The 288358-nt window shown below is 44.5% G+C and overlaps 2 protein-coding genes and 1 long non-coding RNA gene across 3 annotated transcripts; 1 reads left to right on the top strand and 2 right to left on the bottom strand.

The window, feature by feature from the left end:
* Positions 1-17020: 17020 nt before the first annotated feature.
* Positions 17021-36193, bottom strand: cd34 (CD34 molecule). The gene is made up of 8 exons (XM_030054872.1): positions 35940-36193; positions 24382-24471; positions 23816-24054; positions 23457-23534; positions 20944-21052; positions 20755-20807; positions 20299-20451; positions 17021-18745 (listed from the first exon to the last, which is right to left on the bottom strand). The coding sequence occupies exons 1-8, from the start codon at positions 36019-36021 to the stop codon at positions 18557-18559; spliced, it is 993 nt and encodes a 330-aa protein (XP_029910732.1). The 5' UTR covers positions 36022-36193; the 3' UTR covers positions 17021-18556.
* A 15932-nt stretch (positions 36194-52125) lies between these two features.
* plxna2 (plexin A2) lies at positions 52126-224140 on the bottom strand. Its single transcript, XM_030055804.1, has 31 exons — positions 222838-224140; positions 215466-215648; positions 175485-175619; positions 148517-148617; positions 138432-138555; positions 136055-136208; positions 132247-132343; positions 130169-130283; positions 127463-127663; positions 126736-126832; positions 126208-126407; positions 118894-119045; positions 114535-114652; positions 112529-112665; positions 109892-110059; positions 108308-108401; positions 102121-102360; positions 101419-101562; positions 100259-100493; positions 97715-97857; positions 95810-96078; positions 83387-83453; positions 81595-81741; positions 80612-80771; positions 78703-78806; positions 65299-65398; positions 62204-62394; positions 61323-61492; positions 60906-61118; positions 60491-60641; positions 52126-56279 (listed from the first exon to the last, which is right to left on the bottom strand). Exons 1-31 carry the CDS (start codon positions 224035-224037, stop codon positions 56184-56186), a joined length of 5706 nt encoding a protein of 1901 aa, XP_029911664.1. The 5' UTR covers positions 224038-224140; the 3' UTR covers positions 52126-56183.
* Positions 71814-74866, top strand: LOC115362038 (uncharacterized). Its single transcript, XR_003928471.1, has 3 exons — positions 71814-71856; positions 73848-73932; positions 74210-74866. It is a non-coding gene; the product is annotated as an uncharacterized LOC115362038 (long non-coding RNA).
* Positions 224141-288358: the final 64218 nt, after the last annotated feature.

Genomic DNA, 288358 nt, shown 5'->3' with positions numbered 1-288358 from the left:
ACAGAAATAAATACAGATACACAAAATATTTACATGTTAAATGCTTCCATCACTGAAACGAATATCTCTGTGAATATTGCAGAAATGTACAAGGAACTGATTATTGAATGAGCACTGAATATTGACGGGAACATCAAGTGAATAAAATGGAAAGTTCTCCAGAAGTGATCTGATATTAGATACTATTAATCAACACAGTTTGTGGGTGTGCAAGATACATTTTGGAGATGGGGTGCCACAGCTGGAAGGTGAAGCAATTTAGCAATTTAGGGTCTTTGACATGAAAACAAGTTTGCACCACAGGAGTCTGCACATATCCCACTGAGTATGTATGACGGGTACCCACGTTCTTCTCACCAAGTACTTCACTCTGACCACCTGTTGCCTGAAATCCTACCGCCTTTTCACAACTGGGGAGTGGCGCTCAGCAGCACCCGAAGCATCTGAAAAGAAAAGGGCAGCATCTCTGAATTACTTGACAGCCATTTTGAGTTGAATGCATAAATTGTCTTCTTGCTGCAGACTCCGATCACAGAAGTCAATTATGAGTGAGTCAAACATCCAGGGCAATGTGACATGGACTCAATGACAGCATGGGCCTTTCATCTTATCAGACTCTGACACCGTTTTTTCCTCTGCCTAAGCTGGGGAAGTTGACTTAAATAACATGTGGCGGAAGAAGAGGTGGCAGAACCACAGTGGATTGCGCATCGAGGCACTGTCATATTTACTCAAACAGCTGTCTACACCGTGTACTAATTTCTTAACAATGCCCTCCATTATGCTGATGCCTGTGTTTAAATCATTCATGGGCTCTTGTAAATGGGCACGGTAAGCTCTCGAGCTTGTTTTTCACTGCACCAGGGTGAGGGCAAGGGGAGCTCAACAGCATCTCGGCCTGGCCTTGGCCTGGGAAGAATTTCCGATGAAACGCGCTTTGGGACAGTTTGGGCTCTCGCGCAGGCTCCTGCCCAGGAAAAGGTTTGATTCATTGCCCTGGATCAGGCCAGAAAGTAGAGAGGAGGGACGCAGACGAGAAAGAGAGAGATGAAATAGAAAACCACTGAGAAAGAACCAGAACACACACTCTCTCTCTCTCTCTCTCTCTCTCTCTCTCTCTCTCTCACACACACACACACACACACACACCCACATGACTGATCTGATACCTGATCCAAACAGAGCGGACGTGCGAAGGGCCAAACAAGAACAGACACACAACACACAGCCGCTGTATGACTTAACAAGCAGTCTCACCTGCAGCACCATGCAGACAGACAGACGTGAGGCCTGACATTACTCCACAGCTCCTCTCCTCTCCTCTCTTCCTCCGCACGCTGGCAGAATGGCGAGGGTGGCAGTCCATTGCTCTCCCGCCACTACAGGGTAAAAGCAAGGAAGTGGCAGTCAGTCGCTGGCACCGAGAGCCATGACGCAGACAGGTAGCTACAATGCACAGGGAGGGTGGGGCAAGGACAGGTAGTGGCCAGTTCACTGACTTGGTGCCAAGTGCTTAGGCAAAGTACAAAACTGCCCAACCTCTCCTGGAAATGCTTTGTTCTTACTGCTGTTTTCATTCTCTGCCATCACTCCCCTTCCCTCGCTGCCCTATTGTCCTTAACAAGAGGAGGGACCACTGGCACTTCACTGTCTTACCCCCCCTCCCCATGCCTCCCCCGACTCCCACACACAAAGCCGCAATTTGTTCGCGTATTCTTCGACAACACCCACAAATACTGTTTGCACTGAGGCTGATTACAGCCAAGCCACAGAAGTCAAACTCCTGTTTCCAAACTTCTTCCTTTAAGATTCTTTCTTTTTTTTTCCCCTGATGCATATTTACTTTGATTTCCACAATGAGAGGAAGGACAAAATCCCCCAAGTCCCCTGACTCCTGATCAAGCTTCAGATGGACCGGGCCAGGCCGTTTTGTCCAGGCTGTTTGCGTGCGAAGATGTGTAAGGCTCTGTGTGTATGTCTTTGCACAAGCATGTATTTGTGCATGCGTGTGTGTGTGTGTAATAGCCACAGTGACGGCTCTGATCACAGGGCCTGCGTGTCCGTAGGTGTCTGGTTCCTTTGCCTGGCTGGCTCAACCCAGCCCCGTCAGTTTTCTTTTTCGGGTTGTTTGTTGCTTGTGTGCCCTGGACCTGTTGTGTAATGCTTATAAAAGATTTAAAGGGACAGGAGGCCTTCAGAGAGCGGTCAACAACCGAATAAGGATGGAACTGTCGAGGCCTGGGGAAACCCATGCTGCTTAAAAGGCTTCACACGAGTCCTTCTTCAAAAAGAAGCAGGAACATCATTCCAGGAGTAAATCGCTGAGTGAGTAAACAGTAAAGCAAAACATGCATGATAAGGGATTTAACAGTTGTATATACCTCTTAACATGTGTGCAAAATACTCCACAGTAAAAGTGCAGCTTTTTGCACTGTGCCTGACAATTACATTGTTGACATGTACACCTACACAAGCTCCTAGTGTTAACTCACTCAGGACAGTCTCCTAACCATACATGCATGAGGGAGAATAAGGAAGAGAGTGATTGTATATGTTATGCTGTACCAATACTGTACAACATCAGCACATCTAGAAAAGGGAGAGAGAGCGCGAGAGAGACGCTGACTATAGAAGAAGGAGCTGCATTGCAGACCATTGGCAGACAAAGACATTCTTGCATCATCTCCAAATGTGGCAAGTTTCGGACGCTGGAGCACGAGTTCAAAGAACCATAAGCCACCTCTTGTCTGAGAAATTAAATCGCTCCTCAGCACGGCCATCCTAAACTTGCTCGCACGCACACACACACACATACACACACACACACGCAGAGGTTCCACAAGGGGCTGGGCAGGCTCACTGTGCAGGAGATGCTGAGCAGCTCTCACGCATTGACGGTCCAGAGCGAACAGGAAGCCCTGTGTTTTGCCACACTGCATCACAGGAAGCGGAGGCTGATAAAAAAAACATCCACATCAGTGACACGATCACTGTACAATCTGTATTTTGTGTTATCTATATATAAAGACTAAGGTGCGATACGCCCTGAATTTCAAAAGGAAAAAAAAATCTGACTCATTATCATTTACTCCAAACTCACATTCACGAGTCATTTAACATTCATCCAGCTTTCCAAATTCACCTCTTAATAACTGATTGTATTAACAGGTTATCCCTTATCAGCATATATGTTAGACACTGTGCTGTATCAACATAAGTTGTCCAGAGAGAGAGAGAGAAAGAGAGAGAGAGAGAACACTATTTAACCAATCAGATGCTGAGCTCTAACTAGCTGCTTGTGCTCAGCCAATAAGACGGTGCTGTGCCGCTTGTGGAGCCAGGAGAGCTCCTCCCATCCAATGAGAATCCAGCTTTGGCACGATGGCCTGTGATGCAGCAGCTTTAGGAAGTCCAGTGGATGTGAATTTGGAGAGCAGCCAGTGCAGAGTCACCAAGAGAGCAAGGTAAACAACTTCTCTCCCTCTCTCTTTCTCTCTGTCTGTTCCTCTCCTCTCTCTTCCTCTGTCTGATCCCGAGCCATGACATTTATCCCCTTTCGTCGCTCCCTTTCTCAGAGAGAGGGAGAGAGAGAGAGAGGGGGGGAGATAGTGATAGTGACAGCGATAGAGGGAGGGAGAGATCGAGAGAGCTACGAGCAATCTAGCCTCCTGGTTGAAGTCCGGCCCAGAAATGACTGCGTCACCACCTCTGTCTCTCCTAACTACGCAGAAACAAATGTGTCTTGGGAAGGATTTTGCCAAATCCCGGTGGCCTGGAGGGTGAAAACAAATCACATGACAAAACTGCCACCGGTAACAGACTCCGAGCAGGTCTGTTGTCTCATAACAACATGCAGCTGGAGCCCAGCCAGTCTCTGCCCGGCTTACATGCCTGTCTCTGCCCATCCTCCTTTCCTCCAACTCCATCAAGAGTTAACCACAACAAGTAGGCCAGCAGTCAACAGTCTGAGCACAGATACAGGGATATGTTATGTAGCGATTTGAAAAAACATACCCCCAAGGCTGAACACCACAGAAATCGTGTCGTTTCACAGGATGACAGTGCTGTGGTGTTTACCTGCCTGTACCTATACACACTCCCACATAATGATGTATCACATATACAGTCCTGTTTCATAATAGATCCATGCACGATTGTACTGACATATTTTACAACAACGCAGTTTTCCGTATTAGTATCAGTATTAGTTGAACTGATGGTGGCAAATCGGCGATATTTGATTACCTCGAGAAATCTCGGCTAAACATTCCTGAGTGATCTTCGTTTCGAAAATAAAAAAAAAAACCTCCAGAATATTCTTTGCTTAACCCCTTTGCCGCACCTCTGCCCACCCTGCATACACACCTTACCATGCCATCAAAACAAGATCAAGAGAAACTGTGTCATATCTTCAGCATCCATGTTGAAACTCTCGATACCAGCCCACAGGAACTATACGGCACGCGCGCGCTCACACGCACGGACGGACACACACTCACAGAAACACACACACATACACACACGCAGAAGTGTCAGGCAGAGCAGATCAAAACTACCAAGGAGGAAGAGGAAGAGGAGGTGAGGCCGAGGTTGTCCGAGACCATTGTGTCCACTCCAGGTGGAAAACCCGATGACTCTGGGCTTCTGTTATCTTAGCTTCTGTTTCCCCCCAACGTGAAAAAGTGACGTAGCAACTAATCCAAAATCTCCCTCTCTCTCTCTCTCTCTCTCCCTCTCTCTCACTGACTTGCTCTCCCTCCCTCCCTGTATCTCGCTCTCTCCCCCTCTCTCTCTCTCCCTCCCTGCCTCTCAAACACACGCACACACTATTTTCATCTTGTTGCAACAGCATAACTGCACTCAGACCACTAGTTCGAACTGACACACATGTACACAGACACCAATTGGACCACACACCAAACGCGCGCACGCGCGCGCACGCACACATCCACTCACACATTTGACACACACGCACACAGCCATGCACGCACGCACGCGCATGATCGTGCTATTCCTCTTCCTCAGTGTGACGCAGCACTTAATTCTCTGTGCTTTTATGCCACTGTTGTGGCTACACAACGCAGCCTCTTGATGAAGCCCAGCCAGCAACACACTTGCTCTGGCTGCCACGCGAGGCAAGTGAGCAGCACAGGAGTTAAAGGGACCCTGCCACCATGGCTCCCTGTCCCCCCAACTCTGTGACGTTGCTGTGTGCCCCCATTTCCCTGTGTGTCCCCTTTTAATTGGGTCTCTCTCCCTCTCCGCTGCCCTTCTCTGTGGCGCTCTCCTCTCTGCTCTCAGCCAGAGACACACTCGGGCTCCTCTGTGAGCCTGAGCTGACTGAGCCTCCTCGATCACCTGACAACCCACTGGTTTTAAAGGCACATCGCTGGCTTGTGTGTCAGTTGCATAACTGCTCAGATGGTCTTTTTGCATTTTAAAACACTGTCTAATGAGGGATTCCACTCATCTGTCAGCATCTGCGCTACAGCTCTGATTTATGCCATCATGTGATTTTTTTCTTCATAATCCCCTTATGTTTTGTCAATTCACCGATTTCTAACACAGAGGATGCATGCTCCTCACCTCTCGGTGTTACCGTCTTTACCTCCAGTTATCAGAGCTGTGTTTGAATCAGTGTAAACTCTGAGAGTGTGGGGTGAATGACAGTCATAGCCACGCTCTGTCACCTGACCATGAATAAGCCTATCTCATGTACTTCCTCTTTCTGTTCCAGGAGCTGCCCACAATCACTCTGCCCTAGAGGAAATGCAGAGCACTGTTTTATCCCATGTCTTTACTCACAAGAATACAGTTACAGTAATAAAACCGATCATCACACACTATTCTCTCTTCCGTCATGACTGGAAGTTTTAAAAAATAGATATACTTTGTCCAATTATTACATAAAAACATTATTAAAATATGCACATACTTTTGTGTGTCCACCAGAGATGTAGCTGTATCTTTAAAAGGACTGTGTTCGCATCTTAAAAATAGTCTGTTTTGGCTCAGTTAATCATTAGTGGAGTTTATTTTAAGATTTTGGTCTTTGCGGCTTTATCTGATTGTTCACGTACCTTGTGCAGCGACTTCTTCGTTTCTTATGGTAATTAGACAATGGAGCTGTGAGGAAGATAAAAGGAGAAAAAATGTCTCTGTTAGAGTTTTACGCCAGAAAAAGAAAATACTGGTCTAAAGATGAACATTACCTATTTCAAACACATGCTGAAGTGCAATCGTCTCATGAAGTATTTGCATATCAGGGGAATACCCCATCAGACAAGACGTACTGACACTTCTGCACGTCCTTGTGAATGCTATGACAACCGGTCTGCTCCACTCCAGATAATGCCAATAAATGAGGCATCACATTGAAGAGAGCCAGGAGGAAATGACAAAATGACCCCTCTTTGGCCTGTGGCATCACATAGAAACAATGTAACCAAATCACACTGTCACAAAAGTCTGGAAAATGGTTAGTCCCATGAAAAACCATGTTTAAATACAGTCATAGGCACTGAAATCTATGTCAAATTTGCCCGTGGATTTACAGTTAGAGTAGCCACCGCTGCAACATTGCTACCAGTGTTCAGCCGAGGCAATAAGAAGAACAAGCTCACTTCTGTCTCTTATGAGCTGTGCTGTTCTCAACAAGGCCACGGCTATTAGGTCTGTCTGCATTTCCGAAGCAGAAAGTCCCCTTTATGTGCTGAGCTGAAACGAAAGCTTTGTTTCAGCCAACAAAAGGTAAACAAAGTCTGCCTAATTTATTTCGAAGGCATACTGAAAAATGTCTGTGCGCGATATCAACAAGTGCCTTCAAACAGAAATATTTCACGTTCTTTAGAGGCTTGATTAAAGCTATTCCCTTGAATGAAAATGTTTATTAGTAGCATCGCAACTGCTGGCTGGTTATGAGCAGCAGTCAGCTCCTTGTAAAATACTTTCTGCTGCCTCATTGCGTGCCTAAACCGTGCATTGTTAGGACAGATGTTTGAAAGGCTTGGCCAAATCCACTGTCAAAACACAAATCATCCCTCCACTTTTAATGCCTCGAACTCGCCATCATCCTCCAGTTATAGGTCAAGATTTCCATCCAACACTTTATATGGCTGTAAATTTTCTGTCCTTAAGTGCTTTTAGTGTGTGATGTCCTGATTTCCCCGCAGGAGACAAGAGGATATGGACCACACAGCTTCACCTCACAGACTTGGGATAGGAGACCATTGGTAAACGAATCAGCTCTCGCCCTCAAGCTACATGGGAAATGTAAGGGATCTGGGAGATCAAAGCATGTTTGCTCGGAGAAGAGCAGTTGATGCTCAGGGTATTGATCTGAGGATTGAAACCTATCTGCTCCTCTAGCTCCTCGGTCTATACATTCACTCTGAGCAATGTAACTACAACAAAACATTATCGTATGGAAGATTGGTTTGTAGGGGCGACCTTTATTGTAAATGAAGCCCTAAATCACATAAAAAATGGATAAAAGATGTCCTTAAATATATTAATTTTTATTTATCGCATATTGTATGAGTACTGGGCAGTTTGGTATGCATTATCATATGTCACTATCCCACTAATAAATAAAACCTAATCCATACTCATTCATTATAAATCTTCCTTCACTGTAAGATCTTATTCATCCTAACCTACTGTAGCCTGTAACGTGTGACACTGCCAGGATGTTTTGCTGTGACAGTGACACTGTGTGTTTGTGCTGACGGAGACACGCCACAGTGGCCCTCATGATGCATCCAAATGCCAGTCCTTCCTGTCGGTTAATTATACTCTTCATTCAGTGGGCAGCGGGTTAATTTTAGCCTTGTCATCTCTCAGCCATGCCTGCTCCACTTCCTAAACCTTAATCTCTCCCTAGGAAAGGTGCCCCGCCAGCTCCCTGGATGTTGTTTTGGCTGCAGTGGCACCAGTGGGTATAGAATCCCAAATGCACACATCCTTCAGCCCCTGCATATTTCATAGGGAAGCAGTGACTATCCATACCTGGAAATACCTCGGGACAGTCTTTAATAAGTTCACATTTACAGAAAATACAAACAACTTAATGATAATAATTAAAAAATACATATGATGCAGTATAGTGCACCTTTGGAACTTTGCAGAGAGCGAAGTTTTAACCCGAGTTTTAACAGTGTTCCCATTGAAAGCTTATCGTTTCTTCTTCTTTCTCCTCCTCTTCTTTTTTTGTTAGCTACCTTATTTGCAAATACCAATCGGAAGGACAAAAACTCTCGCTGGCACATGTTCCAACATCAGTGGATTACCTCAAAGACGTCTTAGAGAGTTTTACTCTCAGCAGGTCCCAGGAAAGTACCAGGCAATATTTAAAGACAAGTCACACGCACTACTTACTGTATTCAACCTTTTTCCCATCGGGGAGGTGGTTTCTGATGCCCAGGTATACAAATCCAAAGGGAAAAAACTACCAATAGGATATACACAATTTAATAATCAAACGTGGTTTCTACCATTTAATAATTTTCAAAACTATTATGTCAGTTGTATGCTTATGACTGCTAACCTATTTCTGCTCTGTTCTTTAGTACTGCAAATGTGAAACTGGCCAGATCTTAATCTAGTAATCTATATGGCCTCTTTTTATGTCTTATTTTTATTCAACATCTAAAATCTAAATTGCCCCGTGTGGGATAAATAATAATAAAGTTGCACTGAACAGAATAAAACTGAAATGATATTAGATTTAATAATAGCATCAACAACAACAATAATATTAATGATAATAAAAACAACAACAACAAAAAAATGGCACATTTTGATATTTGATCATTGCATTGTAAACGTACAAAACTTTTACATAGTTTGCTTTAAGTCATAAAGGTTTGTTGATGTATGTTGTCTAAATCTGCGATATATAAACAGCGGATGGCAGAAGTGTGCCGCCCTTGGCAGATGATGTTGGATGTGTTTGCTGTGATGTGCCTGGGCTCTTACCTTTCACTGAAAGCTGAAAGTAACACCTCATTCTGTCTGTGAAAAGAACAGTAATCAGAGTTATATAGAAGGAAACAGTTTCTGTCATTAGTTTAATTAGCTTTGTTGGGTTATACAATGTGTGTATTTTTTCTAAGTAAAGATTTTGTCCAGTAGTAAGCAGTTTTTTTTTCTTCCTGTGGCAGTCAACAAATCAATTAGTTGATTGACTCCAGTCATTTTGATCTTTTGTTAACAAGACGTCTACTGTGCGGACCTGCTCCAGCTGACATCACTCTCACTCCAGAGGTTTGGGTTTTTGACGTCAAGAGATACCAGTCCATTTTTTTTTTTTCAAAACCACAATACATGGACACTTTCTGTCAACAAACCTATTAGACATGGACACATAATGGGTGGAAAAACACATTTCGGGGACTCTCATTGAAATGTGCAAACTGCTGTTTCACTTCTCCCCGTGGCTTGAGATCAATACGTCCCATTAATAACGTGACTCACTCTACGCACTCTGTTTATAGTAAATGCAATCCAGTGGCAAGATCTAAAACTGCAGAAAAGCGCCATCATGCGGCCGGTCAGGGTAATGCTTTTGGAGGGTTTGTTTACATCAGGAATAAAAAGTGCGTATCACATAGAAACCTCTGGATGGATGGAGCTGAGTCAAGGCGCTGGCACAGCAGGCACACACACTCACCAAGTTACATTCACAAAGAAGCAAAGTGTGCCTGCACGGAGAACACATCAAAAGAAACAAACCCATTTTTTATGTAATCTATTTCTGCGTTACTCAAGAGAGGACAATCACCTTACATAATTTTAAGTTTAGGCCTGTAAGCAGCACGGACTGTTGAATGAAGAGTCAGCTAAATTTTAATTTATTTTGAAATAAGCCCACATGTATTGATATAATACACTGTAAAACAACAAAAAAAGTATAAACATGCATTTTTAGGCTAAGATCTAAAATGTAATTATGATTCATACGCCATGATATGACAGGTGCAATTGTGACAAAATTCAGATACTAATATAATTTAATTTAAGAGTAGCACCAATATAAAGTTGTCCTTATCAACTGCATAATAGTAGTCTGTGGTCAAAGTTTCCCCCTCTTCCTCTCGCAAATTCAATTTATAACATTTCCAAAGAAAAATTATACAGGGGATTTGATGCTTTTACTGAAATCATAATCACATCGCTGCACAACTAGTGCTCGTTCACGGTGTGGTCTATCATATATCCTATGTGTTACTTAACAATGGAGTGGTAACGCAGTACCGCATGCATTTACGGAGCGCTCAGGCTCGAGACAAATTGAAGTGCGCAACATCCTCCTGCAGCAAGCATCCAGCTCACCTCTCCATCCCTCTCTGCTCCCCTGTCCCCTCGCTGCCTCGGCACAAAATCAGCCTCAGATCCTCCAGCACACTGTTGTATAAGACAGCTATAGAGAGTAAATACACCTAAGAGAGAGGATTATTTCCGGGTAACGCTGGAAACAAGAAGCTGTAGCCTACACACCATAATGATCAAATCACGCGCAGGCCTAATTCTTAGAAGCCCTCAATGAATAGGATCTATGATAATCCTTTGGTAAAATTATTTAAATGATTAAGAATGCTATTAAAATATAACAGTTCAATTAAATCAGGCCTATGCACTATGATTAATGGCCTATTTGTTGAAATATTATAGAGCATTATAGTGATATGATAGGAAAATATAAAACATATGAAACACAATAACGTCCCTATAAACTTAATATTCAGAGTGAATCCACTTTACATCCCTGTAGAGGTATTATTGTTATATTGCTTCGTTGTGGCATGCAGGAACGGGAACGAAATAAACAGTTTGCTGGGATGAGAGATGACCTACCGACACAGCGCACATCTTGTCATATTCGACCAGTCCCGCTCCACCACCACCACCACCGCTGGCAGAGCCCCCCATCCAGCCTCCTTTGGGTTATTATTCAATCCAGAGTGTTCCCCTGGTCGGCTAAATCCACCTATCGACATTTTCCCAGCCACACGCCCCAGTCCCGCCCACTCACACACCCCCGTTTGCTGATTGGCTGTCGCTCAGAGACGAGTCGTCCGGATCACGTGCTTTTGACGCATGTTTACAAACAGACGCAGAACCAAAGAGGCCGCCGGCGGAGAGAGAGGCTTCCCTCGTGTGTGCTTCCGTCTTTGGCTTAATTGTGAAAAGACGAGGCCGCCTTTCATTCATTCATTCTTTCTTTCTTTCTTTCTTTCTTTCTTTCTTTCTTTCTTTCTTTCTTTCATTCGGCTGCGGGTTTGCGTGTCCACCAGTGGATTCAATATCATTTTTTATCTCTCGGAAAGAAACTCAAAAACAAAACCGAGTCTTTACTGACAGCTAAGCATTTGGCTTTTCATGTCCCTCAATGAGTAAAATGATTATGTTTAGCAGGTGCGCTTGTTTCACGCATACGATGGATGGAGTGGTATTCCTGCAAAAAAAAAAAAAAAAAAAAAAAAAAATGCATAGCCTACATATTTCCATTTTAGTCCGTAAGATACTTGAAAATATTTCCTGGCTTTAGGATGTTTTTTAGTTCAGCAGACGGGGCTTTCTCCTGGCTGTCATTGGAATAGTACATGAAATATCCTGATAGCGTAAACCTTTATTTTATACATCCTACCATGTTTTCTCATCTTCGATATGGGGCATATTCAGAAATGACACTTGAATGCAATAAAACCGGCTCCTGGTTGACAGTCTGGTTTCATCAGAGTATCAGTGAACTGTAATAAAACATCTCAAGGTCCAGAACAGAGTTCAGCACCCAAGGTCAGTGTTGTGTAGTAGGCCTAAGTGTCAATCCACCTTTTCAATCTGACACAGATCTTTGTGACGCACACTCAGTATAGGATATATCATACAAACTACCATTAGACTCCAGTAAATTATATGAGGACACAATCTTTAAAGCGGTTAAAAAAGATAAATTAACACTTTTCTGAATATACAACTGAATCAGTGATATCATAACACAGTTTTTAAATCCATAAAGCACAGTTCTCATGTGATTTGAACTTTTTGAGGAAGGAGGAAGGTCACAGTAACCTACCAAACAGGTCTCACAAAGCTGTAATGAGTGCTCAAAGATGCAACAGCAGGAAATATTCCAACATGGGTTGAATATGGATCCTTTGGTTGAAGGATAGTCTTTTTTTTTTTTTTTTTTTTTTTTTTTTTTAGTTTCTTGGCCTCCATGCCAGCTGCAACCCTGAGCCCAAAGCAGACCCTTAACCCTAGAAACACATCCAAAGTGATTAATCCAGTGGTATAAAACACTTTCCACGTTCTTTATATTGAAGTACATTTTATATTGAGAGATCCAAATGGCATGGGCTTAGCAGCCTAATCCTCACATTTTTATCAAACTGCTTTATTGTTGTGCAGATTTGTAGCATACCTTAAATGATTTGCATGGGAAAATGCCAACAACCAACAGCCTAGAGGTGAACAAGTGGAATAGGCTCGATATATTAAAATTTTAAATCATATTGCTTATTTGTTTGTTTGATTCTTTGCATTCATTTTTCTTTTATCTATTTATTATCAGTTGTATATAATTTTGAGTTTATTGTTCATCAGTTATTTGCCCCTCAGTGTCATTGGCCAGAGGCCACAGCAGGGGGCATCCTAACCCAAGGATATTACATCCAAACATAACCTTGCTCTGTGCACTTGCCTCTGTTTACATTTTGGATTGTTATCAGAAAGGTTGCTCTAGCGAACTCTTGCAAAAAGATCATGCATATTTCACAGTGTACACATTTCAGGTCCAAGTGTCAGTTCAAATTTTCTTTGTTGCTAAAATCAAACATTTGTTTGCCTGGGTCAGATTACATCAGTCCAACAAGTTTTAGGTTATACTGTGCAACTTATCTGCATCGAAATCAAATATAATAAATGAAGATCTGCCCAAGATCTGAACTGCTTTTGCTTTTGGTTTACTGTGGGGTGTAGCAATTCTCTCTAGTCCTCAGTGGACAGTTGCATCATTGGAAAAAAGAGACAATCTTTTCCAGATTGTTTCCTTCGGCAGATGTTGTGAGTAGACAATGACAACACAGAGCACTATGGGAGAAACAGACGGTTTATCACTTAAATCCTCCCAGTTATTCGTTGTTTGGTATCTATGGAAACAAAATATCCATCAGGTAACATCTCAAACTGATTTAATTCATCAATTAATTGATCTGTTGTTTTTTTATGCCAATCAGCTCATCACTTATTTAAAAAGATCCTTAGAAATGCCTCTCTAAGGATATTTTTCTAAGGATTACTACATAATATAGAACTTCATGCAGTTAATATAGGTGAAAAATTGCACCTCAGAAAATCCTACAGCAATTCAACAGAAGTTCAATAACCTCTATATAAAGTCACTATTGTGTACCACAGACACACAACATACCTACAGTGACAATAAGGGAATTCAATAGTGATTTTTCATCCGAACTGAAAGTGTAAATTGTCATTACACAGAAACCCATTAGAGAGGGTGACCTTTCGCATGGCTGACTGATGGGACAGTAACAGGGTGTGTCCAGTCACTCCCTCATGTGGACACATCAGTCAGTGAGGCCCCATATTTGCCTAATAGTTGGCCCCGCCCTTAATGTGGATCCCGGCCTTGAAACTGAGTAGTACACTCCTGCTGTGCTTCCCCTGATGTATGCTGTTTTGAAACTGTTATACTAGAGAGTAGGCTTCTTTTCTGTCCGTATGCACTGTGGATGTCAAGCATGCGTGTGTGTATGCGTGTGCGTGTGTGTGTGTGTGTGTGTGTGTTTGTGTGTATGCATGGCGTTGCATGCATGGGTGTTTCATTGCACCCTGCAAGAGAAACAAACATTCCACTGCTGCCAAGGGGTGAGAGGCGTCGTTCCATAGAGGTCAAGTGATCTAAATATCTGAAACCACCCCTTGTCGATTTCAGTTCTCATATTCAGAACATTCATTTATTTTTGTTTAGGCTCTGCTCAAACAGGCTCTAAAGTAGAAATAAGTAGTCAATTATATTAATAAACTTGTATTGCATAGTATTTTTTAAGAAACATGGGAACTGGACCTTGAGGTAAAATCCTTTGTCCCAGTTTGGGGGTAACTATACCTGGGTTGTAGTCAAAATTTGATCCAGTTTTATCACAAGCCTTGGCATGATAGTTATGTATGTCAGCCTGTGCTCTGCTGCAGCTATTTGTCCTTGTCGCACTCCTCTGCTGAAGTCTGGCCTGTTTTGTGTGATTCTTCAACTAATATGTAAGAAATTTGAGCCATTACTTTGGTTGGTTTACTTTACACATGAATCAGACTGCACTGCGTATGCATATATTTACAGAATATGGCTTGTGTGCGCTTCCTGTCCAGAGCCAGACTCGAACATGCGGCCCGTTCTTCATATCACTGCACTGACTCTGAAGTTATCCCTTTGTTCTCATCCATTTACTTGGAGCTGATTTAGTAAGCATCAAGAGAACTGTACAGTCCAATTTGGCCAGAGGGTGTGGAATTTTTTTTTATTACAAAGTTTTCTCGGGATTCAAGTTTGTTTATTTTTTTTATTTTTTTTTAAAGAGGTTCATTTTAAACGATATATGTGATATTCACAATGAGAATTGTTTCTTCACTGAAGCGTGTAAGTTTAGGAGTTGCTGATGGTGTTAATTTACATGCAGCTGAACTCCAAGGTTAAAGCATTTTTACATATCCAGGCGGAGCTGAGTGAGAGGCAAAACCCAGAATTTATCCAATTACCCAAGTGTTTTTACAGTGGGAAGACCTGTTAGCAGAGGTTATCCTGTTCTGCCTTGGAGAGGCCACATTGTTTGACCAGCCTTGCTGACAGTCAATCTCCCAGTAAACATCCCTTGTTCTGAGTTCTGTGTGGGGCATTATCTCCATTTGGATTCTACTTTTGGCTTTATCAGTGAGTCCAATCAATAGTCCCAAGTTACCACTTTCACCTCTTGTGACCTATTTTGAACATTAAGCATTGCAGTCTTCCGAAATTTCCCCATGCCTATATGCCATGAATATTTCAAATAAGTTACGACTAAGGATCAAAGGCTTGCAAAAAGTTTTACACTGTTAATATCCACCTGGCATTTTTGAAACTTTTGAACCTGGCCTTTTGGTAACTTTTCTCTGTCATCACAGGCAGACATGGGAAGCAGACCGTGCCTCCTGAACTTATGGCCTCACTCAGTCACTCGTGTGCTCTCCCTTACCTCCCACCCTTCCATTCCTTCCAATATTATCTTACCATCAATGAGTGGAGATGGGGCGCGTCTTGGCGTGGAGAGGGAAAACATGACGTATTTGGCAGCTGCAGCTACACTGAGGGGGGAGCCGCCCCGCAGTGAAAAAACACAAAAAACAGAAAAACAGCTGAACTGAGTTCAACTATGCCGCTCACACATTACACATTACACTTGGCTGGAGTGCAAAATATGAGGGCTGGATGGGTTGAACGATGGACAGCATGCTGGAGTTGGAGGACGCAGTGACATGGAGGAAAAGCTGTAGAAGAGGAGCTGTGGGGGATAAAGGGGTTTGGGGCTATAGAGTGGAAGGGTGGAGGGGCAGATGGGTGGAAATTTTAAGTGTGACGGTGAGGAGGACTTGAGGAATGAGCGAAGGTGGAGCAGACAATTAAAAGAGCATCTGGGACTGAGCTTGATATTCTCACAAGGGTGGGGTCCGTCGGTCCTCCTTTAACCCAGCTGTAAAACACACAGCCAAAAGATCTGCTCGCCTTGCAGAGGTCAAAGTCAAATAGGTTGCAAAATAACAGGGATGCATTACCGTCTGTGTGCATATCACTGTGCATGCAGCAGCGCACATATCCAGATGCATTTCCACCTTTTAAATTTGCAGCATGCACCCACTGGCCAGCTTCTGTCTGTAGATTTGATGTCTCAGGTATGTGCTGTGGTATATTGTGGCAATAGTGCAGTTGTATATTGCTGCTACATGGCCTTGAGGAAATAGTTTCCTTGTAGGGTGTAGGGGAGGGCAGGGTAGGAATTCACATGTGAGGGAAGGAAGGGGTGTGAATGGGGTTAAGATAGTCACACTGACCATAATGTACACTGACAGAAAATGGATCTAAACATATGCAGCTAAGGCAGTGGTACATATGAGGATGCATAGAGAAATGCACTAAGAATAATACTGAACTGACTGGTATAATTATGCTGTAGTATTACTGTAATATACCTAGAGTGAAAGGAGACAGGCAAATGACCAGTTAATATGTTAGCTTGTCAGTCTGTGACTAGGCACTTGGTAATCCTGAACATGTCCAGTGTCGCTCAGGAAAGACAGCTGGGAGATGTTTTTGTTACCCCACCCAAACAGTGAAAGACAAAACTGCGTGAAGTGATGTCATTACTACTGCTTATGCAGACCAGCTGTGCGACCTTATGGGCTGTATGGGATTTATATTCCAAATGCGTGAGCACAAGGGTGTGTATGTACGCACATGTGTACACATGTATGTGTACACATGTGCGTCACTGCAGTCGTGTGTTTCCAACAAACCTGTACACATATGTATGCAATTGATTTCAAACTCGATCATGTAGTCCTCTGAGGGTTTCTGTGGTTAGCAGCCCCATTGCTTTTTACACTGCGCCCTGTGATACTTTTTTTTCCACAAAAAGAAGTCAAACTGAAAACATTTGAAAAATGTATTTTTTTCCTTATATTTATTTATTTTATGTTGAAACCAATCTTGCACTTCAGGATGCTAGTAAAATTTAAAAAGTCACATTGGAATGTTAATAATGAAAAGACAGAAAATGAAATGAAAGGAGAAATCAGTGTGAGATATCCCATTTATGTGCTCAAATTGCTTTTTGTTCAAGTTTGATGAAAAACAGTCATTGCAGTTTTTATGTTAGCCTTTGGTTTTTGTTGTTTGTTGTTTGGCTTTAATCCCATGGAAGATTGAAGATTGCAGTCCCTTGAAATAGCAGGGCAAAATACACTAGTTTTTCTAACACTCCTAACTCTTGAGCATCTTTGTACTCTTACATGACATGGATCTGACATTGCAAAGGTGCCACAAAGTACATGATCTGTTCTTACAACATAAGCTACAAAATGAAATTCTTTGGCACAAAACAAAGTAAGGGTGAGTACACAGCATGAACACAAGATAACAAAACAACAAAATCACCATATACCACTGCACAATATACACCACAGAATACTGAGATTAAAAAGAGTATTGAAAAGAGAATAATACTGACAAATGGGTGGACAGAGGTGACAGAGAGAAGCTCTCTGCTCCGAGTCCAAGGCCTTTATGAGTCTGTTAGTCAGTCAGTCATGGTTTTCAGCAGTGGCCACAGAGCCACAGTGAGGAGGCCCGCTGCTTTCCTGCTTGCATTTTGAATGATCTCAGAACAGCTTGCAGTGATGAGGTGGACAATTCCTTGTGGCTTTACCTCTTTTAGCGAGGTGAAAGCACCAACTGAGAACCATCGCCTACTTTATTCACCATGGGGGGGGGGGGCCAGCTGCAACTCCGTAAGCCGTCACGTTGTCAACTCATTTTACAAAATTGTACACTTTTCATGGCTAATGTCACATGCACATTCAGATACATCGCTTGCACACAATCTAACTCTCACTGTCAAACACACGCACACATACAGTAAGCAAGAAAAGGTCAAATGCATGTATGGATACATACAGTCCATGCACAGTACAGATACAAATATAAGTTCACACACGCACACACACATACGGACTGCACGACTGCAGACACAAGCACACATGCCCCCTCACACACTCTTATTCTGTCTCTTTCCCTCTCTCTCACTCACACACACAGACACACCCACACCCTCACACACACATACACACGATCAATAACTCAATCAAACAAGATCAGAGCCCCATGGGTTTTCTCTCTGAGAAGTTTGTAAACAGATTCCAGGCAGTGTTCTTTTTTTGCTCTCTGTCACTCATGGCTTTATGATAAACTAAGGAACAATTTGATCTAATACTCTTTAGTCTTTGCTTGCATTAATAGGGGAGGGTTTGGTTGGAGCTTAAAAGCTGATAGCGCGTGTAGGGCCCCTGCAGGGTGTTGACAGCACACAACTGTGACTCCAGAGGCTGCAGTCATCATGGGAGCCCAACACATTCTGCCAGTGGTGATTAATTATAAAACATACTCCCTCCCCGCCCACAACTGCACGTCTCCTGTCTCTGGTCTCCAGCCTGACTGCTGTCAACAACCCAAGGACTTAGCCTTCATAATCGTCATCATCGTCATCATCATCAACACTCATCACTCAATACTGCAATACTGCAATCCTATTTTGCCTGACTTTACACTGGGGTTGTCCCGGACCATGACAAGAGGCGTGCCAATGTTCCAGTTCCGAATGTCCACTGTGGTGTCGACTCTCTCTTTGGTTGTGGGGATAAGGGAGGGGAGGCGGAGGTGTAGATGTGTGTGTGTGTATGTGTGTGTGTGTGGGTGGGTGGGAGGAGTTTAGGGAAGATTTTAGATGTTTTTTCACAGCTCGGTGTCTGCCGTCTTGGCGGTGGCTTGGCCATTGGTGGGTGGAGGCTGGGTCTTGCCGGCTTCAGGAGACTCTCCGTTGACACTGGGCTTCTCCTGGGTTTCAGGAGGAGGGTTAAGAGGAGCGACGGACACAAGAGTGTTGCCCTGGTTCTGCTCATCTGCCGGATAGGCTTCCTCTGCCTGCAAATGCAGCACAAAAGCACTGGTCATTATGTGAACCGGCAGTTTAGAGTACAAGGATACAAGGATACAAGGATACAAGGAAGTTTATTTGTCATTATACAACAGGTTGAATAATGAAATTAAAGTGTGGTTCCCTCTTGATTGATTAATTGATTGTATAGAAAATAAAATTATTAAACATGGAGGAGTGCAGATGGTGCATTTAGTAGTCTCACAGCCTGAGGGAAGAAGCTGCTCTGTAGTCTGGTGGTACGGCAGCGGATACTTCTGTATCTTTTGCCTGACGGCAGCAGAGTAGACCCACCTATCAGCCTATTAGCTGTTGAAATATATAAGACAGTACTCACTTGCTCTTCAGTAATCTACACAGCTGCTTAGTAGTACAGCCAGCTTATCAACTATCATTACAGCCCTGCTTGATCCTCACAGGCTCACCCAACTAGCAGTGAAACCTTCCCTTCCCTTCTGTGTACGACTCACGAAATGTCAGTAGTGTGTATGGAAGTGAGCGTATGTGTTCATCTGTATCTGTATGTGTGGATGAAGGAGTTTTGATTGATCCAATGATGAAACAGATATATGCATTAAAGTGTTGCATTGTGTTGCTACCAAAACAGACTTCTTTTGGTGTGGTATAAATCAGTTCTGACACATGCACTGAAAAAGAACAGAGCAACTTCACTGTGTTGTTGGGTGATTTAGGCCCTTAGAGTCTCATGTATCCTGATACCCTAGGGTTCAAAAACAGATATTTCATCACTGAATCAGTAACAGTTCTTTTATGAACATAGTCACACCATTACAAATACACAGTCACACACACACACACACACACACACACACACACACACAGAAACGCGCGTGTGTGTACACACACACCGTCTTATGTGGTCTTTATCATGTGATGTTATGAGTGGTACAGAAAGCCAGCTGTGTCTGGCTTGGAGATGAAACAGTGAGCTGTGTTGCAGAATAAGGCAGTGGAGAGCAGAGCAGGGCGTGGGCCATTGCATAACACACACTCTCTCTCTTTCTCTGCGTATTCCTCTCTGATAGCTGGCCAACAGCATTCCCTAATTAAAAGACTGGCAACAATTCATGTTGCAAAGGAAACGTGCCTGTTTTGATTTCAGATGGAGCAAAACATGAACCTTGCCCAAGAAAATCTATGCTCAGCAGTATTGAATCCATAATGAGGGATACAATTTAAAGCACCCACGCAGTGGTGGGCATGGTGAATAAATGAGATGTTCACAATCAAATCCACCTGGATGACATATGTAAGGTCACTGAAATCAGTCTCTAAAGTTGTAATAATAAAGTCTCTGGAGAACAAATTAGAACCAATGTAAAGATATACAAGAATAATGCAGTTAGGCATGCCACAGCAATGATAGATTTTAGATCTATGGGCACTGGGCTGAATGATGTATGATCAGTGGGCAAGGCCTAAAGAGCCATGTATGTTATAGAAAGTAAATAAGGCCCAGAATGGCGAAACATATTACACATACATTATTTAGTGAAAAATATGAAAACATTGTGCTTACCAGTCTCACTCCCTTGGCATCTGTACCACGGCGAGTTTTCAGGCAGTAACCTCCAATGAGCGCAGCTGCCAGGACCAGACCAGTGAGCAGCACTGCCACAAATACAGATGATCCTGATGATGGTGGTGGTGTCTCAACCCCTGACACACCCAGCTGTAGAAACAAATTACAGAGAAAGGACTGTGATCATAAAGAGAATGTCTGCACATTTACAGTATTTTGTAACCAAACAAAATTCGTGTTCCTGAAACAAGACGCATCAACACAGAAAGCATTAGGGCTGGAAGAGAGCCTTCGAAGCTTAGATGAGGCTGCACTAAGCTTTACTTCACTTGCAGATCTTGAGGTGAAAGCATCACCTGGTGACTCTAGACGACTAGTCCCTGTCTGATGATTACTTCGCTGCTGCATCTTTACATTCAAACTGACAGCCACAGTCCAGGATAGTGACCTTACCGCGTTTTTTATTTGTTCACTCTCGAGGGCTTTAACCAAAGTTTTCATGTCAGCTGGAGGGGGAGGAAAAGGGAGAAATATATTGTCAGCACTTTTTCAACAGGTCCACTCAATTTTGTTGTATCATAATACTACGAATATGTAAATATGTGAGACTGTTTATCAAGGTTGATGATTGTTGATACTCACCATCAGGACTGGTCATCAGTGCCTCGGTGCCCTCTTGGAAGATTTTCAGATGACAATTTTCCGACTTGCACCAGGGTCCAAGCGCTTGCAAACGGTTTTTAGTTTCCTCCTGTATGAAAGGAGTTGTATGAAAAATAACAATCTCTGTCATCACAATCACAATTTCTATTTCTCTCGGGGTGTAGCTGAGCTTATAAACAGTGCAGAATCAAAATAAGCTGCTGTTAAGGCAAATAGTCCTTTAATTCAAAAGGTTGATGCAAATATCTATTACTAAAAGCATTTTAATGCTAAAAATTTGTCACTATGTGAATTTTGAAGAAAAACGTTATCCTGAGAGAAATGGATTGAATGTGAGGTGACCCCAGATCTTGCGTAAGCATGAATAAATTGCACACATACGACAGAACACAGACTGCATCTCTCTAAGGGGGATCATTAGGGCGTAGGGCTACACCTTCTAAATGTCTGCGCCTGAAGACCTTTGTGTCTGTAATCGATGCAAACGCACTTGGATGGAAAACAGCTTGTTGACCACACCCTCTTTCTCCCACCTTAACCCCGAACTATGATATCACTTCATTGCACAAGTTTGGGCTGTTGTGACTTGGGAACACACTCTGTTCTCTGTAATGTGACCCAGACAGCACTCATTTCTCCAGAAGTACTCTTGAAGGAAACCCTGGATCCTCGGTTGGTTGGGACAGGGCCCACAGCTGGCCTTTGCTACAACACCCAGTTCCTTCAGGCTCAGAGGAAAGAACTGCTTCAAGCCCCCCCCCTCGCATCCTTACACTAAAGCACATGGGTCCTATTCTCTTCTCCATCTGTTTAGTTCACTTGTGACTCATTAAATGCTAACTTCAGGAATCCTATGTTTTCTCATAATTTGCATGCCTCAGCTTGACCTAATGTTCACCCATGGCTGCAGCTCTGATGTAAAAAGGCGTTTGGTCAACACAAAAGTTTTGCTTGGGATTGATAGGATGTCTAGAAAATGGGGTGCATGTGAATGTTTTTCACATTTGCAAACATCCAACCATCAGGTGCTGCCTTTTATATTATAGACTGATTTAATATAAGAGCAAGGAGTGCCATTCTTCAGTTTCTGGGACTCAGGGACTCATTTTCCACTGCTTTGGAGCAGTCTTGGTTTATTGAATTTGCTCCACAGAGACGGTGTTTAAAGACAATTTTGTTTTATCAACCTCCTTCATGCCGTCCACTCACGCTTGCTCTACAGTTTTTGTTTTCCTCTAACCACATGCTTTCTGGGCTACTCATCAGTTCACTGAAACCCGTGGTGCTGTGGTCCATGTTTTAGTTTCAAGTTGAGTTGGACAGATGACTCAAGCAGATGATCCCAGCTTTTGTGCATGTTACAGTAATGACCCAAACAGATTCAGGCTCTGATGTAGAGGTGGACTGGAGAATATGAATCAGGAACTGAGCTGCTACTCTGGCTCTTTGCACCTGGAGTGACATCCTCTACCTCAGACAGTTCTAGTAGAAAGTCATATGTGGAATTTGCTATGCCCTGGGATGTCATCTAGCAAGTGAACCCAGTCCAGGTGGTAAACTGCATGATGGATCCAAATGCAGTGCTGAAATGTTTTCTCTAGTTTACAGTATTTGGAAGCAAGTCATCAGCAGGGTGTAGTCATCCTTCCTATATCCTGTCATGAGAAAAACCTGAAAAACACCTCTTTTTTCCACACATAGAAGCACTCTATCTCACCGCTCCACCTCACTTTTCTAAGCTGACTGCAACGAGAAAGTAGCTGTCTTAAAACAATGCTAAGCCAGAGAGCTGGCTATATGTCATTTTAAAGAAAATAAAAAAGCCTCCAGGCCAGAGAATGAAGACCCACCCTCGCAATGACCTGTGAACCCCAGAGCAAAGGACTACCCAGGGAGGAAACATCAGTCCTCCTCTTCATTTGTCTGCTGCCAGGAACACAGACTCAAGATTTACAACGGCAGAGGAATGTCTGAGAAAAGATCTGCCTTTATCAGGTCCATATTTCCAACTGTAGCTCTATTAATCTTCTATTAATCTTCCCCCTCTAAGCAGAGCAAACCACTTCCTTCAGAGCCAAGGTGCAGGGGGCCAGATAAAGGTCTCAGTTAAGGGAACGTGCCATTACAGGGTAACGGATCTCAGTTCTGTGCTCTCGTTTCGCTGTGGCCTACATGGGACACACTGATATCTCAGCTGCTGGCAGCACAACACTGCCTGTGGCTGGCAGGGAGCACAGGAAGCGTTTTGTGACAATCTGAATGAAAAATAGATGGTGGTAGGCCTTTACTGGAGTTCAAAAGGTCAAGTGGAATGAAAAAGGTGACATATTTAAATGAAAACCATGGATTTGTCTGTTGATTATCTTGTGCAATGATATATTATTTGTGATGAATATGATATTGTGATATTGGTGGATTATACAATGATTTTTTTGGCTTTCACTCTTGTTGTGCAAAAGAAATCTTGACCTTACAAAACCTGCGCTACTCACACAGTCGCTTGTGGTCAGTGAAAACTTGATGGCGCTGCTTTCATCGATTTCGCTCTTATCAACACAGGTCACATCAGGCTGCAGAGACAAAGTCAGACAGACAAATAAGTCAGATCAGACAAAGATAGAGAACTTTGTAAAACATGGAAGGCCGTGGCAAATTGTATTAATCTGTAACTATGCATGTATCTGCATTATATTCTCAAATGTCCAAAATGAAACCAAATAGAGATGTAACAACACAAGAAGTTGTACCTCTCACACACAAAGTATTTAAAATGTTGGACAGCATAAATACTAATATCTAATATTCTCTGATTTTACACCAGTTGCAATACTGATTCCAGAGGTTGACTCGCCACTGTGTCAGCTGGAACATTCTGAGCCGCAGAATCCACAGGGGAGGCACTGGTCGCTGAGGTGCCAGATGTCTCTGCTCCACTCTGGCCATCAGCATTTGATGCATCATTTTGATTAGTTGGAGCTGGCACATCTTCAGAAGATTGGCTGGGAGCAGAGTCTCCAGTGCCTGACACTGTGGTAGCATCAGTAGGAGCACCAGCACCTTGAGCATCATTTGCAGATGTAGCACCAGCATCTGTGGGCCAAAGCATTGACACAGACTTGACAATAGGTTTACGGTGATAAGCATGTGTCATGTTGGTAAATGGTGGTCTATTCTGACCTCACACAGTACAGTTCATGCAAGAAGTTAAAGCTAATATGACAACACATAAAACGATCAAGCCTTGAATTATGTGATCAGATCTAACACACTAACTAGTGTTACGCAAGAAAAGCGCAGTGAAGTAATAAGTACAGCCAGGTGTTAACACCTAGCTGTATTCACTACCTTAAGACTGAGTTACAATCTTTAAACTTTCATTAAATCTACAGCCAAATAAATGTTCATCTAGGCTCCTACTTGGGTCACCAGAGGCAGCAGTTGGATCTGAGCCAGCTGGAGGTGCCGTAGGGGTAACTTCTGCTGCGTCGTCTTGACCCATCACCCCACCTGTGAGGGAGAGACAGACAGAGTTACATGGAGACACCCTGAATTCCATCTGTTGTATCATTGCTAATCAGTGCCTGCATAAATAAAAACAGTATATCTTCACCTGCAGACAATATATTAAAGGTAAATGATAGAAAACATCAAAATTTTCTCTAGCAGCCCAAATATATGACAAAGTCCGGAAAAGCCATGCTGCTTGCTCATCTAAAGAGGCGTAGCAGCTGGGTATGAGTTTTCTTGCACATGGGTGTGTATGTTTGTCTGCATGTGGCTGGGGCAGAGGCTGGGGTAGAACAACTCGGTCTGGTGACCGAACCCCATGCCCAGGTCAGTGACGCCAAACCAATTCAGCCTGTTTGCTCAGGAGCCCCAACTAATGAGTAGTCAAATATGGGCTAATTCTCTGCCCGTGCTTTCACAAATTAACAGCTCAGCCACAGGGTCCTGGCCTCTGACACCGCACCCATCCTCTGGGAGAGATCTTGTTTCTGTAATACGAATGGGATTAGACTGGGTGGTGGGAGGCGTGGGGATAGCCTTTCTGGCAAGGAGGAAGGTGAAAAAGCCGTAAAGCATTCCTCAGTCATAACTCATGAGTTCATGTGTGGTCACTGGGTGGTTGAACTGTAGTTTGCCATTTACTGGTTCAGTTTTTTGAAGGCTGAAAGCATAGTCAGCATCAAATATGCTAACATGCACAGGTAAAGTCAAGTTCTGTCTTGAAGTCAGCTGATGTGAGTAAATGGATAGCGCTACTTGATAGCCTTGTGCAATTAGCACACAAGTATTTTGGACTTGTAAACTCATTCTCACCAAGGTTTCAGAATGCAAGCAAACGTTCCAAGTGAGAGATCTGGCTCTTCTCCATTGATGTCAATACCACCCTCTCAGCTGTGTTGTTTTATTACACCCACACAGACACACAGAGCTCTTTCTACCACAGCTGAGCCCCTCACCCTCGCCCTCACTGCCGCAGTCATAAGGGAACCTCATGCTTTCTAATGTAGCGTCAGTGTGTGTTTAGGTGCCAATCGCATTGCATATCAAAATGCATGTAAAAGTAAGACTATCCTGCACCAGTGTACCACACAAATGAACGTCAACAGTCAAGCCTAACATAGACTGTAGCATTGTACTTGTGTTTACCTTGCAAACTTTCTGTCATGTGGAAGGAAACCAGCATGGCTTGTAAACCCCAGAACAGTTTTCCTCTTACCAAAACTATGCTGCAATCAAAGGAACTACGTGTTTGGTATGCCACAACTGTTACTTAGTAAATCACCAAAGACGTCCATATAATTATGGTGAGTTTAGATGTTGAGCGTGTTTGCACCCCTATAAACATAACTGACTGTTACAAACTTTTCAAGTTTTCAAGTTCCTAGCTAGTTCCTAGATCCTTGTAGGGATGTTAACACCCCAAACAAAAGTTTCCGTTGACTATCGGCTGCCAAATGGCCACCATGATAGCACATTTCAGGCACTGTCGGGTAAGCTTCCCTTCTGCAGTGCATTTTATCTTGAGAGTGGCGTCAACTGGTCAAACACTGTGCAGAGCGGGCCATGTATTGCATTTTAAGTGGCATAATTGGGCACAAATCTTTAGTGTTTAATTGTGCTATTGCTGCCTTTGGCAACTGTGTATGGCCAGAGCACCTGTGCTGATTGGCATAACAATATGGAGCAAAAATGCTGCCTTAGCTTCCATGTCACTGAATCAGTGTGATGCTTCAGGCTTATGCCTCATGCATAGGAGGATTTTGCCTGCAAGAAGTAGGTTTACCTTGGCTGACACCCAAGATACATGCTGAAGAAAATATATTACCATTTTACAAAGTACAGCTTCTAAACAGCTCTTTGTACTTTCTCAACAGTGATGACTGAAGGAAGGAAGGCTATTAATTATTTGAACCCTTTACCTACCTCGTCTTATAGGATGGTATTATTCACCCTAGAAGGGCTAATGTGTTTTCTTGTCTTCTATACACACATTACATGCACATATAACATTTTGCATAACATTTTACATAACGTTATTGCCTCTCTCTCTCTCTCTCTCTCACACACACACACACACACACACACACACACACACACACATATGTATACACACATATACACCATTCCAACCAGCTCAGATTGTGTCAAACGCCTAAACTCTGGGCACCATGACAGGAGTGTATGCACAGTAACCATCCACCACTGCAGACACAGACACCTCTGACAGCTGAGTGAGAAATCTCACCGAGCTCCCATCCAGGCCCCTCGGCACCAACACCGAGCCTAAAGACCTCCAGTCTCAACACAAACACAGGGAAATATATACATAACACTTCTACAGCATATAAACACAGCCTTGGCCTCTCCCCAGAGACTGTTTTGATGAGCTCAGAGTGCATGAGGCCAGCGCTCCAGACTAAAGGACCTCTGGCCTCAAGTAAATCCTGCCCTTCACTGCTCTCTTCACTACTGAACTACAGCGAGAGGATTTCCTGCGCCGGCTGTCTTCCCTGGACCTTCCACCCTGGGTGTTCCACTCTTTGACGTGGTGTGGTGTGTAGCCATGCCAGCTGCAGAGCGCTAAATTATGGGTTAAAGAGAGGATGGGACATGAGCCTGAGATGGTGAGTGACAGTTCAAATGCTGGCTCTTTTTTTTTTTTTTGCCTGCGGTCATAGAAATCAGCAATTACATGGCAGGACAAAGCCAGAGATATTTTACAGTCAAATGGCAAATGTCATTTTGTGGAGGCTTCAAGTGCCTCAAGAACGCATGCATTTTCAAGCATGGGTGGCCCCTGGTAGTGTAAGTGCCTTGCTCTGTTCATGGAGCTTTACAGCACCAGAATAGGAGAGTTACAGTTGACACGCCGCTGAAATGTGTTGAGGGAATAGCTGCAAAGTTGCTGCTCTGTACGGTGACCTTACTGCAGCTCATGCACTCTGCTTTTTAACCAAGGGGGGAATATATATTTTCACTATGATGAGGTAAGCAACTGTATATTCTAAAATCAGTTCCACTGTAAACATATCAGATATCTATACAGCTCCATAAATAAGGCAGTACTGTAATCCCTTGGAAGAGTGTCAAGAATTTCACAACCGACAGCAGTGGATTATATATGAAGAAAGAGGTGAAGAAATGTCACGAGAAATGAATCGCGTATCATCCCTCACCGCTTGAATCCCAGCATATAGTGTGTGTGTCCTCACCGAACATAAATAACATAGACCTGCAAGGCACACACACACAGACGCACACAAAAACAAGGTTCAACAGCGCTAAGTCTCCTTCATCGCATCAAAGGTCGAGTTGACGCACACAATAAGGGACACTGGTCCTGTTGCCATGGTAAACAGGGTTTCCACTGTAGATGTCTGGGGCCTGAGGGCTAGCTTTGTGCCAGGAGAATCGCCAGTATCGCTGCTCCAGGTTAGCAGACTATAAGGGACTCGGGGGAGAGCAGGGAAGAAAGATGATAAGGTGACGGGGGAGAGTGTCTCTTATCATCAATTTACGTGCTGTGGTTGCTATGGAAGCCAACTGCTACATTTGGTTCTATTTCCCTACAGACAACCACCCCGCAACCCTCCTTCTCACTGAGGAAAAGCCTTCCAACTCCCTGTTACACTCTGACACACACACACACACACACACACACACACAGATTTAGAGAGAGACAAATGAAGAGCATATATGTGGGAGTGTTTCTCTGGAGAGATTAAGAGACATCTGCCTGAAATATTGATGCTATCCCATTAAGACAAAGTGAGAAAGGCACACACCCCTTAATAATTTCTTGGTGTTATTTCATCGCGAGCAACATTAGTGATTTGCTGCTTTGACTTTGGGTGTTTAATTCTAATGTGGCCAGATTGAATTCTACGCTGGGGCCGGGCTCAGTCCTGCTAGTGAACACAGGACATCTTCAGCACACCCTTGAGGTTTCCTAACTGCTCTTTGCTGAAGTCATCAAGTGGAACGGCCGATCTTATTGTACTTTTAATTAGCTGCCGTGGCCAAACATGTTAAATGCACTTACAGGGTTTGAAAGAGGGCCAGAGGGAGGATACAGGGGTGGTAATTGCTGTCTGGCAGAGGAAAGATAATGTAAAGGCATCTTGAAACAATCAACCTTCCGCAAACTTACAGAAAATAATAGCTTAGAGCTTAGATCTAGTATATATTATTAATATTTATTTATATATTTTGATTGATTTGTTTTCATTAATTGTTCTGACTAACCCACTCGCATGTGGCTGTGCATACTTTATGTGCATGTACACAATGCTTGAACATTAACTATGTGATTTGCACCATACTCTATATACCATGAATTTCCAGTGACAGGCTACACTGCCTCTTATGACTTTTGCCATTTGGCCCCTGTAAATGATCTGGCCTGTGAGCCCTGCGCTCAGCTGACTCCTGTGGGGGGGTTCAGCTACAACATCATCAGGCTGCATGAGTGGAGTGTTAACTGCCCCCCACGCTCCGTCTGCCTTTATCACCAGCCTGCCACTATACCTCAATTACAGCCAGCTGCAGCCAAAGCAATGGTGTGTGTGAACTTGGCATATCAGTGTTAGTTTATTTTGAATGGGCCTATCAGGTCCCATGCTCTCCCAGTCACCATATCCCTGCCTCACTCATCTGCTCATCTGTCTCGGCCTCTCCCATTCTCTCTGTGACCCTGGAATCCAGTTGCCATTGTGATTGCCATCTTTTACCCTTCCTGCTCTTCCAGTGCATGGACATAGGGTGGGGCAGCCTAGGGAAATTGCAGTGAAAACAAACATCGTCACACCAGATTAAACGGGGGCAGCCAGTGAGTATTTGCAGGGGACAGCAGTCCATTACACATGGTCTTTGTGGATGAGGCCTGCTTGCCCTCTCTGGGGAGACCAAGGAGGAGTTCTAAAGAGGAGGAGAGAGGAGCAGCTGTAGTAAATCTCCTTAGGGAGCCCTCACCCTCCCTGCATGTGTGCTGTGCTCTCGGAGAGCTGTAAAGTCTCTGACATCATGCTGAAGGGGATAAGCTGCAGCCCAAAAGTCTGGGACTTGCATTTGTCCTCCGCCCAGACCATAGAGACAACACCTTGGCTGTGACCACATGCGACTCCCTCCCTTCTTTCGTTATCTGTGCCCTACCCTGTTTCCAGATGTCCACAGCAAAAGTTGATGTCTCCTGTCCCTCCATCCTCTCCCTCCCCTGTTATGAGAATGTCCCTTCAGCTTAGATGGAGTCTGGAATTCCTCTAGACCCTCCAGGGAATGCAGGGACTGAGGAATGCTCATAGGGGGTGGATTTGCTAAGTGGACAAGAGGAGCTGGGATCCCGTTTCTGCCTGTCAGCGAGTGCACTGCTTTCCAAATTCATTGAGACACCATCTTTGAGGTGATAGTGTGGCCTCGTTAGCTTGCAGTGAGCACTACAATGTCCTCCAGCCTATGGGATTGGTAGAGAAAAAGAAAGGCAGAAATGCAGACAGACTGCCATGAAATGGTCCCAGTGTAACCATGGAGACCAAATTTCTTCCTGTTTGCTCCTGTGACCAGACACTAATTCCAAAACCACAATCTGGGAAAAAATAAGGCCCCAGGGAGGTACTGCTGGGGTCCCTGGCTCTCCATGGCCCTGAATGTGAGAACTATTTATATTTCTGCATGGACTGGTGGCAAAAGTTGACTTTTCAGCCCTGCCCACACCCCTGGTGTTTTTAAACAAAACACAAAATGGGTTTGAAAAAAAATTAAAAGGAATTATCAACAGGTCTGGAATGTTATCCATGCACATCCTAGGACAGGATGTGGCTGTCACAGCACGTGGCATCCAGTGACCTCTCTGTGCTGCAGAGGTGAACATGCTGGGGGCTACAGAAAATACCTACCAGCCCAGATATACACACCCACGCTTCTGGCACGGGATGGCAGCCACACCAACTGCTATCACAGGAATATAGCACGAACAGATTCTCCTTTGCATAATAAACTGGTTGTATTATGATATAATTTTTATTCACAAAGGATTTCCAATGAGGAAAGTACTTCCATCCTCATAGTAATACAAATCTTTTAAAACCCAACATGAGAAAAGCCTGAAACACAAATGTGACTGTTTTTGAGAAGAAATTCTGATGGATAGCACTTAATGCCCATTGTTTTCACTCACCGTGTGATTTTTCTCATTAAAATAGTTTCGACAAGGCTCTGAAACTTAAAACCCATGTTTCCAAAATAGTCCACCCATTTTGTTAGGGGGAAGATGAGTTGGAAACACCAGCTGCTGAGAGAGGCTACAGCAGCTAACTGCTCTCCTCTCCCCGTCAGACCCAGCGCTGGGCTGCAGCAGCAGATGTCCATGGACGAATTCCAACTGCCTCTTGACATGAGACTGTGGTGTGGGGAGAGGCTGTAAAAGGATATCTAAACGCGTAAGCCCCAACAATGCAGCTCCAAACTATGATTTAGATCAAGGAGCCACAGTTGGAGAGAGGGAGGCAAAATGAGGAATAACAGGAACAGTTGGATAGTCTTCCCAAGATGGTTCAACTCTGCAATTTTCATCTCTTACAAGCAAAAAACATTGCACAGAAAAAAGGGCAACTCTAAGAGCACACACACACAAACGTGAATGTGAAATGCAGTGCCCCAAAACTACCTCCACGTACCTCCAAGAACAGCAAAAAGGCGCAATCTTGTGTTTTCAATTAGGCAGCATAAAGCATGGCTCCAACGACAAACCTCTTACTGAACATTAATTACCAGGAGCAATTATTCTGGCAGTCGAAAAGCCTCAGCCAAGGCTCATTAACTGCTCTTATTCCCAGGGGTGAACAGTATACACCGCCATAAAGACAGCCTTGCCTTCTGCTCCAACACACACACTGTACTCTACACCCATTGCGGTCTATTGAGGTTTGCTCTAACATCACCGCGAACCGGGATCTGTCAAAACGAGGAGGATCACAGAGTTGTTGCTGAGGTTTCAATTCTGAGCCAATGCGAAAACGCCGGGGTGATGCAAGAGGCAGCGTGTGCTTCCAAGTTAATGTTTTGGAATTTACTCTAATCTCAGGGTTGCTCATTAGTTGAACTTGAGTGTCAGCAGCGATATCTGGAGCTTCATGGCCACAGTGCCGCTCGTGCTGCCAAGTTTGCTGTGTTGCAAATGAAGGAGAAACAGGAGGAGAAGGCTCTTTCTCCTTTCTGCTGTTAAAGTCCAACAGCTGTAAAATTGCAGCGGGGTGCCAGGGGAACAAGGAACAATAAGCTCACCAGAACAGCAGTAATTGGAAAAGGAAGATTTGAATGCGAGCACAGCGTCTGCTATTCATTAAGACTGTTTCGCTAGGTAAATATTGTTGCTAGACAATCTATTCCTCCTTGTCAACTCCTTTTCCTGGAGGATCAACCGGGTAGCAGTGACAGTGGTTTTGTTTTCTTATCATTAATATATTTTCATTGGAATGGAGTTACTACGCTCCAAATGACGAGAATTCAGGGAAATAAACCTGATTTAAGGGATTTTCTCTTTGTTCTAGTGATTGCGATGATGAAGTCTAGCAGATGAGGTAATAGAATAGACACCAGTGATGGGTGGTGGTGTTAGAATATTTCAGTGATTTCAGCTTCATCCCAACTTGCCACTCTCACTTTAAGAAATTATTGAAGCAAATGGCAGCTTGACGGAACACAGTCTCCAGGTTTAATTACTTTGCGAGCTCTCATGGTTCATCAACCATGACTTTGGGCCCAAGAGGACACACACCCTGGCCTGACATAAGACCACTATCTGCCAAGGCTTATGTAAAAGACCCACACCCTGCAGCGGATGACGTCAATCAAACTTAAACATCACATCTTGGGCCTGCAGGAATGCTGGTCAATAGCTGAGGGCCATGAGAAATAGAGTGGCAATATTCTGCCCATGTTTATGTTGGCTTGGGAAGCTGCTGTCTGAGACAGCAACTGTTGCACATTCATATGCAGGGAGATATTGATGCTGATTGCTATTCTTTCTCAGACAATGTCAGCCTCTGTCCTTGAACCCAATGTGGTCTATTCGAATTTTTTACTTTTCCTAACAGACTTTAGGACTCATGTATCTGTGCTGCAGGCCTCCTTCATGTCAAGATGAGTTCAAACTTCACGGTTTATGTCATCCTGAATGAATGATGTGTCAAGGAAGGCTTCAAAATGTTAGTCAAGTGCTCATTATATGAACGGTGCCTATTGAGCTATGACAGTGATGAATTTGCATGCACACACACACTCACACGAACATACACCCCAACTTTGGAACCTCCCAGACATGAGACTGCATGCAATACCCCTCTTCACTCCATTTTGGCAAAAATCCGGTGCATTCTAAAAGCAATTATCACAGCTAATTCAACTTTGCCAAAGGCCCTAACAACAGAAACAGCCACTGTGGATGACAACCTCAAAAGATGTTTTTCCCCTTCTCCGAGGCAGATTTAAAGCTTGGGTTTTCCCCAAAAATTCTGAAAGACGGCTTCTAACACACTCCAAGAGGCGCTGAATGACATCATCCAACATCGGGGACCATGCCCATTTCAGCGCTACATATTTGTGAGCCTGCATAACTGCTGAATGAAGGCCACGGGAAGTGGGAGCATAAACTTCATCTGTGTTTGTCAGAGAGTAGGTGCGATTGGCTGGCTTCGATTTGATGAGGAAGATAGCTCAGATAAACACATTCAAACACACTCTCATCTCACCCTGCCTCTCTCTCCCCCACCCTGCCTTCTCTCACCTCTTGTTTGTCTGAATCAGTGATTGTAACCTCAATAACTAAACTGAGAAGTTGCCATTGGCAGCACATGGGATCATCCGAGCTGAAGATGTGCACCACTGGAATGCACCCTCTTTGGGTCAGGTGCCTGGGGAACACAATCCTCAGCTTTAAACACTTGAGCTGCTGCCTACAGAAGGCCTATGCAACATGTGGAGGCTAATCTCTACAACACAAGCAACTCTGCCCAGCTAACACTGTGCTATCTCATTGTCTTTGACTTGGACGTGTGCCCGCTGTTGTGTATTTCCGTCCTCAAGGAACATTGCAAGATATCGGACTCCACAAATATTCCTTTTTGGATGAGCGATAAGCCTTTGGCCTCTGTGAGTTTATTGGTTTCCATGGTTTCCAGATATCGCCAGTCAACTCTGACTCTCTCTCTCTCTTTCTCTCTTTGCTATTGTGTATGTGTGTGTCATGGTTGATCTCTTTTTAAAATAGCACAAAGGGCGTTTTTAAGACAGGCCGGGGATCAGCTGCCTCCCCCTTCGGCTTGTGGGGGTGATGACATCACTGCCACCAAATCCGATGTGGCATTGATTAAACCTCCTGATCCACACAGAAGGCGAGTAACACACAACAAGACTGGAGCTATGCTTTGAGCTGCCTCTTGATTTATCATTTATTGTGACATGACAAAGAACCTTCTTCATGTTGATCAAGACAGTCATAAATGACCATGAAACATTCAAACTGTACATTTCTGGTCAAGAATTTAAATTGACGTCACTGGGACAAGACCTCTGACCCATGCACCATTACAATCACACAGTTCTATAAAGAGGAGACAGATGGCTGGAAGGAAGTACAGAATGAGGATGTATGGAATCTGTCCATATCAAAACCCACAAAAAGACCTAGCTGCATCAACATGCAGTTTGTCAGCAGAGAGCAGGCGCTCCTTGCAATTACGTGCATGCATATTCACATTTTTCTGGGATTTTCCGGTATTGTTTTCAGAACCACATGCTAACCATGACTCTGTAAATTCACGCTGCTTTGCCACTTGGACGCAAGTGTCAGCAATGTGGCAGCTCTGTGTGAGTGAAGGATTATAGCTGGATGTGGTGAGGAAATGAGGACGGGTCAGCAGCCTTGTGATAACACGCTTCTGCTGCTCTAAAAGTAGAAGCTGTTAAAACCCAAAACAGAGGTGGGATGTCATCCAAATTCAAACAGTTTGTCAGGAGCAGCAGAACTGAATTGTTCTTAGGAGCACATACACACAGATCGCAGGTTAACTGCGTCTGCAAAGGCAATGTAGATGGGAAATATGCTTGTCAACAGGAATTTGGATTGATTGGTTATTAATGCAAGATCAGTGAGGATCAGAGAGCAGTGGGTGAATAGTAAAAAGCTTTTTTTGTTTGTTTCTTTTAAATATATGGTTCTCTTAACTGCTGGCAAACTATGCTATCTGCAGTCCTCAAAATGCTGTTGATGTATCGTGTATCTTAGTGGGGAGGCACAGGGGTAATTAGATTTCCATGTAAATCTAATTACCAACTGTCAGGCTGCTGATGCAGATGGTATGTGCAGCGCCTCTCTAATATGCATAGTGGGAGCATGTTCCACCATCTCATGATCTTTTCCCCTCCACTCTAGTTATTTTCATAATCTTGGAATATTCTTCCTTGTCTCCTCAACTGGGGCCTAACAGCTCTGGAGAAGTAGTTACATGAGGCCAAACTGTAGAACTAGCTCCTTTACAATCAGCAGGACAGCAAAACCATCCAAGCCATCCATCACCCTGCAATTACCATCAGGCCAGGATGATTTTTGAGTGGACTGCCGAGTATGTCCACATATATCCTTACTGCTCATAACAGAGGGGCGGAGGGAGGGGGAGCAGCTATTACAGCCTCAGTGTGCAGCAAACATACAGAAACATGCACATAAACACATACAAACACATGCATGCACACATCCTGTCCACTGATATAGCAGTCTACCTACACAGAGCACACTAGGAGTTACAGTAAGGAAAAAGAATAGTGAGATGATGTGTGACAAACACTCAGCACTGCAACATGCAACAGGTAGCAGAATATATTCTAACACATACCACTTATTATATATTTTAAATACAAAGATACATGTTCAACACATCTGCATGTTTTTCAGAGTCTATCTGTTTGTGTCTGTCAGATTTTCATCCTTATGTGGCATGCCCCACAAACACACACACACACACACACAGATACACACCCACACACACACCCACACACACACACAGATACACACCCATCCTCCAACTCCACCCAGACCCTCTGCAGGATGTAAGGCATAATTATTCTCACCAGCAACTTTCCACTGCTGAGCAGACCCTTTGTGTCTGCAGCCACCCCACCACTAATGTTTTAACATGCCTCCCTCTGTGTGTGTGTGTGTGTGTGTCTGCCCAAACGCTCTGAGCTGCCTCATGGCACAACACAACAGAGCACACACCCCAAGTGGTGCGTGAAAGCCACAGATGTTGCACACATTTCACTAGAAAGTGAGACTGCAAGACCGAGAGCAAAACTCTTCTCTAAATCCCCAGTGACCGAATAAATAAATAAATAAATAAATAAAAATTGAATCTCACATACAACATGAGACACTGTGTGGACTGATAACTTTCTAAGGAGAGGTTGAGAGTACTCACTGTTGAGCAGAAGAGCGCAGAGCACCAGGGCTACAGCCATCCCCTTCCACAGCCCATTCATTCTCCACATGGAGGCAGCCATCCTCTCTGGTCAGTACAGCCGGCGTGAGTGTGTCCCTGGAAGTGTGTGTGAGACTATGCAAAAAAAAAAAAAAAGAAGAAAAGGCCGCCTTAAATAAGCGGGGCAAGAGAGTGAGTGAATGAGTGTGTGAGGGCTGGGGGAAGTTGTGAGTTTCCTGTGAGGTCTGTGTGAGCGGGACAGGCAAGCAGGATAAAGCCTGGCTTGTGTTCTGTGGCTCTTTATATGGCCCCACTCCTTTGGCCTCTCTCTCTCTCCCTCTCTCTCCCTCTCTCCACTCTTTCCACACCCCTTTTCTCCTTTTCTAACTGCCTGCTGTTAACCCCTCTTCCCTAGGCAGTACTCTCTTCTTTCTGTGTGTGTGTGTGTGTGTGTGTGTGTGTATAGTGTTCACTATCATGAGGTAATAAGTGGATGGGGTTGGTAGCATGTAAGTGGGTGAAACTAGAGCCATGGTGTTTCGTTTCCTGAAGAAAATGCCTTAATAAGCAATGCAAAGGAAAAATACATGAATTACCAGTCAAAGCCAGTCAGATGAATAGTCATTTAATGTAAAGTGCGCAGTCTGGAGAGCTCTCTCTTATATTTGCAGTAAGATCTGACCTGTGCACTTTAATGCCCTGTTCAGCGTGAACTATTTGGTAGGTTTGTAGGAAAGATGTTTCATTTATGGGTCTCTGTTTTGTCAGTGCAATGATCCCACTTTTTACACTTAATACATCATTCTCCACTGGAAGTGTCTAGATGTCTGCAGGAAATCAGCCGCCTCTGCAGTTTTATATTTCGAATGAATTGCATCACAGTATAGTTGTTCGGTGCTGTTCTTGTTTTGCTATGCATTCAGAATGCCTGTATGAACTAAATTGATTTTTTTTTTTTTTTACACTTTTTTTGCTAGCTGTCTGTGAAGTTCTTTTCTTTGTTTTTTTTTTTTTTTTTTTTTAAAACACTTTCTATTGATGTTCAACAATAGAGGACAAAAAGACAAACACATGGCAATAATAAGAACAGCAGAAAAACATTACTGAAGTAAAATTTATACAATAATGAAATAATATAATGACATTATAGAGGGTATACAACAGAAAACCAAAGTAAATTCTGAAAAAAAAAGAAAAAAGCGAATAACAAAAACTAAGTCTGAGATTACTTTTCCTCCCTGTTCATTGCCAGGCATTCATCACTCAAACACTGCCCCTTTTCTCAGCCGATTTGCAATTCTTCAGACATATCTTCATTTTTCATAAAGTGAATGAAAGGTTCCGAGATAGAATCGAGGGCCTCCCTTTTACCTTTAAGAGTATAAATGATTCGGTTAGTGCATTTGATGGGAAAATCAAAGCTACAGCAAAAATATTTGTAGTAACACATCAATCCACGGCCGAGCCCCGTCAGTCTCATCTCAATATGTTTTACCTGTGGAATCTCTGCACATCATTTGCACAGCATTAACATTAACACATTATGGCTGCTAAAGGTGTAAGTGGTACTAGGAAAACATGTGTCTAAGGGGTTGTGGCTGCATCTAATGAAAGTTTCAGCTGTGTGATGCTCTAGTTGTACAATATGACAGTGTATATCAACATGGTTTGTATAGTCCTCACAGCTCACACACACTAAAACTACGGGTTAGTAGGAATCTGACTGTCTCCCTTGCCTACTTTGAAGATGCACCTGGTAAACAGGAAGCGCTCCCCCTGCCCTCTTCATATTGTGCACATAGCTGAGAGGCCTGTAAAAGCACATGGCGTCACAAAACGTTTGGCCTCCGTTTTTGTGTGTCCCTGGACGGATGACTAACAGTTTGCAGTGAGTCATTCACTGAAACACACTAACGCACGTGCGCGGCTACACGTACACGCCTTTTTGAGTGCTGTAACACACATGCGCTGACCTCATACACAAAGCACACGCTATTTCATAATCGCACCATGTCCCCAGAAACCATGCCAAACTGTGCTGCGCTGATGTGCGGCTGGTTGTAGGAGCTTGATCGGCGCTGGGCGTTTACTCCTCACATTCATGCACAGATATGATGTTACAGAGAGCCAGTCAGGCCACATCTGGAAACACTGCAGGATCACTGCTGGTGGGGGGGTTGAGGATTGCCTGGAGAGTTACTTGTCAAACAGTGTGGCCACATGCAGTTGAATGAAGCCACAATCAGCCTGGAGTCTGGGAACCTGCTCTTCTGCTGGTCACCTTGGATGCTCCCTCTGGGATGGAGGTGTGGTAATCAGTGGAAATACATGTAATATATTTTTTTATTGCCTACTATTGCATGGTTGTACTTTATCACAAAAAACAAAAACAAAAAACAAACAAAAAAACATTACATTGTAGTCAGTGCCAGACAGTTTGGGCAAGCTCATGCAAGTATTAAATAATATTGTGTATTTTTCTTCTGTTAAATGTGCTTATTAAATGTGCTACAATCATCAAAAACATTAAGCTTAAAATCCAGTTGTGTGCATTTATCCCTCATACAACCCCCTTTATCCCCAGGAATGAGGATGCTCAAACACTGAAAAGTAATTTAAATCACAAAACAAAATACAAATTCAGACATGGCAGAAAAAATGGCTAAAAAGGACCAAAGGACAGAAAGACTCAACCTATTTCCACTGTTGCTCTTTTAGCCATGAAATCAATATTACATTCAAGAAGTCCTGTTTTTATTATTTTATATTATAATAAATTTTATTTAAAGGAATGCAGTAATTTTATCCAATGGAAGGTAGCTTAATTTAACCAAAGAGATATTAAGTTATATATTAAGAGATGTTAAGGAGGTCTTCTGTTGTTTGTTGTTGTTTGTTCCAAGGACGAGTGAAGATCAGTGATTCTGTTAGATGCAAATGGGAAAAGGACTTTAAAATTAGTGTAAAGTATAAAGAAGACTGGTCTTGCACTGGAGGACTGTTTTAAAATATATTAGCGTTCTCATAACATGAGGCACAAACTGTGCTTATTAAAAATTCCTCACAGAACGTATTACACGCCTGAGGCTCCATTAAATGAATTCTGAAGTGTCTCTCCTATGCTGGTGCTATAAAGAACAAAAAGACACCTTCTTTCATATGTTTTAATCTTGCAATTCTCTCAACATTTGAATTTGAATTTCGCTGTGTACTTGGCACCAGTCCTTAGTGTACATTCTTGTAGCTGAAATTAAAATTGCTATCACTGCAGTCGCTATCTTCATTTTGCTGATGTCAAAACAAACATGAGGAATAACTGTTAAAAAAAAGCATCTCAACCAGATCTGGTGTTAATCAGATTCAAATACCCATCCCTATACTCAGTGTAACGCTATCAGGAAATTATTAAGACAGGGTGTGGGACAAAGCTGTGGACCTTTAAATGTAAAAAAAAAAAAACACAAACGCAAGGTGGACTGAAAATAATCAGAAGTAAACAGTATTGTGCAGTAAATGGGACTGTGCACAGGTTCAGAACAGGATATCAAACTGTATGAGTGTATATATTCACTTTCCACAATGCACATACAGTACACCGATAAAACTAGCAGCAATTATAAATGTCAGATGAGATACCTGACCTCTCTTGTGTCATGATCTCTTCTTCTCAGGTGCTTTATAAAGACAATATTTTTTGCACTTATGGTTTCCACTTTCCCAACACAGAGGATGTGTCTGTTTACAAGGCAGCAAACAAGAATCCTGAGTGCTGAAACTTGACCTGGCAGGAGTGTATTCCTGTGAGATTTAGCTTGTATTGCCTTCTCTCCCCGGCTCCCCTCCTCTCTTCTCCAATATCTTCCCATATTGTGCCCTTTTGAGTCATTTTGGTTGAAATACACAAAGAATCTCTGTGCCCTGAGGGGAGCAATGCCAGTACATCACGAGGTCCAGCGAATGGCAACAGAGAAGCTGACCCTCAGGGACCTTGTCTGTGTTTATTGTGGATTTTTATGGTGTTTTTTTGTGAGTCACAGAGCTAACTGGCTGGACCCATCACAGCAGCATGACTTACAAATGAATATGCAGGCGAGCAGGCATATAAATACATTACAGTGAGAGTGTGCGCTTTGTAAAATGCAAGAATTTGAGAACATTTAGCAAGGTGCAGCTGCCAAGTTCTTACTGTTTGCAATCATAGTCCTAGTTGTGCCTGTGTTTCCCCTCTGTTGTAGCAGTTGGAGTAAGAAATGAAAATAAGAATGAGTGATACCTAGAATGGACTTCTTTGTTCAAAACCTGTTGTATGTTCTATTGCATTTATTCCTCTTTCAACTCAATGTCTGTCTGTGACCAAAAGAGACAATCCTCAGTAAGTGGCGCTCGTGAAGAAGCTGATTTCTATTAGTGATACAGCATAAGGGAAGGTAATCTGGGACAGACTATTGTAGTTATGAGTGGGATTGTGTCTGTGCCACAATCCAAAAATTCTAGAAAGTGTTCCTGGAAGTTGAGGATGGTTAGACTTTCCTGTTCATAAGTGGGTTGGCATGTGGCTTGGGAAGGCGAAAGCAGGGTGACACCATGTGTATGGGAGGTTTTCCCACGCAAGGACATAAGTGATGACTGAAAAAAATGGGCAATGAGGAAACAACATGGAAAATCCTCCCCCTCGTCTCGGTCTCTTTCTCATGCTCTGATTCAAGCTCCGGTTCCTCGCCCATCAGCCTGCCTCGTTATCCTGTTGACCTCCCCGTTCATCCCAAATCCCACATCTAACCCCTCTCCAGTTTCCTGCCATTCTTCTGTCTGCATGATGTGTCCTAAACATAGGCCCCAGTATCCACCCTGCTCCTTGTTAGGATCCTGCTGCTGACGACCTGTTGCACTCCACAGGAAGCAGAGGCGTGCAGACAGCCACAACCGATGACCCCGAACTCCAGCCGTAGACAAACACAGAAACATATTTCTATTCACTGTCACTCTGTTCCTCATCAAGCTCCATGTTCGGTCCTGTTGCCGTCCATGTTTGTTATGTAAGAGCGTGTGAAACTGGTTGGGCCTGGTCAGGGGTTTCCGCACCATAATGGCAGGGCAGCATCAGAGTCCAGGCTTTCGTCAGGGGAACTGAGTGGAAAGACCAACACAGGAAAATTCGATGGAACCAGTGAGATTTCCCGGCCAGACTTCTGACAGATTACCCCAGAGAGTTGATCAATGTGTAGAGCATATCCAGTGCTTTCAGGCCTGTGGTACATCAACTGTTTCAGAAGAGAAGGTTGTACTTTGTTAGGGGGAAAGGTGCTGGAGTCAGCTTGGACATGCTGAGTGGATGGGAGTCAGCAAGGATCCCAGGCCAGTACATCCCCAAGAGACAAGTTAACCCACCAAAACAACAAAAATCCAAAACACTGCCCTTGGCCAAGCCTGAAAGACAGCTCTCAGGACATGATGTCACCATAACTTTATCTTGACACCGATGCCAGAGCCTGCTGAGGGAAACAGGCTGCCTGAGGAGACAGAAGCAAACAGGAAAGAGAAACAGAGGCCTCAACTGGCCACGTTATCACATCATGTTCTGGGAAGCCCGAGGAGTGTTTCTATATAAACAAAATTTAAACACAAAGTGCTGTTGATTACTCCTTGTAGAAACAACAAACTATGCGATATAGGATCACGATAACTTCGCAGGGAATTGGAGGGTTTCCCTTCTCTCAGTCTGCGTTCGTTCACTTCTGACATGCACGACCTGCTTGTTTTATTGATTTGGAGGTCTGCGTTATTGTACTTTCCAAAACACAGGGAGAGCGATGCCAAGTTCCGCCCTTTCCTTCTCCTCCCACCTTTAACTCTCCTTCATTCTCTCCATCTGCTTGATCCCATACAGATGTTCCTCTTTAGCACTCCTCTCTGGAGGGAGCCTACTCCTATTGTTCATAAAATCGGTCCCATGGTCCCTGCCGACCCAGCCCAACACTAAAGCACGCACATATGCAACACTTGCATGTGCATATGCAGACACGGGCATATTGCTCTCAGGCACTCAGGAACTCTCATAAACAGCATCAGATACAAAATGTAACAAGCAAGCAGAGCGCAAAACCGACAGCAAGCATTGCAACACATTTTGGAACTGAGCATGTTAATCATAAAGTACATTGTCCTCTCAGTGAGCATTGCAGGCAATTCTCACCATCAGTGTTGGTTTAGTGGCGTGTCTGAATCAAACCCATACTTTAGCCCTCTCTCCCTCTCTTGCTCTCACTTTCTCTCTCTTTCCTCTCCACATCCTCTTTTTATTTTTTTTTTTGGGTCTCTCTTTCATCCCCAGCTTGCTCATGTCCTTCCCCGGGAGCTTTGAAAAGGGCATACACTACAGGCCTGTAACTAACTCTAATTGGCTCTGATTGGGTGGCTCGGTAGACATCTTGAAGTGATTTATGTTCAAGGTTGAGAAGGTTGTGAAAGTTGGGAGTGCTGTGGGTCTCAGTGATTCTCGATGAAAAACCTGAGTTTTAAAGCTCCAAGCCAGATTTCTGTATTACGTTTCTGTGCATATACTGTATGTTCTTGAAAGATGGGTCTTTCAAAGAATGAGAATAAATCAAGAATAAAGCATTTGGTGCTTCAAAATACATGTGAAAATATGCAGGTCATATACAGTCGGTCCTTAACTCCAGGTTTTATCCACCAAATTTCACAGTGAAAACGGGAGTTTTTCAGTCCGGTAAAATGAATATAAATTTGCAGAGAAGATGAAGATGAAAGAGAAGATCATCAGTGAGTTTTTTTTTTTTGTTCTTTTTTCAGTTCTGCTGGGCATCAACCTTGGTTCAACTTTGTCTAGATTCTAGCGTTTGTTGCCTCAAAAGCATAAAAGGTGTAAGAAAAAAAGGAAGAACAGACAGATTTATGAAAAGATATGAGCAAAATTATAATTCTCATAAACAATCGTGTTGAGCAATAACGTCAGCACATGTTAATCATTACTCTCCATGTTATGTAAGCACTCTTTCCTCTTTCTTACCTCAAAGTGATGCTCTAGTCGTGACTCATCTATCACTTTAAGCCTTATTATCCATCATATATCCAAGGTGCAGACCACCAAAAGTGGAACAATGCTGTGTGCATGATATCAGATGAGGACATCACTCCATATTGGCATCCTGTAAGAACAAGATAAAGTGTGTGTGTGTATGTGTGTGTGTGTGTGTGTGTGTGTGTGTGTGTGTGTGTGTGTGTGTGTTCTATTGGAGCCTGGCCAGAAAAGCCCTGTGGGATTAATTCATTAGACTGCTGGCAGCCCAGATGGCTCTAATTATATCTATCTTTTCAATTAATCTCTGGAGTACTTTCACATACATAAGTCATGCTGAAGGCAATAATAGTAGTGATAAAGCTAGTTGTAACATTTTGTCAAAGCTCAGTGTTGACTGGTATTATGATCTCTAGTTTCCAAAGGTTAAAATACAAAATTACTAAAGCAGCTGTGTATTGTTAGTGCATTCTGTTTTCTAAATGGAAAGTATGTGCTCAAACAGATACACTTTCACAACAGTTGCATGCGAATCTTAGTGTTTTTGTTCCTGTTGAGACTTTTTCTTGGATTGTGTGATCCATTTACTGCAAAGAGAGAATCTGAGGCCAGAGCTATTTCACAACATAGACCATGAGATGGCACTGTAAGACTAGGTTTCTAAAACCACCACCATGCCAGTCACAAAGGCACCAGAGAGTTCTGAGTGACTCAACTCTGCACTCTTGTGGCAGCAAGAGAAAAATCAGAGGCATGACGTCTTCGATTGTCAGCCTTCCCCAAGTCCTTCCCTAACAAAGGGGATTCACAGCTTAGTTAGTGATGGCATGCCATGAAACCTGTCAACATGTCATAAACTGAGGTAAGAGGACCCACGAGACAAAAAGAACCCCTTGTCCTGGGCCGCTCCTGCTAAGAAAAGGTTTGCTTTCACAGTACTGTAAGGCTCTTTGAAGAAAACAAAACTTAGCCAACGGCTGAAAGGAGGTGGAAAACGAAAGAACACAGACATCCAAGATCACATAGCCTACAGATAAAGTTGTGCATGTTTTTTTTTATTCAAACCTGAAGGCCTACCTTCTGTAACAGCCTAAAATGTCTGGATTCTTTTATGATTTGAAGGTTGTGTAGATGAGTGTTTTTAATGTGCATGCATGTGTGTGTGTGTGTGTGTGTGTGTGGAGGGGGGTCTATGTTTGTGTGTGTATGATGTGTGTGTTTTGAAGAAGGGAGTTACACCTCACCCCGGTCGTTCTCTGAAGTGTTGCTCTGGGCCTCGTCGACGGGCGCTCAGGTCCTCTGCATCAAATATTCATTTCACAGAAACTCCTAGGCCTTAAATAATTCTCAAAGAAGTGTGCCGAAAGTGAGCCTTTGCTATCCCAGACACGTTCCTATCTGGACAATGGATTCAAAGGTGCACATGGAGGAAGATAAAAAGGGGTGTGTGGGCATGTGTATGGGCGTGTGTGTGGGGAGGGGGGCTATTGTAAGGTGTATGCTAATAACAGATGGGTGTACCGTGTGCAACAGGCTATAGCCTACTTACTGACAACAGAGTAAAATAAAGTGTAAAAGCTGCTTTATGATGACAACTGTGGACCATGGAGACAGTTTGTACAGTGATAACATCCTGTTTCCATCCTGTTTTCTGTCATCTGTGGACATTTTAAATGTCATGAAGAGATAAGACCACACCAGTCTAAAAATATCCACCTAACAGTATCAACTAATTTGGTGACAGGAATAGGTCTTTGTGAGCTTAGTGGCATTTTTCAGCCAAACCTGATACAGACAGGATATCACACTACCTGGCTGGGTGATAGCAGCCTTCAGCGGGTCTCATCTGATCTGCCCCTGGTCTCATCCTGGCCGTTATTCCAACCACAATTACACCGTCCTGGATGATCTCGCACTGATTAGCGCTCCATATCTGAGACCCCGACTAAACCAAAGTGTCCTCTCCCTGTGGCTGTGTGGCAGGTGGTGTGTCAGCTTGGCCCCTTCCCCGGTCCCCAGCCCCGGCCCCGGCCTCGGCCCCGGCGTGCTGATAAGAGCCTGGCGTGGAGAATCAGACAGCGGCGCTCTGGCCTTTCAGAAACGAGCAGGGGAAAATGAGCCATGAAGGAAATCGGAGGTGATTATCTTTATTATCAGCCAGGGGAGTAACCGTGGAAACGGCGACCTGCGGGGGGGGGAGAGAGGCGCAAGCTGTTCCAGCAGCCTGCCGATTGGCCCATACAAGCTCCAGTGGTAATTAACATCTGCATATGCAAATGAGTGCTCCAGCTAGGGAAATTTGGCAGGCGTTTCTCACCTGCGCCTGACAGCAGCGGGATAGTTGAGTTTGTGTCACACACTCACACGCGCCCGCGCGCGCAATTGGTCATGCACGTACGCACGCACACATTATGTGACAGTGTGTGCGTGCACTGTGTATATTCCAAAGTTTCTGTGCGGTTCTATAGCCGGAAAATACTTACACTGGCACTTTTAAGATGCACAGTTGGCAGAGGTGGAGCGGGCGCGCCTGTTCCTTCTCCACACACACACACACACACACACACACACACACACACACACACACACACACACACACACATACCTCTTTGTTTTTGGTATGCAGAGTTAAGAGAGAGGGTGGCTCACAGCAGGAGGCTGTCAGCAGACCTGAAGAGGCTCATTATCATTTTTGGGAGCAGGGACAGGTAGCGTCCGGTGAAAGACGTGTCTCCAGATGACAGGGACGGTCGACATGTCCAGATATATGGCAGGGCAAGTGCTAGCGGCCAGTGTCAGTGTGTACAGTTTGTACAGGGCTGTAACTGCTCTGAAAGGTGGGCAGGGGGTACAGTTGTAGGGGATGCTGGTGGAGTTTTAAAGTTTAAAACTAACTGAAAGCTATTATCTTTTACACAACAACAACAACAATTTTTGTCGTTGTTATCTAATTATTATTAATTATTTATTTTATATATTTTTACAAAATATATATTTTCAAAAGTGAGGAGGGCATGTCATCCCCATCGTCCCCATCACAAGTGTCCCCATCCCAGTAGTGCATTGCATGTCTGAAACAAGTATTTTATAGATTACTTGATGTTTTCCTTGTTGCATATAGCCTACAGTAGGTGAGCATGTTTACATAGGCGTGTGTTTTCCTCTATATATCCTTGATGGGTTGATGGAGTGTGTCCGTCCTCGGCGGCGTGTGGGCCGAGGTGTGAAGTGCATGTGTGCGGGCATCTGTTCTCGCAGATCAAACCTGCACTTGTGTCCGCGTGTGCGTCTGTCAGTGAGTCGGTCAAGAGTGTGTGTGTGTGTGTGTGTGTGTGTGTGTGTGTCCGAGGCCGACACATGCTGCTGAACGAGCCTCTGACCTGTGAATTATGCAGAACGCACGCAGACGCGGCCGGCGCGTGTTGTGCTGCGGAGCTCTAACGAGAGCGAGGTCCGTGGAGCACACCGAGAGTGACAGCTACAACAGCGGGACGCACGGCTATAAATAGCCCCCGTGTGGAGGAGAGCTCACGACACCTGGATCCCCACTCCCTCACTCTTTGACTGTCCACCCTCCACCACCACCACCGCTACCCTCCATCTCTTTTTTTCCCTGTTCCATCTCGATGCGGTTTCTTATTCCCCTCCAGCATGTCCCCTCTCTGTCAAAAGCAGTCAGTGTCTGTCCTTTGCCTCACCCTTTTCTTTCTCTCACTCCCCTCTCATTTGTCTGCACCACTTTCCTGGTTTTTGGTGTCCCCTGCACCCCCTTTGACCTGTTAAAATCCCTCACTCTTTCTGTCTCTCTTTCTCCTCTTGTCACCCAGTAAAGTGAGGTTAGTGGTAATTAGCGGCTTGTTTATGCTCAAGTTGTGTTCCTTTGACTCTCAATGAAAAGAATCAGAAACCCACCCAGAGTGAGTTTGCCTACCTCTTACAATCATGTAGTATGCTTTATCTGATCATAGTACCCATATATACAAAGCTGTCAGAATTGGTAATTATATGCAAAGTTGCGAAAAGGTCAAAGGCCCTTAAGACTCATTCATAATTTAAAAAAGGCACATCAGAGTCTGGTGGAAATGTGGAAAAGTGTAGACTGAACCATCGAATTACATGTTAACACTAAATCTTTTGTTATTAGAGTCTGAACGTCCTAAAGTAAATCAACCCCCATCAGTTTTGGACAGTGTACCTTAAAATGGAAAAAGTATAACTCATGAAAAAAACAAAAACAAAACCATGTATTTAGCAGATGCATCAGCTCACTGTCAACAAGACTTAACAAGTATATTGTACCTGCCCCAGCTACTATCAGTCGACTGTTAGTAGACTGTCTTGGTTAAAATCCGATTTAGATATATAAAAGAAATGGGTCCAGTTTAGGATTACAGCAAGGTCCAACAAGGTGATATTGATCAAGTTATTGTGAAACAAATAGTGGTACATTTTTAAAAATGGGTCTGAAATCACCCCTGTCATCCTTTTTTTTTTTTTTTTTTTTTTTTTTTTTTTTTTGCCAACTTCCATTAATTATTTCAGAATTTGCCTTGTAATCCAGGCGGGGAATCCCACCCAGAACGAATGGGATGTCAGCTTTATGCAACTTCCTTGTAAAGGCATTACAGGGCATTAAGTCCCGTGTGGGTTTGAATTGGTCTCAGCAGTACAGGATTAGAGGCAGCGGGGATTAGACCTCCCCTGGAGGAAACACAGGAGAAGGGGTGGCCGAGGGATTCAAAATACAGTATAGAATACATAAAGTGTAAATACATCGACTGCATCAACGAGTTGTGCAGTTTGTTCTGCTGACACACAGGAAGCTGCAGCACACTGGACCTTGTCTGTTGCGCCATATAGAATGAATGAATGAAGGACCACTGCTGTGAATATCTGGCCTCTGCAGAAAATCAACTATTCTCCCAGATATGACACTGTTATGAGATCTGGTTACCATGGACATTGGATAAGATGCAGAAGATTGCAGGAGATTGTTATTCAGGCCCACCTTCATTATTAAACATAATCCACAGGGTCTGGCAGTGTCAGCTACCAGTTTACTTTCATTTTCCCTCTAAAAGGAAAAAAAAAGAATAATACACAACTAATTATTTTAGGTCTGTACTTTCATAAAATTGGCACTACCCCAAGCACTGACACTTAGTTTCTGGAGATGCAGACATGTGGTCAATCCTCTGGCAAAACGGGCCATCTTGGATTTTGGGAGGATTAATAATCTAGTGCTGGGGTCAGATTCGGAGGACCAGACAAACTGGCAGAGCATGGAATGAATTGACACAGAGATTATTGTGTTTGAGATCATGAATTTCCAACAGACAACAACTCATGCTCACCAGGACCCATATAACCTACTGTAATTACTTAAACCCACCAAAAGTTATCCTTACACATCATCAGTAGTAGGTCACATCCAATTACTGTCAGAATTAAAAGTACCTGTAAAAAAAAAAAAATAAATAAAAAGAAGAAGAAGAAGAGGAAGAAAACTCAAATAAACATAAAACTAGCTTGTTGGCACTCGGTAGTTGTCTGACTTTTCAGAAAAGAAATGTGATGTGACGTGATACACATATCAAGCAATTCATAATGAGCTCATAATTAATCTAGGGCCAGGCTACATTATTATCTTTTTGGGAGATTTTGCATAGTTTTCTCTATTTTTCACACTTCTTTACAGATTTGGGACACTGGAGAATTGATTGACCACATCTCCCACAAATTTCACACATCGTGTTGGATTTCTAGGAATCTAGAGAATGAAGGCAAGTCAATTAAAAATCCCCCCGAGAGAGAGAGAGAGAGAGTCGTGAGGATGGGGTGGGAGATTCACAATTTACACGCTGTAGTAGGGCTATGACGAAAGATACCACTGCCAAACTTAGATAACAATATAGTGTTGAGGTTCTGGGAGGTATTTATCATCTGATTATGAGATTTAAGTTTATATCAACATGAAAATGTCACAATTATGTGCACAACGTCATTCAGGAGAAACAGCAGGATGGTGACGGGAGTGTGCGCGTGCATGTGTGTGTGTGTATGTCATGAGGACCAAGGGATAAGGTCTGAACTGGTTTTGGTTAATGTTCTCTCCACAATGAATGGAAGTCAATTCAGTTTCCTAACAACTACGAGTTGGAAGTCTTGAATTAAGTCTGGCTTTTTCACTTAGCTCTGACAACTGCTAACAACTCACAACAGTGCATCAACAGTGTGACACCTTTACTGTTTTACCCAAGGTTGTTATTATTGTTGTGAGATCTGTCAGCTAAATAACATGGCAGCAAGCTACTGATATTTAGCATTAACTGCGCATATTAGCCCACAAGTATGAAGAAAAACAAATTTATGGTGATAATATCATTACAACTGTAATGAAGACACACATGAGATGAGACTAAAGGATGAGACTGACTAAATGAGACTGAAGATGTCTTTGGAGACACTCGATGCCAATAAATACTTGTGCTTTCCTATTAGTCATTTATACATTTCATGTAGTTTTTCAGCCCCTATATATATATATATATATATATATATATATATATAACACACACACACACACACACACATATATATATATATATATCATTCATATCATTCAAATTCATATCATTCAAATCATTTTTCAAATTGATTGACATGAGATGTTCATACCACAAATGATACAACACAAGAAACTCAAAGTTCTCAATTACTGTCTTTGTTGAACATTTACTATAACAGTTTTCATCTACTACCCATATCCAACATGTGGCCACCGATCATATCTAATTTCTTACAATTTCACTTTTCAGCTAAGTTCTGTGAGAAGATCGCCAGAGGAAAATATCTGAATAGACGATGCAGAAAGACAGAAAGTTCTGACTAGCCTGGACAGCTTCACAAGAAGTCACAGAAGTTCACTTTCATACACCCAAGAAGGACTCTGCATTTCCTGAGATGCTGCCATGTTCCCTGGGAGAAGTCAGAAACTAACTGTGCTCACAAATCCTTCAGTCCCTGGTGCAACTATGGAAAAATCCAGCTCACACCATTCAAAGACCTTCGTGCTATACTAAAGTCTCTCTTTGGCAGAAGCTCTCCACAATCCAGGCAGTTCTTGGAGAACAGCTGGCAATATAATATTATATAAAATATACACACATGGCCAATAAAATTGATTCTGATTCTGCTTATTTGTAGAAAATAAAGCACACTGATATTTACAGATATTTGGCCTATGCTGTATGAATAGGTTTGACTTTATAGCCTGTACCAAAATGTTAAACCCACCAAAAAAAAAGTCAAACTAATTAGTGTATCATCATTTCCACAGGTGCACCTTAGGTCCCCCAAATTCTAAGGGGCTGGGCAGGGGTGAAAAGCAAAAAGCCAGTGAGTAAAGGCCGAAGGGACTGTGCTCTAGTTCTTTTAATTGTCCTATTTGAAAATTACAACATGAAGTGCACAAACAAAGCCATATCGCTCTTGTCTTCTTCATTGAGCGACCGCTTACTGGACGACTCAACAAGTGTCCAGTTTAGATTGTCCACTTCATGATGACTATGGAGAGCCCACAAAATTTGTACTCTGTTATGAATGTGATTTCAGAATTTAGCCAGGAACAATACTTCAGTGAATGTGTACTTACAAAAAAAGTGTACATAAAAGTGTAATTACTGATTTTTAAATACACTCAAAGCGCACAAAAAGCTACTCAGTTACAGCGCCTGGGGTAAATGTAAGTAGTTACTTTTACCCTCACTTAACAGGATCTTTTTTTTTTTTTTTTTTTTTTTTTTTTTTACATCACAGGAAAGAGCCACAATGTGTGAAGGCAGACAAACAAGCTTTGCTGTTGCTCTCCAGTGGCACCAAAATGTTCTACAACCTGTTTAGCTCAACAGGTAGAGAAATAGATAGCAGATGGCAGCGGGGTGAAAGAGAGGCAGCAGGTATACAGCTGTACCTATCATCAACAGCACAAAAACACAGTGTTCCAGGCATCAAAATAACCACAATGGAGCAGAACCTGCCAGCAATCTGCTGATCTGCAGGAATCAGCACTGGAACACTGGTCAAATTTTCATCGGTGACCATGCTGTTCCAGCCTGGTGAAAGACAGATGATGGTGGAAAATCAGAGAGACAGATGTTCTTGAGGTCCTCCTATTCAGGGCTTCTACATCATCAGGGCAGTGTCTTCAAGGGCAGGCTTATTAATTATGCACTGGCACTGTATCTTTAATGAGCGAGAAACTTCATTGACACAACAAGAAGAGTTGAGGGGACTTGGATTTTTAGGTCAATGTCAAAATCATGCAAATGAAAAATGGCTCAACCTGATTATTACAAGAATTGCATGAAGGAGATGCATCGGTTAGTTTAGACAGATGGCTCTGTGGAGAGATCGGCCCATACTGCATACATTTTTGGTTGCATCTCTGCATGACTAGGCAGTAAAGAAAGTAACAAGAGTAGACAGGGGTAGCCACAAAAGTTAAAGAAACCACCTCCCACCTGTCCTCGCTGTCTCTTTCTACAGCGCACTAGGCTACTTAGTAAAACTGAGATGTAACCCAAAAATGGCAGTACAGAGACGTACAAATTGTTGCTTCACTGGAGGGCAGCCGCAGTCTTTATCTGTGAGAGAACCACAGCAGATCTCAGGGCCATTTCAGCCTAGCCAAACACACTGACCCACATATCTATTAGCAGCCTAATGTGATTGGAGCCCCCGTGGTGTGGTAGAGAAGCTGAGGCCAGCCTGAGGTAATGGACCTCCATGAAGACAAACAACCGCCCTTCACTGTATTACAGCCACAGGTTATTCTGTTTGCTGCTGGCCAGCGAGCGAGTGCCGTCTGGGATAAGTAGGATCTCAGGATTAACCTCGGTTTAAAAGGGATGGATGAGGGATGAGACAGCCGGTGGCACCTTGAAGCCTAAACTAGACTGCGACTGGCCAGCATAAGAATTCACCTCAAGAATAACGGCACAGCCTGCACCCACATTAAAATTCACTGGCTGTTTTATTTTTTCCTGAATTGTAATCTTGCTCAACTACAGCTGAATATGAACACTTGTACGTTTTTCTCAAGTATCAACAAAAACACTTGAATCCAGATTTCAGCTCTATGCAATTTTTAACCAGCAAAGTTTATTTATATATAACAACAGTACAAAGTGAATCCTTGGCTTGCAAAATAGGTGTGCTTCATATTTACAATAGGTACACAATAATATATTATCATAACAAAACCAAAGCAAATAAAAAAAACAAGAACAACCTTTTTTAAATACTTTAACTTTCTTACAATTTTCACAACACTTTTATAAAACAACAAGAACAGACAGCCATTATTATTATCATTATCATCGTCATCATCATCATCATCATCATCTTCATCATCGTCATCATCACCGTCAGTAATTACTATTTTACAGAATTCCAGTGTCTACAAAGGGTTTGTTTACAATGTGTTTAAAATGGAAGGATAATCGTTTTATACTTGATATTTTGACTTGAGAGTAATACTGGTTTTCAATTCCTCCTCCATCTGAGGCCAACAAGCAAACAAGAAATTGATGAGTAAATGTTTTGTGTAAGGAATGACACGTGCCAGTCAAGCCACAACACTGTCTCTTCGGCCACATGTTGTACCGAGAGCAAAAAAAAAAAAAAAAAAAAAAAAAAAAAAAAAGTGCACAAAGCATCCTCAGTCAGCTTGAGCTGCAAATAAGTTGCGTTTATGACGATCGATCCGTATCTCACACAACTGGCTGTCGAATGAAATTCTGCGCTGCAGAAAGAGTAAACATAAACGTTCTTGTTCTCAGTTTGAACTGAACACAATTGTCCAAAAAATAAAAAATAAAATAAAATAAATGTGTACAGCATGAAAGGAAGAAAAATTTTCAGTCATCAAAAAATCTCTTTCACAAAAAAAAGGTGCAGTCAGCTGTGATTTAAGACATGGACAAATGGGCCATCAGGAGGGATCGCAGTCAGACTAATGATTGGTACGGATCGATATGGACCACCAAGCTGAACGAAAGCAGGGATTAATATGCATGCAAAAACTCAAAAACAAGACAAAGGAACCATGCTGATTACAATGATCTCTGAGAGAAAAATCAAAGCCACTCTGCTTCGACCAATTTGTGTCCCTCTGATTGCATTAATCACAATTCTGAATACAAGGGAGCTCATCTAAAAGGTGTGAGGACTCTGGAGAACAGATTTTGTCCCTTGGAAAAGCAAAAGGCATTTAGGTCCTGTTAAAAATCATAAAAAGCATTACTCCAGACAAGCAATGTGAGGTATGAGCAGGATACAATTCTATTTGCTGATTTGGGAAGACACCTTAATCCAAAGGAAGAAGCTTTTCGTTTGTGTGTGTATATACGTGTCACTGTGTACCTATAGATGCCTGTAACAGGATGCGGGAGCCAGGGTGGATGAAGGTGCTTTTCACAGGAGGGCATGCATCACCGCCACCCTTCTCCACGTCTGCCCCCACTGGTTGGACACAGTAACAGCATGTCAATCATCAGCTCGCCCTACATTTCTCTTTGCCTGTTAGTTTGATGTTTTTTTTTTTCTATCTCCTGATCACACTGTGCACACAACTGGCTCAGATCAAAGAGCAGCTTCAAAGCCTGAGCAGGAAACTAGAGCTAAAGGGCTTCTCTCTCTCTCTTTCTATCTTTCTCTCTCTCTCTCATTTCTCAACCCTTCTCTTCAAACAGCTCAGACGAGCCGAGTGCTGTGTGAGGCAATGTCTGCCTGCGCCAGGCCGTACCCTCTTCACCTTTCCCTTGACTTTATCTCACTAAGACAGTTTTCGGCAGAGAGCTAGGGGTCAGGTATCAATGTAAAACAATTGGGCTCAAAAGCATTGAAAGGACATTGCCGGAGTCTAGACTAATAAGATCAGGAGCACTGAGCAGGTGGGTATCTAAGGCCACAGAGAAAAGAAGCACCTTTCACCCACTACTGGTGTTTGTCATGCTCTCAGCACACACACTTGCAGTATACTGTACAAACCTTTAGTACTACATATTTTCAAGTACTTGATGTAAACAACAAGCAAACATATATCTCTGAAGAAAATGAAATCACCTATCCAGAGGATGGAATCTACAGTTTGTGGTCATCCAGCTATGAGGTTGGAAGGTAAAGTTACATCAACCTCTTAGCTTGTGACTGTTTGGTTTTACTCAGGAGAGGCTTAGTAATTCGCAGCCACATAACGTAAGACCTCTGTTTTATGTCTATGTGTTTGTCCGCATCGACTGTCTTGAATTCCTCTTGCCACGAGAGGAACAAGTGACTTCAGCACTCCCAGATACATGACTGTTTGACAGAGCCGTTCCCTCCAGGGTCCGCTTATGTTTCGTACCATTTGTGAGATTCAAACTCGCCTCTTGTCTTTCCAGTTATGTGAGCTTTCACCTCGACAGACTCGCCACTTCAAATTCGAGGGCTTTGCCCCCTCTGTAAAGCATAAACCGATTGTGACACATCTCGTGAATAATTTAAAACGACAGGATCTTTTGGCACTTAGTCAAACTAGACCCACGCAGGCTTCTTATTGTCTGTGCGAAGACATCGGTGGTGGTTGGGTAAAGGAACTCCCATCAGCTAGCATCTCAACTGGCCAACTGGAGCTGGCATGACTCATTGGCACTTGAAAAAATCAAAGATGGACCCTTAGAACACTTCTGATGTGTGATAGCATGCATGCAAGGTACACACAAATTTGATCAAATCCCCAAAGAGATACAAACAGTGGTTATATAATGGAGAGTTTTAGCCTACAGCCACCAACGGCCCTGGTCCTCCGTTGGACAGGGGCTCTTGTCTGGTCTCCACTAACTGGTAGTTCGTATGAGGAGCGGAGTCACACCAGTGACAGCCACAATACAGACTATACACACTCTCCTATAGCAGAGAGTGATTTGGTAACAGATTAAATAATGTTTAGGAAGGAGTTGGATGGCCTGGGGCCCGGACGGAAGAATGGACATGTTCACTTTTGACTAGCTACTGTAACTATCTATGGAGCTCAGTTCAACTGAGCCCCATTTGATTTGCAAAACTCAAATAGACAAACAAACAAACAAACAAACAAAAAAACATTTGTACATTCACATACACTGATTGACAAGTATCAACCGGTACATACACAGATGACCTAACTGCTGAGAGGAGCCTCGGACACCAGTGTGGTTCTGGCTTCAGGTCACAGACTAAATACACGATAGATTTCATCTCCGTCATCCTCAGTGTAGGTGCAAGCATGCTGGTTGAACTTTGAACGCCACGGGTGGAGTTCCATTGACTCTTAGACGATGAGGACAAATTTCATGATTTCCTGTACACTTCTGATTGGATAAGGAGCAGAGGTTTTGTCCGTGTCACGCGAAGCATCAGTCTGTAGCCTGTGGTCATGTCCGAAGACGGAGGGAGCGAGAGAAGACATGGACCATGCCTGTGTCGTCACCGCGCCACCATGACACGGCGTTATACAGCGTCTTTATACAACAATGCTTGTGGAACCCGGGGCGGGCGTGTTTCAACTGCAACTGATAAGATTCAAATGTACACGTACAAAAATAAAATTTAAGAAATCTGAATGCAAACTCAGCAACAATAGCTCAGCTGTCAGACATGAGAGGCGTTTCTTTCCTGCTCTGTGTTTGTCTCTATTTCTCACTCAGATGTGAGTTTCTGACAGAGAGAGAGAAAAAAAATCGGCCTCTCTATCTTCCATTTGCTTTTACAGTCTCGCAGCAGCCTTCTTAAGTATGACGCACACACACACGCACACGCACACACACACACTTTCCTGTCAAACTGAACGTATCCTTTGAAAAAAATAATATATAGAAGCCATGTTGTTGCCTTCCCCGCATGCGCAGGGCTGAAGTCCCCTCCTTCCTCGTGCCAGCAGCAGCTCCAGCTGCAGGGACTCTTTCTCAGTCTGTGGGCCCTTAGCTGGTGCTTTCATGGCAGGGGGACGGAGGATTAAAAACTAAAGCAGTTGTATGTCTGTCCGACTGTGGATATCGAGGTCCCAGGTCTGGTCCGTGGTTCTGGTTCCCACGGTGAGAGGTAAGTAATGCGGGGCCTTTGGGTGGTCCTGTGGAGGCTGTGGTCCTCACTCTCTCTCTCTCCCTCTCCCTCCACTGGGCTTGTTCTCAGCTCTCCAGGGACATGGCTGCAATTAGCTGCTCCACCTTGTAGGCCAGCCTCTGTTTCTTCGCCTGTTCGTCCTGCTCCAGGGCTGCTGTGATCTGCATGGGACAAAATGATGTTGTCAAGACACAAGATCATCTTTACAGGCTAGTTCAAAAAGGAGTATAAATATCAGGAAGAGCTTATTCAAAATTCGGAATTAGAAAGCATATTTCTTTAGGATGTGGAGCATGTTCAGTTAGGAATACAAACATAAAAAGGAAAATGAAATGGGGTAAAAAAAAACAAAAAACAAAGACAAAAAACAACAAGACCAAAAACAGAATCACTGCCTTTCCCATTTCATCTTTCATCTAAATGTGGCATTTGTCAAGTTGGGTTCAAAGGGGATTCAGATCGAGTCTCCACTCTCTGATCTCATCTATTGTTTGCCGCGTCAGGATGAATCTATGTCAAGGTGACATCAGCACACATGGCAAAGCTTTTTAATGTGGATATCAAACAGATAAAATAATAAGTATGTAAGTGCAATATGGCCCAGGTCTCCCCTTACATTTCAATATTTCATACATCATAGGCTTCCATCACCTCTATATTCTTATTGATATTTAAAGAATCTTGTAAGTCTTGTCTTGTAATATATATTGCATGAGTACAATAGATTCATTTGACTGATGTCAAATTTATTTGACAACACCTCAACCATTTCTCATCACCTCCCAAGGGCCAAGGCTTATTTCACTTTAAAAATCTATGTAATATCAGAAAAGGTTTGAATAAAATGCATTTTCTGAAAAACAATGTAAATTTTTGCATATTGAGTAACATTTTATGTGTCATTTGTTATCATCGCCTTTTTGTACGAAAGTCTTCATGTCTTCTCTTATCAGCCCAAAGCACCATGTATGCTTTTAGCGTCTAGGATTTCTAAATGTTAACGTTGAGCTGCTACGGCTCAATCACCTGTCACACACAGTATGTTTGCGTACAGTCAAAGAACTGTATAAATCAGGCTGATTATCAGTGGCAGAACCTCACATAAACACCTACTCATTTTATAATAAACCAACCAATCCCCATCCAGTTAAAAATGCAATCCTCTTGGAAGTGCTAGATCATCCTGATATCAAAAGATTTGACTGCAATCATGTAAACTGTCAATCAAGCCTTCATATCAGAATTGGTCATGGCATGCACTGCTCTTGCATACTACTCCTTCCTACAGAGATACACAGCAGAAGTCACAGAAGTATAATAAATTGATGTATGTTTACATAATAGATTTATGAATTATGGAGACGCTGCAATTCCAGTTGATGGCATCTTCTTGTTATAAACTGGATTAGCATTTGTAAATCCTGGAGAGACTGTCTCATTGATAAATAAAAATTCAAAAATCCAGAGCCATGTATTAGGCTTATGAACACTGAGTCTGGATTGAGCTTTTCTTATCCATATGCGTTCCGTAACATAATTAGTCCTATTAGCAGCGGGCTTTTCTAGTTTTGGCACTGAGATCTGTGAGGAAAAGGAGTGTGTGCACGGTAATCTTTAATCCCTATGTGCACAGGTGACAGTCATGTGTCAAGAGGGCTAATGGGCACCACATTGCACAAGGCTGATCACCAGCTATTACCATGCAAACGGCTGATTGCACGCTCTCTCATTCATGTAAAAAGTTGGGACCCAATTACGTTTTGGTGGGTTTAGGCAGATAATTCGAGCCTGCATGTAAATGTGTCACTGTCAACTGAGTTACAACCATTTTGGAAAACATCTCCGAAACCTGCTCTTGTTCTCTTTTTTGGAGAACAGAGCGGAGCTGTGTTTGCAACATGTCCCGTTGGAGACTATCTGCCTGCCCGCCCACCATCTTCCTCTCATCTACTTAAGTGCTCTTACAGGCTGGCAGCTTCAGGCAGAGCGTCTCCTACTCCACCTCCTCCTCATCGGGCCCGATAGCAATCTATTATTAATCTGTAGCACTGTATGCAGGTGCAGCTCCCACTGCCATCTCCCAAATCCATTTAAGCGCTTGCTCTGGCCTGGTTAGGCTGCCACACAGCCCTTTGTGAAAGGCTGAGTGGGAACGAACACGCGTTAACGACGGCAGATGAGGGTTTACACACTGCACTCTGGGAGACAGCAGGGAGGAGAGGTGGGGGACATGCGTACGGCGTATGCGTGCGAAACGAGGCGCAGGATATTTGTGTGTTTGTATGTGTTTGTACAGTAGGTGTGTGTGTGTGTGTGTGTGCGTCTGACAGCTACAACGGTGGAGGAGCAAACGCAGCAAAGGCAAGAGTGTGAGGCACATGAAGGGGAAAGTGGGAAGAAAGTGTGATAGGGCGTGAGAGGGAAGGGGAAGCTGCCTGGGTAGTGGGTGAGCGAGCGAGCGAGCGAGCGAGAGAGAGAGAGAGAGACTGTGGTGCAACATAAAGGTCAGGCTAATGCTTCCCAGAGGAGGAGCTGACATTAGAGGCAGAATGTCTCCATAACTGCTCTCCCTCTCCTTCTTTCCCTATCTACCGCCCTCCTTTTCTATGCTCCCTGTGATCTGACAGTATGTGCATGTGTGTGTGTGTGTGTGTGTGTGTGTGTGTGTGTGTGTTGTCTGTGATTCTGCTCATGAGGGCCCTACATAACAGGCAGTGTTCTCGAACACAGCTCAGGGGAAAGGACAGAGCAGCATGCTGAGAGCTTGTAGGCATTCAGTTTCTCCTCTCCAGATCAGACACACAGCCCTGTTCAGCTCAGGCCTCACTAGACCTCCTCTCTTAGGGGAAGGCATCTGAAGACCGGGCTGACCTCTGCAGCCATTCTCACTTAGGACTAGTCTGGGGATGCCTCATGACACCTATACCTCCCCAGAACCAATGATGTAAAGCAAATATAACATTATTGTATTAGCAAATGTGCATTATATTAATGTGCATTATATTAACATGGAAGTGAATTAGCATTTTTGAGCTATACTGAATCCTATACTGAAACTACTATGACTCAGAATAATTACACATCATTAAAAAAGGACTTCAGCTAGTTGCCACTACACTGCAAAAACTCAATCTTACCAAGAATATTTGTCTTATTTCAAGTCACAATGTCTTATATCTGGTCAAAATATCTCTTTACACTTAAAATAAAACATGATCACCTAAGAAATAAAATAAAAACTTTTCACTTGTTTCAAGTGAATTTTCACTTTTTGCACTGGCAAATTTTGCCAATGAAACCAGCAAATTTTCACTTGTTTCAAGTGGATTTTCACTTGAAACAAGTGAAAATTGTCTAAAAAGAAGTTACTTCTGAGGTGATCATGTCTTATTTTAAGTTTACTGAGATATTTTGACTAGAAATGAGACATTTTGACTTGAAATAAGAAAAGACAGAGGGGGTTGGCCGTAACGTGATGTCGGTGGAGTACGGCCAACTGCTGTGCTTAGCTTTCCGCCTGATTGCATGTATGATTCACAAGTCAAAAAAAAAAAAAAAAAGCATATTGGTTCGTGGAGATTGTTATGGTGAACCAAATGAGTCCAAAGCCTTTGTTTGCCACAGAGCTTGTTTTCTCCAGTTTTTGAAAACATTGTGAAAAAAATTCCATGGCAAATCTGCCGATGCCATTAGCATAACTTTGAGTTTTGCTGGTGCATGGTTGTCAGGGTAACCTGCTGAGGTCTGTCAGCCGATTCCTGGACAAAATGAGAGTGTCTGAGATGAACTTACTTCACATGTGGTCTTATTATCGCTGCTACACTGTGACATCATGTTGCAGCTCTATCAGCTTATCAGGGTGACAACAGTGTCAGATTATAATAAGGTGAATTTTTTTTTTGTTCAAATACCAAGTTATCAATAAACCTGAGACCTGCAGAACTGGCTTTGGGTGCTCTACCTCTCTCTCTCTCTCTCTCTCTCTCTCTCTCTCTCTCTCTCTCTCTCTCTCTCTCTCTTTCACACACACACATACTTTAGTATATAAACCCACACGTCAGTGCAGTCTGCTATTCATGAATCATAATGTTCATTATGGAAAGCAAGAACTCAGTTTTTTGTCTCCTCAACCATGAGACGCTTGATGTTTTGCCACTTGACAGTTTGCAGAAATATTGTCTGGCATATTTGGGTTTCTCATATCCAGAGTATGAGCTTATCCTGGTTACTGTAAAGGGGATATGGTGGTTGCATGGGCCAGAACCCAGACCGAATTTCACAACACAGTGATCAAAATGGGAATATTAACGTTTGCGCAAACCTTCTCAGTGAACGCGGCGTGCACAGGTGCGCACATGAACAAAGCACTGACCTCCTCGCTGTACTTGCTGACATAGGAGTAGATCTCATTGAGGGCGCTGAGCATGTTGAACTCGGTGGAGTGGAGCCTGGCCTGCTCTGCCAAGTAGGCATTCATGTCCTGGTCGCTAATGGCTGGCAGACGGTTGATGTCAGCGTAGTACCTGGGGACGCAGACAAGCGGCAACACTTAGCATCGCTTTCAGAGTCTCGCTGACTCACTCTAATAGCTCAACTGAGAACTGAAGTCTTTTAATAGTCTTGAACTCACATTTCAGCCATAACACTGAATCCTCTAACAATACATGCCTCACCTAATGCCTATGCCTCCCTCAAGGATCTCTATTGTGGGAAGATACAAAAAAAAGACGTGGAGACAGAAGAGAGAGGATTGGACTGGTGTATAATTCACCAGCGTTAACTCTTACCTCTCCACCCAGCTCTTGTAGTTGGGGATATCTTTAGCGTAGAGCAGCTTATTTGACGGGGAGTCTTTTCCCAGGCGGTGTTCTGATGTGGAGCAGGAATCCATGAAGGTCTGAGCCACGACAGACAGACAGGCGTCTGTGATGCTGCTCTTGTGGATGTCAAACACAAACTGGGGGTTCTTGATCACGTTCACCCAGAAACGCAATGGCAGGCTGGAGGACAAGGACAGGGAGAATAAAGGGAGAAAGAGAAAGAGGTTAGCTCGCTTGGTTGATGAATAATTTGACAGTGGGCAACTTGAACTATCCGTTACAAGGATGCATTTCGATTTCGATTTATATCATGTAGCGATAGAGTGAAAACACTTAAGACCTGTGTGTCATTATTTCTGTCACTTCCAAAAAAACGGCCCTTACCAGTTGCTCTTCCATGTGTGACGCACATCTGTGTCGTGGATGCCATGTCTGTCTGCCTGTTCATCCAGGAAATCAAACATGTACTTGATGGCCAGGGGAAGAGCGCTCCCCCGGTGAACAGTGCTGAACAACGTCTCAAAGAGGTCGTCGACAAACTTCTGTAGTGTTCCCTGGGAGAGGCCAAAGAGCAGGCTAAGATTAGCACTTCTCGGGCAAGGCAGGATGACACTAGGCCCATCAACTCCGCCAAAATGGACTTATAAAAAAGGTGATGGTTTCGTCACCGTTTTGGAAATTTTGAATGATGGGCCACTGTCTGAAAAGCACAACTACTTATTTTCCACAGCGGTGTCCTCTTGCACCGACTGAAGAATCTAACAGGCCAGTTTTGAGACATTCATTCATTATTAATGAGCCACTGGCTGGTGACTGGCCAGGGCCTGCTGGAGCACGGAAGGGCTGATGCAAATTTAAGATGCTAAATGATTAGCTGGTTTTTTAATGAGGCCCGGTTGTAAAAACTGGGGCCAATTTTGATTTGCTTCTTTTTCTGGTGACATCATTTCTCACTTAGAACCTGGTGAGACGGCAAAGAGTACTACCGCCATATTTTAAACATAACATAATTTAAATAACATCCTAGATTTGCCAAAACCATAAAGAAAACTTCTTTAATACTTATGCTTTTAAGCCTTTTATCTTTAAGCCATGAGGCAGTGCTAATGCAGAACTTGATAGTAGTCACTGTAACTCAAATGGAAAATGTGAAATAAGAGAGCACTTACTAACGTACACTAACACAGAGGCACTGCGTCTACAGTGTGTGGCACGGTAGATGTGCTTTGACCCGTGTAGGACTGTGTGGGAGAGTGCTGTTGTACCTTGGTCGCTAGCAGCCTGGTCAGGTAGATCTCAGAGACCATTTTGCTACCGCGGTCTCCCTCCTTCTGGTCTCCATGTTCGTGGTTCTTCACCAGGTGCCACACCTTCACCCCACTTTCCAGGTCAGGGGTGATCATGGGCGCACGCGAACGGAGGCTGTCGGGACTGCCTGTGTAGCGGAATGAAGAGTCTGTCGAGGGAGGGAGAGAAAGAGAAAGAGAGAGAAAGAGAGAGAGAGAGCGAGAGAGAGAGAGAGAGAGAGAGAGAGCGCTGTCAGGACGTCTCAATGATTGTGATTACTAAAGCTTCCCTTAGGTGCAGCATCATCTGAATTAAGCACACACTCACAGACAGAACAGCATAACCACACACAGACACCCCGTCCCTAACCCAAACACACACAAACACACACACACACACATGCATACACACACACACAGGCACACACACACATTCCCTTGCTCATTTCCATCTCTCCTCTGTAACTTATTACATAGCTGAGCCCTCTGTGCTCCTGTCCCGCTCCGTCGTGCTGTAAAGGAAATTGCAGCGCTGGATAATTTCATAGAGCAGGGTAATGAATGGGATGGGAAGCTCTGGGCCCCCCAGCATCCCCGTCCACACGTGGTAGCCCTCTTAAGAAGCCGAAATGCTGGCACGCTGGATGAAAAGAGGCTTCCCTCAACACCGTCATTTTTTTTTTAAATTTGGTTTGTTTCGTTCTCTTTTTCTTTCTCTGTCTTCATCCCGGCCGTGTTTTTTCTCTCCTCACATCAGCCCTCCCTGAATGAGCTGTAGCCGTGCCCGGCTTCTCTTAAAAGCGTTCATAATTGGATCTTCCCTGTCGCATTGTGCCGCCGCCATGTTGAAATTGTCCCCGTCACACTCCAATCAACGCATCAAAAGATCTCTAATTTGTAAAGCGGTGCAGCCGTCCTCCTTCATCCATACATCCAGCCCGTCTCCCCTCTCGTCTCCCCCCCTGCTTCCTCTTGACATGGGAGGGATGATGCCGGTCTCCCTAATTAGCGGGTGTCTCCCTCCGGTTGCAGGCTCTTTGGGGGATTCTGGATCACGGAGGATCTCTCTCACCTGGCTTCAAAGGCCAAACCGAACAACAAAGCCTTTCGCCGCCAATACAGCCACTTACATGTCTCACATAAGACCGACCTGCGAGGGGCCACTGGGGGACCAGGCCCCCGAGGCTGTGAGCGGGTGTGGGGTGGGGGGCCTGGAAAATGTGTGACGCGAGGTGAACTGAGGTCTCAAATCCTGTCTCTAATCCAGTGACTGGTTTCTACAGCTCTGCTACTTTCCCAGTCCCGTCCATCCCGCCAACTAACCCAGCGCTCAGCGGGAACCCTCGGCACCTCCTCCTTGCAGCTCCGGGACCCAGCAGGGCAGTCGGGGAGTGTGTTGTGGCTGACTTTAAGACGGGAGGAGGGTGCTGGTGGTGTAAATTGAGCCAAGATGCTAAGCGCTGAACGTTAAATTGATACGAATCCATCAGCGGGCGTCTAGGTGCATCTGTGCCTGCTGTGCCGGCGCGTGATTGATGAGGGACCGGCTCGTGCCAGAAGAGCCTCTGCTTTCTATGCCACGCACAACCAACCCCGTTGCCTGAGCGCCCGCAACAAAATAAAATAACAGAAAAAAACAAAAACAAAAACAGAAAACTAAAACAGAGGAGTCAGAGAGTGCATCCTCTCAACAGCTCATTGCATTTTCATGAGTATGGTAAAATATTGAACAGGATCCTCGCAATAAAACAGACTGAAGTGTCCCTTGTAACTATGAAAGCTCATATTCTAAAGTAATCCCATGTAAACACTCGCTGGGTGTAAGGCTTAATGTATCAGAGGGTAGAAGGCAAATTAAAGCTGCAACATTATGAAAGGTTCAGTAGAGGGAGAATATTAGATTATTAATAATATTGGTTTATTGCTGTTTTGATCATTTATTCCTCCGAATCCATCCATCATCTTTGTCTCTCTCCTTCCTACATGCTGTTTTGTTTATGAGAGGGAGTAAAGATCGAGTGCTCTGCAACATTAAGCGGCCATCTTAATCATCCTCCTAACTTCCACGATGAATTTCGCAGCGTCCCCGTCATACGTTACACGCATGCAAGCCGAGGAGCTGCCTTTTTCCACGGGGTGTATGAAGTATCCACTGTTTCATTTCCAACATTTGCAAACGAGTTGTGTAAATGGTAGGAGGGCTGGGGATGCTATTAGCTCAGTTTTCATGTTTTTAAGCAGCTTCAAGGCAGAGTTCACTTCCATCCCCAGTCCTGATAATTGGCCAAGCTCGCTCTTCCTTTTCCATTTGTGTTAAGTATCATTCACAGCGAATAATTAGCAATCACAAGTTGCCTATGGTTCTGCTGCGTGGGTCTAGCATATGACCAGATGGGGCGCCCTCTGGCACAAACTGCAAGCTCCTCTAATGTATGTGTGTGTTTTCGCATGCACGCGTGTACGTGGGCGTGAGTGTGTGCGCAACTATCATCCCGTTGCGTCCTGGCTCAAGGCACAGTCTGCCATCTTCATTTTAATAGTGTTATGGCTTGAAAAACAAACAGATCTCTCTCCACCTCCCATCGGCTGTATCCACCCCCCCACCCTCACTTCCTCCTCTCGCTCTCCTTCCATTCCGCTGCCACCCAAGCAGAGTCTGGGCCTGAGCTGTAAAGTAAACTGCAGCATGCGCAGTTGGGGAGACAGAAAGACTGCAAACAAAGCCTCTGCAGCAAAAGAAGCGCGGCTCCAAACAGAGCTGGCCATTGCTTTGGGGAGAGGGGATTTGGCTTTGTTCACATCTGAAACAACGGCACAAATAAAAAACACTCTGATGTGTCTGCGAGGCACCTGGCCCGTGGCAAAACACTACATTAACAAGCTCATTTCGAGCAGCGAGACTGGATTTGCAATTGCACGGCATTAACTGTTGATTAAGCCTGCTATTAGAGCAAATCTATAATTGCAATGTAAAAGACGTAAGCCTGGTATATATGTAATGACATCTGTTGTTTGTGTAATCAATATTAATGTCGCAGCAGAGAAGGAAAAGGCTGTCTGGTTTAATAACTCACCATATCTGCTGATGGAGGTGCGTGATATGCTGGCTGAGGGAGGAATATTATACGATGAGGTCTGTTTGGGCACCAAAGCCACCACACAGCGATCTGACACCTGAGGAGACAAACACACACAGTATAAGGCTGTTGAAAGAAGAGAACCTTATAGATTCCACCCTATGTTCCCATGGTCCTATGCTCGCTCCATGTATTTTCTTCCCAGACTGAAAACCTATGTTCCCTCAGCATAAAAAAGACAAATAATGTCCATACCTCCTTTATATTCACAAACATGAGTAATATGATAGTATGTGCCCAGTCTGGAATGGTGTTCATGGTCAAGCAGCTTCCAAAGACACGTTCTTATCGAAACACAGTTTATGTCAACATTAGATAACATTAACATCCAATGTTCCCTTAACATGAAGAGAAGAATAATGTCAATCATATCCACATATATCCTCTGGTATTCATCCTTTAAATATACATGTACAGGTACGACACAGATAAGACAGCATACCCTGACATCAATCATCCCCAACCCACAGACACAACATGCACAAGAACTAACACACACACACACACACACACACACACACAACCAAACATAAGGAAAAAATACAAGCAGTAAATTAGAGGCGAAGATCATATTGAGGTAGTTGCTATGACACTAAATTACCTCAATAATGACAATGATTTCATGGAAGCCAGAGTCAGACAATGTTCAGCTAAGAGAACCTAAGAGGAGTGACCATATTTTGTGATATTTGGCTAAACTTTGGCTAGTTTAGCCAAAGAACCCCACCACTGCTGAATCCAAGGGGCAGAAAGGTCCTTCCCAATATGAAAAATGTACTTTTTGGCCACTGCAAAGGTTTTAGCCAGCCACTTCTTACACTGCAAATCACTGAGTCTGGTGAAGAGTAGCCAAGTATACAGACTGCTGGGTCTGAGGCTATTTGGGACCTTGTGACTTTGTTTACTTGTTGAAGCACATCATCCAGAATTGTTTGATTTTATTACATTCCCATATCATATGTAAATATGTTCCTTCCTTGTCTGACCATTTCCAACGGCAGCCAGATGGTCTGAGGCCAGCCACGTGTAATTTGCTAAGGGTCAAATGGTATCTGCACAGTTGTCAATTTCAAAGAGACACCTTGGGGGACAGTGTGGGCTGTATGCCAATTCTCACGCCATTCTTCATTACTCGTGTCCTCTGGTATGCAAACACAAATGCACAATCTGATCTTATATGTTCAGTAAATAACATGTGAAATGATCTTTGAAAATGGTTTATGAAAAAAAATACTTTGAGGGACCATACAGACCTGGGAAATCAGATCCCAAAGTGATATCTCTACCTTTGGGCGATTTTCATGTTTTGACTTGAATGGAAGGATTAGATGGTCATCTATAAGGTGAAAGCCTTGGTCTTATGACCAAGGTTTCAAAAAAATGCATGGTTATCATGTATCATGTTTTAGCATCATGAAAACTATCAAAGGACTGAAAAAATGAGCTCTGCTCAATTTAGGTTGTGGGTAGGAGGCATGCAAGTACAACTCAGCCCTCTGTGTAGAGTCCCCTGAATGAAACATATCCTGAATTCCTCCCCCATCCCTTCTTGTCATATCTGTGCTCCATGCTGTTGTCTACCACAGCCCTGTGGCTTCTTTTCAGCAGAGCAGAATGCTCTGGCTGCATGATGGCTGCACTCAACATGACTGTCATTGTCATCCCCATCACTTCCCAAACATTAGAACCACAACGGGGGCTTTGGAACTGGAAGGAGGTATTGCGAGAGGGCAAGAGAGAGAGAGAGCAGAGAGAGAGAGAGAGAGAGAGAGAGAGAGAGAGAGAAGGATGTTGGGTCTCATTGTCACGTCATGTCATCTTCATGCTCTCAAACAAAATGGGGCATGTAGGTACAACACAATGGCACAGTGAGAGAGAGAGAGAGAGAGAGAGAGAGAGAGAGAGAGAGAGAGAGACGAAGAGAGGAGAGGAGGCAAATGGTGTATCAAGTCAGTCTTTTTTTATAGCCCTATATGATGGACCACACCGGTTTTGTGCTATTCTAACAAGCGATGGTAGCCAGCATTATAATGTCATCTGCAGCAAGGCTGAGCGGTTGAAACGACCTCTGTGTTAGCAGCAACAACCTCAACAGTCTCTGTGTAATTACTAATTAATCATGACATGGCAATGTAACGATAAATAATTAATCAAATGTATGCTACTAAATGAGTGTAAGTACACCAAAAGTTCATGTTTCTGAAAAAGCCAAAGTACAGTCAACAGAACTTTCGGTTCTTTTCCGAAAGCCAGAACAACAAAGAGCTAGGCGGCTGGCATTTACAACCCACTGCGAGGAGGGATTTCAGCTTCAGACCGAGTGAAAAAGGACTGACGAGCATCCAAAGGAGTGAAAAAACAAAAGCCAAACGCCAAACAAAGAAAACCTCGCAGATTCTGCAGAAAGGAGAAAATTCTTCCTTTCATTTGCTAGAGAAGAAACAGGCTTGTTCGCCTCCCTCATAGGAGGAAAGCTGCTGGGGGTTGGAGGAGGGGGGCGTTTACAGAGTTCCTCCTTGCTCTCAAAAGCTAATGACATTGCCCTGTAGCCCCATGATGGAGCTGCCTCTCACCCACCCTCACCCTCTGCCTCACCCCCCTCCCTTCTCCCCAACTAATCTTGGCTGTGCCATTAGTTGGGGTTGCGCAGTGGCCTCCGCTGGCTACCCTGGAGAGCCACTTGAAAGTGGGGATGGAGGCTGGAGGGATCCTCTCACAAGATGCAGCTGAGGCACCTCTTAGAGGGAGATGAAGAATGCTCTTCCTACCTGCCGCCCCCCTAAACAAGTGAACCCGGTGACCTCTCCCCTTCAACTTTCCTCACTTCCTTGTTATTTGCCTCTCCTTTCCCAAACCTCATTTCTTCTGCCTCTGCATCTTCTAGCCTCCTGTTCACTGAGGCTGCATGAACCAACTACAAAAAAAAAAAAAAAGAGAAAGAAACAGTGCAAACATCAGGGAAGGTTCTACTGCTATTCTTGTGATATGTTTTTTTTTTTTCCTTCTGGAGAGCATGAAATAGCTTCTCTGTCCCATCCTTCACTCGGTGCTGCATATTTTTCTCTTTCTCTCCGTCCCTCTCTCTCTGCTTTATATGGCTGTCAGAGAGGCTATAGCAGAGATGGGTCCTTGCGATAGAAGAAATGATTGAAGGCGTGTGGATTTGCCCTTCAGGGATAATCCAGCGTGGGGCTGATAGTGGGCAGGGGGTGATAAGGGCTGTGGGCTCCACCTGCGATAAAACCTTCCATCAGACAGAGCAAAGCAGCCCAGACAGCCGAACGTGGTCACCCTCTATCTCTCTATCCTCCACCTCGACCCTGACAACCCCCACCCCGGCTCCTATCCTGTCCTCCCATGGTGTCCCGGCTCCTCCTGGACCCACGCTGTCAGATCACGATGCTTATCACTGGAGCCCTCTGCCCTGCAGCTTGGCGACACACACACACACACACATACAGCAGCCATGGCCAAATCCGCTCAGGAATTTCCACAAAAAAATTGCAAAAAAATGTGTGACAGTCCATCTACATAGGAGAGTGAGTCACACTGTTTCCTCTGGTGGGTGTCAGAGAAAGAGTTTCATGTCTTAATTTCCCTCTGCGGGGCTTTATGAAAGACTTCAAGTTGGATTTTTAGCTAATAACATGTGTCATTCTCGCCAAATGCTATATTGTGACACTATGCAAACACAGCAGTAGACTCCCCAGTAGGAAGCTGTCGGATTGGAGATATGACTCAGCTGGCTGCGATATCAGCACAATCACGATTCGCCTCATAGCTAGCAGTGCAGGATTAATTAAATATGCTTTTCCTACTCGATGAGAAAACACTTGCTACTCACTCCACTCTAAAAATGTTGATTCAGATCATATTTTCCTCCCCCCCAAAAAATACTCCATCCTCTTGCCTGTAGGGTATGTTTGCTCAGGTTTACAATAGGGACCAGTGAGCCAAGCCAACCACAGCATTAGATTAATGAACAGATAGCAATGGAGTGGTATCCATTGTGTCTGGGGCTGTTGAAAATAGCCCAAAATGCCCCAAGTGCAGCCTCCTTAGTCTGAGAGGTGGGTAACAGGATCTGGCTGGCAGGCTCTCCCGGTGAGGTCATCACTGTCTGTTCTCCCTGTTCCTTCACCGCAGAGAGGAGGACACACAGAGGTCACCGAGCAGCAGGGGACTGAAGTTTACTTTACTTTTCATTCGGAGGCAGCCAATCTGAGAGGGGGGAGGGAGCAGCGTGTCCTCTGCTGTCAGATATCCCGCACATTAGGAATAATATTCTCAGCAAAACACACACGGCCCATGTGTCCCCCAACAAGTGGCAAACAAATATTAATACGCTGGCAAAGCTGTGGTCCACCTGTAATAAATCAACACTTTGTCAAACATCATCAATCTAATTACTCACACAGTGCCCCGGTGAATATGATGTGGGTTTGTTCGCAATGTGAATCATCATAAATGAGCTAAGCGGTCTGACAGCCTCAGTTTATAATAATGTCCAGTTTATTTCAATTGTTAATCGTGCCCCATCTCCGATATGACTCAAGTCTGTAAGATGTCTAATTTATGTGACTCTGTTACCGTACCAGAGCCTGACCGGCTGCTCCCCGCTCCCGTGGGATTTCCGCAGGCTGCCCTACCCTGCTAAAAAAACCAGCATAGACCAGCATGGATTCTTTGCTGGTCTATGCTGGTTAATGCTGGTTAGTGCTGGTCTGATGCTGGTGTAGCTGGTGGACCAGCATGGAAATGCTGGTGGATGCTGGTGGACCAGCATGGGATGTTGTTGGACCAGCATCCCATGCTGGTGACCAGCATGGGATGTTGTTGGACCAGCATGGGATGTTGTTGGACCAGCATCCCATGCTGGTGACCAGCATCCCCCAGCAAACATGCCCCAGTGGGGCCCACGCAGGCTTTTTGTGGGCACTGTGGGCTAGGGCCAGCCCAGACCAAACCTACACCGGCCCAGTGCTGGCTTGCCCAGGCAAGGCCCAGAGCTCTGAGCTCACCACGGGCTCTCCGTAAGCAGCCCATAATAGTGGATTGCCCACAGAAAGCCCATGTTGGCCCAGTGTGGGCCAGCCCATTTGGGTCCAGAGCAAGTTTTGTACCTTTGGGCCCATGCTGGTTTTGTGCAGGCAGCCCAAAGTCATTTCCCACGCTTTGGCGGCTTTTTTTTTTTTTTTTTTTTTAAATGTAATTTGAAATTCAGAGAGAGACTGCATTTATAGCCTCTGCACAGAATGCATAAAAAATCCATTATTTGAATTGGATTGTGTCTACACATGATCACTTAAAAACTCATCAACAAATATTATTTTTTGTTTTTAACAAGAAAAGCCTATAATTTTTAATAGATAATATAATAGATAATAGATGTTTTAAAAGGTTTAGCAGGGTTCAAAATTAACAGTTTACCATTTTTTTTGGTCAATAGACCTCATTTACATAAAATTATACCTCATTTTTTAGTTAAAAAAAAAAAAAAGCAGAAATTCTGAATTATTTTGACAATAGTTAAACTCAGGCATATAAATGGATGGATTATCGCAGACTGGTATATGTGAAAATGAAATGAAATCATTTCAAGTGTTTGGACCACCACCCAGCACCACCCAGTGATGGGCAGATCAAATTGACCAGGGAATATCACAGGAGGGGAGAAACTGAAAAAAAAATATATATAAATAAATTATATATATATATATATATATATATATATATATATATATATATATATATATATATATATATATATATATATCCATAATTCAATGCAAGTAGTGATCATCAATTTTATTTGAAGTGAGTGTAACAGAGAACCATCTGCCATTTTCAGGCAGTTATATGGAAGAAAATATAATTTTAAATATAAAAGAAAAGTGAACACGGGTCAGTTTGACTCAAAGACCACAGAATAGTTAACTATTAACATTTAACATAATCAATTTAGCCAAAGCTTCCAAACACATAGTGTCGTCGATCATTGGACTTACAGTGGCAGATGAAGACGGACTCCTGGCTAACGAGCTAAACACCGGTGATGCGCATCGCTTTTTTCCCCTTTTTTCACCGGAGAGCAAGTCCAGGCGCTGTTTACAACCAGTGAGTGGCAGCGGGAACGGCCAATCACACATTAGCAAGAAACGGCAGAGCCAATCGAAGAGCTTGTGGGCGGTCTCAAGGGAAACAGGCTTCAGCTTGAGCGGCCGTTTTCCGCTGGGTCCCAGTGCTTGACCGGTCTCCATTTAATATAGCGTAACATTGTTTTTGGACAGTAAAAACTGCAGGGGACCAAAACTGCCTTTTGAAAAAGTGGAGGGGACATGTCCTCCCTGCCCCCTCCCCAAATTACGTCCGTGCTTGGAACTATTTTCTGCTGAAGAGGTGCCATATATCACTACGCACTTGAGCCTCTTCACATCCCCACCGGAACAGAACGCGACCGTTACTTCTTCTGGCTGAAGGTGGTATTTTGCCGAGGTGAGTTTTAATTGTAATGTTTCATCTTAAAGTTTAATGTTACAGCAAATATTGTCATAGTGTGTGTTCTCCTGGGATTGTATTTGAGTATGGTTTTAGTTAATTCAGACCATTAGCCATTTTTTCGAACGTTGACGAATGTTAGCTATCTTTGTCAGCTACCAAACCTTGACGTTGACGGTTGGCTTAGCTTAAACTTCACTCAGCGAAAAATAAATATAAGGTTGGGCTAGTGGTCCCTATCATCCTGTTTCTCATATTCCTCATGTCCGATTACCACAGTGGCCCGCGAGAGTATTTAATTTTCTGACAACAGTCGGGGCTCCAAACTGCGACCAGATCGTGGCATTTTGCCGTTTTTGAGACAGCGCCAATATTTTCACAGCTTCTCTCGCAAAGCACGCGCGTCGTTGTGCGTGGAATTTGCCGACGTTTTTCTTTTACTATAATTTTAATAATCCATGTTGAGGGGGAGAGAGTTCACCTGTCTGAGTGTGTGCGTGAGGAAGGCTGAGGGTCCGGGAATGATTTGTCAGCTGCGTGGGTCACACCACCTACACTCCTCGGTGTGGGTCTGTGCCTTTTTCAGCTAACGTCACAGTCTCTCCGTATGTACTATGTTTCTGCGGATAGGAGACAGAGGGGGCATTTGTTAAACATGGCCTTACACCCTCTACTTACTCAAGTCCACTTTGTTTGCGCCGGTTTGCGCATCCTCACGGCACTTCACGGTTTACTCATGCTAGTCGTGGAGGGTCCACAGTGTAAAACGGAGTTCAGTACGTGTAAGAGTGAGGAGGCAAGCACAGTGGAGAAACTCAGCGAGAGAAATGTATTGTGTACCAAGTAGGCTACTGTACGTTAAAATAGACTATTAGAAGTCAGGGCTTAACGTACACAGCTTTTTTTCTGGCTAAAAATGAAGTGATACTTGGAGGCCGGTGTCTGATGCGTGTAAGTGACTTGTAATGGGCAGCATGGTGGTCAGTATTAGCAGAGATAATATTACCAAGCAGCTGTTTTTTTTCCAGAACTACCAGTCAGTTTTTAAATGACTGCATTCATCAGAAATAGTTTTCTTTTCATCAGTAGCTACTTCCCATGTGAACTGTTATGGATTTGGATTATTTTTATGGACTTAAGTCAGAGCGAGTAGATGAGTCTGTTTGCTAGGGGAAAAAAAACACTTGTCAGGCTGACCATTGAGCGCTGATAAAAGTGATAAAAGAAAAAATTTCCTGAAGCATTTAGCCTCAATAAAGTGTGATGAACAAAAGACAAAATTTAAAATTATGGGTTATTAAACCGTGACTTTAAAATCAGGACATCAGTGAAAACAGACAATACTAATAATTAAAAATATGAACGTTTCTTTTCAGTAAAACTTATTTGTGTGCCTCTGCCTGACACAGTGCACAGTTTAAATACTGCATGCAGGTTTTTATTCAGTGCAGATGTTTGTTGATCAGGTAACAGTACAGAGAGAGAAACTCAGATGGCTATGAGCCTAATATTACAGCACTGATGTGCTCAGACACAAACAGCTATTGAACTGACTGACAGCTGATCCAGATGTGATCAGGTCCGAACGACACCTCCCTAAAACTCCTTCCCTTCATAACCGCTAGTTCCTGGACATTTTTAGACATAAAAAAAATGTCGGCAAATTTACAAGTTGCACACGTGCAAGTGGTTGCCAAATATGCTTGCGCTGTCTCAAGGGTCGCTGCAAAAAGCGACCATTTGGTCGCAGTCTGGAGCCCTGTACAACAAATGACAACAAATGACACACCCAAATATGCTCATAATGTCAAATGTTATCTTCAAACAAACAATGTGAATTCTAGAATAAACAGATACTGTAACGTGCTTTTATTGTCTTTCACAAGGAAAATTACCCACGTCTTGGCCTTCTTTCTCTACTCTCCTTCTCTCTCACTCCATCCCTCTGTTTCTCTCCCTCTTTGTTCCCACCCTACTCTCTCTTCCAGGACAGAGACAGAAAACCAAGAAGTACAGACAGAAGAGGAGTTGATCTTGACTTCCTGGTTTGTGACACAGAGTAGAGAGATTAAGGTATATCTCTCTCACACTCAAGCACACACACACAAAGAAGGAATACATCCACTCTGTCAGCATATTTAACATGATATTCACTGCTACGCTGTCTAAGTGATTGAACATGGTGCGCAACTCTGGAAATAGAAAATTAATATGTGGAGGACAGTGTTGATATTGTGGCGGCCCGCCAAAAATAAATGACTGTTTGGTAACACTGGTATTAGAAATAGCATATAGATACTGCTCACTACACACATTATTTTATATAGGCCCCTTTACTTTTATGTTTCAGAGGCTGTAAGAAAATGCTCCCTCCAGCCAAGTCCTCAGGATTCTGAAGTTGAGGATGAGATTAAGGTGTGGCTACGGAATTCAAGAGACAGCGGGTGGACGAATGGAGCGCTAGCAAGAGACTTTGGGGGAAGAGTGAGCTTTGCCAATCAATACATCACCTCAATTGAAGTATGGACATGTTAGCAGCACACAAGAATATATTTTCAGCATCAGAGGTCAGAGTTTTTGCAGTTTTTGCTTTTTCTTTGTTTGAAGTATGGGCTGAAAAATGTGTCACTAGTAACTGAATTTGAATCATTCATATTTGAATTTTGACTACAGTTCCTCTCATGTTCCGTTGACCATGTTTAGTAGGAAGAGCTAGGGGGTCACGAACAATAGATATCAATAGATCACCAGGTGATTTCACTGATTACCTCACCTTGTATCAGAAAGGAGGAACCAATCAGTGAAATCACCTGGTGGAGGTTTCGGTTGGAATGAAAACCTGCAGCCTCTTGGCCCTCCATGGCACCAGTTTGACAACCCTGTCTTAAATGAATAAGGCTGCAATGTGCAGAGTAGAGCATTTTTCATTCAGTGTAATGTGTTTGTATTTAATAAATGAATTGATTGGAATCCTTTTGACTATTGTACATTTTTGACAATGCATACATCAATGACCACATCCATTTCAGATGTATGGAACTCCCAAAAGAAACTACACTACTAGCTGAAATACATTTATGTGTGGAACTGATTTATTGTTTTAGATTATTAGGGGGATTTAACTGCAAAATCAGTGTGGGCCTAGCGAGGGCGCCCTCTAGCCAGCCCTAAGTGGGCCAGTGCAGGCTTCCTTAGGGGTTAATGAGGACTGCCCATGTGGGACCAGCACTGAGGGGCCAACATTTTGCCAATGAGCAAATTCTCAGGGGACCTGCGCGGGCAGCCCACTGGGGGCCCTTAAGGCTGCCCTAAGTGGGCTTGTAAAGGGCCACTGCAGGCCTGTTTGCTGGGCCGGCATCCCATGCTGGTTATGCTGGTCACCAGCATGGGATGCTGGACCAGCATAACCAGCATGGAATGCTGGTGACCAGCATAACCAGCATGGGATGCTGGTCACCAGCACCAAAACACAACATATGCTGGTTTTGCTGGTATAACCAGCATACCCCATGCTGGTTTTGCTGGTGACCAGCCTTGCTGGTCTATGCTGGTTTTTCTAGCAGGGTAATGGTATTCAGCATCAGAGTTGAAGCTACATTAAGTGATTTCTGACCAACATTTCGGCATAAACTCCCTTTGTAAAAACAGACAGGCAGATAGCCTATAAAAACCCAAGCTAAAGAAAAAAAATGATTTTTTTTTTTTTTTATGGAAAAGATGCTCACATTTTACTTTCGCAAGGCTCCGGCTGGATTATTTTTTCTCTGCCGGTCAATCTGCATGCTCTCAGCTACAAGGCGAGATTTGAATGAACTTTTTCTGGCAACACATTGCCGACTTATGAGGCAGTTGTGCGACGACATGATATGAAATTTGGATATGTTTATCTGCAGAATGTGTAGTTTCAGAGAAGCTTTAAATGAAGTTGAAGGCAAAGGAGGAGATGATCATTCGGAAATTTAGAAAGCTACACCAACAGCTATAAAACTGTACAGAGGAAAGGGAGCTACAATGATGACTCTCACACTGCAGGGGGTCATTTTCCCCCCCCCAAAAAAAAAAAAAAAAAAGTACATAATATTGTTTTATTGCTTAATATTGCATAATGTAGCTTCAACACCCAACTTACAGACAGAAGAGGTAGCATGGAGATTTGGAAAATAGGAGAAGTGAGAGTGAGAGAAACAGAGATAGAGAGAGATAGAGGGGGGGGGGGCGCAGGATGCTGGGACTCTGTCTCATGAGACAGAGATGGCCTGATGAAAAGCACGCTTGACAAGGAGGAAGATTAATCAACAAAGAGAGATCCAAATCAGCAATCAGCCAAGCACTGTCCTATCTCATAAATCTTTTATCTCCATTCCTCTGTGTGTGAGCATGTGCAATGTGGGCAAGTGTGTGTGTGCACATGTGCATACTCAAATATTGTTTGTATGCAAGTGAAATTGTAAAAAAAAAAAGAGCAAAACGAGAGAAATGGAGAGAGTGGGTTGGGAGGTGAGAGAAGTGTGCAGGGTAGGGATTAGTTTCATTCAGTCCCTTAACTCCGATGTGTTGAATAAAGATTCTGCGCTCACTTTAAATGCCTGCATTTATATTTTTAATCTGGGTGTAGCAGGGAGGTGAGAAGGTGTGCATTTCCATATCCAGGCTATGTAAACCACTATTTCCCATGTGGCAGGGTAAATAGCCAGGAGGGATCCTTGGGATGCTGTGGGCCCTATGAATTTTAATGCCTCCCTGTCTGGTCCCTCTGTCTCTGTTATGTGGGAGAATTAGAAAAGACTCAAGGTGATGCTCAGTCCTGCTCTGCATATTTCAGACCCCCGTCTCTCGTTCCTCTTATGCCCACCCCCCTCTTGCTTCTTCTTCAAGCTTTTCTCTCACTCTGGGGCCTAATGAGCTGTGCTCCCTTGTTGTGCCAGGCAGCCAGATGTGCTGTTGCAGCTGCCAATGCGGTGGCACGGTGTGCGGCACACAATCACATGCACACACAGTAGCACAGACACACGCACACACACACACACGGGGCCCTAGCCAGCTCATCAAAACAGTAATGATGCACAAGTGACTGTGTTGTTCTATCTTCCATCTCCTACCCTCATCCCCCCGTCCTTCTCTCTTCATTCAACGCTCCCTCTGTCTCTCTCTCTCTCGCTCTCATCCCCGCGTTACCCTGCGGCTGGCCGGTATCTCCTCTGAAGTCGTGTACCGTCGGGCCTCACGTTTAATGCAGAGGCCCTCAGATCCGTGATCAATAGCGGCCCTCAGATCTGTTATTGAGCGAGCGGATGCATGAAGTGGCCGCACGCGTGTTGCTGTGTGCCCTGCAGCGTCTCCCTTGGCTAACGATGGCAGACAGAGTGTGACACAAAGCATTGCGAAAAAACAACAGAAGAGCCCGTTGTGGCGTGGAGGAAAACATTGCACTGCCTCATCATGGATTAAAGCCGTACAGGAACCACAGGAGAAGAAGTGCTCAAAGCGAGACAGGGGAGGGAGAGGGATGCGCTCACTGTCTGTCAGCGGAGAGAACGGAAGAAGATGGGGAAACGGGTACGGGATAAAAGTGAGAAACATGAAAAAAAAAAAAAATGTGAGACAAAATTGAAAAGGAGAGAACAAATGAGACAGTGGAGGAAAATGAAACTGAGAACAAGAGTGAAGATGACGGCGGAGAAGATGAAGGGGAGCAAAACCACAGGGTGCCATGTCATGTGTGAAGGACACGATGATGTGTCTCAACTTGCAGTGACTCCCACATCTGCTAAATTATTCTGCCTGTCCCGCCAGAGCAGGAGGTCTCTCTGCCCTCCTAGAGTGAGGGCTTGAGCCTCACCACGCCCCGTCACCGTTTTCTGCCCCAAGCTGCGGCTGCATCCCCTGATATTGACTCAAATGCTGACCGCCAGACCCCAGTCTTTCCACCCAAGCCTAAATCATCCGACCCCAGCCACAGTTGTACCTCAACCACAGCTGCATCTCAGCCCCAGCCTCCCATTGGCGCCCAGGTAGCCCAATCTAGCTCCTTATGAAGGCCTGAGGCAGATGGTCCCCTCTGGCTAACTAATGAGAGCAGGCTGGCAGGCTGACCCATGCACGGCGAAAGATTCATGAGTTATAGAGATGGCTCCTTTCTTGCTCAGCCTTTCCTATTTCTCACTTTATTCCCTTTATCCCTCTATCTTCTCTCTCTCTCTCTGTTTTCACACCCTTTAGCTCTCCTTTTTGCTTTAAGTTGCCTTCCTTTCTCTTTTGCTCTGTACTTTTTTTCTCCGTTGAACAGGGGGGGCAACAGGTGAATTCATGAGCCCTCAAATGGTGACGTGTGAATGGAAGTTTTACATGTGGAGAGACAGAAGCAGGGAGCCACAGCAGGACTAATTGTTGCCAGTGTAGAGGATGTCGGGCAGCAAAGCAGAGAGAGAACGTGAGGGAAAGGGGGGAGGTGGTGGGGGAGGGCAGATAACAGCCCTGTGCTGTCCTTAGCCTCCTGACTGGAGCCGTTCCATCTCTCCAGGGAGGAGGGGGAAGTGCCGGCTGAGATGCTGAGAGTTCATCTCTCCTGCCACCTGTACAGTAATTGCCCTCTATTCTGTGTGAGTCACTCAGATCGCACCAGGCTCGGGCATGCAAATGAGGAACTGAGAATTGGCTGTCTAAAAGTCAAGAGCTGGAAATATCAAAGTTTGGCAAGGTATGTGGTGAATTTCCATAATAAAAGCCACAGCAGGGATCGAAATGAAACGGGCCAATTTCTTGGCCCAAATTTGAGGGATAATTGAGGAAAACATTCAACTCAAACACGGAAAAACGAACCCAAACCCCTCGATGTGTCTTTACCTGGTAGTGCATGAGTGTATTTAGTCTCTTCCAGTCGTTCTCAATCTTGGTGGTGATGTCTTCATCCTGCAGCACCACGCGAGCCATTCGCCCCTGACGCCACTCTGAGGAGACAGACACGCACAATACGTTACACAAACAGGCCTACACAAACTATACTGGTCACACAGCCGGTGAATAACCCAAAATAAAAAGAGGTTTATTTGTGCTGAATTCACTGGAGAAGTTACCCAATGAAAGTGCAGTTGCTGTGGTCACAATACTAAAAACTTTCTTCCTTAACAGAAACTCATTTATCTTTTCACTGATTGATAATAGGCTTTAGATATATGCGCATACCAACCACACATGCAACTGATTTGCATTGCCGGTTTGTATCAACTCATCACTTTATGCTACACCTGCCATACCAGTGTACCAGTCTCAGGGCAGTTGTGAGATGTGGTATGATATCATGACATCCTGGTGGTGCAATGCAAACTCATACAAAAAAAAAAAAAAGCTTTTGTTTCGTACTTCATTTGCATGTGTGTCCGTAGCAGTGACGAGTCTCACCCTATGCACCCAGAGAGAGCTCTCCAGACACATTACCCAAATGAGCGGGTATCAACAGGCGGCGTTCTCGTTCAGCACTCAGCCCTCCGCGCGCACTCCTCTCACAGGATCGGATTGACACGCATCTTAATTAAACATTACACACGAACAATTTCAAGATGTATATGCGGGGAGGCTGCGCGCTTTAATTGGTACTTGTGTCGCCGAAATGCCGCGCCATTAGCATATGCAGCAGTAGGCACGTCGGGGTCAGAAAGCAGGGGAGGGTAGAGCGGAGACAGGATGAAAACGGAGAGTAAAAGAAAATCATATCCTTTCCAAAAAAAAAAAAAAAAAAGGAAGTGAGTGTAGGCAGGAGGGGGGTGGAGGGTCTGGGTTGACGGCTTGTCTTGGGGTAATGAAATGATAATAAGGGTGCTGATGGGGAAATGGACGGCCATTGTGGCTCTCATGCTGGGAGTGATCATTGATTTTCTCCTCTGTTGACTGGACTTTATTACTTTGCGCCTCTGCCAGGCGACCGCATGATGTCCCTGGCGCAACATCCTCCCACGACCGCCCAGCCCTGCTCTAAAAAAGAACCAAAAAAAAAAAAAAAAGCGCACAAATTCGAGCGCACACAAATACAAACAGACACGCACGCAATTACGCACACTCCAAGACACTACAGAGAGGGTAGGAAATGGAGAAGAGAACAAAAAGAGAGAGAGGGAGAGAGGGAAACAGACAGAAACAGAAAGTGAGCCATGCTGTTGAGACTGGAGGGATGGACGAGAGGTTGATTTGCAGCAGAGCGCGGCCGGGGGGGGGGGGGGCTTTTGTTTCTGTCCACCCATGTGAAGTGAGGGAGAATGAGAGGGACGGGGCAAGGGGAGGGGAAGTGTGGACAGGCGGGGATGAAGTGGCAGACTGCGTGGGAGTGGAGCCTGGCGTGAGCCTGCCGAGCCCGTCTGTCAGCTCTTACCTGGGTCAGCCAGACAGCCACGTCACAGACACAAACACACACACACACACACACACACAACCGCTTGAGCACTTCTCTATCTCCATCTACTGTGTCTCATTGGCACTACCAGGCGGCGAAAAACAGCCAGACGGAGAGATGCGCCACACACTGTCAGTCAGTTTGATAGAAGGCCTGGCAGCGGCACGCCGAGGCTGGGTGGCTGGTGCTGCTGGAACACAGCTTTTATCACACTAATGCACTGATAATCTGTACACATGGCTAGCTTTTCTCTCGCGGATACATTAATCCGCGGGTGTGAAGGACTCCACACCTGCCAACTGCATCTGCGAGCGTCTGGATTGTGTGTGGTCGCGCGCGCGTGTGTGTGAACGAAAGCGCGCGCCTTACCCAGGTCCATGTCGACGGCGCGGGGCCGCTGAGAGTAGGGCATGTTCTTGTAAACGGCGTCCAGGATCTTCTCCTTCACCTGGGTGATGGTGTCACAGTTCAACACCTTGACCGGGATTTCCGGGCTGTTCTCGTTGTCCGGGTTCACACAGTTCAGGATCTGGATTACACAGATGAAGAAAACGGGACACATAATAAGACAAAGAGGAAAAAAAAACACAGCGGGAAAGGAGGGAGCCGAGGAAGAGGTTCGAGATGTCCTGTCATGGCGTGGACCTGGGTCTGGCTCAAGGCTTTTCCCCTCATTAGAGTCTGCTCGGAGCATGGCAGGAGCTCCGAGAAACCATTTCCGTTCTCGCTGGCATCCTGAAATCTAATTTCACACCTTCGGCGGGACACCAATTTCCAGCTCTGCCGGGGTATTAGCACGTAATGAGCCAAATTCCCAGTCAGAGCAATCAGAGCATTGTCATGTCACATGCTGGCTGTTTGAGTGTTTTTTTTTTTTTGTGTGTGTGTGTGTGTGTGTGTGTGTGAGTGTATGTGTGCATGTGGATTGTTTGGTGTATTCCCATCTCCACAGCCACCTGCCCTAATGTTGGACCAACACTGGAGCCTGTGGGATCATTAGTTAATTTCCTTCCTACACAGAAACAAAGGAACCCAACACAACAGACAAAACTGTGGCATATCAGCGTAAAAAAACAGGCTTGTGCTGAACCGCGAAAGGAAAAAAAAAAAAGTAGATTTGAGAGAGGATGCATGCATGTGTGTATTCATGTTGTAGGCTCCTGTTGGGATTGAAATGTGTTGACTATAACGGGGAAAAAATATCTTTGTGTGTTACAACTTAGTCGCACGTTCACGTTTTCCCTAAAATCAAAATGTTTAAGTGTAAAACAACCGCATGCATGTGAGCCTGTGTGTGTGTGTGTGCGCATCTGTGTGCGATCTCTCCGTGTGCCTTGTGAAGTGTGACGTACCAGGGTTTTGTACTCGATCTGCTGGCGGATGAGCTTGTCTTCACTCAGGGAGTAGCGGGCCTCTCCAGTGATGGCGTCGATGGGTCCCTTCTCCATCTGCTGCTTGATGGCGCAGTACAGCATGAACAGAGGCTCTCCCGCACACTCCTGAGAACACACACACACACATAAACATACATACTCATGTGAGAATGTGTTAAGACAAACACACAAACTGCATGAAAACTTGGCTCACTTACACACTGCATAACCAGTGTTGGGAAAGTTATTCAAACATAATGTATGAGTCATTAGTAATAGTACTCATACTTTACTGACAGATTTTTTTCACAGCAGCTATTTTCACATGATTAGCAGGAAAACACAGGTGTTCCTAATGACATGAATGAAGTTTCCGTTGCATTTAGGTCAGAGGCAGCGCCCTGCTGTGTTTCATGCTGCTTCACCAAAGACAGACTCTGCTACATTTAATGTAATCGTTCAGATTCTTCCCCATGTAGTGATGTGTGCTCCTCCATGCAAAATGATGGAACTGAATATGGGACTGGAATGACACTGTGCGGTGACGCAGCGGCAGCGCTACGGTGGAAAACAATTTCGCTGTTTTCGAAACCAGCATGGCTGAAAAGAGCGCTAAAAGTGAAACCAAAAAAAATGTGTGTTGTTGTGTATCCTTCCGAAACAATTTTTCAACTTTGTATCGCCGCTCAAAATCATGTTGTTTCCCGGTCTGTGTACTTCATTCATTTTGGAGCAGCACACTGCTAATGAGGCTCCAGTTCTTGTGTATGGGAGGGACCAAATGTGGTGGATGGCTTAGACTTGCTTCGACCAGCAAATAATATGGGTAAGAATCTTATAATCATTTTAAATGAAATGCAATTTTAATTAATGTCATTAGAAACATCTGTGATTACCCTTCTATTTCATGTCAAAATGGCAGCTGTGACAAAGGTGTATTACTCAAAAGCTAAGTTGCATTGCTAGTTGCATTACTGTCCATTACTCCTATGACAAAAAAAAAAAAAAAAAAAAAAAACTTTTAATTTGCTTTCATTCTAAACTAGTGGGGAGCTCAAGGTTTCCAAATATACCGAATGTGTCCTGCTGAATTACAAGGAAATGTTTATAAAATGATGCACAGGACATCTGTGGATATTTTCTATCTGACATAATGCTGCAGCCATCAAACCATGGCATCTTTGGTTTGAATATTCCACTCAATATAAGCGTGATGTAGCCTCAATGATGCTTTGTAGCCAGCAGATATATGTGCTATTGTTGTACAATATGAGGGAAAAAAAATCTTTTCTGACTTGCCTGCCCACATTTAACCTGCCTACATTAAACCGAATGGACAAAAAAAATGAGGAGAGAAAAGAAAAATGTTGGAGGGTATAATAAGTGCTGCAATAACAAATATGGGAATAGCAAGTGTGATTTAATTACTGAATTTGAAATTGTAATTTGTTGCACTAGTCCTCACTGAAAAAAGTGGTCACATTAGTTTAAGGCTGCACAAAAGTGTGCATAACTTATTATACAAGCACATATTTCAGGTACTTATTCACATGTGTTATGCTGGATGGTGTTTTCTGGCTTTGTGTGTGTGAGGTAACATAAATGTGTGTTGCTGCCCATCCAGGCTCTGTGACTAGTAGTAGCCAACAGGGGAACATAGATTACAAACGTGACTGTAATACAACAGAGCCATGAGACTTCATGGATACAATACATACAAACACAGGCAAAACACAAGCAAACACGCAGACACGTGGTATTTTGCACTGACCTTAAGAAATTTGTGAAGAAGGAAGGCGAACCAGTTAGTCAGCATCTTCTCTGCAACTGACTCCGTTCTGAAATGACAGGGAAAAAAAGGAGTTCAACCTTGTGGTTAGATATTTACAGTCATCTGATATTCCAAAACCTCCACATGATAAAGTAGCTCCATAGTTTATGAGGTTGTAAAGATATGCAAGACTTTAGCGGGGTCATCTTGGAATTACGAGCACATTACGGCGTTGCTGCGGCCTGTGTTTTGCCTGCAACACCGAGCTTTGTGGTGAGTCAACTGAAGAGAGCAGAGCGGAGAGAGGGCGTCCGAGTATGTGTGGCTTGTGTGTGCACGCGAGGGTGAGTCGCGTGTTTGTGTATTTGCATGTGTGGCGGAGAGTGTGTGTGTGTGTGTATGTGTGTTCACGTGTGGTTGAACACAGCAGGACCTCAGCAGCTGTGACAGGCCTCAGCTGTTGAGAGAAAGGAGCGCTGTCACAGCCAGGTAACGGCTGATCACAGCCAAAACTACCTCTCCTTCTCTCATCTCCTCCTCTCATCTCCTCTCCTCCCTCATCGCAGCCTCCTCTCCCTACCCAGCCAGTCACTCGCACAGGTAGAGCCGGCTGCTGGGCTTGATTGGGCATGAAAACACACAAGTGTGCAGTGACCTCTGGACAATCTCCACTTCTCCGAGAGCGGACTGTGCATCGCTCTCTTTTATTATCCCTCCCCGTATCTTTTTTTTTGTCCGTGGCAGGCAAACATCCCACTCATCAGAATCATCATGGGAGTGAGAGAATAGAGTGTTAGAAGTTAGACTTATTACAGAAAATAAAAGAAACAAGAGGAGTGAGAGAAAGAGAGAGAAATGAGACAGAGAGAGCTCCAAACAGCCAGGTGGGAATGGTTAAGGAGCATAAAAGATAGATGAAAGGGTTACTAGCAAGGAAAAGCACCTGAGGTGAATAGCAACAACATGCTTCCACCTCATCTTGTAAAAACGACTCTGTCTTGCTCTCTGCCCTCGTCTGTTTGGCTGTGGCACGAGCCTGCATGCTGATTGAGTGAAAAACACTACCTGAAAAAAAAAAAAAACACCACTGACTGTCCGGCTGCTTTGGAATGGGCTTCCTTGTGATTTTCTACCCACCAGCCTCTGCAGCTCAAACATAGCTACTCCACGTCCGAATCACAAGTTAACATGACACGGTAAATACATCACAGACAGTATCGGTCTTTAAAAACCGTGTGACAGCTTGGATGTGACTGTCACCTGGTTATTATGCATGATCCCTTCCCATCAGCTAGCTTCTACAAGTGTTACCAATTTATTTGGCGGAGCATTCAAAAAAAAAAAAAAAATGACCCTCTTAATGTACCAGGAAATTACTGTGATTACTCTGGTGGATATGATGGGGGGGCCTTACAGCATACTGTGCTGAACTGGGGATTAGCAGGCATCGGAACAGCCAGGTATTAAAGACAAGCTAGAGGGCTTCAGTCTCCTCAGAGCTAAAGAGTGCTGGGGATGATTATACCTATTCATGTTCTGAATGGACCTAAAGGGAGATTATGACTATTATGGAGATAATTGCGTTAACTCGTGTTTGAGGGCTATAAGCAACACCGAGGGGCTGACGCACGTGTCCCAGTATGAGCTCAGGGAGGTTACAGCAGGCAGCACTTCAGTCACCGAGACAAGAAAAAGTGCTGTTCATATTTTGCTCTGTGTCATTACTTTGAGACTGACTTAGAGACTCGGTTCTCCGTCTTTCACATACACACACATGCAGAACCCCAGCTGCGGGACAGAAGAGCAAAGGTTACATTTTGCTTTGGCTGATGTGCAGCTGAGTTGTGATGTTGTCTTGCACGCCTGGAGGCTATTCCTCTGTGGATGACTGCTGGCCTATTGGTCTATTGGCAACTCGCTGAGAGGACGGAGAGAGCCGGGTGACAGTCTATTTGAGGTGCGATGTGCCAGTTCGAGGGGGACTCAAGCATGGAAGAAGGGGTGGATTGATGCAGATTAACTCACCCAGTTTCAACTGCAGGATGGTAGAAATACACATCTCTAATCTGACATATACAACATATACTGTTATTCTAACATACAGAGTAGGGAAGTGAGGACATCATCACTACTTAGCTGATGGTTTCAGAAATAAAGGACCCAATGAGAAAATATTTACAGCATCATACACAATCTACCATTACTTGGAGATTGGTTATGTTTCAAAAGTGGAATCATTACTTGATTAGCCCAGCCCCAACCTCAATGCAATGTTTCCAATGGGCAGCAGGGGGCGACTCCACAGGCTCCGAAAGCAGAAAGGAAGCAGGCTCCATAGACTTCCATATTAAAATGGCCAGCGTCACAGCAGAAATAAACATATTTACTGGCTGGTTCAAAAAACGGTTTCAGTCTCGATAGCTAATTTCCCCCACCATGATTACTGCACTGGAGGTGAACTTTCATACAAGTCATCTGTTTAACTTACATTAAGGCTTAAACTTAAGTGTAATTAGGGGGTGTCTGCTTTGAGTGACAGGTGGGTTAGGTCCCTTTGCAAAGCATATCGATGGCACCATATATATTGTTCACGTGAAACAGCCATTGTCTTAAATTGCAATAAATTTGGAATGAGCTGCAGTCAACCCTGAAATGGTGTAGTGAAACTCCTGAATCAGCTGATAATATATTCATGCAAAAAAAAAAATCGGCAATTTAATATTGTTCATGTGACACAGCCATTTTGAGTTAGTAGTGTGTGATCAATTTGAAACGTGACTTTGCCTGACAGAGCCACGTGCAGACCAAAAACCAAGATGGCGAGGAACACAAAATGCACTTTTGGAGTCCACAAACCAATGGGTGACGTCACAGTGGCTGCATCCATTTATACGTCCATTGGATTAAAATCCATCGGATTGAAATCCGGACTCGGTAAATGTAAACAACTTAAGCACGCTAGCAGGGTTTAAGGTCTATTGTTTGCATTGTTGGTCTGTTGGAGTCTGGAAGATTGAGGGTTTAGTGGATGTCTTAGCCACGAAATCACAATTGTGCCAGCACAGGATTCAAAAAATATATTTAGATAAAAATTACCATTTAAGACAGATCATCAGAACACTGTTTACTGTGAGACTGGATTAGAATATACAAAACAGGAGTTGAGGATAAACCAAAAATCTGTAGAAATAATTAAAAGAGAGTTTCAAAACATGTAAAAGGAAAACCGGAGACCCTCACTTGTGAAACTAGTGTGACGCAGGTCCTTTGCTGTTCCATACACCCAGACAGAAAGACACATGCACTATGCAAAACCCTCATCCTCAAACATGATGAGGAGCCGCTACAAGTGCTGCAGGGTGTGTTTTCACGCTGGATAAACCTAAGTATGTTGTGGATTATTTTTTTTTGGGACAATATCCTAAATCCCTCTGTAATTGCCCTCATTCCTCTGTGAGAATTTACCCCCCTTTGTCCTCTCCATGCGTACCACCCTCCCCACCCAGCTTGTATGAGACTTGAGCGCGTTAGAAGTTAATGGAAGCTAAAAGCATTTTAATAAGCTCAGCAAGTCCCGGAGAAGGGAGTCAAATAAAGCCTTTTGTGCTAGGGCTGTGTTGAGTCCCCCTTAATATCTCCCCATTTGAATGTTGGGGGGAGACTCTCACTTTGTTCTCCTCCTTCTCCTCCACCTCCTCCTCTGCCTCCACTCCTTCTTTCTATTAATTGCGTTTCATTAATGAACATCGGGATTTCATTATCCCACATAGTGTTTAAGAGGGGCCTTGCTCCCTCCCTTCACTGCTTTCCTAATGGTAACTGGGTGGAGGGGGGCGAGATTAGCAGGCAGTGGAATGTCTTTCAATGAGACTGATGCTAAACACAACACTCTCCCTCTTAATAATGCCGTACTCTATTGCTCTGCATGGGCGGAAATCTCATTACAAAAACGCTGAGGAGAAAAATAATACAAGATTGAAAAGTCTCAAGGTGATAGAAGCAATGTTCTGTGCTTCCATTAAAAGAACATTAGAAAGAAGAGAAAGAGAAAGAGACAGGGGGAGGAGAGCGGTGGCGGGAAGCAAAAACATAAGATGGAGAAGCGATGGATAAGATGGAAAACAGAGTTTAATATAAAAACGGAGCTATTTGTTATTCTGTTTTTTTTTTTTTTTTTTTTTTGGTGGGGGGGTCACCATGTCAGAGGAATTTCTTTTATCATAGACAGGAAGAAAGAGTGAGGGAGTGAATGCTGTGAAATGACAGGAGCCATAAGGAGAGATGGAGGGCTGGAAGGAGCGCAGGGAAAGGCAGCGCACGGGGAGAAAGCGAGCGCAAGAACATATTTCACTAATGGTGCAAAAATACAATCCAAACACAATGAGGTGCGGCATCGGTTCCACTGAGGCAGAGATGAGCGCATTGGAAAGGGAGGAAATCAAACACATTGTTAAAGTTTAGATATTGCTTTCAAAAAGCTTTTAGGAGAATGTAAGTGTCTGCGAGCTAAAAACTTTCCCCACCAAGATAAAGGAGGCGGAACACATCACAAAACTTTAAATACCAAAGAGACCAGGGGCTCTTGGAATAAAATGCCTCAGAAGAGCATGAGTGCACCCTTCAAATGTGATTCAAAGAACTTAACTGACTGAGAAAAGCGGATCTTTGGTACATAAAGAGAAGATACTATAGATAATATTATTTGCCTTCCCGGAATTGGTATAATAGATGTATGGTGTAATGGGATAGCGAGAAAAAGTCCTGTCTGTGCCATTAAACAACTATAACATACACACTCACTGCCCTCCGGCATCCAAACACATTCAGCACATCATTATAGTCAGAGGCAATGACATGAGTCAATGTCTGCTGCTTGTGTTGTACACTCACTAACCATTCGGCTGCTGACTGTTTCCTCAAATCAATGGCAGCGGTTTGTTTTTCCATTCTGCTTCTCTGTGCCTACAGGCTGTTTATGCATTTTCATTCTATGATATGTAGTTTCACCTCATTCAACTTTTTCTCAGCAGAGACACAGAAATTCCAGCGAATAACAATTTTAATAAATTTTGCATTGGTGTAGATGTGCATTTGTGAAAAGTCTTGGAGAACTTGTTACATTACAACCGTACAGCCATTAAAAATAAATCGTGAGGTCGTAGCATTATCGATTGAGAAAAATCTGTGTTCGGGTACTTTAATGTTGCTAAAAAAGCAACCATTTTGCCATGCCTTGCGGATGTTGATTATTCTTATAATTACTGTCTTAACACTGTATGTCCATGTCTTTTTCGATGGCCGCCTACATCCTGTAATTAGATTTACAGGGTGATAACCAGAATGGCAAACAATATATTTTTTATTTTTTCAATTTGTTTTTACAGCAACAGAAGAATCAGTATAAACAGTTATGCAATATATGGTCTTGCTTATTTGAAAAAGTAGCCAAGTACATGGTTACTTGAATTAAAAAACAAATGTGTCAGGTTATTAATAGCCACACAAAGGTAAGCTGAAGAGTCGAATAAGATACACTGAACATTGTGTGTGAACTAAGCATATTAAGTGCCACAAAGTCACAGCAGCTGGGCTCATCGTGTGTATCCATGCAGTGCCTTTGCAGAAGAATGCTGACATATCAGCAATTTTGTTTAATCTACCTTTACCACTGCAAAACAGGACACAGCGCCATGCTTCTCAGCATTTCTTATCAAAACTACACCAACTATTAAAGCCACATGTTCAGGAATATCTCCATATAATGCACAGACTGCACTGTAAACTGTCAAATAGCTAATATCTGTTCCAATAAAGCACAGAGAATGCATCAGTCACTCAACACTCAGATACATACATGTGATAAAAGGGACATCTATCAGGAGATAATCTGCCTAACGAGGGACAGAGGGCTGTGTGAGAGGAATACCGATTTTTAAAATAAGAGTGAGGCTTGCTGGACACATATGGAGATGGAGAGAGGCAGGCAGGGGGACACATCACAGCTGCAATGTTAATCAGCGAAGGAGGATACATGCAGCATTGTTAATGTGTTGCACGTGTAACGTGGGGCATTTGACGCAAAGCAGGATCAGAAAGTCACACAGATAAATGTGGAAAAGATTCAATATGTCCCGTTTTGGTGGTCGTGATTTGAATGTGTAAAACAAAATGTGCATGATTCAGTCACGCATGTTGACAATTGTTAATACTGAAATTCCAGAGGACACTTTCCATTCTGCACAATTTCCATCCCCATTGTGGCCCCTAAATTAAATGCTGCATACAAAGTACACTTCTGGGCTGCTATCAATCCTCACTTGTCAACTAAAACACGAGAAAAAAAAAAACCTAGAACAGCCAGGGCTGTGCTTGCTGACCCTGTCCCTAGATATGCTTAGTTGTTGCCACAAGCAGGCTCCACTATCTTACTACTGAAAGACGTCAGTCAGCAAGTCAGTAAGTGAGTGAGACCAGATCCTCCATACCGCGGGTCTGGCAAAAAACTTTGAGAGACTACTGGAATTATCAAACAAGACAATTAGCCATGCTATCATTTTAGTTATTCAGTTCCAGTAGAAATTGTGAATTATAGCTGACGTAAAATCCATCACTAAAGGTCAACTGTGCAGCAGCACGGAAATGTCACCACAAATACAAGCTTTGCAATGTCTGCAATAATGTGAAATGCAGGTAGTTTCATCAGACGGCAATAGTTTTAATCATCATTGTGAATTGGTGAATGCAACAAATATATATCTATATGAAAAATATCTCTGTCTATCTATCTATCTATCTATCTATCTATCTATCTATATGTGGACAATTTGTTAATCGTGCTTTGTGAAATACTATATATTATATTATTATCATTTGTTTTCTCTGATTTAATCCATAGGTTCTTCTTCTTCTTCCTATTCTTCTGCTTGGTCTACCTCTGCCCTCATCTGTCCTCTCCTCTCCTCCGCTGCTCCCTCTCTTTTGTGGCTAGCGGTGGCACGGTGCTCCATCTTCTGAATGGAGCGCGCTGCAGGAGCTTGGCTCAATAATTAAGCCCCCCCTTGTTGGTGCAGCCACATCACACCACAACACTGCCTTGTCACAGCCTCCCTGTGCCCCATGTACACTTACCTACACTCGCTTCCTCTTGCACAAACACACTCTCGCACTCACAGGGGCACACACACATACTCCATTACAATATTACGTACAGCTTTGAGTCGATTAACAATCACGGAGGGACCATTGTGCGCATTAATCTCACATTAATATTGCAGGACAGCGGGAGGACTTGAGAAGGACATGCTAAAACATTGGGACAGATGGAACTATTTTTGCACATTCATCTGTAGCACGTGCTTGATAATGGTTTTCTCTTAAAAGGTCGACTATGCCAGCTTGTGGACTTGTTCTCCTCCAGAGAAAAGCATTCGATGACAGCGGAGTGGCGAGAGCAGCAGAGTTGTTCATTACAGCTCAAACATGTCTTGGGATGCACTTTCCACCCGCTGTAATATGGATGAGAACAGGAAGTGGGTTGAGTGACCCGCAGAGCCCTTCCTGTATGTTGGCTCTCTCCTCTAGCCATGTAAACATGGCCCAGGGACTGCAGACTCACTAATAATTCATACAGTTCGACTTAGGGAGCAACTGTTACAACTAGTCCACTACTGCTGATGGTACACTGGATTCTAATACAGTCAACATGACCTCACCCACAGCAGCAGCACATTAGGATAGCATGCAAGGGCACACGTAAATCCAGTCTGCGAGTGGGGAAAAAAAGAAAAAGAGAGATTTTTTTTATTTCCGTGCCTTACGTCCATCATTCCTTTCCTGTGAACCCTATGAACTATCCTTTAAAGTCACAATGAGGTGACAAATGACTGAAAGATGACTTTTTTTTTACTCTTTAGGTAGCCTCCCATTCCAGAATATTAAAATATTACATATTATACAACATTTTGATTTCTTGTATTTTTATATGAAAATTCCATTACTTCTACATCCTGGAAATTTAAATCAATAAAAATATATTGCATTTTTTAACTATCACATCCATGGCTGCCATCAAAAAAGTGAGCATCAAATTAGGTAAGCAAGAGACTCTCAAAATACCATTTCAGTGGGACTTTACAATAAATTGTTTCTTTTTTTTTTTTTTTTTTTTTTTTTTGCTATGAATCATTTTGCAGAAGTAGGCATCACTCTTCAAACGGAGGATATCTCATTTGAGAACAAAAACCTCCACATAAACACACACGTAGCACACAGACACACACAGCTTACCATCACAAAAACAGAGGAATCTGTCTCCATGCTGCTAGTTCATTAATACCAGAAGAGAGGGGGTCTTAGCCAAAATAATAGCAAGCATTTCACTATCCTATTATATGTGATAATAGACGGAGGAGAGGCGCATGGAAAGACAACTGAACGGGAAAATGGCAACAAAGCACAGCCCAGCAGCCCGGCTCTACGCCTTGCACAAACACAATTACTGCTTAGAGATGTGCTCAATTTGACTATCATTGCATTAATGTGAGCGTGTGTGTGTGAGTCAGCTGGCTGGCTCGGGGTGTCTAAATACTGTCGGCTTTCCTCTAAATAGGCGAATGAGGAAGACAACAACAGCAAAGAGCCATGTCAAATCGATAATCCCTTAAATTCCTCAGAAAAATGGGGGTTGTAATCTAAAAACTATAGGACACTTAGCCCTTCAGGCTGCTACGGCAGGACCCGAGGATTACACACCACTGTGTTCCTAATAGGAGAGGATAATGAAAACTTGAGGGTGACATGGGGCCCTGCTGTCATGCGAAATAACAGCTAAATCCAGGTCCATTTGTTGCTGTCTGTTGCCCGCGTCCACTCCTCTGTCTCTGTTTCTTTGTCTGCACAGTTTGTTCTGTCTGGCATGTATTTACTTTGACTATTAATGATGTTTTTTTTTTTTTATAAAGTAGAAAGCACTGAGGCACATTAATATCAGAATGCGAGCGCTGTCTGAAAGTATAGTCTCGCTCTCATCCTTTCATACTCAGGCACTATAGGTGTGAGTCTTTGGCATAACAGCGACGTGATTCTATTTATGATCTTCTATTTATGATTTATCCCGAGTTGGCGATTCGATTTGAGAACGATTTTCTGCTTTGGAACAACATCTATCAAACAAATATGCTCAATAACGTAAGACTATCCTTTTTCTTCTGAAACATGAAAAAAATTGAGCTGAATTACTTACGGTGCATTATTTATTGTAAAAAAAAAAAAAAAAAAAAAAAAAAAGGTGAAATTTATAGTGGTCTGTTGGGTCACCACAACATTAAGACCTTTTTTTGAGAATCATGAACAATTCCATTCAAAGCATTTCACATCAATTTAGGCCAAAGTCAGAGGGATTTATTCTTCTTTCATTCCATTGTGCAGTGATCCTGCGAGCTAGCTCCGGCAGATAACTCAAGTCATTTTGACATCCACATCAAACACTCCATCCCACTAAGGCGGTCCATTTAAACCAGGAAAGCATGCTTATTCGCCCTCTGCTCCTACGTGCTGCTAACCTGCAACTGCAGTTTTCACTCCCACCTCCACCCCAGCATCCACCTGTAGGCTCTGATTACACCTTAATAAGGGGGTAAGACGCCTGTTGCTGCTCCCTGTTTGCCTCAGCTTGCTCAGCCACGAGCTCACAGGGAGTGATCAAAACAGAGCCACAGCATTTTAATTCTGCATAAACATTTCATTGTATTGATAAACATGTTTACATGACTCGTCTGGCTGAAATGTATTTCCTTTCACAGCCTGATGCGATGACTGATGTTACCGGGTCTGAAACCAACCTTTTTTTGAATCGGTGAACGGTGGATGAAAAAAATTCTTTCTCACACAATATGAAAATGGAAATGAAAAGTTGTCTCCCTTTTTCCTACATTTTTTTTTTTATATATATATATATATATAACTGTGATGTGTAACCAGATTGTTTTGGACAGCTGGCAAACGTTAGATAACTGGGCCTATGATTTTCACAGAAATGTGTAAGCTAACATTAGGTTTCTGCTCGATACCAGGTGTTTTGACTGGTGATGGAAGACGTCAAATCAGAAAAGGAATGCAGGGACACGTGGGAGTTGAAGTCTTGTGCTCGGTGATTGCTGTAACCATGTGAATTAAAGCGTATACCTTGCTGTTTTTTGGGCGATGTGTCTAGCAAACTGTTTAAATGACACTGACATAATCTTCCTGCAGTTGGCGACTGGCTGTGTGCTAGTTTCAGAGCCTCAGTTGAATTTGTAATCAGTGCATCGATGCAATGAATGAAGCGTTACACCTCTAACCTGAGCTGGATTATCCATTTATGGCATCAGGTGAGTGCCTGGTGGCAATGGCAACAGCGACGACTAAACCTCTAAAATGTTTGTCAGATGTTCTACATATATTATTTGCTGGAGGAGGTGCAAAAAATGGCAGGAAGGAAAATAAAGTCCTTTATGAATACTGTGTCTGCCGTTTCTGACCAGGAAAATGAAAACGTGCATTTTTGTTTGTGGATTTTGGAAATGAAAATCAAATCACTAATCTGTTCCTTTTTCCTTTAATTTCTGTTTCTGTTTCAACAAAACCACCATAATGTCTAAAAGACCTCACATTGCAACACACTGTCTGAATGTGCTGCTCCCTATACCTTTACATCACATCAGCTGGTGCTCTGTGACCACTCAGCTGTTGAAATGGTCGCTGGCAACAGTGGTTATTGGGTTTGCATTATTCGTTATATGGGTGTGATGTTTTTTTTTTTTTTAGACATATGCTGTTTTGTAATGTTTTGCATCTAGGAGTCCTATGGACCATTTATAATTGAAATAATGATGTTTAGCATGACATGTTGCATTGGGATGTGGGATGTGTAAGGACACCCTAGGGGGGCACCCTAGGGTACCACACCACGTTAATCCGGGCCTGCCTCGAACAGGCACACACACAAACTTACACACACACACACACATACACAGGGCAGTCAAGTTTCTGAGTCCTCAGGAAGCCCGTTCCCATGGCCTGCACTCAGAACATTTTGAGTGGACTGTGGTTTGTCATTGCCTAACCTATTCCTAGGCCTACAGAGCCACTGAAGTAAGTGAGGACACTTGGGCAAGGACTGGTATTTAAAGATTTAGTACATCATCCCAAGTCCCACGGAAAACAATGTACGCTGGAGACAGAGAGAGAGGGAGAGAGAGAAAAGTTAAGTTGAACCGCTGCTGAATGTTTTATAAGGAGCCCGAGCCTGGAGGATAAGTGAGACTGACATTGGCATTGAGAGAGAGAGGGGGAGAGAGAGGGAGAGAGAGAGAGAGAGAGAGAGAGAGAGAGAGAGAGAGAGAGAAGAAGGGTTTCTGCAGAGAATTTAGATATCTCTCCTGCAGTGAAAAGTGGATGCCATTTATCTCAACATACAGTAGATGTAGTACTCATTACCAGCTGCACTGTGTGCAGTGTTTACATGGGAACACAAGGGAAAATCAAGATGCATCCACCCACCAGAAAGAACGGGGAAAAACAACATAAAACATACAGAACACCAAATCAATCCCCATCCATCTGTCTATATCTATCAACATCTGCCTACAGCTATGCCTCTTTCCCTGTTTTCAGTTGAGGATTGCATTGGGGAAAAGTGTTTTTAACACCTTCATTGTTACTCTCTGGGCACAGATACACATACATATGTATTTTATAATGTGTGCGCTTGCTCTGGACATAAATGAATCAAGTCAAATCAAACAAAATGACTATAGCAACATTCTGGTGTATAATCTGGAGGCGTGTTTATCGATTTATATTACTTTATGTGAGCCTGTTTTTTGTGTTAGCCAAGTTTCACATTTCAATTCAGCAATTTGAAAATGTAAAGAACAACTTTAAAGGGACATTTCACTGTGAAATAAGATATTTCTGCCTCTTATCATTATTGCAAGCTCGCCATCTGGATAGGTTCTGTGTGTTTTGGTGTGTTTTCCAGTCTGCTGTGATCAGCAAGCTGCATGTATCTGTTCTCAAAGAGTACAACTTAGAGGCAGATAGATACAGTTTGCCAGTGTTCATCAGCGGGAAAGCTCAAACGAAGCTCTTCACCCCTGAGGGTTGTGGATTATGCTGGATATCATGTCACTGTTTCAGTTTTTACACATGTAACAAATTTTTTGACAGTTTGAGCTCCACAAAACAATACCCATCCAGCCCCGCTGTACTGGAGTGAAAGGAGACAGATTGGAAACCTCGCCAAATCAAAGAGAATCTAATAGATAGGCTGCACTAGGGGTAAGTGGGAAAACATCTCTTTTGTGTATTTTTCATTAGCCATTTCATTTAATGTCACTGCAATTTCATTTTCATGTCTTTTAATTCATGTGTGTTTGCTCCTACCTGCGCAGCAGCAGTTTGGGGTGGTTCTTGCTTTCCAAGTTGCGGTCAATGAGATCTGACAGCAGGTGTTTGAGGACGTCGGTAGCGTACTCCAATCGTCCCTGCAGGGCTGTCATGATGAGCGAGGCCACGTTGCCACGGTCCCTCATGGAGAAAGAGCGCTGCATCTCCAGCGTTCGGATGAAGGTGAGCAGGAACACTTTGTTGTTGATGAGCTGGCCAAACAGTTTCAGGGCCTTCTCCACATTCAGCTGGCCATTTCCAGACACCTGGTCAACGAGCAACAAAAGTTCAATTTCAAGTTCAAGTTAAGGTTTATTTAAAGCCCAATACTGGTGTTTACAGTCTAAAAGGGCTTTACATGTCCATGGGTTAACAACAAACAGGACCACACCGCCTGACTCATACCTCACAGTGGGCAAGAAAAAAACAAAAACCCAAGTGTCCAATAGGTGCTGATGCAGTGAGCAAATTACAAAATTGCAAAAAAACACTCTAGCAGAAAATCAGATAGCAAAAGCAGCAGGGGGCCTCGACCGAGGCAGGAGGCAGCCACAGCTGCACAGGATGATGACCAGCCACGGAGCCGCGGCAACAGCCAGGTCAAGAGGGATAACTAAATGAACTGCTGCTCTTGGTTTTCTGACCTTGTCTCAGACAAAAAAGGATTTTTTCCAGAGGCAGAAAAACCTTACTCATGTTTCACTTCAGGCTGACATAAGTTCCCACTCCTGGCAAGTAATTGAGAGGATCTTAATCAATTATTGACTCCAGTCTGTTGAAGAGCATTGTACCCTTGCTTAGTTGCCAATTCACTTTCAAGTCATATGTCATGTTACTCGGCTCTGTAGGACAGTGTAGTGTGAACTGAAGAGTTAATGTCCAAAATAATAAAATATCTTGAGGAAATAAACACACAGAAACATTATGTCATTATTCACTATGTGCTGTGTGAATATTCTAGTATTTTGTCAACAAAGGAATTTAGTTTGTATTCTGTAAAAAATAACGTGTTTATCAAGTTCACAGGTGTTGCCTTTTCCAGTGTGAATATCTCAGTTTGGTCTTTTGTACAGGGCTAAGAAAAAAAAAACAACTGACACACAACAATTTGTTTATGCAGCTTAAACTTGAACTTGAACTTCCCTGCACTGAAAAGTGTAGGAAATTGCCTTCAACCTTCTGCACACAGTCCGACCTCAACCATCACTCCAACCAATCACCTCCTGCCTCACACCAACAAAAAAAATACAAAACAAAACAAAACAAAAAAAACATCTGTACCCCTATCACGCTGAATCTCTTTATCTTTAATGGTCTCATCCGCAGGACACCACTCGATGAAAACTAACCCAATTCCCACCAGAGCAGTGGTCTCTCCCATAAAGAGGAACGAAAAGTGTTAACCAGCCACTTTTTCCCCCAGCGGAGGAACCCGCAGTCCTGCCTGAGGATTGGGAATTACTCAGTTCATTACCTCTCATACTGCAGCCACTGGTGGATGAAATAGCCACGTGCTGGGACCCTGTGCTGCGCCCTGTTTTTCATGAGGGAGCTTGCATGTGAGGTGTGAGTGTGTGTGTTGCCCAGCATGGTTGGCGACGTGTCTCTGTATTTGTATGTGTGTGTGTGTGTGTGTCTGTGTGAGAGAGAGAGAGAGAGAGAGGGAGACCAGAGGGTAGAGAGGCTGATTGGCACACTGGTATCTGCTTCCCCTCCAGCACTTTGCTGCTTATGGAGGTTACGCCACAGGGGGAGCAGTAAGGCAAGATACACACTGCCACTCTCGCCCTATCTCTATATTTCTGTCTCCGTCTGCCTTTCTTTTGCTCTCTCTTAACCCCTGTGCTGCCTGTGCTCGCGCTGCATTTCCATCTGTCTGTGTCTGTCGTTTGGTGTCGTTACCTCCAGCTCTCGGAGGACAGGATGATCCTCTATGCCGGGGAAGAGGACCCTCATGGCATACGTTCTGTAGTCCAGATGAGGAATACCGGCTCTGTCCAGGTCACTGGTCAGCTCGTTGATGTCAGTCTGCAGCTCGGCAAAGGCTGGGGAGGAGGAGGGACACAGGGAGCAAGAGAGGAAGGAAGAGTGGAAAGGTGGAACATAGGAAGAGAGGGAAAAAAGGATGGAGGGAAGGGAACAAAAGAGAACAAAAGAGGGAAGAAGAAAGGAATGAAAGGATGAGAGATGAAGGCAGGATGGAAAAGATGAGGAATGAGGAGAGGAAGGAAAGTAAGACAGGAGGGAGGAGAGGAATAAAGGGAAGGAGGAAAGGAAGAGTGGAAGAAAGGAAAGAAGAGACAGAGGAAAGAAGGAAGGATAGGAAGGGAAGAAGACAGCAGGAAGGAAGGAAGAATGGAAAGGGGAGAACAAAGGAGGAAGAGAGGAAGAAAGGAAGGGAACGAGAGAAAAACAAAGGCAGAGAGAGGAAGGAATGAAGAATGGAAGAAAGGAAGGAGGGAGGGAGGACAGAAGAGGAGAAGAAAGGAAAGAACAAAAGAAAGAAGGGGGGAGGCGTTGAAGAAGGGAAGGCAGGAGTGGAAAAAAGTAAAAAGTAAATGTAGAAATGCAGAGAAAAATACATAAAGAAAGAAGAAAGAAGGAGAGAAAGAAAGAAGAAGAAAAAAAAGAAGAGACCGGTTGGAGGGAATGCTTGAGAAATGCAGCATAAAAAAAATAAGATCTACCTTCAATCCCCATGGACCAAATAGGTGAATCCTTCTTATCTTGGTGGTGTTTACTACCATTATGATGAAGCTGACAGTTAAAGCCCAAGATAGTCTTCATGTCAGAGAAACTCAATATTTCACATTCCTTGCAAGTAAAAAAAAAAAAAAGCAGCACCGAGAACACATAGATTGGTCCCTGACACAGACATGCACACACACACACTCACACACCTCCCCTTCTCACACATTTTTATCTACCGGCCAGTAAATTGGCTGTAGCTGAGGCCCCAAAGAGTGTGTGTCGTCTCAGTGTGAGGCTGCAGGTGAGCGCTAGTTAATTGGCTCCATCCTGACTGGGTCCTGCTCAGGCCCGTGGCTCTGTTGCTCTGCTTCAGCGCCCCTGGGGGAGACTCCCTGTCTGCAGCCTATCACAGGAGCAGCAGCAGTCCCCGAACACCTCCCCCTCCTTCTTTCCCACCGCTGCCCATCACAGCCCCCCACCTCCTGGCCCCTGCGCCTCAGCCCCTGGCTTGCAGCTCATGGGCTTACACGCTAGAGGCACACGCGGATCCTGTAGTGTGTACGCTCATAAGGAGGAATCCAGGTACCCGTCTAAATCCACCCCTCGGGGCAACAGACTCCTGGCCACTGCTAATGGTTAAAACATTAATCTTCTCTTCTCCCAAGGCAGTCTGTGTGTGACTGATCCGCCTGTTTGTCTATTCTGTCTGTCTATCTGCCTGCCCGCCTGTCTGTCTGTCAGTCATGTTGCCGGCTTGAGGGCTTGACGCTGTAAGATGTTTTCCTGAGCCGGATGCCTCCTGTGCAAGCCCATCAAGGCCGGCTGGAGTGGATAAGTAACTGGCCATTTTTAATAAGGTCCTCTCCAGCTGATGAAACCCCCAGACACTGTCAAACTGAAACCTCAGTTTTGCTCTTCCACTGATTGGCTGTAATGACCCGAATGATGACATCAAGGGCCAATCAGCGGTGTTTATCTCAGAGCAATCATGTGTGACTGAATGAGTGCTCTTGGCGAACTGCTGTTTGGAGTGCGCGGGCGGTGGCGAGGCCAAGGCTGTCCACCCGCTGGGAAGACGGTCAAAGGTCAGATGGACTACTGTGACCACTCATAACCAAGGGCCATCAGGTAACACACACATGCATGTGCAAGTGCAGCGAGACACAGATGCACACACTGTATAAAAACAAACCTGGCAGTAGCCCTCTAGGTGAGCCATGATAAAATGAAATAAACACAATGTCATTACACATCTCTTGCTGGAGGGAGGTTTACTCCATCGAGTTAATCTGTTTGCCTGTGTGTGTCAGTCTGTGTATGTGTGCTTACAGTATATTTATGTATGTGAGTGTGTGAGTGCATACAATATGAATGCTAGTGAGCAATAGGCACTGCATGTACACGAGATGGGTCATATGCCGGGCAAACTAACACTAACAATCTATGTGCTGTGATATATACCAAGATGACTCACTGACCCAGATCTACAGCAATTTTCACTGCATTATTTAACACAGTACAGACCACCCGCAATTTACTCACTATGCAATAAGCAAAAATAGCCATTTCTGTCAGTCATATGACTACTGCATTTGCAGCTGAACCTCGGTCACCAGTGACATTCATCTAGAATATTACTGGCTCTAAATGGAAATTCAAAACAAAGGAGACCCATAATGGCTGACGGTTGCCCCCTGATGTCAGCTGATGGACTGCACTTGACCTGTACGGCATCTTTATAGCTGGGATACTAACCTTCCTTGCACTCTAAGGCGACTCGCGACTCCAGGTTGTCCATCTGCATCTGCAGACGCTTTAGGGTGAGGTCATTCTCCCGTGACTTGCGCTTGTAGGCAATTAGGACGAGGATGACGATGATGAGGAGGAGGCCTCCGCCGGCAGCGATGCTAACAATGGCTGGCAGAGTCAGCAGGCTGTCAGACAGGATGTGGACGGCACCCGGAGAGACGTGAAGACCACCGACCTGGACCTGAAGACACACGCACACACCCAATCACATATTGTATGGAGTCACATATCTATTGTATGGAGTGGACACAAGTAAATACCAGTAAAAATTCCATCCCCATGAATGACAAGATTCCCTCTCTGACAAAGACTACATTTAGTTTGTCCTGTAACTGCACCACCACTCCAACCTAATTAATTTTGACAATACCAGATGAGACGAGCATCATTAAGCTACCTTCCTATAAAACGGATCAGTGATATCTGAGATAGTGTGTATGACAAATAAACAAACAGTACGGTACCCTCCCTTGGGCTTGTGATTTAAAATGTACTGAAAAACAGTGATGATATGCATCTTTTCCTTTTGTTTCATTATAATCCAATCAGTGGTGTCCGACACATATGCATGTGCCAGATGGACAAATGAAGAGAGGAAAACTGATACATAGTTTGTATTGCGGAGACCTACCATACGATAACTGAAATACGATAATGCAATGGCCAACTCTCAGCAACCTATCCAAAATGTAGGTAAATATTATCTACTGAAACTGACACTGAGTGCAAACAGATGCAGCCACCTACACACTGACGTTGAGAGAGAAGCAGTCTGGGGCTTGCACTCAATAAGTGAACTGGCAGCTAGAAATAATTGCAGTGGGTTCTTGGAGAACCTTTTGACAGCTAGAGCACAATCAGACTGCTCTCCCTTTGACCCCTTTCCTTCAGCTGAATGAGCAATGATAAGAGCAAAAAATAATGGAGTTTAGAGGCCAAATGTTGTGAAAAGGAAATCGCAAATGCGTAGAAAGATGGAGAAAAAAAAGTGAGAGAAAAGACAGAAGCAAAGACAATAAAACAAACGCAAACGGGAAAGATGACTGGAAGTAAGGTGGACCGATCGGAGGCAGATCAGAGAGAAAGAGACCCTTGGCTGCACGAACCATGACTTTGTACTGTCCGGTGAGGTTGGGCGGCTCACACAGCAGCTGGCTCTCAGACACGGTGACAGAGCAGGGGGTCTCTCCTATCAGCACCGTGTAGTTAAGTTTCACCCCACCTGATGCTGGGGGAACCAGGTTTCTGCCCTGCAGGCACACAGACACAGACATGGGGGGTGAGATTGGGAGATACACCCAGGCACGCTCACATGCACACGCACAGCCACACACTGAGAGTAAATTATGGAAATTTTACACACACACAAACACAAGATGTCACATAAATACTCTGTAAATTAGAACCCTGTGTTGTAGCACAGCTGTGGCCAAATATGATTCACTGTTGAGATCAAAAAGGGTGACACTAATGTGCTATGGTACTAACCAGGGACATTTCCCTTTCTTCATGAAAGAATAAATACATTCTTGAAATATAGATTTTTCAGTGAATTGTACTTTTTCCAGTTAAGGATTCTTAAAGTTGCACTATACAAAACTGCCAAGGGTCAGTATAAGTGATGACCCTGTAAATTCAACTGACAAGAAACATGGAATAGGCACATTATTTGTTGGTTGACTCAACACACATTCATTTTTAAGTTCCTTTTCTTGGGCGTTTAGCTGTTCTTTTAATCCAAGGCTATTTACAATAAGTGAGTAAGTAGCAGGTAGGCAGCAAGTAAGCAATCTGTCATAAGCCCCAACCTTGAGAATGATGGGTGATCCCGGTTTTTGCTCCAAGACTCCGTTGGTGCTGAGGGGCTCAAAGTAAGGGTTGGGGTAGTACAGAAAGTTGGTGTTGTTGTAGACCAGCAGCGCCTGGACATTGTTGAAAATGAACCCAAATTCGTCCGCGTGCTTCACCGTGTCCAGACCGGGACGGTACTCTGCCATGAGGGAGGGGGCGAAGCAGCTCATACTGGTGGTGTTCAATACTTTACACACCTAGGAGCACAGAAAGAGAGAGATGTGGAGGAGCAGGGAGGAAAAAAGGGGAGAGAAAAATGTGTTAGAGAGAAAATCCACTTTTGAGATGCTATTGGGGATGAGTTGCACACTAGCAGCCAACACATCATGCTCTGATAACCTAAGCACCCTGAAATGAAACATGAAACACAGAGCCAGTCAACCAGGATAAACTTAGACTGTACAGCACAGTTCAGCTGTTTGGTCTGTTGTTTTTTTTTTTCTGGTTCCAAAATAAAACTCCAAGCAAGTGTTTCAAGATGATCCAGGATAGAGCCTTCGGTTTATTACAACCCAAAGTGTGATCTTAACTGAAACACACTGGTATTGACAAGAACCCTGCAGGGAGCTCAGTGGCCTAATAATGTGCATATAAAATCCTCTTTATTTTCAGAGAATAGGAGAACATTGGATTTACCGTCTGTCATTAAATCTGCCTGTTATTGAGGAGGAAGCCTCCATAAAATCGAGGATAAACTGCTGCTATTGGTCTCCTGAAAAAGACTAGAGGACAACAACCACAAAGAATGGCGGTATTGGTCCTCTGTCTCCTCAGGTAGAGGTTGAGCTATGGTTCTTTTATTACTGCTCTCCAGTTTGCCCAGAGGACAAGCTGGTCTTCCATCCATCCTCCCTGGCCCAGCTGTAGAGGAAAGAGGGAAGACAACTGATTGCTGCACAGCACTCTGCACAGAGAGGTTTTTTATCTCCCTTCATTCCCTCCCAGCTCGCTCTCTAGGGAAGAAACTTAATTAGAGGTAAATATCATCAAAGCTGCCGAATGCTGGTGACTACCATGCCTCCTACCTGTTGTCTGCGGCTCTGGAACAAGCCAGGCAGATCGATGCAAACTCATTCAGCACGCACCCGATTGCATTTTACTGGTATGAAAGCCTAAGCGGGGCTGCACTTGCTGCGAGGTGGGATACAGGAGTGTGAATGTGGATGCGGTAAACTCGCAATTTTTTGGCTCTTGGATGACTATAAAGCGTGTTTTCACCATGCAGAGTGCCAAAGTATTGAGTTAATAAATGTATAGTCTAGACCCTCAGTTTGGTGTAGGCCTACAGAGTGATGGTTGGCTGGCTGCAAGGAGGAGTCACTGCTCCCCGGGAACCAGGCTTGTGGGTGAAAGAAACATGATTCCAACATTACAGCTGTCACAGCTACATATACAGTACTACAGTACAACGCTGCAAGTCTACGATTGCACTACAAGGCCTGAACGCTCCCATGTGGCTTCTCTCAGCTTTGTTTTTTTCTTTTTTCTTTTTACAATTCTTACTTTACATGCGAGCACGGCAAGAGACAGATGGGATAAGCCCTTTTAAAAATGGATAGCACAGCCAAATAACACCGCTGACATACTGTCTCCAAGTTTAGCTTCTATGAAATCCCATTCGCCACCGCTGAGTGTTGTGAGAAGAGATGAAAATGCAAGAGAAGGTTTAGAATGTATGGGTGTCATCCCACCGTGAACTAAAAATATCAAAAGACACCCACATTTTTCACTATTACTAATATCGCTGTAAAGAGTTTTATTCCAAAATGAAATATCAACTGTTCAAAAAAGTAAGACACACATTTATTGGATTTTTGGGTGGTTGTCAAAATAGCACAAAGTACCCTCTATTTTCAAGATACTAAATGATTCATTTACCAACAAATTTGGATTTGCAGGCTCTTGCAATGCGGCGCGCATCTTCAGTGCATACAAAAGTGAAACCCAAGTTTAATAAAGGCTACACTCTCGTTCTTGGAATGGTGCAATGTGATACAGACAGGCCCAGATGCTCCGGCAGCATCCTCCTGCCTGTCATGTTGGAACAGCGAGGCATTTGCAAGTCAACTACAGCTCTGACTACCATCTGCTCTGCCAGAGATGGATACTGTGCATTTTTTTCATATTTTACCACACTCCTCCATCTACACTGTCCTCTCTTTCGCTCATTTTTCCCCCCCTAAATAAATCCCTTCCTTCACTGGATCCTGTCAGGCAAGAAAGGCGCCCATCATATAGGATGTTTTTCAGCTTGTGTGGCACTGAGTGTGATGTGTGTAAATCCAAAAGCAATGAGCGAGTGTGAATAAATTGTGAGTGTGGGTAAATGGGGCATTGTGGGATTTGATAAAGCAAATGGGGTATTTGGGTTCCACTGTGGACATATCCATCAGAGACTGTCAATCATAACACCGTGACATTGCTGTATGACTTATGCCCAAATGTGTGGAAGACTGTTTTATTAGTCTGTGTTGTTTGTGTTTTCAGTTCACTGATTTGTTGGATTATTGCTCTTATACAAACACACTACAATGCTATTTTCCATTAAGAAAGCAACTTTACTACAGTATGTGACATTATACTGCACCCGTTCCACACAAATTTGTTATGTATTTCTGCTGAGAGGCCCCGGGTTCTCTGTCTCCGTAAAATTTAAGAAAAGACAAAGTTTTGTACATTGGCCAATACAGTATGCACAATAGTTCATGCATTCCTTTAGGCCATGTGGAGAAAGAGACTGTGCATTGCTTGGCATTGATAAAGTGACTTGGGGTCAACAGATAGAGAAAATAATTGGAATCTTGGCCTCTCCTGTCTTCGTTCACTGGTGTTGGATGGAGACAGGGTATTTTAAGGCAGTAACACTCCAACCCCTCTGGCTGAATTCATTACTGGGATCTAGTGTGCTGCTGCGGCCCACTCAACCATTCAAAGGTCTCTGGCCACAGTTGTGGTGAGAGAAACAGAGAAAGAGAGAGGGAGAGAGAGAGAGAGAGAGTGAGAGAGAGAGAGAGAGAGAGAGAGACAGAGAGTCAGGGACAAAGACAGGAGGGATGAGCTGGACTATCAAGATGTGCGTAGGAGAGTTGTAAGGGGTCACCGAGTCAAAGTTCATGTGGGGGCTATCACACAGTGGCTAGTCATTGGCTGATCCTGCACTGTATTACTCCTACACTGTATCTGTCTTCTGCGTGCCTGCTGTTCCAACCAACTGCTAATGCTGGCATTAGTTCTGAGTTCAGCTCCGATCCATCCATACCACACAAGCCCCGTGTGGTATTCAAGCTAGTGCGGCTTCTGAAATGCGCTACGGAGCCTGTGGTTTAATCTATAACTGGGATCGTTGCTACGCTGGAAGTGAAAAGTCATCTCCTAGATGCCTTGTTAATCAGACTGCCATTAATTTGAAATGTCCTCTGTGAGCGCTGCTTTACACATTCAGTAGTGGCTTTTGTTCCTCCACTGTCGATGTGGAGGCTAGGTGGCACAGTGGAAATGGATGATGAGCAAGAGGAAGGGGAAATAGCCCATCAGCCATGGTGATTCAATGAGACACTCGTGATGCCGATGCTGAGATGTATGGCAGTGTAACATATCTATACATAGAGCCCATCATACAACATCATCATGCACATGTAAATTGTAAGCTTCTGAGTGTCCATTATCATAGCTCTTAGAGATGATGGGCAGCCTCTCCCAGGGCCTCATGTTTCAGACAAGCAGCCTGATTGCATAGGAGCCTGCTTCCTCACCCACACTGAAGAATGTCTATGATCAGCAGGAGCTCCAAATGCACGAAGCCTCTCTTCAAAGTACCCAGTGACACCTCGTCCAGGTATCTTAACGGTGGCAAATGTAGCAGATGAAATCTTTGCGGGACAGTAAAATGTCCTAGAGCTGGAAAATAGCCCTTTTAGCTTTAATCAGGATGATGATTAATGTTTCAATTGTGAATCTGGTGACAGGCACAGGGTGTTTCACAAAGAAAATAGTCTTTTATTCCCTCCTGGTCCCTTTGTGAATCTTTGCAGGTGACGCCAGGGAGGGAGAGAAGAGAAGCAATTTAGAGGGAGACAGGTGATCATTTGAAGGCTGGCTGACAGGCAGCGGCACTGATTACTATAGGCTGCTCTGCTGTTTGCCTTCCTCTGGTGACAAAAGGGGAAGAGGGTGAGGGCTGATGGGGATGGGATGAAGGATGGGTAATTGTAACCGTTGTATTTAATAAAAATTCATTCTCTGTGGTTTGTGGGGGCAATCAGAGAATGCGACGCAGGCTTTTTTTTTTTTTTTTTTGCTCTGCAGTGGGACTGGAAGAGATCGGAAAAGATGAGTCGGTGTGGAGATGAACATCTCTCTTTCAAAGCCGTGCTGTCTGATTTGTCACCCACACACATAAGTCAAATCCCATTTCAGGAGGTCTCCAGGAATCTCTCCCTCATCTGTTTTTTGTCTTTTCGTTAAACATAGTAAAGTGTGGGTCTGCCTTTTTCCTGTAATTGCAGGAATTTCTGAACTCACAAAGGTCTTTTAGGGAAGCCGTGTCCTTACATGAGGAAACATCTGAGCACAAAAAGCCCAGGGCAGAGTTGTGATGTTTGGTATAGGAGCAGTCACTAAGCAAGTCAGACACTTTAGGCCTATTTTAGACTCCTAATGTCAGGAGTGGGGGAATGGAACTGCAGAGGGGGAGGAGCCATGTTAAAACAAATCTGTTCAGAGACTCTACAAGATGGAGATAGTTGCATCAAAAATCTGGAGATTTTCAACTAGAATCAGGGATTCATTTATTTATTTATTTATTTATTTTTAGAACTACGCTGATCATGTTCAGGTTATAAAAAATGTGTGAAGGTTTTTTCTTTTTTCCTATAAAAACAAATGTCCTAAATTATTTTTAAGGAATGTGGGAAACCCCATTCATTTTTCCCATAGACGATCTATTTCTTGATGTGGAACTCTGGAAATGCTAACAAATCAGTGACAAATGAGGTCTATGTATCTTTGAATTTGTAAATACATACAAATATTATGTATTTGTGCAAAGTAATAAAGTAATATGTGTGTATACATGACTTGAACATACATGATACGTGCCCTCCATATTGTCTTGGCACTGGGTAGATGGTGCCGGGCACAGGGCACAGTCCAGTCCTCTCTTTGCCTTTTCTGCCCTGCTCTCCCTCTCTCATTCCATCTTTCCTTCTCTCTATCCTTAGCCTATTCGTCCGCCCTCCCCACCTTCACCCAGGCCACAGAAAGGAAATCCCATCCCCTTAATTAAACAAGGACCCCCAGGACAGGGGCGCAAATGCAATTTGTAATGATTTCCTCAAGCCAAGGCTTTGATTATACAGGGACTCTTTATGCTGACCAAAGACTTCTGACCGCAGTTAATCTTCCATTGAAACCCATTAGGACTCTGTCTGCCCCCCAACCACACACACCTCCAGCACCCTTTTCCTCTAAACCCCTACTGTCCTCTGACTGGCTCCCTCACTGCAAAAAATATCCTTAGTGACAAGCCATTTATGCAAGCACTAAGTCTTAAAATCGTATATTTCTGAGGTGAAAAAAAAAAAAAAAAAAAAATCTGCCCATGGAAACGATGAAGAGCAAAATATGGGGTCCTAATTCTGTGCTGGCGCCGATCAAGCGCAGTGACCTTGCGCCGGAGACGTGGCAATTTCGATGGACGTGAGCGGATATTAGAGCCAAGAGTCATTACAGGATAAAACTCCCAGCGAGGAGGCCTTTGCATTCAGGGTGACTACTCTGACAGAAAAAACACAACAGGGCTGAGCGGGTGGGGGGTGGGGCTGAGGGGTGTGGAGCTGAGATCTAGCCTGGGGACGGCGAGAGAAGAGGGTAAACTCTTAATTAAATACTGCATGCAGACCACTCTCACTTCCAGCTGCATTATTCAGATGCTTGTCGGAGTGGTTAAGATGACTGGGTGTGAGAGGAAGCTGAGGAAGCATGGAGAGCTGGAGGGGGAGTTAGGATACATAGGACTTTCTTAACCAAGCTAAGCATCACTTAGCGTGCTTGTGTAGCAGTATTTAGTGAGTCAAGAGGGACCTAGTTATCCGGTGGATTCAGGGCTGATTAGCTCTCTGGTAACGGCGGTTTGGTGGTACTTACGTTGACAGACTCACGCCCGGCATACTTGACTCGAATCCTGGGCTCCTGAACCACGTCCAGATTGGTCCCAGTCACCATCAGGGGGGTGTGGCCACTGCAGAAAAAAAAACAAACAAAAAACACACTCACACATAATCCACACCACAGGCTTGAGTCACATCAAATGCCTTCTCGCCTCTCTCTCTCTCTCCCATCTTTTCTAAACTTGCTGCATACTACCTCAAGAAGCCGCGGATGAAAAAAGAAAGAAACAAACAAAAACAAACGCAAGAACTAAACTTCCTGACCCAAATCGACCTCCTCGAAAAGTTTTGCCATCAGCAGAAAATAAAAGCATCGGACTGGTTCTCCCCTCAGAAGATAATAGGCTTTGGAGTAGGAAATGATTAGAGATGCTCTTTAACTGACTTCACTGGCTACTATCAAATGGTGCAGATTTGTCTTTGAAATACAAAGCCTGGCAGATTAGCATGCAGGGGTGGTCCTGGGCTTCATAATACAACGGCACAAACAAAACACGCAAACAAAACAGGAGGAAGGCGGATGGATCCGGGGGCCCTTCCTGCGGCTGTTTGGGCTGTTGTTGTTTACTGTTGTTTTTGTTGCTGCACTGGTCAAGGTGGTGCGCTGAATAACGAGACAGGCATTGTGGCAACGCTGGATTAGCCATGCAGAAATTTTTCAAAATGTCAGAAGTGTCTGTAGCTGTTATATTGTACTACGGGTCAGTTCTGTAGGAGACTGAGTTACTGGAGACGTGCTGTCGACAAACTCATGAAATTATATAAACAGCTACTGTGGAGATGAGGCTTGGCATACTGACCTTGCCGTCTCTCTGCTCGCAAAATGATACAGTGTAACTGAAGATTAATGTGGTAGCTGCTTGCGGCATTACATCTTGCTGGTAAGACCTGCCTAAAGTGATTCTGTCTATAAGGTATTTTATTTTTTTGCTATGAGTTATTGTTCTTTGTATTACAAAAGAGATATTAAGGTGGATAACCAAAGTGACATCCTTCCCTGTCTCCCTTCTTTCCTCCCCTCCTTTCCCTCTGCACCATTCCTCTCCTTCTGCATCCCCTGACTCGGCACACTCGAAAACCAAACCATCTATAATGCTGCTCACACCTCTGGAAGCACATTGTTTCACGACACCGCCATTTCATCTTCATCCCACTTCATTTTTTAATTACTAGAGGATGGTGTTTCCATCTGCTACAGACATTCTGCAGATGGAGTGACGCTGCGTTGGATACAAGAATTGGAGTGAAATTGTTTGCTTTCTTTGGGTGGCTCAGAATGGCCTCGCCATCCTGTTCAATCTGAGGGCTGCAGCAGTCCTATCAGACTCAGACTAATTGGAAGAGAACCCGAACAGTAATTGAAAGTGCAATATTGACCTGTGTCTGCTTATTACCACTGGCCCTGCTGGCTCTAAAGGTCTGGATGTGGAAAGGAAATCCTTGTCTTGATGATAGAAGCGCTCGGTGTATTGATGGGCGAATGGGTGAAATAAGCCCGGCATGTACATGGAGGTGGCGCAAAATGCTTCCTATGAGGTAAGAGGTGGTGTTGCTGCTGTACCTGGCAATGCTCCACTCTGGCTCAATGCGCTGAACGGTGGGGTCCTCTATGTACTCGAAGCTCAGGCTCTCTCTGACCTGGGCGCGGTCCACGCTCACGCTTATCTGCACCGGGCCGACCCCTGACATGGAGGGGGCAGAGTAGCACACTATCTCCGTCATGGTCCGCCTATGATGGAGGGAGGACACACACAGGAGATGTAATTGTTTAAATCTCCATAAAAGATGGACTGATAAGTGCCTGTGCAAAAAAAAAAACTATAACTGTACATGGCAAACCTGACCCTCTTTTTATTGTGAGCATTAATTTATCCTGAGATGACACTGTGAATGCAATGTTGTCACCCATTAGAAATTTATATGATAGAAAGTCCAAGTGAATGCAGCAGTAGTCAACTTAGCAGGATGGATGTATAAAAGAAAATATGCTACTGTAAATTATTGCATATTGTTGTAAATGCAAAATAAAATTAGTTAGAAAGCGCAGTTTGCAACTATTTGCTGCCAGTTTTGAAAAAGTCTGTAAAAAGCATGTAAGGCTTTTGGGGCAGAAATGAGTGTCCTGTTGGATTGTACATCCTGTTGATTGAACATTTTAATAAGGCCTAGGTTGAAAAATACCAAACTCATCCTTTAATGCTACATTAACTGAACTGAAGACGGATGAAAAAAAAAAACAAAAACTGATCAAACCTGAAAGTTCATATAAACAAGAAAACAAGAAAAAAGCACAAGAAATATCATTATTAATAGACAGAAGGACAAAGGAGAAAAACTGAAAAAACAAAAAAATATGTAATGTATATTGTACTAACGAGTGTGTTCTGTGATCATTTAAAAAAGGACAAAAATAAAAGCTCTCACAAGTGTAGTGCAAGACATTTTTAATACTCTCACAGGCTTTATGATTTAGGTAATTGAAGACTTTTTTGGATTTTTTAAGCACTCATATCAGTGTATGCATTTCTACATATCCTGATGCAGACATGCGTATGATCACACACTCACACGCACACACACACTCAAATTCACACGCACACATACCTCCACCTGTGTCATATCTGCCGCTATGCTCTCCCTCCCTCTCCATGGTTCCATGCACTACCTGCCCACCCCCTGAATTTGTCCCAGTTCATTAGCAGTGGTGTGCCTGTACTAGAACGACCCCCCATCCTCCTCTCCTTCCAATGCCAGGAACACAGCGGAGAAACACAAGGCAGTAATTAGCCCCATATCTCATTAAAGCTGGCTTGACTCCTCAACCTTACAGCATTACAATCAGACTACCACAGCATGCCTTTAAATAGAAGCCTAGAAGAGTAGAGAGTGGAAGGAGGGAGTGTGGGAGCAAGTGAGAGTTGGGGGGGGGGAATGGGTGGGGTGAGATGGAAGGAGAATGTGAGGGTGAGAGACAACAGACTTGAGAAAAAAAAACAAAACAGGAACAGAATGAGAACAGTTGAGTAGTGAGAGGGAGGTGGGATACAGAGAGAGAACAAGAAAAGTGGGGTGAATGAAAAAGAAGAAAAGTCCACAGGAGCTCCAGGTTTTCTGGAAGCTATTATAACAGGGTTTGATGCAGTAGGTCATCAAAAGCTTGTTAAGATTTACACAAGTTTCTGAGAGAAGGAGAGGCTTTCGCCTGAGGAGGGGGGCGGGGGGGCAGTTTCTCACTAATACCAGGAAAAAGAAAAAAGAGAGAGGAGAGAAATATAGCTTCTTATATAATGGATATAATCACCATCACCTTGGGAAAAAGAGCTTTGTTTCTTTCATTTGCTCACACTAAATCATCTATAATTTTTTTTTTTTTTTTCCCCGACAGTGATATATGTATAACAAACAAAGTTACACAAGTATTTCTCATTGCTGCGGAATTAAACAGCATAAATCTTCTAACAAATGTTTGGTCTCAGAAAACAGCCTGTTTCTGGTGGTAGTTTTTAGGGATGAACGCTAATTCTACTCTTGGTCAAAACTGTCAAAATATTGACAATAGCTTATATTAACAGAGTTGCAGTTTGTCATGAAAGCAATTAGACATGAGTCAGGCAGCTCTGATTTTATATCCTGTCGGCAAATGTTTTGTAAGTGTTCGTGATCAGGAAAATCAGGTTCATACTGTAATAACGGTCAGCTACAAAAGCTTGATTTCCAAAATAATGAGAAACTGAACAGAACCACCACTAGAAAGTGAAAAGAATGTCAAAAACAAAGCAAAGAAATTTCAAGAAAAATTATTGAAAAAGTGCAATCGCAAAAACACACAGCGCAGAGAGCACAGAGCCAGATTACAGATGGACGATGAAATGTTGCTGTTGTTTTGGACCGTTTTATCACACATTTTTATTCACTTTGTGTATTTGTGTGGAATACTTTTTTTTTTTTTTTTTTTGCATGATAAGCCTCAGTTTCAACATCCCCCACTTTTTAATGTGATAATGTGTGGGTATGTAGGTTGTTCAAACACTAAACTCTGAACATTATACACTTGTGTCTTTATATGCAAAGGTACTAAGAGCTTGTCTTCATCACCAGTCAATCTTAAAGAAAACCCTCATCATTTTGGCTGTTATGGTAGATTAAATGGTAAATTTCAGTTTTAAGGTATAAACAGGCACAAGAGGGGAAATCTCACCCATAGAACTCGCATGTCTGGTTTCCAAACTGGACGTTGACGCTGCTGCCGGCGCCGAGGTTTTCTCCCATTATGGTGACTTTGGTGCCGCCAGACTCTGGACCTCTGTTTGGGGACAGACCTGTGACTGACGGCATCTGGATAAGAGAGAGGAGGGGTGGTGGTGGGGGTAAAAGCAGAGGGTAAGAAGGAAGCAGGAAGGAAATGAAATAAGGATGAGAAAGAGAGACGGAGGCTTGTCAAGTCGAAGGGACAGCCGCTCTGAGCCACCCCTTGAAAACCTTCGGCCATTATCATAGATCCACCACAAATTACAGTTATTCATGTTGCCAGGCCGCTGGCAGTCGAGTACAGCGCTGGTGGGAGAAAAGAGGATAAAACCAGGAGCTTTTAAAGTCCCTGCAAGATCCCCCTCCTGTGTGTTGTGCATTGCTGAGTTGTGTCTGAGTGAAGCTTTTTAAAGATGGTCTGAAAATAACTAGTGTTTACAGCGGCAGGCAGGCAGGCAGGCCTCCGTCAGACAGACAGATGGAGAAATATCCAAACAGACAGCCAGTCATCCTGAGACACACTGATAAAGCAGCTTGCTTCTAAATGCATTCACACACACACACACACACACATGCACCAGAGAAGCACGCAAACAAATAAAAAAAAAGAGAACAATTACAACACACTCCATCGTCAGCCCCTTTGCCAAGCACTCCACGATTGCCGGCAGAAGAAGATGGTCACGTATGGCGCTTGTTTTGTTGTTGGGCAAAATCGAAGACTGCTCTTGTCATGGTGCATTGTTTTTTTGTTTTTTTTTTTTTCTTAGGTGGCTTGTGATATTAGGGAATTTCAGGTGGGGACAAATTGTAGGCTCAAGCGAGTATTCTCTGAGAGATTCGACTTCTTCTCCGAGGAGAGGCTGTGTTACAGGTGAGACGAGTGGCAAAGGATTTACAGCTGAGCCGAAAAGTGCATGTCACACAGACAAAACTTATAAAAAAAAAAAAAAGCTGTCAACCAGCTGTGGCTCTGAGCAAGCAGGCAAAAGCAGGTACTCTGAAAATAACAGTAGTAATTACTAGTGGCTGTTAATTATTATGAGAGTGCTAATTGTGTAGGTGTGAGAGAGAGCAAATGGAAGAGCAGATTATCAGTTAGCTGCAGGGTAGGTATAGTGAGAATGACAGAGACTGGGAAATTTGTGAGTGTGTGTGTGTGCGTGTGTGTGTATGGGAGGGTAGATAATGTTTACATGGCGAGTAGACTTCCATTATATAAAAAAAAAAGTTCTTTCTATTATCTATTTTTAAATCTTTCAGTGTCTCTCTCACTCTACACTGCGACATTGTCTAACCACTTTTGAAATTCTGTTTTCATTCCCCACTTTGTGCTAGTAATTAATAAAACTACTTCAAAAATGCTGCTCCATTATTTGATTTCAATGAAAACAAAGAGCTCACAGACAGTTTGGAGTGCATTATTCTTTTTTGCCATCCATAGGTGTTGTTCATCCAGCAAGTAGTTTGGCACATTTGTTTGCAAATGCGGGGGATAAATAAATAAGTAAATAAAAGACTGCATTAATTGAATATAATGACCCCGTGTCAACAAAGGCAAACAGCACAAAAACACAGGGACCCTGAACAGGCCACTAATGGATACCTCTCGAAACCTTTTGCACTGATTGAAGAGAAATATTATTGCCAAAGTAACGGGTCTGCATACATACACAGAAACATGGCAGTTGCTTAATTAGGCTGTCAGCAGGCATGGCAACTAAGACATCATTATGAGGATACGAACATTCATACCCAGTGGAAGAACTGAGCAAGTCACTTCACTCTAACAACTGCACTTTCTTTTTTTTTTGACTTTGTTTATTCCTTTAATTATGATTTTAATTCTGCCTCATATTTTGTGCAGCACACATTTTTGATAAAGCACAGTCTACATTACACGGGGATACAGTGCTGCGGTGTCGTATATTTGATTCAGATCTTTTGCAGTCTTACCACAAAGGAGTAGAGCTGTGAGGAGCGAGTCTTGAGTTCGGGTCTGCACTGTCCGACACACAGCTGGACCGGACCGGGCTTGCTATCCGCAGGCGCCGCATCCATCTCACACACAATCCTACAAAGGCACAAAAACATAAATTCATTGATTTATGTATTCCTTGTCATAGCAGAGTGTTGCGGCACGGCCAAAACATGGCATGCGGTCATTTCAAAGAGTAAACCAACAGCATCAGTTAGAGTGAGAAAAACACAGCTTCAATCAGCATTTGGGCTCTCCACGTCAATTCGTGAAGTTGAAAAGTATGAAATGATTTTGACACTTGAACTCATATTTACCAGGGATTTGGGTGGTAATGAGTCACTGACAAATGTAATACACGTAACTGCTGGGCTGTCAAGAAGCTGAACCAAGGACATTGCCAGGAACTGTTTAGATCACTATGGCTTGCTTAGCAATTGGACTAGTCACTGTAATAATAATTTACAGATAATATGATTGAAAAAGCTGCATTGTATGGATATTATTTACCACTGATCTGTTACACTGTCTTCAAGTTGTCCATGTGTGGCGACATAAACTCGGGTATCATGGAATGTGCACATGACTTTGTTTTCCATTAGAGTGCAAATTTCTTGGGGTAAACTCAGAAATGTCCGACTTAATAAGCTGACAAGGCCCGCCTGAACACAGTGTTATTTTGATGGGATGGGAGGTTGTTCAAAAATTTGTGAAGCATGAGGTCACCATGAAACACACACTGTTTTCCAAGAAGTAAAAGTAAAGGGAGTTCATTTAATGGGGGCTTTAGAAACACTGTGCATCATGAGCAACTTGTAAAATGTCAACTAGCATGGAAGGAATTCTACTTTTCTCAGAAACTTTAACCTCACAAGGCCCCTACACATTTGAATGCCTGCACAAAGTGAGCAGAAAGTAATCAAAACACTTCTCGGCTTTTTATTGATTTATCTTCCACTTTAAATGCAATCTTCTCTTTTGTCTCACTCATTTCATTACGGGACACATCCCGACATCGATCAGGACCCCCTCAGCGACAGTCCTTAAATGAGATGAGAGCCCCACCTCCCTGCCACACCTACAGACGACTACCACGCATCCCACCACCACCTCCCACCACCTCCCAGCCTGAGGGCAGTAAATTTCCCACCAACAACTGGGCCTCTGACAGCGCCGGTGCTCTGCCAGTGTGGCACAACTAATGTAAATCACACGGCCGAATCAATACAGCTTTATCATACCATGCGATCAGGTGTCACCCAGCACTGCAGGTGGCGAGATCAAATGACATAATAAAACGGAGACGTCTATTGATCGGCACTGCAAGGGAGTAATAAAGAACAAGAAGCAATCACAGTGTGGAAGGAGAGACAGAAGGTGCAGTGAGGCAGACACCAGGGGCAGAGAGGAGTGGAGCAGAGGGAGGAGGGCGGACATATCATTGTTTCTGCCACGCTGATCTTCTGAATTACATGTAATGACTTTGGGAGCTCTCTCGGATGGACTAGGTGGGAGAGACTGGCTACAGGAGGATTTACTCACTGACGGGATTCATATTTCCCCCTCACAGGGCCACCGGGTGCACCTGCTCCTCCACCTGAACTAAACTGGTCGTTAGTGAAGCCACATATTTCACAGCATGGACCTATGGCGGCCTTTTTCAGAGCAGCGGATTCATTTGCACCTCCTCCTTTGAGAGGCGCGCTCTCGCTGTAAATTCTTTAGATTTACTTCCAAGCTCAATGCCCACTAATAAGGACTCGAATTGGCCACTGGAAAAACTCTGCAGACAGGAGCTGTTACATAAAGTATTGCCACTCTGAAAACTTTCCTGACTGCTCAAAGTTACAAAACAAGAGGCTCCTTCTTTAAAGAAATGGTGATATTCGCACACTCCTCTGAAGGAGTAACATCAAAGACACATAAATATGTATGTTTTTTTGTCTGATCCAGACCAGTTCTTCATAAGAAGCCTAGTGACTGCATTATGAGTCAACAGAGACAGCAACAGCCAGATGGGGACAAGTATATAAAGAACCTTGAGCCAATATGACCCCAAAAGGCTCTGAATCAAAGTTCAATTCAGTGCATCATCATGAATACTTCTACTCCTTCAAAGTTAGACTAGTGGGGTCATAGGTTAGTTTTCTAATTTCCCTCCAACCATTTTTTTTGCATGCCATATAAATGAATTCACTAGCAAGACCCCGATTGGATTAAAGCACTGTCAGATCAGCGGCGTGCTGACAAATTGTCCCTTACAGCCAAGAGGCACAGAGTGAATTTCAATTACTGTACAACTGCCCAGTAAAGAGCTAGGGAGCAGAGGATGAACCTGTCATCCCCACTCTCCATGGGCTGCTGTTATTTCTTTGGGATCTTGGGATTTCTATCAGTGACACCGCCGAAAGTGGGAAAACTGTCTTGAAATTGTTATTTGGTTGTCAAAACGGACAATAAGTTTGTTGTAACTGTCTGTGTGTGTGTGCTTGCCATGTATCAGTGGCACAACGTGTCAGAGCTAAAGTGTGTGAGCTGCAGCAGTGGTGCAGTGCTGAGCTGTTCTCTTGCACAGGGCAGAAGTAGGCCAGGGAAAGAATTAAGGTTAAGGGCTCCTCTGAGAACCATGACTGTGATAGCCCGTGTGTGTAAGTGTGTGAGTGTGTGTGTATGTGTGCATGTATGTGTGCGTGTGTGTGTCAGTGCTGTCTCAGACTCAGTGTGCTGCTGTACATTTAAACCCTGAACCTGTACTACTTTCTAACTGCTCTCCTCTCCCCACTGACTCAAACCCTCTGGCCTTTTCGTTCTGCGTGAAAGACAGGACACTAACGCTGAGCATCCCTCATCCCTAATGGAAAATCACCAAAAAACCCTATGATCTAATGTCTGTGGCACTCAATAATGAGGTTGTAGTAACCCTAATGTTATTTTTGATGTCTTACGGTATTGTTGTAGGGTTTTCTGTAGAATAATCTTTGATGTGACAGCTTTATGTTATCCTTGTTATCATATGGGACTGCATTTTCTCTTCTTTGCAGCACCAGTTAAGGTTAATACCAAGCAATCCAATCCAGCTACAATCTAGAGGCGGAAAATATACAGAGTTGAGCGTCTTAGCGGTGTATCCACACCATTATTTGCCTTCGGAGGCTTCCATCTTCCCAACATGTGAAAAAAACCATAAGGCGCAGGGTTTGTTACTCTACACGTCTGTACTTCTAGCCACAGGGAGTCGGGCAAGTTATGAAGCATGGACCACATTCCATTAGCTCAGGGTGAGCAGGACAGGCTTTAACGTGATGTATGCACAGCATGGGACAATTAGAGAGGTAAACACAAGTAAACACACACAGCTGTTCGGGGATTGCTGCTCGCTAGATGGGCTACGGCGCAAGAACTGGGCTAGTGTTCCGCGAGGGGGAAAACAACAATGTAAGGGCCAGACTGCCTGGACCTGCTCCAGTCTTCATTAAGACTGAGACGGTGCACAGCGCTGCTTCTTGTCGGCTACACACATATAGATAATGATCTCTGTATGTACCCAGGCGAGGTGCAGCCTATTAACAAGGGTGTTTATCTACTTTAAATGTTTAGTTTATTATCTTATATTTTTACATATTAGCCGATTGTGCAGTTTTGTATCACTTGCATGTTGAGATAATAAGCTAATCGCAAAAATTCAATGTGGAGAATATATTTGCAAACTTTTCCAAAACAAACTCCTCTAACTGATCATCTATTAGAAAGAATAAGAAAGAACAGAATAAGAATAACTACAAGGAATGAACTGATATATTGGTAGACTATCATTATCAGCTTTATTTAACATTATTTTGTGGGCATTTGTGCTTTATTAGACAGTCACAGACATGAAAGGCAGGGCAGAGAGAGGGGATGACATGCAGGATTTGAACCCAGGCCTTATTACGTGGTATCTACTCTACACAGTGAGCCAACAGGGGACCCGGCTGATATGAGCTTTAAAAAGCAATGTTGGTGCCGCCTAACCATTATCTTTTGTGTCAATATTTCGCTAATTGTGAAACTGGCGCTTGTGTGATCTTTTTTTCAAAGAGTGTGTTACTGTATAATTAGCATCAGAGTCAAACTAAAATGGTTTTTGACTTAAGACAGGCCTGTCTGTGAAGCTCGTTTTGCACCTGCATGCTTACAGATATGTATATCTGTGTTGGTACTGGATGTAATGGGTGAGAGGACAAGAGGTATTGCCACTGGCCTCAAAGAACATATCATTCCATTGGTAATTATAGCTTTGAAACAGCATGAGAATAGCAGTCGTGATGCATAGTGTTTGTCCTGTATGCTTGACTTACTGTTCAGCGATGATATAACCGTCCTCTACTGGAGTGCACCTTACTCCTGCCACCTCCACGTTGCCCACCATGTCTGAGAAGGCCAGACCGAGGTTCATGCCGTGGATGGTCACCCGCGTCCCTCCCTCTGGAGGTCCTGCCACTGGAGTGACCTGAAGGGTACAAAGAGCAAATGTCACCGAGGATTACTTTGGGTCATATTTTAGAAGAAGCCAAGTCATCAAAGGATGCCTTGCTTTTAAGCTGCAAAGCCGCCTTACAGGAGGTACCGATGAGGCCAGGTTCTCCAATGGCGCTCAAGGGTAGATCTGCTCTTTTGGTCAAGGTGGTCGAAGAAAGAAATTAGGAGCGCTTCGAGCCCCGGAATCAGCAAAATGTCAGGACGTAGAAAGCTGTGAGTCACTGTGCCAAGAGCTCATTCTCGCAACAACAATGCTAGCTAATGGAACATCTTTTTCTAACTCCTACACCACAATGCGGCATCTCTCTCTGACAAACACATACACACACACCAAGAGCCCCATATTAACAAAGCACTCCCACATGAACCTTTAAAAACTTGAGCAATCTTCCGCAACTCCTACCTATACGAGTTATACAACAGCAAATCCAATAAAAACAAATTCCCTAATGATGAAACAAAAGCGGTGGGATCATTAACATTCTGGACGGACGCCTGCGAAGAATCCGCCGCTGTTGCCATGGATGATAAATCTAACAAGGGGCCATATTAGCGCTTAGTGCCGACCACCTTCTCGTAAAATACAATATGGCTGCCCAGCATGACCTTGGCACTGGGTGGCACGCTGCCTTCTGTGCTGCAGAGCCCTGTTGAGGCTGCGATCTGGCCGTGATCCAGCCCTATATGCAAGGGAGGAGAGGAAGAGGAGGAGGATATGGACGTGAGCGAGTCGGAGAGAACGGGAGAGAGAGGGGAGAGGAAGGGGAGAAAGAAAGGACAGGGGAGGACAGAACGCCATTTAGTCGACAGGCGAGTAAAAGGAGATAGAGGAGACGGAAAAAGCGAGAGGAAGTAGGGAGGAGATGACTGTCGCTTTGCTGCGCGGAGCGGCCGGTGCTATGTAAACAATCAATACGCTATTACCGGTCATGCAAGCCAAGGTAAAAAAAAAAACCAACAAGAGCAGCTGGCATTTGCAGTGGTGCCCGCTTACTGAGCCGCAAACTGCCACGTGACGGCAACCCTTTGAGAGGTGCCGCTCCCCCCTTCTCCTTCCCCGACACCCACTGGGGCATTGCGGAATCCCAGTAGGACGCCGGCATTGTAATCTAGATTCAGTGGACATTAATTGCTCTGGATGTAAAGTAAGTGTGTCACTGCACCGCCTGAGGGTCTGAATACATGAATCTTTTAGCGCTGCTTGGGCATGCAGGGTATTGGTGGGAAGGGGGGGGACGGTAGGGGGGGCATAATGGCTAAATATATCCATGTCAGGCGATGGCAGCAGCTATTCGACTAGACTTAGTGATGGTTACATAAGCGGTGCATGGGCCGGAGAGAGAACAAGAGACGGAGGGAGGAAGAGACAGGAACTGCAGTGAAAGAAAAACAGAGAACAGGGGAGAGGAGAGGAGAAGTGAGGGAAGAAAAGCGAGAGAGGGGGAAAATGAAATGGGCAGTAGAGGGAATGTGGACGCCACTCTAGCTGGTCTTAGCAGTCATGATGGATGACAGGTGAGGCAGGGATGATGGACAGGACAGCAGTGCACTATCACAGATGGGCGGGCTTAAAAGCTTGGGAGACCTCCTCCTCCTCCTCCACAGGCTGTAATGGAACCCTTCCTGAACCGGACCGGGCACGGGGACAGACTCTAATCCATACATCAACCCGTTCGACTGAGCACCCACGTTGGCAGAGAGAGCATTGATTCATCAGCGGATCACACAGTACCAACCACTTCAAAGCCGACTGATGTCTTCGGGCCGGGAGGCGTGAGAGAAGCGCGGCTCTTTGTTTGTGACAGAAACACAGACAAAGAGGCAGACAAAGGGACCAAATCTACAAAGGAGCCTCATTGTGGGGAAAGCAGAGGTCTTGCTTGCCTGCTCAAGCCGATTTTAATGACCTTTACGGACCGCCGCTCTGGCACATCAGAGAGACGCCGCTGCTCTCTTGACACAATCTTTACAGCAGTTTGTGTTCTTGTTTTGCAGCAGCACTCCCCCATCCTTGCATCTCTTTCTCCTCTTTTTGCTGTCTGTCTTTCATTTCCTTGTCTCCCTCAGGCTAGGTGACACAACCCCCCTCCCTCCGTGTGTTTGTCTTACACAGACTTTCAGTGGGAACAAGAAGAAGAAGAAGAAGAAGAAGAGGAAGCCTCATTGGACATGCACGCACGTGCGCCCTACCACCCTCAGTCCTCCCCGCACTCCACACACCCCCGCCCTCGCCAACCCGCGCCGCCATGCCATGCTCCCTGTGTAATCCTTTTAAGAGCAGCACTGCCGCCCGTCTGGCTTTGTCACACTGTCAATGGAGGGTAATTCCCAGCAAACAGCTAGCCCGCTTGCACGCTTCTCTCCCCGCTCCCCCCCTTTCTCTCTCTCTCTCTCTCTCTCTCTCTCTCTCTCTCTCTCTATAACTCTTTCTGGGGATCAGGGAGCTACGGAGCCATGGGACTTCCTACCACTGCTTCCTTAGACATGCTGCAGGATTTGGCAAGAGGCATAGAAAGAGTAAAGAGGGGCGAGATGACCTAAATTGAGGAGGCAGGAGCTCTTTGCATTCTAATCCGTGAGCAAAACCTACAGAAAAGAGAGGGTCTCTCTTCAGCAGATAATCCTAGTCGGGGTGAGGAGAGACGGGCTTGCACTTGCTCACAAGAAGATGGTAGAGAAGGGAGGAGGATGGAGGGTGGGATCGCAGAGAGAGTGCGCAAGAGGGTGACAGAGAGAGAGAATGACCTGGGGATGCCTGTCAGTGTAGTGTTGACTTATTCAGTTGAAGTAATGGTGGGGAAAGCTGTGCTGATGCAGCCATGGCCGCGCTCAATCGACAGCGATGGATTGGCCCGAGCTTCCTTCAGGCTACGCAAAGCCGAGCGTGTTGCTGCAACCAGCTGACCGTGTTCACTAGCGTTCTTCCGACAATCCACAGAGGAGAAATTACAGCAGAGCTAATAACAGTTAATTACCCCTTCTGTTGTGGAAATGCACAATATCAGCATTCTTATACACTTCATTAGTGACCTTTGATATACAGCTGGACATTTAATGCAATGGGATTTTCTTCCGTTCCCTTTGAGTCATAAAGAGATTCTGTTGGAATTACAGTGCGGCGGATGTATTTCCATTCTTGCCGTGGAGCTGGATATTTTGCTTTTGAAATTAAAAAGCCCTTGATACAATTTAGGAGCTCGCAGCTAATCTCTTTGTCTTTGGTCTCTGCTCAGACTAATTCAAGCATGTCACATTTAATTGTGACTAGCATTTAATGGGCTTGATAAAACCCCACTGATCACTTGTTCCCGAATAAACTACATCCTAAATACTTTATGGGGTCTTAAATGTCTTGTAGCCGGCCAAGAGATATGGGCCGTGATGAAAAGGAGGTTTTAGCATATGAAAAGGAGGGACAAGAGACGGAATGAGGGGATGAGAGGATGGGCAAGGAAGGACGCCTGCTCTCTTTGGGGCATTTGTGGATGAGCGAGTTTTCCTCTGGAAGTACACTAATTATGTGTGTTTGCTGTGCAGGACAGTGATCAGGCCGCCATAACTTATTCAGCAGACCCCCCCCCCTTCCTTTTGCGCAACACTGTGTGTATGTGTGTTTGCTAATCTGTATGTTTGCTGGCCACAGACCCGCCTGGCTGAGCAACAGTTTGTCCTACCTTCCATTGGCTGGTTATGAATGAAGGGTCGAGCGCAGAGGGGTTTTGGGGTTGCAGAAGTGAGGAGAGTTCAGATGCACTGTGCGGCTGATTGACAGTGTACCTGTAAGTGTGCATGCACAGTGGTGTGTGTGAGAGAGCCAGAGAGGGGGTGAAAGGGAGAGAGACGAAGCAAAGACAAAGAGGAAGAGACATGCAGGGGGAGAAGGGAAAATTCATGCATTTGCTTTCCTAAGGCTACCGCCAGATGTTTATGTTCTCTGTCACTGGGAGGCAGGGAAACCTCTTTGCTCTAAAACTCACATGGAAGCCAAGGCCAAAGCCTATTGAGGAGATTTTTCCTGATGCCTTTCATATGCCCATCTAACTCCCAGCTTTATTTGATGCCGTTCCCTCTGCTGTTAGCGAGGGCTTACATCTCTTCAATATTAATGGCCCATGGTGGGAGGCACCATGGCACTTAATAGAAACATTAATTATTCAAAAGACCCATCTTCTAGTAGGCACATCTACTAATGTGCTAGTATGTATACAAATCAGCTCATGATGGGGGCTTTGGTGCATACAATCAAAACCAAATTTATTAATAAATTCAGCCCACCAGGGGGATGTCTGCTTCTTAAAGAAACTGTAATCACTGGGAGACGATGGGGGGGTAGGGCGGGGCACAAATGGATGCTGCCTTGAACGCTGGCGAAGACGAGGAATATTCCTGTGTGTGTATGTATTTGCCGTGCATGCTTATGCGAGCGTGTGTGTGTGTGGAGAGTTGGTTTTGGCGTCTAGAAGTTGCAACACAGACCTGAGCTCTGACACTCCACAGGGGGCTGCGTTCTCCTCTCCTCTTTCCGTCCTCCCTTCTCTCTTGCTTTTTCATTGTTCAATAAATCATTCCGAGTTTTTTTTTTCTTTTTTCTTTTTTTTCTTTTTTCCCCCCACTTAAGGGAAAAATCCACGCTCGGATCCTCTTACACTGTTATATATCATCAATCTCTGACCAAGAGGTTTTCCAGTCTAGTAGCACCACTTAGTCAAAATGCAAAATCTTGAGGCTGTATTGTATTGATTGGTATCTCTTCCTCCTCTCCAACGGGTTTCTCCCAGCGTGATTGTTGAACCTTGGTGCAAAGTGGTGGTTCTAGAAATAATTCCTTGCTTTGGTTTGTGGATGCTTTAGAAAGTAGAACATTTTTTTGCGGTCAAAGTGTGGTAGGAATACCTTGGTGTAGGGGGGTTGATGTTTGGCCAGATTTTTGGGTGGATAGTTTTCCTCTAACTGCACCTCTGCTTTGTCCTAAACCTGTGGTTGGATCCTAAATACCTACTGATAAAAAAAAAAAAAATAGCAATGCAGTATGTTTGTTAATATTAATGTACTTGTCCACTGTCCTTGTTAACTGAACAAATCAAAAAGTCGTCACCACCTCTGCATACCGTCGGTTTAAATCTTTCTGCTTCTCTTTTTATTCAAGCTTCAATTTTCTCCTCTTTGTGTTTGTAGAGCCGCAGATGAAGATCATGGCCAGTGGTGGCCTTTGTAATCATATAATTTTCTCACGACACTAATGAAAACAAGGAGCTGAATGAAATAAGTCCTTCAGTCCTACACACACACACACACACACACACACACACACACAACACACACACACACTCTCTCTCTCCCCCTCCCATTCATCCCATTCTCAGTTGCCGCAGAATGACAAGTTGAAAACATAATGGAGTTACACAAGAGCATAACTTAATTTACAAGGATGACTCAGAGAGACTGATACACAGAGACACACGCTGGAGAAGGAGAGAGAGAGAGAGAGAGAGAGAGAGGGAAAGAGAGGGACAGGGAGAGAGAGATAGATAGAGAGAGAGGGAATGACAGGGAGGGAGGAGGAGTGGCCTTCATCTTCATCCTCCTTCCCTTTTTCTGTCTTATCGGTGAATAGTATAGCAAATCAATTAACCAAGTCGTTAACTTCACTTTTTTTAATTGGCTGGAGTTCGATGTGAGTGTGTGGCAGTCGAGTGAGATGCCACATGAATCAATGCGGAGGTAGAGGGGTCTGGCAGGTTAACCACTGTGCAGCGGTGCGTTACCGAGCCTAATTAAATAGTACGTCCTAGCCTTACTCCCCTGTGACAGTGGACCCACCAGAGTGGACAAGAATATGGCCTGGCAAGCAAAGGTCCAGCGTGCACGCTATTATGGCTAAACAAATAAGCACTTCCAGGTCATGACCCTCGTGCAACCGGGGTGGAGAAGGTCTGAATACAATGATTGCAATGACTGTGAAGGCTAGTACTGTAGAGTGAGGAGCATGCGGCACATTTTGCCTTTGTCTATGAATAGCTAGATAAAATAGCCTAGAACTGTTGGCTAGCTCCACTGGGAATAGTTACTTATTCAAAGTGGTTGCTTTTCTCTCTTAAACATGGCTCTCTTTCTAAACGTATTGGTGCCAAAGTTACTTTCAAAGGGTTGGAATAACCTTGTGAGGACAGAAAATGCATTAAAATCTATGGGCAGGCATCTGTGCATGTCGCAACCAGCCACAAAGAGAAGACAGATGTCAAAGAGACAGAGCTTTAAAACTGAACCTCTCCGCCCCTGTGTGTGTATGCATGCATGTGTGTGTGTGTGTGTGTGTGTGTGTGTGTGTGTGTGTCAGGGCCCTTGTCCTTGCATAAGCCCTGAAGGTGAGAAGAACCCTTCATGCAGGAATGTGCACATGCAAACACACACACATACACACGTGCACTTGAGCATATATTTTTTGCTTCTCAGCCAAAAACAAACACCAGATGCTCTCCCATTTAGAGAGAGAGAGAGAGAGAGAGAGAGAGAGAGAGAGAGAGAGAGAGAGAGAGCATGTACAGATCCACAGACATTAGGTGGGGCCAGCACCCTAGGGAGCCTCCCACAGGCTCATTTTCATTCATCCTGGGTCCAGAGGAAAAGCAGAGCAGAGCAGAAGCAGAATATCTGGCTCTCATGCCAAGCCTCTCAATGCAAATCAGACCTTTCATTGTCAAGAGCTCTACTCGTCTTATAAGAACCATGCAGCTATCAGCCAAGGAGATGTACACTTTTTGTACAAACTTTACAAAAAATGAGCGTGCCAGAACCAAGCGTAATCTGGGCTTACTGGGCTTTTCTGGCAATATGCTTTACTGAATATAAAGTAGGTCTTTATCTGTGTAATAGCAACACCCGTGTAACCAATGACGGCGTCTTATCAAGCCGTTACACAGGAATTCAACTGTTATTGCAGTACATTATGTAAGGGTGTAAATTTAAATTGTCACTGCATTGGAGTTGCAGCGCAGCAACACCAGCCGAGTCACATCGCACTAGATGGAGATCTGTGGTGAGATGCTGCATTATGGCAGCTGATTACCGCGCAGTAATTGGCGCTGCATGTGCGTGGGCAGCTTGGACAGAGAGGCAGAGCGTAGCGGACTGACCTCGGTGATGCGTGGGTTGGTACACTTCACGTCCTTGCTGGACAGGTCCAGCCAGCGGGTGGTGTAGGGGTTGATAGGAGGGCAGTGGTGCCTCAGGGTGCACCGTCCCTCTCCGCTGCACCAGCCACACCGGAACTTTCTCTCCGCCTTGAGACACATGCCGCAGCTGTCCCGCTGCGCCGCACACTTGTACAGGTGCACTGTGGGGTAAGGGAATATATACACATGATGACTGAGAAACCTGTACAATTTGAAGTATTGAGATTTTTTTTTTTTTTTTTTAGGAAAACAAGAATGTCCCCATAGGCAATTTCTTTCTCCACTACAAATGAACACATAAAACATTTTTTTTTTTTTTTACCTGTGTTTTTCATACTTGGTTTGTTTTGGAAAGACAAAAACAAATCCATATATTTAAACCCACTGTCTTGAACTCTACCGAGAGAAAGTGAATAAGAGGGAAAGCACGAGATGTGCCCATCTGTTTCCTATTTGCCGGCACGTGTTGACAGCAGCGTCTTTCCTTACCTTGGATATTCTCTGGGTTATCAATAATGAAGTTGCCGTTCCATACCACCGAGAAATCAACTGGCAGCTCGCTGATTTTCATGCCCTCGTACAGATACTGGAACCCAAGGAGAGAGGGAGGGGGGAGAGAGACATAGACAGGAAGGATGAGGGAAATGTGGTAAAGAAACAAAACAGAGGAGCAGTTTGGAAACAGGAAGCCCCTGAGCCCTGGGGCGTGCGGTATTAGTATGCCACCCCCAACCCCCCACCTCCCACCCAATATTATCCCAACATTACATCATCACCGTGTTGAGAAAGTGAAGATACCAAGAGAAACGATATATCTTCATCTCTCTTTGGCCTTTTAAGGTTTTGTCCTCAACTGCCTCTTTTGCCCTTAATTTCCATTTCTGTCTGGCTGTCTTTGTGAGTATGTGTGCGTGTGTGTGTGTGTGTGGGTGTGAGAGGGAGAGAGAGAGAGAGAGAGAGAGAGAAAGAGAGAGAGGGAGATGTATGCATTTCCATTGGGAATATACTGCAGGAGTCAGTGCGTGCTTGGCTGGAGGGCAGAACCTTGCTGCAGTCTTCTCCAGTGTAATTACCTAGGCTGCATCCGCTGTGTCTCCACTGACTGAATGACACAAACACACACACACACACACACAAACATGCATACACATATATACATGGCTCAGGAGCTCGTACACACTCATAAAATCAAGTTAACTATGCATCCCAACCCTACCGAGCTGTTCTGGCACTGGACGCTGGAGCTGTTGAAGCGCAGGGCAGTGACTCGGTGGCTGACCCCCTGGATGTGGAGGACGCACTCGTAGCCCCGCTGGCCGGACTGGGGTTGAGGAAGGTTCCTGGCCTTCAGGGTGATCGGCTTCACCTCCCCCGCTGGGATGAGGATCTCCTCAGAGCGCACCAGCTGGGGACAGTCCTACAGGAAACAAACGAAATGAATGAAGCTAGGGTTGGCAGTAGGGATGAGACAAAATGATGGGATGATTGATGAATAAATGATCATGTTTTTTGGTATTATCGTGATTTTGTTAAAATGTGCGGAAAATGTCAAATAATTACTGACTAAAAGATTCAAATAATTTTACTTAGTTTTGTATTGAAAATCACAAATGATCAGCCCTATGAACTGTCTGCATTAAAACAACCATACGTTAACATATAATACACAAAACACAAAGATTTCAAATGCATTATAGATGATTAGTGCTGTGGCCCTGAGAGGCAAACGCATGACAGATAAGAGAAAACAACAACTGACAAGACATGTTTCAGGTTCCCCACAGTGCAGGTTCGAAAGGACACAGGAAACAGCAGCACGAAGGAGACTCGACTTGCTCGTGCTGATTTCGACTGATGTTGAGGTGTATGTACACAGAAACGTTTTAAAGACATTTGAAAATCGTGCTAGCCACAAATGTTTTTGTGATCATATTAGGTGTACGATGAGAGGTTCAACAGCCAGATTTAAGAAAACATGGTCATTATACTGAGCTTGTTTGACCTACCTGTAAGCTACATTCTCTTCTGTCTCTCTTATGTAAAGTGTGAAATGACTGTAAATATATATTCATATATTTTCTGTGGTGGGTGACAATGTGAATTGTATATTGCTTTTATTTATTTTTTTTTTTATTCCATTTATTTACTCTTAATTTATTTATGCTCCAATTATCTTTTTTTCTATTCTCTAGTTGTTCCTGTGTTCTACTTGTTGTTTTAGGATATTAACTCAGGGCATACATCTAACAATTGTGGAAAATATATTACGGTCAATTTTTCTTTTCTTTTGAGAAAACCAATACAGTTTGCATTGTTAATTTCTGCCGAAATCGAAATGTATATTTTTGTATATGTACCTGTCCTGATTTGGGCCTGTAAACTTTGAAATTGAACTACTGACACATGTATGCCCTGGAAAATCTCAACAAACAAAAATGAGAAAAAAAAAAAAGGATTTGAAAAGGTATAACTAACAGTTGGCTATTTTATCACACTTGATCGTGAAAATAACCATTCCATTCCTGGTTGGCAGCAAGAGCGCCGGATGATAAGAAGGCATCGCAGTTAAAGCAAAACCTCCCCTTATAGTCGAATTCAAATGTTTCTTGTGCTGTGAGAAACTCCCTTTAAATATTTAAACATGAACAACTCTTCACCACCATCGTGAGACCCGTCCTGGAGCCGCTCCATTGGCAGTGAACGGGAAGCAGAGGATGACTAAATAAGTGCTCAGTGTTTTACAAGAATGCGACCACAGTTTATAGTTCATTACTGAGAGCAATGTAATGAGTAAGCAAGGATCCACTGGAAGAAAAACAAGCAGAGGGTTTCTCTCTCTGTGGCATCAAAGAATGAGCTCGCAGCGCTCTGGTTTATGTGGGTTCCAGCAATCTTTACTGAGCTCGCTGAGATCACAGGTAAAACATCCTATACTGATCTCTTCCCAAGCCACCATCCCAACACAGGATTAGCTCAGGATCACCCTGTGGAAACTGACTGATGCTGACAGCGGGGAGAAACCTGCCTATATTCACAACACCGATGGTGAGGAAAGGATCTAACACAAGATAATCAAGTTGTGCGGTAGTCCTGCTGCAAACTCTGTGTGTGTTTGGAGTGCATTGTGAGGAGTGTAAAATGAAAAGCAGCGGCGGTGTCCTCTCAGGTGCCGCCAGTAGTTACTTTACACCCCCCGAAGGCAGTAAACACACTTCTTTGTCCTTAATGTGAGGAGAAAAGAGGAAAAAAACAACATGTGCACACACACTTTACACAAAAGCGGCTCCTTGTATGCATCCACGCACAGCGAGAGCCACTCAGAAACAAACAAGCATGCTGACACGCACACAAAGGCGCCTCAAATGGCGTGTCGACGGCGCAAGTTGATTGACTTGGTCCGAGTGATCCCGTGTCATTGTTAAGGCGTGCTAAGCTCAGTAGCTCAGCAGATAATAGACTGTTAATTGCTGCTGCAGAGAACAAGAGCCTTGAATGGGAAACGCCAATACGGAAATAGAAGAGCTTAGATGGCTGTCTTTCTGAAGACATGCCCCGAGGCTGACACAGAGCTGGAACACGGAGCTGGATGCTGAGAGAGAGCGAGAGTGTGTGTGAAGGAGAGGAGAGAAGGGGAGTGGGATGGATATGGAGAGGGAGCGATATGCTGATACAATGACATTCTATGTGAAAACGTCGATGTGTAACTGGTGCACTGTACCGTTTTGGCAACATACTGTACGCTGCTTTCCTGTTACGCCGGAAAAAGCAGTTCCAAATTTGAACAGAATTTAAGTGAGGAAAGGAAAGGAAAGGAGAGAAATAGAAACCAGCTGTACCAGAAGGCTCGCTTTCTGTGTGTGTGTGTGCATGTGTGTGTGTGTGTGGGTGTGTGTGTGTTTTTGTGCATGCGTGTTCCACCAACCTCAGAGGTGTTGACTCGTCCCTCCTGGAAGGAACAGCTGGACGGGTCGTGGGTACACAAGTTGCGGTATTTGCACCAGTGGCAACGGAAGGCACTGTTCACGCATGACAGACACCTGCATGGACGACACGTATACACACACATACACACGAGGGAAAAAAAAAAAAGACCGCAGTCAAGTAGGGGGAGGGAGATCGCCAAATTAGGGAAGTAGCAAGGAGGAAATGAGTTCAGATCCCAAGTAGGCACCTGCTGTTGTTGTGCCCTTGTGGCTGGCACAGTACCACATGGCTCTCCCTGCATATATTTTCTCCTGCCATATATTAAAGCTGCATATCACATCTGAATGGGACACTGCATATGAGCCCTCATAACCAGAGTCAGATGGGGAAAAGGAGAGAGAGAGAGAGACAGGGAGCGGGAGATGGAGTGGGGGAACAATGAGTAATGAGGACAAATAAGACACAGGCACAGCTTGATCCTGCAATTACCATTAGCCCTGTATTGTTGGAGTATTGCTGTAATTACCAGCTGGTAGGTGTGTGTGTGTTAGTGTGTGTGTGTGTGTGCCACAGGGGGGTTAAGAGGTTACATACTGCACTTGTAACCCAGATACACCATCCTGCTGTGCTGGGATGGATGAATCGAAAGCGGGGTGGACATAAAAAATGACATTTTGGAGCTAAAGTGTGTGTGACGCTTGCTCTACAGTGTGCTCTATCTGCAACGGCAAAAACAACATATAGCCCTAATGGATTGTGACGGCACTTACTATAGCATGTATTCCCGAACAGTTGTTAAGAGACGGGAATGCAGTCTCACCTGGGTCTCTCACTGTCTTTCTCTGAGTTGTGCATACTTGCTTATACTGAAATATTCATCGGAGCAAAAGCAAATGGGAGGGAACTCTCGCATGCACATACTACTTCAGGAGAATGGGGTTGATTCACCTCCAGGCGCGGAGAGAGACAGAGTGCGGCATGGCATCGGATCGGCACATATGTGGAAGAGAGTATGCGCATCTCTCATGGTATGTGTGTGTGTGTGTGTGTTTTTGTTGTCACTGATTAGCCGCGCTGACGTGGGAACGGGTAATTGCATCCTGCGCTACTCAGACAAGGTCCTCAGACAGCACGCAGCCACACACAGCTGTACGGCAATATGTGTGTGTCTGTGAGAGAGAGTGGCACAAGAGACAACGGGGTACACGGTTTGTTTTAACCCTTTATAGGGCAAGTGACTATTTTTGGTAATTTCAGAAATTTTCCATATCAGGCCCATCCCCTGTCTCAGTTAGTTCAATAATCATTTGGTCTTCACCCAGCCAATCAGCAAAGATCGCTCTACATCCCAGGTCACATGATTGTGGCATTTGACCAATCTCAATGGCTTGGATTTTCTATTACAAAATGAAAATTTTAGAAAATTTTTTATAGAAGTAATAAAGTCCTGTCATGTTCTCTAATAACAGTCTAGTCTTGAATTTCAAAGTATTTCAATGAGTGCCCTATAAAGGGTTAAGGGTGAACAGACAGTAAAAGGATAGCACGAGTTGCTTTCGCCTCTGATATAGCCCTCCTATCTTTTCGATCCCCCTCCTCCATTCCTGCTCTCCTCCAGTGGCTTTTTACATCTCACATATCCAGCTCTGCCACACCGGAGGGACGTGAGCTGATGCACTGATATCTCCAATCTGGGGATTCAATACGACATCACTCAATCAGGGACGGGCATGCCATGAAAACAGGCATGAAATCCCTACTGAGGACCTGTTAGGCAGAAAGCGGGGCGTCCGTGGCATGTCTGAGATGAAGGCTTCATTAGGCCAATTGTGTACACACTTCCTGTTGCAGTGCTTGGGGAGCAGCGAGCGATCAGATTGCATTAGTCTTTACAGGGGATATTTTTAGGACCTAAGAGACTGGGGCCGGCTAAGGTTAAGGACAAATTGTAACTAATTCCCACAGCATTGATTCAGTGGTGTTGGGCAACTGGACTGGGGTTTTGTTGTTTTAAATGAAAATGGAATGAATGAGCAGGGAGAGAGACAGGGACAGGGGAGAGAGAGAGATACTCACAGTTGGTGGACGCTGCAGTTGTAAAACTTGACCTCGGTGCTGATAAGCATTTGACCAGTCTCCTTAGAGTTGAGCCTCAGCTCCACACCCGACCAGTCTGAAAGAGAGACACAGATATATAGCGAGAACAAGAATATTTTTTTACATTTTCTACACTGCTGCAGGATTATTTTGTACAACAGACCAGAAAATTCAACACCTCGCTTCAAGCTCTCACTCACAAATTAATCCTTCTCCGACCTCCTTTTCCTTGAATTCTGCGTCTTGTTTCTTTAAGAATTGATTTTCAAGTTAAAGCTTTAAATGACCTTGCTCCTCCGTACATCAGAGATTTTCTTTCAGTTTATGTTGCAGCCAGATCGCTAAATTCCTCCACTTTGCAGCTACATGTTCCTTATGTGTCCCATATGAGGCTGCCCTCATATGGGACACATAAGGAACTGTGGAACATGCTGCCTCTCGATATTAGAACGCCAAGCTCTCTCTGTATTGTTTAAATGGAAATCTAAGACTATCTTCTTAATCTGACTTTTAATGTGGAGTAATGTTAAAGCTTTAGTTTTTAAGTTTTAATCAGTGGTTTTCATTGTTATTTCCCTGTGTGTTTATTTTATTTTTGTTGCTGACTTTTATTTATTCATTTTTAACACTTATTTATTAGTATCTATTTTTGTTTTTGTTTTTTGTCTGTGTTGCTTTAATCATGCTATGTTGGGCTGCATGTTTGCAGGAAAGGTGCTATATAAATGACATGATTGCTGAAATGTTGGATCTGTGGAATTATTCCACATTGCAAACTGAAAGCAGCTAAACAGCTCCATGCCATGCTCACAAAGCAAGCTTAATACAAGATAATGAAGATTCATCTTTTAACCAGCAGATATTAAATAACATTTGTTTGTAATGGTTGCAGGAAGGAGCACTGATGGAAAGAAACTGATGCTGAATACTGAATGACTTGAACAGGGGTAGAGACCAAATAAAGCCGATCAGGACATCCCAACATTCAATGCAATGGAGTAGCTGACAAAATTGGTAATCCATTGCATACTGAGTGGGTCTTCTGTGACGCCTCCAACCAAGAAAATCTGGCAAATAGGCTGAAAAGCTGGTATACCATATACAGCATCACTGCATGTACTCCTATAGCTTCATTTCCATGTCCCAACTTCACATTTTCTGTCCATCAGTGTACTATTCGGACACCTGAGCCAAGTGATGTCAGACTGGTTGGACTCTGTGGGTGCCAGCCTCAATCCAAGCAGGTGGCTACAAGGCATCCACTGAGGACCAGGCTCTCACTATTCAAACCAGAGATGAATAAACTTTTTTCTCCCTGCATTATAACCGGGAGGATGAGCGCAGCATTTCCAGCGTGACAACACAATCACGTTGAATGGTGTTGTATGCAGGGCAGCCAAGTTAAATGGTACTCGGTACTCTGAGTACTCAGGTGAGTAAAAGCATTCTCTTTTTTTTAAAAAACATTTTTAATCATATACCAAACCAAATAATTGGATCCATTTTCTGCCTGGTATTTTGTTGAGCCGAGTACTGGCTGTGCTTTTTTCCTTAAAAACCTGCCTCTTATCCTCCTCTGTGAGAATACAGACTACATAAATTAGTGTGTGCATGTGTGTGTGTGTGTGTGTGTGTGCAGAGCAGGCTGAGTTTCAGATGACATTCAGTGTGTGGGAGGCTTGAATGACCCTCCGTGCCCTGTTCTCTTCACAGCACCTGTTGGGAATCAGGCTCTGTTTCACACAAGACTGTACACCAGGCAGGCTGAGGCTCATAGCTGACTTCTACCACTGCAAATTTGTCTCACAGGATCTGGCAAACACAATGGTGTTTCCATCCACACAAACACCCCTATAGTTTTTTTTTTGTTTTGTTTTGTTTTACTTTTTTTTTTTCTTTGTTACCAGAGAAGAATGCAAGATATTTTCTTTCACTTCAAGCTCGATAAGGATCCAGACTCATGAAACACCTGCCACTTTTATTTCCCCCTCTCCCTTCTCTCTTTCCCCACTTGTTTTTGTTTCTTTTCTCCTCTTTATTTCCCCTTCACCTCCCCTTTACTTTCATTTCCTCTCCTATCTATTCCACTTTAACTCTCCTCGCCTCTCTCTCTCTCCTCTTGCCCCTGCCATGTCATTACCGATGCACATGATCGATGTCCATGTTCTCAAAGGCCAGACACGCAGGCCTGCTGAGGGACAGGAGGGGGCCGAGGGTCTAAGTGGAGCAGGATAGAAGGGAGGTCAGGAGGAAGTGGCCTCGAGGGATGAATGGAGAGTACAAATGGATGGATGGGCAATGGGAAGAGGCAAAAAGAAGGGACAGGAGAACAGGGAAGGTGGTCAAAAGGCAGGAGGATAGAGAGAATGAGAAGGAGATGGCGGATGGATGGAGGGAGGGAGGAGAGGGCTTACAGGGGGGGATTAGCTGACATTTACCTGGGGGAGAACATTCATATTAGTGCCTGATGCAGCACTCCCCGTGGGAGCTTTGGGCAAACATGGCTGTCATTTACTCCCTGGGAGAGGGATTACCAAGCCCCCAAAAACACACAGTGATTTCCACACTCTGCACATAATATATTATTCAGGGTGTTCAGTTTTGTTGCCCTGCAGCCATCTTGGTTGGCAAACAACAGGTGTTTATTGTCAAACAGCAGGTGTTAGTATTCATAATGACATATATGTTTGGAAATAAATGGATGCCGAAGCCAACGTGGGATGTTTATGGTAATGTGCCAAAGGAATGGTTCAAATGTCATGAGAATTCTATGAATAGTATATTAGAGAGTGATTATCATATCTTTATTCCTGAACCCAAAGTTAGTTTGGACAATGTTTGAATCTGACCTAACCACTGTTTTCATTGTATTAACACGAGGCTCTCAGGCAAACTTTCTTTGAATGCCAGCTTAGATTGGCCAGGCTAAGAGATAAAAATGGCTGATTGAACTTGCTGGCCTCACTTGCGAGGCACTGAATTATTTCTTCTTTGTTGCTCCTCTCAGGAAACACATCTTCCTGAAGCAAACAGCAGCCCGGCTGCCCGTGCCTCGCCTATGCTAAAACACTAATCCACCTTATCAACTTTCCACTCATCACTCCACCTAAATCCTCCCCTACCTGCGCACAGCTAGCCTGTTAGCCCAGTGTCCATTAGCCCCATCCAAGGGCAGTAATGTGGGCAGCTGAAGCCCAGCCACAGGCCAGGAGGCCTTGATCTGATCCTCCATCAACTCTAAATGGCTCTGGCCTTATGTGTAGCACACTCCACAGCCTGAAAACTGATCCCGGGTCAGTAGGAGCTTGTTATGCAGACACTGCCTACTTTAGAGAGGTGTGCTGGATCAATAATGATGTTTCCATGGATATGCATGTGTGAACGTGCTTTGTTATTTATTTACTGTGAGTGTGTGTGTATAGCTGGACAGTGCAGCATAAAGGCCAACAAAGGCTGTTTTGTATGTATGAAGGCTCTGTAAAGTTTCCGTTCAACTCTTGTTTTAAGCTTTGAGTCACAATGATCATATTAATCTGACATAAGCAATTTGGTCACACTTTATTTGGACTGTAAAGTTAATTTTCAACTTGGTATCAACTTTGTATCAGTTGAGTCTCAACCTCTCTAACCGTAGGTTGATATTAAGTTGATACAAAGTTGAATATTAACATTGGACAGTCTCAATAAAGTGTTATTCAAAATTCAAACAACTGAGTGTCATCAGTTGTTTGTTTTCTCCTGATGGAGGTGCAGTAAACATGTGTGTCTGTGCATATGTCATATCTACCTTGGTCGGTGGGGATGAGTGGGACGTCCTTGGCAGCAGGAGACACACAGAGTATCTGGTTGCCACTGACCTGGCCCTCCACCTCCGTAAGGTTGCCAAAAGAGCAGGTGATGCCCGCAGAAAGGTCTGGAACGTCACTAACCTTCACCAGCAGCTGTACATGGGGTAGGACATATGACAATGGTCAAGCAATATTTTTATCATCATACACAGTTAATATCGAGATGGGCTTTAGAAAGGATGGGGATGGAGACACAGTAGTTTAAAATACAATAATGAAAACATACTGCTGGTCAAAGCTACAGTCAAAGTTGTCCATCTAAAGTACATTGTGTTGTAATGTTGCTTATGTGTCACGGCTTTAATAATGTGATCATCATAATAAAGATAATGGTGGTGTTTGTATTGTGTTTGGATCCTTATCCTCCATCTGGGTGTGGGTGGTATCGTTCTAGAGGTAGAGATGCCATTATGATTTAATCAGTGGTCGATGGACTCAGTTGCTTGAAGGGAGATTGGAAAAATAGCCACTTGACAAATTCTATTTGTTGTTTCCTTTTTCTCTGGAGTTCACAGGAACACACAAATACATGAAATGCTAGCAAAAAAACACACACATAGATGTACACACACACACACACACACACACACAAACAGACACACACACGTACAGACGCACATGCACAGGAACGTTTGAAGTCATTCTCTGGAGAATGGTGACATGGAGGCTAGAGCGTTCAGCTGTTCTGCCTATAAATAAATGTATTCTGCACACAGGGTGTGTGATCTGGCTCTCAAGCCAAGAGAGGCAGCCTGGATAATTATCACCATGGCATTTCACAGCCTTGTTCCATTAGCTGTTATTTTTGGGCCATGCCGTTTGAAGTTTCCCTTTGTTTTATCTGCCTCTCACTAAACACCGCAGGGCTACTGGGACAGGCGAGGCAGCTGAACAGCTAAACTGCAGGCCTTTCAAGAGATGCTGACTGCCTCAGTAGCTGACTACACTGCCTCCCTAGTTAGCTGGCTTACTCTGGTACCCATTCAGAGGATGGATGTTTCTTTTCTCTTTTTTTTCTGCTGAAGACCTCTCTCCACTTCTGCTATTTTACTTTTACCATGTTTGTGTTGCTTCACTCCGAGGTGCATCTGAGAGATTCTTGATTACAGCAATCACAGCAATCAATGTCTTTTGTTCAGCGTGGAATTCCCTGAGTAACCTCTCACATTAATTAGCTCTCATCGTTCTGCCAAGACACACATAAACATTTACAATTCTATGCGCATGCACACACACAAAGACACACATATTCACAGTCACACACACACACACACACACACACACACACACACATATATGCAAATGCCTAGGTCGCTATGAAAGCAAGCTTGCCTCTCAGTGTTAAGCCCTTGCTCTTTTTGTTCCCCTGTCCTCCCCGATGGTGCGGTGGGTGTTTTTAGAGCTTGGCAGCACTGGCTGGTCTAATTGGTGACAGAGTTTTAATAAAGGTGATTTGATTGTTTTCTCTGCGTTTCCATCTCTCCCGGCGCCTGGCTGAAGAGGCTTTGTTGTCATGGAGATCGCTGCCTGCCACGGCGGAATTTATGAATCGTGTGAATTTGCGAGTGTGTTTGCGAATGAGGTGACAAGATGACCCTGTTACTGGCACTGGCCGACACAGAAGCATTTCAGCATGAAAACAAACAGAACTACAAACATGATTTACTTCTGATAAACAACTGTTTGTAAACTGGAAGACAGGGCAGGGCGCACTGAGGACAGGATTGGTGGTGATTTATGATGCGGTGCGGCAGGATTCATTGTTGGTGCTACTGGGTACTTTTTAAAGGATTATTCTGATGCTCAGCCATTTGATTCAACGGTGTGGGTGTCCAGATGTGTATACATGTGAAGCATTCAACAAAACTTGAGACAGGCAACGGTATTTAGTATACTGATGCACTATCCACTTGTTTTCACCCAGTCCACACGGAAATGCGGCACTGCACTCAGCTGCGCTCCGATAACTTTAACACCTACACACCCACCCACGCAAACACATCTTGGCACACACACTGGCTGCGCTGTAACAAGTGAACATATGCATGCCGAAACACCCACGTGGAGCTCTTATGAACTTCCCATCTAATGTTTATGCATCGATCAGAATCAAGACTAGATGAACTGCAATGTGAGATTGTTTAAAACACAGCTCAGCTTCCATGTGTGGGTGGCAAATATGTAGATGCGGAGCATTTTGGATTTTCTTTTATATTCCTCTTTATTTTATTTTTTGTTTTTTAGCAGTGGTTGAGACTGCAAGTGTTTGGCATTCCATGTGCGCGTTTATCCATCTGTGTGTCTTTGTTCACTTACAGGTACGCTGGGCTCTGACACTGCAATGCTGTCTGGGTACACAGTGGCCTTCACACACTGGTTGAGAGAGGCGGCGAAACGGTAAGGCTCGTCAGCGCGCTCACACCGGTTCCTCTGGGAGCAGCTGAACAGAGAAGAGAGGGAAGGGGAAAGAAAGAGGGATTACCAATGCTGTAACGGGAATAGAAACACGAAGAAAAAGAGAGGCTACTAATGTTGCAACAGGAGTGAAAAAAAGAAAAGAAAAACAGAGTTACTGATATTACAATGAGACACAAGCAACCCCATACCTGTAAAAACCTGCAACAAGAAAACCTTCCAATGTAGAAGCAGGAAAGACAACACTACTGATTGAAGTTAGGATAAATGTAGTATAAACAATTACGTGAGTGGAGTGGAGCTGCTGATGTTGCAATAAGAGCGAAGATACTGCATGATAACTGAAGATAGAAAAATTCCCAGAAGCTGAGGATTAACAATCTTGTAATAAAAAATGAAAACACTATCTAACAGTAAACACTATCTCTGAAAAGGAATAATTAACAATGCTGTAATGGGAATGAGAACACTACTGAGAAGTGGTCCAGTAGGAAGAAATGACATTGCATGAGTGTCCTCTCAACACAACATTAATAACTCACTGCTGCAAAGACCTATATTACATAACACTCCCATCATCGATAATGACTGCCGCTTTTGACCTTTGCCCCAGTGCTGCACTCATAGTCCTTATAAACTGGTAGCTGTTGATCATGGGAGTCTATGCATTCCCAATGAACCACAGACGTAATCTGCAGCAACATAATGGCTGGTGCCACCGCCTGGAGCGCCTAATTTAATACACCATAGTCAAACAAACTACTGCGCCGGAGCACTCAGCGCCACACAGCCAAATTACATCCTTCAATCACCGCCTAACTTTGGAAACATAACTAGTGCAAATTACATGCCGTTCTTTCATAAGGGATCCTAATGGTCAGACGTATCAAGTGACTTACGACGCCCCCACAATCCGCCCCGTCCCTCATTAAAACGGCGCCGTCTCCTCCTCCTCTTATTAAAACTGTTGTGTTCCCCTCCACCCCATTAGGCCAAATACACTCTGTCCTCGTCCACAGTGGCAGTCTCAGCGTCTGTCTCTAGTCTGCAGGAGCAGCGCTGGCTAACTGGCTGTCTGGTCACAGCGGCCCTAATTGGACTCCGACAGGTCAACTGCTGTCCATGGTGCTGACGAGCCTCTACAGCGCCGTCCCTCCTCCTCCTCCTCACCTCTGACTGTGTGTGTGTGTGTCAGTGTATGTCGGGCCCATATCATGCTTCTTAACCACATACTCTCACGCATATTGACTCATGGCTACATCTTCATCCACAACCTCTCTGTGTAATTATGCTGTCAGAAGTTCAAGCCATATTCGCAAGGCACACACATGAACAGTCACAGGCCCACAAACACACACACACACACACACACACACAGCACTCCCTGGGGTTTTTAGAGAGCAGGGAAGTGTAGAATTAGTGTAGTAGTGTGCATCTCCCACTGGGAAAGGGGGGTGTGGGGGGGACAGCGCGAGGCATGTCAATGCTTTTTAAAATGGTTACCTGGTATTCCCCTCGCACCACCGCCACAACCACCACGATAGAAATTCATTTTTTATTTTCTTGGTTTTCATCATCAATCCTTTTATATATTCCCTTTCTTCTTGATTTTGAACATTTGACTCCACCACTACATCTAGCCTTCGTTTGCCACATCCCTCTCTCTCTCTCCCTCTGTCCCTCTCCGTCTCTCTCTCTCTCTCGTCTCGCTCCCTTTTGTCTCGCTCTTTCACGAGTTGAAATTAGCACACCTTTCTTTCCAAGGTGTTACTCTGTCTGCAATTTGGCGCTTCTCTTTTACATCCACAATGGCAGCCGAAAATGATACTTAATGTGCTTTCAGGTGTGGGCTGCAGCACGATGTTTTATGCATGTCTCCTAGCCTTGGGGGTACAGATGCAAAAACCTGGGCAGTCATTAAACTGACAAAAAGCTCTGCATTGATTTTCTTCAATGTGATTTTTTTTTTTTTTTTTTTTTTTTTACAAAATTCATTTTGGCACAGAGGAGGAGGAAGATAGGAGTGCATGGGGAGGCATGGAGGGAGGGTTGTGGAGGGTAGACGTGAAGGGGGGGGCAGGATGGTTGCTGTTGCCATGGTTTCGGGAGAGGCCATTATCTGTGTGTAGTTAGAAGCTGACCCCTTGCCTCTCTCATTAGCTGAAGTGCACGCCACTGAGTGTTGACTAGCATCCTGCCTTCCCCATATTCCCTGCCTCGACCCTCCCCTCCTCTCCCCGCTTGCCCTGTCCTGTCACTCAGCAGCCTCTCCGACGCTTTGTGCTCCATCACTCACATTCCTGAAGGCTGCTCTCACATTGTGAAATGCTCAGAGGCATTAAAGGAAGGGATACACAAGCATGAAAGCCTGTCGGAGTACACACATTACATTTTTTTTTTTTTTTTTGGCTGTACGCAGCTGGATAAAATAGCAGAATGAAGGCAGGGACACAAGCGCACAAACACACACACACACAAATCTGTGCATATGCGCGGACAAATCAGCAAAACAAACACATCCACTTCCTCCAACCTGGTGTTTGTATTTGGAATAACCTAGTGGCCATTTTCCCCTACAGCAACAGCTAGAGGCAGTGAGCGGTGACTCTCCTTGCCCTGTCCATGGTGCTGAAGTAGCAGCAGGCTGTTCCATTATTACTCCTTTCTTTTATGCAAAACTGCACTGCAGGATATGAATGCAGTGGAAGACACATTGCAGGCAATCTTGTTAAGTGAGTGGGAAAATGAAAAATATACACACATGAACAACAACAAAAAAAACACAGGCATATTGTTTTCTCTTTTGGCACTTTGTGTGGGATGCAATGCTGGTGTTATAGCTTGGCAGACAGAAATGATTTGTGCTTTGACACTGTATATGATATCTAATACACCAGGCTATGTCTTTGGTATAGTGTAATGGGTAGTGGCATGCAGCTCCGGCAGCTTTTCCGTATGATGTAGGTGGGTGAGGGGAGCAGAGGCCAGACCTCACAGTCCTTTCCACCAATGCCTGTTTCTTATTCCCCTGCCCTAGACAGGCAATTACACTGTCGTCTCTGCTGTGCTGGGCTCTGATAGACACACAGACATGTGAGTGCGCTTACACACATGCTAAAACACTCAAGTAAGGTAACATAGCAAAGCCACACGGACAAATATCTGTGTATGCCTGAGGAATGCACACACACACACGGTCACAGACGCAAACACACACAAAATCACATGCACTCACTCTCTTCCTATCAGTTACACAGACCCACACACACACACACACACACACACACACACACACACACACACACACGCAGCCTGGCCTTGACAGCAGAGCAGGAGAGGCAGGCGACAGGGGAAGATTTCTGTTCTTCTCTCCCTCCTCCCCTCCCCTTACCACATCTAAGGACTTCAGTGAAGGTGTGAAGGCAGCCTGTCTGATTGCAGCTCTAGCTGTGAGCACCATGTTTAAAAACAGGAGGAGAGGACAGAGGGGGAGCCATTTTAAAATCACAACACAGAAAGGCAAAAGGGGCCGGGAAACGGTGGTAGCAGGGGGAAGTAGCGGCGGGGGAAGGGAGGTTGAAGAGATGTAGGTAGAGAAGGGATGAACTAGATGTATATTGAATATTTGATGGTGGTTAACAAAGCTTTGCCTGTGTTAAGTGGCTGCCCATTACGTTACACAATGTCTTCTCCACTGGCGAGATTTGATTTTGGTTGAATGGAGCCCTGGTCTGAGACTCAGTTTCTGTATCTGCGCAGAAACACATGTTAATGTAAACATGTATGGAGACTGACTGCACTGGGACTTTGCCTCTCCAACATGAAAAGAGGAATGATTAGGCAAGCGGTGATGCGCAGTGTCAGGCTGCACCAGGCTGCCTGCACACAGACACACACACACACACACAGACACAACTGCACACACGCTGCCTCCTTCCTTCACAGCCGTTCTATGCTCATACAGAGTGATTCAGAGCCTTTGTTGCTTGCTGCTGGATCCCTAAAGTGTGAGAGTATCCATTTAAATGGGGACCACAGGGGGGATGGAGGGAAGTGGAGGAGGATTTTAAAAAAATAAATAAATAAGTACGGTTTTCAATTTCAAACCACCACAGAGATGTTAAACTCCACCCGCTCAAGTTGCTGTGTGGGTTTGGGCTGACATGTGAGGGAGCGGTTTGCAACCTGGAGTTCATGTACGGGGTCAAATCAGCCACAACGACTCATAGACAGTCTCCTGTGGAGGTGGATAGTGTCACCGCAGGGCACCCCCCACAGGAAACACAGAGCACAGCATGGTCATACCCGGCCAATTCGTCTTCTCACAGATCTAGACACTATTGTGTAAACTGAGTGCCCTCTCTCTCTCTCTCACACACACACACACACACACTCACACAAAGATGCAATCAAAATGTTTTTGATCTATGTTGAAGGGATTGAGTGAGAGAGGGAGAGAGAGAGAGGAGAAAGAGAGGAGATAAAGAGGGAAACAGGTTCACAAAGAGTCCATTGCTCAGCGCTCTACATTAAGCTGGGCTTCACATGAGCAGGCTGACTGCGAGATGACAGAGGAAAGGGGAAAAAGAGGAATGGGAGAGGAAGCAGTGAAGGGATGGTAGCAACTGAGACAGACAGCAAGTGAGTATGAAAGGGATTCAGAGAGGAGAGGGTGACGAACAGAATTTCCTAATACATAGGTAAATGGATTTATTAATAATTGGCTTATGAGAAACACAGTAATTACACTCCTAACACCCCTCCTCTGTTTTTCCCATTTCAACCCTCCTCCTTGGCCAAATGTCTGAGACTGTAAATTAAATGCCGCCGCCAAGCTCCTCGGCAGATAATCCTAAGCAAATCCACCTAGGTTACACATCTAACACATCTAGCACAGGCGGTCTCAACATACTACAGAGGCATTCCAGCCATCATTACTGACCTGCAGCGGCTCTGTGTACCAGGAATCCATGGAAGTATTGATACGCGCGCATGTTCGTGATCGATATCTCATTAGGCACAGATTGCAGAGATGGATGTAGCTTCCCCCTGCCCGCTAACTGTGGCAACAGCTGATGAGTCGGCCATTAGACACACAGCCTGACGTCCACGATGGGCCAAAGTAGCCATTATCATCGCTGGGCTAATTGTTGTTGCTACAGGTAAATTAGAGCAGATTTTATGGTTGGTATCTGACATCAGTCACAGGGAAGGTAGAGTGCTGAACATGCCACAAGGCAAAAAGTCAATTTAGAGACACATGCTGAAGTCATATTGATGTTCCATGTTAGGGCTAGGCGATATATCGATACTATAATAATAGTGTGATATCATCTGTTATTATCGTGATATGGCATGTTTTATTGGTTTTAAAGGCTGCATTGCAGTAAAGAGATGCACTATTCTGAACTTATTAGGCTGTGCTAACTGGTCTATTCTTTGCCTCTATCTGCTTGGTCATCATATCCACATTACTAATGATTGTTGATCAAGAATCTCTTCTGAAAGCACCAATAACCATTTCTATAATATCAGCATTATACTGACATCAGGTTATTCGGTCAGAGATTATACTGGATTCTGTCTATATTTCACAGTGTTCATTTTTGTATTTTAGATTTTGTGTATAGTGATGGGAGAGAGTTAAGTCAATTTGATTTTGATGAACACATGGGGAAAATGGGTGACCTGACAACAACACAAATTAACATTAATATTTCCGCTCTTAAATCCCTCCTCCGAAATTCCAGGCAGCATTCCAGACTGCCCTGTTTAAGGGCTGGGCCACATCCCAAACCCCTGACCGCCTCTGGTGATGAAGTGAAGCCACTTAGTCAGCGTCAACCAGGTTGCCCAGCAAATCATTTGACAGGATTTAAGCTAATAACATTGATTTGTGGAGGTGGACCACTGAGCCATTTCCTGTGGCGGCCACAGCTCCAGAATGATGTGAGGCGGAGGAGAAAGAGGAGACAGATAACGCAGACGGAGCAACAAAGAAGGAAAAACACAGGTGAACAGCAGAGAGAAACACACATTTCAGTTCAGATACAGGTGGTGCCGTCTCCAGCTCGACTGTAGCTGTTGCCCTGTGGGTTACTGCAACAGATCTGAGCTGCTCAGCCACACGTGGACTGACAGTATAATATAATACAATATCATAGTGTAGTAGCACTATGTTATTCTGCCCAGAGCAGCCATCAAATGCTGACTCACGCTCTGCTGGGGCCTAATACACCAATAGCCCAGAGCTGTCATCCACACAATAAGCTAGTGCTGATCTAGACACACTGAATAGACTCTTATGCACATATTACATAACTCTACAACCTACCACCATTCACTACTTTAGAAGAACTGTACAAATTATAATAGCGTGACTGGAGGGGGGATCACTACGCCGGTTGATAGCTGACCTTGGCGTTGGATCACACGTCCAATCTCAACCCTTGGATAGAGCTCAGAGTTGTGACTAATCCTGACAAATCTCAACAAAACCTCTCGTCCTCTCCTGGAATGCAGGAGGGAGCTGAGAGGGAGGCTGGGGGAGGGAGAAAGGGAGCGACGTGGGACATTTTGAGATGGAAAAGCCTCTTTTGGGCATGATTAGAGAGCTAATCTAACCATGATGAGCTGCAGGCTGAGAGAAATGGAGAGTAAGTGAGAGACAGAGTGAGAGAGAGAGAGAGAGAGAGAGAGAGAGAGCGTCAGTGAAGCTCCATGGTTCTGGATTGTGGTCAGACGATGGCTGAAACACCAATACCCATTCATGGAGCTGCAACTGAAGAGCGCTCGAGATGATGAGCTCCCTTTGAGCCGCAATCAAAACGCTGCTCGGTTTTGTGGGCCGATGAGTGTGCAGCATCACACGCTCTCTCCCTCTCTCATTCTCTTCCCCTCACTCTAGTCCCCCCTTCCCTCTTTTTTCCCCCCTCTCATTCCTCAAGCTTTCACTGGCTGCCTAGCAGCTGCTGGTAATTAAAGGACTTTAGAGTCTCACACCACGCCGGATCGCAGGAAGAAGAAAAACAGTAGAAAGACAGAGAAGACAGAGATGACACTCCTGGCATGCCCACCGTCTCTCTCTCTCTCTCCCGCTCTCTGTCTTTTTCTCTCTCTCCCTTTCTTTCTGTGTTTCTCCTCATCATTGCAAACCAAGCTAATGTCCTACCATGTTCCTAATTAGCCACCTTAGAATACAGCACTTCAATGAGCACGCACTCACAAACATAAAGATGGGAAGGAGGGGGAGACAGGGGGTGGACATAGTGTTTAGAGGAGAAGAAAAGACGACAGATATTGTGGATGGCAGCTGTAGGAGAAGGGAGGGGGTGATCAAAGCGAAGGGTGTTTACGTGTGGCAAGCCAACCATCTCTGGAGTGTGGAGGGGCTGAATCCAGAGGAAGGGGAGCGTCTAAAAGGGAGACGGCGCAGTGCTGAGCCGTGCTGAGCGGAGTGGAGATGAGATGAGTGGCATGGCTTAGATGCATGCTTTGCAGCGAGGGAGGGGCATGTGTGTGCACGCAAACATGGGGAAGAAGAAGAAGGAGGAAAGATAATTTTGTAAAATCAACATTGGTTTAGGGATGGATGATGGAGAATTGGAGAGATGGAGGGATGGAGAGATGGAGGGGGTGGGGTGGGGGGGTATCACAGCTGTGGATGGCACCACGACTGGCACCAAATTTAATTTTGGGTGTGTGGGGCAGGGAGTTGGGTGTGCAGCTGCCATCAGTTCCAGCAGTATTCGACAGAGGGGTCCCAATGACAATTAATTAGTTAGGCAACTGACAGAATATTGATAGATCACACTTTGACAATTGATTAATCATATTATTCATTTATCAGGTAAAACTACCAAAAATGTGCAGGTTACAGCTTCACACACATTAAGAATTGCTTATTTTTCTTGAGTCATATCATTATAAAACTGACACTTTTTTTTTTTTTTTTTTTTTTTGGCAGAATAAGGAAGCAATTTCAGGACATTACTTTGGGCTCTGGGCACTTGTGATAGGCATTTCTCATTATTTTTCAAATTTGATTGATCAAAAAAAAAAAAAAAAATCAACAGATTAACTGACAATGTTGGCTGTGAGCGGCTTAACAATTGAAAATGTGCAGCTGTAGTCTATTCTACTCTGTTGTTATCTTTTGCATGCTGTGTCCCTGGCACCTCAGGCCAGATTTGTGAAGTTAATGCTCGAAATTGTTCTCCGAGCAGATAAGCACACATCAGTGGCAGCGAGAGTCAACTGGAGTCTCTCTTATAGCAACTTCTCGTCCTGTCTGCTCCTGTGCAGAAACTCAGCCTGAGCTGACGGGGGTGCTTCCATGCTCATTGCAGGGTCAGAAGGACAGAGAGAGGGGGATTAGGAGCCGAGGCAGGTGGCACGAGGCTCGCTGGTGTTGGGAAACAGATGGCTGATCTGATGTGAAACTAGGTGCTGACCTTCTCTCCCCATGGTATGGTACAGCGGTCCACACAAGCGTTTGTGCATGTACGCAAGAATCGTAGCCACATGTGCACCCAGACATACACAGACACAAGCACTCACTCACAAACACACACACATATTTGCACACGCACACACACACACACACACACACACATATGCTCGAATAGGCATTCACACATCAAACAGCTGTTTCTCCCTCACAGCTGCTTTCAACATAACAGTTCCAAAACGCCATTCACCTTTTAGCACTGGCGACATAAACACCAGCTCCCGCAAACGGTGGTGTATTCACATTCTCACCACTCCGAATTATTCCATTCCCTACCACGACTACAGAAAAAGAGTATGATTAACAGCCTAGCACGGAGGCTAATGTTGTGGTAAATGATCCCTGTGTGAAGGCATGCAGACTGCAGAGAGCACACGGCTGCAGCCAGCCCCTCCCATACCGCCGCAGGAACACATGCTGAATTACCTTGTCACCAGGCAATTATTTGTCCTGTCTCAGCTTTGGAGTGATGTAAATTACTTTAAGTGCACTTTGCAGGGGCCGCCATCTCCGTAATGATGATTGCGGTAGTGCTCTGACACACACAAAGATTCGGCTATACCTTTAGAGATGGGTCTGCTTTTAGGTGGGGCTGTAAGTGGGAGAATTTGGGACACGGAGGCAAAACAACAACTCAGACAAATGAGCGTGTGTGTGTTTGAATATAAGAGAGAGAGAGAGAGAGAGAGAGAGAGAGAGAGAGAGAGAGAGAGAAAGAGCAGTATGTCTCTTCACTTTATTCAGCACTGTATTGTATTCATCTTCGGTACCCGGCATATCTTTCTCCATCATTTCATCTAACCACAGTCACTTCAGTCCCATTTACAGATGTCTACCACGAGTGACTCATACCTAAAATATGATAAATATACAAGCTTTTTCCCTCCCTCTTCCTCTTCCTCTTCCTCTGGCTGTCAGCTGTGCTGCAGTAGCAGGTCAGGTCCAGCAGGTGTCACTCGTGGCCTCCATGCCCAGTGTGTCCTCATGAGGACTGTTGCCACTCACAACAGGGATATTTTGGCTTTACAAGAAGATTAAGGCTGTGTGTTCACCGTTTGGCATGATGCTAAGGCGCAGCGTAAGAGCTCCTGCACACGTGAGTTTATCTGGATGTGCCATAAGAAATGAGCTTGTCTGTGGTATGTTCTGGTCTGTCTTTTCAAATTCCAGGAAACAAACGGTGAAAGGTCTCGCTTTGCATTAATATCAAATCATGCCGGGACAGCAGTCACTCTGCCTGCGACTGTCCTGCACCTGTGAGGCACAGTTCTTCATATCCAGTCATGCTCTGTCCACTCTCCTCAAACTCTTATTTGATGTGGGATGAACACTGGGAAAAGGAGCCTGTGCCTGCCTACTTGTTTGATCTCTGTGTGAAGACATATAGTCAGTATAGGAGACGCCCAACAAAGCCTGTATATATCTGGGAGCTGAACGGGTGAAGCTTGTGTGGTTGGAGAGGCGATGGGATACTCACATGTTGTGCAGGACACACCAGCCGCAGTGTGGGTCTCCCGAGCTCAGGCATTCTCCACATGTCCCGTACTGCTCACATGATTCGATGGGAACTTGGGTCACCTGAAAGCACATGAACGCATCAGGGACGCTGTGCAGTCTGACAAACATCACAAGATGCAAACAGAGAAGCCTCTGTGTATATATGCGTGTGTGTGTGTGGGAGAGAGAGAGAGAGAGAGAGAGAGAGAGAGAGAGAGAGAGAGCGAGCATAGGGAGGAAGAAGGCAGAAAGATAATTTCACAAAATCAACATTGGTTTGAGGGTGGTTTAGTTGTGCCAACTCACATATTTGATTATCCACTATCACTCACATGTGAAATGAAAATGGATGTCTGCTCCTTTTCATTATTATTTAATTATTCTGATTCAAAAACGTGTAAAAGTTCATACCTCCCCGTTCCTCATGTTTTTATCTCCATTAACAAATAAGCTGGCAGCACGTGCAATAGCTTGTATATGACAATGCAGCAATCTCCAAGCTGATGATAACTATGTTAATATATTCTCCGCTGATCTGAATTACAGCTTTGGGCCATTGCAAATTTTGGGTGCGCTGTGCCCATGCGTGTCTGTGTGAGATGTGTGCTGTTGGGAGCTGTGCAACTGACAGGCATGTGTATTTGAGAGGGCAACTGTTGCCTTTATCTGCACGCCAAAGAAACAGTAGCGAGCAGCTGGGACCGGCTGGCCAGAGAAAGCTGTCTCTCTGCCATCACTGGGCTTTTGTCTGCACCAGCGCATCTGTCCACCTAGGTAGAGCCTGTACAAATACACCCACACAGGGAGGAATCGTGACAGTTCCTTTTACACAAGCAAATGTAAAGGCCCAACTTCATTACAAAAAATGTATGACTGCTGTACGGCCGTGACACAGAAAAAAAAGTAATTACACTGCAAAAACTCAAAATCTTACCAAGATTATTTGTCTTATTTCAAGTCAGAAATGTCTTATTACTAGTCAAAATATCTCATTACACTTAAAATAAGACATGATCACCTCAGAAGTAACTTGTTTTTAGACAACTGTCTCTTGTTTCAAGTGAAAATTTGCTTGAAACAAGTGAAAATTTGCTTGTTTCTTGTTTCTAGCTAATTTTCCCTTATTTCAAGTGAATTTTCACTTTTTCCACTGGCAAATTTTGCCAATGAAACAAGCAAATTTTCACTTGTTTCAAGCAAATTTTCACTTGAAACAAGTGAAAATTGTCTAAAAACAATTTACTTCTGAGGTGATCATGTCTTATTTTAAGTGTAATGAGATATTTTGACTAGAAATAAGACATTTTTGACTTGAAATAAGACAAATAATCTTGGTAAGATTTTGCGTTTTTGCAGTGTACTAAGAATGGCAGGCCCTCTTCCACCACCTAGTGTAAAGTCCAGCTTTATTACAAAAAAAAAAAAAAGTATATGAGTGTGGCATAATTGTGCCACTAAAATGTAATTACTAATTATAACGGGACCTTTTCCCAAAGCTTGCATAAAGTCCAAATTTATGACTCAAATGGCTTGTGAGACTCAAAGTAATTATTAATATCGCACTCTCACTTGTTTTCAAAACTATGAATCAATAGAGAATGAGATTGTTTTTTTAAGGTAAAATATGTTTGACAGTGTCAACACAGGAATTTGACTAGGTGCTTTCACCGCAAAGCAAACACACCCCAAACCTACACACCCAAACCGATCCAGTCAGGCAGGGCTGATCATTTGAATAAGGAACAAACATCCTTGTGCTTATACTTTTCAATAGTGATTCAAATTAAACTAAAAAAAAAAAAAGCAAGAATGAGAATTTGCATACATAAACACAACACAGTGGAGACAGACAAACTGCAGGTGGTGATAGAAAACCAATCTTACTGACAAAGGTGGCGGCCAGCTGGATACTGAGAATGTGAGTCATTTAGGGCAGAGAGCAGTGTGATGCACAGTCTGGGGCGATTCTGTGCGGCCACGCAGTGCACACTTCTGTCAGTTTCTATATGTCTGTATGTGTGTGTGTGTGTGTGTGTGTGTGTGTGTGTGTGTGTAAGTCTGGCAGTGTCTCTGTCTGTTACTGTATTTCTGCCTGACACACATGCTTCTGTTCTGCCACATGGCCTTCAGTCTGTGCAGGAGCAGAGGTCCAGAGGTCTCGCTCTCCCTCCCTCTCTCTCTCTCTCTCTCTCTCTCTGTGTGCATGTGTGCATGTGTGTGTGTGTGTGTGTGTGTGTGTGTGTGTAAGTATCCCATGGGGCCACTCCACTCACACCTGCATCTCACTGGGTCTGTGGGAGTACACAACTCGGACACACCGAGACACGAACCCCACCAAACATGCAGCAGATGAACAGAGGCATGGTTTTGACACTTTGACATACATTAATTCTACGCTTTGTCTGTCATTTGATTTTTCAGCAGCCAAGTTGGTGGATAAAGACAGCAGCTTTCAACCCTAAATCCTCCAGGCCATGATCAATGCCCAGTGAGTGGCCCCTCTGTGAAGCGGGGGTGCAAATAACTCCTTTTAGTGTATTTAAGGGCCCTGTGCATATCCATAAAGTGAGTGATATTAAATACTATTAGCACTAAGGTTTGGGATTAGATTACAGCTAGGAGGAGACAACAGCAATGATTCCATCATTTTTTCATACAACTTCTAATACTGAATTAGAAAAACTAAGAATAGTTTTAGCACTGGCTTAGAGAGAAAAATATTTTTGCCACTAAATACATTAGTGCAATAATCAGCAATGAAAAGGTATTGTTTAAAATGCATGGTGGTGTAAGTTTGGCACGACTGGCCAAATGAATGGTTGCACAATGGCTCCAAAATGGAACAATTAGAAAACTGCCAAGTCTACTTCTTTGGATAAAAGGATGAAATACGGTCAGCATTATCTGATATTAAATAACAATAACTTCCCAAATATCTAAAAAATATAACTAATCAGATCGATTCCTTCCATTTTCCTCATGATGTGCTGTTTATTTTGTTTGTTTAGTTAGTTAGTTAGCAAGTTATTCATCCATTCATTTTTTGTTGCCCTCTGGAGTCTGGCTTACTGGCTGCAATCCAGTTTACCGGTCACAAGAACAGACTGGCTGGATTTGGCCAGACTCAGTATGATTGGTTTTTCGGAGGGCGGTGGACTGCAGTTGAGATTTATGGAAGGTTTTATTTGGCAAAGACATGAGCTACAATGTTTTCTTTTCCTTTCTTTTTTTTAATGTGCTTTGTCTTTGGTACTCAAAAGCACAATAACCCTCCACCTGTCTGCCTGGTCCGCAGCCCTGCAGCAATAGAAAAGAGGCCCCCCCCCAGACAAAGAGAGCCTTTGACACGGTGGGACACTGACAGACCCTGTGCTGTGTGGCGGCTCCTCCACGGACACTCCTGTTAGATTAACCCCCTGTCACCTCAACAAACTCTATTAGTGTGTGTGCGCGTACGTGTGTGTGTGTGTGTGTGTGTGTGTGTGTGTGTGTGTTCCCTAGCTTCAGGACAAACAGGTGGCATGCTGTAATGAGCTGCAGACTGGGTCACATCAGCAGCAGAGGCTGGAACTGATGACAAACAAGCCCACCAGGAACACTGCCTTGACTGGGGGATAACACAGCCGCTCAGTCTGGGTAACGGATCTAGATGTCTCAGCTCTCTCCGAATCCCTTGTAACCCCGAACGCTTTAAGATCCTTCCCCGAAACATGTGCAAACCCGGCAGAAACTTTATAGTGTAACTTTCACCGAGGCCCCGGCTCCATGAAAGGGTTACAGTGTGGAGACAGCTGTCAGCAGGGCAAAAGCGGGGAGTGTTGGGAGGGAGGGTGGAGGGTGGAGGGGTGGGGTGGGGTGCGGGTGTCCCTTATGGAGTGGTGTCTAAAGACAGACAGACGCAGCCCGCTGTCAGCTGATACAGACTGAAACAAAAAAGGGAGGAAGGGGAGGCGATATGGAAGACGGAGAGCGAGGCAGAGGGAGAGAGAGAGAGAGACAAAAAGAGACAAAAAGGAGGCTGAAACAAGAGAGCAGAAAAGGCAGAGAAAAGAGAGAGAGCACAAGTGGGAGAGAGTGTGTGTATGTGAGAGTGCGTGTATTGATGTTTGGGCCAGCATGGGCCAGCAGTGGAGGTGAGGAGGATGGGGGTGAGGGAGGGGTGAGGGTGAGGGGGGGGATCACAGCAGCTGTTGCCCAGCACACGCTACAGTCACTCAACACAGCAGGGCTGCACAATGAAGCGCCTTCTCCCACTGAGTTTTGTGTGTGTGTGTGTGTGTGTGTGTGTGTGTGCGTGTGTGTTTGTTTACATGTGAGCTCACACATGCGAACCGCCATACGGATGTGCAAATACTTCCTGTGTTTTCAAGAAAGACAAAGAAGCGCTGCATGTGAACTAATATCGCCTCCAACACTGTCTGCTCTCTCTCTCTCTCTCTCTCTCTCTCTCTCTCTCTCTCTCTCTCTCTCTCTCTCTCTCTCTCTCTCTCTCTCTCTCTCTTTCTCTGTCTCTCTGACCTAAGGTGGCCTGGCTATGTTCTCAGGGAGAGCTATCAAGCTCTGGTAAATGAATGTTAATGTAATTTCTGCATAAGCAAGGGGTTATTCAACCAGAGAGGCGACAGTAGAGACTCGTACTCCAGCAGCCGAGGGTTAAAACAGCAGCTTCCTCTCTCATGCTGAATGGGCTTTGGCTTGCATTATCATTGTCTAGCCTCACTAAATGTGACGGTTTAGCCTCTGACATCGAGATCTATAACTTAATATCTGGGTATCATTATTGTACCCCCGGCCTTAAAGCGCCACTAAGCACGATCTTATGTGCCTAGTACACTTGTCCCGTCTGCCTAAATCATGAAACACAGTAGGGATGTACAGGGACGGCAAGAATGTCACATCTGCTCTAATTGAGACTTGGTAGATTTGTCCTATTTGCCCAAATTAAACTCTGGTGTTGAGTCGAGTCGCCGGCAGGGACTCTCTGCACACAGGAGAGGAAGACTCAAAACTTGAAGTCAAAGTGGAAGCTGGACTCGTAAATGACGGCTGAACCTGCTGCCAAAAGATTTGCTTTGCCACTTCCACCAGCTACTTAGACGAAATTTAAGAGTAAACATTTTGCTCATTTTTGGGTATGGATGTCCTCCAAAATCAAATAGCAACCTCTTGCTGCCATTTGGGGATGCCAACGTGTGAAGTTTAATAAATAAGGATTTTAGCTGACTGCTTTGCTGTGTCCTAAAACAAATAAACATATTAAAAAAAACACACTATTTCCACATATTTCTGGCCATCTGTAAATTTTTGATTTCCTATTGAGTGAGGGAGGGTGTTCAGCTCTGGCACCCAGGACAGGATGAAAATGTATGGGCATTAGAGAGCAGCAGGAACACTTTCATCTGTTCCTCTGTCTCTGTGGAAGAGAATGAATGCTGGCTCCCATTCCAGCCCCTCTGCCCTGCTGCCCTGAGACCCCGACATACACCTCTGTGATGGATGAGGTCATGGGGCCAGAGCAGGAATGGGAGGCAGGAAAAGAAAGACAGAGAAAGCGGTGGTAAAGAGGGAAACAACAGGGTTGAAACGACCCGTCATGCAGTGCTCCGATGAGATCGGCGCTCTCTGCGGTGCCAGATGTGCCCTGACGTGCGGAGAGAGAGAAAACAGAAAGAGAAAGAGAGAAATCCCGCCGTCACCAGGAAAGCGGAGGCAGGTATTTTGCAAGCGGTCGCCATGGCAACAGGCCTTGCTCTGACCTCAGGAGTCCCCCTCTCAACCCCCGCCAACCTCCTGCAGTGCACCATAAACAGCTGGCACCTCTGGGACCACCTGCCACGTACACCCCCCTTTAAACACGTATACAGGCAAACACGCACCCACACAAAATGCATGCATGCACACAAACGCACACACACACACACACACACACAACACACACACTGCTGGCTCCCCAACTCCCTATCCATTTTTAATGAGAGTTAGCCAGGCTACCACGTCACTGGAATGAAGCACATCGATCAAGACCACAATACCCATTCCAACAGGGAGCGAGGGAGAGAGAGAGAGAGAGAGAGAGAGAGAGAGAGAGAGAGAGAGAGAGAGAGAGAGAGAGAGAGGTGGGGGGAGGGTGGTGAAATACAGACAAAAATGCAAAGAGCCAGCAAATACTTGCTGCTGAATGAATGAAAAACAATGAAATCTAATGGCCCCTGAGCCCCTCGGTCCCACACTGACCCTGCAGCCAATGCTTCCTGTGGTCTGGCTAACTGCAAGGCTGCAAGCCGGCTCCCCAGCCAGCCACTCTATAATCTCTCTAGTAATCCCGCTGAGAGTCTTCCCAAGGCCAGAGGCCACATCTCTCCTCTCTCTTTCTCTCTTTCCTCTTCCTCTTCATCTCTGCCTCTACCAACAAAATCCTTCGCCTCTCTAAGACCCAAACAAATCCACTCTATCGTGTTGCAGCCCGGCCTTCTCTATCTAGCTTGTTGACATTCGGCCATAGTGCAGGCCACTCTTGCTCATTCCCTGTTCACCCCCCCACCCCCACACCACCACTTCTTGTGCACATATTTCCGTCTCCGTCCTGTTTCCTAGCGCTGAATATCGGTGTACTCTTGTGCTGAGTATTAAAGTCTTTTCGAAATAACTAAAAATAAAATCTGCCAGTGGATCAAGATAATTTGATTTCATTAAAACCAAACACAAATTGACTTGTTCTAAGAATTTTCTTGAATAAAGCGATGCTATTTTCATGGTGACGCATGAATTAAACCACACAGAAAGAAATTAAACTGCACTGTAAACATGGAGCATTGTCTCAACTGCAGTGGTGGATTTACTTCTCAGAACACAAGATTTTCAGTGCTACAGTTTACTAACAGCTTTGGACACATCTTTGGAGGTTACTCAGTGGTTCAAGCAGACTGCCTGTCTCCTCCCTGAGTTTGGGCGGCTCTGAGAGGAGAGGAGAGGCTGTGTTGAAGCGCTGTGGCTAGTCTAGGGTTAATCAGGCCTTGGGACTCACACCAATTACACTCATCTTGATTAAGGACCGAACACAGCAGGGAGGCGGCCGCTGCAGGATTGGGCCTCTGATCCTTGGATGCCCTGGGTCATCCGTGCAAAGACACCGCAACAGCTGGAAGCTTTGACACAGGCTCAAAATTCACATTTCAAGAGCAAATGTGCCAAGCAATTACAGGCACATGAGCGTACAGTGGGTACACAAAAAAAAAAAAATCCTTGTCATGCAGATAAAAAAACAAAGTGCTTTTACCCCGGAGACACACTGTTGCTATATGCTGCTCTGTTGCACCATGCTGAGAGGAATAGCTTTTAAAATTCTTGTATTTGTTGTTCTAGTTACAGATGTCAAAGTTTGAGAGAAACAAGTTTTATGTTGAAATATACAATATTGATTCTCTTCTATTGTATAACTCTTATTAAAAAACTGTCTGCTGGGCTAATACAGGGGAGAGGCAGGATAAATGGAGGGGTAGGCGATGTCTATGATAGATACTATTGTGTTTTGCTGCGATTTTTTTTGAGTGGGTTGCACTGAGTGTTTCGGGAGATACACTGGGTGTTTACCAGGCTAGTCGACTTTAAAGTAGAGGAGATAGCGCTCACAGTAGATGTCGCTCATTGATTTTAAGAGACTGGGCCGGGGGAAAGAGGCGAGGCCGAGGCAAAATGCAATGATACAGCTTGCCTCATCTACAAACCTCCCATCTCGCACACTCCAAAAAATAATTTGGTGTGGAAATGGGAGCGTTTAACCTTTATTGTCACAGACAGTTCTCTGAGCCCATCTTTTCCTTATTTTCTCCTACTAACATCAGCCACTCAAGGACACAACACAAACACACACACACACACACACACACAATTTAGTGGATTACGCCTGATCTCCGAGGTTTGGATCAATTGAAAACGTCATTGCCAAACCATAAAGTTGAAAATACAGGGAATGAAAGAAACAAAAAGCTAAAACCTAGTCTCGAGAAGACATTCACACACACACACACACACACACATAGGCACATGCAAACAAACATTGAGCTTTGCCACTTTGCCATGACAAGGTGGGAGGAAAGTGGGAGCAGACAAGAAACCCAGCTTTGGGACAGCAGAGTGAAAGGAGACGAGGCTTGGTGGGCATAATGAAGCTGCCACAGTTGGGCCAAGCAGAACTACTGTGCTCTATTACACCTCTTTCATACTAGGGCTTAAGCCCCCCCGCCCCCCAGTGCCTCCTCCGTCCCGGGCAGGCATGGTCCCTGGCACCTTATCAGAAGTAACAGACTGCTCGGAGACGGGCTGCCAGGCAGGAAGGCAGGAGAGCAGGAGAGGAACAGGTCAGCCGTGTGCCTTCTGACCGCTGTTTGAACCCTACAACGGAGTAATGACCATTATGTGTTAACACTGACCGGGGTGAAATGATAATATGGGTAACATGGGGTAGTATGGGGTGCTGTGTCAAAGTTACTGGTCTCGTGTTTCTGCATGGGCTTTTCCCTGATCAAGTTTGAATGTCTGTGGGTGGTGCCCTTTTTTTTGTCTGTTTAGGCACGGGGGTCTATTAGCGCTCATGCTAAGTAGTGCTTCTATTGTCTGTTTCAAAGGCTGTGGCGCTCTAAAGGTGCAAGACAAATTTCAAAGCAATTCCAACAATAAAGCATTATTTTATTTCATCATGTCGTATTGTATCAAATTGTACTGTATTGCGTTGCATCACACGGCATTGTATCATATGGTATGATAAGGTATCATATACTGCACTGTATCATGTCATATAGTATTGTATTGTACTCAATCATATCATAGCACATTGTTTTGCATTGTATCACACTATATCGTATCGAGTCGCATTGTATTGTATTATATGATATCTTACTGGATTGTATCGTATTGTAACAAACCGCCATTGCTGCTGCCAGAATGCATCATTTCTTGTGCACAATTGATTTTTTTTTTTTTTTTCCAGAGAAAGTCGTGCCAGACTGCGCATGCTTAGAACAGCACATGCAAGAGCTGCAGGTTGAATCACTGTTGTGTGATAGAGCGTACCAAAAGTGACATTTGTGTATATGAAATCAATTATTACATGAGGAGGCATACAGTGCACCAGATGCAGACACAAACGTGTGCGCTTAACAAAAAACAAAATAAACAAACAAATAAAAAAAAAACAGAAATCCTTTCTCTCCTGGACACATGCCACAACACACTTTCACACCATAGAGAACTCACACACACACACACACACACACACACACACACATGGCATTGGATTTCAGCCTGTGTCCCTTGGACTGATGGCCAACTGCTTGGATTAATGACAAAGTGGGGCACTGGCAAGAAGAAGGGTGGAGGAAGGGTGATTTGACTGTCTGCTAACCTCTATCAGTGTGTGTGTGTGTGTGTGTGTGTGTGTGTGTGTACGTGTGTGGGTGTCTGTTGGCGTGCATGTCCATGTATGTATGTGTAGCAGGAGACAGAGGGGGCTGTGAAGCAGCAGAGGGAGTGAGAGTGCAGAAATAATGGAGTGAGGGAATCGACCAGAGAAGAGGATGAAAAATCCAACCAGTCGATAAAGCTAGGAGTGTATCAATTATGTATGGCTGCAATCCTCTTTTTGGGCAAGGAGGAGAGGGGGATAGGTTAGTCTGACAAGTGGGTGTATTTGTGTGTATTTGATTTTGTGTGTGTGTCTGTGTGTGTGTGTGCACGCACGTATGTGTGTGGGTTTCGACGTTGTGCTTTTGTATATGTTACAGACCACTGAAGCCCTTGGTGCAGACAGCTCCAAAATGTTCACAACGCAGCTCAATAACCAACCTCAAAAAAAAAAAAAAAAAAAAAAAAAAAAAAAAAAAAAAAAAAAAAGCACAGACAAGGCATCTGATTTACAGCATCTCTCTCTCTCTCTCTCTCTCTCTCTCTCTCTCTCTCTCGCCTTCCTTATTCGAGGCCCCTGTCTCTCGCTCTTTATTACCAGCTCACTCCAGTGGAACTGTGTGCTGGCTAAGAAAACAATGACATAAAAGCACGTATTCATTTACTTATACGCGACTGGTTCACAGTGAATAATGCAACCGCCTCCCAGAGTAGGATGATATCAAGCACGGCTAACGATACCTCCCCAGTCTCTCGGCCTCCTTAGCAGACTCCATGAACGATCTCCTATAGGAGCTAAAGACGTTAAGCTGGCTACCGGCGATACGATCTAAAACTCGCTGGCTTCTTCCCTGGCCCTTTGTCACCTTTTTCTCTCCACTTATCCCCCCCTCCCCCCTTAGCCTGTCCTTTCCGCTCCTCAGTTCGCTCTCCTCTCCGGCTCCCAGTTGAGGTGGCCTCTTTGCTCTGTAATTCAGTCAGGAGGCTAAGAGGAGGAAATTACATCCATGCTGCCTGGCCACTTTGAACTCCCAGCTCCTTCTGCCCTTCTTGCTGGCTGGCAACTGGTTTAAATGCCCAAAGTGACATTTAGGAAATGGAAACAGGGGATTGTGAGAGTGCTTGAGTGTGTGAGTGTGTGTGTGTGTGTGTGTGTGTGTGTGTGTATGTGTGAACGTGTATGTGAACATATGCGTAGTTTCAGGTATTGGCGAGGACTGCACAGACTTGACAAATCATTTCTGAATAGAGCTTAAAATACAACCTATTGCAAATTAAGTATTGATTAAGTATTGCAAAAATAATACTATGATCCTAACCTGCATCGTTTTTGTTTGTTTGTTGTATTTTACACAGTGCTACACATGTCCAAAGTGTTTCACATAACATCAGTACACACTATAGTCTGAAATCTGGGTAAAATCATATCCGTAAGGTTTGTTTTAGTACACTTGTGTTCCAGATCCATGGGATTTGCTACATACGGCAGCAAAAAGAGCATTTACAAGTTCAGGAAAACATTAGAAATCGAATTCAGTCTGCTCTGCTGTCATTGCCAGCCTACCTGACGCGCTCTGAATTGCTGTGATGCCGCAAACCCCTCTCACGCAGCACATAAAGGATGCAGCGTACAAGTGTGTGTACAAGCAATTATAAACAACTCCTACTTGACCCAGACCTGGAGCTCTGTGCACCATGCAAGAATAAGTAGGTTGCATATGGACAGCCAAGTATGTGGGCTCAAGCACACTGCTGCAGAATACTGGAGTGTCTTACGGTCGGTCTATTTTGGAAGTCACACTGGGCCTTGTTCACACCTGGCCACCTTTTCCCACTCAGCCGGCGTCGGGCCTGGCAACGCACCGGGCGCTAACGCGAACAGTAGAGTGTCGGCAATACAGCCACTTCAAAGCCTAATGCAATTCATTCAGATCAAAAGAGGGATGAAAAATCTTTAGTCACTTTTGGTAAAAAGGCAGACGCAGAGAAAAGATGGTGTTCAAGAGCGCTTAACTCACAGTGAAGGCAGAGCAATTGTACGTACAGTAGGATTTACACAATGATGGCTCAACAAGTGACGCTCTCAGACGGCTGCCAGTTATTCCTTTACACTTAATGCCTGTCTGCTCTCTCCTCCCACTCTGTCTCTTTCTGCATTTGTAGCCCGTTTCAAGCCTTTATTTATAACGTGTATGTTTCTATCAATATGTTCATCTTTGCCTTGTCTTGGACTATTTTTCATATCTCTCTGTGTGAGTCGCTTGCTTATGTGGCCACGTGTTGTTTATTGCTTCACAGCACCACTCCATCTTCTCGGGGGTTTCTATGTCCAGTCTGTCTTTCTCCAATGTGTGTGTGTGTGTGTGTGTGTGTGTCTTAGCGGGACCCCTGACTGGCAGTGCAGCCAGTAATGAGCTCTATGCTCCAGTCGGCATGTGAAGAGTTAATAAGGAAACAGCAGCAGCAGAAGCTGCATACATCAACAGGCGCGCGCACGTGTGTGTGTGTGTGTGTGTGTGTGTGTGTGTGTGTCTCCCTGGCACACTTATGGCTGTCTGTCGACCAAGAGGGGGCGGGGGGGGTATTGATTTGGACAGGGAAGACAGACGGAATGGAATTCTGATCCTTAGAGGGACACCGCAGTGCATGTCTGAGTGTGTTTTTCTGTTTACTTGTTTGTTTGTTTATTTGTTTTGTTGGATGTGTATGTGTGTGTGTGTGTGCATGCGTGTGTGCACGTGCATAAACGTGTGTGCACATGTGTGTGTGTGTGTGAACATGTTCTCTTTGTCTCAGAGTCTCTCCCCATGTACATGATGTACATACAAATGAAGGGTTTGGTTACACCCCACTGCTCTCAGGGCCGTTGCTTGTGGATGCGTGTAAAGGGTGTGTGTGTGTTTGTGCGCGCGCGTGTGTGTGTATGTGTGTGTGTATGCCTAGATGAATGTGAGCTTGGGTGTATGAGAGAGAGATAAAGAGGAGGGGCACTGATAACTAGGCTCAGGTGGCAGAGGAACACCTCATCTAATCTCAAAAGCGTGTCTGGGTACGTGCACATGTGTGTGTGTGTGTGTGTATGTGTGGGTGCATGTTTGCATGTATTCCTGCATGAGTATGTGTGCAGTTGTGTGTGCTGGAAGCTGCTTAATGACTATGAAAGGCTCAATTAACAAGATCTCTCCACCACTGAGGTTAACAGGATCACCCTCAACACACTCCTCACCCAGACCTCGGCTGTGACAACATGAGGCAGGTACCAAAGCAGCTCCGAGTCTGTAAGAGCGGCTGTGTCTTAATCCAACAGGAGCATATAGAGACAGAGGCTATAGGTAAAATCTACCGAGACAATGATTAGATTTGCCTATGGAGAGCCTCGCCGGGGTGAGGCGCAGAGAGAAAGCGGTGACTGATTTCCAGCAGTGTCTCTGAAAGTGCCGGGGTGTCTTTGTTTGGCAGAGGAGGGAAAAAAATCAACATAATGAGCCCAAACTGCCTTTGTGTCTCACTCTCTTCCTCTCTCATGTCTCTCCTCCCTCCCTCTATCTCTCTCTCTCTCTCTCGCTCTCGTCCCTCTCTCCTCTCAGACAGCTGCTTCTGTGCAGCCAAATTAACTGCTCCCCAGTTGCTTTTGGAGAGGGGAAAGTAAATAAGCCGCGCTCCTCCGAGGTATATAGTATTTTTTCGGTTCCACGTGTGAACTTCAAACGGCTCGGTGCGCCGCAGCCATTCAGGGTGTGAGCGACGGTGTTTGTCCACCGCGAATCCTTTCCTGTTGCTTTTCCAGCCCCAAATCCCCCCATGCAGCCCCATCCATCACTCCGTGGCCCTATCAATTACCACCCTGTGATCCTGCTGGCTCCAAATATCCGATTTACAAGTCAGCAAGAGAGGTAATATTTCAACAGGCTGCCGGCAGACGCGCTGCCTAAATCACTGGCCTTATCTCTGCCGTGCTCTTTCTCATATTTTTCTTCAAATATTGCGTTAGAGATATGATATCCACTCCTACACATTCATCTTCTTCCCTTAGCTGAGTGTGTGTCTGCATATGTATGGGCAGACACAGATAAACGCACACGTCTGTGTATGTGCGCGCACGTGTGTGTGTGTGTGTGTGTGTGTTCTCACACAGCATGCAGACAGCTTTGCCCACACTGCTTTGACACACTGATGTCCATCATCATGTTCTCTAATATTTGCCCTTCATAGCCCTCTAATTCCGATGTTATCATCGAATCATTACCAGCGCACATCAAACAAATACATATTGACTATGATGGAAGAGTCAAGAAGGCAAACAGATGATCTGGAGTACACACTGTGTGTCTGTGAGGAAGTACTTTCATCATCGATGGTATAGCCCCGCGTATACGGGCGTTTCCATGCCGATGGGAGTTGTGTTACCACTTCAAATCTCTTCTATAAATATAATTCCTGAACACAGCGAGAGTTCAGGATATGACTTCTAAACCGGCTGCTCTCAACATCTCAAAACACACACACACACACACACACACACACACACACACATAAATAAACACACACACACGCAAACTGCATGATACTACATCCATCACCAGGGCTCAGGCTGACAGCTTTGTCAAAGTGAGCCGCAGGGGAGAAGAGAATGGCATTGTGGGATTGAGTCCTCCCATCGGACCCTCCTCTGACAGGAGAGAAGAAAGGGTAAGAGAGCGGGAGAGAAGGGGAGGAAGATGCGGGCTAAAATGGGGGACTGTGTTGTTTCACAACCCCTGGAAATACAGAGAGAGAGAGAGAGAGAGAGAGAGAGAGAGGGAGAGGGGAGAAGCCTGTGTTGTTCTGTTGGGAAGAAGAAAGCGTTGAGCTGCATCCACTGCTGGGTAGCCCATCAAAACCAGCAGCTCTCCCGCTGTAGCCTGTTTACCAAGACTGGCCCACTGAAGGACAGACAAAGAGCATATTGCAGCCCTGGCAACTTGACCACATCACACACACACACACACACACACACACATCGGACCTCCTGTGGGTCTGCCAAAATGCAGCAAATGAACCAAAGGCCTGGTTAAAGCACACAAGCGAACAAATGTTTCTAGTGACAAATTCACATAGGAGCACATACAGCCACCCACCCACCCACTCACACACCCACCCACACACACACACACATTTGCACACACATTTGCACACGCCTAGCAGGCAGCCAGTGGTGTAGTGAAGTGAGCTGTCAGCCCCTCTCAGACAGGAGAGGGATCTGTCTATGGAAACAGGCGAGAGCTGCCATATAAACACGTCCAGCTCCATGCTGGGGACCGAGCCCGCCGCTCTCGGCTGACGTGTGGGCTCCGCGAAACATGCTACGCCACACTTCAACAAATGCAGACAGCACAGCTCAATTTGGTGATTGCACCCCGATCTCAGCACCAGGGAGAACGACAGACGGCAGACACAGAGACGGTGAGAATGAGAGGGAAGAGAGAGAGAACGAGGGAGAGGGAGAGACTCGCAGACATAGCCTCTCCCAATTATACACCAAATACTGCCACTCCATTCCCTTTCCTCTTCGCCTGGCTCCTGACAAAACCTGTCGTGATTCCTTCAACCGGCACTCACACTTCTCCCTGACACTCTCTAGGCTCTAATTAGGCTTGTAAATAATTATTGCAATTAAAGCCTACAATTAGGAGGAGTGAAGCACCGCCATTAGTTTCACAATAAATGTCATGAACATTCTGCACAGGCACAGGCAGGAAACAGACAAATGCTGTGCCATTATAGAGTCAGACAGACAGACAGACACTGAGAGAGTGAGGGAAAGAATGAGAGCGAGGGGGAGAGAGAGAGAGAGAGAGAGAGAGAGAGAGAGAGAGAGAGAGAGAGAGAGAGAGAGAGAGAGACAGCTTATATGAAGGCAGTTGACACACTCCCAGCTCTTAATTATAGAGCTGATTATTCTGCCAGGAAGGCTCCTGGGCTGCTCCTTTGGCTCCTCAGCACACTCAGGCAATGACACACACACACACACACACACACACACACACACACACATATATATATATCTATATGTGTGTGTGTGTGTGTGTGTGTGTGTGTGTGTGTGTGTTTGTGTGAATGTGTGTGTGTGTGTGTGTGTGTGTATGTGCTCACACACACACAAGGACCTGACACACCTATACAGTCATGCATATGCACAGACAAGCATGGACATACAGAAACAGAGAGACATCCAAAGACTGCAGCAGAAAGAAAGCTAAGGAAAAAAAAAAACAAAAAAAACTTTCAGTTATTCTACATTCAGACAGCAAATAAAAAACATCAACAGAATACCAAACACAGACTGTGAAACCGGAGATTAATAACAGATAAGTATCGCTGTTTCTGGATAATTGGGGGCTTTAAACGAGTTCAAGGGCAGGTTTCCTACTCAAGGTACTTAGAATAGCAATTTTCTGACGAAAAATGACCACATCCGCTCTGTTTTCTGTTTACCTGTGAATTCAAAATATTTACAAGCTGCATTTATGAAGTGAACGATGCAATCAGGTCATTTCTGGAATCTCACTCCCATGATCTCCACTTCCACCTTCATCCACCATGAATCTTTTTTTTTTAAGAATCTTTTATGTGTGCTCTGATGCCGAGCACATATAACAGAAAAAGGGATTCATTTCCAAGAAGGGGAAGTCAGCAGGGTAACAGCAAACTCTGGGTGATGGAGTACAGGCAGCAAGAGACAGAGGTGTCAGAGTCTGGGGATCAGGTATCCTCTTCCTCATTATCCCATTATATGTCAGTGGGCCAGTGAGAGGCTCCCAGAGGTGTGCGGGGGTGGGATGGGAGAGGGAGGGGGGGGGGGCTGTGAGGCTAAATCAGGTATCCAGACATGGAGGCTACAGGCACACACACACACGATCATGCATACAGACAAACCCACCACAGGATCTAACCTTTGGCTCTTGAAGTCCATTCATGCTAGACTTGAAACTACTGAGTCCATTTAGCGAGCATCTCACCTGGAGCAGAGGTCAAACTACACTGTGCTTGTTTACTGACAATAGCACAGTTGGCTAACCTTTAAAAGTTCAATCAGAGCATTAAAATCACAGCTAATGCATTATGTATTGACCTGACGAGGGTGTGAAGGGGGAAAATAAGAGCAAGGAGGAGTGGATGGATAGGGGCGATGGAAGGAAAAATGGGTGGGGGGGGAGCCAGGCATGGTCCTGGGTGAGCAGGCTTCTATTAATTAACGGCTTGATGGGGGCTGACAGGACGTGTGCTGCTATCAAATAATGAGGTTAGGATTGGCCAATGGTTCCAGGGCACAAAACCTGATTAACACTAATCCAGGCTTAAGTCAATTAACAATGCCTGCTCAGGGACTAATGCAAATGAGGCGCCTTTGTTAGGCGGGCAAGTGCAGAGGGAGCAAACAGAGCTCGACATTCAGACATGTAAAACATCGCTAGGACATGGCTGAAAGGGAAAGGCACACTCATATCGGTCATCACAAGAAAGGAAAAGCTGACTAGTAGTGGTCAAGTAGATGGAGGCTATAAAAACATGATAAACTGAGGGGGCGTCCCGAGTTGACCCGCTGAATGACCCCTCCGATTTGATGAACAGCCTCAGTCAACCCTTGAACTTCCTGCAACCCCTGACCTCACAACACAGAGAGGCAGCCGATATATACATACAGAGGCCACATGCATGAAGCCACATATACAGAGTATGGAAGTCAACAAACACATGCATACACCTTTCATCCACCCAGGTAGAAAAGAGGGCTTATGCACATATGGGCACACACACATGTGCACACATATCAGCTAGAACTAAGAGAAATCTGTTGTTGATTGCTGACTAAAGTTCGAACTACTGGTAAAAATGCATCATATCTCCATCTTTAATTTCATGTACAAAATCACATAATTTCAAAAGAAAATGCCACTGGTAGATTAATGCATTGAGTTTATTACAGTGAGAGTGCAATGTCTGTCCTTTGCAGTGGTCAGGATTAAAAAAAAAATAAATAAATGATGTGGTAGCCAGCCAAAGAAACTTGAATCCAGACCTGAGAGCGAGTGATAAAAAGGTAATAATAAAATGAAAATCGAAAAGGATGAAAACGAAACGCTCTTATTTTATGTTATAACTAAAAATAGTTGGTACTTGCTCTGTTTAACTCTGCCGAAATTGAAAAGTAATGAATGACTAACAACAATATCCAAATTTGAATTTAGCTGAGCTACCCTCAAGGTACAACAAAATGTAGTTAAACTACTAGTTTAATTGCACTGAAATTACTTCCACCTCTGCACACACACACACACACACACACACACACACACACACACACACACACACACACACGCACACACACACACACACACACACACACACTCACACACACACTTGCCAGATTAGGGGAGCGAGACAAGTGGGACAGAGATGAAAGTGGTTTCTCCAGAATGAAAAGCTAAATGGCCTCATCAATAACATTGGACGTGCGTATTGACAGGGGCATTTATCCTAATTTGTCCAGGTGTCAATATCAAGTAAAGCTGTCAGAGAGGCAGTGGAGGGTCTAAGCCCAAGTTCCCAAGCCCAAGCTCCAGCCACAACCCACACCACCCCAGCCCCCAGTCCCGGAGCACCTGGGTAAGGAAGCTGTCCTGCGATTGATTCCCTGGCTCTCACCCCTTCGGCTGCCAAACTGACCCTGTTGTCGAGCTAACATCACAGATAAAGCATGATGGCCAATCTATCAAGTCCAGTGTCTGCTCTCTGACTGATGGCAGGCCCGTCCCGGAGATGTTTGTCTGTTGCTGAGGTCTGTCGTAAACAGACAGATACTAGTAAGCTGTGGACATCGCTCCCCTCTCATCGGGGGCCCCCTATCAGGGAGGGGTGGGATGCAGATGTGCGGTGAATGCATCGACACATGGTGTGAACCATAATGGTTTGCTCATGGATGACAGAGCGCCTTTGTCCAGGCCTCTTCTTCCATATAAACAGAGGGATAGATTTCATGGTTGCAGGCATATACCGAGCTGTCTGCAGCGTCCATTGTGCCATGTAGCGAAAACCCATTCTGACCTCAATCAAAGACCCAAGTTAGCCGTGTACGTCTTCACTCAAATCCACATGGCTCTACCTCCAATCATGGATACCCCCTCCCAAACCCCAATCATGGATACAACTGGGGAATAAGGGAGTATTCATGAACTTATGAAAGAAAGAAGATATCTTACACCCTATGGGAGACAGACAGGCATTTCGTATTCAGAGGTAAGCGAGGAGAATATTCTGCATTCTGGTTTTTGAACCTCAGTTGTGTGAGAAATGGGATTGTGGGAAAAAAGACTTGAGAGTGAGTGAAAAGACTCTGCGACTTTACAGAACCTCTGACTGAATTGAACACATTCCACTGAATGCTCTTTCATCCTGAAAGCAGCCACTTGATTGTCCTCAGTGCTCTAATGGCGAGGAGTCAAGTTAACGGGACTCTTTGTCCGAGTGACACTGGTGGACAGTGATTGGTGAGAAACGCAGAGATCGGGGTCAGCGGTCAAAGCCCTCGTCTTGTTCTCTTTCTGGCTTAAAACAGCTGCGATCTAACACGACTGGCCTGAGGTCAGTGCAGGGTCGAGGGAGAGGCAGGGCAACGCTCACTGAGGCTGTGGAAGCTAGAAAGCCCTTGGCCACTCAGCTCTGACAGCACACTAACAAACATCCAGACACAAAGCACTAATCATTTTGACTTTATTTGTTCTGTTATTGTTGCTCCACCTTGGTGCAGATTATTGTTCCTCTCCTAGAAGGCTAGGGTGGCAAGCGTCTTCCAGTAAGCTCCAAAACACATTGTAAAAGTTACATTCAGCTGCCAAGGGTCATAAAGGGGGGAGCGTTTAGACTTGTGAAAAAAGTAGAATAAGCACCATCATCGGCCGCACTGATAGATTACATGGTTAGTCTATGTTATTTGTTAGTTAAGGGTCTTTGCTTAAATCAATGCTTGACAATTTTGCACATTCCATCTTTAAAATGAGAGTGAGGCCTTTTACAAGAATCAACACACCACACAAACTCAAGCACTAAAGCGCCTGACTGAACTAGCTCCCTGGCTATGAGCCAGTCCAATCTGCTCCTTGTCTAAGGTGTAAACAGTAAACCTGGGAAACAAAAGGCTCTCCAGTAACACCGCTGGTAGTCGCTTTCCTTATGTCTCTAAATGAACTGAACCTGCTATGACACACCTACGGCGCATAGTGGAGGGCCTGGCCACAAGCCATCCAGCGCCCCATGCCCATTAACACATGGAATCAGCGTGTCGTGCGTACCAAAGTCCTGCATTATGATGAGCCAGTGGCATGTCAGCCAATCTAAGCCTGTACAAGGTGTGAATGAATCCCATTTCCCCCAGTCTTGATAACCACTGAACCCATTTCCTCCCAATCTCTCCACACCAGCCAAACAAAGGTTTGGAGGGATAAGGGGAAGGAGGGATGAGAACAAGAAAACTCCGGGGGTGGGGGAGTTTGGAGGAAGTGGGGGTAGAAAAGGGGCCTTAAAAAAAGGTAAAAAAAAAAAAAAAAAAAAGAAGAGGAAAGAATCCATGCATGGATTTTAAATTTCACAGCTGAGCACCTGGGAGAAATTGCCAAGCTTGAAAAAAAAGAGGTCTTCTTTTCTTTTCTGATGATCTGTGAGCTGTAATGTTGCCGTTCCATACATGGAGCTGGGTGAGGCAGGAAGGATGGCGTATGGGGATTGGAGATTGGGGGGGTTTAATGTTTGCTAAAGAGCCAAGAGTGTACTGGAGAGTGACAGCAGCACATGGCTGAACGCCTCTATAGGGGAAAAGACTGTGTGTCTGTCTATGAAAGACGAGTCTGTTTTACGAGCCAGCTCAGTATCCCTCAGTTGGTCATGCTAGCAAGAATGTCACACTTATCCTTATAAAGAGCTGGGAATTAAAGGGCTGCTATTTCACTGGGAAAACTATTAGGTCCCTTAAGGTCTTTATGTACTCTTGAGCCGTGGCCATAAAACATTACAAAAAACCATCAGGCAACATTATAAAGTCAACACCTGGCTCTTTCCTTTAGGCTAAATTACATAGACGCTTTGCATTCATTTGCCATGCAAATAATTTAGGTGATTTTTTTTGTTCTTTATAATTGTGTGTTTTGGGACAGCCTTTTTTACACAGAACGAAGGCCACTCCACAGGTGCTGTATCACATCAAAACCCTGTCACATGTGAAATCTTGATTGTTCTCCATGAATAATACATTATAACTCGGGCTCAGCGTAATGGCCACTGACCAAAGCAGCCGGGCATAATGCAGTCACTGATTCTCAACGGTGTGCGATGAGTGCCTTCCCCACCGCTGAGAGCCAGCAGCCACAACAGCCACAATGGGAATGAAAAGGCCTCATCAAAATGTTGATAATCCATCCCAAAAGACCCCGTTCGATAGCAGAGCAGTTGTGGCAATTTATCCCACTCCGCTGCATTGTGTTGATAAACCGACAACAAAGGGAACAGGCGCCACTTGCGGCCCGGTGTGGGTCACAGTGTGACGAGTGCTTGTTCGGCGCTCTTTTGTCCTGAACCCCATTTCCCCCAAACACATACAGTACACACACACACACACACACACACACACACACACACTGCATTAACAGAAGTGAGCCTTGAACCGCCTACTATGGCCTTTTTCCGTACCCAGGATAGGAACATTTGTCTCAGTGGTGAAAAAAAACATAGTGGTGAGGGAGAAAAAAAAAGAGTGGAGGGAGGTTATGAATGAGAGAGAGAGAGTGACTCTAGCCAGTGGGGACGAGGCCAGGCCAAATGCTCATGCAGATCCAACACACTGAATTTGTATGAGCTGGCAACAACACCAGTGGTTTAGCTCTGCTGCTGTTCACACATGAATACACTTTCTACCTGTTTGATTATAGCCTCTACTGGAATTGTTGTGGACTTATTACTACCAGCAGTGTTTGGTATATTGATGATAGATTGCAGATTACAGGTTAGAGCCACATGTGTTTCACCATGTGATGGAACCTTCGCAGAAGTTAAACCTTATGTGAGCTTTGTTATGGCACTACAAGATGCCGTATTCAGTTTGAAATCTACACCTTTTGATGCAATATTTAACGCAGTGAGGTGTTTCTGGAATGTAAGACATTTCAGGACATTTCGCTTGACGCAGAGGAAGAGATAAAGACAGAGAGAGAGAGAGGAGAGTGAGGGAGTCTAGGACGTGTCTAGGAGGCAGCTCAGCTGAATCTCCTAAAACAGCTCTGACCTTTTTCTCTCCATCGCTGTGTTCGCCTGCGGCACCGCTACCCATCCGAGCACCCAAATCGCTGGATTATTGGTCTAAATATAGCAGTGCGCTCACACACACACACAAACACGTACACGTCACACCCAACATGACTCAAACATGTGATTTGGCAGAAATCCACACAATGGATCTGCACAATCGCACAGGCTGTGCAGGGACACTTTGAACACAAAGGACTACAAAGCGCAAGCTCTACGACAATCCGGCGATGATGCAACAAGCACGTTTTTTTTTTTTTTTTTTTTAAGTTTCTAAGTCAAGACAAAGCCGGATGAATTCACACTAAGGCTGTAAGAGAGGCACCATGCTGGATAGACACAGATGTCTGAAGATAAATCTTGAGATGAAAACCTGCTGCTGTGTATTTCAGGTCTGTCAGAAATGATACAGCACCCTACAGCAAGGCACACACACACACACACACACACACACCCGCACAAAGCGCTCCTGGAGAAGAGAAGTCAGTGAGCCAGGTCTTTTCATCAGTTCCACTGCGCTGCCTCGCATTGGGCCAATCTCACCACATCATTAATATGGTGGATGCTATTGTCATTACATCTACTAAACAAAGCACAGTTTAAGATGGCAGCACCATGGATCGAATATGAAACAGGGAGCCGTTTATATGTGTTTGGGGGGGTGAATGAGTGATGGTGTCTGCTACGGGCGAGAAACATAAATGAGAGAAAGGACGAGTGCAGAAAGTCAGCTTTCTATCAATGAGACAGACGCGGAGAGAGAAATCGGAGGGAATGTGCTGAATGTGTAAGAGTGAGGCAACTGAAGAGGATCTATGCATATGCATTAGGTGTAATCTATATACGTGTGTGAGAGAAGGAGGCGAGATGAAAAGTCTCTGAGAGCTTTATGGAGACGCAATTTGAATACTGAATGGGAGACTGGTGTTTGCATGTGTGTGTAATTATAGTCTTTTTGTGTGAGTGTACATGTGATTGTGAAAGGCAGTGCAGAATGCCGGTACCTATGCAAATACGAACTGACGGAGTGTGTGCTTTTGTGTGTGTGTGCGTGTGTGTGTGTCTATGGAGGTGCCCGTCTGTTTGTGTTTACGAGTGTCCCGCACATCCCACGTTTCTCAGCCTTGCCACAACACACACAGACGGATGTGATGGAGGGCTGGAAAGCTGCTGGAGAGAGAGAGAGAGCCCAGATCCTAGAGTGTAGCCTCACTCGTCAAACATTACTCTCTCTCTTTCTCGCTCCTCTCACTCTATGTCAGTGTCTCTCTTCTGCTCTCTCTCCGTCCTCTCTCTTCCCCACTGCGCCAGGCACACAGGGCCTCATTGTTATTCGGAGAAGGAAACGCAACTGGAGCCAAATCTGCCCTGCTTTCTGTTTGATATCATCCCTTCTTTGTTCTTGCCGTCTCCTATCACCATGTGCTTGGCCTGCAATCTCACCCTTGAAGGGTGAGGCAAGGGAACAAGGAGGGCTCAGACAAGCTGGATCTCATGACATGCTGGACGTTTGCCTCTGAGGCTGGCTGTAGGTTACACATACTCTAATGATAAGAAACTGGTCAAATAGATGATTTCCGCTGAATGTCTGCTGTAGGGTGTTGGTTTGAAGGCTAAATAATCCCACTGTGTGCAATACAATGGATAGTGCTACTGGAATTCACTGACGAATACTGCTAATAAACTGTTAATTCAAGACACATTATGGAACCCATGACCCGGGTCGATATTTTGGCCCGCAGTAATTTGCAAAAAAAGTTGCAAAAAACGTGGTAAAAAAAGTGCATATGGGAGCATTTGCCTGTCTTCCCTAAAGGCAATTTTTTCCCCCCAAAAACCATCTTCAAACTGGTTTGTGGATTGTGCGTGTTGGTAATGTTTTATTTCACATATATGGTTAATGTTGCTCACGTCAATGCTAATTCCAGCTTTGTAAATGTTAATAAAAAAGTGAGTTTGTACTATCACATTATGCATTTTTTTATATACCATATAACAGAGGTATGGAAATGATCACTTTTATGTTGGGGGAGCATGGGGTTGAAGAAGCACGGGGCCGATTTCAGTTTGAAGAAAGTATATGGAGGAAACTTTTTGTCATTACATTGAGGGAATATAGGATCAGGGAACAAAGGACTTTGGGAACACAGGGCCCTGAGAACATAGGGTGGATCCCGTTGCATATAATATGTCGCAAAGTGACTTCAAGGTGAGAATCTTTTCACATTTAGATAAAAAGAAAGAAGAAAATAAACCCCCAAAAGCCACATCACTTTCTCTCTATATTCATCCTACACAGTGGAAAGAGGTTACTCTAAACCCGACTGCACACAATATCTATTATACCTTGGGCAGTTCCATTTAGATTTGTGAAAATGAATGAGTCTCTCCCAAAGCTGGAAACACACAGCTGCTCACCTGATAATGTACAGGATACAGATGCCGAAGCCAACATGGCAGTGCCAAGGATAATTTTCTGGGGAAATGGCTTTGGTTTGCGCTTCAGAGATGCTCAGAATCCACAGGGTTAGCGTGCCATTTCATGTCTGTGAAGACAGGCTGAGAGTCTGGGGCTCGATGACACCACAGATTAGATTGCTGTTCTCTGGATTACAGCTTTGAGACAGAGCTGTCCATGTGTAAAAATTGAATCTTGTTTTAATGGTACGAAATCTTCAGAAAGTCTGTGACTTCAGTTTTAAGATGATTTTGAGAATTTTTAAGAAGAAAATCACTGAAATGTGCATTTGGCTGCACTGAATCCCAATCCAGTTACTCTGTCAACTGTGACTATCGAGCAGTACCCTTGAACACGCAGGGCAACAACTCAAAGGAGGTGTGAGAGAGTATGTGTATGTGTGTGTGTGCGTGCGTGTGTGTGTGTGAGACTATTGCATCCACCCTCCCGAGCCCCTTGAGAGCAAGACAGAACACTATACAAGCTGAATACTAATGATATTCACCAACATCACTTCTCATTCAGATGTCTAGGAGTTATGAGCCCAACATCAAAAGCTTGTTTCATCTGCGGCCTAAGCAGAAATAAAGGATTTGATAAATAAGGGAAAATGACTTTACACTCAATACAAAACCTTCTCCACTTGCAGAACGTATGCCATCCTTTGCAGTGATGTCAGGCTACAGACAAGCACCGCATTTGTCCATGAATGTGGCAAATTAGAGTGTTGTCCCAGGGTGACTTAGCACTCTCGCTGCTTTTCAAGGCATTTGCATTGAAAGGTTGCTTTTCCATTTCACATTTTTTGACAGTACAAAGTCCTTGTGGGCACATTTGTATAGCTACAAGAGCTCTCATTTCAGTTAAATCTGCTGGTTTTCTGATGTTGATGTAAGTAATAATTGTCAGCAAATCTAAGTAATATAGTAAGTAATACTGTCACCATGGTACGCTTTGCTAAGCATGTGTTAGCAGCAGCAAGCTCAGTTACTGAAGTCTCATATCATCAGCAATGTTCATGATGTCTTGTAAATAAACTTAATTTGGAAGTCGAGGCCTTTAAATTGAATGAACACAGCCGACAATAGCAACACCTGCTAAATTAAGGCTCCCTAGTTACAGGTAGACTATGCAGTTTCTAAGGGTAGGGCAGCCCACCTTGCTATGATGTGGTAAAGAATGACACATGCAACTCGATTCTCAAAAGATAACTCGCAAATGCCTCAGGAGTTCAGGACAGCACTTTTACCCCATCAAAACCCCCAAAAATGCTGAAAGCTGCCCTGATAGGGAGGATTTCAGTGATTGTTTAGGGGAGTCAGTCAGGACCAGCTGTGATGCACTAGCATGAAAGTGCCTGGACACAAAACCAAATTTTGAAAGTTGACTTTTCAAAGTGCGATCACTTATATGTTAACCATTTAACAAAATCAAATGTTAACCATGTCTTCACTAAACCTCTTTGATCATGTCTGTGCAGTAAAAGAAATCATTTTAACTCCTACAGTATGTGACTTGTACTTGTAGTAGTGAGCTATCACTGGTGATTTCCTTCCATGATTTGATTTGATGAGACACTCAACAGCTGTCAAACGTGCAACTAGCAGTGAGATAGTTTTCACTTGCTCACTTGATTTCTATTTTTAATTCTCAGAAATAGTAATAATAAACACAGTGAGATGTGTGAATGACAGATGCTAAGTATAAAAAGAATACACACACACACACACACACACTCTAAGGTAGATTAAATCTGTTTGCTGCTCTTCCCCACTCCCGGCGATGGCCACTACTGTCAAAATAACTCCTTCCCACTGCGCCCGCCCACCACAGTGCCTAACCTGTGAGCCCTGGACAGCCAGTTGTTGAGTGTGTTAAAAGCAGAGATAAGGAGAGAGGATGGCAATCTATCACCTCACACTGACAGCCTAGCACGCCGTCTGTCTCTGGGGTTGCTGCGCTGCCACGCTCCCCTGCTGCTGCTCCTCTCTCACCTCTCCTCCCCTTCTCTCCTCGTTTCCACCCTGACCCCGCTCTCCTCTCATCTTCTCTCCACCTCTCTTTCCCTCTCTCTCTTTCTCTTTCTCTCCGCCATCGCGTTCCCGTTTCCCCGTGTCTCCCCTCGCCTCCCCGGCCGCCGCCTACTTAATATGTCAGCTGCGTTGATGGCTATCGGCTGCTCCCCACCCGCCCTGCCATGCTGTGTCACTTCATTAGAAGTGCGAAAGGGTGACCTTGCACTCTGCCTCTCCTTTTTTTTTTTTTTTTTTTCTCCCCACTGTCTCTCCTCGTTCTCTCTCCGTTATACACTCCTCCAGCTGTCCCTCTTTCCCTCATCACTCTTCCTCTCCCTCCCATCCTCTGCCTCATCCAGCCAGCCAGCCGGCAAGTGCCCTTCATCTCTCCGCCTCTCGCTCGCTCACTCTCTCATCCACGCCTCGCCTTCTTCCTTGTCTCTCTATTTCTTTCTTTCTCCCTGCCCTCATTGTTCTCCTTCATTATCAGATGCTGTCACAAAGTCCCCCGCTGTGCCACGCAGGTTATTTATAGCTAACAGAGGGTGGTGGTGCTGGTGATGGTGAGAGGTGGGCCATCACGGGCCCCAGCGGAGCACTCACACACACACACACACACACACAGCTACTTTGCAAAATCAAACACAAGCACACACCCTCTCGAAGCTCTGCTGCATCACAAAACTTGTGAGAGTGCTGAGTGTGTGTGTGTGTGTGTGCGTGTGTGCATGAACATGTCTACCTACCTGTCTCTCGGACATGACGTAGAGGTAGTTGCGGTCCAGGGAGAAGGCCATGTCGCGGAGGACGGGGCTGCCGTCCTTGATGACTGATATCGTCTCATACTGGACCCCACCGTGAGGAGGCCCGTCGACACGTATCTGAGAAACACACACACACACAAGCAGGTCAGCGACTGCTATTTATATCAGTTTGACTGCAGCAACGGGAAAAGAGAAAAAAAATGATTGACGGGAAAGACAGACGTGGGTCAGATAATGTTTGCAAAGCATTCTATGATTAGCATTAATCACTTGGCGGGGGTTTCTGAATAAGGACAATTCAGAGAGTGTAAGATGAGCTGAAAATCGCAGAGAAACGTGACAAATTGATTTCCAGATACTTTATTGCGAATGTCTACAAGTTCCCATCCGTCTGCTTTGCTGTAGGTTAAAACAACTGCTAAGAATTATTTGCTAATATTATTAGAGCTGGGTCATTTTGAAACCTTAGCTCTATTTTCTTTTCCTCGTCCCTCTGAGGTTTAATGTATACCCCGAGGGAAGCTTTGAACTTGAGGCGTAGACCACCTCGCTAAAACAACAGTGGAAAACCATTCCCGTGACTTATTATATGACGTTTGCAACACTCCCTGACCCAGATGGGCCAATGACAGCCCTCTGTCTCCTCTTTATGCATCACATCCCATCGGCCACATACATAACACCGGCCGTAAATCTCGAGTGGCAGTCGGGCTCGCTGACGCCGGGTGTGAGAGATGGCTCCGTGATGTCACATGCCACCGAGCCCTCCTCCTCACATGAAAGCTGATGGCTCTATCATCTGTCCATCCCTTCCTCCCTCCCTACACCCCACCCAACCATTCATCTATCTATTCAGACGGTGACAGCAGCAAAGAGCAGTCAGACTCTCTATAAAACATCACAGAGGGGAAAGTCAAGGTCATATGTCTGTCAAAAGATCTACTGGGAGGATGGGTGGGTGTGTGAGTGAGAGCACACCAGCGCAAGACTATGCGTGTGTGTATGTGTGTGTGTGTGTGTGTGTGTGCATGTCAAACTGTGGGAGGGTCAAATGGAAGCGAGGTGAAATGAGTTCGCTCCGAGCCCCCTTGAGCTTCGGCTTCAAAGTTTGAGGGTTAGCTTGGGTACACGACAGCGGGCGGCAAAATTGAGGAGCAGAGCTCAAAGCGGTTGAGTCTCCCATGGCTGACCTACGTCTAACCTTGGCAGGCGAACGCAAACATAGAGAAGAGCACATATGTGGAAACCATATGTAGGAGGAGAGAGGCAGGATGTGGGGGCTGTGCCAGTCTTCATCTGGTTACTGACACTGCAGTGTGGAGGGAGACCTCAGCAAATATGTTCATCCATAAAGCATGTCGGCGCATGGCCAGACCAGGCCCTGCACTCTTCTGTTAACTGTGTGTGTGCGCGTGTGTGTGTGTGTGTGTGTGTGTGTGTGAGAGCGTGCCCCCACAGGGACGGTCTGTCATGCGGTGATATGTGTCCTAGCAGGGCTGCCACTAGGGATCACTAGATAACCCGACCTTCCCCCTGCACGCCTGCAGTTCATCTGAATCAGATTGCTATCACACTCTCTCTCTCTCTCTTTCTCACACACACACCCACACACACACATATACACAGACACACAAACAAAACCACTACCCAGGGGCCTCTAAATTCACATTTGGCAAGAAACACAGACACACATGAACACACAAAGGCGTACGCATGGCTGCCCTGGAGGGTGTCACAGAACAAAACCTTGACTTTCCGGGCGGAGGATATCATCTTTGTTTCTCCTTGTTAACACACTGTAACCCTCCGACACACACTCCGAATGCACACCAAGACCAAGCAGGGACTAAACAGTTAACACGCCTGTCAAGTAAGCACATTTAATCAGAGATGTACATAAGGAGATAAAGAATGAATAGCCTTCCCCCTCTCCAGGCGCCCATAACTCTCTCTGTGTCTGTTTCTGTCTCTGTTTCTTCTATCTTTTCTACGTCCATCTTTTTTTTTTTTTTTTTCCCTGCTTAGGCTTAGGCTTATGGCTCACGCGGAGATAATGGAATCAACATTATTGACACTCAACCACTCCGAAAGCTCCCACACAATCCTTCGGCGCACACTCACATACTCACACCCTCTTACACACACACACACACACAAACACACCCACATACAGCTGCTTTTCACATTAAGAAGCTGCTTTTCTACAGTAGCTGTAAACCTTACAATGTGTGTGCATTCACACACACACTTGCACACAAAATCAGTGAGCAAGCGAGGAAAATGTGTGTGTGAGCGTGTGTGTGTGAGGTGGGGTAGCTGAACATCTCCCAGGGCACTGTCAGAATGTGAAGTACTTTGCAGACTCGACTCTGGGTGGGCGAATGAGACAGAAAAAAAGAAAAGGAGAAAAAGAAAACCCTAGGCAAGTAAATGGAGAAGCCAATGCTTACTGGACCAAAAATAATTCTGTCAAAAACCCCATCCCTTTACCACACTCGCTCACTCAGTCCCATGCTTCCATTCTAACAGCCTACAGTATCTAACACCTGAGTAAGCATCTCTCAGCCCCAAAGCATCCATTTCCTCAGCATCACCTTACTTCAACCTTTAGCCCGCTCTCTCAGGTACTCACACTTAGAAATCCCCCTCTCTGCCACATTTGACCCTGCATTATTTATCAGGCTGGGTGAGAGAGCTGCTAACAGGTTGCATTCCTAACCCCGGGCTCCTCTGAGAGTATCACTGCCCCTGTATTTCAGGAAGACCCGTCCACTGAACCAACCCGAGGGGCCCGAGAGAGCCGTCCCTGCCTTGGCCTGACCTAACCTGGTCCCCTATTTCAACACCGCAGCCATTAGCTCGCCACTTTCTATCACCAGCAGCGGAGAGATGAAAGTGGGGGAAAGTGAGAGGTGGAGACTGGGGAAGATGGATGAGATTGTTGAAATACACTATACATGCACCTCAGGGGCAGCAGAACCCATGTAGTTATTATTTGTGAAAAAGAGGAAAAACTGCAGCAGCACCTCGAACATACAAAGATGACAATCAGCGAATGGGATTTGGATTTGCACCTCGCCCGGTCACACTTTTCAGATGACGCACCGACAACCACGCATATATCAACAAGAATTTCGATTTATGTTAAGCGGCAATTTTGAAAGATGCCTTGAAGGGGCTACTGGAACCGAAATAACAGTGCTGGTCCTGACAAGGGAAATCTCCTTATCAGACAGATATGCATGTTGGATCTCTGGTTAAAGTAACATGATATTATCCCTGTGCTCCCCGCCTCCCAGCAGGGAGAGCAGGGTTCCCAAGCTGCCACGTCTGGCCGGAACTAACGGCTTAGAAAAGTAACTCTTGTTTCTATGCACAAACTGTATGTTGCAGCACCTAGTTGGGGGTGAGGGGGTGGGGTATGGGGTTGCGGGCAGCAGGGAAGCTATGGCAGGGGCTTCAGAGGCTGGCCTCCCCTTGCGGCTGCAGGGCCCTCTGCCAGTAGGGTGCTTTTGATCAGAGCGTGTAAGCACCCTGGAAAAAATGTTTGAAGATTGACCAAACTCCAATTCAAATTGTCCTTCTCCCTCTTTCTCTCTCTCCTTTGGTCTCTCTGGTTTCGAATGCGGTGCCAGGCACCGGATCCCCGACCGCGTGTGTCTGTGTGAAGCAATTTACTGAGTGAAAGTGTTGAATAAATCCAGGGTAAAAGTGCAACGAATGTGTGTATGCAGTGTATTATGGATGCTGCTGCCCAGAGATAGAAAGAAAACCAAAGGCCAAAATTACACAGTTCCCTCTATAAATGTACACTGTTACACAACATATGTAAAATTCCAAGACAGCTAATTTCAAAATGTCATTGCGTGACTATATAGTAAGCTATCTAAAAACATTTAAAGCAAATACATTTTTTTATCCTTTGTAGCAAAACAGTTTGATATGAACAATGTTTTACAAGAAGTCAAAGAAGTCAGCATCATGTCGCCCTCAGAGCGTGATAATGTGCTATATATATATATATATATATATATATATATATATATATATATATATATGTATGTATATATATAGCACCCACACACACACACACGCACACACTCACATCAAAAAAGATAGTTTCCTTTTAGCTTTTAGTGGCAACAGCTGTGAACTATTACCTGAGCTTTGCTTTCTTTTCAAATTTGGAAACACGCTATTTTCCAACCTTAGCCTTGAGGGAGGTTAGTGTTCCTGAAACAGGACCAATGCACATCTGTACAGGTGGCTGCCAACACCAATACAGAACCCTCTGAGGGTGAGCATTATTCTACCACCATACTCAGCTGGCAAAGCAGACTATAACCCACGCATGGGAACCTTTACCAGCCCACAGCCTGCAGCACTATCCAACACTGAACACCAACACCTCGTACCAGGATAGGATTAAGGCAAATTGCAGGTCTAACACCTACAGAAGTGCCCAGAATAGTATATGGGTGCTGATTTTGGAGATCGTGCTGCTATGGCTTAAATTGGAGAAACAATTACGGTGCTCAATGAAAAGGAGAGAGAGCGCGAGAGAGAGAGAGGGAGTGAGAGAGTGAAAGAGACAGGAAGTTGGATTCCCTAAGTAATCTATCTGGCACTCTATCTCCTGTATCTGCAGTAATCCAGTTCAGCCGTCTTGGGTGTTGAGGAGATAGGCATTGCCTTTATCTGCCTGATCCCACACACTGGATTAAGCACTCTGCACACACTTTCTGTATCTCAATGCGCTGACCCCTCACAGTGACGCCACCAAGGCAGCTCAGTAGGAGGGCAAAATGCTTTGCAGTCAAGTGGCGTCATGGTGATTCAAAAAGACATAGTCACAGAGATCTAAGAATGACCATGAGAAAACATCTCCCATCAAATCGATCTCCGTCTCTCCAAATGAGCTGGGATTTGAGGTTCAGGTTGGTTGGTAGTTTGGTGAGCCTTATTGAAATACTTCTGACAAAATACAGAAAAAATATGTTTTTTTCCCCCCACTTATTCCTATTGTAGTCCATCCATCCACATAGCTTCTATGTGACTTGGTGAGGTTTACAGTCTGCCACCGTCTCTCCTGTCTCCAAACAAACCCACTACAACGGGGCTAGATGGGGATTTGTTTGTGCAGCTAAAACCACCAATTTACATGTGAAAAACTCAACAGCAACAGCTCTTTCCAAAAACAGAGGCACAGATGACCAACATAATCCAAAGCCCCTGGGGGTGGTGAGTTTCTATTTCTTATCAAAGAACCTTGGCAAACTGTATCCATCTGCTTCCTTCAAGAGCAACATTAGGTGGATTGTACAGTTTGCTTGTGGAGGTACTGTTTTTTTTTTTTTTTTTTTTACTGTGATTTGGTGAACAGAAACCAAATCACACAGAAACTATCTCAGGGACGGACTGCACTAAGTGGGAAAATATCTTTCTTTTTGTATTTTGGGTGAACTGTCCCTTTAAGAAATTACAAATTGCAGGATTTAAGAGCCAACAACGCTTGTCTTGAGTTGTCCGTAGTTTGACTGGCCTTTGTGATGGCTAAGCACTTCCACCACCTTCACTTTGACAGCCCTGGGTCACACACACTTTACTCTAATGTGGGCATCTGGTCTTTACATGAAAAACCTGACCTGGGCTGATCCTACACGGTCAAAGCCATGCAGGAGGCTTACGTGTTTGCATATGCGCATGTATATATGTGACATGACAGTGTGAACGGAGGGTGGCACCTGGGCGTGAGGTGTGCTGACAGCTCCATTCTCCATCGCTCTAGAGATGGACGGATGGACGCCGCCCAGCCTACAGTGAAGTTAGTCTGCGTCAGGGTCAGCGCCCTGGTAGTATGAGTCATCCTGGGGGAAAATTCAACACCCACACACCAAAGATTACTGCACTGGGAGGTATAACTTCATCCTCATTTCCTCTTCTGTTTGTCATACATGCACACACACACACACACACACACACACACACACACACACACACATGGAGATGCACTTCAAGTGACTGCATGCTACAGAGCTGGCAGCAGAACACTGTGTTCCAACAAGGCTCACTATTTCTATCTATTTACATGTCTGTCCTGGAAACCCGGCTTGAAAGGTAGCAGACTGCTATTGTATTTCTTTACTTCAGGTGGAATGGGCACAGGCTATTCACCCGTCTATGCCTCTCTCTCTCTCTCTCTCTCTCTCTCTCTCTCTCTCTCTCTCTCTCTCTCTCTCTCTCTCTCACTCTATCTCTTGGCGCAGTGGGAGAAAACATGGAGCCTCTCTCCGCCTCGATAACGCATCTAATCCATCACCAGTGTCAGGCTGAAGAATTCCGGTGTCAGCAGCGAGCGGCATGTAGAAATGTGCTGTGTGTGTGTGATGGCTCCCATCAGGCCAGCGCACGGCCTCTTTTGTTCCCGTTCCTGTTGTACAATATAAGCTCCCATAAGGCGCATGTTAGCCCGCCTGGCTATGTGCGCCACGAGTCACTTCCCATTGGTCAGAGAGAGGAGCTGGAGAGGCCCTTCTGTCACGACGGAGGAGTGGGACATGCAGGGAGACAGAAAGAGCGAGGAGGGCAGAGGAGAAGAAAATGTGCTGTGTGGGGAGGAGGAGGAGGTAAAAAGCACAGGGAGACCGAAAGAAACAAAAGAGAGAGCGAGAGAGACATCAAGAGAAGGACTCCTCTGCAAGAAAAGTGCAGTACTCTCCCTTACCAGCTCATAATGGTGGCACTATATCTGCTAAAATGGGCTGAGTGGTGAGTCAATACCCAGGGCAATAATTTCATATTTTTGGCCAGGCACCATAAAGTGTATTGATTTGCAACGCCATGTACAAAGCAGTTAACCCTCTCCTCACAAACATCTATCCTAATTGGTTTGTTTAAGAAAGACAGAGATCCATGGGACTTTACTCCAACAAATCACAAGTGATATACAGATGACCACTGTTTTTATCTACATTGATCAGCAGTGAATATTGAAAGCAAACATCCTATCGGATTGATTCCTGGCGAGGCTTAACAACCAATTCTATGACTGCCGTCTCTGTAATAGCTCTATCCAAGGCTCATTCGATTCCATTTTAGCACTGTAATATCGCCATCTCTCTCCCTCACATAACTCACAACCCCAAACATGATTATATCAGCACTTTCCCATGTTTGCCCCCGAGTCCACACAGAAACCAGAGACCACGGCCTGCATTACGGGTCTGTGGTGGGATGAGATCAGGCCTCAACCCTAATCAGCCTAAACACACACATTGGGCACAGCAGCACAATGCTAGGTCTATATTTAGCCCCACATTAAAACTCTGAACGGGGGCCAGCTTGCTGCTGGTGGATTCAGGCCAAGAGGGTTCATAGAGAGCAAGAGCGAAGGGATGTGGTGGGAGAAGATTTTCTGCTTAGCCCTCAAAAAATGGAGTTCGCCAGCAAGGAGAGGACACCGTCTCTGCTTGTGGCACTTGGTCAGAAAAGGAGTTTGTATACAGAAAGTGAATAGCTGACACCACGATAACTCTCCCTTTGTTAGCTGAATTTAGGAAGAGACAGGCAGAGGGAGAAAGAGAGGGGCACAGAGAGAGGGAGGTGAGATGAGGTGAGTCAAAAAAGTGCAAAAAAGGAGAAGAAAGATGCTTCAAAGAGTGGAAATGAAAATCACTAAAGTGTAAAAGGGGAAATGAGAAATGAGGCTCTGCCAGGCAGCTGTGCCAGCGGGCAGTGTGGGTACAGAGGACTGCTGCACAGCACATCAGAGCAGTGACAGCAGAGGCACAGCCGCTGATGACAGCTACTTACCTCTCACTGAAGCTCAGTAAGCACAAGGCACTGTATGTCATACCAAGAATAAGGAACACATGCATGCCCCAACACACACATACACACACACACACAGTCATACATAACCACTGCATGTTATCAGAACAAAATATAACAAATATCTCTTCATAAAAGCCTGATTTGTGAGAAGAAGCCTCCTCTCTTGGGAGCTGATTTTTCAAAGGTGGAGCCCTTACTGCTACGAAGAACATGTTTGAAGGAAGAAAGAAAGCCATACGTACTGTAAGTGAACAAACAAGGAAAGGAACAAAACCATCAAAGGCAAAACGTGAACAAAGAGCAAAGCAATGCATTTGATAGTAACAGCTCACACACTTAGAACTACCACAGGAAACGAATGGGCTGATGATTACTCTCCGGTTATTAAAAAGAACGTCAACCCGTCTAAAGCTGAAGAAAATATCCGACTTTCTATTTTCTCCCCTGGCATACTTGTTTAAAGTAGATCACAAAGATGTGTGAATGAAAAAGTAGCACAGAGAAGGTTCAGGTGAGGGGTAAATTAGCTGAAATTGTTTCAATTTCTCCCACTGGATTTGTGAGATTTAAATGTGGGATAAGATTGGCAGGTGGAAGCAAGATACTGGAGAATTATAGCCAGCAGGATACACACAGAGATTGAGAATATAAAAGCACTTCAATCAAGTCCACCTTTTACACCAGTCGTGGGCAAGCTTGTCTAACCTGCCTGTACGTTTCATGCTGTGGTTGTGTTTGCCAGAAGAGTGAGCCTGATATTGATGAATTTATTATATAGCATAACGCTTTCACACACTATGCTGTCTTCATCAGGGTCACATCCATTCTCCTCCTCTTTGACATGCACTGTGCTTATTTGAGATGAAATCGTGCTCTGTGGTGAGAGATTTGAGCTTGGCGACATAGCTGGAGAGGGAAATTTGGAGGGAAAATGAAAGAAGGGACATGGATAAAAGCAGATGAAACCGTAAAAAAAACGGATAAATACAGAGAAAGAGAGGCTTGGAGCTAAGACAAAGATGTTTTGTTTTTTTTTTATGTTATGAAACAACTTTATGACCCATATCGCTTTTGCTCACATGGCATGACATCAAGCATGGCATGACAATATATAAAAGCATGAAATAAAACAGATGAAGATAAAATAGATATGTATGTATTTATCTATCTTTCTTTCTATCTATCTATCCATTTATTTACCTTTATTTAAACTAGAAAATCATTGAAGGCTGACCCTCATTTACAATGATGTCGAATAAAATGAGAAAATTTACGAAACTGACACTGTTGGCACTTAGCAGCTATCATGTGTATTGCACTTTAATAAGGATGCGACGATTCACAGATGCATCTGGATGCACCACATGCTTGATATGTCAGATGTAGCTACATTGATTCAGATGGCCTGTTTTGGTAAAAAGCTGGAAGTGAATTGTGGAAAACTCCACGTGGCACTTCGTGTATCGAAACATCTTGACATGATGTGCATGTTTTATTTTCGTAATCAACTAACTGCTGTTGATGGGGAAACTTTCCAGCAGAGGGGCCGTTTCACTCCGCCCAATTTCAATTCATCAAAACAATGTGGAGTTACGTTACTGCGGTGATGGAAATCTGTAAAGAAGGCTATAAGTCTCTGACAGTTCAGTTTCATATCCTAATGAAATGAATGGAAACAATGGCTGGATAAAAGGTAGGAAAAATGGTATCGGACTTCTAAAACATAACTGCTTGCTTTCGGAGAAGGTTAGCAGAAACATGAACTCTATAGATTTCATAGATATTGCACTAAACATGCAAAATCACTGGTGCGGTCCTTTGAGGGAGTGAAGTACCAAAAGACCACCAGGTCAGGATGCCCGTCCCTCTTTTACATGACCCCACACCAAACCAAGCCAAACCACACCACATATAAAGCTCTATAAGGGTGGATGTCACAACCTTTCACCTCCTTTCACCTCCCACCTACCAAAGATCCCGATGGCCCTTGGATAATTGGAGCTCCTCCTGTGGGTTTCCACAATGAGAAAGGACTTAGACCACGGTAAGGCAGAGAGCTCGCTGGGGACCTTTAACCTCTACCAGCCAGTGGAGACATGAGAGTGTGAGGGGGGGGTGGGGAACAGAAAATGGGATGCACTGTGAAGGACAGAGGTTGGTCAAACAGTCCTCAGCAGGGGAGAGCAGCAATGGCGGTGTTAGGTGGGGGGAAGTGGGGTGGGGGATATTGTGGCTGTTGGGGTGTCTGACCCCATTCAACGTACTAGTAAGAAAAGGAGGCCAAAACCCCAGCCTTGGACAACCGTTGTCATGACAACCCCTCTCCCCTCGGGTACAAGAGCAGCAGGGTATCAACCGAAAGTGTGTGTCAGCCTGAGTGTGTGCATGGCAATACAGACATGCTCGGAGATATAAAAAGCCGTTATGTCATCGCTGTTGTTTTCTTTGACTCGGGCTGAGCTGGTTGCTGAAACGTGCTGATCATTTTTAGTGTCTGCGGTTCCAGGGACTTTTGATTGCTCCAGGGGTTGGTTTTCCCCAGCGTGAACATGCCATTGGCCTGTCAGGGATCAACACCATGCCAGCACAAACACACACTCACTCTGAAAACAGGATGTGTAGGGTCATGACTCTGGTTAGACATGATTTATCAGCTTTGTTTCACACCTCTTTGGTGTGGCTGAAACACCAACGTTTTGACTTCAGGACACATCTTTGTTTTAACGCAACACTGACACAAAGGGCTCCTATATATTTTCAGTTAAAAAGTTCCATATTTCATATAATTGGGCGTATTTACTATCGGCCTCTAGGTACTACATCCTCCAACACTGTCACTCCAACAGAGCATTGAGAGTACTGGGTACACCTTTTGTTGCAGCAGCTGACACTTAACAAGAACATAAGACAAAATGTTGTTGGGGAATCACTGAAGCAGATAGAAGCATCTGTGGTAATGGTCATCTTCAAAAATTGGACAGTATTTCATATGATGTATGCAGCTAATGGCAAAGCCATGACTGTGAAGGGGCCTTACTATTTAATCACTGGGGGCTGCCATTCACAAAATATTGTAATAAATATAATTAATATTACAATATGTGAAATGCATATATTCCAAATTAAGAGCAACAACAAGAGCACAGTTTTTCAAAACATCATTTTTCAAGGCTTTCAAAACCAAAGTTTCCAAGACCTGGAAATATACAGAAATAAATAAATAAATACAAAATCCATACATTTTCTGACTCTAGATCAATGGAACTCTATCAGCCTACAGTAATAAATGGCACAATTTGAAGTGATAGAATAGCCTTATAAATAATGATTCATTATCGATTCATTTTATTACAACAGCACTGTATCACTGCCACTGCCACTGCACTGCACACGGTAATGTACAGTAATGCATGTGTGTGTGCTCACAAACACGTCCGAGCAACCTAATTGTCCACCCAATGAGATCAATATTTTTAGCATCAATTGATTTTGAGGGTAATGCACATTGACGACAAATCTCTAGCTGACATAAGAAATAGGTTTAGTGTACATAAATAGCACAGCCAAGGCTGCAGTCTAGACTACATATACGAATCCACTCTGTAAAGTATGCCCAAGCAAGCATGCCTAATGCTGTCTGCACATAAACCAACAGGATAATGACTTACATGCATATTCTTTCCATGTGTGAGCAGTAAATAAGGCCCTGATTCATTAGTCTGCTAATTGGAAAACACCGGAAAATGATGTATGGTCTTATGTTCTCCACATTTCTATGGACATTTATGACATTCGCTGGGGAGCATGCATGTACATGGTTACAGACGTGCATGTGTGTGACACATACACACACACGTACAAACAGGCTGCTGCATCCTCTGCAGCTGTGCAGCCTTATTTGCACAGAGTATGTGCAAAAAAAGCAACAGGCCCGCTCCTCCTGCAGACTAGGAGATCTGAGATGCTCATCATAGACGTGTGGTAGTGACAGAGTGCCTCCTTTTATCCCCTAAAGATACACACACACACACACACACACACACACACACATGCAGTCCCCTATCCCCTCTCATCCCCTCTCATAACTCATACACATGCTCTGAAGAGTCAGGAGAAGGAAATGCTGTGTATGCAGAATAGATGAGCAGCACACACCCAGGTCAGAGTAAGGTGAAAAAGAGGGAGAGAGACAGAGCCAGCAAGGGAGAAAGAAAGGGGAGGAGAAAAGAGCGCATGGGCGTGTGTGTGTGTGTGTGTGCAGGTGTGTGTGTTTGTGTGTGATGCCAGCACATTTTGTAGTCTATGAATCTCCACCAAAGCTCTCTAAAATTGCCCACCAATCTTGCGTCAGGATTTAATGCCCGCTTCTCTCCAGAAGGAACAGAACTGCCCTATAAAGTATGCTAATTCAGTGGCACTAAATACACTGCTTTAAATGTCAACCTTCCATTATTACACACACTCTGCCTGCCTCAGGACCAGAGGAGAATCATAAACACACACACACACACGCACAGTCACAGCCACAAACAGACATACATGCACATGGACAAACATATACAGACACACAGATGCACACACAAACACACACACACACACTCACAAGTGCGCACACACAATTCAGCCCCCCTGTACAAACTGAGAGACACAAGGAATATAAAGACTTATAGATCACAGCCACTTTATAAAATCAATAAGTGAATGAACAAAGGACATTTGCAACAAAGGTACATTATTAAAGCAGCTCTTACACATCTGAAGACAGAGGGAGTGAGAGACACACAGAGAGAGAGAGAGCAAGACAGGAAAAGGTGGAGAGAGACAGAAGATAACGGTGACAGTCAGAGACACAGTCCGTGTCTCAAGATAGAGCCGGAGTGTAGCTACAGCAAGTGAAAAGCAATCAGCTTGCAAACAGCCCAGTGAGAAGCCTGACACTCCTCCCCACCCAGGGGTGACAGCGCCATTAATTCTATTAACCCTATTAGTATTCCATCCTTATCCTCCCGCTGGGTCAATACACACCTCCATCACACTCCCTCTTCCATATGCAGTGGGAGTGGGGAGCAGTGGAGGGTTCAGGGATGGATGGATAAATAGGAGCCCAAACAGTGAGACTTTACCCCTGGTGGGTGTGAAGACCGTCTCTGCCAGTGACACAGACACACAGAGACATGACACACACACACACACACACACACACACACACACACACACACACACACACACACACACACACACACACACACAGTCTCAGGTGACACACAGGGTAGGCACAAAGGTGGCAAAGCAAACCTATTTTCAACTGAACAGAAAATCAAAAGTTCTGAAACTGTAATTGGGCAAAATGAAAAAAAAAAAAAAAAGGACAACTGGAAATTAAATTTTAATGACCTGCTTTGCTACTTAGTGAAGCAGATAAAATGACAACAAAACAAACATGTTTCACATTATCATACTATCAACCCAGTCATGGATGAACCCACTTAAGCTTTGCCGCTTCCATCGGTGGGTTTGGTCAATGCAAATGAATGCCATGCAGCCAAATACTGTTCAGAGCCACGGCACTTTATTTTAAATTCCCAAAGTTTGCAAAGATAAAAAACATGCAGATTTACAGGGAAATTTGTATAAAACGATGCCCAAGACATTTAGATATTTTCTGTTTGATGTAATGGTGCAGGCATAAAACAACAGCATCTTGGTTTCGAATATTTCACAAAGCACTGAAACCAGCAGGTACAGAGTATTTATGTGACACTGTCAAAAAAGTTTTGTGACTTTCAGAAAGTTACTACCTTGACTTTAAATATTTTTTGTAACAGCAGAATGTTAGGTGGGACATTACAGAGTGATTAAAAAATGTAAAGGCGATATCAGTTTTAATTGCTTGACAGACGGTGGGGGGTGCACCCTCATATTTTTACACCCACTGGTGCAGCATGAAGTCACCGTTAAAGATACACCAGTTTACAGGATCTAAATGTAATGGGACGTAATTTCAAGTGGACATTTAAGATCTTTTTAAAAGATTTTTATGACTTTTTAAAGATAAATTTCAGGACGCTGAGGGTTTTTTTTTTATGAATCAAAGATTAATGCTTAGTCCATAATGTTTCTATATAAACATAATAATACAATCAACTTCTTTTTTCTTGAGACAAGATGGTGTAGTGTTGGACCTGCCTGACAGCCTGGGAAAACACTTGAGGTATGCGTGTATGTATGTATGTGTATGTGCGTGCGTGAGTGAGTGTGTGTGTGTGTGTCTGTGTGTGAAGGAGACTTAAGCCAGCCTGCTCCTACAAGGCTGCCCTCTTGCTCCTCTCTTCCCCCCTCCAGCTCGGGGTGGGAGAGTGAGTTTGCCAACAGACACTAGCGTACCAAGTATGTAGGACAGCGCCATTAGGGCATTAGTGCCGGTCAGCAGCCAGCTAGTGTGTGTGCGTGTGCATGTATGTATGTATGTGTGTGTGTGTGTGTGTGTAGTGCTGTGCAGAGAGAGAATTGGGGATGTACAATAACATCCTGGGGGGAAGGGACACAATCTGATGCTGTGCTTGATCAGCGCCTACTCCACAGATCACAAAATTAGACAGGAAGCAAGGTGCCCCTAACTTATCCGGTACTAGACCCTGGGGGAGGGTGGGGGGGGTGTACTAAAATGTGGTCATGTAATCATACAGTATGTGGATGTCTATTCTTCCTACAGCAAGGCACATAACCTCGAGGAATAACACTAAAAAACACCATGCCTCTTCCCTGCTCCCACACCACCATCACTACCACACACAGACACACACACTCCTGACTCTTTCCCTCAGCCCTTGCCTTGAGCTACTGTAACAGTGAAAGTGTAAAGGGTTGTGACAGCTCTCCCTAGCCTTCTCCACTGCACCCTGGACGTCCAGCTACAGCACTGAGGGGGATAGCTCTGCTCTGTCTGGGGGCGAAGGAGGCAGGGGCGCGACTGGGATCTTTCCCGCTGTCTGGCCTGACTGATTCATGCCCGTATTACCTGAGGGATAAGCAATTTCCTCCACATAAATCCACTTTGGTGAGGTAATGTCTAGCGTTTGCAAAGAGAGAGCCGCGGAGGCTCTTGTACTCCGAGCATTGATGCCAAAAAAGCACACAAAACTACCGTGAAATCCAAAAAAAGGAGCACTTTACAGTACACTGTCATTTTCTCTTTCTCTTCGCTCCCTCTTGTTCTATTCCGATTTGGCCAGATTTGGGAGTGAGATCACTCTCCTGTGAGGAAATGTTTATCTACTTTCTCACAGCAGCATTCAAATTCAAATTTCAAGCTGAGCGTAATTGATAGATTCAGAATGTACCATGCAAAGCGCCGATTTTGGGCTGGCAGAGCAGGTACAATGTCGGTCTTTGTCTTTATTTGGACAGTTTGGAGAGGAAACTCAGAGGAGCCACATCAAACTGTATCCTCTCTCTCCATGTTCTCGTATGCATGCGCTGACCACAGACTCCGGCCAGTCGCCTCCGTGTTTAGGAACCTCGGTCCAGATCCCCCCAATAATTCTCTGGTTTCCTGTTAGCCACAACTGGGCCGTCTTTCATTTAAAAAAAAAAAAAAAAAAAAAGTCTCACTTCTTTTTCTCTTCTCCTGAAAGACAACGTAAGTGTTTGGCTCAACACTGAGACCCAGCAGCATGTTTTTTTTTTTTTTTTTTTCGTCTCTGAGGGGGGAAGGGAGGTTAGTGTATAGGCAGCGTGGACAGGGTTCATAGCAAGATGATATAATGCGTCTGTGTCTCTCTCCCCTGACCGCTGCTTACACTCTCTTTGTTCTCTCAGAATAAAAGGCTAAATAACTGTGTCCATATGTGGGAGGTAACTATGAGGAGAGGGAGAGGAGGGAGGCGGAGAGAGGCGGAGGGAGGAGGGAGAGGAGAATAGGGTGCATGTTTGGTTAGTTAACGGTTTTTGGCAGACCCAGGGAGGTGTTTTCTCTGTGATAGAGAGGGCAGACTGTGGTTACCCCCCCCCCAACACACACACACACACACACACACGCACACACACAAATCCTCCCTAGAGGGAATGCTAAACAGGAAAGGGCCATGGTGTGCATTCAGTGTGCATTCAGAATGAACCATGAAGAAAAACTAGCCAAACTCTTCATTCACTCTCCCACCTAGTGTACAGTGTGTAGATGTGTGTGCGCGCGCGGAACCGCAACTTAAACTGCAACTGAGGCAAACTCTCTCTCGGATTTCCACCCCACTTTCGCTGCATCAGCCGTGGGACATCTGACTGAGAGAGAGATAGAAAGAGAGAGAGAGAGAGAGAGAAGGAGAAGGAGGAAAAGAAAACGAGGAGAAAGTCGGAAGGGCAGGAAGTGGCTGCGGTTCAGTTTGAAAGCAGGATGATGATGCTCCGTGTTGTGACGCACGGGGGGGGGGGGGAAGAGAGAAAGTGGAGGGAAACAGGCGAGCGAGGAAGCGAACAGAAGAGAGAGTTGCAGAGGACAAGAGGAACACGAGGAACAGGACAGCCATCGCACACAGCAGAGTAAACAGTGTGGGGATCAGTTTCGGCCAAGCAAAGTATATCCACCGCCACTGAGGGGGGTAAGAAAAACAATCTGGCTTGGCTGTCTGGAGGGCTGTAAATTTTAAACACAATGCAGATAAACTCAATAAAAGCAATATAGTTCACGATGTAAACAGTGAAACAACAGTCGGTTCAGCTTGGCCATTTTATCCAATTAGGAACTGATATAAAGCGGTTAAAGACAGTTTATTTTCCCTCAGCTTTGTTATAATGATGCCATAAATCCTGTGATAAAACACTGTTATCCCATGAGGATCCTCTGTGTGCATGGAGGGCGCTGGGTGTTTACAAAAGGCTCCAGATGTCATATGTTCTTTCCCCTATGTGTAAAGCTGAGGCCCCGAGAAGGGAGGAAGGGTTACTCCTGGAGGCCAAAGGTCACCAAATCCCTTCACACATGTGTGAAAACCATGTGTCATGAGGAAACAGAAATAGGGGACGCCATGGTATCATGAACTACTTCCTGCAGGATAGAAACTTAATCTGTCAGATTTAACCAACAGTGTGCCTTTAACCAGATTACCTGGCAATAATCTCTTACGCATCAGCAGAGAAGAACGCGGTTTTGTTGTCTAGCCGTAAGACTTCCAGATATTAACCAAACCCCTCTGATTCTATATAAATTGCAGTGTGTAATCTACGGTATAGACATAGGTTCCAGACATCAGCAAAGCCAGGATCACCTACTGTAATCCCCTGGGTGCAGCACAGTCGAGAAACATAATCTAAATTCCTTACAAAGGCATGGAGCTGACGCTGAGCGGATCATTGGAGAGTGTGCATGTGTGAGTGTGTGTAGGGGGGGGGTATGTGTATGTGTGTGTGTGTCTGTCAGCTTGTGTGCGCACACGATTATACATGCATAAATGGTTTTCTGTCTCTTGGGTGTCTCTTGGTCTGTGCCCTGCCATTGAACACATGTGGATGGATGGGGGTGGGGGGGTTGTGAGGGCAGACTGCGGTGGGGGGGTTAGGGGTGGGTGTGAGGAATTCGGAGTCCTAAGGGCAGCGGCGGGGATGGACCAGAGAGAACAGACAGGCAGCGAAGTGGAAAGACAGGAATCCCCCCACCTCCGTCCCCTCCGAGCTTCTCCCCATATGACCCCCTTCATACACCTCATCTGTCTGTCTCACACGTCCCATCCATTTATTCCCGCTTTTTCTCAACGCCCGGCTTGGGCAAATGACCAAAAAGGCAAAGGGACTATAAACGGTGTGCTCGTCTGCCATCTGAACACGTGCACGCCTGCCCACGTGGATGTACAGACACGCACGCGAGTGTGTGCGCGCGAAAGAGATTCGACGAGGTGTATGTTCCTTCAATCAGGCCCATTCTGACTGGAGGGAGGCGAAGGGGGTGAGGGGGGTCACGCATCAGCAGTCGTGTGAAGGCCTGCCATCCCGACTTCCTACTGGAGATTGGACTGACGAGAGGCCCTCCATAATTCAATAACAATAATCCCCAATGAAGGTCCAATAAAGCAGGCCGCTGTGGGGCGGAACTAACTGGCCGTGCGCCTCCCCCCTCCTCCTCCTCCTCCTCCTCCGACTCACCATCCATCCCTCACCGATGGGGGAGAGAGGCCGGGATGGGGAGGCTGGGGGGGAAAGGGGATACACAAGGTCTGGGGAACAGGCCCAGCTGACATCCCGCCTGCAGCCAGGCAGACAGACAGAGACAGGGATCCTGTCTATCCCTCCTCCCCCCTCGCTCCCCTCCTCCCCCTCTGTTTCCCCCCGCAGAGCAGGAGACAGGCCCAAGGAGTGCAGCTGGCTCCCACAGTTCCCCGGATGACTGAGCGGCCATGACCGCTAGCCTGGCCCGCAACCCAACACACAGACACGGAAAACCACGTCCACACACACACACACACACACACACACACACACACACTCTCCACACCTTATGAGTCCGAATGAGGTCTAATGAAGCATGTCGCAGTGGGGATCGCCTATCGATCATCTCCTGGTCAAATCAATCACCTGTCCTTTAATGCGGTGTGAAGGCTGATTGACCTCTGCAATCTATAGCATTATTATTTACGCCTGTCATGTTCCACATCCACATGGCCTTTCCCCCTCCGGTCCTATAGTGCCTCACCTTGGTTGATGAACCCACTGTGGATAGTGAAATTTAAGTTTGTACATTATTTTTGTCCTGTTACATTATAAGATCACAGATACAGCAACATGACAGTGGTGTGCGTTAGTGTCTACGTGCATGTTTGTTGTGTGTGTGTATGCTTGTGTGTGTTTCTGTGGTAAGTCTCACTGTCTGTCTTCATCTGTGTGAACGTTGATGACTTCATTAAGAGCTTATCTTGGTTTACACTGGCATTACGATGATCAGAACTGGTGCTGTGCATGATCCACCGTATTGTTTGGCTATCCATTTGGTTGCTCGGTCAACCAGCGTCTGGGCAAGCCCTTCAGAGTTACTCAGCTACGACGGCACAAACAATACAGTAATGGGCTTAGATGAGCCCAAATTGCTTCTAATGCCTTCATAAGGCCCTTGAGATGTCATACAGCAGACAACACACTGTAACCGAACCCTACGAATTCACTAATTACAGTTAATTTACAAACTGTTTTGTTTTTCTCATCTTTGTTATATCTTTAAGTCTTAATGTGTAGATAATTTGTTGTTTCATGTATGGGATGTGTTGCAAGAACTGACAAATGCGCTACCCTTCATTGAAAATGAATTCTGTCAGAACCTCACAAATGCAAGATGATGTTTGTTTCCTTTAAATTTGCAAAACTTAAAGGCAAATGCCTGTTACTTCTATTGTAGATCAACCAGCAGACACATCTAGGGAAATTATTTGAAATTAAAGGGCAGCAAACAAAATCATATACATGAAAAGTAATGTGGCATCTTTAATTTAGCTTCATTTAGTTTGTAGACTTTCTAGACATAAGAATAACATGCATTAAACAGCCAAGGATAGAATAAAAAAATATCAGCAATTTTGGTCCTTGGTGTACTGAAAACCCTCCTGTTATTTATTAGCATCAGTCAACGGTCCGAGACAGCTGTGTTACATCAGCTGAACTAGACTTCTGGTATTTATGTTTTTGACACACTATGTTGTGGTTTACTGTTAGATGGCCTTCTAAGGAAATGAAGCCATCATTTAAAATGTCCCATATATTTCAAAATTCATGTGAGGAAACAGGGACTTCAGATAAAGTCCCTGCGGCTATATCAACTAGTGTATCGTCTGTGTGCGTGTGTGTGTATGTCTATGTGTATGTGTGTGGGTGCGTGCACATGCATGCCTTTGTTCCTGTGTGTGTCAGCAGGGCAGGGCTGCCTGTTGACAGATGAGAGCTGTGCTGCGAGGGGTCTCCAAGAGGCCTGACAGATCTGTGACAGTGTGCCTGAGGAGAGCGAGGCCTCCATGTTAATCCACATACATGTTAACTACACTTGGATGGTCCCACGCTGAGCTGCCTTAACACAGCCTGGTATGGATCGACGCGGCCCCTCAAACCCCCGCGAGACCCCCAAAACAAGCCTGCCGGAGCCAAAACAGACCTCCTCGTCACATAACACCGCGGAAAATTTGCAAACACAGGCATGGGCTCCACCGAGCAAACACACGCACCCACAGCCACTCACACGCAGCGAAAGTCAAACCAAGGCTGTCATTAAGCAAGGAGACTGGAGGCCTGAAAATGCGAGCAGACACAGAGCTAACAAAGCTGTTGCAAAAAAAAAAAAAAAAAAGACAGCTTATTTAAGCTGTCTGAAATAAGCAGTGTTTTTAATGATAGGGGAGGCCATGAACTGAGACAGTGTAAAAAACACAGCACGCAGTCACTTTGTATTTGTTTTGACATAAAAGCTCATAAAATAAGGAATGCACAACGGCTCTGTCCAGCCCTGAGAGACAGATCCAGACCAGTAAAAGCAGAATATAATAACTATAAGGGAATTCTGTGATTGGCTGCAGCTGGCATATTTGCTTGGTGAAGACACTTCCTCTCCAGTGGGCAGTGTGTGGAGTGGAGTGGAGTGTGAGGTGCAGCATTGGCCAAATGGGCACTTCATTTGGCACCCGAGTCAGCCCTGTTTAAACACGGTCACATGCCAAAGGTAAAGAGAAGACAAAACATCTTTATGCGCCTGCTCCCAGTGCGGGGTTTTAGCGGCGCTTCATTACTTTCTTAGAGTAAATATTGAGAGCATGAGAGCCAGCTATGATTCATTTCTTCTCACCGCACGGCAGGGTCAACAGAACAAAAGAAGACTGAGACTGCCTCTTAAACAAAGCCGACACACAGCAACATGAGATTTTACGATCGGAGCCATCCACAGAGTGTTTCATATTTCTAGTGATCCTTGACAAAGTCGGTGGAACGGTCTGAACCGGAGCACGCTGGACTGACGTTGACATGGATGGAAGGGGAAAGCATGTTTACTTTGAGGAGAGGAGTATGGGCTGTCTAATCCACTTCTTGTGGGAACCTGTAATGCCGTCTGATACCTGTTTAGAGTGCAGACATGCAGAGGCCTCTGCGCTTTGCCCGCGGTCATGGGCTCGGCAAGGCTCCTGTAGCGGAGGCACAATAACTCATTATGAGTCACAGACAGCCTAGCGTCTACCCTGCTGCAATAACGCTGTAAACACAGGATATGGTGGTTGTGGCAGTGGAGGAGGAATACACACACGCACGCACACGCGCAATTACTGAAGGGGAAGACAAAAGGGGATGGAGACTGTAAGAACAGGCCTTGGGCTCTTTTAGTTAGACAGGGACCACTGACCACCACTACAGCCACTAGATTACTCACTAGGCCAAGCAGACATGAGGCCATGAGATAGAAGGCAAGAAGACAAACAATACTCTCCAAGCACCGCCGTGCAAGGCAGGCAGGCTTTTTTAAAAAAACAAACTCAGGCAAACAAACTCAAGCAGGCCTCTCATATAGTTTGGAGGTATAGTATGACGCATAGTGGATTCTATCAGGCTCTGCGAGATCTTTTCAGTCCACCAATGATTTCTGTCAGTCCCTACAGGCCTTATCAATAAGAAAACAAGGCCAGAACAAAGGCCTATGGGGATGTGCCTGGGCCTGGGGCATTCCACTAAAGCCTGACTGGACGCACTAAATGTACGTGCTCCGAGTGTTTGCTGCCTTGTGTGCGGACATGTATATGTGATTGCGCGGCCACTGTGCTCACACACCCACTAAACAAACACAGCTCATCACGCATGGCGCGCATGTCAATCAGCAGCAGCAGAAAGCTGAATGCAGCTCCGAGAATAAAGGCGGCCCTCCTCTGAGCTCTGATGTTGATGTTTTAATTACATCTCTGCTATTTGCATGTTATTTCCCTCCTGTTCCTTCTCTCCCTCCCCCAATCCCTCCGTCCCTAATGAAGAACAGAGAAATGTCAGGCAACTGGAGAGAGGAGAGGCAGGATTATGTTTAGTCTGTCCCGCATCAACATCACACAACAACCCTCCAATCAGTCTAAGAAGTGGCGTAATGAAGCTGTACGCTTGTGGATCAGCGAGTTTGTGTGTCAGTGCAGGTATGTGTGTGTGTGTGCAGGTGTATGTGTGTGTGTGTGTGTGCGTGGATGTGCATGTGTCTATTTAGCATGAATGAAAGGCAGATTTCAATAGGCTGTACTCTGAACAATAGGGCCAATCAGTCTCTTGGATGGGTCCTGATTAAAAAGATGAGCTCACAGAAGGTGAGCAGCGGTGATATCTCAGCAGGAGGACAATGAGGCGCTGTCGAATAAAGATTCAACACTTTCATCCCAATTGTTTCTTCAAAAACGGAGTGAGGGAACACTCACGCTAAAACAGCATGGCGAGCATGAGAACAAGGATCCATTTCCCCAAACAATCTAAGTGTTCGCTCTTGATAGTTTTGAAAGGCATGAGGGGAATAGCAACCGGTGCTCTTAAACAGCACTATTCTCACCATCCTCTGTCCTCGGTGGTGTGAATAAAGAGATAGACTGAGGAGCAGACTAATGAGCTAGTTAAGATGGTAGTAAATGTCATTCCTCCTCTGCTTGCCCCCAGGCTGCAGTCCTGCTACAGGCCATTACCTGGACAGGGACACACAACGCCTGCATCAGCATTTATGCTCCAGCCTGTCCGTCACACTTCACACACACACCTACACTTACACACACACACACACACACACACACCGGACTGCATTCATACTGTAACACCACAGACCCTCTAAACCATGTGCATTACATTAGGGGACTAAATGGATCATGTGGAGTAAAAAACTGCATGAGCTGCTGGGGACACGCAGTGTTTAGCGGTGTTTAATCTCCTTTCCATTGACATGGATCGTAATGAGTAAAGAGCTTTTCTGGCTCCTCTCCACTCAGGTGTTGACCATGGTCTGCTGCCTTGTTAGCTACTTGGCCAGCCAGCTTGTCCTTCCTCAGTGTTTTTGTTTTTTTTTCTTAAGTCTATTGGATGGAATTGGATTTTCAAATTAGAAAGTGTGGAGTAGGTTTTTCTAAAAGTGAACAAGAGTGCAGTCGGAGAATGCTCAAAGTTATATCATTGTCAAACTGAATGTCAGGAGTGAACAACAGACTACACTGCAGACATTTCCATTTTAGCAAATCACGTAGTCTAATATTCAGGTTTAAAATCTCGCTGTTCTTAAAACAAGTAAAATTATTTGTTGTACCATTGTTTCCAAGGCAGATTCACTTGTTTTAGGATTTTTTTGAGTATAAACATACATCAGCCTGTTAATATCAAGAAACTTACAATTTTGATTCAAGAAAATGTTTGAACAAGTTGATTAACATTGGAGAGAGAATTTATCTCACCCCACTGGGATACTCTTTCACTTGTCTTAAGAAAATCAAGATTTTTAAAACTAAATATGAATCTAAATCACTTGTTAACATGGATATTTTTTTTTTTTTTTATTTTTTTTTTTTTGCTTTGTTGACACAATGATGTTTACACTGATTTTGAGTGACCACAACACATTAAGATTCCTGCATAAATCCTAGCCAGACTACTCACTTTGGGAAAAAAAAAAAAAAAAAAAAAAAAAAAAACGGTGCTCTGCAGGAGCCGTGTGGAGCCTTTTTTTCATCTGAGAGTGGCGATAAAATGATTTACGACCAGCTTATTAATCTAAAACACAGACCTCTTCCTTCTCAGGGCAAGTTGAGCGTTTAAATGTAAACAGAGAATGTAACAATGAAACCTTGCTTCATTCACATGTGATAACACTGTCAACATTTCCTGTTCACCTCTCTCTATCAGCCCATGCCAAGACCTCACATGGATGGGATTAGTCTGGCTGGCTGGTGTGTTTTTGTACTCTCCATCCTCCAGACGCCTGTTTCCTATGCTCACCTTTAGTCTAACTTTCACCCTCCACACAAGTCACACAAAATCAGGGACACCTATGCACCAGCACAGCTACACAGAGTCAATGACTGCTCACCCATCTGCCATACACTATATGCAAGCTGTACTCACACACACACACACACTCATGCATTCACACCTTGAACGCAAATGGACACTTAATCCAGCTCTTGTAAAAAAAAAAAAAAAAAAAATGGCCCTCCTGCGCCCGCTCAAATCTCTCAGGTCTTCAAACAAATAAACTTTGGCTTCAAGTGAAGCCTTGAGCTCCCCTGGATTTAAATACACTCTGGCTCCGTTTCCCCCCTGGTTTCAATACACCTCTGGGTCCTGCGTATGGAGACGAGCTGCTGCCCATATGGTCCCCACTGGATTAGGCTAAGAAGCCTGGCCACATAATGGTGAGGCCCGGGGAACCATTAAAAACCCATTAATTGTGAAGTTTGAAGCTCCTTACGGCAATGATATGCTAATATTTCTTAGCGCTGGAGACGGACTGGAGAATGCCAAGAAGGAACAAAAGAGAAATAGGTGGAGGAGAAAGGAGAAAGAGAGAAAAAAAACATGTGAAGATGGTGAGAAGAGAGTCTACAGGCTTTTACACTATGACTCCCTGGTATCTGCTTGTCTACCCCACACACACACACACACACACACACACATTTACACAAAACTCAGGGTGAGAGGGAAAAGTGGAGAAAAGAGAAGGGAGCAGAGGACAGAGGACAGAGAAACTGCAGGCAGCAGAAGACAAAGAGGTCACTGTTGTGGAAAACATGGTGTCTGACATTAAAGTGATGCAGTTCGCCAGAACCACACGCGTGAGATCTACACACAGAGCAAGAAAAAAAAAAAGAAAGATTGGGACAGAGAAGGGAGAAAAAACTAAATGAACCAGAAAGAGAGGAACAGGGAGCTGTTGAGAGTGAAAAAGAGAGAGAGAGCAGAGCCAGCAGTCCTCATATTCTTTCATCTTCCCAATATGAGGCATTTGATGGCATTTATTTGTTCTGTGGCCGGGTGGCACAGTGCAGGAAAATTCAGTGGCTGCTTATCGCTGCATTCCTCTCCATTTCAGAGTGGGCCGGGGGAACATTAGAAAGGCTAAGTCCCCACCAAGCAGATTAACCAGAGCCAGCCAGGGGACCAGAACACAGATTTGGGATGCATCGCCCAAATAAGATTTAGGCTTTTCATTGGCAATTACTCACAGTATACATTTCAATGCATATTCTGAATGCAGCTGAACCAAACCTGGCCCTGAAAGGGACTCGGGTTAATCTGGAACTTGCCACTGTACCAAATGCTCAGTCTGCTTGCAGCTGAACCAAGCCATGCGCTCGGGCTCGAGTTGTTGCTTTCTGTTATTTACATGCAATATTCCCTTCCTCTGATTTCCTTTACACCGAGAAATAGGACTACTTGTTATTCATAGACTGCCACCGATACATAACGTGGATGTCATTATTTCAATGTGCGCCGTGCGTGTAGCATTACGGCACAGCCGACATGACAGAGACATCAACACATCAACATCAATAACAGCCGCAGCCATGAGAGAGCAGAGAGGGGAGTACCACAATAGCAGTGTTCACTTTCAACTACAAAGGCAAGGCAGTGTTGCATGCGCGCCCTGCTTCTATGTAATGAGTGCGCTCCCTATGTATGTCCAGGATGCTGATGAAGGGAAAGAAGACTGGACTAGTCATCTCCCTGCTGGGCCCTCGGGGGGCAGGTGTCTCTCTTTAATGGAGGCATGTGAAGACTAACGTAGGTTAATGAGCTACGCAGGCCCCAGAGGAGATAGGCATTATAGGATATATGAGATCTCCTCTCATCCCTTCATTCCTCCATTTGTGTCAGACCCTGGGAGAGTCAGAGAGGTAGAACGAAGGGATGCAGCGGTCTGAAAATAAAGGTGTAAAGAGTGAGAGACAGGGAGCGGAACAGACAGCGAGAGAGAGAGGGGGAGAGAGACGACAAGACACGGAGAGACGGAGCCAACGAGTGCGCCAGGTTTGCCAGCCTCTTGAAACAATTAAGGCCTGGATGAGATTCATTCAGTGGGTTTCGGTGCCAAGCAAGGCCCAAATGTGGCAGTAAAGGGAAAGCTTAGCGAGAGCGGGCCTAATCAGAAACAGACTCTCTACGACAACAAACCAAACCACACACACACACAGGAAAGTCGACACTTTACATATTAAAGCTCGGCAGGGAGGGAAAAAAGCCCGTGGAAACATCAAAATGTAATGAGGAACAGGCTGAGGGAGTACATGAGGGGAGGAGAGAGAGACAGAGGGGGGTGAAGGAGAAGAAGGAAGGAAAGAGAGCTTTTAAATGTAATGGAAGTGTTAGACCAAAACCGCAGATGTCCTTTGTGCCTGTTTTAAGACTGTTCTGTCGTGGAGTTGTACTGTATGGCTTTATTGCGCCTCTCTTTTTGTTGAGCTCTCAGATGTGGCTTAGTCTTTTGTTTGACTGTCTGCGGCTGCATTGCTGTATAAGCTATGAACTCAGAGTAAGCAACCATCTGAGCATGCTGTGCGTCTGTCTCCAAATATGAATGTGTACCTTTCTAAGATGCTGCCAAGAGACAAGGGAAGTGTGTGTGTGTGTGTGTGTGTGTGTGTGTGTGTGTGTGTGTGTGTGTGTTGGGGCGATTGGGGGTGGAGGAAGTAGATGGATGGATGGGAGAGGAGCAGGGGGGAAATGGAGGTGGGAGGAAGGGAATGGGAGAATATTCAAGGCAGGAGAAGAAGGATAAAGGAGAGAGGGTTGAGGAGAAATAGGGGAAATAGAGGTGAGAGGAGATAAAGCCTCAAGGGAGAGTAGTGTGGAGGGAGGCGAGAGTGGGAGGTGTGACCAGGTTGGTGCCCAGGAGCAGAGAGCGTAGCCGGGGTCTGTGGGTAGAGGCAGCCTCACATTCCAGGCTTGATCCTGTATAAACCCTGTCTGTTACCACGGATCTGATATGGAAATAAGAGGCCAGATGGGGGCTTCCACTGGCCTTATAAGGGATTGTTGTTTGGCCTGGCAGGATCACGGGTGAAAAGCCATGGAGAATGAGGAAGAGAAGGAGAGAGGAAGAGAGAGAGAGAGAGAGAGAGAGAGGATGGGTATAGGAGATAAAAACAGCATGAGACAAAGAGGAAGATGCTGTAAAGTGGGTGTGAGAGGAAGAGTGATACAGAGACAGATAGTTGCAGACAGCAGCAGAGCAAGAGAGAGGGAACGAAACAGAAAAGAAATGGAGATTCAAACTGAGATGCTGCCTTTCTCATAATATTCTTGTTTTTTTTTCCCCTCCACCTCCTCAGACGCTGTTCCAATGATCTCTGTTCTTTGAAGGGGGGGATTCATCAGGGCCCGAGAACAGAAACAATTTCCTCCCTGTCACACAATAGCAAACTTAACAATAGAACCCGGCACAACTCGATTGTTACGATTCATCCTTCTACCATTGTTCCTGACTGAGTCCCAGAGGTCCACTTTATTTTAGGATTTTTCTCTGCTGTCTGATAAGAGAATAATGATGAGAATAACTTTGCCCTTGAAAATGACTGCAGATGGTAGAGAAGAATAACACCGGGAACAAAAAGACAGGGGTTCACCATGTTAGAGACCTATGCTGTACACTGATGCCAAACAGGCACAGCAAAACTCCCATCCCATCTTCCATCTCCCATTTTCCAACTTCCAACTCTACGAAAACTCTGCTGGTCTTCCATTCTGCTCCTCCGGTGCATTTTAGTGCTGACAGCATTTCCTTGTCAAGATGCTCAGACGGTAGGAGCCAACAACCTGCTGAGAAACCTGATCAGCCACACTAATCTGATCAGCTGCACTTTGTTCAAGTGTGTCTTATTTAAAGAGGACAGCACTCCCAGCGTGGTGTAACCCAAACACCAGGCCTATCTCCTTTCAGCTGGGGCTCCTGGAGAGCCGACCCAGTCATCTGATCCACCACGCCTTCCTATCCTGCCACCCACCCACCCTCAAATCCAGCCTGCAGCCTAAACACAGCATACCTGCACCCAAGCGTTTACCCAACCACAACAATCTGGGCCTATTAAGGGTGAAAACTCATGACACAAGTGTTTTCGCGTTTCCTAATCAGTTGGAAGGCAAAAGCCCCCCAGTGTGTGTATGTATTTGTGCATGCATGCGTGTGCACGAGTGTGATGAAACACCCTTGAAATAGAGTGAAACACGTAAAGTGTCTTTTGAATGTATGATCAAGGGAGGTTACGCACACCTCCCTCATACAAATAAGCTAACAGCATTTGTATGTGTGCCACACTGAAGAGTATGTGCACATTTATGTGTATAACCAACACACAGTACACAACCCTTCAGCCCCCTGACAAATATATGCACGCACCTCCAAGGCAAAAAGATCCGTTACACTGAACGAAGAATGCCTTGGGGAACCAGCATGCAAACAATGTTGACAAGATCTCTGCCCTCTTGTCAGCGGGGGAGGTGAAGGTGACACTGGTCCTCAGGCCGCTCTCTCACCCTCACTAACAGTCAACTGTCAGCTGGCTGCCTAACTCACAAATATAAGCCACAAAGCCTGAGGGCTAACTGATCACACACAATCGCAGAACTGGTTCATCTGTAACTCTGCCAATTCATTATCAGAGTAAGCTAATGGTGAAAACCACATATGGGCACACACAAACACACACACACACACACACACAAACACAAACAGAAGACACACCTCCCCTCTCCCTGAATCCCCCGCTGAGCCAACAGCTGCTTCCAGGGGCACCAAATTGTGTCTGCCATATGCACCAAAACTCCCATCATGACTGACGGCAACACACAACTCCCTACGGAAATGTTTAACTGCCCTCTGAACGGAGTTAAAAGCAGGAATGTTGATGGTTTGCCACTGCGCCGCGATTCCATCAAATCATCACCTCTCCGCCTCGACTGCTAATCCAATCCGACATGGTCAGCCCACGTCACCGAGCACAGGGACGCCTATAACCCCAACCTCTAGCCCTGACCTTTTAGCAGCCGATGTTTCAGGGGAGACCTGGCTGATGTTTTCCCAACCGGTAACCATTAGAGTTTAATGAATAACAGCAGTGGTCGGGGTGACCTGTGGCTGAAGACTGGCCTCTGGCTCCGGCTCTGATCTTTGATACCACCACCCCCCCGCTGCCCTCTTGGTGGCCTAGCACGGGCTTTTGCTGATGATGCAGGTGTTTTCGCAGTCACACACACAGCATCGCCATTTCCATCCATTCTCTTTGAAACGCTATTATATGTAGCTTGTCCAATCTAGTACCATTTCCTAGACATATATAGTGTTTCTCTCTCTCTCTCTCAGTCACCCAGTCAGTATGTTGTGTGACTTCGTGCTCTAGTAGTCTCATGGTGGCCAGCACTCTGGTAGCAACATAATGAAACTGTCCCACAGCCCCGCATATACTCCCAGTTATTCAGGGTTCAAAGGTGGAGTATGGCTGAATTGTTCACAGAAGCAGGCCAATGTGAATACGGATAACATTATGAAGCCTGTGCAAGGTCAGTCTGTGCCTTATAACACCGGACTTGGCACACCAATTGGCAATATGTTCAACCTATGCAGAAGGACCTGTCCAGTCTCATTAAGGCTCCAGGCATCTCGGCGCAGCCACTGGACAGCAGGGTTCAGCTATCAAGAGGTAGTCTAGGCTGACAGCTCTGTTTAATGACAGGCAGAGGCCAAGGCCTGACATACAGCTGTCAAGAGAAACAGTGCGAGTGTGTGTGTGCGTGTGTGTCTGTGTCTGTGTGTGCATGTGTCAGGGAAAATGTAGTAAAGGCGCAGAAGTGACGAGCAGGTAAAGGCTGAGTGAGCGGAGATTACCAGTGGCTTGAAATATTATCACATGCTATTAGCACTGTATCACTGTTCATTAGGCTGATAGCTGGTGGAGTTTGTTTTTACCTGACAACCCTGCGGTAAGAGAGAGAGAGAGAGAGAAAGAGAGAGAGAAATGAAGAGATAGAGTAGACAGTTTAAACAGAACAGAGTGGAGATATGGAGGAAACGGGAGGAAGGGGGAGAAACAGGGAAAAGGAGAAAGCAAAGGCGTGCTTGCCTCTATCCTTCATTGTCAGAGATCCACCATCCACATTTCAGAGGTAAATAGGACATATCTCAGGGGGAAACAGGACAGCTGCGGTATTTAATGTCGCAACAAGAAGGAATACGGCAAATTACTACAATGCCTCATTCGTATTGTCGTAACATCCATAATAGATGATAACCGGATGACTGTGTAATGCCAGAAAGCGTATATCAAAGAAATTATTTGTGTAAAGCCCATAAAAGCTTGCTGTAAACACTGTGTGATCATAGAAATGCATTAAACAATGTTGTCACCCCGACAAGCTTAACTCTGAGAGCCATGATAACTGCTGCTGTCTTGTATGAAGTAGGAGACAGAGGAGCAGTAAAGCTGTCCTGCTATCAGACAGAAACATTAGTCGCTGTCACACTCGGTTTGCCTTCACACAGACAGCAGTTTAGTATATCATCAAAGCCAAAACAATTTTCATTTTGGAGATCCACAACTTGAGACGACACTTGAAATGAGAGCGGGCATTTGCAACGTAGATGAGAGAAATGTTGTTTTGGTTCCTTGAGCAATCTCGAATCGCCATGCTGCATGTTATCAAACACATAAACAATGCATGGTGTTGCTGTTTTCATTTCATAACTGCTTCTAATGAGGATGATCATTATGATGCATCTCCGTGTGATCTGATCATGTGAAACGGGGAGAAAAAATCATCAGGAACTTCAAAAAGATTCCCTCTGTTGCTGGCAACTGTTAGAGCTTCTGCCCAAGTTTACAAAGTAATAGTTTACTCTCCCTCCCCTTCTGTCCTTCCTATCCCCCCTTTTATCTAATTTTGAACCACTCTGAGAGCCAATGGTAATGAATTGGCTAATCACAGTTATCTGGCCCATTCAAGTGCTTTGTAAAGCAAATCAATAAAGCCTGGCATCGGTCCAGCCATCCACTTTGACAGACGTTGCTCGCTAATCTATTTCTGGATTTTTTCTGTCCTCAAGATGTTTACTCTTTCTCTCTCTGTCCCTTTTCTTTTTGTGTACTTCAGCAAGGTCAGCTGGGAAATTGAAGAACAAACACTCATCTTCCATGCCAGCTGGCAACTTGGAGGACAAAAGTCAAGCACCGAGTACTTAGTAAAGTTCATTTGATAGAAAAAGAATTTTTCTCTTTGATTGGTGGAACTGTTGGAAGTCATTGGAGCTCTGAGACTTATACCTCAGGCAAAAAAAAAGAACAAGGCCTACACCCGCACTGTGCCGTTTCCACAGTAACAGATCAATAAGAGCGACGCAACAACTGATAAGAATTTCTATGAATTTCAAATGTTCTCCCTGCGGTGCCTACATTGGCTGCAGACTAAACAGGAATATTGATAGGCTGCGAGGCCCTGCCTCCCAACACAGCTCCCTTGCATAATGTGTTGGACATGTTTTTGTTGTGTTTTTATTACACATAAAATACTTGACTGCCAGGATGTGTGTTCTTTACTAGAAATACTATATTCATTAGTAGGGAAAAAGAGCACTGCTTGCTTGGGAATGCGTACCCTTATTTTTTACATGTTTAATCTTTCTGCCTAACCAGGAAGACATGGATCTGGGTAGCCAGTGGTGTTTGATGTGGTTTCCCAAACCTAATGACACTACTGCGCCCTACATCGGCGGAAACCACACCATCCACTGCTGCAGGCGCAACATGTCTCCCAGGCTTAGCAAGCAACAGTGTGAGAGCTGAGCCAGGGTCTGCGCCTTGATTCCTTTCTCAGGCTCCTTCCCTCTCTCAAGTGTGGCATATTTACCATGGGCAAGGTAAATAATGCTGGCATCAACTGAATTTCTAGCCCAATCAACAAGAAAATATGCCTCAGAAATTGGATGTGCTCCTTCCACATCCAGTCTCAGGTGAAAAGTGCCACTAATCAGCAATGGGTTAATTAATCTCGCTCGTGAAGTTAAGTCCAATTATGGGACGCACTCAACGGCGTAATTTGTTTCCCGACAAGTAAAAAGGTCTTGCCAATAACAAATATGAAAGTAAAATACTCTGTTCAGAAAAAAAAACAGTGATTTTGGTGGGAAATGAATAAATCAGTCATGCACAACATGTTTATGAGCATATGTGATGCAGTCTTTTAGTATCTGGCAACACTGGAATGGCATGGACGCGTACTACTGTATATCTACAGGCTAAATTAAGCCTGCATGTGTAAAATCCATCTGTAGTCAAATTTGTGCACTGTACGAATGTTTGTCTCTTGTTGTTGGATAATGAAAAATGCTTCCTTCAAGACACTGGCAGAGAAAAGAGCAAGGAATTAGGGGAAGGGAGAATGGAATGGGAGACACAGATAGAGGGGGAGAAAGCAACAGAGAGCTGTTTGAATGTGATTAATGAGATCACTGCGGGGTAGGCAGTGTCATGGTAATAGTCTGAGCCGGGGAGAGAGGGAACAGGAGGACCATGAGGGAGACAGACAGACAGAGACAGAGGTGGGGATAGGGAGTTAGGGAGAGGAATGAGAGAAAATAAGAAAAGAGAAAGAAAATGAGAGGGGACAGCTGCTGGACTGACCAGGCCAGATTTAACTCACTACTTGAGAAAGAGAGAGAAAGACAGTAAGTCAGAGAGACTAAGCAAGAGAAACCGATATGCGACTGGGATGAATGGAACAGCAGGGGCTCTCAGTCTTCCGCTGGCTTTTTAATAGTGAAGTGTTTAGAGAAGGCCTAGGCCAGGTCTGGCAGATAGAGAGGCTTCTGCTCTGAAGACGGCCATGAAAGACACAGCCTGCTGGTGCCTGGGGCTGCCGCCTCTTTATCTGGCTCAGGGTTAAGAGCTGAGCTGGAGGGGGGGTCAAGTGGGGGCCGGGTTCCCAGAGGTCACACAGTTGTCCTACCAGTCCGCAACACACTCGCTAAACAGGCTCATCACTAGCTAGACAAGATAGTTGGCAAATGAACCGCTACAGCACACATACACAGAGACACATATCTGACCACAAAGTACAAAAACACACCCAACCTTCCAGATATGCAACGCCACAGAATACCACCGTGTGAATTGCTTCTCCTCAAAAAAAGAAGAAAAAAAAAAAAAAAAAAACATGACAGTCTTTGTACTCACCACTGCTTTTATTCTGACTAAGCAGCTTAGCAGATGCCATTAACAGGGCCAACTTCACCGGCTAATAGTTTTTACAGATGGACAGAGGGGCTACAGCGGCTACACTGAAGTTCCCTCAAGGATGTTCAGTGGCGTTCAGACAGTCTGATGATCAGAGGCCGTTCTCCACAAAGCACAAAGCGGGCCTTCATACAGCACTTCACAGTAATGGTGGCTTTAGTGGTCATACTCTTACGCTGTAGAGTTTGGAAAAGAGTTTGCTGCAGTCTCTCAGAAGCTGGCATTTACTGACATCCTCAAGTTCAGGTGATGATAAAAAAAAAAAAAAAAGCTTATTCACCTTTATTTGCACTTTTCTGAATAGCCCTTACTTTTTACTACAGGACTTTTGATTCAGCCTCTTTCTGGGAGAAATTGCTACAAGTTGGTGTCGAGGAAGAGATGTTCTTTTACTCGCAAAGGCAATTTCTGCAGGCAATTCTGGGCCCCCAGCTATTGCTACTGGGCAAACTGAGTCTGCATTGCTTAGTGTAACACGATTATAAGGATTGCTGGCAATCTGAAGATGACACTCATGGATAAATATTGACAGCTGTCATCACAGTGCCAAGTCTTCTTCTTTCTCCGTGGCATTGTGTCATTTTGTCATTTTACCAAGTTTGAAATGTCCATTGCTTAATAAACAGGTGCATTAAGAGGGATGGTTTTCATTTCATTTTCAACAAGAGGGGAAAAAACAGCAATGATTTAACAAAGGCATGCAATTATTTGTTCTGTGTGGGATTAATTGGACCCCACCATCCAATCTGAAAACAAAGCGATGCAACTGTCATTACAGAAGGCATTCAGTGAGAAGCAACAATTTGAAAAGTATGATGATTGGAGACAAACTCTACCTGGCGGCAATTATGACAACATTTTTCGCTTGCAATTGTATTTCTTTTCATGTCAGCTCAAGGTTAATGCAAGTCACTCACTGACAATGGAGATGTTTAATACAACCATTAAAAATTATTTATTCCTCTTCCTTTCGGATTGTTTATTAGCAATCCAACAAGGAATTGCTAATAACCAAAAACAACAACAACAACACAGCCATTAGACAAAGTAAACACCATTGTGCAGTTGTATACAGTATAAATTATAATGATAATGGCATGTGCATGTGTGGTCATGCAAGTGTGTGTGTGTGTGTGTGTGTGTGTGTGTGTGTGTGTGGGACAGGTGACAGGAGCCCTCAGTTCTGTTCTCAGAGTAATTTGTACCCCTGGGGGAAAAGGATGGGCCTCCATTCAGCTGTTGCCATGGGCCTCAGCTGTTGCTAGGGACATCATCCTCAATGCTAGTTAAAGCCTCTCTCTCTCTCTCTCTCTCTCTCTCCTCTCTCTCTCGTGCTCTGTCTCTCTCCCTCTCTTGCTCTTGCTCTCTCCCGCTCCTTGTCCTACCTGTCCTCCTCTCTCCTCTCCTCCTCCACTTTCCCTTCTTCACCCTGGTTCCTCCCCCATCATTTAGGTGACACAAAGTACAGGCTGGAGAGTGACAACAAATCTGCCCAGCTGATCCCATCACTCCCACATAAAGTTCCAGGCCAGCCTGAGCCAGGCCACGCCACAGCAGGGCCAGAACAAGGCCAACAGGCAACAGACAGGCGAGCCTCTCAGATTACCCTCCCTCTGAAGGGGGCTAATCCATAGAATAACCGGGGTGGAGGTTTGAGGGGTAACAAGGAGGTTGACCACAAGTCCACGAGGGCCCTGTAGCAGCAGCTGCTTGTGTATAGAAGCCTTTAAAGTCCCCGGCACTTTCAGCACTACAATCAGCTGCTACCCTCAGCAACAAACCCAGTACCGCCTGCACACAACCCACACACACCCTGGCCCCAAATCAGACCACAGCAGGGTCCAGGTGAGTGGGCCATGCGCCCATTGGCCACGTTAACCAGTTCAACAGGACATTTGTCCAATTAAACACCTGAACCATCCTTTCAAGTTCTCCCCCTTCAGCTGCCAGGGGCATCATCCAAACCAATTCCTGATTACTCGCCGGGGCATGATGAGAAGAATTAATTAGGCCGAAAAGCAGCACATCATGGTTGAAGGCCTGAAGGTTAAGGGGATGGATGACATTTTCTGTCTTCAGCCATGGTTTACTGCTGATGCAAACCACCACTAATCAACCCCTTACTATCATTCACCAAACACATCCACCGCTGTTATGTTTGGCTACAAAGAGAGCATTGTACGCACTGCAAATCAAAATATTAAGAAGCAGAGAGCACAGTGACTGGACAAGTAGCTCCTCTGTAAAATTGGGTTGCTTTTCTTGCCAAAATACGTCATGACTCAGTTATGTGTCATTCTATTCCTCTGCACAATTGCTTGAATTTTAATAAATGAGTCTATACAAACATGGCAATACTCTTGAATGTAGAAAAGGGGAGAGGATGCCACGTGGGAATGTATCTCTTTGGTCTCAGGTTCAACAGCTCTTAACCCCTGCTGCTCTGTAAGAGAGAAATGGGACAGAGGATGCTCATTCCCACTGTTGGCGAATTGATTCTGATTATCAGGGGAACCCTGAATGTGCCTCTGCTGAGCTCACTTTAACCTCCCTCTTCATGTATTACAGGCATCCCTTTCAACATTCAATTTTACATGTGCAGCCGTGCCTTCCATTTCCATCTATATCAAAGGCAGCGCTCCCCGCGGCTCCTCCACTGCTTAACGCCGTTGCCACTTCCCACCAATGCCGGTCCCCATGTGGGATATGTCTGTGCTTAAGCACAAAATGAACCACACACAGTCAATTCCAATTTGGATGATGCAATTCTTAGGTAATGTGCGCCCAGAATACACTGCATAGCAGATCTTCTATCTCTATAATTTGACCCACAGAGCCCTGTAGCAGTCTTCGGGTCTCAGGATACATAGAGTGATAATGATGATAGAGAGCCTGGTGACTATCAATGCACATCTAGGTCTAGAATTTAAATAGGACATTAACTCATGATCCAGCAGGGCTACAAGCTCACTCAAACTACTGATGTTAGCTCAATGTGGACGGAATCTGTGGATTTGGTCTTGCGAGCTGTTTTCAGTGTAGCTGGAAAAAGTCTGTGCAGGCCTGGACTATCGATTGCCCTATAGCAGCTTTCTGCTGAGGTGAACATCTACTCCCCCCCCCCACGATCAATCACTGCCTCCAGGGGTGCCACCCAGAAGTCCACAACCACTTTCTGATAGCCACATGACACTCTGCTCTGCAGCTGCTGTATGATAAAACTGGATTTTACTATCAACCGGGAACAAAAACGCAGCACCTTAATCATTTCACACCCTGCACACACCTCCACAGCATGCGAGCTCTGATACTCACAGCTGTTCCCTGCAGTCTATCACACTACATATGCATTCTCCTCACCTCAGTGTCTGCATAACCCCCCACCCCTCCACCCCCCGCCCATCCTCTTAACCCCTGTTCCTCAATCAATCCCCTGCAAAAGCCTGCCATGGGCAGCAGGATCCGCCAACACTATCCCTCCCCGCTTTGCCATGCTCCAGCAAAGCCCAGGAAACAAGCAGCATATACAGCAGGAGCCGGTCTGCAGGGAGAGTGTAGAGGGAGATTGAGGGAGGGGCAGGATTGAATGGGGAAGCGGGAGATGGTGGGCGGGGGGGAGGGGGGGGGGGTGTTTGGGAAGGGAGCCAATCCAATTACAGGCAGCGGTGCAGTCCTGGTTTCTTCGGCGGCACTAAATTCACATTTCAACGGTCTCTTTCTCCCTCCCGCCACCACCTTTCTCCCTCTCGTTCTATCACCCTCTCTTCCTGTCAATCCTTCTGTCTCTCTTACTGTTTTTTATTCCTCATCATGGCTCTTATACACCCCCCTCGCCCCCCCACCCACCAACAACACACACACATGCAACCTTCCATGCCATCACACCACATCCCACCCTCTCTCCCCATGTTTGTGTCTCTGAGTAGCACAACAGAGGCGGAGGTGCAGAGCTGTGTCACCAGCCAAGCATCAAATCCTGTCACCCTATAGCCGTGTCACGTTTCGATCTGCGGCAGCCGGCAGCTTCCTACCACTTCTACCTGTCTCAACCCCCCCCCCCCCGCACACACACACACACACGCGCCCCCCTTCCCCCGCGTGGCATGACAGCAGCTTATCAGCGCCCAGCAGAGGAGCTGTGGCCAGGGTTCATCAGGTCACCCTATCCCTCTGCACTGCCTGTGGCACCCAAAGGAGCAGACGGATAACACACTGACGTACTTCTAGCTCAAACGCACACACACACACACACACACACACACAGAACCATCACAGCAGACAGAGCAGCCCTCACCCTGCCACATCTGCCATGCAGTACAGAGCTTATTCTATTATTGATTTTTCATTTCACATTTTAAACTAATTTTATTATTTATAACTTGTTGATAATAAAATCAACATCCTCAAGACTCATCAGTGCATCCTCTTGTAACCTCAAAACTGCAATAACCCAGATGCTTCACCTGTGCACTGAATGATCAGGGTTGCCACATAATGTCGAGGCCTTGAATTCTTCTCTTCTCTGTCTGATTAGAATAAAGTGTAGTGGAAATATTTCCACCAAGATAATAAACTTTTCAGCCATTTTGCGCATATGCTGGCTCAGGGCGAAAAGACATTGACTATCAACGAGGAAAACAAACTGGAGGATAAGGTAAAGTAAGGTAAAGGTAAGGTTACTGTACCCATAAGTAGATTTGGTTAACAACGAGTGATTCAGCATCCTTTTCTACACACAATCAACAGCTCAAGACAAGACATGACAGACAACAGTCACAACAGTGCTCAATACTAAAACGGTAACTCTCACTAAAGACAGAATAAAAAAAAAGTATGAGTGATTAGTCATTAATAAAACAAGGTAAATAAAAACAAGATAGAAATATAATATACCATTAATCAGAAAAAAACAGTGATAAAAACAAATTAAGTACTCAAAAAATTGTGCAAAGGAATGTGCAAAGATCCATGAATAATCAATAAATAACAGAGCAATTTGCTCCTACAACACTGATGCTGTATTACTATGACTTGTTGATCAAACTGATGACTGCTGGGACAAAGCTTTTTTTTATATCACTTGGTTTTACAGGCTGGTGCGTTACACCTACATCCAGAAGCAATCAGTCCAAACCAGGGTGCAAAACACATAGAAACAACTATAAAACATAAAACATAAAACACTGATACCAGGACGCCAACTCTCACTGCCAGTTGCAGTGTGGGCATGTGCTCTAGCATGCACACACAGCGGGGTGGGGTGTAGTTATTGGATAATTCATGGATTTTTTTTTTTTTTTTTTTTTTATTGGTAACGTTAATCAAACTGAAGTGGTGATGTCACGCTATTCATTAATATTTCTGTTAGCGAGCAACGCATTACCACCCAGCACTTATGACATGTGTGAATCAGTTCTGTGGCTGAGCGCTCTACTAGGCTTTTCTGTTTCAGGGTTGGCCAGCAGACCAGCACCTCATCTCTGGGCGCACTTCTCATATCCTGGTTAATTCCTCCCCCATGTTAGCGTTACTGTGGTTACAGTCATGCCCTGTGAAGACAGTGTAGACACCAGCAGCACATTTTTCATGGATTTTCATATAGGGAGCAGGAGGTGGGAGATAGAGGCAGAGGATTGTAGGAAGGCAGGCAGGCGCCAGCGGACAAGAGCATGGAAGGAGGCAGGGAGATAAAAACACAATATGCAGGCAACAGAAACAGAGTAGGGAGAACGCTGCTCTCTGTCTCATCTAATTTAACCATGTAGAAAAAAAGTGATAAATTATTAACCAGCTCAAACAGGGGGGATTAAATATAATGAATCTTCTCTCTACCATTGCCTGATTGGGGCATTGATTCAATTATGAATAAATGAATGCAGAGACCAAAATAACCCAGGACCGTTTGTGTTTCATTGCCAGGGTTGCAATAAAAAGGCTTACCAAAACATTTTTATTTTTATTTTTTTTTTATGTGTTTTCTGACTTTTCCTCTCCCCTTCCCTTATACTGCATGCAGGTTACTGTATGCATGCATGGTTACTGTATGTGCCTGTTATGGCCCGTATGGAGCACGCTCCTATTGTCACTCACACAGAGGCAGTCCCAAGGGAGGAGGAGCAAAGTGACTGCTCACAAATCCTTCAACCAGCTGTCTTCACTGTAGTCCAGAGAGCACCATCAGTATTCAGCGCTGCATCTACTGCACCTACACAAACCCTATTGTCTGCATCCAACATAGTCACAGTTATCATCTGCTGGGGTGACGTCAGCGCTGAAAGAGCTCAATAAAGCACAGCCTAGGCGTTTCTGACTGACAGCCTCGCATTTACAACACTCTGAACTCAAGAGCTGCCTGAGTAGCTCTCACTTTCCACGCCATTCAACCCTCTCAGTGAGCAGTAGCGTCTAATACCTTGTTTCTTGGGGCTGGGGTGAGAAATATGTCATTATTAGCTGGCCGGCAGCCCTTAACCCTGTGTGTTCCCCTGCAGAGACCAGGGGGTTTACATGTGCCTGCTCTCTCTCGTCCCTCAGTGGGCCACAGGTGGAAAGGTGCCTATTAAAATTAATGGGCCAGTGCAGGTTATTCAACACTGCGACACTGGAGCTCACTTAACAAGGAAGTGGTAATGACCACCACAGAGAGCTCGCCACTGCCACTCCCCCTCGCCAACGCTTTGACAGCAGGTATTAAATATTAAGGAGAAAAGTTTCCCTGTGACCACGATCCATCTGCACAGGAATAGGACCACTTCACAGTGTCTGTACCCCGTGGGCCGCTGGATGGCCATACACAGTGATGAAGTGAGCTTGAAATCTCCCGGCACAGACCTTGAACTGCTGAATGGGAAGAGCCGGGGGAAGACGGGGAAGGATTTAGCGAATGGCTGTTACTGACCTTCTTCAGGCGTCCACTCTTGGTACCCACAAAGGCCACACAGTAGCCGTTGTACACATAGGAGGTCACGGAGGTCATCCGGTCACGGGTCTCGGTGTAGAGAGTGTGGCCGGTCACCAGCTGAGAACCTCCGAGTGGCTGGTTGATGTCCAGACCACAGAAGGAGTCATCAATAGGTACCGGCTACAAGTAGAGAAAAAAAAAAACAAACAAACAAAAAAAACAAAGGTTATAGAAATCTGGCATGACTGACAAGAGGGGGGAATTAAAATGGAAACTGAAATACAAATAAATTTGAGAAAGGGGGAAAAACGGTGATAGGCAGACAAATGTGTCATAGGAAATGTAGACACTCCAGACATAGAACGTAAGAAGGGGAGTGACAAAAATACCTCAGAAAGAGAGAGAGAGAGAGAGAGAGAGAGAGAGAGAGAGAGAGACAGTCTCAGAGAATAAGACATTAGGAGAGTGGAGAGGCTGAGAACCGGAGGGCTATAAAAAAAAAAAAAAAAAAGACAGCTCAGTAAGGAGGAAAAATGAAGGTGACAGAGTGAGACAGAAAGAGAGAGCGATGGTCAAAGTTGCGGAAATAGTGGCAGTGTCAGAGAGTGTCTGGGACGGAAATAAGCGGGTGAAAGAGAGCGAGCGAGCGAAAGAGAGACAGAGGGAGGTCGGAGAGAGGTGGAGGTGTGCAAGTGAGTCTCAGAGCCAGACAAACGTTTGCCTTTCTGTTCCACTTGGCAGACATGTTTCAGCCTCGCCTGACTGAGCCCCACCTTGCTCTCACCGTGGCTCATTACCCTGGCCTATCATCACACCTCTGCAGGAAGACACACACTGCATGATAACTATGTGCACTGGCAAACACACTGCATGATAACTATGCAACCCGGAAAGAAGTATGCATATAAGTAAAGGGCATGTTTTGATCTGTATTTACTGCAACATAATTAGTACACTAGAGCCTTAGGAAGTTTGACTTTAATCATTTTTCTTGGCAAAATATGTGTGATGATGTAGGTGATTATACAACATGCAAGTTTTGCTTATAGAGGAGACTGTAGCTATACAGTCCAGTTAGCCAGTGCCAGATAGGAGTGGAAGAGAAGTGAGTAGGGAGAACAGGAGGATGAAGAGGACGTGGAGGTGAAGGAGGAGGAGGAGGAGGGTGAAGGTCCTTCTGGTGTTGAATCAGGTCAGATGAGGCAGTCTGAGTGGCACTGGCCTCAAAGTGCCATGAGGAGTAAGTGAGACAGCCAGGCAGGCATGAGCCCAGCATCCTTCTTGGTAAATTTCCCATTGTCTCACTCATACTCTCTCCTTTTCTTTTTCTTTTTTTTTTTCTTCTTCTGACTTTGTACCTCTCTCCTTCCACCCTCAACCCATTAATTATCTCTGTCACTGTGTCTATCTCTCCTTTCTCCTATCTCTCTTCCTGTCTCACTCGGAAAGGGTTAGACAGACCGTGGTGGGTGACATTTCCGTCCCTGGGAGCCACCTCAGCCTCACACTTCGCACCGTGGCCATAAAACCTTTTACTACCACGCAGATTTTCATGAGCAGAGCAAAAGCAATAACGCTGAGGGGGAATAATCGCCTCCACTCTTATAGTCACGCCCTCCATTTTATGGCATTTTCTTTTTATTCCACTCACCCAAAATAGCACATGGGGTACACAAGGTACCAAGACCACTTCAATATTTGAATTTGAAATGTCTACTTAGGCAAGAGCCTCCTTTTTTTCTCTTCAGGTTCTGAAATCAAACTTATAATTTGGTATAAAACTTGTGGACTTGTTAAGCATATTGTAATTGGTCATGCATACAAAGAGTGAATCAGATGGGAGATCTGCAGCTAGCAGCTATAAACGGAGCCTGAGAAACAGCCGTGAGTTCCAGACTTCGGCTTATCAATAGCTACTCCCTCAAATGCATGCAGCTATTCCACACAGTCTTTTGGGCTCCAGACCATTTGGTTCTGATTATATCTAGATTGTTTAGATGATGTACGCTTAGCAGACTTGGCAGCCAACCCAAATCCCCCTGGATCCCATGTGGTTGAGTTTTCCAGTTCACCTTCTCACAGAACACCCCCCACCCTTCTCTCCCCTTGCATTACAGTAAATCTCACAAATAGTTGAGAAATGTTGATTCACCACATCTCAGTCTGTTTCATGTGATGCAAATTGCATTGATTAGTGTTAGCAGAGCTACGCTGAGGCTAAAAATAGACCGTAGCCCTGCACAGTTAATCCTTATCGAATAACCCGCAATACAAAAATAATGGAAATGTAATCTATACAGAGCATCAAATGGGCTGGTATGTTTTAACAGTGACCTACATAATAATATTCACAATGAAACAGTGCTCCACAGTTGTGGGTGACATTTGGTGTGGAGTTTGAATGAAGGATGAACTGGGAGTGACAAGATATCTAGTCTCAGAGCGACATCCTCCCAGGAGTATGGCAGTGTTATCAATACCAGTTCTTCTTTGCACTCACATGGGTGGTTATTTAGTTGGCAGGCCCTGAACTGGAAAAAGAAAGACAGGCTGATAGTGTTAGTCAGAAAATCACACACGCAGCGAGACAGGGATTGATACAGGGAGAATCCTATCATGGTTCTCGTCTCTGGGAGTGACTTCAGAGATGGTGTGAATCACCACATGGCAGAAGGCTGGACGGCCGGGTGATAAATCTTTGATTGGTTGCTGTGTCTGAATCCCCTGGCTCAACATCAGCTTCATCCCCAACCCTGGCCTTGGCCTGCATATAGGTCCCACAGTGTCTGCGGGATGGGAATAAGAGCTAGGGGTGTAATTAAGGGTCTGTGCTTTTACCTCACTGCCTACCTGCTGTTAACAATGGAGCAGAGGAAAAGCAACAGGACTGGATGTGGAATTTACTCAGACACCAAGTGAGGTGCATAAAGAAAAAAAACTACCTACCTGGCTTTTGGTCTTAGAGGACCAAACCAGTGATTCTGAATGTTTGGCCCATATGATAAATTTAAAATTTACTCACACTTTACACTGCAACAAGCCATTTTAAAAATCATGTGGTGGTACTAAAAAAGATATCATCAAAATCCCTTGATTTTCCAACACCCACCCCAAATTTCAAGTCATCAATAACAATCATCAATTCAATATTGCTGCTTTTAGGAGCTGCTTTTAGGAGCAATAAAGCAGCATTATTATGGTGGTGCAATACTGGTGGGAGGAAAATTTAAAGTATCTGAAAGTCAATTGTCATATTGTGGGAATAGAGACAAATGGCTGGATAAAAGGTAGGAAAAATAATACTGGAATTCTAAAATACAACTGTTTGCTTTGGGATTAGGTTAAACATCCATCCGCTGGTATGGTCCTTAAAAAAATGCTGGTTCTTGTTCTTACACATATAGTCGTATTCCTGCTTCACAGGAATGTGAAGGTTTGACCCATCAGCTCCTTCCCTGTTGTGACAATGTGTGTGTGGTGGAGCAGCACCAGAGGCGACTGAAAACGACTAAATGACTTGAAGGATGCAACACATGTTTCTTGAGGAATCATCATCAATGCTCTTTTCAAGCCGCCTTGCTCGCTAACTGGTGGAACTACTTTGTTTCTGTGTCTCTACGCGGCAGCTTCACCCAAGAGCCATTTGTTTGTTCCCCCTCCCAGTAAGTGAAGCCACTGCATAGCGATACAGAAACAAAGTAGTTCCACCAGTCAGCAAGCAACGATGCTGGACGAGTGCCAGTGATGAATCTTAGCAAATACGCATCCTTCAAAATGTTTTCTTAGTTTTGGGTGTCAAGATCTTGTTGTTTGCTGGTGCTAATCCACTTGCATTCATTTTAAGCCGCACACTCTGACAGGGAAGGAGTTGACGGATCAAACCTGTATGATTGATCGCAACGTGTAAGAGCCCAAACTGTCATTTTAACTTTTGTGTCACCTTTTTTATGTCTCTCAGGCGTAAGCACTCTCGATATATCGAAAAACCCTTGGAGAAGTTAATTTAGAACAGGATGATTTCTTAGGCAGGCAAGCATGTGAAGTTCAGCTGCCACACCGTTTGAATCGGGGATTTAAAGCAAACACTGCAGGTTAACATGGCTGACAATATCCTGCTGCTAAATGCAATCTGAATGGGCTTTAAGACTTCCTCATGCATTGATCCATCTAGCTGCATAATCCATATCATGGTATGGATTTATTGACTTCTCATTGACCACGAAGACAGATGGCAACATACATTTTCTTATCTGGGGAACTACACGCATGAGGGCTGTGCATCCTTGGCGTGACAACATGAAAGGAGTGCAGAACACCGTCAGCGGCGCCTGGCTAAAGAACGGAGTGGGAGGTGCAGCTTTGCAGGTAGCTAGCTATCACAGCGTCAGGCGCCCCTTTAGAGCGTGCTGACGTGCCCCCAGGGAGATGATGTGGGATTCTTCTGGGGAACTGGAAAATGGTTCTAATTTCGGCTCCCGCGGTTAGAAAGCCTCCCGACCTCCGCGTTGCCGCCGCTATATACAGCCTCCTAAACCATTTCCTTCCTCCTCTGCATACGCTCTCCTCCTTCCCTCCGACCTCCTCTCCCTCCATCTCAGCCGAGCTAATGAAACTGAACAGCGCCAGTTCCAGATAATGTCTCCCTCCTCCTGACAATCACCTCTGACATTGCGCTAATGGGGAATTTACTGATGTTAATAAAAGTGGTCAATAGACTGCCCTGGGGGGATTAGCAACAAAGGAAGCTGAGCGGTGGTTCTCATCATAGCAGGGATGGGGATATCATTAAAACCCTAAAAAAAAAATACACCAAGTCCGCTCCCCCACACACATAGGTATTCGCACGAGGACACATCTCCTACATACACACAGACACTCAAGCGCGCACGCACACACACACACACGGCATCAGCACTGGATATACACTTTGCTCAGTCAGAAATGTTCATTATTGCTCTTTAATTCCTATTAGCAATTACAGAACGAAGACACAGAGGACTGTAGCCTCCTGGGACCGAATTAAAATAAAAAAAACGTAATTTTACTTGACAACATGTAGCAGATATGTGGCCTTGTATTACAGAATAATTGGGGATTTCAGAAGGAGTAGTCTGGTGTGTAATAAGCCCGCAGTAGAGGCAAACTAACGTGAGCCACACCCCCCCACTACTTCTCGCACTCTGTAGGGGAGAAAGTGTGTTTATTTGTGTTATGCTCGAGGAGGATAATATCACTTTGACAGCTGCCAAAAAAAATAAATCCCCCTCTAATTTATGAATATCTCTCACTGTGATATATTTTAAAGTAGCTGTTCCCTGATATCAGAGCTGCAAAACAATTAGGCGTAATCACATAGAGTGAGAATAATTTGATAGCAGAAAGTGCACTATGCAAAGCAGCCAAAAGCATTTCACAATTATTGCTGTGTTTATTGTTATTATTATTATTTATTTATTTATTTTACTGTGGCACACGCCCTAACTACTTTCAACATTGCGGTTCCCAGGCTCATTGAGAAGACTTGCTCCTTCCCGTGTTGTTCCTGGATTTATTTTTAAAGCTGCTGGTAGAATTTGAGCGTTGATAATGGCGGAGGCTGGTTGCATTTTATATCAGCTCTCCTGAAGAAGCATGCCATGTTTACAGGGACGCTTTGATTATGAATGGAGGCAGGGCACCCCGGCACTATCTGTTCGAATAACGTTCTGGAGGACGTATTATCAGATGCTTTTCATATTCCGGGACGCCGTACGTCAACCTGTACACAACACGGAGTCACCAAATGTGTCTGAAGGGCATATTTCTCATAGAAAAGCAATATTTTTTTCACTCGCTGAGGCTTATGCACACGTGCTTACCCACATTCTGCTTTTCTCAACTTTTGGAATGAGGCAAGCTATTTCTCCAGCGATAGGAAGTGTGTTCAGCGGTCGAGCAAGGTTGGGCTAATCAGCTGTATGTTACAACTACACGGAGCTAGCAAAGCAGTTTTTTGTGCAGAAGCGGTGGAATTTATTATTTTTTTGTCCATGTTAACAAAGAGCTAGGTTGCTTTTATTGTGGCGCACACCCTGGCCAGTTTGTTTTGTCTGTGGTACAAAAAATATTTTTTTTACTTGGGGGGATATTTTACTTACAGCTGGACTGAGCTAGCAAAGTTTGTTTGGTCAATGCTAACAAAGCATTTTGGACAATATCAGAGATACTTTGATTTTCAAAGTGTCTCTGCTACCATGGCACATGCAGACAGCCTAGAGCTAGCCTACCGCAGCGCAGCAACGGCAGAGTGGCTCTTCTTGTTCACAAAACATTTGGGAATGGTTATTCTGATTATTCCCGGGCTGACGAAACTTCAGCTACATCACAGTTGATCCTACACACCAGCTAGTAGCTAAGCAATTTGACAGCATCTGTTCTTGTCTTGTTTATTTGTTTTGGACAAAGAAATAGTGAGGCGGGCCTCTTCCTGTTTTGGTCAAAGGCCCTCCTTTATGCTTGAAGCAGTCCTGTGCCTTCTGTGCAATTTCAACAAAGACAGTGAATTAACACAGAGAAAGACATATTGGAAAAAACACGTTTCATATAATGCATGTGGTTCAATTTTTCTACAGCTGTTATGCTTTTCTATCAGCAGCGCTTTGAGCAGGATATATTGATGTTTAAATATTCCATACAACGGGCTCTGAAGGAAGAGACGCTGTGATCTGAAATTACGTGTGCTCGAATCAGTGCAGAACTGATTCAAATGTACAGATAAAATGTTTTGTTGCTATTGATTGTGGGCTGAGGCAAACTCCCAGTGGGAATAAAAATGCTCCACTGTATATCAGTGAGTGCTTTCTTCATCTCAAAGCAATCCCATATGTGTTCAAAAAGGACTGTGTAGATCGCAACTGTATATATTATTTAGTTTTGATACAGTCTCACAGCAGATACATTTCCCAATAAGAGCAGCATTTCACTGTTGATGACTCAAAGAATACAGAAAGGAAAGTGCAGTGTTTGTCATATTCTCACCAAATGAAAAGGGATACTGCAGTGGTTTTATCAGTTTTATACTATGTTTCTGTGAGTAAACTATGTGCAGTGACCAAACTAAGCCAGGCACGGACGTCTGCTGTAGCAGAACATGTACATTATAATCAGATGTTGACTGAAGCTGCTACACTGACCAAGGAAGCCACGCAGATCTGCACTGACATCGTGCTGATGATCTCTATTTTTGAATGGCTGGTCTGTTTTTTTTTTCTCTCTACACACAGCTATGGCACCCCAACAGGGAAAAATATGTAAGTGTAAGAATGAATCTGTGTAAGTATGTATGTATGTTTGAGTGCGTTTTCATTTAGATCATGACACTGCAACTCACCGCTTTGGTACACTGCACGTCTTTCCCGAGCAGCCAGTTGAGCTCCAGGTTTCCCTCTCCCTGGTAGCAGGACTGCAGGCGCTCCTTGATCCGTGCATTGATGTCTCTGATAGTGAAGACGCAGAGTGCTGAATCATCGGGCGGGCGGTGAAACTGCTTCTGGCCCTTGGAGAAGATGGTGAACAGCACATCATCCTGGGCGCTGATGTTGAGCGAAGCAGCGAGAACTCGGCCTGGCTTGCCCAGGTAGGCGGCCTGCAGCAGCCGGTACTCTATGCCATTCTTCACGCAGCCAACGGGCAGAGAAACGTAGGAGTGAAACTTGCGGTCATCCTTGCAGAGGCGTACGATACGAGAGGTGTAGAAGAGGTCACTGGTGGAGCCACCAGATGACATGCTGTTCTCTGGCGTCTCAGGCTGGACAGTGAGGAAGTAGACAAAGCTGCCGCTGGCAAAGCCGTAGACATAGTAGATGTCAAAGTGGGACACCAGTGCCAGTGTGTCTGACGGTATCTTGATGAGGGAGGACACAAAGTCCGTGTGCAATTCATAATCTAGCATAGCAGAAGATTCTGGGTCACGAGGCAGCTTTCGACTGGAGATGGTTGGAAAGTAGTCTTGTTTGCCATCCACCGCTGTGCCTATAAATAGGGTGCCATCCTGGCCGTGTGAGGGCACGATAACCCCGTACATGGTCCCAGTCTGGTTGACACTGGAGAGGTAGTGCTCTTTCTTATGAGAGGGCTCCACCAGGATAAAGAGGTCATCCAGTCTGAGGAGTTTACAGACGCCCTGGTAGAGGCTGCCACAGGCTAGTAGCCGATTCTGGGAGTAATCAATGAGCAGAAGCTTGTTGACGTTGTTGGTGGAGACAAGGGGCTCGGTACAGGGCTGGACAATTAGAGGGGGGTAACAAGCCTTGTTGTCATCCTCAGGGCCTGTGTCATGGGAAACCAGCAGCGTCAGGTTGCCTGAGAGCTTGTAAACTCGGTTGACCGCTCCAATGTACAACGCTCCTGTGGTTTGGTGGACAGTCAGGTGGTTGAAGGCCCACTCACGACGTTCAGGGTGGAAACTAGTGAAAGTCTGCCCACTGCACAAGGTAGGGATTACTAAGAGCCAGCAGCCTAGTAGAGCACTAATAACTCCTACTTTTGGCCCAGGTGATGAAGTCCTACTTATGACCCGCCGTCCCTCCATATCTAACGGGTCTGCAAGGCGACAGCAGGGGAAGCAGAGAGAAAGAACGAGGTGGAGGAGGGGGGATACCTTTGCCTTTATGTTGTTGAAGGCTCACTTGCAGGTTAAAGTTTCACAAAGGTCTTCACATGTTTCTGAAAAAGAGAACAAGAAAGAAAGAGAGGAGATGTTAGAGTTATGGTCTGACTCACATACCCTGCAAAGGAAACAGACATGACCAAATGGAAAACATTCTTCACTAGAGATGTCGCTGCTTGAGAAAGGTCAAAGTTCATCCTCAGTAAGCCGATGAGCTGTGGAGAACTGGACGGGGGGGGTCACAGAGACAATGGCCGGAAGCCTTTATGGTGCACATTCCAAAGGAGTTGCTGGACAAGGCAGGACAATGCAGGAAAGAGAGGCAGGTTACAGCAACGGAAATTAGCCTGACCTGACTCATACTGCCGCTGTTGCTTTGTCAAACACTGAGCAAGGAGTTTCTAAGAACAGAGCAGCAGCAACCACGGGCACTGCCCACAGCCTCACATTTCACACACAAAGCCTTGGATGTTTGGCAGGCTGGATAGTTGGAGTCATCACTCTTATAAATTATTGAAACTCAAATAAGGCTAATTGCCTTAATGGCATATCTACTTAGATAACATTCCTGGACATTTCATTAGCACTTTTTGCACTTATATCAAAGCCAATGTATAATAAATCCAAGCCCTAGAAATGACCTCAATAGTGACAATAATAGTGATTATCATGTCATAGCAGTACTATGAAAAACTGCCTTTGATTGTTAATTAAACAACAAAAAACAAATTGAAAAAAAAACAAACAAACAAACAAACAAATGAAATACCAGATAAATTAGCAGAGAGCTGAAATTCCTGTGCTCTCCACTCCTCTGGAACAACAGCTTCCCCAGTGGATTCCTAGAGTAACCCCCTCATCTTAGGCTCAGCTTGCAGGCTACAGCCCTTCAACCCACACCCCGATCATCTGTCACCTTTTCCAATCTATCTGTGAAAACATAATGTACATCAAGCAAAACCTGCAATTTATGTAACCATGCTCAGCCTGAGCTGCAGCGATCTCTCTCTGAGTACCATAAATCAAGGGACGGAGCCCCCTCTATGCAGTCTATCCCCAGGAGTTAATTATCTCGTCCATTGGAAAGGAAGGCCTGGATCTTATTACTGGAACAAAGTGAGAACAAATTGGGAGCCAGTTCCACACATCCCTCCCCTCGCTCCGAACTCTTTAAGGGGCCTGTTATACAGAATCTGAATCTTTTAATTATTCTTTTCCAAACGTTGCTGTTGTTTTTTTTTAATCTTTTTTATTGTATTTATCTCCCGCTGACATGATCAGATCCCGGAGGGACTAATCACTGGCAGCACAACAATCATCCTTAAATGAATCAGGCCACCATATTAGATATGCACACGGATCCCCTCTTAAAATGCCAGCCAATACAATCTGTGAGGGTGCCTGTGTGCATGCGTATGTGTGTGTGCAAGTGTGTCTCATTCCCCCCAATATTATCAGTGTACTCTATCAGAACGAAGCAGTGTAAGGGGCTAACAAGTGGAGACAATGGCAGTGCATCCCAAAATCAAGTATGATTAGGCGTAGCGATCCAACAAGGGTAATTACTGGGGAGCTAGAGGAGGTAAGCTGGGGAGCAACATAGGGACGCCAGGGGCTTGAACGTGTCTGAGGCGGCCCTACATCGTTCGTCACGCTCCAGATTTGCATTTCCAGTGGTGAGGGCACAGAGAATCAAGGGTGAAAGATGTGGTTGGAATAATCAACTGCTGCGGCTTGAATTAACAAGCGTTTGGAACAGGACAGAAAGGGAGTACAATATGAGAGGGATAAATCCACACTACTATAGACTATGTTCGTGACAGGTCTGATTTGCAGTGCAAATTTAGGATTCCCTATGAACCATGTCTATCCTTTTTATAGGTCTCATCTAAAATCTTGTAATGGCCAGCTTGGGGTCGCCCCTTCCTCCTCCTGTGATCAACGTGTGTGCTACTCAGCCCTGACTTAAATATAGACTCTGAGGGGGTGTATTGATCCATGTGTCCATAAACACAGGTCCTAAGGCCCAGTCAAACTGTTCACGGAGTGTGCACAGGCTGAGGTGTGGGAGGTGCCATGTCCCAGAAGCACTTTATTAGCATGGTCATAAAGTGCCATGGCTTATGAAGCAGCGAAGGCCATGCACCCCCTGCCCAATATACACACAAGCACACTCACACACACACGCTTTCAGCCGCCTGCCCTCCGCCATACTCCTTTGTTTGAGCTTGCACATGCTAGATGTGCAAAGTGGATCCCTTTGGTGGTATAATCAGCCTCCTGCTGAGCCAGCTCTTTCCCCAAGCCCTGCAGCCTTTTGCCCTTTGAGGCTTTAGAGGCACCCCCAACCCTTCCCCTGCTCCTCCCCCAGTCCTTGGGAGGAATATATGCATCACTCCCTTTTCATGTAGTGGCGACAGCTGCAGAAACAGAGAGAGAACAAGTGAATGGTGTAAATAAATGGTTCCTCAAAAAGGTTTGTCGTTTATATTGCTTTTGGTAACAGAGGGAATGAAGTCTTTGTTTAAGTTGATTGCATGACCGCCTCTTTGTTACACTTGACAGAGACTTCTTATTATGCAACTAAGGAGAAGCTTTGAATAGAATCAGAGCAACACTGATTCACCCCTTGTGCTCTTTAGTTCAAAGCCGCGTCTTTATTCTGTTTATGACGACTAAGAATTACCAGGAAGAAATTAACATATAAATACAACCAGTAATGACTCATATTTAACCGTACTTACCTTATGACTCTGTTGGCAGTCACTACATTATATGTGAGATAGCACAATGGTGGCATTCACAGGTTTTAATTACAAATAAAATTCAGCGGCTCTGAAAATTTCGCAATTGCACTGAGCAGGCACCGCTTTACCATCAGTGTTGCCTCTGTAACAGCACTTGCATCTATACAGAATCAGCAGTATTTCAACACACGATGAGGAGTTATCTCTCTGTCTCTGCTGACACACTGCAACAAACACGACAAGCCGTGTTTGCGAGTTAGGTTCGATCTGTAGACAAATTACAACTGCAGGAGTTTGGATTGGCATAATCACAAATTGTCAGCTGCTCTAGGGTGTTAGATAACATAAGCATATCAAATGCCAAAATGCAGATTTTTTTCATCATGTGCTCACTGCAGTTATTGCTTTCTGGATTTATCCTTTGGCCAAAATATTCAGGGCCTGATGTCGAACCTCTATACACTGGCTTGAGTCAAGGCAAAACTCTCTGGACACTGCTATCACTGTCACTGATAATAGACCTCCACTCCAACACATACCTGACAATCTCTTTGGCAAGCATGAGAGGCAAAGAAACTGGAGATCATGCAGTCAAGAGAGGCAGAAAAACACCCGCATTCCAGCACACACACAGGCTGTGATCATGGCTTGGAGAAAAGACTGTTTTGCAAAACTTTCCATTCATAATGAATAGTAAGGCGCCCAAAACTCAGCTTTGGCATGCTCAGCCAGTATGCTTCCGAACGCTTGTTAAACAAACGGGTCCCACTGGCTGCCTGCAGTCTTTCAGCGTGCCTGGTAGCTGGTCCCTGTGCTGAAATGCTGGCGATGCCCCCAGCCTCTGGGCAAGATGTAGCAGCAGTGCCAGCAGCGGTCACAGTGAGATGCATTGTGGCTGATTATCTCTGGAAGAAAAGCCTTTTCCATACTAGGGAGTTGTGCAGGGAAAAGGCCAGAAGAATAGAGATGAGTAAGGGCTACAAGGAACAACGAAAGATGACAAACAGCCCAAACCATCATAGAGGGTTGTGGACGCACCAGCCTGAGAACAGTGCAGCAGCCAGCCAACCAACTCACAAGACACCCGGCTTTAGGACGAGGCGTGTGAGCAGGCGAGAGCAGCTCTGAACCCCTTTCACCCTGGAATAGGCAGCCGGTCTTTGCCTTTGAGTCTCTTGACTCTTTTCCCTTTTCCCTCCACGTACTAAGCCTCTTAACAATGCAGCCAAATTTGCTTGATCTCCTAAATTCATATTTACGGCAATTGTATTGCAGGAGATAAAGAACATAAACTGAAATCCGGTTACGGTGCTAAATCCATTGTTGTAGGATAGGAAAGGAAATGACAGATTGGAATTTCATGCCTTGGATTAATGTGTTATTCCCTGAATGATTAATATAAAGCGTGAAATTTTGATGCTTAAGTAAAACTGTAGCACTGCTTCTTTTTTAGTTGTTGGTTTGCTGAAAAATCAACAAATAATTTAAACCAGCTAATCAAGAAAAAAAAAACTCATTGTGTGGACAGCTTTTCCGCAGCTGTGGCCATTTGCATGGTAAAAAATAGAAAGTTTAATCTTCCCTGAAGGGAGATCTTTTTCTATAGGAGCCTATAAAAAAGCGATTAGCAGGAGAGGTTAGTCCATTAGTCTTCTCTCTGAACTGACATCAACAGAAAAGATAATGAGAGGACTCTCTGGCGTCTCGTGTCGTAGAGTTGAAGTAGTTATATTTATACATTCCTTTGTCTTTATAGGAAATGGCTTTCTTTGCTCCATTGCCAGCTCTACCCATCTGCCTCCAAGAAAGCTGAGCACATCCATCCTGCCATCGTTCCAGCTACCGCAAGGAAATGACACAGTAGCAAAGTAAAGGGATAACACCCTCACAGCCACACATCCTCCAGTAACTCCTATCATTTCACTCTGTCTGGTTTCCTGTGCTGTGGCGTTGGGGGAATGTTGATTATGTTGGCTATTTCGTTCTCTGACAAAATTCGTGATTCAAACCAGAGTGTGTTAGTGATAATGACACATTACACCAGACACTGAGGTCTTTCTATTTGCACCACTAATGTTACAAAAAAGGCTTTCTTACAATATAAAAAAGTAGAAGCTTTGCTGTTACTAAATTACAACATAATGCAAATTTTACTTGCAGCATTCTCATAAACAACCAATTTATTTGTTTGTGTTAATCTTCAAACATGATCTGTGCTTGGCTCTGAGCTATGACAGAGAGAGGTATAATTTAGTGGTGCATGGTAAATGAATGCGCACTTGTCCGTGATTAAGCATGTGCTCTTAGGGCACTCTAACAGAACACTTTGCATCTAGTGTTTAACAGCACTCGCCTATCTTTGTTAGTGACCCATATCAGTGCACTTGCTTATGACCGCAGAGGCCTGCAGCGGGGCCTCCAATTCCCTTTCACTGTCTGAGCCGCACTCACTGAAGCCAGTCAAAGCACTTAATACCGCCTCAGCCTCTCATAGTTATTACTTCAATGAATGCATATGAAAGATTATTAAATCCCCTCCTCACACTTTGGGATGTTCCACAAAAAAGGCATGTCATCGTGACACAGGAATTATCGGGTCACAGCATAGCTGCTTATCCTTGAATGCAAACAGGGGCACGTGTATCTAATCTTTCCCTTTAACCCTGTCTCTGCTGAGGCACCCTCCTGCTTCCCACACTTGAAGCTGTTTGAGCAAGCACTCACTGGTATTACGCCTCAAACCCATGACATCCACCGAGAGAGATTACAATGTCATTGTTATTTTAATGACTTTTGTTTCCCCTCCCACAGCCAACACCTCCTCAAAACACACACAGACGTGCACACATTTGCTCCCGTACATGCACAAACATGCACGCAGACACCCACAATCAAAGACATGCTCACACATATGGGCAAACACACACACACACACACACACACACACACAAAAACAGAGACATACATGCATAATCCTCTGTCTCCCCTACCCTTGTTTCCGCTCACACAACCAACAGCCTTAGTGTACCTTTCCCATTAAATTGCAGGTTGAATCCTGAGGCACGATCTTCCCAAGAAGCCCCACTACCAGTAGCTATGTGGTATACATCTCATCAGAGCTGTCTGTCATTCTGTGAAAGCAGCTATCTATTAGGAGGCATTTCCATAAATCTAAATTGTAAAGGGGCTCGGCAAAGGGGAGAGGGAATCCTCAGTGGGCGAGGAAAACAAACAGAGCCTGATGTCACCGGAGGCCACAGGATCAGATAGCTCACCTCAGCTCACACACAGATTGGAAATGAATCAGGCTCTTTGATTGACACCACACATATTTTATCAAACCGGAAGGCCTTAACTATCCCTGAAGTGCGTTGCCGATGCAGCATGATCCTGTCACTTTGAAAGTCAATATTATGGTATAATGACAGCAGTGTGTTTGAGAATGCAGTTATACAGCACGAAAGGTGAAATATCTGACTGGTGTGTGTGACATGTATCTGTATTAATATTAAAGAGAAATATATATCTGTAAAGTTTTATGTACAGCCTTTGTGGTTGCTATGACAGGGCATTGGAATTTAATGAGAAAACACCTTACTGGGCTATTTTCTCACACACATACTGTTTATAAATGAAATGTGCGGCAAATTATACTCATTTTGATCTGAAATGAAATTATGAATTCTAGGCAGTTTAATTATGGTGCTGATTTTAATATTAGCATTAATGTTATAATTCGAAAATTGTAGCTGAGAAATAAATTATGTTCTGAAGAAAAGACAGCAATTTAACAGTTCATCCGTCATTTTCAAGGAAGTCCTATTAAAATTAAAGAGTGAATGTGGGGTCTTTTACCGAGTCATTTAGTGCATGATCTGTGGCCAAAATCTTATGGCACAGTTAAAACTTGGTGAAGCAGACAAATGGACTTGGCGGACTGCACAACTTGGCTGGTGCACCAGGTAGCAGGTGCAAAGGACAGCCAGAGGGGCATTGGTCTGAGTTAGCAGGCAACTGCGTGTCCTGTGTGGAGCAGAGTGGAATGAATGGTTCAGTTGGTCTGGCTTTGCTGCAATCAGATTACATAAACTCTGGGTCATTAATGTGCTGCAGAGCTGAACATACAGTAATGAGAGGAGACCGGCTATGTTGGGGGCAGCCAAGCCGAGAAGACGCAGATGACATCAACCCAAACAAATGCAGGTCAAGACCAAAAAAAAAAAAAAACCCTCATCTCCGGAGGTGTCTGTGTGTGTGTGTGTGTGTGCGTACAATTTGCACATGCACATATCCCAGTGTGAGTGTGTGTGTGTCAGTGTATTTGCTTTCTTTATCAACGGCCTCTCCCAGCAGTTAAGAGTTATCTGTGTGCAGATGCACCCCGCTAAACAAAAAAAATGGACTCTGACCCTCAGTGTGCAACTGGCCAATCAGAACGAGGCACTGATGAACCAGACCTTCTGTCAAATAATCACACCAAATCCCTTGTTAAGCACCACCAAACCACTGTGCAAGTGTGCTGAAATGTTTGAGATTAGGCGCTCATTCCAATGCGCGGAGTGCATGTGGAACATCGAGTGGCAGTATACACCCGGAGGCAGACTAATGAAGAAGAGAAAATGAAAAAATGGCTTCCATTTCAGTGGCCACATGTACCCCCATACATGCACCACACATTTTCCCTACCCACCCCCCCCCCCCCCCCCCCCCCCACCCCCCCCCCCCCCCCCACCCCCCCTTCTTCATCATTTGTCTCATCGGGATCAGAGACGTGCCGGAGCATGGCTCAGTGGCCAAGGCGACTGACGCTGGAGGGACTGGGAACTGGGAGAGGGAGGGAGACGGACGAGAGGAAAGGGAAGGGAGGGAGCGCAACATAAGCGACAAGGGGGACTAGGAACAGTGAATGATGGCATGTGAAAATGAGAGAGAAGGAGAAAACAAAACAGTGCACCAAGTTTGTGTATGTGTGTGTGAGAGTGAGATAGAGAGATGAAAGAAAGAAAGCAAGAGAGAGAGAGAGAGAGAGAGAGAGAGAGAGCGAGTCAGACAGAGCGAGCGAGGAGGAAGGAAGAAGAGGGAGCCATGCATTCATTACTCCAGCTGGGTAACAAGCCGTTACAGCCATGGCGGCAGCCACAACTCCAGAAGCTGGCACGGTACATCCACTATTATCTGGAGCAAATTTACACAGCCTGGCTGGCATGCTCTATGGAGAGGGAGGGGGGACAAAAAGAGGGAAAGAAGGAGGAGAAGCTTCGGCAAGTAGAGGGAAGGTGGACAAAAACATAGTATGTCTAGTAGTATGTCTAGTATGTCTATTATTTGGGTCTAAATGTATACTATCTCTCCTCATTACACACTGAGATGGGGAGCCCTGTTATTTTACTCAGTAGGCACCATAGAACCAAAGTCTGAGTTTCTGGGGAAGAAAAAATGATAGAAATCCTGTCAGTCAAAGTAATCCTTGCCATTTTTCCTCCTGTTTCATATATGGACAGTATGATATAGCCTGGGCGAGCGCTGTAATCCCACACTGGCTGAGAGGACGGAGCTACTTGGGGTTGGCTAACACCCAGCCACTGGAAACACAGCAGGAAACCACTCTGTAACCACACTGTAAAAGATCTCCATATATTGCTACACGTTTTGAAGTGGATAGGTTAGATAGACTCATGGGCAAAGGAGTGTACTGTCAGATGGAAAACATGTACCTCCAGAATGTCGACTTTTTAGCAGCTACAAAAAAAGCTTTATGAATGTGCATTCTTCAGTTTATCTGTTTGGTTTTGAAAAGTTTCAAGGGTGGCAGAACTTTCTTAACCCTTATAGAAAGCATGAAAAACACCAAAATTGGAGATCCGGGGTTTTCATTTGCCAGTGATGATATGATATGCACTGCAAAGGCTTTCCATCAAAACAAGTCATTTAGACTCATATTCAGTGTTGAAATCCTGTTTTGCTCAAAATAAATGAATATACATATGTGCCAGTTAGATCAGATAATCCCACTTGTTTCCAATGCTAATCAACTTTTGTCATTTTCTTGGTACTTGTGAGCTGATCTGCTTGATTCTGCCTCGTTTTGACATATTTACACTTGTTACCAGAAAAATTGCTGAAACAAGTCAAACTGCATTGGAAGCAAGTGCAATTGTGTCATCCCACTGGCAAATTTTCACTCGTTTTAAGAAAAAACAAGCTTTTAAAACTGAATATGAGACTAAACGAGTTGTAATGATAGAAATTTCGCATTGTGCTGTTTCAAGTATGATGATATTCTCGCAGACTGAGGCTGTGACTTGGCTCTCAACAGTGACCATGGCAAACACAATGGATTATAGGCGCACATGTACACACACACACACACACACACACACACACACAAACACACACAAACGCTTGGGCAAGCCCCAGCTCTATCCATGTTAAAATCAATTATCTGCCAATCCAATTAACATGAGAGTAGAGTATGTGTGATCTCCATTCCCCACAGTGCTGTATCTTGGGACAGTGAGCTGGCAGGGAAGCACGGCACACACACAGGAAAAAAAGAGGAACTATATGATACACAAGCACATATTAAATATCCATTGAGCCTTATGTCAGTTCAAACCTTTACTTTAGTGTGCACTGATAAAGCTACTGATGATTATCAATGTTTTGTTCAATGACTATTCCTACAGCTGCAGTTTAATGTGTGTGTGTGTGTGTATGTGTTCGTGAATTGGTGTATGTGTGTGTGTGCCTGTGCCTGTTTAATACTTATGCACAGCTAGGACAGCAGCCCGATTTCTCTGGGACTATCTCCACTGGGTTAATGATGTTTACAGTTAGCCACGATCCTTTGTAGACTTTAAACATGTCCTCCATCCTCATCCCCACTCCCCCACCCCTTCCACACACACACAGAAAATAGATAAACACTAGTCCTTCATACACACACCAGTAAAATCTCCAGTAGCACTACACCAGCTCTGGCCCGGTGCAGGTCTAGCTCAAGTCCCAGTCCGCCCGGGGTCCAGGATCCATCTCCTCCAGCGGTAGCACCAGACACACAGACTTGGCTGGCTTATCTCATATCGCTGTGATTCATTGCGAGGGAAGCACTTGTGAGGAGTTAAGCCAACTAACCCCAACGACCTGAGCGTCTTTCCCCCAGACTGAGTGCAATAGCTGTAGTATAAACACCATATCTTTACCTCACGGTGTCTGTCGTTCCCCTGAACTCCACTACAGGTCAGTGAAAGGCTAAACATTTGCGGTTGACCTAAGCCAGACAGCCTTGGCGAAACAATAACACAGATAAGAGATAAGAGCGAGAGCCGACAAGATATTAATGTCTAGTCATGGTCATAACAGTAACAAATTCTGAATTTGAAAAGAGACCGAGAACATTAAATTATATTTAAAGAGTGTGAGAGACAGCCTCCTCCTTTCATCATGACTTTTTAACAATAATATTTTTTTCATTTAATGGAGTAGTTGTGTTGTTTGTTATGGAATAGCACACTTTTACAGGATGGAGGAAGCCTTTTATTGTGTTTAAGACCTGCTGTGACCCCCGTGTAGTAGTGTCTGCCTCTCCATACACACAATTCTGCTTTAGAGCCATTAAGGCCTATTTTCAGGCCCTTTCTAGTGAGGCACACATAACAGATGCATTATCACACACAGTTGCAATGCGTTCAGTTTCCCACTCTCTCTCTCTCTCTGCCTCCTCCTCTCTCTCTACCTCAGTCCGGTAGAGGCTCCCCTAATTTCATCAGAAGAGATAAAGCACCACAAAATCAAGTCTTCGACTAGTTACTTAGCCCAATCTCCGTCTGGATGAGAGGCTATAACAGCATGTGGCGGGCAAATTGGGCGCTCACTCACACAGAAGGATACACAGCTAGCAAGCAGAATTTGCTTCTTTAGTGAAAGCTGTGCTCACAGTTTGTAAAGCATAGAACTAAACAGAACAAGGGTACTCATCTTCTTCTGTGTATGCAGCAGATGTATAGTTATTTTAACAGGCAGCATGGAGCTGAATGGCGTAGCTGAGCCTCAGTGTGCTCCATTTGTAGTTTAAATCACAGGAAGCCTACATCTTCCACAAAGAGCAGTACATCAGCAGGAACTTGACTTTCAAATAAATAAATTAAGGAAATTAGCAGGGAACTGAGAGGAAAGTAGGCCACTGGCTATGTGCTAAAAGCCCAATCAATGGCTGGCATGGGGCAAAATGGGGCGAAATTATGTTGAACTCACAGATTCATCTCTTAAAAAATAAACTGTTAGATAATGACCCCTTCTGAAAAACTCTCAGAGTGGTCTGGCACACAGAGAAGCAAAGTTACAAAACAGCAGCCACAGACCGCCTCTCAGAATAAAAACTTGCACTACATGCATTTGTATGCGAGTCCAACTAGGATTTGCAATGAATTTGAATTATAAAACAGTAGTGAGAGCTGCAGTGGGCATTAGCTCAGCCTTGCGTATGCTGGCTGTATAAAAATTCACCTGAATGACCTCTGGAGCGAGGCAGCTGCTGCCAGGCCACGCCAGGACAGGACAGAATAGGATGGGACAGGGCTCAGTGAGCGAGCTGGCTGGCTGACTGGCTGACTTGCTGGATCAGTGCTGAAGTGCACATTCATGCCTTCCGGCTTGTTCCGTGTGAACTCCACACAGGATGGAGCGCTGGCTGGGACAAGGTGGAAAATCAGCACTGGCTGGCTGCCTGTGAGCCCGCGTCCTGAGAGCAGAGCGGGCATATCACTACAGCAAGCACTTCCCTCTCCACACGCCATGCAGTGTGAAGGTTTACGGAGACTGTTAGCCACTTTGCCATGCGGATCAAATGTTTAATGTTTAATTACATAACTCTGTAATTACAATGTTGTTGCCCAAGTACACATGAAGTTGTGTGACCAAAATGCCTATGTTGCCTATATGAAAAAAAAAAGAACATTTTGAAAACTCAGCAAAATCTTACCAGCATAAAAATAGTAGGGCAGATGTTCACAACAGTGACGTATAGCATGTGTGCCCTGCAGTACAGGTATGCACAGCATATAGTGGAGCACATTCATTACACACATGGCACAACTGCTCCACACCTGCTTATAGTGGGGTTGGTGAGAGGTGGGGAGGTGGGAGGTGGAAGGAGGGAATGTCATGGTGACCTAGAACGGCCGTGATGAAAAATAGTCTGTCGACAGAGCAATAGCAAAGTCCTGCCTTATTCGCTTTAGCTGTGAAGGTTGAGTGTTATACGCAAGAGATGGAGGCAGGGCTTGTTTGAGCATTATCATCCACCCCTGAGATGAAGCATGGAGAATAGAGAAGGAACAGAAGCACAGACGAGGTCCATTCCTCATGCGCTCACAGTCACAGGGACAGCAGGAAAGACAGAAAAGGCCCTGTGGACTTCTCGGGGTATCATTTTCTGGCCTTTTACAGCTAGACCATATTGAAAAGCCTTGGACACCACAGGCTATTACCGGCATGGTGTGCTGCTATTCGCTCTCTCACTCCCACTTCTCCTCACCCTCCTTGCTGTCCTCTAGTCATTATACCTGCTGCAACTCTGGGCTAAGGCTCTGCCCTTCTTGGTGAACCAGGTAAAGTCAAGCAGCCTCAGAAGAGACAGAGGTGTCTGAGGCAACCGCGGAGAAGCAGATGCGTGGGACGCTTATACAAGACTCCTGGCTGTTGGAGCTGCTGAGTCTGTCAGAGGGCCCAATGAACAGCTACTACAGCCCATCCAATAGGGCAGTGCACCTGGGAACAAGAGCTCCACACTCATTCCCACACACCAGAGGCCCCTGAGTCCTTATCCCGGTATTGCTGAAGATGCAACAGAGAGAGGCAGGCCATCCATCTTCTTCAGACAGAGACTGGGGAGCATCTTTTGTATGTGGCCACTGAGCTTCGTACAGCTGTCCGTCAGTATTCGTCTTGTACTACATCTTGATACAGTCGCCCAGCGGAGAGGCTTGGATCTGTGGAATGCATGTCATTGATGTAATCACACACACTGGCATGCACATAAGTAGGTCTTAGGGGGGAAAAAAAACATTGAAATTCAGAGCAGAGCTTGTCTAAATCCAGCTCAAGTGTGAACTGCATAGTAATTCCTACAAAGCTTTGACAGCAGATCATGTAAAATGTTTGGTAGAAAAAAATCGTAGGGGTTTTAGGACCCTGTCCGCCATCGCATAAATACATGGCAGCCTATGAAGCTTTAAATGTATCAGCACTCCTCTCGAGTGGAGTAGCCTGCATTGCCTTAGTCGCCAGACCACATTCACAAGCACAGCTCCTCTCTCCCTCTGAATGCTGAATGCAGCAGTTGCTTTCTGAGCATTAAGTTCGATCAAAGACTAATCTGTGCTGGAGAGATGATTAAAATTAGCATCTGTTTCATTGTTAAGGAAGTGAGGGAGGCTGGGGCCAGATCCCACAGAAGGGGAGAGAGCAGAAGACAGACAGAGAGAGAGGGAGAGAGAGAGAGAGACAGATAGACAGAAAGAGAGTGAAGAAAGACAGAGCAATAAAGAGGGGGGAGAGCAATATCAAGAGAAAAAAGAGAGCAATAAAGAAAGTGAAGAGAGAGCAATAACGAGTGAAAATAAATCAAAGACAAGAGCATTCCATGCTTGGTCAGTACCACCATGCCAAACCCAGGCGGTCTGAATTCCACTGCGGCAGCCTTTACCTCACATTAACTTTCTCCTTAGGCTTGGGCCGCACACATGGATGATGAAGCAGAGGACGGGATGCCGTGGTTTGACTGCTCTAAAAGCCATCATACGGGGGCATGGGCTTAGTGAGGCAGCAAAATGAGGCTTCAGCAAGCAAACCGGCCCCTCTCTATTCAATTGAGAGATGTAACTGAAACCCCTCCATGATAAGTATGCTGTGGTAGAGGATATGATGAAATTAATGCCCACGGTAGAGTCAGCATAAACACAGCAGCAAGCAGTCTGAGTATTTCCTCCAATCGCCATATTCAATCATTTGTTAGTTACTGTGGGGGGGCCAGACATGTGGTAGGGTGCTTGGCAGTCAGTCTTTGAGCCAAACAAAACAGCCCTGCTGCTGCTGCCCCTTAAACTGAATCAGCAGTAGGCAAAACATATAATCATACTCCAGCAAAAAAAAAAAAAAAAAAACTGCAATAACAGGAGAGAGAGAGAAACGATAAAAATCGACTATTTGTTACCCTCGGGAAAATGTAACGAAGGGGGGAAAAAAGCCCCATTCAGCATTTCATCAGTAACACAAATAGGAGCAGCTGGGGCAGACTAACATGCTGAAGTGGGCTAATTAGGGCACTTGGTGGTTGGTTCTCCACTGTCTCAGTCTGGCTGAGACCGACTAGGAGTCAATGAAAACAGTTGAGACGGAAAGAGTTTGCCAATTAGTCTTGAATACCTCTGCATTTCACCGCTACTTTTTTTTTTTAAGTCACTTCCACGCACACCTCCGTTGCCTCAACTGTGGTGTCCACTGTGCAAGACAAGTTAGACAGCCTCTTTTTTTTCTCTCTCTGAAAATTATTACTCTTAACTCTACCTGTCCTTGGCACACAGCGTCCTTCATTTCTACATCTACAAAAACAGGCCTGCCCCCTTGTTCCTTCCACAAGCAGCTTCCTTCTCTCTTCCTGTCTGACTCTGAGAACTCCCTGCTTCTTAGTTGGGACTGCTGGATTTTGAGGCATTGTTTCAGCCGGCCCACTGAGTGCCACTTAGAGTAACCTCACGACACCATGAGGTCAAGGCCAGAGGACGTGGTGAGTCATCCTTTCACTTACAGGAATTCTCTATGGTTGTCTGGTTGGTAATCATGTCCTTATAGAAATATTGTTTAGGGAAAAATACGCACTCAGTACTGTATTTTCTTCATCATCTCAATCAGAAACGCATCTTTCAATCAAACTATCACCTCATCGAGGTAAATCCTGAAAAGAATTCTACATTCAAAGACCTCTGGTGAATGTTGTTTACCACCCATAGTTAGAAGTAGTTCACACTTCCTAAAAAACACACTCTTTCTGTAGCTGTGGTATTCTTGCCCATTCCTGTACCAAAAGAAAACTGTAATTGAGGAATGGCACGTCAGTCATTTAATGCTGACTTGCATCGTAAAATAAGTTGGTCTATAGTCTGTCTGTCAGTCTGTCTGCAGTTGTTTTTTGATTGGTTGCGTCAAAGCGTAGTGCACAAAGGAAGGTGGGGTTTGTTTACCTTGACACCATGCTACATGTACAGTGCCTGCAGCGAGGCAGGCAAGCAGACACAATACGTTTCAGCTTTTCAAAACTTGAGCCATTGAAGCTGCTAATGCTTTGTAAAGCACAGCCCACGGATACTGTAGCCATAGCAAAACAAACAAAGGCAAGGTGTCCTTTATCAGGCTTGTCAATGCCTGCGTAGAAGGCAGTGAATCTGTGAATAGAGGGGGATTTACTATGTGGTAAAATGTGTCTGCGTATCTGTATCTACATATGCGCTTGTGTGTACTTTGGACCTATTCATCGGTGACACATTGCGCAACAGCCTTTCCACCGTTTCAACCGTTTAAAACAAAATTCTCTTTGCTGTCTGAGGATGCATGGCAGCATGCTCGTTCGGCTCAAGGTGCCAAACGGCAGGTGAATGTGAAATTGTGCTGACATTTTCCAGCATCTAAGCCACATGCCAGTCCCCTCTGGCATCCCTCCACCCAGCTCACTCTCACTTGTTCTCACTCCTCCACCCTCTCAAACAAACAAGACAGAGAGAACAGAGAGAGGAAGCAGAGGGAGGAGGGGGCAACCTACTCTAAACTGTTAATTGTCAGCTTGGAAAAGACAGAGAATGAACCATGTACAGTCAACAGAAACAAACACCAGGATAAATGTTTAATTTGACTGATCAACACCAACCCTGTTCAGCACATTTATCTTACAGTTAACAATCCCACCTCTCTTGAGTGGTACATGAAATGGTAATTACATGGGAATAGCATCATTCTTTGATAATCCGTAACACCACAAAAGCAAAACGTTCATGTTCTTTATTACATTTGCAAATAATGCTACCTGAAACATTGTGCATGCTTTGTAATGAAATGCAAATTCACCTCACCTATTCACCCCTGTCAGGTTGAACATGTTTTCTGCAGAATACGGGAAAGCGTTTGTAACAGAGGCGATGAGGCTTGCGCGAAGCACTAAACAGAAAACATTGTAACTACAAGCTTGGATATGTCTTCTGCAATGAGAAAAATCACCTTAATTCCGGGCTTTTACGCCTCTTCCCCCTGTAAGACGAGTGTGGAAATAAAGGTGTGCCTGGTAATACCAAGGCAGAACTGGCAGTATCATGTCAAAAATCCAATGAACCTACCTTCTGGGCTTATCAGCCATTTAATGGCATTAGCTCCTACCTTAAATCCCTAACTGTTGCAGATTAAGACATGAGAGGATGTTCATTCATTGCTTTCAAGTACAAACCTGCCCAGTCCCTTCTCTCTTTCCCTCTCCCCTCCTCTCCCTCTCCTCCTCTACCTCTGTCTCCCTCAGGCAGGCAAATGTTTCAGAGCAGTCATATTTAATCAGCATCTTCATGGACAACACAGGGATTTCAAGGCCTCCGCCGCAAAAGGCTTGGTTGTCACACTCAGGATAATTGTCTTAGATACCCTGATTCACCACTCATTCTGCTTAAACACTACAGAAAAGACAAAGCCTCTGACCTACATTGCTGTCGATCAGTGAATTGGACAAGATGTAGCGATTTTTGATTATTTATTTTGTGTGGTGTAATATCAGATCATGTCAGTTATGTTGATAATTTCCTTTGCATCAAATGCGGGCTACATGGAGATGCTGTTGTCATGTTTCACATTTCATTGGTTATGACAGAGGAAGAGTAATGTCTCCGTCTGGGAGTGCTCCTGCTGTTTCACTGAGTACATGCAGTGTTTCCCTTTGATAGCAAAGGGCACTAGGAAGTAAGAGCAGTCAAACAACAACATCTAACATCCCCACTGATAGATCTGTCTTGATAATGTTTGGCAAGGCAGGAACAAATACCTGCCATTTGCCAGGCACACTGTTACTGTAGCATGATTTAGTTTATGTATAATTCACAATGTCCGTTTTCTTGATATCATTTGATAAGACAGGCTGTGTGAAATGCACAGAGGGGAAACAGGACTCAGCGCTGCTAAATGCGAAATGTCCCACACGTTCCACAAAGCCTTGTGTGTATGCTGAAGTCTAAAACGATGTCCTTAAAGGTCAGGCTAAGATCATAATAAGCAACTGCAGCCATTAAATGCTATTAGCAGCTTTGCCCCGAGCATGGTGATACTTTTGGAGAAGTTACTACTCATTTGGTGTGGGCTTTACTGCAAGCTGTCCCCTTTAAAAATGGCCTTTCATGTCTATTCTCCCGCTGGCTTTAGTGTGTGGGTCAGAGTCATGTATTCATACATAAACATAACTGTTATCCCTGGGGAAAATTCATTTCCCTTGGCCTGGACACTATATGCTGCCATGGGCCAAAGAAAAGAGTCTGGAGTTGCAGGACTAGAGGAAATAGATGGAGACTGAACTCTTTTCATAATAGTGACGCCCTTTAAAGTACCTTTAAAAACTGGTACACAACCTAATGTTTGGGTTCTAAGAAATTAACATTTTCCATGTTTTTAAAAAAAAAAAAAAAAAAAAAAAAAAAAAAGCATGTCCAACTGCACTAAGTGTGACTCTTTGCCCCAAAGCAGGCTTCATGCTCCAATCGGCATTGCAGGGAAACAGACACCATGATGAGCCAGATTTTCAGTTTTGAAGTTGGGGGAGTTTCGAGGTCTTTCATCATCAATTTAGTCCAATTTACTTTGGTGTACAAAAGTCAAAAGTGTTTATCAAGAGAACGGTGTGTGTATGTGTGAGAACGAGAGCAAGAGTGGAGGGAGGAGGCCTTTTTCAGACAGGTTTTTTTTTTTTTTTTTACTGTTTGCTATCTCACTCAGGAATGAATACAGGAGGCCTTACTTCCTCTTTTCTCAGCTGAGGAGCCGAGGGTGTGCTAGGGATTCTGCTTCACACTGGGGAAGAGGAGCTATCCACCCAGATAAGGCCATGGCTGACTAGAGAATAGTAACAATGCAGAGAGCGTAGGTGCAGGTGGCTACATGTCACTGAGTCTCTGAGTACAACAGGACCAGACAAGGGACCCTGAGTGGAGTGGCTGTTGAAAAAATCAAGGCAGCTGTACATCTTCTCAAAAAAAAGCAGCATATAGGGAATACAAATACAGTGACCTGCCTGTTTGTACATTTCTAGGACAAATACTAAAGCATGAGTCAACCTCATAAGAAAATTACACACTGCTTTTGAAATGACTGAAAGAGAGCTAATGACAGTAGTAGGAGCCATTGAGATGAAAATGGTTGTAGTAGTAATTGGGCCGCTGCAGTGTGTGGAGTGAGTGGAGGGACAAAGCTGCTGTTGGCCCGGCTCCCCTATGGCACATGAGCAGACTCGACAAGTAATGTCTGCACCCCTTGTCTGCAGTAACCATGGCGACAATGGCAGGCATGGACATCCTCATCACCAGGGGGCAGTGTGGACAGCGCAGCATGTAACACATTGGTGTTGCCCTTACTACCCACGTTGGTGCCTCATCTTGCACACACACACACACACACACACACACACACATCACACTCAGAAAAGACAGGCACCAAACAAAACAACACATGTGCCACACACTAGAGCAAAAATAAATTAAAATGGACACACACACACACAGCCTCTCACAAAACACAAACACACACTGTCATCTGCCACTGACAGCTGCCCCTTGGCGTCTAAACCAAGCCCCCTCCCACAATGCCTCTCTCGCCTGCTCTCTTTTGTTGCTCACTTATTGTCAACTTCCCACCAAACAAAAACGCACATCCTCCCATGACACCAGCTAATTGATTATTGATGGTGCCAGGCTAAACTGACTTACATTCAAACGGGTGTGAAAAGGAGAAAATGGTACAGAGACAATGCATTCAATGCCTTTCATGAAAATGAAATAAGTCAAGGCATTTGTATGTAAAGCTCCAGGTCTTTCTTCCCTTCTCTTTTTGTTGTTGTTGTTGCTTTGATTAGCTGTTCAGCCTGTGCTGTTCCGCTTTGGGAGCCGTGTGAGGGCTACGGTGACTGAGGAGACACAGCCGAAGCTGTGTGTTTGTGGAAACAAGCTACCAATTGACAATGTTTGCAAAAATATAACAGCCCTCATGGCTTGCCGGGGTGACAGGCTAACTTCCAACCAGTGTGAAGATCACTGACAAACAAACAAACAGCCAGACTTCTGCAAGTTATTCTGCGGGTCCCTGTGCCAGGATTGCTGCCCTTATCACTGGCATCGCGTAATTTTGCTACACGTGGTAAAATACAGCATGGCTTGTGACAGCAGGGATCAGATAAAGAGTGAGAGCGCCTGGGCAGGGGAATGTGGAGATGGGGCTGAATGCCTAAGCAGACTGTTGTGTGAGGGAGAGAGACTGATGATTGTGGTAGGCACTAAAGAATGGCAGAGGCAAGGGGATCCTGTCCCATGGAAATGTGTCATGAAGGCAGTTCCATTAACATCTTAATAAAAGCTTCCCAGGCCCTGGAGAGCCCTCATGAGTAGACTGCCTTCTCCACTCACGCAGGGGCCCAAAGCCACACTCGCAGCATGTCAACAAGAGAACATTTAGGTTCTGCCAGTATTGCATTGTGAGGGTGTTAGGCCTCCCGAAGGCCTATCCCAAACGCATACCCACTACCATGCTCCGCTAAATTCTTTTATTTCCCCCTTCTCTCTACTTTCATTTACTGTCCATTTCTCCATCTGTTGGATTCAGCGGTTGGACAAAAGGCTTTGTTTCAGCAAGCTGGCAAGCCTTCAGGGGAGCAGAGGGCACATTGGGGTTCATTGCTAGCTCGCTGCCATCAATAGAGAGGGCAGGCTTGGTTAGGATCTGGACTGGCTGTAGCTCTGGCTGGCAGAGGGAGTACTGTTAACCATTCAGCCCTCTGACAAGAGACTGGCCGGAGCCCGTCTGTGAATTGTGCACACTCTCTCTCTCTCTTACACACACACACACACACACACACACACACACACACACAGCCCTAGCCTCGCAAAAACAGCCAGCATCCTGACAGAGATGGGGAAACAAACTCTCCCAAAAGGCTTATCACAGGAACACCCCCACCCACCCCCAGCATGGCAGAGCCCACCTCGACGGCAGCAGAGGGGGCTTTTGCCTTTACAGCACCTCTGCGGCATTAGAAAAACGTACAGCGAGAGTCTCTCACTCTGTATGGTGAAAAATGAAATGCAGAGGAGTGACATTGATTTTTGCACCCTGCGCTATGTGTTGCTCATACCGGGCAAGCCGCTACTTAACAATGTAGTGGCCTGTAGTCATCAATTCAAAATGGTTTCAACGATTCAGTAAGTTGCTGAAGGCTACACACACACAACTACTCAAGATGATGAAAATGGCAACAGCAGGCATGACTAGGCCATTAAATGAAGCCCTATGGTGTTTTTCAAACATCTGCTGTTGTCTGCAAATTATCACAGAGGAGCACTGTGTTGTAAGATGTATGATATCTGTATGTTAACAATATCAAGAGGCTCTCTGTAAGGGAATATGCATAGCTTCATCTTTCTGTTTACTATACAGAAACAAAGCAGATGGACAGGCTGAGTGTAGGCATGCATCAGTATAACAATTCAACTAATTTATTTCAGCGCAGTCCTAGAGAATTATCTTGGGATGTTTGGACAACATGATTGAAAAACCGATTTTTCTCAATCACTTCTTGAAGAGATCTTACATTATTCTGTGTGGCAGAAAAAACAAACACAAAATCAAAGTGCTTTACTTTGATGTATAAACTGTTATTGCTGCTGCTGGATTAATTTGGGGCAAATTCTCCAACACCAATACCCTGTGTTATTAGCCTGGTGTCCACACAATGCCTGATAACCATATGAGAATCACTGCAAGTTTAGTATCACTGTACAATAGACACACAGAGACATGGACGCCTCAGTTCCTGCACTCCTGAAGCCAGACATCAGAGCTCTCTGCCTCTACAGCCGGCAACAGTGTAAACTAACGTTTGCTGGGATAATCATCGCCTAGAGAGACCATCTCTGCCGCTGAATCTGGTGCTTTCGAGAAGCATCAGAGACAGGTAATAAAAATCCCGTTGTTTACAATTATTATCGAGATGAGAGACGGCAAACACAGAAGATCTATATGGAGCCGCCTGCTGGGTGGATGAAGGGGAAGAGACGGTTGTGATCTTCTGCTTTGCACTGGAGTGAGACCATTTTCAGAGTAAATGTTCTCCCTGGCTGCACTCCACTTGATCAATGTCACCGCCGATTCAGATCTCCCCTGTGTCAATCCTCGCACGGATACGCACACTCTCTCGCACAGACACACACATAAATAGACAAACGCTCACCATAGACGCAGACTCCAGCCACACTGGCACATACATGCATATAACAAGGCCGAGTGAGCGGAGCGTGTGTGGGTCAGGGAGATTGAGATATCTGTTGTGACAGCTGGACAGTTGAGAGGTTCAGATAAACAGCCCACAGTGAGGGAAGATGGGAGGCCAATTGCATTAAAACAAACACTCGCTCACTATTTGTACACTCCAGCAGATAGGAGAGGGAGGGCCTATATCTGTGGGAGAATGAGTCAGTGAACTCACAAAAGCGGCATTATCTGGGTGTGTGTGCATGTGTGCATACGTGTGAGCGGGAAAGCAAGGAAGAGGGAGACAGTTGGGATGAGACAGAGGGTGTGCATGCATGTGAAGGGGGGTGTTGTATGAAGAGGGGGGGGGGCTTCCTACAGAATACACAGCCACTGAGCACATTTGCACTATTCACTGATTAAGAAATAGGTCAAGGATTCCGCCTGCATGCGTAGCAACTTGTCAAAATCTCTCAAGCTAAACAGTGGTGAGTCTGGCTGCCTCAGGGGGAGAACCCAGAGTGGAGCAAGCAGCGTGCAGTGTGCAGGCTGGTGGTGACACAGCAAATAGAACAACAGTAGCAACTCATTCAGTTTTAAAAAAAAAAAAGAAAAAAGTCATTATTGAAAGCTCATGAGGTTATGGAGCTGAAATAGCAGGAAGGCACTGGATGCAGAGAGGCCGTGGCAATAACGCGCTCGGATCGCGTCCCGATAATTAACTGGGCTCGTTGCTCAGGCTCTTTGCTCAAAGGAGGCTTCATCGACAGAGGACGCTCTTGAGCCATGTGCAAAAGTCAGCGTGCCTTTCTCGCAGAAAGTGATGGTGGTGGCGGTGGGCGGTCTGCTACAGAATATTATGACACTTAAAAGGCTCCGCAAGCAATCAAAGATTTCATAGTCAGGCTTGATTTGTACTGGACTGCTGTTCAACCAGTGGGATATGCAGAACCCATGCATTCCAAAACCCATGTTTGAATGTTTGGAAGGGATCCAGTGTGATAAATCTTTTGCCTTCTTCACTAAAATTAAACCAAAAGTCGAAAGTTGCATCTGAACAAGAGTGAAAATACCACTGTCAAGTCAAGAACCTCAAGACCTCTTTAAAAAATATGGCAATATGGCACTTCTTAACAAACATGCAAATCAGTCCAGTAAGAAGACGACTCAGTGCAGAATACCTTACTGACCTCAACACATCACCGTAAATCCAATCAAAATGTTGCAGCCCCCTGCAGAGAACTGAAGTGGAAAGGCAACAGCAGAGAAACATCAACCGTTAGGGCCACAAAGCTCGAAATAAGTTTTGTCCAGTGGAGGCAATTTCTCTCCAGCTTTGTGAGGTTAACCTTATTGATTGAGCTGGCGTGTGATGTTGTGGTTCTCGAAAGGCTTCCTTGGACTGCCCGTCTTCAAAGGCATCACTTGAAAGTGCTACATTGAGAAGAATTATGAACGTCTTTGCTCATACCCTCCATTATGTAAAACGTGAAGTTCGCCAGCTGTGACTCACTGCTTTCAGAATAAATTGGAATTATCAACAACAGTTCTGGAAATGTTTTTTAACAGCAATTCCATTGCATGATCTTGTCTTCAAAGTAGCAAGTTGGCAGCAATAAGGACAAGTCATATAAAGGTTAAGGACATAATTTAAAAGAATTGTGGGCATATAAATGATGTATAAATTTAAGCCAAAGCAGAGCTAATATAATTGTCTATAATAGTCTTATAACAGCCTCTGAGTGGCCAACTGGTCAGAAGGACTGATTGCACTGCAGCAGCTCCACACTATCAAGTGAATGTTTTTTCCATTAGATTGGAGTTAATTAGGTGAATATAATCAGCATGTGATAATCAAACCAAGGCTGAGTGCTGGTTTGTTCTTCCAAAGGCAGCAATTTCCACCCTGGTGGCTGCTTTGGGGGTCAAACTGCTGTTTCACTTTGAGATGGATATTAAAATAATGATGTGAGAGGGTCACGCTTCAGATACACAAAAACCTGATTTCACCAAGAAGGAACGGGTTTTGATTGCATGGTCAGAGGGATTAATATGCTCCCAGTCAGCCATGGCAGATGTAAGTTATTTTCATGCAAATGTAAGGCAATTTTCTACTTAAGACAACATTTATTTTCTTTAGAGTCATTGTCATGGGCACTTGCTGGGGCGCTGGCGGTGCGACGGAAAATGAAGATTTGTGGGTGCATCTGCCGAGCTGGACAGATGAGGTCTAGAGAAGATCTGGAATCCTAAATTGATGCCAGTTGGCAGCAACGCCTCAGATAGTTGTTTTCAGATGCAAAAAAGGGGCCGTTAATGTTAACACTTGAAATAATAATACATTCAACAGGAAATGTATAGAATTTAGAAAGATGTGAAATAGATTAGAGACCCTGTCTAACCCTGGCACACAATGCACTCAGTCACAATGCTTTCAGTCTCATAATAAACAATGACTTCTACAATAGGCTCAAGGTTCACTTGTTGCAGAGACACAGGCTGGGGTCTGTAACCTTCTACCAGTTGGCGTAATCGAGTCAATCCATATGTGTAGCCTACAGTATACTATATATATTCTGTGGAGTGTGTCTTGTGTATAAGAGCACCTCAATGTAGCTCCCAGTCAAGGTCAACAGAGAGCCATTAGGCAGTCTAACACTGTGATGACTGCAAACACAGGGAAATAGTCTGAGACTCTAAAAATAATTCCGCCGGCGAGTAACTGAATTAAACGCTAAACAAGATCTTACAAACACAAACCAGAAGCACCACCAACAAGAGCAATGCGACCTGGAAACATCCTCTCTCCCGAACAGGTTGTAACTCAGTAATGGTGCTAATTGGCGTATATGGAGATAGCATGAATTGTAATGAATGGGAAGAGAGCACAGAAGGCAGCGATGCCAAAGAGCCAGAGCAACACCTGTGTGAAGAGGTGCAGAAAACGTCCCCACTGCAATTATTTTACGCGCAAACCGTGCTGTTGCTGTAAAACCATATCGATTAGAGTTGACACGTCCACATCCTTCATTTATGCGACAGTGTTAGCGGAGCTGAGGCTACAATGAAATAGTAAAATGGGCTGCTGCCTTATCAGAGCCTGCAGCCTAATGAAAAATGTCCCTCCATCCAGTTGTCTCTCTGCAGTGAGCGAAAATCAGCCCTCGTAACTGAACATCGGCGGCGTTGTATTGTTGAAGCATTTGTGGCAGTCCTGCACAATTCAAATAATTGCACACTGTGAAATATTTAAATGAGCGCCGTGATCGTCACTCACCTCTTCATTTTGAACTGGATTTGCTGGCTATCCTGTTCCCCTCCAGCGCGGCTGTCTTCTGCTTTCACTGATGCGCTACACTCACATCCACCGGGTGCAGGAAAAAAAAAAATGTTTCCAAGTACGCTATCTGGAGAAAGTCTGCCTCTTCACAGATGCTTCAGTGTTATATTACAATTAGTACTCCTTGCAGTTCCTACAACATGTGTGATAGACTAAGCGAATGCGGCGGCGGCGATCTCATTCACGCAACTAAAAAGCTTCATTAACACAAGAATAATAATTTCATCTACGCTGGAAATTCAGCGCGTAAACTTCGCAGAGCTTGTAGTCTGAGATGACCGCCTCTGTCCTACTGTTCATTTAGAAGACCGTGTCAGTGGAACAGCACATTCCTTTAGTTCAGGCTTGCAGCTCCTCTAGGCTATGGGCTGGAGACGGGCTGTACAAGCTGTGGTCAGGCTTGCCATCGTCCGACGTTGTAATTTCGCAGCGTAGGTTCAGACCCGCAGCCTGGCTTTCTCACAGGGCTCTGTCGGACTGACACAGATTAGCGGCTCCATCAGTGTACAGTAGTGTGTGTAGGCTGCCACTGGCACACTGCGTGTTTAAACCCAGCCCCCTTCACACTCTGGTTCATTATGATGTTAACCGTTTCGGCCCAAAGAAAGAAAATATTAATGCTAAGTAAATAATAGAAACATGGACAAAATTTATTAAAAGCAGGCCTGTAGTTTGGGCTATCAAGAAAAAAAGTCCTATATATATAGTGGCCTACAAGAATCTGCAATGCACCATACCTACACGAAAAAAAATTATTAATATTAAAGACAAGTCACCATGAATGCCCACAAATTAATTGATGCCCACAAATTAATGATTAGTCATAACTTTCTGACAATTTTGTCTTTCAGGTACATTGTAAGAGCCGAAGCACCGATTTCATACAGAATATGAATTTCCAAATCCTTCCTTTGGAAATATGAATTATAGACTTAATGGATTATATATTTATACAAATGATTGTGCATCACAACAATAACAAGAAGGCATCCCAAATTTCTTACCCGTCACAGGGTTTTATCTGCGCAGTACAGGCAGTGACCAGTAACTGAAACTCTCCCATCAACTGTTAGAATACTGCCATCTATAGACCAACATCCGAAGCTGCTTGTTACAAAGTCAGACTCTCTCTCTCTCTCTCTCTCTCTCTCTCTCTCTCTCTCTCTCTCTCTCTCTCTCTCTCTCTCACTCTCTCTCTCTCTCTCTCGCCGTCTTACATTCAAATCACACTGTGACACTGGTCAGTCGTGTTTATGCACAGAGTTCTACTCACTGCTGGTTCAGGGACCAGTTATAGAGTATATGTCACTTGGACAAAATATTGGGACACAACTCTTAATCATTGAAATAAGGTGTTTCATTCAGTCCCATGGCCACAAGTGTATAAAATCAAGCACTGAGCCATGCAGTCTGCCTTTACAAACATTTGTGAAAGAATGGCTCGTTCTACAGAGCTCACTGAATTCCAGCATGGTGCTGTAATAGTAATGTAATAGGATGCCACCACTGCAACAAGTCAGTCTGTGAAATTTCTTCCCTCCTCGATATTCCATCATCAGCTGTAAGTGGTATTATAGCAAAGTAGAAGTGTTTAGGAACCATAGCAACTCAGCCACCAAGTGGCAGACCACGTAAAGTTACAGAGCGGGGTCACTGAGTGCTGAGGCTCATAGCGCATAAAAGTGGCCAGTCGGATGGAGCGGTGTAAAGCACACCGCTACTGGACTCTGGAGCGGTGGAAATGTGTTCTGTGGAGTGACCAATCACATTTCTCTATCTGGTGGTCTTAGGGTTAGGGTTAGGGTTAGTCTGGGTTTAGTGAATGCCAGGAGAATGTTACCTGCCTGACTGCATTGTGCCAACTGTAAAGTTTGGTGGAGAAGGGATAATGCTATGGGCTTGTTTTTCTGGGGTTGGCCTAGGAGCTTTAGTTCCAGTGAAGGGAAATCTTAATGCTTCAGCTCACCAAGACATTTTGGACAATTCAATGTTTCCAACTTTGTGGGAACAGTTTGGGGAAGGCCCTTTGCTGCTCTAGCATGACTGTGCCACATTGCACAAAGCAAAGCTCCATAAAGGCATGGCTGGCTGAGTTTGGTGTGGAAGAACTTGACTGGCCTGCACAGAGCCCCGACCTCAACCCCATGGGATGAACTAGACCAGAGGTTACAAGCCAGGCCCTGTAGTCCAACATCAGCGTCTGATCTCACAAATAGTATTTTGGATGAATGGGCAACTCCTTATTAATGCCTATGGATTTAGAATGGGATATTATAAAAACTCGTGTAGGTGTAATGTGTAGGTGGCCCTATACTGTATGTTGTGTATGTGTATGGTTGAATATTCATATTTTACTATTTGAGCTACAGATCCCATTAACCCTCTGATGCATGAATTATGAAAGCCTGAGTCAAGATTTTTTTCTTATGTGTTTTTACTCTTCTTAGGGCATGAACACTTTTGTGAGTCTCCATACGTCTTTAAGGATGCAGGACTGGTATTATCATGTCATTATACTAATATTAATATGTGTTCAGCAACAAGAACTGACAGTCTCTGCATAAACCTCGATGGAGGGGAGCAGCAGAGAGCATTCTAACAGCTGATATGCAATTCCACCATAGAAACCATTGCATTTAGGAGAAAATGTCTTTTAAACAGCTGTCCACTGTAGTGACCGCTATGCACCAAAGGGTTAAGTTGTATTCATTTCAATGTATTTTTTTGTTTTTATTCACTGGGAAGATATAAATAAGTATTAGCGATTCAAATTTGAGTAGTATCTACATATCATTTGTCCCCTGTACCTTGTATTTTTACCCTCTTGCATTCATAGAGTGTAAATGATAAATCTCTAATCTCTGCTGCCAAGTGCTGACTTCTGCCTTTCCTCATATTAATGAGACCATCATCACGAACAAGTTGTTGGGTTGTTGTTGATCAAAATATTTATTTTTATTACACTGATGAAATGGAAGTGATTCTCCATCCCACCAACAGCGACCCTTTATCCTCTTGTATCTGTGCCCTTAGCCGGTTATGACAAAAAAAAGTAGGCTATCCACATTCTCCGATGCATCAATAATGCAGAGTGGGGAAAAGGGAGCCAGTGTCTGCCATCAAAAGTATTGCAAAACTGCCAGAGGGAAGAAGATGTGGAACAACTAGTGTGTAAGTACACTAAAAGCACAGCGCCCACTTAAAGACAGGGTCAATAGCTGGAGGGTGTCCATATTGGAATTCCACTGCACTACCTCTCAAATGGATCTTAGTCAACCCCTGGCGGCAGGGGTAATCAAATACAGACTTTTCAACCCATTACTCACAGCCCTGTTTGGAACAAGCAGTGATTTGTTTGATTGGAACATAACTCAATTCATATTGAGAAAACATGGTGCCGAGAACTGTCTAGGAGAGGTTTTTTGCCTGTTTTGTGTGGAGAGAAATGATAGATAAACCCTTTTGTAAAGTAAAGTGTAGTTATTATATACAACTCCATCAATCATGTTTCACTCCAGGACACAGATTGAGTCACTAAGGCTGGTTGCAGGCCTGGTAATATAGTGATGGGCAATGCACAGTTTGTAATAGGTACTATATAGGACTAATTGGGCTCATAATTAACATTTTTTACATGGACAAGTGAGAATTGCATGGATCTCTGTTCCTTAGCTGAGCGTAATTGTGTGCTGAGGAGAAACAAAATTCCTCAAAGTTGTCTCTCAGGAGGTTAACAGAATAATTGGTGCGATACATTAGGCATCAGCTGGTCTTTACTCTGAATATGCACATGGTGAATGAATTGCTGACGACCCTGGCTGGATTCACCAGCTGCAGTTGGCCTTGGAATGAGTTTGATGACGGATCATGACCTTACATTAACCGCACAAATCCCTCGCATATGATTGTCTCATGTATAAACTGCTAGGAATGGGTGATATACTGATATTATATAAATATTGTGATATGAGACTTGACGTGTGGAATTTAGAGTATTGTAATATGACACAACATAAGCATTGCCTTTTCTTGATTTTAAAGGCCACATTACTGTAAAAGTAGGCAATTTCCTGGTTTTATCATATTGTTCTAGCTGTTGTTTTTTTCTCCACCTGCTTGATCATCATATCTACATCGCTAATGACTGTTTATCACAAATCTCTTGTGTGTAAATATCTTATGAAATCACCAGCAGTCATCCTACAATATCATCTCGATACTGACATTGAGATATTTGGTCGAAGATATTGTGAATTTGAGTTTGTCCAAGTTGGCCAGCCCTACATTGTCATTAAGAGTGTGTTACAATATATGAACTCCATGTGACAGGCAAATGGATGCCTTTTTGATCCTTGGACTTGGATCAGTCAAATGAGCAGGGAAATGTTCACCATGCCTGTGTATCACGCTGATCTTCCTCATATTTCTTTACTCACTGAAGTGCCTTAATGCAATGCAAAGATGTTGCGGATGCTAATCGATGGGCCCATCACTCACAGGCGCAGTTGTTGTCACAGGCTTTCATTAAACCCGTGGGCCTGCGTGATGGCAGAGGGCTGTGTAAAAATGGTCCAAGTTCAAAGGAGCATAACTCAGCCACTCTCAGCCACTGTAACGTGTCCAGCCATGATCTGGAAACAAAGCCAACAAGTCATCAGTCATCTGAAAGGCAGAAGCTTGGTCAATTTAAATGCTAGTTTGCATTTGGAACCTATGCTGATAGACAGAAAAAACAAAGAGAGAGACAGACAGGGATTTTCAGAGTACATAGGCAACAGTGAGTCAAAACCAAAGTGGGTAATGAATGAATGAATGAATGAATGAAGGCTTTATTTTGAACATGTGAAAAAAAAAAAAAAAAACACAATGCAAAAAAAAAAAAAAACAACAATACAGAATAGCTGAAACAACAAAAAGGAGTCCAAAAAGGAGTAGGAAGAAGCATATGCTTATTTAAATTCTTCCCCTTCTCCACTACTCGGTAACTACTGTATTAGTTTACTTCCATACGATTTATCCAATTTACAATTTTTTTTTAAACCATATACCCATATACACATAAACAACGTTTATATGTTTGTACTGCTGTTTGGACTGGTAAAGAGTTTAACTGTTAGGATTATTATGAATGTGTTCACCTATGGACTGAGGCAGTTGAACACTGGGTTGATGCTAGAAGGAAAGTGGGAAGAGAGACAGAGAGAGGAAATTCGTGGCAAGGCACAAAGCTTATTTGTTGGGTGATCAGTTCAGTGAACAAATCAAACACTGGTCAGGTGGAGGGGTTGAGGGAGTGTTGGGCAATGAGGCTCCCAACAGTAATGTGCAGAGATGGCTCTCTGCAAGGCTGCCGCTCAACCATGTACTGATCAAAGTGCTCACACGCTGCGATTTCATACTAAGTTGGAACGTTTCAAAGAGGCTTCTTGTGATGCCTTTAATTTTTCCTCCCTCCAGCCATATTTGAAGCTATCACGAGGGAATGTGGCAACCTGTCGACTCTGTTAGAATTCCATTCCCGCTCTCCGCTGACCCACGCAGGCAATCCGCCTGATTGGACAGAAAAATAATATCAGGAATCAATTATATAAGAAATGAACTGTCAATCTTACATGGGTGACACCTTGGTGAGCAATTATTTCTGTTCCAAGGTTAAAAGATGGAGGCTCTCCATGTGTCAGCAAAGTGATCCTTTCTAACTTTTATGTTTTCAGGTTTAACTGTTTATTTAACCATCTTTTGGGAGGGAAGAGGAAAGAAAGAAGCTATTTAACATTTAATTTTTAACATTTAATATATCCAATTTTGATTTCTCCTTCTTATTTTTTATATAATTTCCAGGATTAATTTTAGATATTGGAATTGCACTATGATTTATTTGCCAATATGTTCTAATGCCAGTATTGATTGTACTGCCTTTGTTGGCCTTGCACAAAAAACATCACTTGAACGCAAAGAAAGGTTCAATTCAAGATAGACACTGAAATATATAGTTGCACATGTAACATGAATTACACACTCACAGGTACACTCGGTGCACTCACAGTACGCTCACAGACTATACTTTATGTGGGAGGGTCAAGAATGTGTAGTATGTGTCAAGGGACATCGATATTTGAACCTGGTCCATTATGGAAGTCCACCCCCACTGCTCACTTCCCACCATCCACCTGTTAGAGCACGCACTGAATACATACTCAACATGCTCCAGGGACTACTGCCATGCAAATAGCACACACACACAGACACACACACACACACACAAACGACAGTCATACAGGTGGCCCATTACATCAGTAATGGCCCACCCATGGAGCCTCAGCAGCATGCTACCATGAGGTGATGATCGGTCAGCTTTCCCTCTCAACGCAGAAGAGAAATGGCTTTTCATATGCCAGGTTACTTGGAAATGAAAAGAAGCTAGGCTACAAATCCTGCAAGCAGCACCATGACTGCCAGTGCCTTGCCAGTTGAAGTTGTTCCAACACAATTCAGAGCACAATCATATCAGTGATCTTCTGTGATCTCAGTGAGTGTCTTTCATGGCTGCCTTTTCTGTATTCAGTCTCCTCTTCAGGGAAAACAATGAACCCAGAGGTTGAATTGAACTTGAACTGATCTGTTGCTCTCGGTGGAAGCATCCCTTAAACTTGTCAGTATTTGTCAATGGAAAAACAAAATTAAAATGCCAATTAATTTCCACAGAGATGCAATCACGGGAGACGTGGTAATTGCGAGCTGCTCTGATGTGTTTGCTGAGGGGGCATTGTATTAAATTGTTTTTTTTATTATTTTGCCCTTGCTTGGAGGCATTTTATGGGCAGGAGACTTGTGCTATAATCTCCCACATCGGATTTGCCATAACAAATCATGAGCTAAGATGCCATCGATATGGAAGCATGGCACCTCAAAAATAGCAACAGAGGGAGAGACAAAGAGAGACACAGTGTGAGGGAGGGGGGAGAGAGAGAGCAGGAGAAAGTGGCAAAAGTACAGATGGTCCATCTTTCAACACATCAGTGCCACAATTGAGCTGTCAGAAAGGATGAATAATGATGGGGAAAAAAAAACAACAAAAAACAATTAAGTACTTTGTGCCCACAGCACTAAGTAATTTACACTCCCACTTAACTGCAAGGTGTGCAAAATCCAAAATACCTCACAAAATGGATAGACTCCCTATTAGTCATAGTGTTTGTCTCACACACATACACACACAACCACCCACATACACATACAGGCTCACAGACATAATTGCCAACACACATGCATGCACGCACACACAGGCATGCACACATTGGGGGGTGGAGGGGGTGATAGAGAGAGAGAGAGTAAGAGAGAGAGAGCAAAAGAGAGAGAAAATTAGCTCAAGTTCTCTTACAATGCAAAGCATTTCCATTAGATAGTGGGCTGTTTTAATAAGATGCTTATCAGAATATGAATCTCAGGAAATTGCTGGCTATTTATTTTACTGGGTCTGCTCACTCGCCTCAGCTCTTGATAAAGCATTTTGTTTTAATTAGACACATTTCCACACTCCACTAGGGATGACCTCTTATTATGGTGAAGTGGGCCTGTTCAGCAGAGCAGGCAGCCAGGAACAAGCTCCACCGTGCATCTCAATCATTTCTCATCCATGCTCATCTCAGGGCCCCGAGACCAAATCAAAGGAGTCGCTATTAAGCAGAACCAAATTGTTTAACATAGTAATCTGTCACATATTTTTCATTCCTTCCCTATTTGCAATTGGAAATGAGGCATGGTGAAAAATATGATGCATTGTTTTGCATACTAACAAGGAATTGAGGATATCCTTATCCTTCATGGTTATGAAGGATAGGATAGGTTCCGCAACAATGAGAAACGCATTTTCTGACTCATGAGTGTTACAGGGAAAACAAGACAATCACTTTATCCATAGTATCTGGAAAGGAAAAGGAGAAAATGCCAACAACTGGCTGTGCTGGGCTGGATTACCGTTTTACCTTGGCTGTTTGATACTGGCTATTTACAGTCCCCGGGTGCAAGCTTTCAGAGCTGAAAACATGATTTTAGGGCTTACGAGCCCTGTTAAACAGAAAGAGAGCAACATATTCAGTCAGCATGCAGCATCTGCTACTTCCTACGTTGCATCGATATGAAAACACTTAGTTGATTTCCACTAAGCTACCAGCTGTATGTGGGAGAGGAGGAAATATTGCCAGATATACCAATAAGAACACGCACAAACACACAAAAAAGGATAGATTTGAGCTGACTTCTTTTTAAAGGTCTTTGTTGCTTTCACTGTTTTCTGTCACACATGCCTTACAAATTTGGCTCTGAGATCACCACGCACCAGTCCCAACATTTATTCCCAGACATCATCGTCTCTTTGACAGAAGGAGCTCATATGTACTTCTCTTACGCCACTTCGTTTCATTTGGTTCCTTACGACTCAGAGGGGAAGAGGAAAAGATAGATAGAGGACAAAGCAATTACATCCACCATTACATGCCATCGTGGCTGATCTCCTAGGTATGAGGAGGGGAGTGCTGGGAGGCAGAGGGTGAGACTGATGAGAGCTTACCAGCAGCTTGAGACCTGCTCTGCTCCAGACAGGGATTTAGGGCTCTCGCCTGCCCGCCTGCCTGTCCATAAGGTAGCACACATCCACCGTGATACCTTAATCCATCATGGCCTTTCACATGGGGCCCCAGCCAGTGGCCCATGCAGATATGAAATGTAAATGGGGGATTGAAGATGTCAATAGGGAAATGCCAGGATCACGATCTGACACTGTCATTAACTCTTTCTTTTTGTTCGTTGTGCCACAGGCAGAACATTTAAGAAATAGACCCAAGGGATAGGTGACAAAAGAAAATCCAGGAACACCTTGAGACCCTCACACGCTGGCGCACATGCTCACATGCTTGCACACACTCACAGAACACACACAAACATGCGCACACAGGCAACACAAATCTGTTTTATGCTAATCAGCTTCTTCGCATGATCAAAACTGCCAGATGGACAAAGACGTTTCCACATTTATCTTGACAAATTGCATGAAAATGTTCTTTGCGGATAATTCATGTAGTCACACCTGGAGTTACTAAAGGGAGCCTGTGTCTGCCATGTGGAGTTTTGCACTGTAATGTGGCGAAGCTTATGACTGGGCTTCTTTCAGCCTCCTCTTCCTGTGGGCAGAGAGGGAAGCCAGATAGACAGCATCTTCCAGCATCTGGATGCTTACACCGGGTCCTTCAATCACACCTCTCTCTGCCACAGATTTAAATTCAAATTAGATTCATTCAATGTTTCATTTTTTAATCATGAATTATTCACAAATGAAATAGCTCTGAAGCACCACCAAATGTATCCTGCAGGAGTTCTGGGCTATCATTATCTATAAAAATGATATTAAAAATGTACGTCTAGCCCGAGGATTGCCTCAAAAAAATTTCTCATCTGTTCTCCCAAAGACATTTCTGAGACATAACGGATTTTCAGCAACTTCCATTGAATGCATGCAAAACAGGGGTAGCTAAGTCCAAGTGCACTGCAATGTATATCTCTCAGACATGCGATGAATATACACACTTTGATAGTTCATGTGTGAGCTGATTTTGTGAACATGGAGAAAGTTTGTTAAAAAAAAAAAATCTCCAGTGACATTTTTAAATATGCATGATATACTAAACAATGCATGGAAATGACTTTGAGGAATGAAGGTCGCCATGGCACAATAAAGAAACAAGGTGAACTCTCCATATTCTGGACCTGATTTCCTGAAGCCTGGATTACAAGAACAGTCCTTTGTTAGGAAAAGAAAATGTTAGGATTACAAACCTGCTATTTTTTGGTCTATAAACCGATGTCATCTGGAAATGCAAAGGTGAGGATTTCCATATGACCTTTTATTGACTCCATACAAAAGCGTGTGTTCTGGACCCAACTCACACACTACAACAGCACTGTAGCCTATAGACACCATATATTTACATGACAACTGGACACCAAATACAGCCCACCTTTTTTAGAGGCATAACTGTGAAAACCTCATTGAAGTAGATGGTATCATTTTCTTACTGCTGGTTGTTACTAACCAAAACGTCATTTATATTTCCTAACACTGCAGTAACATGGCTATTGCTGTCACTTTTATTGTTATTATCACTTGATTTGCATCACTCAGTTACTGCCAACTATATCATACCTTAAAGGAGCATATTTTCCACGTAGCACGGTGTTTCTGTGTGATTTGGTGAGGTTTCCAGTCAGCTGCGGTCTTCTTCCTTCCTTCTTCATCCCAAAACAATGGAGCTGGATGCGTATTCATTTGTGGAGTAAAAATCATCAAACATATACATGTGGAAAAGCGACGGCGCCTTTCATAAACAATGATACAGATACTGGGCATAATCCACAGCCATTGGAGGCCAAGACTTGGGAACTATTTCCTACCAAAAGTCACCAGCAAACTGTATCTATCTACTTCTAATAGTTATAGTTTTGGGGGATGGATTTCAGCACTCTGGAAATCTTGCTGAATCACACAGAAAATATTCAGGTGAATAGAGTGCACTAGGGGTAAGTGAGGAAATATCTTTTTTGGTGTTTTGGGTGAACTGTTTCTTTAATAAGCACATTCATTTCAGAAGCACACAAGTCCCGTCACATCCTCTGTGTCCCTCTATCTGTCTGCCGATGTCCACTGTGCGGCAAAATAGAGTTCCCTGGTGTGTTATCTTCCTGTACGACTGTCTTATTTACTCCCACTGACGAGTCAGCGAGTGAGGTGTCAGAGGATAAAAGCCTCGGCCAGTGCAGTCTACTTCACAGCATGAATATATTATCACTCCCACTTGTGTTATGTTCCATTATTAAAAATATGACCGTTGCCAGTACATAGCAGTGCCATGTCTCCCAGGCGTTACCTGAAATGCCTTTGCCCGGTTCCAGCAATAAAAACAACAAAAACAGTGAAGCTGCAGTGGTAACGTCAGTCCTGTCTGACCCTGGATGTGACCCCCTGTGTGTTGTCTCCATCCCTCCAATGCCATGCTCTCCCACTGAAGTGTCTGAGAGACTGGGGTCAGTCTGGGCCACAGAAAACTAGTCTGGCACTGCCCACTTCATCAACACTCAGCTATTTCTCTTTCTAGTGTCTGTCTCTCTCCCTCTAAGGTGTGGTCTCTGGGTTCTGCCTTTCTTTCTCTCTCTGTTGTGCATCTGTGTGTATGTGTGTGTGTATGTATGAGAGAGAGAGAGAGCGAGAGGGAGAGTGAGAGAGAGAGGGTGCATTACGATTTCCTCCCTAGGGAACCACGACGAGCCAAACCCCCCCTAAGATCCTTAATAAACCCTCTATTTTTGTGCTGCCTGCCCTGGCATGTGCCCTGTGCAGTACACCAAACATTACTGATGGTAGGGAGTCTCCAACATGATTTCCAAAGACAACCCTGGGAGCCAAGATATACACTCTTGCTTTCAGGCTTTCTTTTTCATTTAGTTCGTCTGTGAGACAAACATCTTGTTGCAAGTTTTTGCGGTCACAGGAAATGTCAGGTAGGAAAAAAAAAATCCTTGATTTAGCTGTTGCAGTCACTTTCTGGAGGATGTGGGAAAACCGCAGAACAAGTTTTACCTTCCATGTGGCTTTCAGATGCAAAATGTTCAATAATGTAGAAATGTCTGGGCCAAGTGAAACTGGATAGTTATTATTCCAGGGTGTATATTTCATTATCCATTTTAATCTTCTCTCCATTCTTTTTTCCTCACACATTGTCAAAGTAACATCCTTTAATAGATTTCTGCTGACATGAACTGTAATATGATGACTTTTTTTTTTTTACTCGTCTCTAGTGTGGCAATAACACAAGAAAAGCTGAAAAAGACAATTATCTACAGTATATCCCTATTCTATACTATATGACCATACGACAATGTGTTGAACCCCTCAGTGAAACAGTGAGTCTAGTCTGTATGTCCTACCTTGATATGATGTACTGAAGCTTTGTGTGCCATGGTGATGGATCTGCTACATTTAGGGGCCGTAAGAGCCAGGGCACATCACTCGTCAAGCCCCCCTCCCCCAGCTCCTGACACGTGCGCCCATGTGAATGATTTCCTGAGCCCAGCTGTGTTAAATCAAAACTGGATTCTGCTCCCGCCACCATTACAGCCCTCTGTGCCCAAGAAGCTAATGAAGTCTGAACTAGTACTAAACCAAAAAATAAAACATAATAAAAAATTATATGTATAGAATTCACACATGCTTAAATGACCTACAAAGTAGCCTTGTGGCCCTGCAATGCAAGAGTGACGGGGCACAAGAGCCTGAAAGGTGCAAAATGATGGAAAATGTGCATTATTACTTTGTCTCTGTGGATGCGCGATTGTTTTTGTGGGTTGCAGTTTTTGTTGACGCTTGTGGCTAATTACAAATAGCATTCTCAGTGGTAAATTACAATGTCAGTAATTTCAAAAAGCAGGGTTGTTAGGGACACCTGGTGTGCCTCTGCTTTACTTGTTACAGCTCTGTAAAAGGGCAGTTAAATGTTTATGAGGCACATCAACACAGGGGGGTTGGATCTGCGGGAGCATATGAGACAATGGCCAAGTTCAGCTGGGTGGCAGCGCAGCCATGCACACTCTCCTCAGCGCCACAACAGTTATTATTTAGTGCCATTAGCAGGAAACAGAGAAAATGGGCATTTAATTGGCCTTTTAATTGCAGTGTATATTCAAGTTGTGAACCCGGCCATCAAAGCGTAATTTTCCCCCTGAAATGCGGCCCATCTGAGAGACTGGATATGTTCAAAGAGTTCTTTCTACCAAGCAGATGATGTATGCTGGAAGAGATCCCACACTTCAATATCCCTCTCTCCAAAATACTGACCTGATAGAGGACGCCGTAAGGAAGCCACCGAGGCCGTTCCAAATCGTACCATCAGTCTGCAAAGACAGCTGAAACCATCGTCTGACGATCACGGTGATTTGACTTAACCCATCATTTCCTTTCACAGCAGACATGCATATGGGTGATAATTCTCACTATATCATTTCAATCATTCCAACAGGGTACCACATTGCCAAGAAATATAATGTTCAGCTCCTAAAAGTGACTGTTACAGAGGGACTGAGGGTTCTCACAGTGTGGGAAGTGTGGGCGTTGGGGTGGGATAGAGAGGCTCAGTCTGAAAAACTCATAGAACCTCTTCTGCGTTATCTACAGCAAGGTAGTGTTCGATTTCTCCTCAATTCTCCCCTGACAGACAGAATAAGCTGCCAGTCAGCTGGTCCATCCTGTCCAGCTGCAGTCGCGTTGATGTGCCTGTAAGCCGCCGCTGGCTGATTGATTCCTGAGTGAAAGCTTAAGGCACATGATTGACACCACATGATTACTGTTCACACATGACTGCAGTTTGCCGGGCTGCAGGCCTCATCATGTTGCTCCGATGTGCAGAAAAAGGAACTAAGATTAAGATGTGGCACACACCCCTCCTTAGTGTGTCACAATCACATTCGCTCCGAAATTCTTTTTCAGTTCATGTGCATTCTGAAGTTCTGAACGTGCCGTTAGTCGAGCTCCAATATTAACTTTGAGATTTGCCAAAAAGTCATTTAATGTGAAATCCATAAGGCCATATTCCTAATGTAGCATGAAGCCATCTTCCCTCTGAGAGTTATAGAGTTAATGGAGCCACGACCCAATGAGACATCACAGTAGAAAAAAAAAGGAAATGCACATTTCCTTTTGTCTGAAAATGGCTGCAGCTTGAAGACCTACAGCTCTGTATTTTTGTTCAGGATTGCTGCAATATGTTGTTGGCTGCATGGTTTCATGCGTGTTTTGTTGTTGGTAAAAGAGGGACCAATGTACATTTCCTGATGATGGAGTAAATTATCCATTTCTAATGTCCCACTGCACCTCCTGCCCCCTGTGGAGTAGATAGAATTGGATCATAATTGAATCACTCGCAGCAATTATGATGGCGTGCCCTTGGCTATACAGTATGAAAGTAATGAAATGCTGTATCACACACAGAGACAGACACATACATATACACACACACAAAGTATGATTCGGAGCTGGTGTCTCTTGACTCCGAAACGCAAGGGCACCCTACATTCTCCAAGTCTAACCTTTAAACCAGCAGCACTATGAATGAAACGGGGCTTCTCTTTGCGATCAAGAACACAAATTTCCTCTATATGTTAGACTTTGAATGGATCATTTTCTTGAGGTTGCTGTGTCTTGATGTTTCTGTTTCTCTCCCTCAGAATGCAAGAAAAATACAGCTGAGACACGGCTCAGACATGGCACTGTTCAATGCTGAGCGTTACAGACAATGTCAAGGCAGCAGCATGAAAAGGAGACGCTGGATGGCCTTAGATGAATGCAGACCTTTCTGCACAAATTCACCTCCTCCTCGTTTAACCCTAGTCGTCCACCTAGCAGCTAGACATCCCCAATCACCTGGAGTTTTAAGGTTGCCAAGCAACAACAACCCATGAGTGCTCGACGCAGGCCGTACGGCTGTGCCTGTTCTGCTTGTCCACACAGATGTGACCAGCTGGGAAGTGCAGAGGCCAGAAGCAGACGTGTCTCAGAGAGAAGTGAAACGCTGTGTGTGGCCCGGCCGTACTATGCTCGAGGTACTTTCTCGTCTGTTGTTTATAAAGGCTTTTAAGGCTCCACAGAGAGCAAAAATACAGTGTACATATTTACAGCCCTAATAAACCTTTACACAACATTAGAGATATTTTTTACAACTCAAATGGCATGATAGTATGTGAGGAAGACAAAATCTGTTTCCCACATATTTATTGACGGTCTTATCTCAGAAAAAAACTACTTTCAGGAGACAAATACTTTCAGGCAATTTTTTAAAAAGGGACAAGCAATTTATCTGAGCCTTTCATCTCCAACTTTTCCCCATGAATTAGCATAAAATTTTGGTTAAAAACAAACAGGCACTGCATTAAGTACAGAGCCTTTAAATTAACATGATTGTGCAGGCAATTACGCTAAAAGTGTGGAGTGAGTGTTTTTAGAAGTAAAAGCGTGATCTTGTTTTAGCGGATTGGATTTGCTAATTCGGTTATAGCCCACTATCTGCAGCAGCGGCAGTGACCCTGAGTTATGCCAGCCCACTCATGGCAGAAAAGAAGGAGGAGGGTTGGGGGCGGGGGGTCTCACTAAAGTAAAGATGGAGGGTAAACACTTACCCATTATATACAACATTTCCTGACATGCAGGGCCCCTCACACAGACTTTGGACCATATATAGTCTTTTCTTCTCCCTCCCTTTTCAGTTATAGCTTAGACAACATTTAATGTTAATGGGAGACTTTTTTCAAATTGAATGAAAACATGTTAATAACACCCAAGATACACATTGTTCAAAATGTAAGATTTTGAATAGTTTGGATGTCTGGCATTGCACAAGATGGAAGATGTGGCCTTGAGTGTGTTCATTTTTTTTCATAAATATTAAGTCAGAGGTGAGTCAAACTGTAATACTATATACAATTCTAATTATCTCTTTAACACTGTTTTGGTTCTATGTATTTTCAGCACTGTGGGAGAGGGCACTGATGTGGACCAACTAAGTAACCCTGACTAAAAACACGGTGAGGTGTGAGATGACTAGCAGTATGTTGTGTTTTTTTTTTTTTTTTTTCCTTTCTTTCTTTCTTGTGTGTGTGCATGGACGTGAGAGTGGGCTGACAGGTATATTTGTTTCTCTTGGCCCCTGGCTGTGACCTTGGCTCTCCTCTCGGGTTTGTTCAGTGTGAAACCAAATCCCTTAATCAATCTTTTAAACTGCCCTCACCTTTTCCACTATTAAAGCAATTACACTATTAGTGGCCGTCAGGTTTTCAAACCCGATAATAACAGTGGGTGTGCTGCACCCTATGTTGTTTCAGGGCCTGCCGAACCAATAACCCTTGCCCCCCTCTAAGGATTTTCACAAAAAAAAAAACACTCTTTCAGACAGAATTGAAGACAATCCCTCATATACTGCGCAGATGAACAAAAATATTGAACATATAAAAATCAGTTTCGGGTACTTTACACCCTTGCACTGCAAATAAAAGCAACATGACGCTAACATGCTGATTTGTGGATTGTCCCCAAGGGAGAACATCCATTTTGATTTAAAGGTTTTACTCTAAAATCCATAGTGTCCATGGGATACTTAAATTAATATGACAGATGAGGGTAAACCATCACGCGGCTGAGGTAGAATGTTTATTTTATCTTTCTCTGCTCCACTGCCTTCACAGAAACTACCATTAGTCACAACTAAGATCGGTGCTGATATGGGAGACTGTTGCTGCATTGCTGAAACTCCCTGCGTTGGTAGGAAAGCACTTCACAGAGCCAAAAGGGACATGGAGGAGCTACTTTGTTAAAAGGACCCATCCAAAGCACATTTCCTTTTGAAGTAAAAAATAGAGGGAAGTTTGTATTTGAACTTGAAAAAAGGACACAATCAAGGACACCAAAGCCTCATTCACATGAGAGCTACATACTGTTGTCACTACTCATTTTAGTGCTTATTCCACTCAAGTTTACACTCAGTAAGATTCTCAGCCAGAGCAACAATGGGTAGCACCAGGTCCTGCTCCAAACATGTAGTGACAACCGAAACTGACTCTACTTACTATGTAAATGAGTCTGGCTGTGCATGTATAGATGGGAATGGGACTTGACTACCAGAAGCTGATGAGCAGTGAAAGGACCTAACCAGGATTCAACAGTAAACACGGCCACAAAAAGTTACTCTGTGGCCACCAAATATGTAATAATAACAACAACAACAATAATAATAATAATAATAATAATAATAATACAGAATGCTTCACTGGAAATGGAAATAGATAGGTGGAAGTCAGTTTATTTATAATATGTCCAAATGCAACACTGTAGCTATGCTGTTGTCTGTGGCTCCGGCGTAGCCCACAGAGGCAGCCGTCTTAGCCAGCATTCACTTCTCCAAAACTGTAACTGTAACGCTTTGGGCGACACAAAACCGCAAGAACTCAACCACTTTGTACTTCTTCATGTTTTGTGGTTGATTTCCACTAAGTGAAGACAACACGCTACCAGTTGTTGCCTCTCTGCAGCCAGCTACAGCTGTGGAGGTTTGCAAATATGTTCTGTCCGAGAGGGAACTCTCTGTTTGAGATAATGTACACATAATTGCTTCCATTTTTATCTGTCAATCATTAGTATTACCAGGGAATTACCAGCATTAACCACTATGGCATAGCTACACCAACACAGAGCAAAAGTATAATTTTACCTTAAAAAGGAAGAACACTGACAATGCTTTAGTGCACTAGCAGATCATGAATCAACAAGGTCAAATGTAGAACAGCCCTGAAACAGGACCCCACATCCAACAACTTACATATACTGTATGCGGGTCCATTTAGGGGCCAACCTCCAGCTTTGAGATAAGAAGGAAAACACTGAAATCAAAGAAAGAGCATGACTTACTTCTTCACTGCACGCTTTGGAGGGCTGCATGAGCATTGCACTCAGTGCTGCCACCGATGGCAGACAATGTCTGGTGGAGGTCAAAGGCTGGTATCATGCACTTCTTTCTCTGCATTAGTTGTGGCACCACCTACACCAGCCATCAGTGGCAGCACTGAGCACAATGCCTGCCATTTTGTTTGGCCTTGGTTGAATACAATGTAATGAACTTTCACACCTTGGATTTAAGTCATTTTTAAATGTTATATGCAGATCTTAGCGGCAGTGTATTCAATTTAAGTCAACTGCAACTGTGCTCAAATTGGCAAAGTGTGGCAATGCACTTTGCAAGAGTTTGCAAGAGTTTTGTGCCCCAGGTGGTAATTGTGGCATGCTTGATAAATCAGGCCCTATGTGGCTGAGACTGTGGCATTTAGATTCTGTAGAAGTACCAAACCTGTTTTGTGTGGGACAATGAATCTGTGCATGCTTGTTTCCACTCTTGAAATAAAATACTATGTCAGCGGCTTTGTTCTCATGTTCATTGTCCAACTTTGTAACCTAATCTCTTCTCTCTGAGAAAAGACAACAGCTTTGATTGGTCAACAGAATCTCTCTCATTTCACATCATGCAGCAGAAAGCCCACACTTGACTACTCATTGTACAGAAATGTGACTAAATGCTTTAACTGAAATTTCTCATGTCTGATAAATATTACATTTCCCATTTGGCATGTTGCAATCTTATTTCAGCGCTACCCAGGTGATGCTCGAGTGACTGTCTGACCTCTGCTAACCTTTGCCCTTCACAGTTCATGTGACTTGTATTGACTCCCCTGCTCCCCTGACCCTGCTAACTGCGGATCCATGTGGCCACTCACACAAAGGCAGACCAGCTTGCTATCAAAAGTCAGATCTCACTCTGACGACAATCCATTTCCCTCTTTGCCTGGCTCTCCTTTGCCACCTCATGACAGCAGCTTTTCCGCCTCATTTCACTTGAGATAGCCACGTCACGCAGGAGACGGGGGACAACTCCGCAATGACCCGGCCTCAATCAGAGGCGCTTTATTTGATTGAGTCCTGTAGGCTTGGAAATGAGGAAGAGCAGATCGCATTGTATCGTGGTAAATAGATGCTGAGGAGACACCGCTCTAAGGCACTGAGGTCTAAAGGGCACCCCAAGGATAAGTGTACTGCTTGGTGAGCTTTTAAAAGTAAGCCTGGGTCCAAATCTCCTGAAAGGCTCATTTAACCCTGATCCTCCTCTTGGAATGGAAATTTGATTTGCCCAGTGGTTAATGTACTAGAGGACCCTTAATGAAATTTAAAGGCAAGTGGGGGTGGAGTTGGGGTAGGGGACGGCGGCAGGGAGACATTCACTGGAATTGTTATTTCAAGCAAAACTCCAGCCAAAAATGGAGTGCTTTACAATCCACCTCCAGCCGGTCGTAGGAGGATCGAGGGCATCTCAGGCTGATCAGGGCACCCTCTGATGGGACTAACAAAAGGCAGCAGTCTTTGGCTTTATCTCGCCAAGCAGGAGGACTTTGTTAGCCCCTCTATAATAAACTGCATGCAGGCCGGCACTGGGCTCTAATTGAATTTCCTGGGTTGGCAACTGGGCTGCTCACCTGCTACTATACTATTGTTACTCCACAAAGTGCACCTCCACTGGCCTAGATACTGCTGCTTCCATCTTTCTCCACAGTCTGATGAAGCCGGTGCTTTTCTATCACTGTGGAGAGAGACAGATAACAATGAGACCTGAGAAGGGAAGGAGAGAGAGAAAAAGGGCAAAGGTGAAGAAAGAGAGCCGGAGAGTGGCTGAGAGACGCATCGACTGCGTGTGCTTTTAGGCATACTCACCAATTACAGTTGTTTTGAGGTCGTGTTGCATGGAGTTCTCTGATGTTTTCCCATGTCTAAATTAGGTAGACATCACTTCTGAAAAAAATAAAAATAAAAAATATATATAGGTCCCTTCTCTCTCATGTGGAAATTGAGTCTTCATTCTAATTCAGCTATACCAAGTTCAGACTTATAAAATAATAAAGAGGGATTAGGTATGAAGAGGGATAAAGATAGGGGGAGAGATGTGAACTGTAAAGAATGGTGTAAAAAAATATAGTGAGACAGACAGATAGATAGATAGATAGATAGATAGATAGATAGATAGATAGATAGATAGATACATAGATACATAGATAGATAGATAGATAGATTTTTCCAAATATAAGTGGACTCACCGCTGTGGGATCAATTTAGAGCCAAGTTCATATTATATTCTCTCCTTGGATATGGTACAATAAGTTTAATGCTAATGTAGAATGTATATGATTAAACCATTTTTCAGTGAGGCCAAACTTGTGTCCTTCAGACAAAACGGTCATAAACCCTAGAGAGGTAAAAGTATGGATTTTTGCCAGAATCCGCTGGCCCATTTTGGTCAGTCTTTAAACTAAATAATCAAACAGCACAAAGTAGAGGCAGCTGGCTACACAACCACCACTGTTACCAGTAACATCCTGCTATTAACAGTAACAAGTTATTCACAGAGTTACAGGTGCTTGAGGAAATACATATAAGTTGTTGTCTATCTGCCCCACAAACACCTCCCCCCTGCTCTGACGACACAGGCTATGGATGCAAAGAAAAGTATAAACTCTTGTGAAGATTGCTTGACCTTGAGGGAGCCAAGGTTACAGTCCTCGGCACAGCTGGTGAGGGAAGCTGACAAGTTACTCTCTGAATTAATGATACGAGTCAAGGTCAAGTACCAGCTGATTATGCACCTCATATGCAGCCAGGGGGAAAAACACGTTGCAAATACCTTTACACCTGGAGACGTGATTATGCACCAATTCCTAAGTCACATTTAGTTCCCTTCCCCCCTGCAAGCTGAAAGAGGAGCAGAGGGAAATGACGAGAAAGGTACTTAAGGTTCAGAATTTGAAAAGGGAAGCCATGCATTTTTACTGCTCGTCTTTGCAACCCCCGCTTTCTGTCAGCGGTGCAGAGCCCAGCAGTGTGTGAGGGGATCGGTCACAGAGGCAGAGCAACATCCTGAAAACATGTAATCAGTATCTGGTGGCTGTTAATTGAAGATGTTAGTGCAGTGGAGTGGGTAATGGCAGAGGAACCTTCTTCCTCTGCCACAGATGGACTCAAGATCCCACCCTGCCATCTCCAGCTCACACATACACACATACATATGCATACACACTACCAACTCCCCACATCAGTCCTTCCCACTACATCAGCTTTTTACCAAAGGCAACATGAGGAGGCATGTAAAGAACTATGCTCATTACTATAGTTTCCAATAGGTGTGACAACTGCACTTTGTGAGAGCATGAGCGAGAGACAGAGAGAGGGAGAGAAAGGGCTGGGCAGCAAAAGGCAGAGCAAGAGCATCAACATTCACATGTTTGAAATATATTATCATGGTAGGTAGTCTTTGCCTCAAAACCTATGTGGTACAGAATAATTGCTCCCATTCGCCTGATGCCTCGACGCAATCAGACTCCCACACTGCCCCCTAGAGGCAATTATAAATATTGAAAACATGCTTAGCAGGGGATAAGAGAGGAGCGACATTATTAAGGAAATAATGAAGATAATATTCTGGTGTTTTCAAAATCCTTATAATGAAATATGAAAATTCATGTTGGTCTGAATAATTTGGGATCAGCATACACCACTCTATTGCAATGACTAAAAGGCTGCGCCACTTGAAGATATATACTGTATGTGACTAAATCATGATGAAGTACACTTTTCCATGTCATAGTAACTTATCCCCTTGACAGACTTTCAAGACAAATTTCCTCAGCATTCATGCTGAGAGTGCAAGACTCCATCGATGACACATCACTGTTCAGTTTCCTTCAGAGTGCTTCAGTACACTTAGATCCAATGACTTGTCATAAATGCGTCTGAACTCCTCTCTTTAACTTGTTGGAAAGGTTCACCATGATTGCCACAGTTCTTCAAAGTGAGAATATGAACCTACTCTGACTCATGCAGTTACTCAGCTGAAAATTGCTTGATGAATATTTCCAACTCTGTTGGTAACAGTTGGCATTTATCTCTTATCTAAGTTGCCCTTTGCAGCAGCAGCAGCCTACCTTCAGGTGTGGTGATTGTATGGCAGGGAGAAGGTGCTCTGGATTCCAGCAAACAAACCTGCACAGATCCTCATCTGAATTAGAGGCTGATTATCGCAACATGCAGCCGCAGTGTGTTGTCTACACCAGGCCAGTGGAAGTCTACCAGAACCCTAAAGCTTTGCAGGAAATGAGAAAGACATCAGCACCACGCTATTGCCACCATCAACATCACCATGAGCTTTAATTAGAGGCATCTCTCTCTGTCTTCCTCCCTCCAGGACTCTCTCGCTTGATTCATGTGGATCTCTTACAGGCAGGTGACTTTTGTTTCCGCTGATAACAGCTCTGGGGCTCTCGTGAGACTGCGGAAATAATTCCATCTACCAAATGAGAGGCACAGAGACCGCCCCAGCCTCGGTTACCCCACCCTCCCACCCTCCCACCCCTGCTGTGTTGCACTGGGTGTCCTGTCACAGGGGCAGGGGAGAGAGGGGGGAAACACTAATGCACAGCAGTCAGCGGTGATGACAGCCCATCTTTAGGCTGTAATGAAGCGAGGAAGAGAGTAATGAACTCTGCACACAGGCCAAACGTACAGCAGAGACAGAACAGGATGCACAGACACACAAAGGCAGTGAAATGGAGAGAAAGATAGAGGGAGGGGGAGGTGATAGATAATAAGGCTGAGGTGTGAGAAAAAAAAAAAAAAACAGCATGTTAACCAAGGGGCTGCTGATACAGATGAGTAGAGCGCTTTTCCAGGGAGCAAAAGAGGAACCCAGTCCTATTTTTGCTGATGTCCCCCCAACAATATCCCCCTCTCTCCTTTGGGCCCCTCTGTCCAGTCTCCTCTGAGAAATAGATTCGCATCCTCTGACTAGGAACCTAAATAAGACTGACTGAAGCCAGCTCTAATAAACGTTCAGGGCAATAAATAGCTTCTAACCAGCCATCTCATTTTGAATAACAATGCACACAGATGCATAAGTGTTAAACAGAAGTCCATGTTTTTGGCTTATTGGCTTGGTACGCCAGAGTGGAGGAAGATGAAGGCGTTGCGTTACAGCAGCCATTTAATGTGCTCTGTGTACGCAGGCAGGCGTAGCAGTGTGGCATGAGAGAAATTACCCTATCACAAGACTTTTTCTCCCTCCAGCAGATTTTCATTCTTAATCAAAAACTTCATTATGGCACATGCAGGTTGACTTGTCCTTTATATCCTACAGAAATGTTATATGGTCACCCTCAGAAGTCGATGCAATTATTGACAAGTGGGATAGCGAAAACCCCAGCTCCAACTCATTTCCAACAGTTGGGTAACCTTAAACATTCACTCCTGCTTTTCGTAGTTTTCCCTGCTATTCCATTTGATTTCTCATTACTTCCAGAGTAGCAGAACGGGAGCCACAGACAATAATGAAGCCTCTTTGTTCTGGCCCACAGCTTTGATGGCTATTTTCAGTGGTTCCTAAAGAAAGTAATTCCATATCGGGCTTCATTCAGCAAAATGGCCCATCACACTGATCCAATATATAACCCTTGCCCTGAATTTTTCTCTTACAGTCCCCTAGAAACCTGGATGGTATGTTTTGTGATCAAATAGCCCCCGGCGGCAGCGATAATGTGCCTAATGTAAGCATTGTGGCAGCTCAACCCCTGTAGAACACAGGAAAAATAGCAGCAAGAAATCCAAACAATGACATTTTTAGAAAATGACTTTCTAATTGAGGCATATGCCATGGACATGACAGATAAATTAGCCACTGTCAAGGCATTCAGCTGTGGAGCGTCACTTATGGCTTGTGTGTTATTTGTCTGAGCGTGCCAGCTGAACTGAAGTGCGTTTGTGGTTGTGTCTGTCTTCATGGTGATGTTTATCCTGCATCCACTCTCAAACCAGAAAAGTATGACTAATTCGACAACATGCTTCCTTGAATTTTAATTGTCTGTCCTTGCATCATTAACACGATTTGAGCATTTTTTAAATTTAGAATTCACTGAAAAAGCATCAAAAGCGAACATGTAGCATTGACTAGCAACATATTTTACTGTGATATTGATGTATAGAGTTTTTTTGGGGGGAGACATAACGATGTGCACCACTCATTAAGGGGAGGGACAGAAAAAAAAACTTGTATAAAGAAGCGTTTCATGTAACTTTGCCTAACCAGATGGCGGAGCATCTCATTGTGTTGCGAGTCTACCCAACTAACTTCTAAACAACTGGGTTGGGTTCACACAGTACCTACGGGCTGCTTTGGAGGAACTTGCAGAAAAAAACTAAATTGGGCACAACAAAAGCCTTGTGAAACCGAGCCAAACTTGTGAATAGATGCAGCTGTTAGGGTGGACCCACTCTGGGTTTTCAGGGCCTTGTTTGGAAGAGGGGGATGTTGCCGCACATGCCAGGGATGGTTCATTGTTCCTGTCCCCATTTTAGTTAAAACTAGTTTAAACTTTAATGTCCTTATGTGGATGTGGATCATGAGGGAGAGGATTTTGCTGACCAATAACACCAAAAAATGGTCTGAGTACAAAAATCAGCACACTGACATGGTTTTCTCAAGCTTTGTTATTTAGAAACTATTCTTTTGACTGTCATACAAAGCAATGTAAAATCACAGGTTCACACAGAGCAGAGGACACTTTGTGAAGGGACAGCTGTACTAAAAAGAGATTAGTACATCGGACAAACAAGTTGTATTTACATTGTTTAAGAAATATTGATGACATGCAGCGTCCTTCAACCACCTCCACTAGTGCCCGCCAGTTGAGCCCTTGTTGAAGCTCACCTCCCAGTCCCTCAGTGGGAGCTATCACAGCCCTGTCGGAGCTGCTAGGCATGTGTCTCTAAATGGAAGTAAGTGTAATTACAGGATGACAGAGGCAGGTAGCAACCAGCCAGGCAATCACTTTCCCCTGATTGAGACAGAACGTTAAGGTCTGAAAGGCCATCAGAGTGTGAGCCGAAGGCAGGTGCAATCTGACGCTTGAATAAACCTGGCTGAAATTAGGAACTTCCTGTTCTGTTCTACATGGCTCCTGGACACGGGGACGACTCCTTTACTGTGAGCTGGTGGGTGGAGCAAAGCAGTTGGAGCTTGTCTAATGATATCCCCTTTAATGTCAGCAAGGCTCTCCCATGTTTTACTTAATGCTTCCCTCTGCAGCCTCAATCACTTTGAAACAGGCATAACTAGGATGCACTGAGAGCAAAATTATGCGATGCATAGAATGTAATTGAATTTATTTATTTAGCCAAAGCAATAACAGAATGTATTTCCCAGGTGAGATGCGAGTGATGCATTTCACAGAGCAGAGTACAGCAGAGGATTTAATGCGCACACGCACAATTACAAGCATACCAACACTATTCATATGTCAAAATGAAGCGATATTCTGAATTTGATTTTCTTCCCTACTATCTAAGTCACTGTAATGACGCAATGTTTTGTGATTAATTAATCATGTCTTGTCTTCGCCTCAGAAGAATAAGCACACCTTAGGCGTCATACGATAAATCATATCTGCTGGAGACTGACACTGATCATGCTAATCCCTTCATTCATATGTATTCAGCATCTAATCCAAGCATAGGCAATTACATACTCCACAACACAGCGTAGTACATTACAAGGGTGTTAAAAATGACAAAACATCAACCATTGCAGATTACAACGCAGCGGTTTCCCACGATTCCAGGACTGTTATACTAAACATGGCACTATTGTATGTGGCGTACATCAAAAAACAGGATCAACAGATTCTGTGAGAAGCATCTAGCAGAGGAGGGTGTTTCAGGACCTGGGACAGCGCTTCAGTCAATTTCACCAGGTGGCACACGCAGCATTTACATAGAGAATCTGTCTCTCTCCAGACACCTGTCACACTGTAGCAGAACTGTAGGACCTTTATGGAATAAGCCACATGCTATTATAAAAGCGAAAAGACATTCCAAAAGTCTGTGTACAAAGTCTCTGAGTCCCAAAACCTCTATGCATGTCTTGCAGCAGTGGAAAGCATTTATTTGGATTTAGACAGGAACATTTCTCCAACTAATGCTTTCTGTCTATCGGCAAGTTGTCAAAATGAAACAAGAGAAAAGCCCAACAGTGATTAAGCCATTTTACTTAAGAGCAGGTAAATACATATTTCATGAAAATTTGCCTTCTGCTTGGCAAAGTTCTGTAAGCAGATTAAGAGGAGCACTTAGCCCCATACGGGTAGCAGGAGTCTGGGTGTGGGTGGCACAGTGGGATATGGTGGGAGTGGAGAACTGACTGGTATCAAGCATCAGAGTCCCCAGGCGACATATACACTTCTACATTAGCCCCATGCTGTGACACGCATTGGTGACACTGAGCCTACAGCTAATGAAGAGTGAGACAAAGAAAAAAATGAAAGCAAAACAGAAAGGAGCAGTGAGAGAAAGGAAGCAAAACAAAGGGGATGAGAGGGGAGATGAGTAAAACATCTCATTTCTGTCAGGGTCAAGAATATATATATTTTTTTTACTTCATCTCCAAAGCGCTACGGATTACTTCACATCTGTCCCCAACAAATCTGATTCCACCCTTTGCTTTTTGTATGAATATAAATGGACTCTCCTCACACCTTCCAAATCTTTTCAAAAACTGCAGATTGGCTCTCAAGAGAGACTCAAAGAGTAACACATGACATTTTGAATTTTTGTCAGCTGTTTTTATTTTGGGCAGACAATTGTCATAACGTGTGGAATAGGTCTCTGCCTGACCCCAAACTCTATAACCCCTATTACCCCATGTTTAGGACTTTTCTTTTTCTTTTCCTCCTTATTGAAACCAATAGGTACTTGTTAGCTGCTACATTTCTAAAAATGCGGCTGAGAGGCTTTCATATGATGTAGCTAAAACCTGAGGAAAAGTCATGCTATCATTTTAAATTTAATAAGTAGGCCAATTGTGAGAGTGATACTGCTACTCTTAACCCTGAATACTCACATAGAAATACTTGGAATTAGACTTTAAGCACTGAAAATGTCTACTTCCAAGATGGGGTCAGTTTTCATACCTGTCTGTGGAGTCAGTGTCCATAGATGTGGAATGTAATATAAACCACAAAACTCACATAATGGGCCTAATAACTGTCTTACGAGAGCAAAAACTGCTCCTTAAATCCAAGCACTGAATATAAAAAAAAAAGAAAATTGGCAGTTTCTCCCAGTTAGTGTGGGTTATTATATGACAAAGAATGACATGCTTGTCAAATGTAGGTGTCAGTTTGTCTTCTTTGATACCGAGTAGAAGTAAGATTTTCAAATTCTAGAACCTGCCCAGAAATTACTTACTCGGGGCAAAAACCCTGCAACACAAAACCTTAATTTCCTACCCTTCCTGGGTTTGCACGTCAGCAGAAAGCAGCAAATTTTCACATTATAAAAGTGCCCTCTGGGGAATGTTAGAGAGGAATGATATGTGTAGTTGCGCCAGGACCACTGGGTATTAACCTGCTAGGATGCTGTCTACTTTTGTATAATACAGGAAGCGCCATGTAAGATAACCATGTTAGATGATTGATTTCCAGGTAAAAACAAACCAAAAAAGCATTAACATAAACTGTGAACTCTTAAGATTCAGAGAAATACAATGTGTAGTTTAGGAGCATGAAAGGAACGGGCAAGGGTTTATTTTTTTCTTGAAATGACAAGTGGCATTGAGGCAAATGTTCTGGCAACATTTTCTGAGTTAACTGCCATTCCCAAGGGCAGAAAGGGCCCCATGAGCTACGTTAATTACAGGCTAGAGGACGATGAAGTTTTAAAGTACCAACTGGCTTTTGAAGAGCCTCACTCTCATAAAATCAATCTAGCCTGAAGATGAGAGAGGAAATGGGTGCCAGGCTTCGCAATGTCTTGATTGCTATCTGTAGAGACGCACGCTGCTCCAGTCTGCTGATCGATATTGATTTATTAAGAAAAAAAGAGGAGTAGTGAAATCCACTTCATTCCTTATCTTGGTGAAAACATTGCAGGTACATGTAAAGCATTGTTCAGTGAACTGAAAGAGGTGTGTGTGTGTGTGTGTTTATTCATTTTCTCAGCTGTATTTCTATGACATTCTCTATTTGGCTCCCCATTTGGTTCGAAAGCAGATGGTGCCCTCACACACCTTTATTGATATGCCTCAATTCCAGAACATGTTGGTACTTCCTGGCCAGTGCTTAGCATTGAACCCCTCAGATCAATGGCTGCTTTTTTTTTTTTTTTTTTCCAGATGATCACCTGTCATGGCATAGCTCAAAGTGACACTGAAATTCTTTAGCTACCTTGACCCTTTCTAAGTCTTCAGGGGTAATGGAGCTGAGGGGGTCCCGAGAGAGTGAGCAGCCAGCAGTGGGAACGAAAATGCAATATGTTAAATATTTGCCATGTTGTATTTATAGGGCAAGGTCAAAAGGACTAAAAAACATCATTATTCACTGCTTCTTTTGCGGGGGCATACTATCAAAGACCAATGACTTGAGTGCATCCATGTGAAAAGTAAGGGCATGATGGTGTTTCATCTTTAGCTCCCCATTTTCCAGCTCTGATGAGGAATTCATGCCCCATGAGCAACTGAACACATTTATACAAATGTGGAGAGACAGATTTGATATGCACTAACAGCAAGGTTATGTAAAAAAACACAGGGTGGGCAATGCAGATACAATTTGTTACCGACGTGCCACATTTCCAAGCAAACCACTTTTCAAGTCAGGATAATGAAGCAACCCCCACCCTATCCAACCTCCTCCCAAACACACACTCACACACTCACACTTCACCTAATACAGCATGTCTTCTCTCCTCAAGCTGTCATGAATCTAGACAGCCAGGCAGTGGCATCTATTCACAACGCATTCAAAATGGTCCCTGCCACTTTTATTGAATTTCACATCAACAGGAGGGACAATTAAGATGATGAGTTTTGGTGGGCGGACAGTTAAAAGAAACCATCCCCACCAGGCAAACTGTCCCTCTATAGCCTGCATAGCCTGGTGGGGGAGGACCGTGTAGCATTGCATATGTAGTTGGCATGCAATGCTGGCTCACCCTGGAACTGTGGGTCGGCAGCTGGATCTGGTGGTGTGCCAGGCTGTGTGGTGGCCTCTGAGTGAAACTGGTCACATGTGACATAGAGACCCTCATCGGTTTCCTCTCAGGTGACACTCAAGTGAGATTCAACCGTGATACCCTTTCTTCTGGACAGACACAGGCTGAAGGCCAGCTGCTGAATGAAATGAAAGAACCTGAAGGAAAGTCGCCGATAAAAGAAGCAGACATGATATTTTTCTGCATCATCCCTCAGACTAAAGTAGTTTTAGACAAACGGTGGCAAATATTCCCCACTAATTTTTTTTCCCAGTCTCCCTCTCTGTGCTTTCTCTTTCATGCTGAAACATTTTGTGGATGGAAATCCATCACTGGGAATAAAGTGGTGCAAACATTTGCATAATACAGAATTCTGTGGTGCAACTCAAAAGAATATGCATCCAAATAAAGTCAACAAGAGAGGGAATAAATCCATAGGTAATGAGAGCTGGTGGAAACTCTGTCTAAAGTTATCAATATACAGGGAAATTATTAGGTGAGATTTGATTTTGATTGTGGAATTACATAAAATAAACCTTGAATGTAGCTGTCTTTGAGTGAATTGCAATAATACAATGCAATGCAATGACTTTTCAGTGAAACTAAACAAATGATTGCGGCATATGCACATTAAACCTTAGTGAAAATCTCAGATTTGCAATTCAAAGAAGGAAAAAAAATCTATCCATCCATTTTCCATACCCACTTATTCCCATTCAGAGTTGTGTGTGTGTGCGTGTGTGTGTGGTGGGGGGTTGAGGGGGGCTGGAACCTATCCCAGCATGGATGGAGCAGAAGGCAGGGAAACACACTGGAGTGATCATCACAGGATGAACACACCACGAACACCAATTCACTTGAATCACCATGAATCACGAATTGTGCTGATCTGATGTTTGCACGTCTTTGGACTGTTGAAGGAAAGCCACATAAACATGGGGCAAACATACAAAGTCCACACAGACAGGACCAGGGTGGAGATTTGACACCAGGACCAGCAGTGCTCACCACTAGACACTGTGCCGTCCAACTTATAAAATGTTAGAGATAAAAAAAATGTAACCTATATGAATGAATGGCATGACATATAGGATGCTCTAATAGCCGGATTGATATCATGTTTCAACAGCTCATTATTTCACCCATAGGAATGGAGGACACCGACAAAGAGAGGGAGAGAACTGACTCAGTGACACATACACAAAGAACTACCCATGGTTTAATGGTATGCCCCTGAATAGCCGGAGAAAATGGCAACGGTAAGAGGCGGTTAAGTGACTTCCCTTTCCCTGAGCCTGGGGCAGAGGCACAGGGACAGAACAGTGAAAAACAAAGAGAGTCCCTGTCCTGAAACATGGATGTTTGTGTCCAGAGGACAACTCCTGGCCTCAGGGCCTTAATTTTACTCCATTAGGTGAAGTGACCTGGAGAAGATCGGGGCAAACATGCTGAAAGGACAAAATGAGAAAGACAGAGTGGAGAAAAGAGCATTTTTTTTCCACTTTGTGCAGAGGAGCATCAGCGTCTCCATACAATGGCTTCTGTCTGATGGACTGGCCTAAAGGGAAAGCTTTTGTATGTGCACATGTGTATATGTGTGTCTGTGTTTGCTTGTTGATGTGTGTGCAAGCATGCATGTGTGCGTGATTGTTGTCATATTAGTCTCCTAGTCTCCAGAGGTGTACTGTCAGGAAAGTGTGTGGCAGAACATGAAATGGCCCAAAAAGCAAAGGCCATGTTGAACATGACAAACTAGGAACATTGTTTACATGGTACAACAAAAACCTTGTCGGTACAGTATACTCGTTGGACACGTTGATAGCACCCAAGTGTTTTTGTAACATGTAATATTAATGTGTTTGTGTCCTGCATGTTGGGGCATGAGAGTATTGGTACGTGTGTGTGTGTGTGTGCATGTGTGTGTGTGTGAAATGGATTGTAATTATTGTTGTATCCTCTTTCTGTACACCGTGCTCTGTGGTTGAGTGGCCGAGTGTGACAGACACAGCTGTGAGCATGTCATTGGGTGTCTGGGATTGGTGTGATGCAGGGGAGGAGGACAAAGGGACTAAAGGGCCCTGTGACACACTCCGCTAGCCTCTCTCTCTCTCTCTTTTTCCCTCGCTCTCACTGCCCCTTGCTATCCCAGCCCTTAGCCTTTTTCTCCCCGCTCTGATTAATGAGTCTCGTCAGGTACCGTCCGCTGCCACTCACACCAATTAAGACATTAGGCTTTTCCACATGGCTTCCTGCTCTTAAACAAACAGCAGGACTGCTGGGTCCATCCTCTCTCTCGCTCTCTGCAGGCACTGAGTCCCTTGCCCAATCAGTTCCCTGCTGCCCCAGCAGGAGCTGTGCTTGTCCTCATTGGGGAGGACAGACACAGAGACAGTCAAGAACTGGGCCTGTTAGCCTCCTACAGTGGAATCCAGCACCGAAAAATGGAGCAATCAAAGCTGAGTGTCAAACAATCTCTGCGTGACAGACAGCCCTCCACAGCAATCCCTTCCTGCTCTCTCTGTGTGTCTGTCTGCAGGACGCCGCTGCAGGATGACTCTGGGCTTGAACCAAAGCCTTAATTGGATCGACCGCTAACTGGCTTTTGCAGTGCAACAAGGGGGAAAGCGAATTACTGGCTTGGCTTGATTGGATGCTCTTAACCCTGATTCTCATCAGACACTTGAAAGTTAATTGTCTCTGACCCCTGTGCAACCTATGTCAAGAAACTCTCCAAAACCAAACTGAATACATTATCCTGCTATTGAAGTGGATGATCAAATATCTTCCTCTGTGACAGTGAGTCCGGTGTTTGTGTAATCAAAGATAATACCTAGTCTGTGCAACGCCAATGGCAGCCTGTCTCCTGCTCTGTGACAGACCCTAATGAGATTAGCCATGGATATCAGTTAGTCACATCATTTAGTACAAGGGAGAGAGAAAGAGATGAGCTCTTAATGTGCAGTGATTCGTTCTATGTGTCCGAACGTGTCTCTGTGTATTGAGGACGGGGCCGTGCGCCTGCGGTCTTTATGTTTCTGTGCCTGTGGTGTTCGTAGCCATCGCGTTCTGTTAGTATGCCAGTCAATCAAGCGGCGGGGGCCTGTCTCTCATCAAGGTGCTATGCATGATTGCCAATGCTTGGATGCACAGAAATTTGCACCTCCCCAGAGAGAGAGCCCGCTGAGAGGGGAGGACTCATCTGTCACACAGACCACTGTCCTGATCCACTATGACAGATGTGCAGCCTGACTCACACGGACGACAGCACAGTACAGGAGGCCTCAACAGTAAATACATGCCTTCTGTGGGGACACTGACATGCAGCTGGCACGTGCTGTAAATGTGTTAAAATATAACCAGAGTACACACAAAGAGTTCATTTGTAAAAAACAGATATCTCTAGTTAAATTAATTTCCATGTTTTTTTTCCCAGTCGAAAAATCATATTAGTAGGCTAATAATTATCACATTAACTACATTTAGAATAATATTCATATGTACACTTAATTCATACTAATCACAAATAACAGATGATGGTGAAAGTATTAGATAAGGTCCAATTCAAGATTTGTTTATGCAATGATTGTTAATAATAAGTAACTTAAATTCTAAAAAATCAAACCTTAATATGTCTCAGGTTGTCGGCTGCTTCCCTACATTTCAACCTTTCTCCTTTTGAGTTCCAGTGTTGGCAACACATGCACAGCAGCTCCAACATGCCGCCGAGAACGTCTCATTTAAGAAAGGGTATTTGCTGCTGTGTGCATCTTCTCTGTCTGTAATCATTTTCCTTTGTTGAACCCAGTCACATTTTCATCCATTTCGCTCCCTGGTGCAGAGCCACCAGGCTTTTGGAACTTTGTCAAGTCTTTTGACCTGTAACAGAATGAAAAGGCAGAAGGCAACTACTGCAGCACTCAAGACCAGGGAAATTAGCAGAGAGAGAGGGAAGGAGGGAGCGTGGGATGGAGGGAGGGATGGAGCGACGGAGGAATGGAGAGGGGCCACAGAACTGCAGAGTGTCGGGGAGGGGGAGGGAATGTTTTCTATGTCACTGCAGTCCCATATTGTCCCCAGAAAATGTCACTCTGCCCTTGGGAGTCAGCGCTCGGAGGCGAGACTCATCTGTCTGACCGCATTTACCGAGATGTTCTGTGGCCAGATCCCCAACAGCCCAGGAGGAATCCCACTACACTTTGTTTGCCCACAAATCCACACCCTCACATTGATTGTTTCCCACTTTTTTTAAAAAGTCTGATTGAAAGAGCTGCACCAATCTATATAGACCTCAGAAGGTTTACAGTTATGATTGCCATTCATCTCTAAACTATGCTATAGTACTTGGGATGGATGTGCATTTAGGTTGTCTTTTTCTTTTTCAGACGATTATCAATATTCAGTTTTCACATCTCTGAACACAGAAGCAGAGGAATATTGCCGTGGCAGCTTTGCAAAACGTCAAAGATACACTATCAAAACACTGTCATATGAAATCCTTGATAAAAAAAAAAACAAAAAAAACAATCTGAAAAGAAACTGTGAACAATTAAAAAAGAGGCAGGCAAAAATATTTCAATCAATTGAGTGCTGAAATGGACTGCAAAGTACATGCACTGCCATGTTCAGTCATATGGTAAGTATGTCGCTCTCAAATAATATTTGCCATTGGTCCTGTCAGCCTGCTGTAATGACATGCAAATCTATGCCTGAATCAAAAGTGTTTTCAACTGTGCAACCTTAATGGCCCATCTCTGTAAGTGTATGGGAGAGGAGGGAATGTTTCACTCCTTGGCTGCTAATCAAACAGGCATACAAAATCTGCACACATCTAGAATTCATTTAATTATATTTGCCCAATTCAAGCATTCATAAAATATCTTCCATGCTGTATTGGAAGTACTTGTATTAAACCTAAATTTAACTGCATGAAACCTTACAGATAGCCTATGTTTGGCTGAGCGCTCCTGACATATAGTTGATAAATTCATAGTCTCCTTCCAGCATATTTTGTCTGATCACTGGTTAATTAGAGTTTTCTTTGTTATTATAATAATTTTTGATGTCAACAAACAAAAATATGGTTGTATTGTAGGTATGTAGCTATTCATTTGCCCATGAGGATGAATCACCCATGTTAGAAATGTCAGTTCCCGCAATACAAGCTTATGAACACTGAAACAGACACTGACTCTTCTTCTCTATGGGATTCCTGGAATGGCTTGTGTTTGTAAATTAGTACATGAATACAAAAATGTGAGTAATCCTCTAATCGAGTTCATTTTTGTCATGCCGAAAGGCAAGCTGCGCCCGCTGCTAAGGATTACAGCAGCTCATTAAAGAGAGGCATCCATGATTGAAATAGGCCAAGAGCTCTTTTCTCTGAACCAAACGGAAGACAAAAGAGCTCAAGGAAATGAACGGTTTATCAGGCCTGGGCAGAACCCTCGTCTTGTCTAATATAAGTCCTGGACACGACATCGGCTGCATCGACTCGGCTGAGGACCAAGATTAAATGGCTTATTGACTGCAACAGGACAGGGGCATCAAAAATGTAGACTTGTAGAAGGAGTCACCTTGAGTGAGGAAGTGAGGAAAAGCGCTCAAATAGAGCTGACACAAGTCACTGCCAATGTGCTTCGATTTGTAACCTTTCGTTTTCAAAATACTTCTTGGCCAATTCTCTTTTCAAAAAGCAAGAGGCTATATTTTAAGAGTCATTCTGCAGCATAATTTATAGAAACCAGCATTACACCCGAGGAATGGAACTTTATGAAATGGTGCTATGAAATGCCATCTTTTCCCACCTCTCTGCTTCTGAAAGATTCATAAAGGCCACTTAGTGATTGAGCTACCTCTGAGAACAGGTGAACCTGGCTGGAAATGTGATGTGGGAATAGTGGCTTGTCTTTGGAACAATTGCTCAGCCCCGCCAAATCACTGACATTAGCTCCTCAACTAGAAGTTTCTTGCCACACTTTATTGGAGGGACAGAAGGTTTAAAAATTTATAAGGACTCAGGGGCATTCATGGAAAGCAAGATTGAATTTTTCAAATGCAGTTTATCTGGAACTTGCAGCTGGGGGCTTCTTGAAGGTGTATTCAGGACCTTGTCAATACGCTTTGCCCGTATGGGCTGTGACATTAAATTAAATAGGTTATTGACTGGCAGGTGAGTTGGCAGTGAGGCTGCTAGAATGCACAGTCACTAGCTCTGTGACCCAACCTGCTATGGATCACTGCACCATAAATCAAAGCATAATAGATCCAGATCCTTGCCTCCTGTTTCCCTCTGCATCCTTTATTTGTTTTTAATTTGTATTGATGGGAATCCCATGGCCCCTCTCAAATATATAGAAGCAATAACAGCGGAAATGCCACTGAATCTCCCAGGCTGCTTGTCCTCTGCTCACTGTGTGTTTCTCCCATCAGTGAGCAGGTTGGGCATGTTAGCTGACAACAATCAAGATAGTAATGGGTGTTGTACCTTCATTTGATGAGCGCTGCTTATAGCTTCATATGTTGAGGGGTCTGTCTCTCTCTCTGTTTGACACACACAGACAAAACCCTGAGATGAAGCATTCAATTTAACACAAGGTAGATATCAAATCAAATTTATGCAGTCAAATTAATTAACAGACATCACTGAGACCCTATATTTGAATTTGTAAACATTTAATTTCTCTTTTTATTCTTTTTATCTTCTCTTTCTTCTATATTTTGTGTCATTTTTGTTTTCTAAGCTGCAACCAGATCACCCTTCCTAAAGATTGCAATAAAGAACTGATTATTGGAAACAAAGCGTCAGATTTGTATCACTGAATTCAGAATGACAACTTGAGGAGATTTTCTGTTTCTTTCTTTTGTTTCTCTAGAGGCATACTTTTATCTAAAGTTTTTCTTTTTTGTTTTATACTGCAGCTAATAGCCTCAGGTATTTTCTCCTGCATGGGCAGATTATGCAGTTACTTTAGGATTTGTGCAGATTAACTGTTCTTTTTCTATTTCTCTCTTTTTGTGTTCTCACTGCAGCGCGTCTACATTTACACCCGCAGAGGCTGTTACCAAAGGTAGTCTGTGTGTGCATGTGTTAAAATGAAAAGCACATTTCCATTTTGTCCAAACCCCTGTACCCCTGCAAACCTGTGCAAGATCAACAAGCCATTCCAATGGCAATGCATGGCTGTTACAGAAGCAGGATAGTGGGAAGAGAAACACAATTACAGTGAGCAGCCATTTCTCTCGTTCTGCCGACCGGTCCTGGCAGCACCGGGTTTGATTGATGCAAGGCCACCTGCCATGCTGAGAGGTGTGCTCAGACACTGGAACATGTCGCAGGCCAGATGTAATTTGGTTAATGTTCTGTAGATGCTGCTGGTTTCCTCTGTTGTGCTGCAGAAGTGAGAGAGGAGGATGCCAGGAGGCTCAAGTAGAGTGGAGGGCGAAGTGGGATGTGAGGTAGGCAAAGAGGAGGAAAGGGGCAGTGAGACATTGGTGTAAATCAGGACTCCAAGCTAACACTGTAGCAATGTGCCTCATTGCACACAAAGAGAAATGTGGCATGTGTAAAAAACACACACAGTTTCCTTCTCTGCCACATTGACCATGCAGGAAGCAGCTGGGACCCGGGTAGGGTCAGTGCAGCTGAGGAATGACATCACTCTCTTCTTTGTAGCAGCAGCCTCACTAGTGACACCATCTGATGCCTGGTGGCAGATGTGAGGTTGTAGCTTGGAGTGTGAAATGCACAATACAATAAAGACAGTGTCTATATACACATTACACCGAATGACACAAACTACACTGTTAGTAAATGAATTTGACTTGAGGCCTAATCAATCTGACAAGATGATATCGATGAAACTCTAACCTTTTTAACTTTTCAATTCTCACTGCACCTCGAACAAAGAAAACATTGTGGTTGAAAGAAACCAAAGAAAGCAAATGGATTTTGGAACTGGGTAATGTATCTTTTCTTCAGTGCCTTTGCCTTTTTTGTGTTTACTTTTAATTTGTATTGATCTTTCGCCTGCTCCTCAATTTTGCTGATGTCAGAGAGGTGAAGGAGCATTACAATATACATTTTTTTTCCCCCCTTCTCTTATCATGGGGGGAAATGAAAAGCAAATGGCACCTTTGTCCAGGACGTGAGATCGTCCAGGCGGAAGGGCTTTGAATCGCGGGGTGAAATTGAAAAGGTTGCAGGTTCACATCCCTGGACAATGACAGCCCTCCGCCTCCACTCTTGCAGCTCACAGGAGATTAGAAGAGCCAGAGAGATAAGAAGAAGCACTGGCTGAATGTTTTTCTGGGGCCGGACAGATCGAAAAAGCTGGAGTGCTCCAGTTAGCCGGGAGACAGACAAATAGACAGAGACAGACCGGCAAAGCGAGGACACAGAGTGAATCACTCAGAGCTGACCTTGGCTTGATTGTTGTACATAGACCGGCATTCTGGCTCAAAGAGGAAAAAGCTGGATAAACTAGATCAATATTAAAACAACAAGGCATCAAAGGCTAGGTTTGAAAAATAATATGTTGTCGGGTCAAAGGCTGTCAGCAGCACTGCTCATCCTTGGCAAGTACTTATAGAGGAGACATCTGAGGCAGTAAACTGAGAAAGTTATCCCCTAAGTGATAACACTTTTATGAGACCAAGTGTCTCAGATTTAACTGTACTTGTTGTTTTTTATGTATACCTACAGCTGGATTTTCACAGGCATGCGCACTCACGCAAATCCTCTTCAGCTTCGCAACTTGCTGTTTTGCATGACCCAAATAAAATATGATAATGCATGCAGTCTGCCTGTAAAATAGGTGAGGCTTTAGGGGAATGATAGAGGACCACAGTGCAGCGAAGGCCACCAAGCAAGCTGCTACTTAGCCGGCATCCTGCTGCTCCCCAGAGTTACACCCTGTCCTCGACCTCACTCTCTGGGCCACCGATCCTCTAAATTAAAAGTTAAACAACCTGCAATTGTTTCTGCAGTACTGCACTTGTGAAGGAGTATAAGTACACTGTATATCCTCAAGATTTAGCTTCAACTTTTTGTCTTGCGGCATACCACCCTCAGCGCATATTCAATTTTTGTGGACTGATTAGACTGAGAGGGTGCATACGAGTCAAGACTTTCCATGGCTGTAGTCCTATGCCACAACATTAACATATTTCCAGCCAGGCAGAAACAGATCTCATCACTTCTCCAGCTAGACTCACAGTTCAAGCTGCGGCAAGATGAAAAATGTCCACACATCTTCTATCTCACAAGCAACCAATCAATTTCAACTGGAGTTCAATAAGAGTGAGAGAGAGCGGGAGAGAGAGAGAGAGAGAGAGAGAGAGAGAGGTAGGAATTGCAAAAAAAAAGGAAGAATAAAGGTTGAGCAAGGGGAGAAAGGGAGAGAAGCAGTACCACTAAATATGTCTGCATTTTTATTTGACTTAAAAGAGAATTTTAAAGTTCAGCTCTTGGTGAGAGTGCGGTCTGTCTGTTGGTCTGTTGGGGCTGTGTTCTCTCCCCTCCTGTGCTTTCTGACCCACCTGATGTTTGAATTAACTGGTTTAAATGACAGGACCGCCTCAGAGAGGCGCCCACAGGCCCTGCTCTCCCAGGGTTTCAAAGGCCCAGCGACCCGGCTGCTGTCGGCTGTCAGGAGGGAGATGGGAACGTGTGGTGGGGAGATAACCTGTGCGGGACAGAGCCCGCAGTCGCATGCCTCTTTGACAGGCTTATTAACGGGAACCCGCCAAGGAAAAAGCCCCTATCGGCAGAGGGATCACGGGAGAAGAAACCTTCCCTTATCACCAGGACACCAGGGATTAGAGCCTGGCCTGCTCTGATAAATTAATTATTCTCTCTTATCTGTCATGTTTAAAGACTGTCACATAAACCCACCTACAACCACAGTGCTGGACAACCGCCAATACAGCGAGAGAGAAAGGAACTTGAGGCAGTCATCCTATGCTGTACAGTATACGGCCTATATCTACTTTTCTTTGTATTCATTTTTGCTCAGACTGCTTGCTAGAAAACAAAAGGCTTTCAAGTACAGCATAGAATATTTTGGATGATGTTAAGAATGGGGGAGGATTTTGAAATGATCATTTTAAAGAGACATGATATTATTTTTACCCATATTGATCCATCCTGAATCCATCATGATGGCAAAGGCAGTGTTAAAATACAGTAGTTGTGTTCCCTTTGTTTTCTTCAAACAGTCTGCCTTCCTTTGGACAATTAATTTTTGGACACCAAGGACAGCTTTCCCACTGGAATTTAATAAAGAGAATCAAATAACCCAGGTCTTTTCTACAAATAAAAAGGATAAAGGAAGTCATTAAAATGTTTCCCCGCATGATGCAGTAATATCTTTCTTGCGCAGCTTTCAATCAGAAATTCAATTAGACTCAGGTTATGAAGTATGGTTTCCTCAAATTCATCATGCAATAAAACCTGCAACAGAAAAAAAATATGATTTAACCTCAGAGTGCAATGGGCAGCCCTCAATAGACAAAAGACAATTTTGAGCCATTTTTTGTCTGTAGAGAACTGGCTCTGTCACTGCTCTGCATTCACAAATGGACTCATCAGTGTTGTGTTGTCAGGTATGAAACAGATCAGAGGACCCCATCAAAGACAAAAAAACAGTCACATGAGCATAGATTTATTCCCTGTCCTTTGGGTACAGTCTAAGTTAAAACAAGGGGTTCCTAAATGCAGAGACATGCGCTGCCTGTGTCATAACCTGCCCTTTAATGCCCTTGAGGAGGCTGCTTGAAGTCTGTCAGCGGTGCTCACCTCCAGCCTGACTGGGGCAGAGCGGCAGCAGCATACCTGGAGGGTGATTGGCAGGCTGGGCGAGTCTGGGGCTTCACCAGCCCCTCTGCAATAATAGCAGAATGTGAATGCTAGGAATATTAATGTCCTTCATA

The sequence above is a fragment of the Myripristis murdjan genome, chromosome 7, assembly GCF_902150065.1.
Source record: "Myripristis murdjan chromosome 7, fMyrMur1.1, whole genome shotgun sequence".
NCBI classification, from domain to species: Eukaryota; Metazoa; Chordata; class Actinopteri; order Holocentriformes; family Holocentridae; genus Myripristis; species Myripristis murdjan.
This window is presented reverse-complemented; position numbering and strand designations above follow the sequence as displayed.

Coding starts and splice junctions, on each gene's coding strand:
- cd34 (XM_030054872.1), bottom strand. CDS start 36,021: ATGGCTGCCTCCATGTGGAGAATGAATGGGCTGTGGAAGGGGATGGCT. Junction 24,472..35,939: donor CTGCGCTCTTCTGCTCAACA/GTGAGTACTCTC, acceptor TCTCCCTCACAG/GTGGGGTGATGGGTCAAGAC. Junction 20,808..20,943: donor ACTGATGACCAGTCCTGATG/GTGAGTATCAAC, acceptor CTCCCCCTCCAG/CTGACATGAAAACTTTGGTT.
- plxna2 (XM_030055804.1), bottom strand. CDS start 224,037: ATGGAGGGACGGCGGGTCATAAGTAGGACTTCATCACCTGGGCCAAAA. Junction 114,653..118,893: donor GGTTATATCATCGCTGAACA/GTAAGTCAAGCA, acceptor GTGCCTTTGTAG/GATTGTGTGTGAGATGGATG. Junction 60,642..60,905: donor TACAAGAGCTGGGTGGAGAG/GTAAGAGTTAAC, acceptor CTGCGTCCCCAG/GTACTACGCTGACATCAACC.